The sequence below is a fragment of the Pieris brassicae genome, chromosome 10 (assembly GCF_905147105.1).
Source record: "Pieris brassicae chromosome 10, ilPieBrab1.1, whole genome shotgun sequence".
In the NCBI taxonomy this organism is placed as follows: domain Eukaryota; kingdom Metazoa; phylum Arthropoda; class Insecta; order Lepidoptera; family Pieridae; genus Pieris; species Pieris brassicae.
Genome location: NC_059674.1, coordinates 5,827,900 through 6,074,689, shown reverse-complemented (window position 1 = coordinate 6,074,689; position 246,790 = coordinate 5,827,900). Strand labels below are relative to the sequence as shown.

Here is a 246,790-nt window from a genome sequence, read left to right as displayed (position 1 = left end):
CCCGCTAGTTCTATTAGGTCATCTGTCCATCTTTTATCGTCGAAGACATATCTTCTTTCACGCGCTCTAGAAATATGACCTGCCCATTTCCATTGGAGCCTTAGAGCGTGTACTGCATGTGTAAGTTTTGTTTGTTTACGAATGTAAATATTTATGGTATATAAGACAAGTTCGAGGTAAAAAGGGATCTGACTATCACATAATATGGTTTTAAGGTCCTTAATGTTAGAATGTTGGAGAGACTGGGGCTGCGTATGCCAAATCATAATGCTCGGCGTGGTCGCAATTGCTTGCAGTGCCTCGAGCGCGTACAAATTTACACAGAAGCGTCATTTACGCGTGTCTTTCGCATCCCGAATGTTATTGCTTGTGAGGCTGATATACTTAGTTGCACATTGGCTGAATTCACAAGAATTCCATTATTTATTAGTTATAAAAAGTTTTTGTTTTGTTTTATGTTTTTAGTTTAATTTTTAGATTAAATTAATCAGTTTTTATTGTATTCGTATTAAGTTACTGTAAAAATAGGAAATAAATCAATAAATTTCTTGTTTTTTTTTATATTTTAGTTTTTTTATTCATTTTCACTGTCAAGACAAGATTTTCTTGTTGTTTTCTTGATAAAAACCTACGTTTGAATTGTGTATGTCACGCAAGGTGACACTATTCACAATTTGAATCCATAATTATGTTCTTGTGTTGTACACTGTAGTTTAATTTCCGGTTAAATTTTGTGGTGGCTAGCCACTGTCAAATCTTTTAAACCCCATTGATTGCGAGTTATTAGAATATTAACCTTTATTGCTGTAAAATAACCTACTATAAACATGAATCAGGATCGAGAGGTTAGCTGAAAGAATTGGACGATGGCACAAAATAAATTAGGGTGGGAAAAGTTGGAGGTGGCCTTCTCCCGGACAGGGGCCGCATCTTACTTAAAGTTGTAATTTTATCTTTTTTTATTAAATGTATGTTAAAGATGTGGAATAAAAGCTTATTATTATTATTAAACATGAATAATAATTAAACGGCAAGAATATAATGTTCACATCTTTTACTAATGTAACAGCATTTCTAAACTTTGTCATGTCTTTTAGTCCTACTAGTTTTACTCTATCTTTAAACTTCGGACCTGGAACGCTCCTTTCGATACTATTTTGACATTTAGTATGTTTTCTTGTTTATCACTGACCAGGTTGGACATACGTATATCAGGAACGTAATATACAGGCATCAAAGGCTTTTCTCTTGTTAAACATTTTCAAGTTTCATTACTTCTGACAGTGATCATTATGTTTTCCAAGTATTTATTGTGAGTGCACAAATTCTATAAAGAACTAATTAATTTTATTTTTTTATATCAGATTGAGGCGGTATTAAACGCCCGTCGTCTCGTGCAGGCTAGCAAAACTCTGCTCGCTCTAGTGACTAGTGAAACAGACAATACCGTGTTTACGCGAGGAACAGCTCTCGGACCAACTTATGTGCTGTAATTCAATTATTTTGAAGTTATAATTCTTTTGGCGCGTTAGTGTAAATGATGACAGTATTTTTTACGAGGCGCGTGCGCACCGCCTCAAAAAACCGACACCCTAAAGTTGGCTATAGTCAACATTTTAGTTTGTGATATTTAAATAAACTTTATTTAGTATTGTCTTTTGTTAACATAGCTTTTACACATTAAGAAAACACTTTTAAAAACGGATTGAAGCTATATATTATTATTATAAACTTATTATTATTTAAATTAAAAAATTATGTAAATAATTATAAGTTTATAACAATAATACATAGCTTCAATCCGTTTAAAAAGTGTTTACTTAAACATTATTTAACTAGATAATGCGTTATAATTAAACTTTCGATGTATTAAATACCTTTTTTCTATTGTTAGTGCCGTTTTTGTTCTACAAACCTAGAATAAGATTTTTGAAAATATTTTTATCTTGTTACGCCAAAGAAATATAACTTCTAACTCGTGTAAGTACACACACGTTTTTGAATCGATACGACTATCGTATTGTGTTTGTGTTTTTTTTTCGAGGAATTAACATTGTCTTGTGTTTTTAATTAGAGTCAAACGTTCAAATTATCATGAAGGATAATGTTAGTTTAAAGAATTTTATTTCTCTTTTTTTATGTAATAGGAGGCAAACGGGCAGGAGGCTCACCCGATGTTAAGTGATATCGCCGCCCATGAACACACATTGCCAGAAGGCTCGTAAGTGCGTTGCGGCCTTTCAAGAACTGGTACGCTATTTTCTTGTGACCCTAGGTCGAATTGGTTTGGAAATACTTCAGTGGGCAGCTGGTTCCACATAGTGGTGGTGCGTGGAAAAAACTGTCTTAGAAAACTCTCAGTTGTGGAACGACGGACGTCGAGGTGATACGGATGGTATTTTGTATTTTGCCTTGACGTCTGATAATGAAACTCAGCAGGTATTAGACCGAACAACTCTTCTGTACCCTCTCCATGGTAAATGCAGTAGAAGATGCAGAGAGACCCAACATCTCTACGCAAGACCAAGGGATAGAGCCCCACGGAAAACTCTTTCATTACAAAATTGTATTTTATTTACATGAGAAACTTAATATTATGTATATAAGAGCGAGATACACGTCCCAATTTTAGTCTAGTAGATTCAGTTTGACATGCATTTTTAATGGCCTCTTGAATTTGTTAAACGCGCTAATATTGCGAATTTTAGACGGTTATTGATTAAATAATTGCACACCCTTACTTAATAGACTTCCTCAAATAATTTGTGCGCGGCTTCGGCAAGATAAGCAAACTCGCTCGACGAGTATTGCGTGTAGTTGTGTGTTTGATTTTTTTTAATGATAAGCTACTATGGAGAGTTATTTTTTTAAAATTAAGATACAGGTGCTATAAACATATATACAGTTGTTGAATCGTCATAATTTTGGTTTCTTGGTAGATTTTAGTTTAGATATAAATCTGTGTTTAAAAATTGTATCTAAAAAGTGCTTTTATTAATTTTGTAGTGTTTGTACGTTAGAATTTTTGTTTCTCATGCTGTACCCCATATTTAAACTATATATATATGAAAATGTCTTAACTTAACAATTATATATTAAATGACGTATGGAATGCGAAATACATTTTGATATTGATCAAATATACTTACAAGTGATTTTAGTTTGGTAAATATATATAGATATAAGAAAGTTCCACTTTATTTATTCTAAGACCCAGATATTTCTATATTTTGTTTGTGATTTCAGCGTCTATAAATTTTAGTATACATATTTATTATTTTTAATTCAAGCATATATTTAGATAAAATAAAATCTACGATCAGTGATTTTGTGTATTCTCACTTCTTAAGGATAAATACAGTGTAAACTCCATGTAACGTCCCTCGACCATGAACTCGTACCGTAGAAATCAATTAGCTTTTGTTGGTTTTGCTTGTCTTCCATACACTTTACATGGCAATACATCCCCTCTCAATAACGACAATTGAGTAATAAAGTAACTTTTTAAGTTGCTAAAATGAAAAAAAAACTGCGCAGCTGTGTACGTTATTTCGTCCCTTTATTATAAGCCCACAAAGAACTCGACTGTCGGCATCATGGATACGAACTTACTAATAAATTCGTTATTTTATTACTATTATTTATCTATACGTTTTTCTTCTTTCCATTTAACGACAAGTTTCTATAAGGCCATTAAATGGACAGTCCCTTCAGTGTCGTTATAAAGAGTTGAGATAATTACGTATGGTTTCAGGTTATCATTTAGTAAAAGTTTTGTATAACAATCCCTAAAATGGTAAATTAAAAAAAACAATAGTCACGCTAAGCCTTTATTAAAAAAAACTTATTTCAATATGCGTTACCCGTCGCCTAAGATACTTAAATTACATATATCCTTGCAAAGCGATTTAGTGTTACAAAATATTTACCACAGATTAGATATTTTTTTAATGGCAACATTTTTAAACAGATACAGATAAAAAATTTGCGATTTAGAACCAACTTCGAACTCTAACCTATTTTGATACTAGTTAAAAGTATTTTCTTTAATGGTCCAACGAGAAAAACTAATATTTACGATTCTTAAACCAAGACTACACTATGCAGAAGTAAACTTTACATAGTGTGTACTGGTTTTATTTTATAAATAAAGTAATTGTGGCTCTTAAAACAAATATAAACATGAAAATATAAGTACCGCGGGTTCTAAATATAGATATATACATAAATGTTTTATGTAAAGCATTATTTTGTTCAATTCAAAGATCGCTATTTCCACAGAGTACATTGTTGATATCTAAATAATATCTATCTATCCCAAGCCATAGCGTGTCCTTAGTTAGATATTTTTTAGGTTATTTATTTCCAAGTTGGTTAAAATTCAGACAGACATAGACGCAATGCTCACATATAACAAAATCCATTTCAATAAATCACTGAAACGACCAAGTCTTTTTATTTATTTCAACTTAAAGGTATATGTTCGCACCAAAAAAGGGAAAAATGTTGCCCCCAAAAAATTGCCGACACAAATGACAATTATCAATATGGCTTACAATAAATTCCTTAATCTAAAAGACCGTGCGGTCTTTCAAATTCCTCTCCATCGGACACGAGACGTCCATAATTTTGTACTTTAGTAGACGACCGGAAATAATACAACAGATTTCTATAACAATTAACCTACGCTATACATAAATAAAACGACTAAATATACAATTATTGCAACGTGACCTTTATTCTAAATTACACTGGCAACACCGTAAACTAAACGGAAACTAATCGAAAATGGAATAGCTTTTTCTATCACATCGATATTTTTTCGAATTTTTAAAGCGCTCCGACGTCCTCGTAAACCATAACGAACGCGCTCGTTCGGTGACGTTGAGTCACATTTGAAATGCGTCGTAAACTCTGTACTCCATGTGTTGGAAGTATAAAATGAAAAATTTAAATGTTTCAAAAGAATTTTTTTATCTTTAATAAGGCAATTTGTACAGAATTATTGCTTTTGGCAGAAATCACGTTTACTGTTATCTTAAGTACGTGGATAAATTTTGTAAATACAGAGGTAAATTTGTTCCAGTCTCGCTACCAAAAAGGTAGGTGATGTCACTCATAATTCTTTTTTCTGTCCATGTCGTCATCGGTTCTGTTCATGCCGTGGTCTAAAAAAAACATAGTCGATTAAAACTATGGTCAATATATTAGGAGTTACAAAAACTAGGTAACACGAACTCCACTCGCATCGCCATGTATCTCTTAAAATATTTATTGGTTTAATAAATTAGACTTTACCAATCTAAGATATTTTGCATGCTAGATGTACGTTGCCTTCTTTATTAACATGACTAAACGTCTTTATTATTTAATGTTTTCTTTCTTTAGAGAAATAAGATTTTAACAATGCTTTTGGAAGTTTATTTACGTTTCTAAGTTAAAGAAAAATAATATACCTTGGTGCGGGTTCATTTTAGGTACAAGAACAACGTTTCCGTCGGCCGCCTGCTGCAGCGAGTACTGAGCTGATGATAGAGGCCTACCTTCACCATCGCGGAGGTTCTGTAAACATTACATTTTTGCATACATTAACCACGGTCACACGTCCGCCTATTACACGAACTACTAAGCCTAACAAATAATTCACATTATGGTGGTAACTAGTGCACCAATGCTTTTTGTTGTCAGCATATAATGGTTAATACATAATAGACTCGAAAGTCTCTTTCTTCCTTTAAAAGTACTTTCAAATATAGCCTCTACGTGCTCGTGAGACTCCAAAAAACGGTATCTTTACAACGCTAAAAAATTTGGTACAATTTAGATGAAATTAGCAAAAAAAATGGTAAGTTTATAGTAACATTTTGTTGTGATAATGTACATTGTAGATTTCGGAACTGGCTTTTGGTTAACGAAGGCGTGTACGTCAACCAAGAGTATGACTTCTCAAGAGCAGAAATGTCAAAATTACATGGTGACAATGACTTTAGCTGCCCCTTTCAAAGTTTAGTTTCATATGACGAAGAAACTCCATACTTACTCTATTAAAATTAGTTTTTACAATATTTTGTTAACATTGATTTGATAATTGTGTATATATCATACTTGGAAAACGTGTCGGTAAAGTGCCGCGAATCTCTCCTTCAGCCGTTGTCGTTCGGCGAGGAGTGCGTTGTGATCGCGCTGCGTGCGTATCTTACGATCGCGGACTGTACGCACTTCGTCCGCTAGAGATGTGATCTGATCCAACTTGCGTTTGCGGCAGTTTTGGGCTGCTACCTGATAAGGGAAGAATTTAATGCGTTATTAAAGATTTTTTTGATGTAATTAAATCAGACTCGATAAACGTTGTCCTGCATGATATTTCAAGCTAATTAGGATATTAAACAAAGCATTAAAGTACTGACTTCAGCGCCATCTGCCGGACTCATTTGTGAATCTAAACAATCTAGAATTATATACATAAAGTTATAACGCGCTTTTTTCAGTTTCAAGAATGCTTTGTCTGTGAGCGCATTTTACGCGCTCGTAAATAAAACATTGTGAAGAAACTGGCTTATCTTAAACCTAAAAGGTAGTAGCACTGGATGTTATTTACTTATTAAAGCACACCACATAATATATATATTACTTTTTCTACACGATACGTGACAATTATAGTGGACATAAATTTTATAAAAATTTAAAAAAAAATACACAACCCTGTTTAGATTATATTAGAGATTATATTAGTTAATAATTAGAAGCGTAAATCATTTGTAGGCAAACTCACCCTTGTAGCCAATAAATTGTATTTATAAAATTTCTTTAAAACACCATTCTCTCCAACACTCCTCTCAAGAGAAGATATATTTGAAGTAAAGAATTAATATTTAAAAATAATTATTCGCTTATCAACGTTTTTTTTGTAAATTGGTTGGTCCATGTTTTTTTGGTTTTACAATTAGTTGTAAATATATATATTTTGTGATGCTCACCTTATTTTTCCCTCTCCGCCGAATATCTCTTATGAGCGAGAGTTGGGCTTCGCTTAAGTCGTGTTTTGAGAGGCGTTCATTGAACTCGTCCATCGGCAGGTTTATTATGTCTGCTACTTCCAGCGGTATACCTGAAGAATTTTTAAAATAAAAATATTGACTCGAAATTCCGGCAAGTATTAGTCGATAAGCCCTAATTACCAAACACGTTTAAGATGCAACATATCATGAAACAACACAGACTTATAAATTATACGAAAACCTAATTTTAGTTTATTAAGACAGAATTACTAGAAAATTTAATGTAAAATAAAAAATTGGCGCTACAATCACTTTAGGTGTGGGCCTCAGATTTCTGTATCTGTTTCATTTGTAATAGGCAGGTGGGTGATCCCGTGACGACCTTTTGGGTCTAAACAAGCCGGTTTCCTCACGATGTTTTCCTTCACCGTTCGAGCTAATGTTAAATAAATACAGGGATGAGAGTGAACTCTCTAGGTCACCAAGAAGGAGGGTAGTTATCGCTATTTTAATTTAGTTCATAGATTTTAGTGTCAAGCAACAGAATTGTTTAAAGAGCTTAGTGTTATTTACAGAACATATATATTCAGAAATAAAGACAGCCCGTATAGGTCTAACATTTACCGAGTGCCTTAGCGCGTTTCTCGTCCCGGCTCAAATGACCTGGAGATCCCTCGGAACTGCTGCCATCTGTGAGCCGCCGAACTGCAATCAAAAGGTATTTGTAAAGGCGTAACTATACCCCCGTGGCAAATTGATGGGGTCCTATCAGTAAAAACCGTCACGTTGTACTCAGTTTAATGATATTGTAATGTTTTTCTAGAAAAGATCTATGTCACTATGTTTTAAGAAAGGGCTCCTATGTTTACAATGTCCGTTTTTAAATTCAATTTGTTTAGGTTGGTTGAAATGCTTATCGATTAACTTAAAATTGTATGGGCTTTAGTTGTCTCATTTTGGATTTTATGCAGGACTTATATACTATTCAAATAAAATAAAATGCTCAGGTACAATGTAAAAAAATATTTTTGGTATTAGTGGCCTTGGTCAGGAGCCCTCTTGGGCCGGGGGCCTGTGGCATTCTGCCAGCCCTGCCATCTTATTGTTACGCCACTACATTTATATCTTTGAAAATTCCACCACCAATCCTTCACTTTCCCTTAACTATTTAATACCTTTAAGACAATATTAAATCATTTTAAGGGAAGGTAAATAAATGTAATGAATTATTGGAATACGAAATACCATCCGTATCACCTCGTTGTCCGTTGTTCCACAACTGTTTTTGCCGCACACCACTACTATATCCCAACTGCCCACTGAAGTATTTACGAAACCATTCCTTTAAAGGCCGGCAACCTTTAAAGACCCGAACCGAATGCGCACACACTTGCAAGCCCTCTGGCAGTCAGTGTCTATGGTATGTACGTGTTTACATCGATGAGACCTGTTTGCATCCGTTATTTATATATATAAAAAGAATACTCTCTACGACATACCTCTTTTGTCTCTGACCGGTTGTCTATGGTCTGGCGGCGGCAATGGCGCGCTGTAGGTATGGTTGTGTCTCACTCTGTCACCCAAAAGCGGGAAACGGTTGACCGCTGGTGGGGTTACGTTGTTCTGTAAAACACATATATTTATTATTTATTTTCTTTGTAAAATATAGCCGTTTCACTTTTTTATTTAAATATTGGCGCCAAATGTCATTCTTATCAATCAAGTGTCATAAGGTAGTTCTGTGTATAATCTATGCAACATAAATTTGTCAGATGAAAAAAGGTAGGCAAAACCCACTGGATCTTTTTTAACTGTAACAATTCTACGAAGAAATATATGAAGAACTAAAAATGACGGGCTGAATCATCCGTAATAGATGTCAGATATTTCGGATTACGAACATTAATAAAAATAATACATAAAACTGGTCGGAATTAACAATAATTAAGGATAAATTTTACCTGCAGGAGTGCATGACTGGAATGCGCCGTGTTCAGATCTAGAGCTGGTTGAAGCGGAGTCACATGAGGTCCAGCCAGTTGATGACGACCGTACTCCACTACGAATGGGAATAAATAGTTTACAGCAAACAATAATTATTAGTTAAAATAACACAGGGCATGTTATGAACCTGCTGTCTCGTTTATTTATATTCCACTTGATATTAGAGGGACAAGGACGAAACATGTCTTTAATCTTCTATATACAAACTGCAGTGCAGTGTTGGCCTAGTGGCCTCAGCGTGCGATTCTCATCCCTGAGGCCGTAGGTTCGATACCCGGCACCAATGGACTTTTCTATGTGCTTTTTTAACAGTCGCTCGAACGGTGAAGGAAAACATCGTGAGGAAACCGCCTTTAGAACCAAAAAAGTCGACGACGTGCGTCAGGCACAGAAGGCTGATCACCTACTTGCGTATTAGATTAACAAATGATCATGAAACAGAAATCTGATTCCCGGACCTAAAAAAGGTTGTAGCGCCATTGATTTATTTTTATACAAACTTACCATTGTGCATGTGGATATTTTCATGATGATATGTCTGTTCACATTCGTACTTCACGGCAGGTGGACGAGTGACGAGAGGCTCCAAGTGTGGTTGCTCCTAAGATAATTTATAATTAAATAAACCGAGAACTGGCCGACTTTATAGACACCAAAAAGATGAGGTCTAAATTACTGAACATATTTTGAACGGTCTAGTCAAAGACAGTATTAGTTCGTGTAAATGAAATTTATAAATCAAACTGTTCTGCTTTTATAAGTCTGCATGGTCAACAACACATAAGACGGCAGCGTAAAGCTTGTTCCTTGAAATTATTGATGTAACCTAAAAGTATGTCACAAGAACATTATCCAATTTGGAAGATGTTCCGATGTTCGATGAAGATATCGCTCGAATATGTAGAAAATGAAATTCAGATCCTTTCTTAACACATATCAGATCACATTTAGCAAATATAAATAAAATAATATAATAAATTTGACGAATTAATTAAAGTGATCCTAATCCTTGGGGTTGATTTGCTCCAGTTCAAACAATTTGTATGACTAAAACTTAAATAACAAGAGTGGCGGAGAGTTTCTTGCCCGTTCTTTGCTTTGACTTACGAACTGGTAGTAAATGTGCATTTAGACATTTAACATCCTTTCAAAAGTGTACTTGGTTACCTATATGAAAACAATATTGAGAAATAGGTACCTGGAAGCATCTCTTGCCAAACATGTGATGTTTCTTCTGAGGCGCGTGGGCATTTCGTTCTCTGGCATAGGCGCCGTCATATGGACGGAACTTGGAACTGTGGACAAATTAACATTATTATGAATTTGTATAATTAAGTTATATTACTATTAAAGTGCTAAAAATAAATAATGTTTTGGACACATGCGTCACGTTATTAATTCGTCACAAGCTCACTTGACTGCAATTACACTTAATTACTTCTGATGTGAGTATTTAAAAAAAATGTGATTGTAACTAAAATACTAGTAATGATATGGACGTATGGATGTCTACTTGAATAATAAAATTATTATTGAAGTTGTTCTATTAGCCCGTTAGGGATAAATGATGAGAGTAAATTTTTACGATGCGCGTGCGCACCGCTACATAAAACCGACACGCTAAAGTTGGCTATAGTCAACATTTTAGTTTGTGATATTTAAATAAATTTTATTTAACTAGATAATGCGTTATAATAAAACTTTCGATGTATTAAATACCTTTTTTCTATTGTTAGTGTAGTTTTTTCTATAAACGTAGAAAAATTTCTTTGAAAAGATTTTGATCTTTACGTCAAAGTATAACTTCTAAAGCGTGTACAAGTACACACGTTTATAAAACGAAGCTTTGATGATGTGTGGAGACTAATTTCAATATTATTATTAGTATAACAATAATTAATGGCACTACAACCTCTTTTTTTAGGTCTGGGTCTCAGATTTCTGTATCTGTTTCAGAGAGTATCTGTTTGAGAGTCTCACCCTGACACCACTAGGCCAACACTGCTCTATTATTATTATTAATAATAAATAGACTGTTAATTTTAGTACATTGAACAAGTAGTATCGTAATTCATATTTGATTCGATAAAATCTGTATAAATAAATATTTAGCGTTCGCGACGGGGACTGTAGACATACATTTCCCTTGTAGATTAGTAGAGTGACAGTTCTAAATTATTTTAATACAGAATATATTAAATGTGTAATGATTCCTATAGTTTTGCGTATTCCGATAATCAGTAGATAAAAAAACTTTGTCTCCAATTACGTCATAATTATCAAATTAATAAAATGAAACACGAGTTATTTTCTAGAGTAAATCAGATTAGATTTTCTTAATTTCATGCTGCATACATCATTATAATTAAAGATAAAGTGATAAATTCGTGTCATCGTAATAACTAGACAATTTTATCATAGTGATAGCGACTAAATTTGAATGATTTTCAATTTTTGAATGAATCTAGCATGATTAACAAAATAATAATCTGTAAATCCTATTTCGTCACGATTATATACTATAAATAACTTTTAATCTTTCGTTTCCAAAAGATATCGATATCTTTGCTAAATGCGATGCGTCAATAATTTGGAAATAAATTCTTTATCATGATATGTTTTGTTTTGTTGAACCATTTTCGCAAAAAAATGGAGAAAATAATAATAATTATTCGGCGCTAAGTCTCTATTGTGATCATAGAACGCATAGAGTTTTGATTGATTTAAGTCTTATTGCGTCACGTTTGTACTTTTTTTCAAATTTCTTTAAATATCACAAATAGACACTGTCTATAGAAAATTTAAACTTACAGAAGACTTATGTAGAATTATCGGGAAACCTCAATTTTATATTAAAAATCGAGTCACTTTCGAACGACGTGCAAATGTAAAAATACCTGTGGTAATCCTGCGCAGAGTCACTTCCATCACACCATTCTCCGTCAGATAGCGAGGGGACTCTCTCCGAACCCATGGATGAAACAGCGCTATCTGAAGCCGAGTCACGCTCTGAAAATATTAATTAAAATTTATATAGACGTATATTATTATAGAAATATAGAAGCAAAATTAGGCTTCCTTCTTAGCGGGATGAGACGTCTCAAGACGAAAATTTGCATGTGATTGGTCAATTGGACGTAATATCATGTGTCAACGCTTACTGGACGGGAGAGCGTTACTTTTTATTTTTTTATTTATTAACACATCGTTGCATACAATAAATATTTCTTACCTGTTGTCATAGGCATGTGAGTTTGATTCTGTGGCACATGCGCAGTGGCTCCATCCAGCATGCGCATTGTGTACATGCCTGAAACAGATTAAAATATTATTATTATCTTCTTACAACACGTATGGTTTTTATTTTTTTGGAAGCTTAAACTCAACTGTTATTAATGTTGTGTACGTGAAAATTTACTTGGAGATGTTCCAGTTCTGATATCTTTATTCAAGATTGGTATTCCATTCAATTTTGTGAAATCATAACCGCGTAACTCAAAGATACCGTCAAAGATAGTTTCTATATTTTTATCAACGTATAAACAATATTTCAGTTTATCGCGAAATTTGTAACACGAATGACAGTCAAAAATATTATTTGTAATGATAAGTTTTGTTGTATTGATAAGATAGATGACTTGCTTATTAATTATGGGATTAGTGAATATTCCGCGATTTTTTAAATATTTCAACTGTTCGATAACAAATATCCAATCAAATCCCCGCGTTCAAGTATTTCGTAACGAATTTGGGGGGGGGGGGGTGCCTCTTGTAAAACGTTACGATGCGGGGCGGGGATTGAATTATAAGTTTTAGGTGTAAAGAATCACTGGGGTTGTTCACGAAACGTTACTATTGGATACAGAAAACGTTACGGCGTGATTCATGGGGGGGGGGGGGGGCGGCTGAAATTGGTCGTATCATCACCATTTTGGTGCGTACAATGAATAATGTAACTTTCTACCTGAACTAGAATGTATTTGTTCTTTTCATTATCAATTAAAATGTCAAAGTTTTAATTATCGAATGGTTCTGATTGCTAGGTATCGTAAAAGCTATTACATTAATAGTACAGGTAACAGAACCTGTCATATCAGCTTTTCCTAAGTTTGTGTCAAATTTATTTATTCTAGATACTAGTATACATTGTTTTATGAAGACATTTCAATAAATTATTAAGTTAGCCTACATACTTCAAATTATTGCCCTTATAATGGTTAATTTTTATTTACTGTTAATACTAATCGATGACAGCGACACTCTTACCGGCCAAGAAAAGTATCTGGCATTGTATATATGTTTTAATATACATTAATATACCTTTACAACATACCTTACAACTGGCATTGTACATATGGTTTCATATATATTAACAATGCCAGTACATTGCCAGTTGTATAACTATGGTGCTTTTAACGCGTCAAATATTAACTGGAACTTGAAATTTTCCAACTGTACAGTGTAGAAGAAATTTTTTATTTTCTTATAATTGCGTAATTATTTAACTAAAGCGTGAACCATATCTAATCGCTGTGTTGTACCGCCTACTACTACTGTGTACTTGTTAATTAATAACTTTAGACTTTCAGGCGAATTTCTTGCTGAATTCGTTTCATATAAAGGAGGGATTTCACGATTATTAAGAAAGTATAATACTTCACACGCGCTATTTTTAAAAACAAAAAACTTATTGCTACGTATTAGAAATGACGAAAAAATCCGCCTCAGGGTCAAAGGAATTGCAATTTTTTATAGCAATTTGATAATAATCAAATATTGCAACGTGGAGTGAAGTCTGCTTATCAGAAAGCATCATCAGGTAGGAGATAAACCAGAAAACTTAATAATTGGAATAAAGGCTCTTGTGTTATTTTTAATGAAGGTTCTTAATATGACACTTTATATATTATATTTGCGAGGGATCTGTACCGTACACAACTCTATCGCGCATTATTATTTATATAGCTTAAATAGATTTATTGTTTTATATTTACATAAGATAACTATGTAGTAAAATATTCCGAGTGACATGTTCGTTAGTGTAAACTGCAATTTAGCGACAACGATATCGACGCTACGTAACGAAGTTAAAGGTTTTGTAACATACAATTGTATCGACTTGCTTTCTCAAGGGAATTATAAAATATATTATATATTTATACAGTGTACGGTTATACAGTGAAAATCTGTTATAACGACATCGTGAGACTACTCATATTTTGTCGTAAAAACCGATCGTAACAGCCAATGACGTTGTTTGTTTTATTTTTATATACATGTATCTTTACTAAGACATCATGGAACTACGATCTAGCCTAACTTAAGACTAATAAGTAATTTAAGTCTAACCTAATTTACTAAAAAGGATTGTTATCATAAGTAAATGTTCAATAACGCTACTTATAGTCTCTATTAAAGGGAAGACACCCTGTTCTTGTGTTCAATTTAAGACTCAAATAATGACGTTGTTATTAACTACCTAACACAAAGAATTCATCCGGGACCTTTGATTTGTGTGAATATAACCGGTATGTTGTAAAACGATGTCGTCGTAAACGGTTTCGACTGTATATTAAAAAAAAGCGCATATAGCAATGTCTTCCTACTACTAAACAACCTGAGTACAACAGAGACCTGGAAATGAATAAGAGAAAAATACTGTCAACAAAAGTAAGGAGTAAGAAAGGTGTTCGTGATCTAGAAATTTTTGTTTCTTACAGTCCAATAGCGTAATAAAAAATTAGTAGCACTTTCAACAGCTTTCTACTGACCGTATGAATATAATTTGACCTTTCCATATAATGCTCTAAGTTCTTAAAACATGAGTGACATGTGTGAGAAACTATGCAGTCAATGAAGACTCCAGTCTTCTGTCTGTGCGATCTTACGAATAAGTTTTTAAGCTGTGCCGTCTTAAGTTATTTGCAAATGAAAGTAGGGAAAGTACCCGAACTATACATATATTTTATTCCCCAAACTCACCATCATAATACTTGTAGTAATTTAGATATTCCATGTCTGGATACAGCATTCTGCCGTAATACGGCGAAATGGGATAGAAACTTGTATAAGGGTAGTAACCAGAAATATCCATCTTGAAGCCGAGTCTATCTCTTTAATCGTTGAGTAGTCTTTATATTTTACTCTAAAATATAGACTATGATATACCCCTTTAGGTGTTTATGGATATATTTCAACTTTAATGTATGTCAATGCGTTGTAATCTCCAAATCGCATAAAACCTCTTTGTTCTATTGCGAGAAATTTCCCCACAGACAATAAATACGTGTTTATTTTATTCTTTGTCAAACACCAATGACTTTATTTTATCGCAGCTGAAAATTGAGCTCGATAAGTCTAATCCTAATCAATTAATTTCTTGAATTTGAACGACCAGAGACAATAGTTGTAGGTTTTCAAAACAAAAACGGGTACTTTTATTAGGGACTCGCAGGATGTCCTAGTTTTTCTCAGAGCGCAACAAATTTTGCACATGCATCCACAGTTGTATTTATTGTGCACCTGTCTGCACATTCTACGTTTGCGTAAAAAGAATGGCATAAGTAGGCTTTCAAAAACACGAAGGCACAACACAAAAGTCAAAGTTGAAAAAGTTCAAAATTTCGCGCGTATAGGTATATATAACACTGACAATTATTTACATACACAAATGTCAAATAACAATAGCAACACAATTAAAATCACTTCTTAACAAATAGTCTGTATACGTAAGAACCCATTTTGGAATAACAGCACAGATTATAATAACAAACGACTGTTTCAGACAGAGCGTAAATTCAAAATGGCGGGCGGTGGCGGGAAATGATATTATCAGTTATCGCCAAATAAACATCAGTATCAGAGGCTTAACTTTGTAAATACTAATAAATATATAGAGGTCATGTGTCTAAATATTTATTTATGTCGTTAGAATTTAATTATCTCGACTTGTTGGAATAATAAAAAAATTTAAACCAAACAAACATTATTTAAATTGTGTTGGTTTAGTTAAGTTTGGGATTATTAAATATATTCACATTCACTGACGTAAATATAATAATTGTTCACATTTTAAATCACGTTTATTTAAAAGTACCTACTCATCTTTAAAGACTTCAATCTGCACAGCTTACAACCATCCGCCATTTTGTTTGGCAATCTGTTCTAAGACTTTTCATTTTGAGATTTGTAAACCCGCCAATGCTGAATTCGGTTAATTTACTAACTAACGAATTGTCGTCTTCTGCATAGATATGACAAAACATTGTATTTAGGCATTTTTGTATCGGTAATATTTAACTTACCTTCGTTCATAGCCATGTCCATCAGTTGCAAGTCTTCATCATTTAATATCGACTGCAGGAAGCCGTCTTGATTGGGCGCCATTTCCGATGTTGAATTCTGTAACAAAAAACTTATCATACAAACATATATTTGAAATACATGCATTTCTCTTCCATTGCGTATTATTTATGTTTGTTATTGATTTAATATATAAATAAAAATCTCTAAGCGCAGATATACAATTTCCCAATTGTTCTTGCTGTGTCGTTTAGTAGCATTTACGATGTTTTAAAGTTCATACGGCGAGATTTCATCAAGTTTTCTTGTCACTGTGATAATATATAAGATATACTTAAATAGGACTATGTTACCTGATAGTATAGAGCGTCATGTTGTTGTGGGTGATGAGCTGATTCCACTTTGTAAGAACTTTCGATTGGCGCTGCAGCTCCTGAAAAAAACCATCTTTATTTCACTCAATTCATCCGAGGTCCCTACATTTTTTGAGGATAGAAGCCAAAGTCGACGTCTAATAAACCTGAGGTTCGAATCCCGACGATCAATATTCCCTTCTATACATTTCTTAAAACACAAAAAATCTACGTCGTCAGGCATAAATGGCTGATCACCTACTGGTCTATAAAAAACAAAAAATGAACAATGGAATAGAACAAAGATGCAGAAAGCTCACCTGATGCTAAGTGATATTGAGTCGATGTTGATATTGAGTGTCTGCCGCCCATACTCAATGTCAGAGGGCTCGCGAGTGCGATGCCGGCCTTTTAAGAATTGGTTCGCTCTAAGAACCCTACGTCGAATTGATTTGGAAATACTTCAGTGAATAATGAATCCCGTCGTTAATAAAGAACAATCTGGACAACTTCCTAAAGTCTGTCCTGTATTTTATTGTTGAGTTTAAGACAATATTTCCAAAGATCTCCCGCAAGATCTTATTGTGGTATGCACGATTTTCACGACAGATGGTCACTAACAATTATCATAATCATTATTATTAAATTCGTCGATAAAAGATACACATTACATTGCGATTTTCATATCTAGCGATAAAAAAATAAACAAACGCAAAATCATGAAACTTTCAATATTTTTTGCAATATCATAAAAATTCGACAATCAGTCGTTAATCAGCGTTTTATCGAATTTAGGACGTTAAAGATGATACATATATTTATTTATGACATGTTATATATGATAGATACATTTATTGGTGATATTAAATATTTGTTACAAGTGGATTTACAGACGAATTGATATAATGATGATAAGCATGCAAGTTTGACGTTTTTTTTTGAGGTTAATTTTTGCAAAAAAAACTCAAAACGTACATTTATGTAGATATTCCAAATTTCTACTGCAAAAACCATACTAGGCACCTGTCATTCGAATTATTCGCGATTATAACGGATTAAACAGTACTTATTTAGAAATGTATGTACAGTGTGAACTCCATGTAACGTCGCTCGATTTAACGACGAAGTCAGTAACGCGTCGAAATCAATTTTGGCTTAGGTTGGTTTAGCTTGTCTTCCATACATACACTCTACATAGCATTACGCCCAATCTCAATAACAGACTATAGGTGTTCAAATAAAAATTGTTTTTAATGTAATTACTAACAACACTATTCTGAAATAAACTTTTAATTTTTCTAATACATATTTTTCATGCCATTTCACGACAACTCTTTGTAACGTCAAAATATGCACAGTTGAATGTCGTTACATAGAGTTTACACTATATTCTATAGTAGGTTGATCAATTTTAAAGATAGAAATGTTAATTGCTTAACAATAAGCAAAAAATACTATTATTTTTGTTTACCATAGTTATATATTTAAAAAAGCACAGCTTTGTAATATATACTGTAAGTATAAATTATGTATGACTTTAAATGTATATTCGCAAAGTTAATGTATTTATTTATTAAAGCAGGTTTAGTGCATGAATAGACACATAAGATATATCAAACATATATATATATATATATATATATATATATATATATCATATATGACCAAGTGTTTCACTGATAGCATCGTTCAGGCGCGCAATCTAAAATGTTGAGTACAAAAGTACCAATAAACACCTATCTCACTGATCAATTTATCTGCCGAAAATCAGATAACATGTTAAATTAATCTTTTGTTACATTTGTGGTACATACCGTACGGCTCTGCAAGTTTTTCAGGATGCGGCGGAAGCGGCGCGTGAGGGGCGTGATAGTTAGGGGGATAGTGGCCCCCTGCACCATGGCTGTCAAAATAAATTACATATTATATATATATCTTTATATATTAAATGCATGTATCAAATAACCGTCCGTTTTAGATAGAAAAATCTTTCAAAAACTCTTTTGACAATTCGTACAACATTTCTTACTGTACCGTATTGTGTTATTAAGATTCCCAATCTACTCTATCTATAATTGTAGATATATATCTATATGTAAAGAGATATAACTACGTTACATCGTATCGACTTTATTTATTTACACTTCGGTTACTCATACAAAAACATACATTTAAAAAAACAGATTAAATAAGTTAGTAACCTGCTTTTTAAAGGCAATGGTCGGCCTTATAGCTCACAAGCGATTTTCAGGCAACCCTAGTATGGAAAAAATTATACTATCTTCCTAATGCATACATCGATTTCAGAATAAAAAACTTAGTTTAAATACATACCTGATGTTATGCGCGTGAGCATGTTGGTGGTAGTGCTGGTACTGGTCCGGGGGCGGAGGGATGGTCAGCAACGACGCTAGATCCTGCCACCGTTGTTCCACAGACATCGATCGCATCAACGACTGTGGAAGACAAATGGGTTAAACATCTTTACAATTGAACTAGTCGTCTTTAAGAACTCAACCCTCGATATCTACGTGTGTAGGTGTTACCAATTGGGGTCAAAAATAATTTTGAGACTCAATAATATTCTTGATAAAAATATATTTAAGATTTATCTGTATTGTTTATGTACCTATCCTCTTTATAAATCTGATTTCTATGACTTATGAGATCACATATTAATTACAGACAGCACAAGGTTTGGTGGTAGTGGTGTCTAGGGAGGCCGGTCAATGGCTTAATGTTAATCCTTAGCCAAATACTGGCACCCTTTTGGACCCTGAATCACTTCGCCTTGCCATCCGACTTCATCTGGAGTAGTACTCTCCATAAGTGTCCCTTTAGCTTTGAAGCAATGGCCTCCATTTCCAAAAGAGTAGAGGTCATTTTTCTCGCCACGCCGCGCTCAACGACATCATCTCATCTCTCTTGGCTCCGAGGCAACGCTAGATGATGGCCAGCGGCCGGATGGGATGTCTCTGATCAATTGGAGGATGGGACGGGCTTTGGTATGGGATCCTACTTCAGTGGACACGATAGCCCTGTCTCACTTCCTTTGGACAAGCACATGGCGCGGCCGCATCGCAGAGGGATAAAATTAAAGGGTTCAAATATTATCCTCCAACTTTGATTTTGTTCCAATTGGCGCCTGGTAGATGGTATAGGTGACCACAGAGCTGGTGCTTTCCTTGCTCAACGAATAAATATCGCAATACGGTGAGGAAGTGCTGCCAGCGTTAAACAATCTCACAGGGACCAAACTCTTTAAATTTGTTTTTATGTTCTATTTATCAATTTTTTTTATTATTACTATGAAGTTTAAGAATATTGTAAATACTGTATATTTGTCTGTTGGAAATAAATATTAAATATAAGGTAGTAATTTAAGATGTTAGACCAATAAGTCATGTTAGAATTTTATTATATGTACGAGATTGTAAATGTTACGGAAAAATTATTTAATGTAATAGGTGTCCTAGGTACACACGCTACCCACTTTCTTGCTAACCTGTCCCTAGACAATTGACAGTTGTACAGTATACAGTACAGAAGAGTACAGTGTTTAACTGTACTCTTTCAATTTTTAGTGTTTTGTGAAATGCAATGATGGTGTAAAAAATGTATAATAAAAACGTCTCAGTAGCGTCGCACTTGTATGTGAAAAATAGTATTTTCTCATGAAAATCAATGAACAGTTATGTATTGACACGACAAATATTTGAACACGCCAGTTTACTTGTTTTCACCTTTTATTTGTAATGGGACCACCTGCCGTACGGAATCGATTCAGGATAAGCAACATTTGTTGGAGACAGACATCGGATGGGTACCCAATAGGCAAATTTGTTAGGAAATATCAGTAGGTGAGATGTGAAATTGATAGTACAAGAGGAAAAATATAAGTTAAACAATGCTTGGCATGGTCAGCTTTACTATGGACTTAAGTGGTTTATGGTTTAAAACAACTTAAAAGATACGAATTTTGTTGAAAACCCACCAATAACCAGGCTTATTAACTTTTAAGTAACAAAACATTATTTCCCGCCACAATGTAGCATTTTATTAGAATCATTGTTAGAAGTGCCCGTTATCTCCATTCAAATAACACTCAAAACGGCAGTGAAAACTTCATGTTGACAATGCTCTTGACGCGCAAAACTTGTCTATGTCATCCTGTTTGTTTATTGGCACGCGCAACGAGAGCTACCGTTCGAAATTTGAATTTTTTCGGATTTCGAATCCGTCAATATTGATCGTGTTACTTGTCAAATCCGTTGCGACAATACGACAGTATTTGTTTTAAATAAATCGTTTAAACTACATGGGCCAAACTGAAACGTGTTCATAAGTTCATATAGTCGATACTTATTATTATTACTTAATTCTTGCATTGCCGGGTATCTTGCACTTATATGCACGATACACTTTCGTGTCCCGATTTAAGATTTTGATATTTATACTTTGTTTTAAACTATGTCCGAGACCTTGGACATTTTCAAGGTGTTATAAAATTATATACACGTTGTAGAGTAATTTTGTGCACGCAACTTTAAAGACATCTCATTTAGTGAACATAATAACTGTCTTACATACACGTTTACATTGACATAAAATGTTATGTTATGACCCATTTTCGTTGATCGATCATTAAGAGTAAAATTTTACTCACTAATAAAAAAAATATTAATAAACTATATAAATAAAAATCAATCGCAAAATGTTGTTAAGCGCAAAACTAGAGGACGGTTGCACCAGTTCGAGTATTTTTTTCAAACCTTGAACTCTCAGATAGGTTTTGTGGAGCATAATATTGGAGAACAATTTTTTTTTATTTAGTACTTAGGTTTTTTGTTGTTGAATGTACACATGTTAGTATGTACTATAGTATAGTATGTAGCTACTAAAAAGGTAGGCTAAGTAAAAAAACATTGTTTAGAGTGGACTACTCGAAGATTGCCGATTGCCGGACAGACACAGTATCAAACGTATCAAAATATGTGTTACGTCAAGCTCAGAAAAGTCTCATACGCAAGTAGCATCCTCAGTAACCTGCCGTACAATTGCAGATAGGAAAAGGGGGAAAAATTCTAGATAAACGGAAACTTCGTAGGCGCAAAATGTCTTGACTATGAACCAATCCGGGAGTGGACTGGGGTCAATTGTTTAATAAAGTCGCTTTTTTATAAACGAGGTAAGGGGGAAACAAGCCAACCATAAAAAACAGCTACCGACGCCCATGGACACCTTTGTTTATGACGGCATTCTTTGGAAACGCATAGAGACGCAATATCCCTGAAGAGAGAGAATCAAGACGAATGAATGAATTTGATGTTATTTAGGCTTTTATAGATATCAATAATTTCGCTAACACAAAACCTTCAGTTGAACCTTGCGTCATGAGGCACGAAGGAAGGCTCTAGTAAACATTTTAATTGAGTTTGTATTTAGATTAATTTAATTGGATCTATGGAATTTATGACAGTGTCGCGGGCTTTTGTACATAATTAATTAACTTTCATTTGACACATCCATAAAATCGTGGTTAGGTTATGCTAATGCCGGCTTTATTACTATGAAAAATTTATATAAATTATACAAGGCATGATAGTATTACATTTTCAATCTCGGAATGTTAAGGGTCAGAACTTAAGTATGTCTCCTGTCTGACAAACAGAAGTCTTACCTCGTGATAAGTCTAGAGCCCTATAGTCGATAGACAGCCCCAATTTTCTGTTATTAGTTTCTTTAAAAATCCCTTCCAGATAAGATAGATTGTTCCACGAGCCTCGTATGAACACGAATTATCTGTGGAATTCGCCAATGTTTCGGGTTTTAGTTAACTACAATTTATGTAGACATTTTGCACATTACCAAAGAGGATGTTTTTGGACTAGGGAAGACTTCGACTTTATTAAGCTGTGGTAACAATTTTTTTTTTCTTTAAAATATTAAATTGTAGTTTGTATGTTTAGTTTCAGTTTTCTTCATCTATTTATGTACTTAATTGACTTATGTTTTCTGTTTCGTATAACAATGTAATCTGTACTGGCTTTGTACGTATATATTGTCTAACTGTAATCTTTTATAATATGTTTGTAAGGCTGGAAGATTGCAAATAAATAAATAAACTTAAACCAAGTTTTAAGAGCATATTACAGCGCACAACAAGGTTGAATTCGAACATAGACCTTAACATCTTTTACGCAACGGATTTTAATACAGACAGATAGATTCTAAAGGTTTATTTAATTTATGTATGAGCTCATAAATATCATGCCCATAATTACGAGAAAATTATTAATAATGTTAGGACATACAAGAATACAGCTGAAACATAATCAGAAATCACTTTTCTATATACCTAGTATAAAACTAAGCTACTAGTTGATTGCCTGGTGAATATCGCTTATAAGCAATAAGGCCGCCTGAACAACGTCATTCACGTTTTCCTCATATAATGTTGTTTTTGTCTGTATTAGATCGCTGATAAGCGATAAGAATACTTTTAAAAAATACAAGATTCTCGGGTCTAACTCTTTTGTCTCTTTTTCTAATATTGTGTTTACGCTGTGATGAAAAGAGACATGTTGATTGGACCGATATAGTAGTAGTATACTTCTATATTAATTGAATTACACACAAAGTCTGTTATAAACCGATCATTTTCAACTATTGTACTTCCGTCAGAACATCAATCACAGACGAACAAAACGTAATTCGCTTTTTGTACAATTACGAAAATTATAGTTTACGAAAATTTTTGACCTTGATCTGACCCTCGGATATTATGGTTCTACATAATCACTTACAGTACAAATGGTATTTATCTGACAATAGATAAATTAGTCTGGATAATTTTGGAGCCGTAAATAGTTCAGAAATTCCTGATGTCGGTGGCCACTTTCCATGGTACAATGAAAATGAATAACAATATAGAAAATATAAAGATACAATTGACATCAACAGTAAAATATAGTATGTTAATGAAATTCAGCTCGCCGGTCAACAAATCAGACCCAATGTACCAAATGTCCATAGGGGTATAAGTCTTATTCCCGAAGTGGTAGGCATATAACCACGTAAAACTACGACCACTTCTCTCTTGTATCATCCACTTTCGTAACATTCACCTTTCTCGTCTGTTATTAGAGCATTTAGCTAGTCCCTTGTCTAGTACCTCCTGGATTTAGTCCGACAAGCCATAAGTAATCCGTCTTCGACACCCACGGATGCCTTATATATCCTTCCACTTGTCAACAGCTTCGCATCCCTTTACCTTTCGTGTCCTTGTTCCTACGTTCTTTTACGAACCGTTTACGATGAGATCGTTTAGAACATACCGGTTATATTGTATTAGGTACTTAATAATAATGTCTCGAATATCGGTTTTTAAGATCAATGTCGTTATAAAAGATTTTGAATGTAGTAATAAATTCTACCATAAATTCTGAATTGTTGCATCTACCGTATCAAACGTACAAGTGTGTCAAATAAAGACGATTTAAATTTAAAAATCAGGTTTTTTTCTAAATGGCAACCCCATAAAAAGTTTATATGTTTAAATTTTAAAGAACGGTATCTATTAAAAGACTTCAACGCGTCCATTTTGCAACATCCTACAAAATATTTAGACATATCCATTGACAATTTCATGGTAATTAACATTATTACCGAAGAAAATCTTTCATTTATTTAAAATATTTTACTTACGAAATCATGACGAATATATATTCATGTTAACTTATGCAATTAACTTTATTGAACTGAAAAAAATATAATTCTTTTTAGATAAATAAATATATATATCCCGTTTTATTATGTATAGGTAAGACAATCTAGATCATTTCTTTTGTCTAGACTATCCGAAGTGTAATTGCCTGAAAACTTTAGAAATTAAGTATGATAACGGTATTTTATACATACCTTTCGTAAACTGTAAATATTTTGTAAAAATGTACAGCTATAAATTGAAATGAATCATCAACTAATAAGACTTTATTTATTATAAGTACAAAAAATAACTCACCTGATACTCATGTAAATCCATAATTAAAAACTACACTAAATTAAAAATAAATATTGCACTTAAATCAGACTGTCCACAGAGTGGTATATTGCACAAAAATTACATCAGGTACACAATTATAATCTATGCTACATTTTAAAATGGGAACTGTCAAACGTCATCCCGCCGTTTGCGCGGCAACGTCCGCACGCATCGCGTCACGTTCTTTACTGGGTTTTTTGCGCTAAAGCACTTCAAAGTGTGAAATTAGAGTCGGACGTATTTTCTAACGGTACGGCCCGTACTTTCTTAGCTTTTGAGTTCGTAATTAGAAATGAGTCTATGTGTCAAATTCGTACGTCGAAGTCGCCATTTTGCTTTCTATTAGCTATGGAATATGGCACGTTTTCGTGTGTAGTACAATTATGCGCGGACAGTTACTTTATTATCGGTTTTGAATAGCATTGTTATTTTAACAAATTGATATTGAATTGAACGTTAAAGCTTAATCGTTTTATTAATAATAAGCGCGTAACAAGCTCTTGGATACATATTAGAAGTGCAGCATCAATGACATTAGAAAAGTAGATAAAAAATACATTAAACCAAAAAATCATTGATAATTTTATATTTTTTAAGATGTTTTCACAAAACAAACAAAAATATAAATAACCTTAATTCACCTGATAAATGAAGACTATCCAATTATAACGACATTTAATGAAGGCTTTCGCAGCTACGCATGGCTGAATTTAATGAAGATATTATATATGCGCTAGTTTAGGTAGGAAATACCTTTTAGTCTATTGTCTTTAGTTAACATTTAATGACGATACTGATTGATCTAATGTGATTGTCAGCTATTGAAATATAACGTCTAGACGTCCTTTCACCTCGTTATAAAATATATTTTCAAATATTTTTTTGTATTCCGATTAGTAGCTAACCACCTAATTCATTACTTCAATAGCTTATTGATCTGAAAAAATATTATAGAACAAGTCTGTCTATGTTATATTGCTGAATCCATTTATAACAAAAATACAATACAGCCTTATTATGAATTTTAATTTCACCAATTTTACGAAAGCGTTTTTTAATATCATCATATTTTGGCATCATTATATAAAATCAGATTGGCAAGAAGAGTCTAAAATATTTATTTTATTAGATTTTCAAAATCGTCAGTCTTATTACACAAGCGATCTGTGATATTTGTGTTATATATTATGGTATTATTGCATCGTGTGTATGAAGAAACCATAGACACAAAACTATGATATTGGATTTATATCGATATCTATAGTATTTGTAGGATTTTATTTGTAAATAAAAGTATCAAAATAAATAATATTGACAAAAAAATTTGCAATAAGTGACCACAAAATATACAGAAATAACATTCTAAAAATAGCTCATTACAAATTATTACGGAAAAACCTAATAACCAATTTAAAATATTATGAGCAAAAAATACACAAAAAGCTGTTTGTTATTATATTAAGCTTCCTTGAATTGGTACTTGTATAAGCTGAAATAAGAAAAAAACTTAAAAATATACACAAACAAGCTCAAATCATCGGAAAATACATGAAAAATTTCATATCATGTGTCATCAAATTGTGACCATGAAAGAATCAATGATTTTGCTAAGACATACAAGTGTTAATCAATTCAATAAGAAAGATTTAAAAAAAAAGATTAATTTGGCCTGGACGATTAAGTTGTCTATGGAAATGTGACACGATTTGCCTTAAAAATTGATACCAATAACTCCCTTACTAAGAAGATTTTCGGTTTGAAGGGTTTAGACAAAAACAGATATCTTTCTAAAATCTTTAACTTAATAGATTAATGTAAAACTTAATTTATTTATGGGTCAATCAAGAAAAAGTAACCCTAAAAGACCAGATAATCACGCATCTAAACACAGGCATCCAGCAAGGAGTTAATCAAGGGCCACATCTTTAGTCTTGCTATAAATTCATGTACCCAATTTGGGGCCATGGGACGAACGAACCCGTGTTTAACCGCTAGTAAACCCGTTAGCCGTATCAAAATTAACGTTGACAATGTCATTATACATGCCAGATATAAGTATGTAGCAAAAAGCGAGCTCAATCATCGATCAATAATGATCCATGGATCGTTTGCGATCTATACAATGTGCTTTGTAGGAAATTATATTTTTTGCGCGCGCTTTATTGTCTTTGGATAGAGAGTTTTTGATGAAACTCTAACGAGGCTCATGTTATAACGTTTTATAAGTATAATCGACTCAGATATTACATTTGCATTGAAAGTGAAAAAATACTTTTTATTTATTTATTCCGTATCATCTAACTCAATTTATATGTAACAAAAATAATTATACTATACATATAGCCAAAGATAGAATACAAAACTAAGTTCTACCTAATTCGGCTGTGTTGTGTGATGGTGTGAATTGTACAAAGAAAATATATATATCATCAAAATGCATAAAATTTCAGCCAAATAATTATTATACACACCACAGTTGAAGAAACTTACGGAGTCGGACTTTAACCGATAATTTTTTTTTTCAATATTAACGTATTCCCATAAAGGAGAACTTCACGAGCCAATTTACCGGTTTATAGTATTCGGTTTAAGAAAATAGATGGCGCTAGCAACACTTAGTACAGCAACGATATAAAGTATTTTTAAGTTTCTTGTAAAATGATAATTAATATATGTATTATAGCAGTCTGAACCACTAATCATACTTGAAACGGGTTTCTAAGAGGAGTAGGCACACATGTCAGAATACGGATCTAAATCAGCAAGAAGAACTTAACAGGAAATATACGATACAAGATATTTCAAGTAGAGACATTTGTACAAACAGTTAAAGAAAGTTACGTTACTGACAAACTAGAGAATATGTTATTTATGTAACTATAAGTATACTAAATTTATAACAAATAATCTAAATTTATAATCATGATAACTTTTGATTTATTTGAAAAAATTGTATGAATGCAAGAATATAATGTTTTGTTTGATCGCAAATCACGAAGAAACAATGGAAAAGTTATCACCTCGGGTTATCATTCTGCGTTGCCTCGTTATGATATTGTCAGACATTTTTTTAAAATTAGGTATTTAGTATAAGCCTAGAGCGTTTCTCAACACTAAGACCGTGTTCGAACATACCAATGGCACTACAAGGTTTTAGGTCTGGCGCTCAGAGTTCTGTATCTATTCCATGATCATTTTTAATAGGCAAGTAGGTGACCAGCTTTCTGTGCCTGACTTACGCCGTTTGGATCTAAGGCATGACGGGTTTCTAACGATGATTTCTTTCATCGCACGAGCGAGTGTTAATTCCGCATATAGACAGTAAGTCCAATGGTGCACAGCCGAATGATTGTACGACCACCGGGATGAGAGACAGTGAAACCTCTAGGCCAACACTGCTGCCAAACTGGACAAGGTCGTATTTGAACATCGTGAAGAGTATTGGTGTATCTGTTTATATGTGTGCGTGTTTGCGTGACTATTTATATAAATGATTATAAATATGTATTCATAGTACGCACGAATCGGATACCTAATATTACAAAATGTATATTCCAGACATAACTCGGTTAAACAGGAAATGCATTTGAGCGGTAACACGGCGTCCGCGCAACTGAATAGGACAGTAATTGCGGTGACCCCCGCGATCTATACGATCCATAGATCAATGATCGATAAGTTATATGAAAGTTGAATTCAAGTTTATAGTAGTAAAGAATCTTATAGTTTATGACTAAGTTTCCGTTAAAGAAAATTCTAGATTAATTTATTACTTTTACGTTTTTTTTTATAGAACAAGTGGCAAATAGGCAGGAGGGTAGCTTGTTAAATGATGCCGGCCATGGGCACTCAATGCCAGAGTGCTGACGTTGCAGGCCTTTCAAGAATTGGTACGATCTTCTTGATACTTCAGTCGGCAGCTGGTTTAACATAGTGGTGGATGCAACTGTTAAACTAAAAATGATGCCAAAGCCTTTTATACTTCGGGTCCTATATCAAAACTACCGATCATAATTGCAACGAGCCGTTGAATTTTCTTTTGAAAGCTTATTTTAAATAAAGGTTTTCTCCCATGGGACGAAAGACAATAGTTTGAAACGCGGTTTTATTCAAAGTAGATCCATTTGTCAAATTATTGAGGGATCTCTTGAGAGTCGCTAAAGGCACCGACGGGTAGAAATGACTCGACACTTTTGTATATGATTTTTGGAATTAGACAATGCACTTCTGACAGTTTTAATAATATTTTAACCATTAGGATCAAGTTCTTTTAAAAATAATTTTCAAAATTGAAATAGTAACAAACCAATATTATAATGATATAATTCAAGATGGACGGACTCACATCATGGAAAGGACTATAGGCAAACAGCGCAAAGGACGACCTTTCTAAAACTGGCCCATACTGGCTCCAGATGGCTTGTGTAACATATCAATTAATATTTTCTCAGTGGAGTTATTTGCATTTAATAGGCTCGAATTAAAAAACATAGGCTATAGAATATTATCAAAAAATTTAAGATTCTTTAATAAATTACAATCAGAGAAAGACCAATAAAAATTCCTAAATCGCGTACGCTACGAAAACTATTGACAATAGAGCAAAATGATGTTCTACAGTTTTATAGAAGACATCATATCTACAATAATATCTAGCAAAACAATTTTTTTTTGCATTCAAAAGTATATTTACCGTAAAAAGCTTTACGCTACATCGTGCTAGGTCTGAATGAATGCGGGTGGAAGCATAGCTAGAAATCTACCTGTATTTATTTTGCATTATATTTATTGATGTATGAATCGACACATCAAACAAAAGTGACATGAACAATCAACTTCTTCTGACGTGAACAATCCATAGATGCACCAGGGAGGTTTTTCTTTAAACACGAACTCCGTCTGCGTCGTGTCGACTTAAGTCTTTACATTAGTACAAGCTCTGGGTAGCGAGGTTCCTGACACGATACCCCTCAGCCAGAACCTTGGGGCCGTGTTCTTGGGGCCAATGTATGACCAGACTACCCTTACGGTAGCCAGAAAAACTTTAATGATAATTTGTTGAATTCCATTAAAAATCGTTTAGCGGTTTATGGGTGGGTAATGAAAAGAAAACACCCATTGCCTTGGCTATTGTTAGCGAAATCTACCTGCACAAAACCACCAACTGTCAACGCATCATTTGTTAGTGGCAACAATGAGGCTTTACGCACACCGCTTCCGTGGTTTTGAGAAAAAAAAATCTAGATTTTATTATGTTAAAAAGTTCCTTATCTGATAATTTTAATACGATTCAAAAGAGAAACTCAATATTTCGCATATTGAGGACATGTTTTTCGGCATCATCGATACGACTTGTTGATCGGGAAAATTCACGGGCTGGTAGACGGAAGTTGTGGTTGCGAAACGAACGGGAGGCTGTCCCATCCACCGAGCTTTTTGGACTAACGCAAGACCAACTTGAAAACCCAGTAATTCAAGTTGTTCCACCCTTTAGCAATAAAGTGGCAACACAAGAAGGCCCAATATTTAAATAGGACTGTCTGGAAGCCTGGTTCAATACCGTTATGTGAAACCTTACTTAGTATATAAGAGACTTATGTAGGTAAGGATTTTTACATACGGGATCTCTCCCTCTCAAATCCTCGCTGAGAGCCGTCTGAGCCACAAACCACCAGACACCTACCACGACCACATGACGTCATTAATTAATTTCTATGTAAGATGGGATGGGACTAGTCTATATACATATAGTCTATATGTATATAGACTAGTCTTAAAATAGAACGATTGTATTTTTAAGTGTTAAAGAAATCAATTTGTCAGAAACGTGGCAGGTGTTACACACCTGTCGTAACATAATTTATCAGTAAAAGTTCTACCCTTACACTTAACGTCCATACTCAGCTACATCTAATAAATTTTGTGTAAATTAGTAGTAAAAAGGTAGACAATACCAATGGACAAGATTCCAGTTCATCAAAACTCAACACTGACTGTGGTCTCCCTAGGGTGGTATCTACGTTCTGCATTTGTTGGCAGTTGGCCTAATATCCACTACAAGTCTTGCGGGGGGTGATGATCAACCCAAGAGTTCTTCAAGAAGTTCTTTGCACCTGATATGGTTAACGTTGTTTTTGCGATACCAAGGACCAGAACTAGTCTGGTGCCTAGATCCCCGTTAAAGATGTTACGCCCACTAAATGCTGTCTCAGTAGAACACAGTAGAATTTCTTCTCTAAATAATTTTAGTCTCCTAAAAGAGTCTTCTAAATGACCGGGTAGACACTTTTGATAGTGAATTACAAGCAAGATATTGATTTTCTTTGACAGAGTAGACCATTATTAATAATAATTATCAATATATATCAATCGTCGCAAAGGCTCACCAGATAAGTATTACCGCCGCCCGTAGACAATCCCATTGCCATAAAGCTTGCAAGTACGTTGCCGACCTTTTAAGAATTGGTGCGCTCTTTTCTTAAAGGAGTCTAAGTAGAATTGATTCAGAAATACTTCAGTGAGCAGCTGGTTCCACATATTCCACAAACTGCTTTTTTTTTAAAGCTCAGCTGTGGAACGACGGACGTCGAGGTGATATGGAATTTCGTGTTCCGCCATGACGTTTGATACATATATATTACATGATACAAAAACCTTTTTGAACATAGTTCGTCTGTTGTTTCATGGATTTAAATAAAAACTGTTATCCCCACCAAAGCCTATTTAGTATGGAATGCGTCAAAACTAGTTTTTCAATAAAAGATACCGGCGAGATGAAAGCTTCAGAGATCAGACGCTAACATAATTGCCGGACCAATCATGGTTAGGGGTGTGCCAAGAGACTTATTACAAACATTTTATAGGAGCATTATGTATTCAGTACAATACAGTATTTACAATTATCTCAACCTACATAGTCATAATAATTGAAAATTAAAACAATTTTAAAAAGTTTGGTCCCTGTGGCACCTGGCATTTAAAACACCAGCTCAGGGGTCACCGGCCCATGAGTCTCGACTCCAAAAGGAACAATATCGAAATTGGAGGAAAGGGAAGGGAACGTTGGAAGTTTCTCATTTCAGAGACTAAGCCACTGGTTAGCAGACCCGGAGAAGATTGCGTAAACACTCCTTTTGCCTTTTGCTGCGAAATATCATATATATGTTGGAGTGATAAAGTATAATTTGTTCAGGATTACAACTTAGGTTTAACTGCAACAGGCAACCCTAGCCGAATCTAAGAGATTGGATCTATCGAGAAATTCTTTTGTCCATATTATTTCATGACCACATTATCTCGCCGGTCATCTATGGGAAAAATGTAACTGGTATTGGCGCCAAAAAACTCAGACCAAACTTTTTTTATTCTCTAATAAATAAATAAAAATATGACAGAAAATTGTGACAAAATTGATGTAACACTAGCCCAACAATTATTACGGGGTACATGTTTGAAATTTTTTTTAAGTAGAAGTAGTCTTCCTTGTAACACATGCCGTAGAACACCTTAAGTATGCGTGAATGTGTATGTGTGTAATACACTAATGAGAATTGCCATTAGGATTCTATCAGATTTTTTGACGAAGCCCAAAGTTATTTATAATTTAATAGTTAAGTCCAGTCATCCTAAACCCCTTTTATTAGCCTTTACAAGAAACCTTAATGCAAACTGTCATTCAAATTGCAATATTCAGATAGCAATCTCGATTTAAGGCGTGGCCCGATATGTCCAGTCATTGCGTCTGCGCAATTAAGATTCAGCCCTTTGTACCAATACGCTTAACTTGGCTTTAATATTTTCCTCGTGAATTTAAGGTACTGGATTTATAAGTACGCATTTATTTCGTAATACAGCAAACAAAATTACTAAAGATATAGTATATATAATTCGTGATTGTGTTATGTGATGATGATGAACTATGTACGTTCTCACGTACACACCCTGAATGTGGGGAATAATTCAGGTCTAGGATTTTCTTAATACCCTTTTAAGTATATACCGCGATAAACAAGTCGAACCTTAAATAGTGGTCATTCTCCATCTTCGGAGGCCAAGAAAGCTCCAAAAGGAGAGAGAGTAGAAGATATATTGTTTTTATCTTACTTAAGCGAAATCAAACAACATATATTTTAATAAATTTCTGAGAATCGACACGTATTTAAAATAAAATCCACGACGATTCAAGTGGTGACCTAAGTCAACATAATACATTCCAATGACGGAAATAGGGTTGAGGGTGAGTTATCGATATCTGGTTTATTCAATATTATTAAGAATTGTGGGAATTGCCACCTCCCAGAAGATAGATATAACGCAGTAGAATTCGCTAGGTCGAAATATGTTCTACTAAGTGCCTGCTTCTTTACGGTACAGAGAATATACCTATTGTACTTTGAATTTTACCATTGGGCTTCAAATGCTATGCCTCACACACGCCGTCGACTTTTAGTGTCTAGTGTGTTTCCAGCGATGTTTTCTTTCACCGTATCAGACAGTCCATTGGTGCACAGACGGGATTCGAGCTCTATTTAAGGTATTTCTTGCAGATTTAAGTTAATTCAGTTTTCGAATTATTTAATTCATGAGATGGATAGTTTGATTGTTCGGCTCCTTATACAATTCCTTATAAGTCTTTACGCTTAAGACATACAAATATAGAGTAAGTAACATACCTGTCTTGTCATGTATGCGTGTTCTCCTTATTAATACATAAATGGAAGGAAGTATATATTTCTTCCGTCCTTCGACTATCGACGGATTAAAAATTAAAATCAAATTTCCAAATCACAGTATAATTTGCCGGAAATAATTCGGTACTCTTAATACTGGTGCGCAGACGCAGTCTTTAATTATAATATTCTAGTTCAAATGTGGATCACACGAATCGCTAAGTCATACCAAACAGTAGTGGAGTTGAGCGACTGTCAAAAATGACAGTTGAGGGTGGACATGTAATAATTTAAATATGTATAATTTCTAATTAAATCATTTATGGAGAGAAATTTTCTAAGAATAACAGGCATACTGTCTTATGACTATCTCTTTTCATGACAGCGTAAACACAATTCGACAGAAAGAGACAAAATAGTGATTTTATCGAACTGGTTGACTTATTTAGTTTAAAATAAGAAAGTTAGTGCCACCTTAAGCCTCATAATAACGAATTTATGAAATATCAAGAGAATTCCTTTACATATATATCGCAGAGCCGTGGGCGGAGGTTAACTATCACGGTTATATTGTCCTGGTTCAAAATCATAAGAACGTATACTTTTTATTGTAATCCCCGGAATATTTACGATATTGAGTATCTTATGTATTTCATACATTATAATTCGTATTGGGTTAGTAAGATGGCAAGGATAACGTATATATTTTTAAGAATAAATAAATGATTAATCTTTGAGCAGTGTTGGCCTAGTGGCTTCAGCGTGTTCTCTCATCCCCTAGTTCGGCTCCCTGGCTGTGCAATAGACTTCCTTTCTATGTGTACATTTAACATTCGCTTGATCGGTGAAGGAATGCATCGTGATATAACCGGCTTGCATAGGAGGCTGATCACCTACTTGCCTATTAGATTAACAATAGTTCATGAAATAGATACAGAAATTTGAGGCCCTGACTTAAAAAGGTTGTAGTGCCACTGATTGATTTTAATTGTAAATAATCTATAAATTTTAGGCATATTTACTTTAGTATATGCGAGCACTACACATATGACATTTACTGGCAAGCGACTCTATTTCCGCTTCTATACAATCAGATTTTATCGATATACTAAAACATCACTAGTTATTAGCTACCGTATTCAGAAACACCTTGAAATTTCCTCTAAAATAAACACGCAATGACAGGCGCTTGACTGTGCTTAACTGGACATTTAGTTTAACACGTAAACTTGTGTATTAATATAAATCTTTTAATTGCAAAGAAAGTGGTATATTCAGATTTATTTATTATAAAAAAAACGCAATTTAGCCATATATATGTATGCAAATATATAGGTATGAACAGTAAAGTTAGTTTGCGAGCCTTCTGGCAGTGCGAGTGTCCATGGGCGTCGGTATCACTTAACATCAGGTGAGCCTCCTGCCCGTTTGCCTCCTATTATATTAAAAAAATATAATCGTCCAAGCTTATAGCCTACATACTCTCCCTATAAAGACACCTTGCCTTTATATATTTAATCAGTTTCCTCTCGAAGGCTTTTCTACTACTTAATATTAAAGATCTCTGACTTCACTATTTATATTTACATACAAACAATTTCGGCTTTAAGAAACTAAGCTAACGGAAGTTACAATAAAAATAAATAAATAAAAGTGGAAATGGGTACATGGCAAGAGGCAACAAAGTACTAAGCTGGTGCCTAATATACGAAAAAGAGGAAGACAAGAATGTGTATAAGAGAGGCACAGCGCGCGTCACAAGAATGTCGCGTCTGGTATTATTCGATATCATTATTTTATATATATATTGTTCTTTACATGCAAGGTTTTACTTTGCTTTTTAAAGAAAATGGGTAAATAAGTTTCAGTTTGATCTATAATATATATAAAATTCTCGTGTCTCAATGTTCGTTCCCAAACTCGAGCGATTCTTATAAAATTGTTTATGCATATCCAGTGAGTCTGAGAATCAGTTACTATCTATATTAAGAAAACACTTTTTAAACGGATTGAAGCTATGTATATTATTATAAACTTTTAATTTTAAATTTTCCGACGTTTCGCGTGCTTTACAGCGCGCATGGTCACAGTGACTAATACACAGCTTCAATCCGTTTAAAAAGTGTTTTCTTAATGAGTAAAAGCCATGTCAACAACAGACAATACTACTATCTTCAATAAATCAAACCCCTAAATAAGGGGTGTCCACCACATAGTTTTTTTACTTTTGGCAAAAAAATTTTTTCATGATAAAACATACAAAAATACGATCCTTAATTTTCACCCCTCTACTATCAACCCTTATTTTTTATTATAGTAGATAGTTTATTTTTATTGAACTAAAAAAAATCTTTACTGGAAATATACATGGCAAAACGACGTAATGTATAAGAATCGATAACTTGTAAAGGCAAATTAAGGAAATTAAAAGAACTGAAGCTACTAATTTAAAATAAGTTTCCATATCTGGACAATAGGACAAGGAGTCTCGAGACTCAGAAAAAGCATTCTAACGGTGAGCCTGCCAAATGTCTCCATTTATTTTTGGGTATGTTATACATACAAATATATTTCCTTGAAATCTCCTAAATACAACTGCGCAGACAAATCTAATCACAGATTTAACTAAATTCCCCATACGCAAAAAAATTTCAAAAATTTGACATTTAACATCAAACGATTCCACTTGTCATTTTGACACAGACCCCCGCAAGAGGCGCATGTTTACAGATAATTTTTCATCTATTAACAATCGGAATTTTGTCGGCAACACCGAAAAATTTCAAAAACCGATTAAAAAACCATAATGATTAATGATAACGTGTCGCACGGGGCAGAGATGCCACACACGGCGTTTATAGAGTTATTGCGAGGGATTTTGTGTTCTTTGTTTTAGATAATAAGATTTCATTTCAATTAAGAGCCTAAATGTCGCGCCGTTATTGATTCAAAATCTCATGATGTAATCTAGACAAATTGTTCGTGTTTTGTTTGTATACATTTAGTTCTTCCTAATAACTACATCAGTAAGAAATCTTTTATGGGCTGATAATAAGTAATATTTCGGGAGATGAGTGGGCAGGTCAAAAAGACTGTGGGCTGGTGACTTGTTATAACAGCAGACAGACTTGGCAAAGATAGAACAACTGGAAAGGGTTGAAGAAGGATCTCCCTTAAGGGAGATCCTTAATATAATCCTATAACCACAAGCGAGTAACATATTACTAATAAAATTTAGTTATAAGTATAAACTAACAACATATGAAATGAAATTAATATGGATATCAAATAAGGCTTTGTATACCTTTATATCTACAGATAATAAAAAAATAACGAAAAGTGTCATGAATTAACGTGAAACTCTCGTCGAAATGACTTGAATAATAATTTATTTGCAAGAATATGGTACAAAAATGTTATGGTATAAATTAAACATATGACGTGCAAATTTGTCTTTCATTACATTCACTATATACTTACATTAATTAAAATGGTATGAATAGGCTAATTTTTTTTAAAAAGCTTGGTCCCTGTGGCAGTGAAACTTTGAACGCTGAAATTTCCTCGATATATTACGATACATATATGTTAAAATTTATTATTACATTAATATAAATTATAATGTTTTACGCAAATCATTGATAAAATACTTTTCCAAAAGTAATCATATTAAGTACATTTTCCAAAAGTGGGCAGATCGTTTAATGGTTTTTGTAAATTATTATAAACCTAATACAAAAAAATATTTTCATATAACTGTTGTAACTGTGTGCTCCTTCATAAAACCGCCGACAATTTATAAAATATTTTAGTACTATTAAAGAAAAGAGGGTCTTTTGCGTTTTGAGGCCGATAGCCGTGTGTTACAACTATAAAAGAAATCTCTTTGTCCCAATGAATATATGCGGTGGATATATAAATATGCATTATTATAGACATACCTGGTTATGATAATGCGCGAGAGGGTGATGCGGCATGTGCCGCATCGCCGGATGCAACATCTCGCCCCCTCCACTGCTACTGCCTTCTACCGCCTACAGACCACATTATTTATATAATAACACTTCGTTGCATAGAGAAATATTGACAATTGACATCATAAAAAAAAATCAGGACACTTGGCCTTATCACTTTCAAGCGATCTCTTCCACTCTTATAATATAATGATATTATAACATTTTGCTTAATTTTAAGTATCTAATAGTAAGTTAAGCAACCTTATAAGTTGTATGAATTATCGGTGAAAAGGGTGAATTCTAGTAGAGGATTTTTTTAATTTTGCTCACTCAGGCTTTCTTGGTTTTATAAACGTGACGATTTCCTAACATTTCATTATTTCGCTTATATCCTATAGTACGCGAGTGTTTATATAGAGTAATACAAAAATCCTCTATTATTTAAGCATCCCGAAGCCAGGAAGCCCTACACTTTCAATTATAAGTTTCGTAAGTATTAACCAACTAGGTTCCATGGGAAAATTGCAATTGAATCAATCTTGTAATTAGTAAATTATACAGTCCGATTGCAAGTATGGGAAAGTCCGAGGTAACCGCGTTTAACCTTAAGTTAAAAACCATTAAAACTGAATCATTTGTGGTCATGCAACATACGGATCTTATAACCATTGCTAACAACCTAGATATTCCTTACATCGAAAGCATTGTCCTCTGTTCCAAAGAATAATTCACGAATACTTTACGCAGGCAACAAGGAAATGAAGAATACCTCTGGCTGTTCATCCTTGGTCTCAGCTTCGTCACCAAGTTCAACAAGCTGCAAAGCCTCTTCCAGCAAATCGAAACGGGACTCCTCACTGCTTACAAGGTCTCGTGGAAGATCGCCTTGTATCACGTATTCACCTGGAAAAGAATTAATACTGAATGAATGAATTAGCACATAAGAAAATGTTTTCGGCTATCGGCTATCGGCATAACAAAATGTATATACATTTTCAATCAAAGTATGTAATAATTACCTACAGTCGATAACGAGGCAAAGGAGGAACACAAATAAATAAGAGTTTAAACAATTCGTGATTAATTATTTCTATATTAATAAGTACTATTAGTAATATTTCGAATAACTTCAGTCCAGTCCAATTTTTTTTAGAAAACAATTGACATATCTGTACATGATAAATACTTCAAATAAAGGCATGTTGGTGAGCAAGATACAATTCCTTTAAGATAAAATTACCTATGGGAACAAATAACAATGAATTTATTTTATTTATCGAGTATTTTTCAAGACACCGGATGTTTTTTTCCAATTAACGAGTGGCTAATTAGTGAAAGACCACTGTACATACTTGATCAAAGATACCTGTTCGCAGAGTACCTGATAGGATATTTATACCTGATACAGGCAGAAATACGCTTGGATTTTTAATATATCAGAAATTAAGTTTGATATTGTGTCTTTATCTGACAAATACATAAAATTATCAATGGCGCTATAACCTTTTTAGGCCTGTTCCTCAGACTTTTGTATCTGTTTCATGATAATTTATCAAACTAATAGGCAAGTAGGTGATCAGCCTTCTGTGCCTGACGCACGCCTATTTGGCTCTAAGGAAAGTCGGTTTCCTCACGATGTTTTCCTTCACCGTTCGAGCGAATGTTAAATACGCACATAGAAAAGTCAATTGGTGCCGGGGATCGAGCCTACGACCTCGGGTATGAAAGTCGTACTGTTTTCTGACAAATACATAAATTTAAAGAACGCCTTATAAAGGACATACAACACGAAAGCCATTCCAGCAATTTTTTTTTGGTAAAAATGCCAAATTTTATACCAAACGGTTCTTAAACGTGGACCACTGTTTAAAAGACAAAGGACCTTCAAGACAAATCCTTTTTTCAGAAGCCAACTGTTAAACAAAAAAATGTGATAATCTGTTTAACATGAATGGGTATTAGGACCCGGGAACTGGCCGTAACTAATTACAACGGTGGCGTAGGGTTAACCATAAATCATAATACTGAGTGACAATTCAAAGACTTTTTGTTTATGGTCTTATAAATTCATGAATATATTGAACGGCACGTGAAGTGTACGGACCGTCATTCGTATGACGGTAGACACTGCAGGCTGTTCGTTAAAACCGGGCAAAAGTATGTTTTAGATGGTTAGGTTAACTATTTTTAAATATAAACTACTATTAATTTTACGAGCCAAACGCTGAAGTCAAGTGAGATTCTACCTCATTTATCAAACAGTTTTATTTTATTCGATAAAAAATCATCGTAAGGAAACTGTCACAGCCAAACACTGCGTCACAGAAGGCTGTTACTTAGTTATTTTCGTACACAGTGTAAGTAGGTAACTTAATAAAATAACTTACGAAAATCTTATATCTATATTTTTAAGTTAAAAGCCAGTTGACAAAAAGAATATACCTACTATCAGCGGTTGTGAACTGATGAGACTTTGACGTTTTTGCGCTTAACATTTAATGACAATGACAGTTGACAGTAACGCTATTTCCGACATATATTATTACTGTAATGGCCAGAACAATTGCAATCAATTAATGTTTTGTTTTCTATTAAAATTTTTCAAGAGTTTAATTACAATAAAATTGAATATACATATTTGTCTGGATATTATATACTAATATGTTTGAACTACTGGCGCCATTATAAAAAATTATCACAAAAATCTTGGAATTAACACTTTAAACGTCCCGTATTGTAACAATTAGGTCATAAATGCGGTTTCACACTAATCCCCATTGTTGAAAGGGTCTTTTCGGCCAATTGTCAACTTTTTGTCAAAACATAACGGTAGCTGAAGGGTTGACAGATTTGTGACGCCGGTATTTGTTTTTATGAAGCGTTTGTTATATGAACCGTAGATATGGGAAAAATTAACGTTTCCGAAAAACTAATAGAAAATTCGATATGAAATCTTCGTATAGGGTAATGGATTAAATTGCTTTTAATGGGACAATTATAACTGATAATTGTTTTTTTAAGCCAATTTGAAGGAATTTAAACGAGCCTCGATAATGTATGTATATATTCTGTAATAAATAAATAAAAAAAATTATTTTGTACATCCTTAAGTTTATATGGGAGAGAATAGCAAATCCATATGTTCGTATGTAGTCACTAAAAATGTGGAGTAAAAATATATCAAGACGAAGTTTGCAGGGGCTATACAACGCAAAAGGAAGTAATAATAATAACAAATAACGCAAGGTTATTTTTACAGCGCGTTTTTGTCATGATATTTCAGGTGAATTCTAGTTGTATCCAGTCATATAAAATTGTATACCTGCTACGTTCATTCGTCGGATAAAACCGATGCCTTTAATTAGACATTCGAAATTCGAAACAGGATTTGTTGTTGGAAACGTGTTCTGATTGGTCGAGCGTGAAGGACAGACCAATATGGCGCTCAAGCTATTTCGGCCGCCGGACGGACCGTGTAATCAATTTTTGACCGCGTTTTTTGTAAAGGTTAAAAGTATATACCTTTTAAATATCCTTATATTATACTTTACATAGGTACTAGTATATGTAAAATTGTCCTCCTGAACGGATGGACTGATATTAAGGCATTTGAGTGTGGTTTCGAGAATATATTAAGTGTAAATGTTTACTGTGTACAGACAATGTAAAATGAAAAGAAATTTTGAGGATTAGAATACAGAAAACAGAAGAACTGGTTGGGGACGAATTTCTACAAAGATCGTGTCGAACCTACGACCTCGAGTCTCACGAAGTATGAGCTCATGAACTTTGGACCCAAAAAATCGTCGGCGTGTGGTGTGACCATATGGAACGGATGAAGGACCACGAGAAGCGGAAGTACAATCCAACCGTGGATGGTGACATCGTGTTGGATAGTCCTCGTACATACCGTACGACAACGGTATCAACCAAATCCAGGTGGTACAAGACAAGGGACAAGTTAAAATTCCCCATAACCAACTGTGAACGTCATGAAAGTGGATTAGTGGAGCAAGGTTTCTGCCTACTAAATATTATAATTATTTTTTGGAATTGTTTAATACTGTACAGAGAATACACAAGAAATAAGAGGCACAACTAGGACATGAAGATCTAACATAAGATATTAACGAAAGCAGCTGAAAGTGGCATATGTGTCACATCTGATGTATTAGATTAAGTTAGGCTATGTACTAAAACAAATGTTTATATATTATACTGTCAGCAATAAAAATAATGCTGTACAGCAACAAACTTGACTGTACATAAACAATACATGAACAGCCATGACTTCACGAAGTCACTGCCAAGGTTACAACAATAGAATCATGCCCGAATGCGTACATAAATTCGAAAGTAACGATTGAAGTCTTTAATTCTGAACCCATTTTAATGAAGAACTTATCGTTCTCTACTTCTATAAACATTACCTGTCCACATCTTATCCCTAACTTTCTTACTAACGACTACCTGACGTGAGACTTATCTTAAATTATCGTGATTTATGTGTCTTTTTAATGTATGATCTTTTTAGTTTAGTTTGTTTTTTTTTTGTTCCTGTTTAGTTCTGTCTTAATAACTGTGTATAACACGTATTTTTGCACTTCTTGCCTATGTTATGTAATTTAATACATTTTTTTTTACTCACAGTGGTTGCCTGAAGAGATCGCTCGAAAGCGATAAGATCGCCAGTTTCCTTTTGATTTAATTATGCTCAATTTTTTTTATATTGTAATGTAACGAAGTGTTAATAAATAAAAAATAAACTAAAAACTTTGCCCAAAACTATGCCACTCGAAGTCAGGCTGGTCACATATCATACTTGCAGATTGTATAATTCGAAGGTTTTCGGTTTCTCGTAGTAAGCGTTTTGGATTTTGGATTCTGTAGGCGACTAATTTTTCGGGATAATTTCTTCATTTGCCTGCCCGCCCTATTTTTATATAAGCCTAATCGATTTTGGTCCGGGTATGCGTAGTTGCTCAGGTCAGTTTAAAATAAATTTTTATTTGTATAATTTTTAAATATGCTTTTATTTTTCTTGAGTGCCAATGTATGAGTGTATTATCCCTATTAGCCCTATTTCCCTTGGGCACGGCATCACGCATGAACAACTAGACCGATTTCGCTAATTCTTTTTTGTTGTGTTTGTTATTGTCAGGAGAAGGTTCTTATATAAGAAAATTGCGCGGAAACTTTAAGAATATTTTATTACTATAGCAAATTTATTACAATTCAAACTTTTTTCATGTAACCTTGTGGCGTTTGACATAACATTGACAGAATGCGTGCTGCAAATATCGTCGAAGAGGATGTAAGAAAAATAAATTTCATTTAAAATAAATGCTTCGATCGGAGTTATTATACTGATAAAATGCATATGAAATAATTACAGTCGCCAATTGTTTGTGATAATCTTGAAAATTCATGTTTTTCAAATGGCTAGTTATATGTCGGAATACCAACAAAACTATTTATGTACGCGCCAGCAACGGAGAATGTTGCTTATCATAAAGAATTAGAAAAATAAACACTTTGTTTCTGAACTATTGTTAAGTTATTATACCAATTCGAATATTATATGTAAAGTTATCAAAATTTATACGTAACAATTAATATACCTATGTGCAAGACAAGTATATAAGATTAATATAACAATTCATAGGGGACGTTTAACTATATACAATTCATTCAATTGACTATATGAGGGTCTCAATTGAGATGGATGTTTCTAGAACAGTTTATTAAAAGCCATTGGTAGGGCAAATATCATACTAGCGGACTGTCTCGGCCGTTCTGGTTATAATTATAGGTATGCTAGGAAAATACCATAATAATGGTGGATTGAGATAGAATAATTTATTCAAAACGTAAGTCTTCTTCATTGATATGTCGAGTTCACCGAATTAATTAAGTATTGTAATAGTAATGAAATATTATAAAATTTGTATTTTTATACATCTCAAGCCAAGGTGAGGCTTTTCGACCATACTAAAGTTATGGTAACTTTTAACCAATCTCGTGGGATATTGTCAATATATCACGATATATGTACATTATACAAAAACATACAAAAGAAAACTATACTACTACTATTGTAATACAGATAACATCGCGAATTCCCTTAGGACACAAACAGAGCGCGTATTTTGACATTTGATATGTCAAACGTGATTGATCGCTGTCGGTTGACATTAATCTGTTGTGATATTATCTACGGTTTGTACGGCGCTATTTTCTTAAGGAAATACAGATAAGAAATCAACTTCATATCTTTCCAGTGCGTATTTTTCGTACGTGGATTTCTATAAATAAACAGCGTCTTCGATTAGTAAGCGAGTTTTGAAATTTTACATATTAATTTAACTGCAAGAATAGACAATAGACGGTCATATTTATTTATAACTATATTTATATAATATTTTAACTAACATGCAGAGCATTTTATATTATAAAATATCTATGCATGGTGAATGTCACGAAATACTGTATTAAATGGAGATACGTGGTCTCTGCCTACCCCTTCGGGGATAAAGCCGTGCTTAAAGTCAATACATTTATTTCATATAGGCCTATTTAAAAGGCACTGGCGAATATATTAGAAGGTGTGTAAAAATACCAATTAATAAACATTTCTAAATTCATGTTATATGCAATATGTCTAAAACTTTTTTGACATCCGACATATTTCTAGAATGACACGAATCGTGACAGCGCATTCGAATTTCAAACTCATCCTATAACAACACTACCAATGACCTTTTCTGAAAAAAAAAACTCAAGCACCTCCCATACAAGTTTTTATCTGTAACAATGCTTTGGAATCTCTGGTAACTTTTAGTTTACTCTTTATGAAAATAACTCGTTATTATTAAAATATATGAATCACAATTCAGAAATTCATTCCGCTGTTCTAAGTTTAAAAAAAAACTTTTCTACGTATAAATTAAAGTATAAAACAATACTATCCGCCTCTCCTTATCTTTAGTTTAAGAAATTTAGAGACAGCGAATAGCTTTGTTCAGAGAGAATACATATAAAACCTCGTTGAATACGTTTAACAGTAAAAAATATACAGGCGGTGGGAAACTATGTTTTAATGCAAGATATAGGTCGGCCTAGGTACCGCTGGCTCGAATGGAAGAGGATCTGCTGCGACATGCAGTATTTTTCAAACCAATTCGACTTAGAGTCTTTCAAGAAAAGTGTGTTTTAATTCTTAAAAGGCCGGCAACGCACTCACGAGCTCTTTTGCATGACAGCGGCGGTATCACTTAACATCATGTGAGCTCCTGCCCGTTGTATAGAAAAAGCTGAAAGCCAGCAATTGGCATAGTATATACCTACCACTCATTCCCAAGACTTTGGGTTACAGAGCCAGCGAAGTGAAGTCATTTATGTTTGAGGCGCAAATTGCATTCATACAAAAGAGTTCAACGCGCTCCACTATTGTCGATAAACGATATACGGGAAAAACCGAAACAGACAAAAATGTTGTCATACTTATATAAACGTTAGTTATGCATTAGTTACAGAATTTTTTTACGTTTTGATATAGCAAATTACCAAGTAACTAATAAACAGTCAAAAATATTCACATTAAATACTAAAGTTAAAAATAAGTATTCATTACTGGATTGCTATTTATTTGATTGTTATATACATTACATATTAAATAACTTATAATAGAATATAATGATCTACGCTTAAATAGAATACATATAGTTGTCCGGCATCTGATATAGAAAGATAAAGTATCGTGTATAAAGTTATCTGTGGATCTACTGAACTGATTTTGAAAATTCATTTACTAGATAGATAGATAGATAATAGAAAACCACGTTATTTGTGAGCGTTATATTCTATATATTTGAAAAAATTATAGACTTTCTGATGGTCGTTGGACGTATGGTCGTAAAAAAACGAACGAACGAATTGTAGTATAATTATCGTCAAATAAGTCAGCGACATGTCTACCTTTTATATTATATAAAAACAACTCTCAACTCAGAAACTCTTGCACGGAATTCAATGCGGTTTCCACCAATATGTAGATTGCTAAATGGGGACGGTTCAAGGATGCTTTCAAGTTGGGTCCATATAAAATTGGCGTTTTGTACGGGAGAAACAAAAAGTAGATTTTTTGAAGTGAAACTTCTTTATCGGTCTTGGAAAAAGTTACCGTCATATTTGCTACGAAGCCATTAATAACAGAAATATATAATAACGATAACAATGATAGTAATAATTCTATTACAATAATGAAATTCTGTAATAATATTAGAAATAATAAGGTAAAATGAAATAATTGAATTATTTGTATTCATTCTATGATAATAAAAGCCTTTTGTTAAACTTTATTTAACCAATTTTTGCAAAGTTGCATATAGTAGATAATTTTTCGAAAAATAATGTCATCAAGAAGGTTCACTTCTTACGTGTATACACTAGTACAGGCACACATTTTTTAAAATAAAATATTTTTTATTAATCAAAGTATGTAGGTACCATTACTATCTAGTTCATTGATCACTTCGCTCAAAAACTAACCTATCAAAAGAGGAGATATTTGAGGTCAAAATGGCCAGTATGACAAAACATATTGTACTAATGCATTTGAAAAAGATAATTATTGTAATAAACGTCAAGTCAGTGACATAATCTGCCACTTCTGGCAATAACACACTTTTAGCGATGTCTATATTTTTTTTTTTTAGAACTGGCAAACGGGTAGACTGCTCACCTGATGTTAATACCGTCGCAAAGGGACACTCAGTGCCAGTTCGTTTGTTGCAATATGGCAACATAATAAATATATATACTGTTCAATTGAACGCATTAAATCGTCAAAGTTAATCAAAACAATTAATAAAAGTCATTCATAACTGCGCAATTAACCAAACATTTTTTTTTTAGTTACAACTTTATTGTTAAATGTCATTAAAAACTATGTATTTTACGTGAAATTAAATTTGGTCAAAAATGTCATCGCTTATACGGGATTGACATCTAAAATTTAAAAAAAAACATACCAAAACTACCGCAGAAAACAACACAAGCCACAAACACACACTTATAGTCAATAATAGTTCAATTATTTATTAACACACTAAAGGATAACACTTGGTTCGAGTCAGAAATGGTACTGGAACCTTTTCCAAAGGTTTTTTGCCGCCCGGCCCACTATGGGCGTGGCGTACGAGGCTGATTGATGTACAGCCGTCCCTTTCACACATATGAACTCATGTGTGACGGACAGGGATGGGTGTATTACGTCAGGATGCTTTGTGTTTTTATATGGTTTATGGAATTAATTGGATGGGTTTTGGTATATATATCGACGTTATATGTAATGTAAATGTATGTAAAACATAGACGAATATTAATAGTATATTTCTCATAAATATCTACTCAAAGATCAAGTATGAATTAGACAAAACCGATATTTCAATAGTATGGTTATAAAAAAAAATACAATGACCCAACAGCCTTCCCAGGTTTAGGCATCAGATTTCTGTATCCGTCTCATAGTCATTTGTAAATCTAATAGACAGACTCATGTGCATGACACACGCTGTCGACTTTTTGGGTCTAAGGCAAGTCGGTTTCCTCACGATGTTTTCCTACACCGTTCCAGCGAATGTTAAAGGCGCACATGGAAAGAAAGTCCATTGGTGCCGGGGCTCGAACTTGAGGGTTTGAGTGGTACGCCGAAGCCACTAGGCCAACACTGCTCTGTATAGTTAACAAGGCAGTAATATCTTAAGTTTTTCTATATATAAAAATGAATCCCTGTTTATCTCGCTAAAACTCGAACCAATCCGCTCCAGCCACGATTTGGCTTATCTTGAAATATCTGTGGAAGTTCAGGGAAGGTTTAAACGGTGAAAAATAAAATAACAAGTAAAGAAAGTTACTAAAACCGCAACTGAATTTTCCAAATCTGTTCCTAGTAGAGAAATATTTGATGACTTTTGTCATGCCAATTTTAGAAATAAATTATCACTTGGCTGACAATATATACATTTGGAAATTTGTGTTTCCTAGCTGTACAAAGGTTCCTATCTGTTAGCTTTTATAAAAATTACATTAAGTTTTGAAACGAATATACACGATACGAAACTCTTCTAGAATTATGTAAAAGTACATTCGGAAGTTAGTTAATGCATTAGTAACGTAAGCCCAACTAACTATAAGTGTTGCATTATAAGTTTTAAAATGACGGGTTTATTAGATTGCTGTAAATATGATCTAATTTGATTTAAATAAACACAAAGAAAACAGTTACGGCTCGGTGGGAAGAATATGTATAAAAATATGTTCGCGTAATTATTTATGTTTTATAGCACAGGGGCAAAGGGGCAGAAGGATCATCTGGTGTTAAGTGAGAAGCGGCCCATGGACACTCTCCAGCAGAGGGCTAGCGAGTACGTTGCCGGTCTGTTTTGTTTTGTAATTATCTGTGAAATATATGTAGTCTATGGCAATAATAATTACTTACATTAGATTCAGAGATACTTAGAGATGTAACGAATAAAGTCGTAAATATTACGAAGATTCTGTAACACTATTATTGCTGAAAAACATATAGGTATCTACTATATATCTAGAGATATTAAAATAAGTGCAGCAATGCAACGAAATGTATTTGACAGTGGAGGGCATTTTTTTAAAATTCAATCCATTGAGAATCATACGAGTTGATTTGTTGTCTATGCCATATAAAACAGACAAACATTCATTTGTACAACAAAATTGTCCAAGTCCAACTTTCAATTTCAACCAAAATAGCTGATAGGCGATGACTATCCGCCATTTTGTGGTATCACCGTGACTTGAAATGTCGCAGTGCAGTGAAAGTGTTGTCATACAAATTTGAAAGTAATATTCCAGTATTGCCATACTAATTAAGGTCTAAGTATAGCTAATAATTATTAGCATTATCAAAATTCTATAAAAAATTGTAAAAATCCAATTTCAACGAAAACAGAAAAAGCTTTTAAAACACAAAAATACTAATAATAATAATATTTTTTTTTATATAACTGGTTAGAAATTCTGGTTCTTTGGTGGCGGTACAGCAATGGATTCTACAAACACTAATAAGAAATGCCGAGTAGAAGTTCTTGTATGAAGCAATGTAACGGTAACAATTAGTATCAGAGCAGAAGATCGCGTTATGGCCGACTCGCTCTGTATTGGTGGTATCCGAGGTGGGATTTACCACGCTAAATAAACAGTTAATTGCACAAAAATCAGCTAAGAAGTTTGGCACAACCGCAAGTCTTGGAGAGGCCTCGGGTGGTCCAGGATTGCCCATGGGTTGGGTATGAGTCCAAGTTTTCTGATGTTTATATAACGAGTATTTTGCACCCACAGAGTACGGGAGATGAGTTTCCACCTCGGACATATAGAAGCCTATGCTACAAGGGACTACTTAAAGGAACTGCAAAAGGAAATTATTGGTACCAAGTGCAAAAATAATGAAAAAATCACACTTGTAGAAAGAAGGTCACTGACTAGACTAGACTACTTGTTGTTGTTTTCACATTAAATCAACGCTTATTACGAAGCTGAAACTCATCACACAAAGCTCATTCGACAGGGTATGGTGAGCAATGATCAAGGTCCGACAGGCGAAATCATCAATCAATCAAATCACAAGAAAAATCATACACCATTACCTGAAGGACAGGAAAATAACTCCGATACCCTCCTTACACAGTTAAAAGAGAAACAATGAAAGGATGTACAAAACTGACTTAACGTAGCCTGAGAAGTCACGAAACTTATTAACCAGTGGCGCTACAGCCTCTAAGTCAGTCCGATTTTTCTATCTGTTTCCTGATTAATAATTCTAATAAGCAAGTAGGTTAAGTAGGCGATCGAATTTTGGGTCTAAGGCATGCGGGTTTCCCTATTCCTTCATTGTACAAGCGAGAAGAAGAAAAAGCAGAAAGTCCATTGGTGTCCAGCCTTTTAAAGCCGGCAACGCCCTTGCCAACCCTCTGGGCGGCGGTATCACTTAACATCAGTGAGCCTCCTGCCCGTTTGGCACTCTGTTCTATTTAACAAAAGAAAAAGCCTTGAATCGTAACCACGACCTGAGGGTTTAGACACACGCTCAGGCCAGCTAACAAACAATTTGTTTTCATAACAACAGTTATATGTTAATACGGACGCCAACACAATAATCAAAAAGGTTGCTGGAGCCCACGAACAAATCCTCCACCATCACGTGAATGTCGAGGCTATTCAACTCCTTGACACCACGGAGTGCCTAGTGAGAAGATTGAAAACGACAAGTGCTAAACAGTGGTAAGTGATAAAATAGTACACAATAACTGTGTCCTCTGTCCTGTAGTCTAGATCGTAATATTAAATGATAGTATCTTTGTAGAAACAAATACCAGTTACATCTAACATATCTCTCGAAAAAAAATGTTGATCAACTCGTTGTTGTAAAACGAAAGAATCCTTGTATCTTTTAAGTTAAGCGTATTTTGGGTTACAGAAAATAGCTGATCGGTGATGACGGGGCGGCCATATCGTGACGTCATGGTGACGTTGGCTATGCACTGTACGGTATACGGTAGTTGACCTATGTAATACAACAAAATTGGAAAATCTATAAAAATGATAGAAAGCCTTATGACGAACCTATTGATTTCATTAAGATCCAAGTGAAGTGAAAATAATAATTAATAATTATTTCTTTTTATTTTTAATGTATCATCTTCTTAGTTTAGTGTGGTTTTTTTTTGTTTCCTGTTTAGTTTTGTCTTAATAACTGTGTATAACATGTATTTTTGCACTTCTTGCCTATTTTATGTAATTGAATACTTTTTTTCTTTACTCACAGTGGTTGCCTGGAAGAGATCGTTCAAAAGCGATCGCTCGAAGGCCGCCAGTTGCCCTCCTTTTGATTTAATTATGCTTTTTTTATACTGTAATATAACGAAGTGTTAATAAATAAGTGGCGCTTTAAAGCTCTATGGGTGGGGCATCCGTTTTCATTTCATAGACAAGTAGATATCAGCCTTCTGACTGACACAGCGATGTCGTTTACTGCTGGCAGTGTGACAAAGTAACTTATAAGCTTCAACAGAACTATTCCCGAAATTGTATGGAAAATTACGGGTCACTTCCTCCACAACAAACATATCTTTGTACTAGTCGTGACGGACAGTGCCTTGGCTATTTCAGCGCAGGTGAATCAGTCACCCACGTAGTTCTGGAATGCGTGGCTGTAGCCTCCTAATGAATAGAAATCCTCGGAGCAGTGAGATCGCTACGTGTAGCCTGCGAAGTGCCAACCAAACTTCTTAGCTGAAGCCAGGCTGGCTTAATGAGCCAGGAACGTACAACGGAAATGGGCGTCTATGTCCGGAAATTTAGTCTACATTCCTACAACTATATTCTTCAATCCATCTTCTATCATCATGACGATAACGTAAATTCATCAACAAACCTTTTTATAAATTTGACGATAGTTTAAATGATCCTAATCCTTGGGATTGATTTGCTCCAGTTCAAACAATTTGTATGACTCAAAACTTGGCGATTAAAGAGTGGCGGAGAGTTCCTTGCCAGTTCTTCTTGCCCGCTCTACGCTCCTGATTTGCGAACTGGTACAAAATGTAAATTTACAATTAATTTAACTTTTTTCTGACGTTCATAAGTGTACTTGTTTACCTATGAATAAAGTTATTACCTTGCAATATTTTATATAAAGATTATTGATATGTTGCTATTATTCGGGTTTATAACATATAAAGTTTTAACCCTATGTTTTGTCTAAATAATTGTATCTCTTATATTATATAGATAGATATGGACATGAATTTAAAGCTTAAGTCGTACAAAATAACTTTTTAATTTGTTTAATACAGGAAGTATTTACAAGTATTAAAAAAGGGGCGTACTTCCTCAAAAGCCGGCAACGCACCCACTCACATGTCCATGGACGTTTGCTGCCTTCTTTTTCTTTTTTGGGGCTCGTAACCGAGTTTATTTTATAATATTATTTTATAAATTGTTGCCGCTCTAATATCATATTAATATAAAATTATGATTCCTTTATGAATAAAATGTATATAGGTATATACATTACATAAGGATACTATATTAATTCGAGTCTTCGAATCTTATATCGTAAAAATATCAAAGACAAGTTTCATTAAAAAACCAGTCGGCTCCTTTGCTAGGTATAATGTAATAAAGCTTGCTTTACCAAATTCAACCTTCGTGTTGTGTATTAAAGTTGAAAATTGAATAAAAAGGCAAAATCCAATTATTTAAAACAATACGATAAAACTTATATTCACTGAAAGTCGAAAATCAGGATTCGAATTTGTTTTCTTCGCGCCTTGGAATAAAGGACCCTATTAACGGTACACAGAGTAGGTTTTTCTACCATAGACTGTGGTTATTACGCCTGTTTGGAATTGTGAGGAGAATTATTGATTAGTCAGCGCTCGACCAATAAGACGCGAGCAGGAACTAGTATGGCGGCAAGGGTCTGAAAATTTATATCCATCGGACTAATTTATTACGTATTGTGCCCGGACATTAATCTTTTCCCTCTTTTATTAATGGTGCGCTGTTTTATTTTAATGAAACGCGCGGGAAACGGGCCCCGCGGCAGCCATCTTGTTTTATGGTATTGATTTTGTTATGTAGCTTTTCGAGAATCAAAATAAGTTTTAAGTAAAAATGTTATAGTTTCTATATGATTTTATATTGAGTTTATTTTGAATTAGTTTTAAAATATGTCTGCAGTGTTTTATGCATTCCTGGTACAAAAATTATAAGCATTTTTTAAGACATTGAAATGGAATGCCTTTATCAGGGAGTTATAAGGGTTCTTGAGGCTAATTTAACAATTTCGATTGTTGAAAATACGAAGTTAACCCATCCATTGGACGACCGGCCCTGACCGACGTTTAACTAGAGTTCAATGTAATGTTTTGATGACATATCAAATTTTTTTGTAACGCCCAACGAGAAGCAAGTATCATGGTGTCTATGCATTTTTCACGACCTTGCTAGATAACAGTCAATTCAGACTATTTAAAATGGTCACATTGGTCTCATAAGGCCTTATATGTATTCAAATCTTCCTAAGGATATCCGTCAAGTGGGAAGATCCAGTAGTAATAAGACCAGCCTTAAAAACAGGCATTATTTTGTTTTATATTAAACTGTTAGCCAAAGGTCTTCTGATAGCGAAGACTTGGCAAAAATCCGAAGAGAGAACCTGGCTTTCTTGGCATCTTCAGTCCTTTCGTACTTGGTTGATACACAAATAGATAAATGAAACATTGAATGGATTTTACTTTGAATATGCTATTATGGTGATGAAAATGGCGAAGAAACTGTCGTGCCCGAGACGAAAAGGTCTCCAAGGTGTGTATACAGAAGGTTGACACAAACATACAGAAGTATGAGGAGAAGAACCAGGATGTAACACAGGTTAGTTTATCTTTCAATATTCAAGAGAAATTGCTATGCAGACCTTAATAATATAATAATAATAGTTTATTTGCCAAGATAGTGTACATTCAGCATCCGCACAATCTCAGCCACATGGCATGAAAATGTCATATAAATTTTTACAATGTCTTATTAAGAATATAAAATAATGTCAAAGTTAAATTATTTCCAATCGGTATCAAATCTATGGTCCAAATATTCGTCTACGCTATAAAGGCATTCACCATATCACCTTCCTCTTGAAAGAATTACCTATATGGCAGTATTCTATAACTTCTCGACCAGAGATTTCCCAGAGACCATTCTTTATAAGTTTATCGTTAAACGTTTATCATTTGTTTGAGATTTATGTATTAAGTTTTCTTGAATTCGTTTGTAAATTTGTTTATTAAAAAAGTTCATGTCAAGTATCAAGCTTTAAAAAAAGTAATTTATACTTTAATAGTTATGTAACCCAACATTAGTTACGTTACATAAAAATGTTTTAATTAATGATTACAAGCGTAAACCAAATGAAATCATCGCATACTTGAAGCCAAAATGAGCCCTTTAGTTTTTACCACACTCATAAATTGTATTTCAACATTCTCGTTTCCGATTATGTCCAATTGAAAGTGTCATTTTTGAGCCCTTAGATAATAAGCCAAGTCAGTTTGTGTTAGTGTCATAACCTACCCGTAATTTTATCTTAGTAAGTCAGTTGTTACTCAGCTCCAAACAAATAGTTTTATTTGAAAATATCCAGAAAAAAACCAAACATAATTCACGGTGTGGTCGAAAAACCTTAACCTGCCCTGCGGGCGAATAAAATAAACGTTCCTTTGGGTTACTATCATTCTAGAAATCTATGGTAACTCGATTAAGAACTAAGATTATAGATCTAGATATAGATAATGGTGACGCCATTTCTAATTAAACCAATGTAGTGCTGCGATGATATCATAAAGTATGACAAGTTAACAACCTCCAGTGGAGAGGCACTACAAGAAGAAGAAGAAGACCTTAGCCACCGGGGCATTCGGGAGAGTAAGTGCTTGGACTGGTCGTGAATCTTCCCTTTAGATTGCAGGAAAAGTACACCATCCTGCTTCTATAAGTAGGAGACGCAGAAACTACACAGTTTGCCTAAAAATGGATTTGAAATTGTCACAACGAATCGTTTTTTTTAATCCCCACAACCACTCGTACATACACAATTCAAAGTTATATAAAGCTATACAATGGCTGAATCGTTTTCGATGCAACAAAAGCGTTATTAATGATCTAATCCCGCGGGATTGAGACATCCCTCTACTATTAATCAATGTTCCCTACGTATTGTTAAATATGTGTATATAGCCCGGTTTCTATATCTAAAGCATTGGTTACGAGTCGTAGATTTCTGGAGCTTCGTTATGGGCTAAACCAACCAACCGTACGAAACCAAAACATTGATCATTATTCTAACAGTTACAAAAAGCACCTTACAACAACTCTAGGTCTTAGTGAACGTCTGCCTTCGTCAGGTGCTTGGATTATTCTAAACGAGAGAATCTCTTATCATCGGCGATGGGAGCTATGCAATAAACACCGAAAGTGGAACACTTTCAAGACGCTCCGGAGGGATTCAAGTCACATTGCCAAGCAAGCTCTGGACTGGAATCCTCAAGGCAATAGGAAACGTGCCCCCCAAAACAGACGTGGCAACGAAGCATCATTACAGAGGCGAAGGAAGCTTAAATGATGTGAAATTAAGATGCCCAGGGCTGATTACTTAAAACCTCCTATGATCCTGGATGCCCTTGCTGGTCATAAGACATATACATAAGTCAAGTCAAGTAAGTCAAGATCAATTAACGAACGGAAAAGTTAAATAAGGAGTTCACATTAAAAACATAGAGAAAAAGAATATTAAAACATAAAAAGTAATATTACAACGCCGTTGTCGTGAGCAATCACTGTATCGAAGTCCATCTACCAACAATTAAGCGTGTTCGGAACGCACACATTCCCTGATCTTGGCAAACTGTTTTATAAAATTCGCCGACAAATTTTTTCTACTCTATTTCGTTTGGGAGGTATCCAGTTTTTTCTCTTATATATATCATTTCATAGAAAGGCAATGTGCGGGGCATATAGCAAGATACACAGATAAATAGTGGACTTTCAAGACAATTATATGGAAAGGACTAAGGGAAAGAAGAGAACGTCCCAGAAAAAGGTGTTTAGAAGAAATAGAAGCGGTAGTAGCAAGCTAATAGCGAAATAAAGACATGGATAAAGTTGGAATAAGCTGGAGGAGGACTTTACCCATGAAGGGGTTCTGATCGACAGTACTGAAGGTAGCTAAGATATAGGATATATATAGGCTTGGTTTCGCGTACCAAGAGAAGACTAGGTGGTAAGAATCTATATTTAAGACTTATTTAACATGAAAATTATGATCGAAAATCCATAAAAAAGTTATAATTTATTCATTAGAATACAATTCGAATTATTATCGTACAAAGGGACCGAAAAAAGGTTGAAAGTCGATTATCTTCGAAATTTCGGACGGGACACGTTTCCAGGGAATAATGAGACCAGTTTAAGATGACACGCAGAATCAGAGCTGGTTTGATACAGTCGAGGGTTTCCGCCGGCTTATTATTTGTCGGCACGACAATACGACTATCCTTCTAACAATCTTGACAATAACAAGGATATGGTTTGTTTGCAAACTAAATATTAATATTTTAACATTTATTAAAATAATTGTCGATCACATTTACAAAGTATTCTTTAAATTTTTATTAAACATAACTAATTTTTGCGTTTCTTGTTTGACCAAGATGCAAACGCAAACCAGGAAGACAATTTGAAAGATGGATAAACCAGATTAAAGAACTAGCAGGTACGGTAAACGGCTGAGAGTGGCACAGAAATGGCGGGATTTGGAAGAGGCCTTTGCCAAAAAGGGCACATAGATACCTAGGAATGAATGAGATGATAGAATAAATGTAAAATATCTGAAACAAGTTATAACACTTGGCGCGGCAACTAAACAGAGGTAGTGATTTATTATATATAATAGAATTAGTAAAAATATTCTGGACAATGTATTTTCTACAACAAAAAGCTAAGCTAGTTTTAATGGGTTTTTTATAGAACACCGTGTAACATATGGACACTCTAAATGCCAGACGGATCGCGAGAGCGCCAGCCTTTTAGAATTGGCACGCTCTTTTTTCTAATGACCCTAGTCGAATTGGTTTGAACCACTTCAGCGGGCAGTCGCCACATAGTGATGGTTTAAAGCGTGTTAACAATATGTATTAAATGAGAATTAATAAATATCAAACCAAATTATGATTAAGTCAAAAACCTTCGTCACCGCCAATTTTATCACGTATTCAAATATGTCGTTCCGATAACTTAAAAACAGACATCTGAAAGGTTTACGAAGGCTCAGTGTAAAATGGGCGTGTCGAGCGACAGCCGCGTTCGAAATTCAAACGATTTCCACAAGTCATCATCGTCTGTTCTCAATGATTAATACTTTTGGTTTTTTTTAATCGATATTAATTCTAGAATTTTATATTCATTGTAACATAGATGTCATTCGTATGATTGCAATTGTTCTGTTGCAATATTTATTATCTTTTGTTCAATTTTAGTCCAATAAAGAGTTTTTTTTTAGATTGCCGAAGCCAGGGGACAGTGGAGGCAATCGTCGCCACAAGCACGAACTTCAGAAATAAAGAATTCGACTGATGAAGATTATTTTAATTATGAGGATGTTGATACACCAGCCACCTGTCAACATGCCTGATAGAGGACAAATCTTTGATTTCAATTTATCTTATTATTATTAATTACTTAAGATGTCAAGTGGAACATGGTGTAATTGTTGCAGCTCCTTACAAACGTTGTGTAAAACAAAAAACTTGGCGATTAAAAAGAGTGGCGGAGAGTTTATTGCCAGTTCTTCTCTTCCGTTCTACGCCCTTGATTTGAGAACTGGCAGTAAATGTAAAGTAAGAAGTATTTTATATATATTTCTTTTTTTGACGTTCATAAGTGTACATTGTGTTACTTGATGTTTCTTTAACTGTCGTTTGTTTAATTTTAAATTTCAGTTTTCTTTTGTCTATTAATGTACTTACTTATGTTTTCTGTTTTATATATATTGCTATCTGTTTTGGCTTTGTATATTGCCAGTGTTTTGTTTTATAGTATGTTAGCTGTAAGATTCCTAGCTTAAGTTAAGTTAAGTTGTAGTGTAAATATATACACCAATGTATTATATAACACTACGAAGAAAAACATCGTGAGTAAACCACCATGCCTTTGACCCAGGAAAAGAAGGCTGATAAATCTGTGTAAAATTTTAACGCTACAAAACGTGGTCATGGTTGCCATGGTTATTATTTAAAATGGGAAAGCGTTGCCATGCTAATATTTATGTTTTATAGTACTTAAATTGATAAAAACGAATTTTCTTTTTAAATTATTTTTCCGAATTCATGAAGCATTATCAACGGATTATGTCATAAAAATAGTAGCGTACATGAAACTTTTACGTAAACATCACTATCACTCAACATCAGGTGAGGCTCCTGCCCGTTTGCCGTCTACACAGAAAAGAAAAACTTATATCTTTAATAAAAAAACATTGTAAATCTAAACCATTCTCGTCACAAATTTCCCCAAAACCGGTCCAGCTGCAAACTGTTCGCTTCCACGTAAAAACCTAGGTACAAAATGAAACTACATTTTCCCAAGTCCAAGGAATTAAATTGGACCGGCCGTCTTCGAGTCTTGAGTTTCGTAATATTTTGCGATTCATTTTATATACAGATGACAATTTCCACGAAGGCAAACAATTTCATTTCCAAGTGCTCAGTGTTCCATTAGAGACTCGTAACTTCTATAAGACTTTTATGTATGGGGCAAACCGGCAGGGCGCTCATCTGATAAGTCATATGGACAGTCAATGCCAGAAGGCATTGCCGGCCTCTCAAGAATAGGTACGCTCTTTTCTCGAAGTCGAATTGGTTCGGAAATACTTCAGTGGGCAGCCTACTGCAGCAGTATTACTGAGATATAACAAAACATAATTTATACATATGCTGCTTATAAACTCCTTTTAATAGAAAAAAGAAAGATGTTAAGCCAGAATTGGCGGTTTATATGTTAACAATTTCTTAGTGAAATTTATATATAATATTTCACATTACGAATCTACGACCCCAAAAGCGGTGTCTGTTATCAAATAATGCTGACTCAGCAAACTAATGGTTGTCCCGCTGAGCACTCAAGGGTATTTCGAAATTATTAAAACACAAAAAAATCCTATCAAAATTGGTATAGTTTTTAGACGAGGGAAATTTTAGTTAAAACGCCTCAACGCTTCAGAGTCGTGCGTTAAATCTAACGATAGGACTTTTGACTGACTTTAAAAATAATTGTGCGACCTGTATGATGCATAACACGTATGTAGGTTTCCAAAAACTTGCATAAAATTTCGTCTGTATGTCACTGAGTGTCATGGATAAGTTTTATCGAGATGAAAGGATCAAGTACAACTCACAGAACAGTCCAATTTTTATCAAAATCTGTTGAGTAATTCTTGAGATATACTCTCATATCTAGCAAACATTAAATTTATTTTCCACTTCAGTTGATTGTAATACGAAGTCTTCTAGTTTCTATTAGATTTAAGTCGATAGAATAATTATTTAATAAATAACGGTTAATTAATAACTAAAATATTGTAAATTAAATCGGTTAAATATTGCATAGATGCCGCTTTCTATAACAGAATTCAAACACAGAAATGTATGCCAGATTCATAGAATTTTAAAGGATTTAGTAAATAGTTTATATAGACGTTATCAAACAAACAGTTCCAATAGTATTAACCAACGATCCCCTACATTGGCTGTATACTGAATTACCGGTATCCCTTACAGTTAGTTACATAAGGGGAGTCACCCTTATATACTCAACACTGCGGGGATATTATACGTCTCTCACATTTAGTAGAATGTGTAAAGCGTTAGTTAAAAAGGAAGTGTTTCAAATGCCTACAATACAAATAAAATTTAAAAAATACAGTTTTGTTCGTTCAAAAAGATAATTTAAAAAATTAAATAGGCGTATTACTAACAACTTTACAAATCGAATCCTAATAATTAGTGACAGAGTTCGAAACATGATTTCAAAAATCGAATCACAGTTGAGTTAATATCTAAAAATTTAACAAACAATTAGATTTAAAGTGGAACAACAACAATAAGTTACAGTTTGCCACATGATTTTAAAAATCGAATCATAAATTGTATTTCTAAAAATAACTTTACTAATCACTTAATTTTCATCAGAATGATAATTTTAAAAATCGAATAACATAGCCAATCAAATGACATATTTCGAGAAATCATTTTAAAAATCGAACGACGTTCTTATAGCTAAAATATACGACTACTTGTTCGATTCCGCAAATTATCAGTTTAACAAATGAATCTTACTTATAAATTATAACTTACCTGTTTCAGTATCAACTGTGTACGACAGTCCAGCCCAGGGGTCATCCTTGAAAGGAAAGTCACATCTCAATTTTATGAATTTTAAAAAACCAGTGGCGCTACAACCTTCTGTATTATTCGAAATCGAATTACAGAATCCAGAGTTTCATCGTTCCCAGACTTCCAAAACTACCAAAAACTATCGTTATATTCCTACTAGGTTACATAGAACCTTGTCAAACTATATAGCGTCCTGAATCTGTGCAGTATTTTTCAAGTTTATCACGAACATATTGTCTTATATAAAATGACGGTTGATAATATAACAGGAGGCAAACGGGCAGGAGGCTCACCTGCGCTTCTTTACGCCATATCATTTAACGTTTTTGTATGCAATTCTGATGTAGTCTTCATATCCGTAGCGGTTAACCGTAACGGCGTAACCTTTGATATTTGCTCATTATTATGGGGATAGTTGGAAGTTACAGGGTCCTAATGTTAAGTGACACTTTCACTGCCAAAAAGCTAGCAAATGCGCTGTCGGCCTTTTAATTGATACGCCCTTTTCTTGACATGCTACTTGCTTGACGGAAATTAATAGCAAAAATAGTTTCCTAAAAGATTGATTTTGTTCCCGTTGGGGTACAGTCTCTAGGGTAAGTGTTAATCAAAGATCAAAGTCAACTAATGGCACCAAACCAGTTCCTCGCTTATCGTTATAGCAATACAGCAAGGAAATTATTGGCATTAACTACTCTCCCTCAGGGGCCATATTTTTATATATGGTCTGGTCTCGTATTATTAAGGCAGGAGCCTCATCTGATGTTTAGTGATACGGACTTCCATGGATACTCAATGCCAGAGGACTCGCGAGTGCGTTGTCAGTCTATTAATTAGTACGCTCTCTTCTTGAAGGACCCTAAGTCGAACTGGTTCGGAAACACTTCAGTGGTTATTAATTCTAATATTAATATTGACAAACTTACCTCTTTATTCTCAGTATCCAGTAGACAAGCCTTGACCTTCTCGATCTTCTCCGATTCCTCTAACATCTTCTTCTCTTCTAAAACTTTCAGGTCCTTATCCAACTCCTTGCCCATCTCCACTTTCGTGGCTTGAGGACCCTCCTAAGTAAATAGAACCATTTGGTACTTTCGATTGTCCACCTGACAATCTGATATTATGTAAGAGGCAATAATAACACATTGGAGACATTATAAACTAAGATATATTCATAAAACTAAGTACAGTTTCCCCCTATAATGCTTCTACGCTCTACGGTCTCGATTTGAGAACTGGCAGTAAATGTAAAATTAGAAGCATTGCATATGCATTTCTATTTTTGACGTTCATAAGTGTACATAGTGTTACATACATGAATAAATGATTTTGAATTTGATATATTAACTGACTCATTAACCCCAAAAGTAACTTCTAGTTTTTATAGTTACTTTTTAGATTATTTTAGTTAGTACATGTAATTTTATGGTTTTTTGTTAATTTTTTACGCACTCGTATTTAACCCTCAGTATTTCTTTATTTCGTTTGCCCCCTGTTCTATAATATATATATTATAGAACAGGGGGCAAACGGGCAGCATTCTTACCTGATGTTAAGTGATACCGCCGACATGGACACTCAATGCCAGAGGGCTGGCGAGTGCATTGTCAGCATTTTAAGAATTGGTACGCTCTTTTAAAGGATAAGGCTGTATCCTGTATTTTATATGTATGTTTAAGGTAACGGTAAATAAATTAATAAATTACCAGCTGCATAGGATCCTCCAGAGAGAAACCCATGTCCACATCCTGCTTCCAGAGCACCTCGATCAGATCCATGTCCTGGAAATAAACAGTTCAGTTACTGATTGATGTCGACAAGCATAAACACCTTTCATTTTAAACATTTAAATGACTAAGGTTACTCCAAATGAACCTTCATTTTGAGTCTGTGCTGAAAGGAATCCTGCGTGGCGGTTATTGCAAATAACACATTTCTTATTTATTTTTACAAATAATATACTTTAATAAAATATATACAGTGGAATCTCGATAACTCGAATGTCAAGGGAACGGCAAATAAATTCGAATTAACAAGAACTACATATGATTTAACTGCTGAAAAGTCTTGTGATTATAACAAAAAACACGAAATCGTGATTTTTTAAAAGTACATTAAAAGCTTATTAACACGCCTTCAACTTCAAATCTTTTGACAGTTTTGATAAATACTCTTACATAGGATACATGTTAATTAAACAAAAAAAATATATTGTAGCATAGCTCCGATATATTAACAATTATCTTGCATTTAACTGGCGACATCGTGTTACGAGATGTTAAACAAAGAACGTACAAAGCCCTGTAATATAAGATTGAGTTTAGCGCCACCTGGTTACTGTACGATAAACTCGAAGCATAATGTTTAACTCTTACCGTCAATTAAACTACGTGAAATCTTGTTTGTACCGACTTGCGTTTAGTACTAATACATCAAAACAGATGGCGTAAATCCAACTGCTACTTTTAATAAAATTTAAAATTTGATCTAAATCATGTTGCTATTCGCCGCTAGATGGCGATGTTTCAGCATAGTCTCTGTTCTAGAACAAACCTATTCGGAAGATGTATTTCAAGAAATTGACAAGGTTGACGGTCAAGGCGGACTTAGGTCATTGGCGTCGCGAAATTAGTTATGTAAACTTTTTGGACGTTTGTTTAAAAATTCAATTTTTCGACATCGCGACGAGGCGTATATATCAACAATGATAATATTCGTCATACACATATATGCATGTATTTATTGCGATTTATGAATTAGAAAAAGTATGTTGGCGAGATTATTGACTTCAAAAAAACTCTCTTTAAAAGTGTCTCAAATATTTATTTAAAAAAATTATTTAATCAATTCCAACATGAAAAATACATAATCATTGTGTTTTTCCGATATCTCGTCAATCAAATCGACATTGTCATTATACCATAACATACAATGTCTTAAACATTCATTTCTGTATCTGTTTTGTGAAAAATTTTGTTTTTCTAATAGGCGGTTGTTGCATTACACATACCATCGATTTTTGAGGCTAGGTTAGAGTTGCTTCAGGCTGGAGCGATTATATATTTATTATAACAATTTTATCCAAAATATACATTTTAATAAGTGACCATTTACCGAATAATACAGGAATAATAAATACAATTACCAACCTTTATGCAGTCGCTTTACGTACGTAAAACGTAGGTAGACAACGCTTTTCCAGAAGATTGTTAATAACATTCGTTATTCAATATCAACTAGTTGGCAAATTAAGATTGACAATGAAGTTCATACAATATGTCAGACTAAATTCAATTCGATATTGTCTTTAGTCTTAGTACTTTATAAATATTTTTTTAATTATGTACCAAGGGTCCATCTATCTGCTACTTTGGCCAGTGGTCCAACTATCTCGTTCTTACAATTTGATTACTAACATCGATGAAAATATTGGTGTTTTACAACAATCTGCCAAGTTACCGTAACCTTGTTATTCATGCTCTTAATGAGGTTTAAGTTTTCATTTAGTGAACTAAATTTTTTTTTGTATTTTTTTTTGTTTTTAGTCTTTTAGTGTTTTGTGTTTGTTTCTTTTAATTTCATCCTTTGATAGATTACCTATGTTCTAATATAATTGATGTGTTGTGTGTGTGTGTTAAATTTGTGATGTCATATTTTCTTGTATTTTTATTGCCTATTTTAAATTTGTTTATCTGACGTATATTTTAAATACTGTTGATAAATGAATTACACATGTACCATAGACAATGTCTTTCTGTATTCAGTTGCTATAAATATAGTCCCGACACGTGCAACTTTCACTATTTGTTTACTATTACTATCACAATACTGCGTCATAATGTTCTACATGTATAGGATATATTACTTAGTATGTTACTCAAAAACTATGAACGCTATTAGATTAGATTCGATAGTTATTAATGTATTTTTGGAACAACAGGGTCCAACAACAGGTGAACACCAGGGTCACCTGGTGCAAGTGTTAAGCAAAGATGGTTGATAGTTGGTACTTGGTTCCTCGCTCATCGTAAAGCAATACAACGAGGAAATGCTGGATTAACTACGCTGCCACAGGGACCACACTTTCGTATTATATATATACAGAGGGAAAACGCGCAGGAGGACTGTTCAGTAATATGTCCCATGGACACTCACATTGCCTGAAAGCTGGCAAGCACGTTGCCAGGTAAGAACTCGTACGCTCTCTTCTTGAAGGACCCTAAGTCGAATTGGTTCGGAAATACTTCAGTGGGCAGCTGAAAAATGTAATTTTGACATACAAAAGTCATAGTTAGGTATTCGTTACTGAATGTTACCCATTGCGTCCGTTTCCATGGTAACATTCGCAAATCTAACGTTCAACGGAAGGTTCACGCTTATTAGTTTAACGGAACAAAGGACCCGTTATTTAGTTTAACTCAAAACAATCTTTAAAACTTGTGTTTAAAATGTTTAGAGAGTAAATTTATCTAATCCAGGGATAGAATTAATTCCTTTTACATTACAAACATACAATGTTCTATTGTTGTGTTCGTACTTTCAAATTGGGTTTTTGTTAATAATTGTATGATTTTGAACCGAAACACATAGGTCTGTACGAAAAGGTTTCTTGAACTTGGTAGATACTGTCTGGTTCGTTGCCCGTCTGGACCAGTCAGACCTTTAGACTGCAATTAAGAACCGTAATAAGGTGATTGAAACAATTACTATAACTTTATTAATAAACGACAAAAAAATGTTTCGTCTTTATACGGTTAATATATTATTTACTTTTGTTTGTTACCTAATAAGGTCTAATTTCTTAAACTACGAATACGTCTGCAAAGTTTTTTGGACTCTAATGGAATAACAGCCATGATATATTTTAAGATGTATGTTTTTGGTAAATTTGTAGAATCACGACTCCGGCATAAAACAGCTTCACTTTTTTTTAATTATTCATCACTCGGCAATGGTGTGGTGTGTACCATGCAATAATGTGGTGAAGCATCCCACATAAGTTGATTAATACATCATTATTTCTGAAATGAATGAAAGCATGTACAAATTTTCGGCTTTAACCTAACGTAACCAACTGGGAACTGAGACAATATCATATACATCATACATGTAATATATCTGTTTTTAAATTTTTAAGGCGTCCAAAGCCATACGCGTCCTTAATATTACTTGGGAGTACAAGATAAAAGTCGTAAAGAGCGATATAAAAAACATTTGAGGAAAAACAAGGCGGTGGTAGATTTTTAAGGACGAATTTACATTTTTTTTAAATATTATCTTATGTAAGTGACATGTATGTTTTTAACAAGAATAAATTTGTTTAAACCTAACTAGCCATATCACTTCTTTCTCAGTGCTTGCCTGGAAAGAGATCGATCGAAACAGGTCAGTTTCTCTTTTTTTCTAATTTATCGTACATGCCGGAATAATGGCGTTTTTCAGCTGTCATTTTCATTACAATTTAATAACATCAAAGTCAAATTTGTTCAAATGCGTTAATACGAATGGTTTATTTAATTTGTCAATGTTGCTATTAATTAACGACTATTATATTAATAAAAAGTTAAAATTAAAAAATGTATATAAAGATGCATTGATACAAGAAAACCGGAAGTATAGATGTACATAACATGTTAATATATAGGTATATATAAAATTGAAATGATCTTAGAATATATTATACTAGTTAATATATATGTGACGTGTTTGACTGAATTAAAAGAAAACTTGATAATGAAGGTTCATTCAACTGTAGTCTGTTTTTCTTTCACTGATATATTCTTAAATTAAGCAATTAAACAGTTGCTAGGGAGTTTCTTCTCTTCGTGACCTCAGATTCCACTTGACTACCTAGAATACAATGCGCGTGGAAACAGTTCTAGTTATATTATTATAATTTATTTTGTTATCTTTGAAGTGATGTGAATTTGTGTAATGGTGAATGTAGTAGTACATCACAGAAAAGATTTAGATTTTTTTTACTTATGTAACTTTAATGACGCTGTGGTTTTTGACATTTTCCTTTGAATAGTAATGTACAGGGAGGGTAAAACATGCTGAGTTTCATGTCCGTTCTTCCGTTACAGAAAAAAAGTTACCAAGAGGCAGCTAAGTCGTATTAGTTCGATACCAGCTGGTTCCACAGACGTGGAGCGCGAATATAACACCCACCTTTTATTAAAGTCGGTTAAAAACGAAAATACTTTCAAACTGGAACGGAGCCAATGCATTCTGGATCTCTGCAGTGATAGAGGTCACTGGAGGACTTTTCAAGGTCCGTAATGAAGGTACCTTGTACTTGTACCATTTCATGCTGTGACATCTGTGGGAAAGGTGATTTCGTAACGCGTACTTTGCCCGTATTTAAAATCGTAAGTCACAACCTTGTCTAGAGTGTTGTCAAAGTTGCTTTCAGAAAGGGCAACAGCTGAAACTAGATTGAAGTTCAATCGTCGTTCTAGAATCGTTCTCAGAATTTGTTTGAAAACAAGAAATCTTTAACCCAGAAGGATGAATTCGAATCCACAGTCTCCAGAGGAAACAATAACAAATGTTTTGACAAGGGTTTTTCAGAAACACAACTTAGTATAGTAATGTCAAATTCCTGTCCAGCTGTTTATCAATTCAACTACGAGCACGAACACAGAATATTTATATATATATATATATATATAAACCTTTTCATTCGCTGTAAAGATAAACCTAGATATCAACTGCAGCGCCATATGCCTGGATGATATGTGACTCTAAACCATCCATAAACGTCCTAATAAAAATAGTAATTCTGTCCAGCCGTGTAAGAGGAGGTCAGTGACTTAGAACTATATAGATATATATAAATATTGGCGTGAATAAAACTAAGTGTTATATAACATAATAATACACACGTGGCCTCGTACGAATATGCCACAAAAATGCTTATACGTTAATTAGATTAATACCAATTGAAAATTAAAGCTCTCCTATTCTAAAAATATATGACTAAGTATTGAAGGGACACCACTCACCTCCTGAGTGAGCTCATCGCCAGTATGATGACCTTCATCGGGCTCCAACTTTACGTCAGAGGCATCCATCTCACTCACACCACTGGAGCTAGCCGTAAAACTCGTACTAGCTCTCTCTCTCTTCACCACAACTAAGTCATCTTCGAAAGGGGCCAGCTCGTATATTTCTGTATCCAATGGCGTGTTTTCAAGCAAATATTGCTCCAAATTCTCCTGCTGTTGTTTCACATCTAAACTTTCAAGATCATTCCTCAATTCCTTTACATCTTCAAAGAGTTCCCCATAGTCTTGTAGGTCTGCTATGTTCTGATGGTAGACTGACGATTCTAGTTCTAGCTTCTCAGCCTTTGCGGTAAAGTATGGTACGAAATCGTCAATAGCATTATCACTGTAGAGGTCATCTTCGTCTTTTGCCTCTATTTTTACCCTTACATCGAGTAGATCTTCCTTTTTAATCTGCATTTCATCAGGCACCAGAAACTCGTTCACGTCGAACGATCGACTCCCTATCTCCGCAAAGATGTCTGATTCGGTTCGATTTTCAAAAAAGTCAGCCGATAGCGTGACCACAGCATCCGGTGTGTCGGGTTCGTCAGCTTCCGTTTCCTCCTCGCTTATTTTCACTTCTTGAGCTACATTTTCGTCTGAGGAAACGGCATCTTCAGTTTGCTCCTCGTCGCTTGGAGGCCCGGGCGCAACTGTCGATACATTATTAACCAAATATGTATGAATTGCTTGATTATGCCATATCCGGTCATTGTTTATCCGATAATTATACCGTCCTAGGGAATTAAGCTCTTCGAACAGCTGTCTTTCGTGATTTATTAGAATGCTGTCAAGCGATTTAGGGTGAACGAAACGCGGTCTTATCAATGTTCTGGCTTCTTGTTCCAATGACCAATCAGAACCGTTGGAGATATGGAGTCCGGTGAGCATTTGCTGTGTTTCTATCTCTAAGAATTCCTCCGGGTTCGCCTTTAGGAGGCTTAATACTAAAGCTAAGCGGAGTAGTTCGTCTCCGTAAAGTTTTTTTAAGGCAATCATTGTTGTTTGCTATCAGTCTTTGTTTGAGCACTTAAATGAGATCATTAACTAGATAGTCCTTTTTACCTCGTTCCTTCTCTTTCGTTTATCGGGAGACATTTTGAGGCGATGTCAGAATCTTACGTGTTTTGTTTTTGAATCCATTTTGCTAGTATTCATAATGACTCACTTGAATGTTTGCCAATTAGTTCACTATAGGCCGGCTACCTACAAATCTATATTATAGACTATCTTGCACAAAGGAGTTTAGAGTATCCTATATCGTAATAAAAATAACGTTTGAATATTTAATTTGTAGCACGAAGTCAACGACGCCGTACTTTGAATTAAATTAACATTTGACTTTTAAATACATAATTAATTACTTAGTTAAATTAAAGAAAGGTGTTAATAAAATCTACTTGAATCAATATTAATATTTGGTTTTATTACATTTTAAAATTAGAACACTAACACAAACAGCTGATCGTCAAAACACTCGATTAACAAAGTTTAAATTTAGAATCCAAACAAAAGCTCTTTCTGCCTCTATGTACCGAAATGTTTTTAAATATCACTTTTAAACACAAATGTTTACGAATTTTAAAATATCGTTTTTCAATTTTGAATAACAAATTCGTTTCGGGTAGAAAAAGTCCCTGTATAAAACAATATTGTAAGGTCCGGATACGAATTTAAAATATTTTTGAATATAGAATACACAACACCGATATCACATCAAAGTGTAGAAAAAAAGTTTATATTAGATTTAAAAAGATGCATCATAGACGCGAAATAATACTTGCGCGGGCCGCGCGGCCACAGCGACGACCCACAGATAACTGACGTTCGTACTCAACACGAGATACAAAATTATACGTTCATTGACTTGAAACGTGTGTTCAGATCGCCAAATATATCATGTGAAGTGAAATATTAAGTTTTTACGCACCAAAAAAGATGAACATTTTTTTGTTTGAATTTTAATTACACAGAAAGATAATTAGTATCCACTCTTTATTCGCAATCCGTTTCGGAACACCAAATAAGACAGTTTTAGGATTATTATAGAAAGACAGAAAAAATTGACGACGATTGGTATATTATTGCCATATATTATTATATAATAATGTATATAATTGCTTTCTAATTTATACTTATTATATTTTTTAATGTACAGAGCGCCAAAAGCTATTTGTACAGTCGTTTGCGGTAAAATATCTTATCAAACATTGGAATTATGAACGATAAGGAGCCTTCGGTAATATGACATAGCAAATTATTTAATGTCTATAACTATACCTAATAAGATGCATGCTAACAGTGACGTATTTAGTGACGTCATAAGGGCTAGAAGTTGCGTCACAGTAGGTAGTTATTCATAAGGGAAGAGGCCAATGATGCTTATTTATTTAAATTCTTGTATATCTACATAAAACAAATAGGTTATCACGCCATTAAAAACGTATAAGTGCTGTGATTTAATATCGGGGCGATAAGTCTATAATTATACTACGCATCTATAACAGATAATGTTCATTTAAATCTTGCCTTTTATGCTTATAGATAATATAGATTTGTCTACCTCTATGGCCAATAAAGTTTCAAGCAGAACAATTATTTCGGGTTTGATAAAAAGATTCCTTATAAAAAAATATCGACTCCGAGATGTTTTAAAACAGAGGCGCAATTTTGTGTAATAGCCATAAACAACGTTATTTATCTATGATATATTCAACACGTGTTCATGTCATTATTGCAATGATGTAGTGTTATACTATTCTTTGTTTAACGCAGGTTATTTAAATTACTCTTCATTCAAGAAATAAAGACAGAGGTAGAAACAATATTATATTTTCTCCTGTAGTTCCTGATATATATATTTGTGAATATGGGAGAAATTAAAAGGAGTCTTTCGTTTCATTGGTAAAGAGCTTTATTCTGTTAGACAGTTCCGTCCTCGTCCTCGTTTTGCGCCCCACAGACCGTGGCTTAAATTAAAACAGTGTAAAGAGTATAGTCATATTATAGGTAAATACAGTAATGTCATTGTCAAAAGTGTCAAGTATCGTTTTCGAATCGAAAAATGTTGCCAAGCTCAAAACTCGAAGGCTGGACAATTCGAATTGGTTCGGAAACACTTCACTATCAGATTGCAATAATTCGTATTATTAAATAGTTTAACATTGGATTGACTTTTTCCTATTTACTATTCATAAAGTTATCCTTTTGTGAATTTTTTTAAAATATAAACAAATTGCTAATTACCCATGTTGTTTACACCCAAACACTTGTATCATAAATTCTCGTCCTTTTATTTTTGGATTGCCGCCATTATACATCGTGTCACAGACTCAAAATGTCACTTCAATGACATACTACAGATTATGTGCATTCCATATTTTTGGCTTTGTTTTTAATTTTTATTGCTTTTTCACTGCGCTTGGTGATAGATTTCTTTGATGTTTTACGTTCTTATCCGAAAACGAATACAAAGTAAACAGAATCTCTAAAACAATGAACATTTCAACTTCCACATCTTATTTAAGCTCGCTTTTCTGTTAATTCGTAAAAACAGATTGTCTTTGAATATCTGTTTAAAGAGTTTAAAAAGAAATCAATGTGATTAAAAACTCTTTAATTTTGAAACCTTGACTATTTTATCATAGATCATAGAGAATAGTACATACTCGGTCCTTTACAGATTAATCAACGAAATTACATTATTATTCATGACATGACTATTTAAAATAACCTCCATGTGTATCAGCCATGACACAGAAAGCAACAATTAAACAACTGAAAATGGCGCGAACACTTTCGCAACAATAGTAAACACTTTCATTTGGATTACTTTCTTTTTTGCAGATGACACCAGGGTTTCAACGGCCTCAAAAAAGGAAGTCTTTAGGCTGTAAGCTTCCAAGTGAGTGGGTATATGTTTGTTTGTTCACGAATCTCTGAGGCAATCCTTAATATTTGAAGTAAAACTTCTTTATCGAAAAAAATTACCGCGGTTGAATCGAAGCCATTAATAATAACAAAAATATATAATAACGATAACAATGATAGTAATAAATCTATTACAATTAATGAAATTCTGTAATAATCTTAGTAGTAATAATGTAAAATGAAATAATTGTATTATTTGTATTCATGTCTATGATAATAAAAACCTTTTGTTAAACTTTATTAATAAAGTAACAACTGTTCAAGTTTCATCGAATTTGTTTCAGTAGACTTGAGTTACACATTTTTCAATTGACGGTAGTCTTTATTTTTCTAAATAACATTTATTATCTACCTCCTAGAACTTCGTATCGACTTAGTATGAGATCTTTACCTACCTAGCAGCTACCAACATTTTGATATGCTACCCCATAGAGGTTGTTCGCTTTTCCGGAATAAAAACTGTTTTTTAGGGATTTCCGTGAAATTATTCTCTATAAAAACCTTCCTCAGAGTTCAAGGAATGGACAAAAAAGATATTCCGCGCTAGATTATTGTTGTGTATATTATCTACTTTTGCAATATTCTTCAGATTTTTGGATTGTCTTAATAAAAAAGCAAGTAAACATTAAAATGAATGCACCATAAAACATAAAATTAAAGTAAATTTGTCGAATCACGGCTCCACCTTAAAATAGCTCCAATTTTTTTTCCTAAATGTTTTCAACACTCGGCAATAATGTACCATGCAATAATGTGGTAGCGCATGCTTTTTAACCCCATATAAATCAATTAAAAATCACAATTTGTGGAATATATGAAAGAAGGTACAAATTTTTGGCTTTAATCTAACCTAACCTGATCACAAACGCCACTTTGGATAAAAAATAAAAAAAACCTAATGTAATTTCATTGGGAACTGAGACAATATAATTTACATAATGCATATATTATTATTACTTGGGGTACTAAATAAAAGTCGTTAAGAGCGATAGAAAAGAACTTGAAGCTGTTTAGGTGGAGCCGTGTTCGAAAAATTTACCAAAATTATTAACGAAACTGAAACATTAACCACGATATCCTAAACAATACTGTAAAGGAAGGAAAATAGAACTTAAGCATTTAAGGAAACGAATATGTATACGCAAGTGAGTGGTTAACTAAATGTTTTAAAAGGTATCTTTAGATACATCATTTTAGTACAATAATTTAATGCACGTCTCTGAGTAGTGTAAAAAGTCCGATTCCCAATTCCCGACCTACAGATTTATGCGCAGAAGTCATAAACACGAGTAGAGAATAGACGTACGTCCTCGTAACCTTGAACTCAACGAAGTGTTGACGTAAAGCGCGCGAAATGAACGACGAAAGTTGCGGATCAATGACCATAGATAATTTATCGAAAAAGTAGACAAAATAATGGACATATTATATGTATAATCTGTCTGATTATGGTAACTTAATTTAAAAATAGTAAATTGTATGTCCTGATGAAGAAATTACTTTGTCACACATGTCTCGTTAGCAGGCCATAAAATCTTAAGAAAAATAAATTATTGCTGAAATTCAGCCGTGTTTGTTTTAAAAACAACGTTATTTTATATCCAAGATAAATAAAATTCCTGTTTTCTCGATTCGAACATTTTCATCATACAATAATTTTTTTCAACACAACACAAAATGGCGGGCTGAAGTGTTGTACACGCGCTTCGGTAAATAGTTTTATCCCACGTAAGTTTTATTAACCTAGTCTTAATGTATATGAAGCATATTATTGCAACAGTATTTATATTAAAAGTCACTACTAGTTAATTAAATAACTAAGTGAAGGTATATAATATAATGACTAGGAAATTTAAAAAAAATCTAGATCTTAGTTTAATAAATTAATTAGCAGCACACTTAAAGTACCGAACGTTAACTGAAATAATTTTCGTACATGATATATAAGATAATTGTAGTTTTAATTATATATTTAAACAGGAAACCCAAACAAGGAGTCTCTAGGAAAAATAAAGTAACAGAAATCTTAGTCTGAGACCTTAAAGGTTGTAGCGACACACAGTGCTTTTTTACTCTGTGAGTTTAATAAAGTAAGTTTTGTGACATAGATACTTCTATAGACATGACCCGCCATTTCGTTGCCATTGAATTGGTCACGTGACGACATACAATTTCCACTGTCGCTTACCACATTTTGTTTTTGATCTGTGATCATTTAAGTCTTAGTCAAGTACGTGGCCTCCTACTACTATAAATTTTTAACTTTAGAGTAACTTCTTGATAAATCATTCCGATCATAGTGTATGTGTTGGATAATTTTACAGTATGACCTCTATATTATATCTTACCATATTGAGTAAAGGTATTATATATCAACTTGCTTTGATTATACAGGTTGTAATGGTGATTTTAATTCTTTGAAGATAGGCTTGCTAGCATTGGCTTGAGTTTCAAATCTCTGCCCAGAGCACCAAACGCTCGATATTGGCAGTGTATCGGCCATGGAGGGAATACACTATTCGAAAAGTATTTATTAAACATTCCATTTCTATATTAAATATCTCAATTAATAACGGCCCAATACAAAAAATAAAAAAATGCCACTGTCATTTTGTCTATATAAGAAATAACGTTCATAATAATATTACACTGTCAAATGTCAATGACAAAACGTACTGTTATTATACGCGAAGATAAATGCTTTTGAAAAGAGGTTTTATAATTGAAATTAATTGCATAAGACCCTGTATAGAACCTAGACCATATGTGTGACCTAAAACTAATATGGAGTGCACCAGACCGCTGACCATAATGCTACTTTTGGTATGCAACATGAAATGTTGTTTTCAATGAATCCTAATAGCTTTGTTGTGTGATTCATTTCATCTCCTTATAACTAAATAATATTTTTCAAAAGTTTATAAAACAGTGTTGGCTTAAGCGACTTCTTTCAACCCTGAGGTCGTTCACGGCTGTGCACCAATAAATTTTTCATTCGCATTTAATATACCTACGGTGAAGGTCATCGTGAGGATATCAGCATGCCTAAGATCCACAAACCAACATACATTCATTAAAAAAATAAAATGATCGCGAAACAGATACAGTCTTAAAGGCATTAACAGATATTAGTGACTTTAAGTAAGAAAACTGTTACAATATTATGTGTGTATTATTAGGCCTAAATTTAGACACAGAACCATATTTATCAAAACGCAAGAAAGAATTATTATGCCGATTTGGGCGATTTTTTTAAAAATGGCGGCGTCGCTTGTTTTACTAATTTATTTTTCTTTAGATTTTGTGGTACCACAGCATTACAGCCAAAATTTCTTTATCACATAAACGATTCTAATTTTTAATTAAGTACGTGGGTAATAATAATGTTAAGCCCTTTATTTGTCTACCCTTTCGATAAATTATCCGTTTAATCTCACTGTATAATAAATATCATTAATGCGTTAAAACCAAAATAAAGATTTCACGTAAACGTCACATTTAAATAAACCAGGCCGTCCTAAATACGAAAAACCTTGCCATATATATATACATTAATTTTCGTACAAGAAATGGCAATCTGGATCTTGGCATTCACTTATTGTAAATATTTGTAAATTATGAAAATAAGTCTTACGGTTAAACTTTAAAATAGAATAGGCATTTTTGACAGCATGCAACTAAATTAAGTATAGGTAATGTTCTGATTTAAAAAATGTTAATGTCAGGTATATTTATCTACATGATTAAATCTTTTTAAGGCGTTCAAATATTATGCAGAAGATTTACTGCAATTTATCTCCCCCCCCCCCCCTCTCCTCTTGTCAGCAAAAGTAAGCAAAGCTCTCAAAAATTAACGTATTAATTCTTTGTAGGAATCGTCGAAAATGGATTTCGTTTTCAAGCATAGACAATGTGTATCAAAAAGTAAATAAATACTGTTTGTTGCTTCTGTTTTGTTGTAGTTAAGTGTACCGAGCCAATGGTATAAAGTTATTTTACATTTATGGTATGTAAGATTATGAAAGCTAAGCGTTTTATTTAAACTATTATAGAGATAAGCTGAGGGATTGTTGTATTGCTTACGTGCAAAGATTGTCTTGCAAATTGTGTAGCTTATTATATTATGTTGGGTCCTTTTTTGAGGTGTGTCTATTTTATGTGGAGAGGTTGCGTGTCTCCTAAGGAAACAACGGAGAATATAGAGCTGGCGTATGGTCAGTAGTTTGCAAGACTTGTACAACTCTTCAGTTGGAAAACTTTTATTTTTTAGTAACATTATTTTTATAATTGCTCTCTGAGCTCTTTCAAGTGCTAGAACTTTTGTTTTCGCACAACCACCCCACACTGTGATACAGTAGGTGATAACAGATTGAACTAATGTTTTATACACGGTATATATGATGTTTGGTTCCGCTACATGACGTAGATTGCAAAAAATCCAGCTTAACCTACGTATCGTTTTTATTACTGCATCAACATGGGCGTGCCAGTTTAGATTTTGGTCAACAATCACACCTAAGTATTTAATCTGTTTCACCCTAAGCAGCGTGTCACAGCCGCAGTCTTCACTACAATTGCAATTTAGTTTGTGTAATTTTATGTTAAGATTGGAGGGGGGTTGGCTCTTATCACGTATAGCATAAGTTATGAAGTTAGTTTTAGATGGATTAATAGTTAGCTGACTGCTGGTTAAGTGCGCGTTAAGTTTGTGAAGATCCGCTTCAGCGTTTTTATAAGTTTCCTCCCATGTATCCCCATAAAAAGTTAGTGCCATGTCATCAGCATAACAAGTGATGATACCTTTATTGATTTTGGTATTGCACATTTCATTGCTTTACCAATGCTTTTGCTTGGTTTCGATAATAGGTCACGATAATACTTGCGCTTCAGATTTTTGATTAAATTGTTGCAGTAGTTACGATAACGTCTGTATGTTATCTGGAGTATGTCGTTACTAGAGTCTGCTTTGAGTTGGAATTGGAGTTTATTAACACCGGGTGTAATCCAGGGCTTTAAACAACGCTTGGTTTTTGGGATAGTTTTTATTTTAGTGTTTGCCTCAAGAATCTGTGTAATGATATCAGTCAGTTTTTGCGTTAAATAATTGGGATTATCGATTGTTAGTAGATGAGAGAGGTCGGTTTGCGTCAGGGTGGATAGTGCACTTTCATAGTCGGTTATGGTATTATATTTACTAACTTCGGTCGAAGTCGTGTGTTTGGATATATATAAGAACACAGCTGAGTGGTCAGTTATTGTAGTTTTTAAAACGGCTACTTTTGCTGAAAAACATTTAGGCTCAAGGTTAAGCACAGCATGATCTAGACAGTTTAACAACATAAAAGTATTGATTTTACACATACGGGAGACATATTTTGCGATAAGCCTCAATTCTATGAAACTTGACATAACAGGAGAAACTTGACATCACAGGAGTCATCACACAAGCACAGTACCAATTCTTAAAATGCCGGCAACTGAATCGCCACCTGCTATTAAGTGTCCATGGACGTATCAGTTAACATTAGGCTTCCAGCCAGTTTGCCCCTTGATCTATAAAAAAAATGAATCGCACTTCCTTGGTGCAAAGCACGGCCTCATGTAGTCCCTTTTCTATTTCTATACTTCCGTATTAGATGCTAATCCAAGATATATTCCAGATGTTAAATCTTGGCAAGTTGGCACATATCCTTCCATCGCTTCCTTATTGGCGCTATTAAATTTAATCTGTAATTTAATTTGTTTATTCTTTATAATCTGTGACCGCCAACTTAAGTTTGACAAGTGCTTTTGATATCAAAACCTGTAGGCATTGATATTTTAGTTTTTGTTTTTTAACTGACTGCCGCTCATGCAACGCTTGGCTCACGGGTGTTTTACGGCCTTTGACTGATCCGGTAATGCAGAATTAAGGAAAATGATAATAAGAACAATGGGGGAAAAGGTCTTGACGTCCTTAGACTTATAATATCGCAATTTATAAATCGACTTAAATATTTTTTGTACCTTTCAGTTATATTTAAGTAAAAATAATAATGTATTTGATGAATATATTTGTATGATAAACAAAGAAACAGACAGAAACAATTTATTTACTTTAAAATAACATAAAAATTGTCACTGATGTTACGTGATACCCTCCGCCCATAGACACTCACATTGACATCACACCTGTTAAGAATTAGTACTTTTCTTGAAGGACCCTAAGTCGAATTGGTTCGTAAATACATCGGGAGCTGGTTCCACATAGTAATGTTGGTTGCTTAATTGTGGAAACCTAAGCCGTTTTTATGAATCTGGGACTGTACTCTATATCAGACTGAAATCGATTACAGTTTCCGAGAAAATTATGGACATACATACACTTATGAAAAAATTACACTTATTTGAAAACCTAAACATCATTCACCAAAAGTTTTCAATTCCAAAATTATCATTTCTGATTTTGCTCAAAATTCTATAAAACCGCACGCAAGAGCTAGTCAATAACAAATAGCACAAGGTTTGTATGCATTTGTGGCCTCAAATGTACTTCGAGTCACTCCAAGGTGAGGCCGACACAAAATATTGTTATAATCCACATTTCACTCGTATGTTATAAAGGATAATTAGCCGTGAACAATTCAGTCAGAAATATATGGGTCATTTGTCAACCTTTCAAGCGCTTTCATAATTAAATCAAAAAGCGGCTTTGTTCTCGCTAATTTTTAAGTTTAAATATTCATATACCCGATATAGAAATTACCACCGTTATTATATATTATAACTTCCTGATGTAAAGATAAATACAGAAAATATCGATTAAAACGAGGTGGAGCGACATCTACAATCCGAGGCTACAATCATTGCGATGACGTAATACTTTGAAACGCGCAAACGAAGTATTTCCCGCTAAGGATATACACAGCTTCTCGATGTGCCACTGGGGTTAACAAATTAAAAGCCCTCGCGGCAAAGCCAATGCACAGACTGAGGTAAAAACAGCCTTCACCGTGGAAGGCCTTTAATACGTACTTCACTCACTCCTATGCGGCATGCACTAGTCGCGGGAAAAGCGCATTACGGCTGAGCTACGCTCGCCAAAACAGCCCGAGTTGAGCTGTCAAAGTCCATTTAAAAAATAATCTTTTACTAGCGCCTTCGGGCCCGTCAGACGTTATCCTGGTCCAGGATTCTCCAATATAATTATCAAAAGTTCTACATTCCCAGTGACGGTCAGTATATCGACATCGGACGGTTATATTTATAATATATATACAGATACACACATTAATAAACAATTGTTACATACGAAACCGTAGATTTATAATCTATGGAATTATTGTCTTGTTTTTTAACACTATTCAAATTAACTTTTGGGTAGAAGAAATATAAAGGGTAGCAATGATGAAGAGTGGAAAAATTTGGAGGACCTTGGCTCTTTCGGAGGTGTTTTTATAGAACACTTAACGGGCAAGACTTTTAACGCTCTTTTCTTAAACTTAACTAAACTCAAAATTATGCTGCTCGAATAGTTGTTATCGCCATAAGTTTTATAATCTATATTTAACATATGTGTATCTGTGTGCTTTATAAATAATGGTACTGGAAACAAAGGTAATTGCGAAATGAACAAAGAATGCTATTTCTGTATTGTTTATAGCAGGAAGATGATGGCCTGCCGTCCTTTCTGTCTTTACACCTACGCGATCTTGTATGTACATAACACGTAACTTTTTACATTAGTTACGTTACATTGACAAGAATTGAAACACCATTTCAGATTATTTAATCGTAACTAATGAAGCTGTACAAATTTTCATTTCTAAATATGTTAACTTACTATTTAAATTGAACATTCATAATTTTAAAATCCCGCCAAAACGCTAAAGATGGCGTCGCATTAGTCCATAGAACATACAACACTTGTAAACACGTGAACAAAGGTGCGTTTTATTATCATAATTTAATTAGACGAATACATATATTATTCAATCAAAAACAGTCTCCGACGTAATTAAACTCCATGATAGTATTAGGATAAGACAGGCGAACACTTAAAAGTACTGGTACATCAACGACTAATCTGTGGCTGTATGTGTCACGTGCTGACGCATAAATTTAGATATGTATTTTTAATTATGGATGATTAATTAACGATTCTTTCAGTTTGTTTTCATCGTAAATATATACTGATTACTCACAATAACTTTATTTTTACTACTGTCAAACGCCTTATTGTAGTCATTTAATCATATAACCTCAATTATGCATCGCAATGGACCTTGAACGGGACCTTAAAAAAGAGGACGTCATAACAATAATAAAAAAGATTGAAGAAGCCCACGAACAAAGGCTCCACCAACACGTGAATGTCGAGGCTATTAACTTCTTGACACCACGGGACTAGAAACGGACGAAACCAAACGAATAAGTATGAGTGCAAGTTAGTCTTATGCACAATGCAATAGTGCAATAGTGTTATGGCATACTTACTTATGTTATCCTTTTTACTTATTCGTCTAGTAGGTCTTAATAGTCTTAAGTTAGGTTAGATCGTAATGTTAAATAATGTCTTAGTGCGGGCAATTAAAAAAATAGTAATCTAATCAAATAGACTCAGATTTCTGCCACTAGTAATCTATCTACTATTCTTCCTAAGTATGTTTTATAAATTACAGTGGAATCTCGATAACTCGAATATCAAGGGAAATGTAAAAAAATCGATACATATTTCGACTTACAGAATCTAGTCTTGTCTGTAAGTCGAGTCTAATCTGAATGACATATTAAAACGAATTACATATTGATGAAGTAAACTAAACACAAAAAAATGTATGAATGCAATCATTCATTGCACGAGTGCAAGACCAAAACAATAGATTAGAAGCTGAACTAGAACATTCATTTTAGATTTTATTGCTATTATTTCGGAGAATTACAAGTAAGCCGTCATTATAGTTTACTAACTACGATTTAAGAGTCTGCTTTTTGAAATTCGAGTTATAGAGTATACATATGTATTATCGATACGAATTATGTTAATTTTTCTCATCTGTAACTTAATAAAGAACAGCTTAACCTCCAAATAAACAAATGAAATATTTATTCTTTAAATTAAAGAAGTTTATTAATAAAGACATTTCCGGTTATTGAACCTATATAGACAAAGTTAATACATTTACAATTTTAAGTCAAAAATCACAATTTGCATAAGTGATGTCATCAGGTCAACAACCGTATTGACACAGCCTTTAAGCATTGTTTTGAAACCTTATATATAGGTCTTCTGTGTGGGCATCTTTTTTGTGAATCAGCCGAAATTATGTTTATTGTTTTGATGGGACACGTGAAGCGTTGGAGCGTTCATTCCTCGGATCACTTACGGTAAGATACTCATTTCCGTATGTCAAAATCAATATTAATTATATTTTGGATCGATTGTCATACTTATTTTTTTAAGGACAGCGGTCAAACGTGCTTCTTCACCTGCTGGCTCACCTGATGTTAAGTGGTAGTACCGTCCATGGACACTATCAATGCCAGAAGGATCGCGAGTGACCTTTAAGAATTGCTACGCTCTTTCCTTGAAGGACCATAAGTCGAATTGGATCGGAAACACTTCAGTGGGCTATAAATATTAAGGGTCTATGTGCCGCCGCATGTGGAACCAGCTGGCTTAGTCAAGATGCGTTAACAGTGGTGTAATGTCCAAAACTAAAATTGTATGAGAATTCGTTGACATATTGTCATTTTCATGATAATTAATAATACCTTTGAAGTAAATTTCTGACCGGCCCCGAGAACACTTAAGAGAACCCGAGAACTTTTAAGTAAATGTCTAAATAAGACAGTTTTTATATTGTTTTGGAACTAAGATGTTTTTAATACAAAATTCATGTGACGGGGGAACACAAATGGGTCACAATTGGAATCCACAGAAGGGTCGAAATCCATTACAATAATAATATAATAAAAGTAACCAACGAATCAACGATAAAGAGAAGATCATAAACAAGTAGTTATATTTTTAACGATTGTCAAAACTTTTAATTAAACATCACAGATAGTGTTACCTTACTTAATTATCAATTTAAAATTATAAATGTGCTCGTGGTTTTGCTATAGATATTACAAGTATAATATTCAGAACATTTATAATGACTATTATCTTGTTTTGATATAACAACTATTCGATTCAGTTATTATTATTCGCTTGCGGACCGGACCACCTTGCGCTTCGTCTTTAAACCATATCCCGCGCGACAAAACATAACGCCAAATTGATAATTCTAAGAAAAAGCAATACACATTGCAATTTTCTTTGTTTGCTAAAATAAGATTTCGTATACAAAGGAAAATACTTCAAAATCTACATAGACTAACTAAAAACGTAGAACATTATTTATAGACTTCGAATCGTCTGTGGTGCGTTGCCCGCGTTCGACCGTGTTGCCTTGGACAAGGACGTCCCATTAAAAAATAAGAACAACGACCGATCAAGGTGTCGGGAAATTTGACGATCGCGTAAAGCTGCTTCACGGTTTTTTTTTTAATTTTGTCCTTTTGGCATTTGCATATACCGCGAACTGTCAAATCAATAGCTCTATAAAATTTGACAGTTGAGGCTTTGATTAAAGTAAGCGAGTTGATTATTATATATTGCTTAAACGTGTCACACACACAGAATATAACAAAAATAAATAAGATAAGGCAAGCGCAAAGAGTGCAAAATACATAAGACATATAGAGATATTTAGACAAAACGAATGGAACAAAACAAAGGAATTAAAACATGTAAATACCGAACTTAATTTTAAATTTAAAAAAGTGCACATGAATCACGATAATTTTAGATCAGTTAGTACGAAAGTTAGAGCTACGATGTGGGATACGAAATTAACACCTAAACGATTTCTCAACGAAACTCGAGACGTAAAATAATGTAAATCCGTTTTATAATCTTTAAAAAAAATTTGTAACGTACATTCACAACTAAAGTCATAATTCATAATTATCAACAAAAAAAAATTTAAAGAGGTAATGGCATTCATAAATGATAATCGGACGTTCATGTGACGCATTAGCATTATGTTTATGTAGAAAAATTAGCATTATGTTTTCTTTCTTGTCTATGAAATATTAAAATTATCGCAACCATAATCATTGGTAAACATCTCATTAAAATATTACGCAATCATATTTGTGGAACTAAAATCCTACAGCCACTCAGAGGTACTTATAGAACTCAGTATTATTTACTTTTTATAAACAGAAGCTCAAATGGTAAATGCACACTTAGCGCTAGGTGTCGACTCTGAACATTGCATTATTCAAAATAGTATTTTCATATAATGTTAAGAAAAACACTTTTTAAACGGATTGAAGCTATGTATTATTATTTAAAAAAAATCATATAATGTTCCAATGTTTATGTTACGTTCACTTATAATTAAATTTTACCCTTTTAAATATATTCTAGTTTTAAATAGATTTAAGAACTGACAGTAATTGTAATTTAATTATTAAAATTGTTTGACATTCAATAAGTTATCTAGTTAATATATCAATTTTATCAAACTGTGGAGATATTTATATCTTTACTATCTATGATTTGTATTCTTGTGACATATTCAATAACCAAAATTCTATCACCATTAGAAGTCTAAATTATTCCTGTTTGTCATAGGCCATATTTATTTCCAAGGAATGACAATTATACGGCCATAAGAAGTTGTAAAGTAACTAAGATATCATATCAGAAACATCTACAACAGAGGTTAATTGTCAAGAGCAATTATTGCTGGTATGCTAAATTATAAAGTACATACACTTTTTTTTAAAATAAATAAGTTATAAAGATTAACAAACTTACCCAGAAAGAAATGCTCACAATGGCAAACTATACATTTAAATTTTATATTGTATTGCTTTTTTTAAGAATTTTTTTATACAACACAAAGGGCGCTGACGAAATTAAATAAATATTAACTTGAATTAAGTATTATATGAGATCTTTAATCTTTAAGAAGTTCCTATTTATACAAACAGAAGACAGAAATATTGGTTCCAGTGTTTTTTAAAATAAATTATATCTAGGGTGCTGTGGTACTACTGTGAATTAGGTAAAACTATTGCTTTTTTTTTCATAAATATACTCTGTTGATATTAGGTTAAAACAAATAAATATTTTTAATAATAAACTTGTGTCATATTCTCATGCATACTTAGACTACAGAAACGGTAGTTCATATGAAATTAAAAAATGAAGTTTATTAACTTTTTACTTTGCCTATAGCATATGTAACATATTATAATAAAGGAGACAGTTTTTTTTAAATAATAGGAAAATACTTTAATATTATTATAACAGATAACTTCTTTTTTTCACGGATGGGATTTAAAATTGATCAAATAGATATTGAGGAAGGTTCAGTCCAAAGAAGGTTCTTGTCAGTGAGTTCTTACACAAACTGAAATCAAACATTTTCGCTTTTAAAGTTTAGTAATAAGTAATAGAGGTATTTTTTAATATGAATATGAAAGTGATAAAGAATATATAAACATTTTTGATTTTCATTAATCAAGGAAAGTTGGTCATCAACTGAATTTACTTCAATATTCAAACATCTATTATTTTACTGAAATGCTTAACACACTTCTATGCAACTGGTAGGTTCTCCTATACAATGCAGCATTATAATCTTTCAATAATATACTTAATATTGCTACTTTGCATTACACATATTAATATAATACTTATTTTATTTGTATTATATTGTGTAGACAGTGCCTTAATTCATGAAACAAGAATTATTCATTTATTTTCATCCACTAGGTAGACAAAGGTTTCTCATTTTAATGTTAAGTATTTTATCAAATGAAATAAATTGCTTAAACATGATTTTATTAATTATTTAACACCATGGCATCCATTCAAATTGTCAAGTTTGCTTTGATAATAATTAAAAGAAACTATATATATATATATATATATATATATCAGCTAGTTTTCATAATACTTTAAGTTATCAATATTAAATAATTGCTTTAATAATTCGTACTATAATAATATTCAGTCAACAAGACTTCTGATAAGAATCTGATAAGGGAGCTTTTTTATTTATTTTTGTTAATTATAAAAACCTAACCTATAAATTCCCTGAACGAGTTTGATTAAGGTAACTGGATAATAAATTTTACTACAATTTAATTAACTTAGTAGATTTCCAAGTTATAAACAAATAATAGGAATGTTATGCGCGTTGTCTTTTCGTTGTTGTCTGAGATTCGAAATAATGATAGTCTAGACTACGGAACGTGTTAAAACCCTTAATATCATAGTAATATACCTTTGTGCAAGATAGTAGCGACGTATTTAACTTAAGTTCCGCTTCGTTACCTTCAGTTACGGATTAAACCCAATAAAAACCGTAAAAACGAGAAAAACTGCAAATTATTACTGCTTCATTCCCCGCCTCAAATCACTCGAAGTTCTTATATACACTTTTTTACACAAACACACTCATTACCTAGATCACAAATTACACATAAAATTACTTATTTTAGACGTAATCAGTAATTTCACAATAATTATAAAGTTCTAAAAACAAATAACTTCTTTTCAGTACCGTTTACAATTTGCGACTGACTTCACTTTGGTTCAAAAACAGCCGATGACACGTCATGCTGCTTGACAGAGACAGCGAAATAGAGCGATGCGTTAAAACGAGATAGATATATTGCTTCAAGTCTGCACCTTTATGTAGCTTGATGAATCACATTTAAAAATCAATATATTTTTTTACATTTATGAACTCATTAGCAAAAATTTATAGACTGTTTGCAACCCAGTATGCATTAAATTGATATACTTTAAAAATCAACGTTAATTGATTCATTATCGGTTTTGATAAAAGCGCCACCTAGCATACAGTAGCTTAACTAGCTTAAATCCAACTCATCAGATTTTTTACATTTTTTTGTCAGCTTGTCCTATTTGCTTCAAGATGTCACTTTAGAAAATAATAAATTAATAGTCTGAAATAATTTACTTGTGAAGAAAGAGTTTTCAAAAGTAAATTATTTCACACTAATTTTAATAACCCCAGTGAAGTTGGTCGTGGCTTATTTTATAGACTAAAAATTGTTCATAGACATACAATGTTTTTATTCATTACAAGACATTTATTAATATTTATTTATACAAAAATATATCCAAACGCGTTTTACCAAAAACAGGATGGTGGTCAAATGTATTAAATAAAAAAACTAAATTTGCTAAGTCATACAGCAGTACCTAGGATATAATATAGCAGAAGTTCAAGGTGATGTCAATTATTGATAATGTTTGAATAGAGTTCCTACTACTTAACAACTAATGCGTCATACTCGTAGTACGTTGTTTTTGCATAATATATCGTATATATTGCATAATATGTGCATAAGCAATGTATGTTTTGAATATACTGTATACATCTGTGATTTTTAAAAACTTGTTTATAATAAAATAAAAATAACATTTTGATTTTGATAGTGTATCTGTAGAGATACATTAAAATTAAAAAAAAAATACTGCTATTATTTTTTTGCGAATAACTTCAATTTTTTTAAAGAATATTTAGGCCATTTCTTAGATTTTGAACGCAACTTTTGTTTTTTGTGTTGGTGGGACTGTTGAGCTTTAGTTCAACATCAGACACGTTGCCGCGGAAGATGGTAATGGAAGATTAATGAATCGGTGCATAATATTATTAATTATCATATATAATTATTTTGGACATTCTTTAATTGTCTGGTTGATGCTTCATTTTGGTTGATGCATGGTGCACATTGCCAGCTTTAGAACCAAACTACTATAGATACTAACAAATAATATACCAGTGTATTAATTTAGTTAACATATGTGATTCGTTAACTAAATTTATACACTGGTTACACAAAAATACGTTAAAAAAAATAAAAAAAAACTATTAAATACGTACGATACATCTGTACTGCTACTGTGAATTTAATCTACGATTATATAAAGATGTAGATATTATTTGTGAGATATAGTTGTCTCTTAACCAGGCCTAATTGAATTGAAATATTTACTGGATTCACTTTACCATGTAAACTAAGATCATAGACAAAAACAATTTTTTTATGTAGCAAACGGTCAGTAGGCATAGGCACTTGATTTTAAGACAGTCACATAGCCAGAGGGCCCGCCTTAATTATACAATAACTACTTACACACGTGTATAATCATGAAAATATATTTTACGATATAATTTTTGACTCAGATTGTTTTGTGTAGTAAATTATGCGTCAATATACCTCATAGACGTCATCTACCCACTCAAACGCATCATAATGATGCAGTATGCGGGCGGATTGTTCATTCATTAACACAGAATAATTAAAACACCTTACTAGACGTAACACCTAAAAACTACTAACTTTTGTATCGCAGACATATTGGCGTGAATAATATGAAACGACTGAGCTTAAAGAAGCTCCGGCAGCCATTAAAAAAGTATAGTTCTGTACCACCAGCATTAAAACAAAATTATAAAAAACACCCTGTAGCGAAAGGCTAACTGCAGACGTGAAATAAGATGGGTACAGTCATTTCCCTACGTTTTTGTCGATGCAAGCTATGCATTAAAGGCCAGTCTACTGTTATGTGCCTCAAATCTGGTGTGAGGCTGTGTCTATTACCGGAACTGATTTTTTCAATTTCCATAATGTGAATTTCAAAATTAATCTGATTTTGTATTTAATATACATTGTTTAAGTTTCATTGAAGTCCTATTTTTGTCATTAAATAAATGGTACAAACTACTGATTATTAACGCGGTTTTGATATTTATTTTAATATAAATAATTAAATCTTTAATTTAATTTAAATAATCACTTTCTTTGCAAACAGATGATTTATTATTATTATAGAATATCTCAAATTGGGAATCTACCACCTTGTGGTGACTTGTGGTCGGACTTGAATTGTTAGTTATATCGACTATGTATTTGCGTGTTGTTTCCGCGAGAATAAAAGTGCATGTTCCTATTTCAACATGCCTTCTGCTGATAAAAGACAAATCTTTGTTTTAAATTTATTTTGTTATTATTAATTAACTATTTATTACTTATGGTGTAATCGATCTAAATGTACCACTTTCTTTGCAAATAAACGGTTTATTATTATTATTAAATTGTGAATCTACCAACTTGTGGTGAATGGTCGGACTTGAATTCGACTTGATATGAGAATAAAAGTGCGTGTTCCTATTTCACCATGCCTCCTGCTGATAGAGGACAAATCTTTGTTTTTAATTTATTTTGTTATTATTAATTAACTATTTATTACTTATGGTGTAATCGATCTAAATGTACAACTTTCTTGTCGAATAAACGATTTATTATTTAAAAGGTCCGTGATACAATACATCTATCGTCTATTAACATATTATTTAAAAAAAAATATCCAGCCGTCGAATCCTATAACTTTACAAATTATTATACGTACAGAAGTAAGAAATAAATTGCTGTTAATACTAATGCAGAAAACAATTTAGTGCCGCGAAATTATTCAATTAATTTATGCGAATTCTTTTCCTACCTGATATTTCTTGGTAACAGTTGCCATATCGACAGGATCAGGGCTGAGGCTCCTCATGGTAGGTAATACTTCATCAGCCTGCATTGTTACTCTGTAAAAAAGTGTAAGCATTTATAAACATAATTTTAAATATTTCAAACTTATCGATTAAATCTGTACTACGGTTGTCCATTTTCCATGTTATGATTGTCCATGGGCTGCAATGACTGCCCTTTTTGGGCATCCTGTGGGCTCGCTTATCCCCCTATTATATATATTTATCGTTTTTGGGTGAATTTAAATTTTACATTTATGATAGTTGTAAGAAAGGTTGATATATCTAAAACCGCACAATTTTTTGATTTACAGATGCACAAATTTTACGATTTAACCGTAATTTATCCGCTAGACTTTGTCATTAACTTTATAATTATATTTTTCTTTTGTACTCAGGTACTAATCTAAAGGTGGCTAATAATAATAATTTTATATTAAATACAGGAAGAATAACCCTCCATATTCCAACAAACTGTGTGCAACAATGTACCAGAATTACAATCACAATTAGTAATTATAATAACACTTTATTTACATCACAATAACACAAAACAGGAAAATAAGGATGTTAATGGGCGGTTCTACTGCTAAAAGCATCTTATATTAAATATAATTATCAGTTGCGAACTAACTATGTATGCTAACAAGATTTTTACGATAGTTTTTCAAAATATCATATATCATACACAATTTAGACGAAACCATAAGTTTTAGAACAAACAACATTATTTACATAATACGGTGTTTTCTGTTATCTTGCGATAGTATTATGTCGAAGATAAAGACCATGATTGTTACTTATCAGTGGCGCCATCTTGTAGCCAGAAGTTTCGATGTATACATTTCTACAGCAACTTGGTTTTTAAGCAAAAAAATACATGAAAGTACCTAACGACAGCGTGTAAGTTTGAATGTTATACCGTCGACAGCATTTAATTAATGAACTGCAAAGATTAACAGACGTTTTTAATTGTCCGTTGAGTGAATTATAAAAGGTTTCGTGCATGTCAGATCCCATAATGTGAGAAATAAGTAGTTTCTTGTAAATATTTTATCTATTACTGTTTAATGTTGTGTTGCTTTGTATGTGATATAAATGTAAATAGTTACCGCATTGGAGTAATCCGTAATGGTAGCACATTTTGTTAAATTATAGCTACGTCATATAATATCTAATCTAAATAAAGTCTAAAGTCTAATCACAATCGCGCATTTCGTGTTTTGTTATTCTCACTAGGTGTCGCCCTAGCAAAGCGACGTTTGGCGCGCTTTATGACTGACTGACTGACTGAATAAACTATAGATTTGTGTGGTATTGTTATATTTATTCTTTGAATTCTTTATCTTGATTTTTGGGTAACTGATATTAATCTGTGCAATGAGATTTATAATAGACAAATAAATTCATCTGGCTAAAAGAAAATAAAGGTGGAACTGAAATAAAGAGTATATAACCATAGGTTTAAAATGTAAATAGGTTAAATTATAAAATGAAGTTCTCTGCCGCGTGTGTATGATCGCAAGAAACTCGAAAGCGACTGATGGGATTTAGGTCGTGTTTACCAAGAGACATTTTGTTTACTGAGAAAGCTTTATATTTATAGTTTATCATGGTATTTTATTTTATTATTCCTATCAATCAGACATATTAAAACAAGGACAATTAGATGCTCATGGAAATATTATAGGGAAAGGATATACATGTGTGAAAATGACATGAAAACTTAAGAAGGCGCAGCGCTGACCAGATCCATGCAACTAACTTCCCCACAATCGCGTAGCCTGCAAATCGCACACAGCTCACGAGGCGACTGTATTGAAGAATTCGTATGTGTTCACCAAGCGTCCACGAATATACATTGTAAATACATAATTATGAAGGACTAAAGAAAGTCATAATTATAGCAAATTATTAAAACAATTACGTTGCTAATACGACTCGGTATCAATGGAGTTGCTAAAAAATTTGAGATATTTGTTGCCAGTCAACCGTATAACGTAAATATACTGAAATATAACGTGTAGTGAAATCTTGCTTGATGAAGCAAGTAAAAATGTTTTAACTTAGGTATTGTTACATTTTTATGTATCCTCGAAATTATTGAAGGGAAACTGCTTTATCGGCGTTGGAAAAAAAATACCGTCACATTTTTTCCGTATCGCGCCATCTTTTTCTTGTCCCTACCACGGTTGATTCAAAGAGATTCGAAGCCATTAATAACAAAAATATATTACTTTAACAATGATAGTAATAATTATATTACAATTAATGAAATTCTGTAATAATCTTAGAAGTAATAAGATAAAATTAAATAATTGTATTATTTGTATTCATGTATATAATAATAAAATCCTTTTGTTAAACTTTATCTAATTTAATTTTTTTAACCATTTTCTGTAAAGTTGCATATAGTAGATCATTTTCGAAAAATAAGATCATAAAGAAATTTCAGTTCCTACTTGTGTACACGCACGTATTTTTGTGTCATTAGTTTCCCTCATTGAAAACAAATGACAATACCAAATAACAATTTTGAGAAAACTTCGTTATTCTGTACGATACCAATCTATTTATTTGGTAAACATACACTTTGGTATTCATTAACAAATGTCAATTCAATTATGATTAATGACACGACATTAATTTGATTGCTAAATACAATTTCAATTTGAATAGCCATGTACGCTCGAAAACGTTTTTGATATTTATTCTAAAGAATCGTTGTAAAGAGCTTGGTTGTGGGAACACAATACGTTTTAAATTATACTACATAATATTCTTAACCTACATAGTATTAATAATAATAAATAAAAATTAATAGAAAATTAGAACAAATTTTAAAAGTTTGGTCCTTAACCTAACCTAACCTTTAACGCTGGCAGCATTTCCTCGCTCGTATTGCGATACTTATTTGTTGAGCGAGAAAAGCACCAGCTCTGCGGTCACCCGTACTATCAACAGTTATTGTTTCAAATAACCGCACTATTATTGTTGCTACAAATCCATAAAGGCCATCCATTTATAAACAAGTGTTTATGGGCTGCGATGTACCGCGCTATAAATCTGTCCTTTTGTTATGAATTTATCTACATTTCGTTAGTTCAGTTTTTATAAAAAATTATATACAGTTTTGAAATCGAGTTATTTTACATTAGCATCAAAAGCTGGAAAATTTGCGTAACCAATACAGCCTGATGAATACGACAAAGAACGTGTTGGAAACTAAGCATACTTTGTATATATCGTGGAATCCACGGACTCTTTAGCACTATGTTTGCCCCTACAACTCTATAAAGGATTGATGCCTTTGATATGTGGTGCTGCAGAATGTTAAAAGCACCGTAGACTGCCGACAACGAATTATGTCATATTTAGGCCACACAATGCGATGAGAACTTGGAGACTCTGATCATGGTTGGTAACACAGAAAAATGGTTGAAACACTCCTCAAAACTGTACACTGTGATAAGAGAGGCGCTGGACAGAAATAGGTGGAAACATATGTTTCCTTGCTGCCAAGACGCTCAGATATGAGCTACCAACTGAAGAAGGAGAAGTTCGCTATCATGCTTACTTACGCAAAAGTTATGCCGTTAAACAGTCAAGTAACTTTCATATTATGTAAACCTATTACACAATCTTTTCTGTGACCGTTGGTAATAAATGAACTTTATTACAAAATGCTTTGAAGTACGTATTCGTTTTCGTGTTTAGATGACTGAATTATCTGAGATTTAAATGAAATAGACATATTTCTGAACACAAACAGCAAACTAATACTGGAGTGTCACGAAGCACTGGAGGCAATAGCTCTAACAAATAGAGTTACCTTACAGTGGATTAAGGGACACAGTGGCTCTCTCGGCAACGATGCAGCCGACGAGCTTGCGAGAAGAGGCTCTGGTATGATACCTGCTGGCCCGCATCCGCTTCTCCCCTTGCCCTTCTCGCTAGTTCGAACCTGGATTCGCCAGAGATCTACTGTACTCCAGAATCAACGATGGTCGCGAAGTGTAGATTGCAAACAGTCCAAAATGGCTCTGCCGGCTGTGAACCCGCAACTTACTAAGCGACTTCTAAACCTGAAAAGAACCAATCTCAAAACAATCATAGGGACAATCACGGGCCATTGTCTCCTTAACAAACATCTTTTCGTCCTAGGCGCAACAGACAGCCCCTTGTGCAGAGGCTGTTTCAGCGCAGAGGAATCAGTCACCCACGTAGTCCTGGAATGCGAGGCTGTGGCTAATCAACGTACAAAAATCCTCGGAACAGTGAGGTCGCTCCGCGAAGCCTGTGAAGTGCCCGGGAGACTTCTGTGCTTCTGGAAGGAGTTGGGCTGGCTAAATTAGCCAGGGCTTCTACGCACAACGGACCGACTACGTGTCTAAGTGCGGAAATTGAGTCCACCTACCTAAACCTAAACCTAGACATATTTCTGGATGTGGATTGTTAGTTTAATGTCAGAGAATGGAATTTTGATTACGAAACTGACGGATATCTTACGGTAACGGTAAAGACTTAGCGCGAATGACATGTGATAATTTAATACGTTTTCTGACATGCGGTAGTCATTCGCACTTTTGACCTCATTTGACCTTTCTTAAATATGTTTACGACTAATTTTTCTAAGGACATTTTGTTAATTTGTTATAATTTGTTATATGTAGATCAAAATAGGTCAAGGTTTTTACGCGGTTTTTTGCTTTAGTTCTTGATAATAAACCTTTAATTTAACAAAAATAAATAAAATTGTACTACTCTAACATGCGGCCCAGTCTGGCAGAATGCCTCCTCCAACTTTAGTTCTTACGAAGATCAAATTTGTTTGGACCTTGGGGTGGTCAATCGCCTGAAGGGCAGGGCAGGGGAAACTAACTGGATTGACCTCCCCAGTAAAAACGGTTTTTTACTCTAATCTGATGTTGCTTTCCTGCGCCGGCGTTTTTCTGTGATGGGAATATCCGGTGTCTCCTACTTTTTGACGGGAATACTTTTTGCATGTCGTTTCAATTTCCGTAGCTCTAATATCATAACCTTAAAATCGTGCGGTGCAAAAAACAGTAACTCCATATAGAAATCTGGACCAAGAGAGACTCGGGCCTGAGAGATACAGAGTGCCAGACTGGACATCATACGTATATTATCTGACACTATAAAAAATGTTAGATTCGCTATTTGAATAATAAATCAAAGTTCACCATTATAATGTACAATAATGATAACCATTTGCCATTCAATAAAGATCTATAAAATTAAGTGATGACGCCATGGTTTTCACGCAAGTTAGTTGGTGTTGATTTTCCTGTTGCAACACGTGACACATCGCATATAACTCTGCCAATCTATATTTGAAATACGTTAGAGATCTATTTATAGAGATTATATCGATAGAAAATATTTAAATATAAAAATATAGGCTCAATAATCTCTAGGTCTTGTCTTCTAATTTTTTTTATATATATATAACAGGGGGCAAACACGCAAGAGGCACACCTCATGTTAAGCTCGCTAGTGCATCGCCGGCCTTTTAATAATTGGTACACCCATGAAAAACTGTAAGGCGAATTGGTTCAGAAATGTCTTCAGTGGGCAGCTGGTTCCACAAACTAGTCATGCGTGGCAAACACTGCCCTAAGAATGACGGACATCGAGGTGATACGGCTGGTATTTTGTATTCTGCCTCGACGTTGATAAAACACAGCTGCAAGTATTATTTCGAACAACTCCTCTGAACGCTCTCCATGGTAAAAGCAGTTGGTTAAAAAATAAATTAAACACATGAAAAGATATGAAAAAGTAGTAAACAGTTTAAAAAAAATTAAAATTAAAAAAATTACATTGTTATGGAATCAAGTATGTTATGGTAGAGCTGGGATGCCTGACATAGGTGTTTTTGTTAAAGGGTTTCCAAATCTTAAATATGATGCATACTCGTACTCATCTATTTATTGTTTGATGTCTTCAATTGCACCAACAACTCCAACAACAACAACAACTGGAAGGAGAAGCTAGCAGAGTTGACTGGCTCAATTAACCATCAAAATCTTCACGTAAATGGACAATTATTCCCAGTTTCAAGTCAGACAACGGTCCAATAACTAACCAAGCGACACGCTAAAATCCAATATTTGAACACTAAATTATAGGGACCTTGGTTATACGTGAAATTTCCTACAAATTTGTATGTTAGATTAGTACAGCACACTAATGACTGCGACAACCAAGGCTTTAACGTGAAAGAAATCTGCGTGATAGAATAAAGCTGGAAGAACCCTTGCCTTCACGCCGTAGTGTACGACCAGGCTCTAGAAGATAAACCACTCCTTATATGGAAATTGTATTCGTTTTTACAAAAAACTCCCAAGCGAAATGAGAGCATTATCACTGAATACATTCAAAACTCTCATTAAACGTAAATTAATCAATAAAGCTTTTTATAAATTTGACGATAGTTTAAATGATCCTAATCCTTGGGATTGATTTGCTCCAGTTCAAACAATTTGTATGACACAAAACTTGGCGATTAAAAGAGTGGCGAGATTCTTGCCCGCTATTAACTCGCTAGCTGGTGGTAAATTTAAATTTAGAATCAATTTAACATATTTTCTGTTGACGCAGAAACATAATATTTATATTTTTAGTTTTAAATTATAATATAATACATTCATTATAATATTATAATAAGTTTTAGTATTTTAATATGTTTAAGTTTTTAGAAGTTACTAATATTTTTGGTTTAATAATATCTTTTCATTACCACCAAATAAGTTGCCGTTGCAACCTTAATGTGTAAGTATTATAAATATACACACAACAACATTAAGAAAAATTAACTGAAACAACAACTTTTTAATTTTGTTTTGTGCTTATTTTATTTTGTATATGTTTTAATTGTATTTTTAAATTTTTTTTGAAACACTTATGTTTACTTCAATTGTCATACATTTTAGAAGAAAGATTTTGTAAAATATGCAGTATAAATAAATAATATACTTAACTATTTTTAGAAAAAGCAAAACGTTGGAATAGTTAATTCTAAGATTTGTTAATAACACAGACATTACAAAACAGTTCATCGATACTATTAAAAAATAATTAAAATTAAATAATGGGACTATAATGTAAGTCATTTACCAAATGTAACCTACATTTGAAGACATAAATATGATTTATTACATTTTAAGTTTATATTTGACAATAAAAATAAAATGACTTCCTGGACAGCTAAGGTAACAAATACATACAGACGGTTACAGGTAAAAAAATCGTACTCGTACGTACAAATACATTGTTACTAACGCATCCAGAAAGTTTAGTAAAACTTATCGTGACTAGCGGAGGGCACCAGACCTCGAAGAAGATCCCCTACACGCTGGACCGATCAAGTGAAGGCCTTTATAGGCCTCCAGGTGCAGAGGCTTGCCAAAGACAGACTGAAGGAAGTTGTGCAGCGCCACTAACAGAACCTTTAGAAATAGAAAGCGCTGCTGAAGAAATTAGGAATTTTGTAAATAAATAAGGACGCCCCGCACAGTAGATGAGTTGTTCGGAGTAACCACAACTGAGCGTTGTTTAAGGCTAAGTTTTTGCCGCCACCACTGGAACCAGCTATCCACTGAAGTTATGAACCAATTTGACTTAGGGTCCTTCAAGAAACGAGCGTACCAATTCTTAAAAGGCCGGCAACACTTGCGAAACTTCTCGCAATTAATGTTCATGGTATCACTTAACATCAGGTGAGCCTCCTGCCGTCTGTATAAACAATAACGCGATTCATGTAAACCAAATGCAACCAATGCAGTTTTGGAGACATGAAAACAAAGACAAAGTTCCGCACAGTAGTTCATACTAAATCACATTAATTCTGGACTTAAATATCTCTAAATTCATAAAACTGTCAATAAAGATTGTATAATATTACGTTTTCTATTGTCTGCCCAGTAAATACAGATATAGACAGAGTTGAGTAAGAACTTGCTTCGCTGGGAGTTATATAATAATCTAAAAAAATTGTTCTTATCATTTGCCATGACCTCAGAATTCGCCTCTTTATCTGTGTAACCAAGGTCTTATCGTGAAGTGCGTCTTTTGGCAAAATGTTTAAACTGCCGTTTATATTACTCCCAATGTCCGGAGGGTCCTTGACTGTGATTGGTCAATGGTAACATGACGTACTTCGTGTCAACAAATGCTGTTGACCAATCACATTCGAACGGAGCACGCTAAAATATTTTATATATTGGTGAAAGAATAATGATTACATAAAGTTTAAGTACACGAAGGAAGCCCTTAAAGTTCCTCCAATTGTCTCTCATCTCCGCTACTATTTTCCAATCGCTTCCCTTCAATCACTTTTAGTTCTACTTCCTAGGTTTCTGGTGGGCATCCTCTCTTTTTTCTTCCCACTGGGCCATTCAAAGTAAGAGTATTTCTGACCCATCTATCACACTAACGCGAGCAATGTGACCGGGCCAGAAGTTGGTTGTAAGAGAATAGAAATAGGAATGCTGGCGCGTCGGAAGAACATTTTTTAATTAGCAATAGTAAGTACATTTCATTCATACTATTTTTCAGTCTACTATCAGAGTTAAATGAATCAATAAAAAAAATACTGGAATTGGTCCAGCCGTCTTCGAGTGTTGTAACATATTTTGCGAATCGTTTTTATTTATATAGATAAATATAGCGTGCGATTTTCAAAATTCCTTTAAACATTGCGAGAAACCCCGTTTGGAGATAAGACTATCTGTACACCGATTAAAAGAGAGATTTATTGGCTTATTATACCCGATAATCAAATTCGTGATATCAACGACGTCAGTAAAATGGTGATTGTGATAACCCAAGAATATCTTACAAATAACTTTCTTTTTTTGAAGTTCGTTTGATATACTACATAAGCAGAAATAAAATTACACATTGTAACCGGTGTAATTTTATTCGATTTTTATTGTGTAACTTTAATTTGGTTCACATATGTGATTTACGCTGAAATATCGTAAGAAAACTGGAATATCATGACATGTGTCAACTGGCAAGATATTGCCTAGAAAAATGATTGAACATAGAAAAATGATAACTACACGGTCAATCAATTTGTAAATAAAAGAACAAATTTATTAGAAAGTTCGTATGCACGGTGCCGACAGTGGGCTTGATTGCGGGCTAGAAAGAACGTACACAGCTGCGCAGTTTTTACTAATTGTAGCAACTTAAACAGTACATTATTACTCAATTGATGTGTTATGGAGAGTGGATGTTATGCTATGGCGCTATAAACAGAGTATTATTGTATGTAAGACAAGTAAAACCAACTAAAGCCAATTGATTTCGATACTTTAGGGAGTTCGTCGTTACATGGAGGGATGTTACATGGAGTGTACACTTTACTTTCATTGCTTTGCATGAGTATTTGAATAAATAATGGGATTTTCTTATAAAATTGTTATGCAATAGTTTCATATTACATACTTATCTTACCCCAGTTTCTAAGACACATTAAAAACCCCGATAAATCTTATCATTTCAATGATATCCAAACAATCGCCGAAATTATCGACGTTCGTTTGTTTTGCGATTAACAACACATCGTGAATTGTCTATGTAGTTGTCTACTTAAAATGGAAACAGGCAGGAGGCTCAATTTACGTTAACTGATACCGCCGCCTATGGACACTCTCAATGCCAAAGGGCCGTTGCGTTGCCGGCCTTTTTAGTATTACGCTCTTTTCTCGGACCCCAATTGGTTCGGAAATACTTCAGTTACACTTTTAATTTTGTTCAAAGTTTTATTAAAATAAAATTTTTGGCCAATCGATTAACTATTTATTAACGTAACAAGAAAATAAAAATAATTTGTCTCTCTCTCTCTCTATGTTCTTCTTAAAAACCCTTTCGATGCGTTTTAACCTAAAAAATTCTCTTTAACGAAACTATTTTAATCTCTAACGAGCAACTTTTGGAGCGCTGAAGCTCGATTAGCCAGAAGATCAAGCGACGCAGGTGGAAATGGATAGGCCATACACGCCGAAGAGATTTCAATTTTATCCCAAGCAGGCGCTTGATTGGAACCCGCAAGAAAAGCGGAAGCGTGTGAAAATAAAAAAAAGGGGTTGTACAAACGCTATATTTGACGTATGGCGAAAACCGTACTGGGATGATACAGCAGTTTATTTGGCTCTAAGTATTTTACTGCTGTTAATTATTTTTCCAAAACCTTAGTCATAGCACGGTAACTTTTAATTATCGTGGTGGGCACCGATACCAGCGATAGTTTTAACATAATCCCACCACCTTGAATCGTTATATATTTATATATTCACTATTTATGTATTAGGGTACGTATGTAGGGCTTAGGGTAGGGTTGTCAGGTTCTTACATCTCATCCTCTCATATATTTAGTTATCTAGTGCAGCTTGCTCATACATACATTACATATACAATACAGATACGCCTGACATTTAATACATATAAATTGAAACACACATTTCACAGTCCTCTGGCTGGCAATCTGTTCAGCCTTGCTTCAGGTTCGGATATTTTAATTATATTTTATTTACACATACCACAAGTAGGGTTGCCAGCCGTACTTTATAATAAATTATTGTACATTATTTCAGTACATGAAAATACATTATTTAGTAAGATGTGATTTCTTTAGTCGTAAATAATTTTTAAACTGAATTTATCGATTGGGGATGAATCGATGTTATGATTGTAAATATGGTGTGTAATTGTTTAGTCGAGATACTAATTTTAATTCAAACTGTAAAAATCAATATATGTTTTTTTTTATAAATAGAGAAATTTTATGAGTGAAACTATATCCAATGTGTTAATTTTATGTTAATTTTTTTTTGTTTTATACTTTTAGAGACGTATCTGTTTTTGTTTCCTAAATGAATAAATAAATACTTTAATTAAAAAAAACAACCCTAATTGTGTGTATTTGCTGTGGCCATAAACGCAGCAGCAAATATACTGAACAAATAGCGTTTAATTTGAATAGCTCCAAAAACACTTCAAAATTTGTTTATTTTGTTAATCATAATGGGACTAAAGATGGTAAAACAGTTATGACATTTAGAGTTCTATAAGGTTATAGAACTTCTGTTTTTATTTTATTTATTTATTTATTGTATAAATGATCTTAATATAAAAGAAGTTGGTGTGGTGGAAACACAAATTGTACACAGTTTTTCTGTCCACCAGGACGTCGAACATATTTACATACTAAAGCCAGTGACATATAAACTATAACATTATAACAATCAAACCATTTAAATTTAATTAAATTCGATTAAAATTGCACGTAAAACGTCATGCGTTTAATATGTCTAAATACGGTAGGCCGTAAATAAAATGGCGGGCTAGCTAGAAATACGACTTCAGGGATGAGAGTCTCACACTGCTCAAATTAAATAAATACATGACAGAAGCAATGGTAGCCATTCGTGGCTTTTAAAATATTCTAGAAATATCGATGAAGAAGGAAGCTTGGTAAGAAAACGCACAATTGAATACGTAAGCGTTTATTTTTCTCTACCCATAAATGGTTTAGATTTATTTGCAGTAAAACATTTTCCTAGTGAGGTTTATGTTATTCCAACAACCTTTGAGGTCTGAGGCCCGGTTTGTTGTATATAACAATACGGGCAAACGGGCAGGAGTCCCACCTAATGTTACGTGATACCGCCGCCCATGGACACTCTCAATGCTAGAGATTGCATCTGATTCCGCGATTTTCTATTCTAAAAGGTAAGGCCAACGCTACTTCAAAGTTAAATATTGTCTATCCCATTGAACAACGTCATGTCACTGGGACAGGTGGTAAACACCAGAAAAAAGTCTTTCATGGTTTTTACTATAAATCTATTTTTTCCACGGCATCCTTCCGATGGGGCAACGCGCGGACCAGTCGTCGAAGCGTTGAGCGGCCTACCGACGGACATATGACCTGACCTGAGTGAAAATACTGGATGCACAGCGCGGTGAACCGTCCGTACTAGCAATTTAGGGGTGAAGCCTATGTCCAGTGGACATTAATAGGCCGAATGTGACCTTTCTGTAAGCGACAGATGAAAATTCATAATTCCACATTTGATACCAATTGGCAATTGTAATGTATGGGACACATGCATGTTTATTATGCTTATACAGGGATAAATATTGGTTGTAGGTAGTAATCCCTGAATCTTCTCTTACCAATTGAAAGCCACGTTATGAGTGTAAAAGAAAAGTGGATTTGCAAAGACCGAGAAAACCTTGTAACGAAAACGTTTCATACTAATGGCGCCTTAAGAGTGGACGCAACCCAAAACGACTCATTATATATTTGATTTTATCGGAGTATGTGATGTTTTTAATTATAAATAATAAATATGTATTGATCCTTCACTATAATTTTAATGGTTGACTCTAATTAAAATCACAATATAAATTGCTCAATCCAAACAGAAAACACAGTCTCCTCTAACTTTTACTGCGTTTTTATTCCATCATGGCAAGAATTGGTTTACTTTATTTTTATTCCGCGAAACACCGTATCGCCCGTCTCATGTCACACGAACGTCTTACGCAACTCGTCACTAAAGACTAGACACGCGGGTGAAATCATGAATTTTGCTATCCCTATGTGCGCTCTTAACGATGAGAGATATATAATAGAGAATATTGTAAAGTTGAATATAAAAATCTTCTTTTTGATCATTTTTCTTCTGTCTCGTAGCTACTACTTATATATATTAATTGTGAGTCAATTATCCTTTGACAGAGCTTTTACATGTCTATTTATGTATATTATTATTTATATTTTTCTTTAGATTTTAATTAATTAAATTTTAGTAATAATTCATGTTTTGAGTTTTTTTTGTAAATTAATTACGCATTTCTTGTACTTTACCCTCTGTAGGTGTTTTTTTTATTATTACCCTAATATGGGAGATATTAGGGTTGCTTGAAAGAAATCGCTTGTTAGCGATAAGGCCGCCTGTTGCCTAATAACGTTTTGTTTTTTGTTTGTGTAATTATGTATATTATGGTAACGAAGTATAAATAAATAAATGCCTACAATTCAGCGACCTGTCTAAGTTATATATTATGTTAAACCAATTCTTCCGTCGCGTCTATGTCTGTTCGTGAAAACCTCAGAAACTACTGCACGGAATTTATTGTCTTTTACCAATATCTATATTGAGTGAGTTTAGGATTATAATTTTCCAGGTTTACGCGTAAAGTCCGTATGAAGTCAGGGTGGGAAGCTAATTATTAATATTATTAAAAACATTTTAAGCAACAGGGAGCTTACCTAATGTTAAGTGACTTCAAGTAAGCCCAAAGACACTCATATTGCCAGAAGACTCGCAAGTGCGTTGCCGACTTTTCAAGAATTGATAAGCTTTTTGAAGAACCCAAGTCGAATTGGCTCGGAAATACTTCAGAGGCCAGTTGGTTCCACAAAGTGATAATACGCGGCAAAAATAGATGTCCTAATGTCGCGTTTCATATATATGTTATCTGTAATATTGATTTAGGACCGTTTTATATTTCCTTAAAAAAGGTGTCGAGAGTAATACATTCTACACATACGAGTTGATAAAAAATTTATGGTAAGTATATAAATAGAACAAGGACATACACTGTTTAAACAATCCAAACATGTTTTATCACAATGTCTGCCATCGCCGACTAATTTTCACCTTTACTACAGAATACATTGTTCTCAAGAGCTACCAATTTTATATGTTATGTTAACTAAGATCTTATTAAAAAGAATTCTAAAGCCTTCAAGGCGCTAAATGTGACAAACGATTTTGATACACGGAAGTAAGTTGCGTTAAGTTAACCATAAATATTGCTTAATTGCGCCGTGTTCAATACTAATCTAACAAAGATAAAATACATGCCTTGAGCCCGGATGTCAGATATATAAAATAAGTTATATAACTGAAAATAACAAATGCTTCTTAAGTTTTGTCTAATAGACAGCTTAGTTCAAAATGAATTGTTAAATCTTTAGAAAACCTATAATTTATCTACATAACCTAGCACGACTAAAAAGATCTTTTGGATTCATATAACCATTCACTTTCTCGACACTTGAGATCTGACATCATCTTAAAATCTATCAACGCTTAAGAACTTGACACATCAAGGCCTTCTTCCGCAGTCGGGTAAAAAGGAAACCATTTCATTTATTCATTTTCCTACACCATGTTATATAAGGATATATGTTTATTAATCTTCAAGTGTACACACATTGCGTTATTAGGAGGATCTTTAAAAAACAAATTATTACATTTAAAGCAAAGGTTTCTTTATCAATATCACTATTAAATCCAGAAAAATCCCATTCACGTACTAATTACAAATAGTATTCTAAAATAGAAACGACACCATGCGCCGGAATGTTATTTGTTTGTATTAGACAGTTGACAGCCCTACATTGGCGCGTTCTACAGATTGCTATTAACACAAATTATAGATATCCTGAAAATGGCAACCATAGATTACATCATCAATGGAATAAAACATTGTACTTACAGTGGTATTGCGTAATCCAAAATCACAGTCACAGATCACAAAACAAAACAAAGATTGATCCACGTGTGTTTAATTTTAGTTCGGCTTAAACGACATCCACGGAGAACGTTCAAATACGAACTGACGAGTGTCGTGAAATTGCTCCGTATTATCAACAAATGATAATGTTACTTCCTAATCAAGTATATAACTTTTAAACATACATGCATCGATATTGATGCATGTATGGTTAATAAGTGTTTGTACACTTTGGAATATTCGTTTTATTTATCTCAAGGTCTTAGGACACGTGTAATGCAATTTGCAAATGGGTTTACGCATTTTTCGACAGGCGCAGGAATGTATATTTCGTATGATGTCTGTTGTTATCTCGATCTACGTTTTGATTTTAAAGTTTGTCGTTGTATATGGTATTAATAAAAGAACTTTTATCTAAGAATATATTCAATAAAATTGTTACAGAAGACTAGTTTCTGTTAACGGCATTTGATAAAAACATATTATTTACACTCTTATCCGATTTTATATCTAATATAATACAGCTTTGTGATTGGATATTCTATAGAATTTACAGATTTAATTATCTATGGATTGGCGCGCAATTCGAATTTTATTTGAATTCCAAAGGCTCGCAATTAAACCGAAGCTGGTCAACTCCAATGTTTCTCGGGAGAGTGCGAGCTCACACGTCATCAGACCATAGCAAACATACAAAAGTTACAGTTTCCAAGTTGCAGTTACAACCGCCGTACTAACCGGCCCTTTTTTTACGTTAGATAATGCTGCTACGCACATCACAGCCGTATTTTACTCCGGTAGGTATTATGTGGTACTCAAACTTAATATTTATACCCCTACCCACTAAAACCTGATGATTTCGGCTCACCAATGGGCGGAGGCAGGTATCAGCTAAGCACTATATTTATTTGTGAGCCAGGCCGGCAGTTTATTTATGTTTCGTAATGTTCACGCTTGTGATGCGTGTTCGACACATCCGCGGTGTAGATAATGAGAACTTTGATGACAATCAAAGAGATATATGTGTATAGCAAATCATGCGAATGCCGTATGATGTGTATCAATTACTATATGTTGAGATTTGAGGGTCGCTCCAGGATCCAGGATACATATTTGAAGGAAACTCGCATTACTTGATCTGCGTGTGTTTGGCTAGTCTAGGTACTTGTCTATCAACAATTATCAAGATACATAAGTCAAGCTTAACATCAGCTAACCCCAATTTACTTAAGACATAGTAATTTATTAAATAATCCATATCGTAGTTATTTCCGAACAACGAAATATATAACAGGGGACAAACGGGCAGGAGGCTCACCTAATGTTAAGTTACACCGCCGCCCAGTGCCGCAAACACTCACATTGCCAGAGGGCTTGCAAGTGCCTTGCCGGCCTTTTAAGCATAATATTAATGGGACTGACGGAAACCAAGTGAGAGCTGTCATTGTAGCGTTTTAGGACTCGAACTTTGAGTATAATGATAGACCTTTATTTACTCTACATCTTATATATATGTAGTAATAAAATTTTATATCTCTCCCGTCTCCGTATGACGTATGACACCCGTCCAGGCCGGACCTAAAACATTCTTCTACATCGTCTCTCGATCTCGTCAGCCCATGGCTCTTTTGGCCTGCCCTTGTTTCTTCATCCTTTTGGCGAGTCCATTCGAATACCACTTTTGATCATCTGCCATCATAACGGGCTATGTGCCCATATCCATTTGAGTAAATTAAAATTAACGGTAGAACATAAAGTAAAAACAAAAGGTCCACCGAGGCGTTATGATACATTACAGTACAGTAATAATAAAATGTTACTGTTATTGTTGCAATACAATTTTGAATTGTTTTTATCTATCGATTGTAGGAAATTGTTAATGACTCACAAGTCTCAAGGGTGTCTTCAGAATATCTTGCCACATATATATATATATATATATATATATATATATATATATATATATATAATACAATTATTTTATTATTATTTAAGTTATTTATTTTTTTGTCAGTTTTTCAAACACAATATTTAAGTCGGTTCCGGTTTCGGTGGCCAGTCCTCCAAAGACCATCCGTAGTGCAGAGGATATCGGCTGTTGATAAAAATATCATGATTACGTGAAAAATTTAAACCTTTAAAATAAACAGTTCTCGTTACAATGACAAGTAGTGACATCTATCATTAATTACATATATGGGGAGCATGGTGCGCCTAACATTTCATTTATATACAAACCAGGTATTGGCTTAAGTAGTAGGTTCGTGGGGGGTGCTCTCTTACCGACTCAGGCCTTCACAGTCCATGGATATTTCAGGATATATATTCATAGGGTCGCCAGGAGGGAAGCATCCCCGTTAGTCGTGATTTTAGTCGACACAGCGCAACACACTTCCGAGGTTTGATCGCCCCTCTCCCTAACTGCCTTTACATTGGATCTGTCTCTTCCCGTGACAGTGAAATCTGAGGTGGGGGATGACAACGACGGCTCATGAAACACTATCAAAGCGTACTGTGATGCCGTCGTAACACTTAAAACGCAGAGGATTCGGTAGTGTAACCCTCAGGTGTCAAACTCAACAACGCACGCCACTGACGTTGGTAACGGATTGGGCAACCCGGAACTCAGCCCTGCTGTGCAGCAGCAGATGCTTATGACGGGGACACGGATCAAGGGATACCGATGCGGTGTTGGGTTTTAGTTTTGCCCACATTAATGAGTTGCCGCGGGGGTCTGTTTGAATTGATATCCTAACATTAAAGAAGCTCGTTGCCTTGAGAAAAGCATGCCTTGGACCCAAAAAAATCAACATCAAATAAGGCACAGATTCAGATCACCTACTTGCCTAAACAAAACAAATGATCACGAAGAAATCTAAGGCCCATCCTAACACGTTGTAGCGACACTGGATGTATTATTTATATGAAAACAGTGAAAAGCTTACCTCTTCTTCGTTTGGTACTTTGGAACAGCTTTCGTCGTAATACCATATTTCATGTACATCTTCCGTTTCTTTTTCGCCAGCCTCATTTTTTTGTTCGCTTCTTTTCTCTTCATTTTCAGATATCTCTCATATATCTCGTCTTTTGATAATGTTCTGGGTGAGCCTTTTTTCGAATCGTCTGTGGGTGAAATGTCAAATTGAAAATTAATTACAGACACAGATACTCACACGGCATATTATTATAGTATTTATGGGAACTTTAACTGGCATAATAAATCTGTGAGTAAGAAAGGGTTCTTCCGTCTTCCGTTCTTCCGTCGAACCTAAGGGAGGCTTTTTTTTGATGGAATCTCGCTGTTGGCCTTAATGGCCTTTACAGCTCAGCACGGGCTGTTTTGGCGAGCGTAGCTCGGCCAGAATGGCGTTTTATCACGCGGCTAGCGCAAGGGCGTCTCCTGTGAGACTCGAACCTCGGCTTGGGCCGTCGCGGGGTGGGCAATCGCCTAAAGGGTAGGACGAAAGCTCACTGGAGTGAGCGAAGTGCGAAGTAAAGGTCCTCGCCTTCCCCGGTGAAAGCGGTTTTTAACCCTAATCTGTGATTGGCTATTTTTATTATTATTGGCTTTTAATTTATTGTTTGCTATGGTAATTGGATCGTCCGGATCCGTTAGTGTATGTCGAGGCCTCCTACGAGCCTTTTTTGTCGGGAACTAAGGGAGGCCCCAGTGGCTAATAGTTATATATCCTTAGACGGAATAACTTTATTAGCGTGATTCAGGGTAACGATTTGGAGGCGCGGTTTGTCCAGTCCAATTGCATCGTTTAATCTAAATAACTCGTTTGTCTCTTTCCATCACAGCGTAGACATGATTGATAGATAAAGAGGAAACAGTACTTTACTTAGAGTCTCTCTGTCTTCAGTCGGTAACTAATGTCCGAGGTGGTCAGCATGGAGATATCTGGAGCAGAATATCTGTTTCCACCGGTTTCTGTGCAGCGCCTCTCTAACAGTATACAATTTTGAGAACAACGAGTATTTCACTTGATCGTTCCATCTGGTTGGTGAACGGCAACTTGATCTTCTGTGTTACCGACCACGATCAGTTTCTCGCCACTTCTGTCGCGTATGGGCGGCATATGGTAGACAGGCGAGTTCATATGCGGAGTTGGGTCAATATCGATGTATTGGTGCGCTTCGCAGTCCACGGTATTCTTAACATTCGCCTCCAAAACCAGTTAACGGAGATAAGAACTTATTTAGTATTCTATGTTCTCTCTCTCTCTTTAATCGGCAGCTCATGTCGCGTGTTCAGCATCGAAGCATCTAGAGCAGACTATCTGTTTCCTGTTTCGGTTTCTGTCTGTGTTTATGTTAAGGGACTAAATATAGAAACTACTACTAACCGAAACTATCCTTAAAGGCAGAGTCGTATTTCTTTTTGATTTTACTATTATACTTAAACTTTCTGTCTACTTCGTGCAACATGTTACATAGGTGGATTATCGCATGGCTATCTTCTAGAATATTCCCATAAAAGTATAACATCAAACTGACAGGTGCCACATTGGACGTTAGATTTTTATAATAGCGCTTCTCTATAAAATTATATAATTCTAGCATGATCTGGTACCGGAATATTATTTCGTGTGTTAAGTAGCCAATTTCGTATTCTTTATTTTCTGTATACAGTGCTCGTATGTTGTAGTAATGCTTTATTTGTTTTATTCTGAAAACAAAAGGTTAACGGATATTTAAAAAACGTTTTACATAAATGAATAAAAAAATAAAGCTCAAAAATTTAGCGCCTGTCCTTTTTATGGGACTGGAGCAGGCGGGGGAGCACTTTGAATAATGTGAAAACCGCCGCCATGGACACCTGGAACGCTGAGCTAGCGGATGTGTTGTCGACCTTATAGAGAATTATGCGCTCTTTTCTTTAAGGTCACTAAGTCGTATCAGTTCGAAAATACCGCCACTGACAGCTGGTGCCAGAACGAGGTGGTGCGCAGCAGAAATGCCTTAAGATGAGTTGTAGACCACTAGGTATAGATGGAAATAATGAATTTCGCATTCATCCTAGATGATAAAATTCAGCTGCAGTTAGTCCGAACAACTCTTAACTCCTCATCATAACTGTGAGTTCAATGAAAGGCGTAGAATGAATCAGAAGAGCTGGCTGTAACCACTGTCTTTTTGGAGATTTGAGAGACTTTTTTGGGAGACTGTCTCACTGGAGTTTCTGTAGTGGAACTTCCAAGAAATTATACATTTCCTTCTAATTAGAGTGTACTTGACCAGACCTGTAAACCTTTTTTTTATCATGCCCTAGCTTAAACATACCTATATTATTCGCCCCCACCATATTCAACATACATAACTTTTAATTTTCAAATTCTAAAAATATTATTTCTAATTCCAAATGTATTTAATAAATTTTCGAATTAGCCCCCCTTAACAATCAGTTCAACCATCAACAAAAAATTAATTCAAGGATGACGTAAAATATATAATCTGAAAAATAAAAATCGTCGATAAAGTTTAATACGTGTGGCTGCATGATGCCTATATTCGTTTAAAAATATTAACTATGAGTGTTTATGTTGTGGCGAAGCTACTTGGAAAAATCAAAAAAATTGACAATTGACATTAGAAAAATGTATAAATATTTTAGTATATCGTCGAGGTAGACCGGTTCTTCCGGTTAATGATTTTTTTAAAATAGTATATAATAAATACAAGTTCTACTTGAACAACATGCACTGTTTGCAATTTCCTGAGGTTCTCAATTAATTAAGATCAATTATTTATTTACAATTTTTTTTATATTGTCTGATTAGGCGAATCCCTCCAGATTATTTTCAGATAAGAGCCAGCACGTCTAGGAGATAAAGATGAACCATATATAATCTTAATCTGACGCGCTTGAGTATTTCAAAATGGCGATTTTTTGCGCATTCTAATAATAGCCGCGAGTTGGCATCTCATCTAAATCTACACTTCTTTTTTAAGTTCACTTAACCCGCTTAGAAAATCTGACGCGCTCGATTATTTTTTTAAAATTTTCAACTCTTACGTACGCCCACCATACAAACAATCAGATTAACATACGTAAATTTATAAACATACGTAGGGCATGGATGCTATCAATATCTGACGCACTCGAGTATGTCAATGGCACAGTTTTTTTACATCTATAGCCGCTCTAGCCGCCGATGAAATGGTTTATATTATGTAATTTTTTTTTCGTGTTATCTAAGCTACACAACTCCATAGATCTCTACGACGAGTGAATCCCCAATTAGCATCGTGGGCTCCTACTATAAGTTTTGATTAGTTATATAGTTATAGATCGTTTCGACACTCTTGCGATGCCTATATGATGTTATTTTTATATTATATCTTTTCCGTGATAGATTATTAATAAAGTATATTGATAAGGTATTGTATTGTCTTAATAATATGCGAATTGTGTTTCACAAAAAGTCGACAAATCATTTACGATGAAACAGATTCAAGACCTAAAAAGTTGTAGCCGCCCCTTTTTTTCTTTCGGTATCAGAATATAATATATTGTTTATTATAATTATATAAAATAGAGAGGTAGAGGTATAATAATACCTCCACCTTTCTACCTGAAAACACCCAAAAGGAAGGAGGAAACATAGGCTGAGGGTTGACATTCTTTAAGTACAGCTGTTCTACTTGGTACATCTGTATGTCATCGTGTCACGTCAAAACGTTTAATTTAACGTTAAGTTCCCGTCCCCGTTAACCATAATATTTCAAAGAGAGGATTTTCAGATGCATGCAATTGAATTTGGTATCACCAGAACTCAACATTATTATTTTCAAGGCGTAATCATCATTTTACTCGTGAAGCCTACGAGCCAGTTTTATCCAGGTGTTGAATACGCTCCATATTATAACAACAGGTGCACGCTATTGGGCTTGCTGAGGTTATGCTGTGCATTAGGCATCTGGTATCAGGCGTCAGCGCTGCGCCGTCGTGTAAATGCGCAACGCGCTCACCAAATCCTCGCCACCTAAAAGTGCCCAAGCGGGGAAGCATGGACCCCATGCGTACAGGAATGCTGATCCATCCTTGCTAGTACCGGAATCGATCTCCGCTAGCTTTTACAACAAAACTGAAAGGCCCTGTCTGGAGACGATACTCGCTGTGTGAAGTGTCATTACAAACTAACAATGAGCGTGAAGAGGCAGACGCAACCGTCATATCGCTTGTCGGGAAGCGGTTACCCGCTGCTGTGCTGTCTCATCCCGCCTAGAGCGTTCTTGACGTCTTCGGATTTTAGTGGGTATGCACACAAACGCTGGCAGCATTTCCTCGCTGTATTTAGATACTTATTCGTTGAGCGAGGAAGGCACCAGCTCTGTGGTCACCGGTGCTATCTACCAGACGCCAATTAAATATTTACTTAGTACTATGCACTTGAACCCCACAGCCCAAGAATCTCTACTCCAAAGGGAACAAAATCAAAGTTGGAGGAAATACTACATATATTTATTATACATAAATAAAATTTAAGTTTTTATACTTACGCGTTCTTATAGCTGACTTGCATGTACAGGCACGCTTGACCCTTATGGTTCATATTGGCGTATGGCTCATAGCCCCACATATCATCAAATCCCCAACCAAAGAGCCAGTCAAATATACCTTTACGCGTGCCATTGATAGTCCCGTTGTATGGTATTGATATCAATTTTTTTACTGCGAACGGGTCGTATTCTAAAAAAACATTTTGGAAATCAGCCACAAGCATAAATAAAACTTTCTATGAGGTAAACAGTATGAGGTAAATAGGTCAGTTCAAAAACAGATTCCTTAGAGGTACATTTGCAAAGTCTATTGCAAACGTACGACGCTCGTTTCGGCTATATTTATTGTTATTTCGATTTCGATGGCTAGGCGGCCGATGGCTGGCCATGCGTGATACTCGTTAACGGGAGCTACTTGTGGTGACTGGTCGTACTTGAATTCGTGTATGCGGTGAGTTATTTCAACTACGTATTTGCATGTTGTTCCCAAGAGAATGTACTTTGACAATCTGAGACAAATCATTGTTTTTAATTTATTTTATTACTTAAGATGTCATGTGGAGCATGGTGTAATGGTTGCAGCTCCTTACAAACGTTGCGTAATACAACAAAAATAATTTTGGCGATTAATAAGAGTGGCGGAGAGTTTATTGCCAGTTCTTCTCTTCCGATCTACGCCCTTGATTTGAGAACTGGCAGTAAATGTGATAATTAGAAGCATTTAAAGTATATTTCTTTTTTTTTGACCTTTATAAGTGTACATTGTGTTACTTATATGAATAAGTGATTGTTGACTTTTGTTATTGCAAATATCTTTCCTAACAATATTTCTACTTAGGTACAGTAATTTTGTGTCGCTCATTAGAAGGTTTAAGTTTCTATTCAGTGTAGTTTTCTACTTTACTACTTTTTTTCTTAGTCATATTTAATTGTATTTTTAAACATGCATGTTAGGACTTATATTAATACCTGCCGCTGAAATTCATCATCGGATGTCGAGGCTGAATTTCGAAGTTCATCGTTCGTTCATTCATATCACCTCGACGTCCGTCGTTCCAAAACTGAGTGTGTTTCCGAAGCAATATGACTTAGGGTCCTTCAAGAACAGAGCGTACCAATTCTTAAAAGGCTAGCAAGGTACCTAACGCAAGCTTTTTTATCTGTTATTTAAAAAAAACTTCGCGAGCCAGTTTTTGATGCTTACAAAACAACAGTTGCTGGGAAACGAATCCTGCCTAATAAAACTTTGCAATAATTATAAATACTGCGGCATTAAGCTGCCCCTACCCGAAAAGTAATTTAAGCCATAGTTAGATCATTTAAAATTCATCTTTTGATCTTTATTATATTGTACTAAAGTCGATTACTCATTAACTTTTAAAATATTCTGAACCTACATAGTAATAATATGAATTATTAAGAATTGATAAATAGATCATTTAAAAAGTGTTGTCCCTATGGCAGTGTGCATTTAATGCATTTTCTCGTTGGTCACCGGAATTATTTACCAGGCACCTTAACTTTTAACAAGTTAACTTTTACTTAGCGCCTGTGCACTTGAACCATACGGCCCAAGAATCTACTCCGAAGGGAACAAAATCAAACTTTTAAATAGTTGTACCAACCTTTTGGTGTGGTTCCAAATCTGGTATATAGAGCGGGACTAAAATCATTCTTCATCGCTTCAACATCCTTTGGTACCTCCGTTTCATTTCCGAACACGTAACTCACCGAAATTATACCTTTAATATTAAGTTTAAAAGTTTAGTTTGTGATGTGACCAAGGAGCTCTACGAAGGGACACAATCATTTATGTCACGCTTTTATCTGAAAACAAATTTCCAGCAAATAGCAATAGTTATAGATAATTTTCTGACTCACAGATTATATATATAGAACATTTAATTGCAACCATAATCTTTCATGAATTGCGATTAGATTACAGATTTGCTAACATATTTAATGTGATTTGAGTGTGTATTTAATGATCTATAAAATTAAAATTGGCTACAAATTGATAGGCCATTGGTTTTTTTCTATTTTTGGATTTAATCAGCTGAATGGTTGGACAATGAATTGTAATTCATTATTTTTACAAACTTCGAAGATGCTGGAACAGTCGGACGAGAATTTCGACAACTTGTAAATACGTAATATGTATATGTCCTAGATCTAATAAATTATAACATTATCTATTTCCTATTGTTACAGTAACTTAATACTAATACAATAGAACACTTAATACACTTATAAGAATGCAATTCTTGTGAATTCAGCCAATGTGCAACTAAGTATATCAGCCTCACAAGTAATAACATTCGGGATGCGAAAGACACACGTAAATGACGCTTCTGTGTAAATTTGTAGGCGCTCGAGGCACTGCAAGCAATTGCGACCACTTACCACGCATTATTATTTAGCATACTTACGAAGCAGCCTAAGTCTCTCCAATATTTTCACATACTACCTCTAAGGATCTTAAAAAAATATAATGTGGTAGTAAGGTACTCCTTACCTCTAACTTGTTGTACCCTACCATATCCAAGACAAATAAAGTTGGATACATTACTAGGTAAAATGGGTACACATACATTTTTTTTATTTATTGAGAAAGATTTACAGCTTATTACTAACTTACTTACTAAATATAATGTTCTTTTTACGGAATTAAATAAATCTTAACATGTAGTTAAGTACTAATAATATTAACTGGATTGGTAACAATAAAATTTATAAATTAAACTATATAAATATATATCAAAGAAAGTAATAAACTAAGTAAAAATTGTTTCAGTAACGCTTAACAGTTTAGTATAACTTTTACACTTATAAAAATTATGATTTACTGTTTATTCTACTCAGGAGCTCAGATGTCATAGCTCTCCTTGCCGACACTACACTTGAGGCGAATTGGTCAATATCACGAGTTAAACTGTTAAACTTACTCGCTGCCCTAACCATAAAGCTGTTCCCTCTGCAACTGGTGTTAACTTTAGGTGTGTGCAATAGGTGCATATTTTTTAGTGTCCTATTGTACACATGGAGAGAGACCTTACTTAGTAGCTCAGGACAGTCAACTTTACCTGTAGCTAAATTTATTAAATGAGAACATAGAACATATTGATAGATTACACAGATGGCCTAGGGGCTTCACCGAGCGTCTCTCATTGCTGAAGTCGTAGATACGAACGCCTATAAGGTAATGGCCACTTGTACGGTATGGGAAAGCGTGATGAAACCGGTATGCCTTCAACCTTAAAAGTCAGCCGCTTGTGCAGAAGAAGATAAGTAGATAAAAGATCACGAAACAGATACAGAACTCTGAGCCACAGATTAAAAACGCCACTGGATTCATTAAGAGTTCAGTTTAACAGAGTTGACAGAGTGTCAAGTCTACATTAGTTTTATACATGCGATCCATTCGCAACGAATTCAAAGCATTCAAAGATCTTTTACGCGACACCTAGCGTATATAAGCTGAGGATTTTCACATAGACACCCGTACTATCAGCGACTTAAAAAAACTTATATGTATGTATTGGATATATCGGAGAACTTTAGCCGATGTTACCTTCTTATATAAACTGCTAAATAATCGTATACAGAGCAGCGACCTCTTACATGATATTAAAATTGTCATCCCATACTCATTCCCAAGGTCTAAACTCAACAATATTTCCCAAATTCCTTCTACAAAACCAACCTAGGAGTCCAAGCAGCTCTCTTTCGAATTCTTCGCGATTTTAACGGATTGAATAGTGCTTATCCGGAGCTGGATATATTCGGTAGTGGGCTGATCGGTTTTAGAGAAAGCATTGTTAGGTGCCTATCTCGATCCTAATTCGCTGTTTTGTTGATGATTTTTTGCTTTAATTTTTAATTTCTTTTTTGAAACACTTATGTTTACTTCAATTGTCATACATTTTAGATGAAAGATTTTGTAAAATATGCAGTAGATTAAGTACAATGTATGATGTGGTGAGCTTTTATAAATAAATAAATATACGCGTCCGGCGTGTCGGTGAAGGGTGCAGAGCTTACATGCAGTCCAACGAAAACGAAACGCAAATTGCTGGGACGGGTTGAAGCGCCATGAGAATAGAATTGTAAAGGCTGTAAATGTTATTAAACTTTTTATGCCTGTATAAGGACATTCTTATATTTCATTCCAAGTTTAAATTTATTTTAATAATTAAATTTTACTTTCAAAGACACTTTCACTTCACAGACACAATAGAGAACATAACAAAACTTTCTGAAAAGTATATTTTATAATTAAATTGTAAATGTTAGTTTACAAATTCAAAATTGTACAATGAAAAGCTGTTAACGGAAAGACAACTATACATTATGGCAATATTCAGACTTTTTTGAAAATAAACATCATACAGAACGCAAACCTACTTTATAAGCTACCAAAAAAACGTACACTCTTCGCCTAACGCTCTTTCCTTCCAAGGCCCTTGGTCTCTAAACACTTTCTTAAAAACAACATTTTCACTAACGATTTCAAACTTAGTGCATTCACTAACAATCTAAAACAATATGTCAACGTGTCCTATTACGTCAAGTACCGTTAATATGTCAAAAAGAAGAGAGAACTACCTGCTCACGACACACTACTACGTACTACATTCTTGGGATGGCTCTAGTGCAATTTCTTTTTTTAACTAAACATTACTTTTTATATGTATATTAAATGTTTAACTTTCAATTCCTTTATAGAACTCCTACTTTGCTCTGTAATTTCTCCTACTGTACTGAATTTTAGTTTTACTCTATATTAACTACTCGCGCACAACAATAGAATATAAGCGAAATAATAAAATGTTAATTGCAACGTAACAGCGGAAGAAAGTGCCTACGTCTGGCTATACTCTCGGGGCGACTCCGTCCGTACATCTACTGAGCCACCATCCGCATTTAAGTGGCGAAATGTTATCTTAAATCTGACAATGATAAACTCTCGTCATGGTGGAAATATGCTATTTAATAAATGGTTCTCGCAGTGGTGTTTACCATTTCTGAAAACTAAAAGTATTACTCGGAGATCCTGGATTGAACGTTTTCCCTTGCTTTATAGTCGTACTTTATCTTACCTCCATACCTATACTGGCCTTGACAAACTTGTACCCGGGGTAGGAAAGGTAGAAACTATCAGCCCGGGTGGATATCTGAGTCTCAGTAAGGAAGAGCAAGACCGGTTTCGTAGATGGGCGTCTTGAATCTCAGTCACCGCACGAAACGCGAGTATAATTAGGTTAACCTATTCACTTTACGCCAGTTTTATGTGAGACAGTAGTACTGCCCTGGTCCTGGCTGTCCACTTGGCTGAAGCCCGTAAGCAAGAGCATGACAGTCCCGACGCCAAGAATTTTAAATAACATTTGAAATTAGAAACTAAATTTGAATTACTAAGTAACAATTTAAGACCACAGAAAATTTTACTAAGACATTCTGAAAAATATATAGTTTCTACAATAATGTGCATTTTTTAAATGTATTAATTTCAATTAACTTTTAGATAACGGTTTACGCCTGAAAGTTATATCGTCTCTAGGAGTTTTTTGTAAAACTGTGCTAGACTTATTTAGATTATATTCAAGTCTATGGTATTTGTGGCGCGGCGCAGCTCGCAAATCACACATATATCCTTCCAAAGTTTCGCGTTTATAATATTAGTGGGAAGCCAAAACATTGATTATTTTTTTAACCGTTTGTTACCATGTAAAATATACTAAACCTCACACTATAAAGTTCACAAAGAAAACTTTTAATTATAAATATTATATTAAATGTCAAATTGATCCACACCAGGTTTCCACAGACCAGCTCGCCTAAAATCGTACTTATTTCCGCTGAACCATGAGGGCTTCTTACTCTTCAGACGTTCCTTCCTGCCTTTTTCGACGTGGTTGGGATCCAGTGCCTCATACGCTTTCAGAGTTTCGAAGAACATGGACTTTTCTAGAAGTATTTCGTGATATGCACCCTCTGAAAATTAATACACTTTTTATATACATGGAAATCATTGATACATAAGAATTGGTTTAAACACATTCATTCAAGGATTCTGTCTGTTTCTTAAATTCGGAATTCTTATTTGACACCAGAAGTTTAGGAGTTCGGAAAATGATCCGCTTGCGATGCAAATGTTTAAGTTCCTGAATAGAAGTTACTTTTATGATACATTAGATCTTTCGTTTTTATTTCTCACTTGTACTTATTTTTATTTTCTTAGGCTAATAGTTCTATTGAGACATAATCTTAAAATTTAAAATTCTAGTCCAGATTAAGGAATAACTAAAATTACTGCCACATTTTACTGATTTATTTTTATACAAAGAAAATGAACAATCTATACTCTAAGGTCACTTAAAAACCAAAACTTGGAGGAGAATGTGAACCGGACAAAATGACGATTTGCGGTTTCTCTTGTCATCCAGAAGGTATGGTGATCCATCCCTTCTTTTGAACGCATGGAAACCTGCATCCCCTTTAGGTGGCGAGGATTTGGTGAATGCGTCGCGCATTTACTGTTATACCAACAAGTAATTACCAGCGATGTATATATCAGTCTCGAAATCATGGTGACTTTCTCTATCTATAAGAAAGGCACACAAGTAGTACACTTGTTGTAGTTGACTACTAAAAACTTGTACTACTACAAGTTAAACACTGCAAAATACTGCACATAACACATAAAGTAAATAAATATCTTCTAGTCGAGTACTTTTGCCGAGATGACATTAAAAAAAAATGAGTTGAGCATGACGTACAGACCTGCTGTATATCGAAAGCAAACGACGTATATGTCGAGGAGAACGTTGAGATATTTGCTACTGCGGCTAATAAATGATGAGTTAATAAATTAAACTCCTAAACAAGACTGCTAGTTACAATAATACAAACCACAGCGGTTATCTAATGTAACATATTGTGAGAATGTTATTTCGTAAAAGAAAAGTATATAGCTCACGAATAACGGTCAGTATATTCATCATCTCCTCTATAGAATACTTCTTATCTCTCAAATCAGGTATGGAAGAGTATTTCCTATACATCTTCAGCATAAGCAGGAATCGTTCCAGGATCCCAGCGGCGATAGTACCGAGGTCATATCCAATGCTATGTCTGTGCTCGTCTTGTATATTCCGCGCCTGGTTCAGTTTATATTTTGTGTCTGTAAAAAAGTCTGTTTCTAATAACCTGCTTAATTCGCCTATGTTTCGGGTTATACCGAAATGTGACACTTATTATGAAGATGTTGTTTGAAGAGGCGGGAAACCTTTGACTTTGTTTAGCAGTGAAATTTTATTTTTTTATTATAAATAATAATTATTAATTGACGATTATTTAAGATTTATTTTCAGTTTTGTTTATCAATGTAATCTGCTTTGGTTTTGTGTATTGTCTGTTTTTTATACTATGGATATGTGTTAGCTGATAAATAAATAGCTATATATGGAAGGGTTTTAATTACAATTTTGTATTTGTAAAGCGAATTCAGCCAAAAATAAATTATATAAAATTCTCGTGTTTGTAACAACTACTCCGTAATGGCACAGTTCTGTCTATATATGGTAGGTCTATGAATCGTTAACTATTATACCCCTAAGTTAACCATCATACATATGTTGCTTTCAATATTTTTTTATTACATAAATTAAAAAAAAATCATAACCGGTAGGGCTAAAACCTTTGTAGGCCTGGGCCTCAGATTTTTGTATATTTTTCATGATCGTTTGTCAATCTAATAGGCAATACACGATATCTTTCTTCACCGTTCGAGAGAATGTTAAATGCGCATATAGAATGAAAGTCCATTGGTTCACAGCCGGGGATCGAACCTACGACCTCATGAACAAGAGCCGCACGTTGAAGCCACAAGGCCAATGTATCCATGGGTATCCCTTAACATCAGGCAAGCATCCTGCCATTGCACCCTGTTATAATATTTAATAAAAAGATAAAATATTTTCTTCGGCCGATTTTCGTGAAATTTTGTATGCATATAGATAGTTCTGTGAATCGGACAACATCTATTTTTCATCCACCTAAATGTTAAGGGCGGTCCGTCCAGCCTCAATTTTTATTATTATTTTTTAGACAAAAATTTTTGTTTTAAATTCTTTATGATACAGCATAATTAATTTATTATTTCATTTCTCCCCTCTAGGAGGGCAAAAATTTATGACTTAACATCTGAGATTTATATAGAGAAACATTCACAGACAAACCTAAAAAGTTTTCATTCTCCGATAACCGAATAGTCTCTAGGGTAGCATTGCAAAATGCTCCATATCGGTATGTACTGAAAATCAAATTAAGGAGAAACGAAGTTCGCGGGGGTAGCTAGGTATTATTATGAAATAATAAAAAACGAACTTAACTAAGTCTGCACATAGTCTTTTGTTAACATAGCTTTTACACATTGAATGAAAACACTTTTTAACCAGATTAAAGATATTTGTATTATTATAAAAATAATTATAAGTTTATAATAATTCAAATAGCTTTAATCCGGTTAAAAAAATTGTTTTCTTTTAACTAAGTTTTAATATATATATACCTTTAACTATTTCAGCCGTCATATTAACCAAGTGAGTGTGCATAAGTAATCTCGTCCACTTCTCATCTTCAATGTATATAATACGACTCACACCTTTATTCCTCTCTAGTCCATGGATTAGAACACCCAAACCTGAAGAAATTTAATTTTACGTAGTATTCAAGTACTGTCTAAGAGCGTTGCTAGGGGCAGCTGGAGGCTTCTAAGTTAAAAACTATTTTGATTGCTTAATATATGTTAATGTACAATTGAATTTGACTAGCAAAAAAAGGAAGAGCGGTTTGAATCGTCGACGACCAATCCCTCTCCGAGCGGCTTGATCCTTTAGAGATGTGGCGTGACTCTGCATTTAACATGGAGCGTGTTCAGAGGAGTTGTTCGGATACCTGCAGCTGAGTTTCATCATCGGACGTCATGCAGAATATGGAATTCCACCCGTATCACCTCGAGCGTTTTTAAGGCAGGTTTGGTTCACTGAAGTATTTCCGAACCAATTCGATTATGGTCCTTTAATAAAAGAGCGTACCAATTCTTCGAAGGCCGGCAACGCAAATTACATCAGATGAACCTCATACCCCCTGTTTTATAAAATAACACCGTGCATTTGTCTCTTTTCTGCTCTGTGACAAAACTAGTCAAAAGAGTGCATTATCATTGGGTATGTTATACGATTTAGGCGCATGCGTAATAGTTAGTTACTATACGTTTACTATTCTATAATGAATTAACAGAGCAGTGTTGGTCTATTGGCTTCAACGATCGACTGTCATCCCTGGGGTGCAGCAATGGGCTTTCTAAGTGCGCATTTAACACTTGTTATGTGAAGATTGCGTGGTGTCCATGGGCTGACTGTCATTTTTTGGCGTCCCAAAGGCTTGAATGCCCACTTTTGCATATAAAAAATAATAACCTAAAGGCGCCATTTAGATAATGAATTAATAAAGATTTTTTAACAGCTCAAAAAGGAAATTTTATTCCGCACGATGGACATTGAGGCAACTATTTTGAAGTTCCGTACCACGTTACGAAAAATATTGGAAGATACAGAGGTATCACCACTTATTGCGATAGTAGCTTCAGATAGCACCTGTTTTTTTTAATATTTTTGCCTTCTATATGATCATTCTTCTGTGCCTGACATGTCGTCGAATTTCAGGTCTTAGTCTGAAGCGTAAACTGAAACTGAATACGTCAAAAATGTGTTGAATTTTGACATATGACAGTCGTAGTTTGCTAAATCTCGTTTCTAAATCTCACATTAGTCATGATTCTCGCTGGATATTCTTCCACAAGGACAGATTATTAATTATCAAAACGTCAAATCAATGGGCATAAACAATAGAGGAATTACTTTTATCTCCATGAATTGTGAGATAAATGATAAATGTTATTTTTATCATTGTTATCGCAAAAAAAAATATTTTGGTAAAATGTTCTGAAACCTAGGATAAGATATTGATACATAATTAAAACTTCAGAAATACACGATAAAACAATTGCGCAACAAATATGTATTATGAGGTAATATTTAAAAACGAAATGCCTGGAGTATCATTTTTTTACTTGGGGAAATGCTTTGCAATGCATATCCTTAAGCGGGAGGGCTATGTGGGGATCAGTAACAGCAGAGCCTTATCCGCTTACAGACACGATATGACGGTTGAATTCCTCTTCACTTGTTAGTTTGTGATGATATTTGATCCAGCGAGTATCCTTGTCAGACCAGGTCGTTCGCTTTTGTAGAGCTAGGGGAGATCGAGTCCAGTACTTGCAGCTCTTCATATGTCCCTCTGTTTGGGCACTTTTCAGGTAGTGAGGATTTGGTGATCGTGTCATGTTTCACATGTCACCTGTAGTTCCAGAACTGATTGTTTCTTTAGGCAGTGTTTGCCGCGCACCACCACTATATATAACCAGCTGCCCATTAAACCACCGAACCAATTCGACTTAGAGTCCTTTAAGAAAAGAGCGTCCCAATTCTCAAACGCACTCGTGCATGTAGAGTGTCATCACTTTACATCCGCTGAGTCTCCTGCCCGTTTGCCCGGTCAATGAATAAAAAAGCATATCGCTATTGAGAGTAAAAGTCTACTGGCGCAGGTCTTACTGGCTAGGTTCAAAGTAATTTCGAGAATCAAACAATCTTTGCTTTATTTTGTAATACATGATATTAACAAATGTATAATTGAATACTTCCTTATTCCTTAATTTTCAAATGATATCTAAGATAAATATCTCACATAACTGAATTGTTATATTTGATTGTATGTATTGATGTTATCATGTTTACGGCGACATTACCCAGAAACGCGCTAACTAATGTTTCCGGACAAAACTAATCTGGACTTCGGCAACGAAATGGCCGAGCTTAACCAAGACACTCCTGAATCCAGGATATTGCTCGACAACTAGAGCATGCCCAAATGCCGTCCTACATAATCTTGATAAAGGAGTTTCATTTAAAGGCGTCGCCAACTGTTTGTCCAGCGAAGGGAGCAGTAGAAGTGGGGACAGAGTATGAGAAACTACGAGATGTATAGAGGAATTGAAAATTGCAACGTGTTCTTGAGTAATAAACATACTATAGGATATATTAAGCAATAAACTGGACAAATCAATTATTAAATAATGAGTTTCGATTCTTTTGTGCTACCGCTTCTGGCGACGCCCTTGTTATCTTTTGTATGGTATGATCCATCGACAAGATAACAAGGCCGTCGCTATAGTTTTGTATAACACTCGGAATAACGTGTTAAATAATTTATGTATTTAATTTGCGCTTATATATTGCGTTTAAATTAAATATACCACGAGTTACGAACGCTCTCCGTCATCTAAAGACATGCTGATACAACTCTGCAAGCACTAGAGCCGACATACCTCAGCGCACTATACGAAGGGTGGGGCAATTTGAGAATGAGCCTTCAGTCGTCACACACAAAGGAGTGTTGGTGACGCCGTGAGGTTTTAGTGGGTATGCACAGATCACAAATCCTACATAACCCTTCGCCCCAAACAGTCGCATCGTAGTATATGTAATGCATTTCCCCACTTAAAAGTAAGATGGTACTGGTAACTACAACTAAAAGTATCTTGGTAAGATTTTGGATTTGAAAAAATCTATAAGCCGTATTTACAGAAAATACTCACTCATTATAAGGAAATATAAAATCACCATCGTTAATTAACAAGGTATTACTTACATGTAAAGAAATTTTCCGTAGACCGCAGCAATATAGAAAATAAACGTAATACAAGAGGAAACAGACATAAATTGATTTCGATTTGTATTTATCTTTTTATACAAAACTGGACAAACCTTGGCCACAATCCTACCACACACGATGTTAAGTGAGATGTGGCCTATTGGAGGGCACTCCTCCTGTATAGATGCTTGCTCGACCGCCGCCGCTTCAATGATCCCATATTATACTGTCTAGGGAAGGATGGGGACAAGGGCACTTCTTTGGTATTTTTAAAAGAGACGACGATCTATATTGTGCAGTTCGGTAGGTCAACAACATAGGAGTGAAACTCCAGCGAGCTTTAATTGCCAGAATTTTTAAAGATAAATCTTCGTGTAAATTGTGTTTACATTGTAATTAAAACAGACTGAGAGAGATGAAAGCTGTAATAAAAACGATGCAATACACTAACTAATGAAGTTGTTAATTAGTTAACTTTCATTCCGATGACTGATGGTTGTTGCATTTGGAACTGTTCATACTGATGACTGTTCATGTTGGGAAGAGTTTTAACGAGTTATCTATGTTTATTATTATCTCACGGACTCCCCAGGGAAGGAAGTACACTTGAAAGGTGTCAAAACTTCCTATTTCTTTGTGGAAAACCTTCAATTGAAGACGGGGCGAAACTATATACAGTTTTAATTATTTTTTATTGTTGTTTAAACTGATAATTTTCTCATTAATAAATGTACAAACATGCAGTGCGCTGGTTTCATTTTAATAGTATTATTCAGTAAGTAAATGTTGATTAATTTAGATTCAGAGATTAAACGCTGACGATTCCCGTATGAAAAAGTCCAATACGTTTTTTACATAGCATCTATCTTAACGTACCTAACATTATTTGCCTTGGGGCTGGTGGGGTACAATAAATTTGCGAGACGAGATTTAAAATTGGCCTACTATCTACTTAAAGTCTTGTGGAGTGTTATGCAACAAGTGTTCTCCAAGAACTCGTGTACCTAGAGGATATGGGTGAAGGCCAAGTTTCTTTGCGTACCAAAGTCAGTCTTTTACACTTATCCCCGTAAACAGACTTTGCGCTTACTGACTGCTGCCTCCGATACTATCGACATCTTTATATGTTCGTAGAGTGAGATAATACAGATATTGTGTATTATGTATTTCATATCATAATTTTATTAAATTAATAAATTGTCTAAGTCTCGTTTCAGAGTCTAAAGAGTCACTAAGTGTCAATTCACAGTCGAGCGCTCTTAATGCTGTATGATTAAGGTTGAATTAAATTGGATGATGATACGAGATCTCTTAAACAATACTATTCAATGACGAGCCATATGGCACTGAGAGTCCACTATCACTTAACATCAGGTGAGCCTCTGGCCCGTTTCCCTCTGTTCTATAAAAAAAATTAAATAAGAAAAGTACACATTTTATATTTTAATAAATAAAAACTGCCTTTATTCAAGTACTACATATAATAAAGATTACATTAAGTTTATGTTCTTATATTTATTATAAGTACACGACCTCGACGGGAGTGAACGCCTGCACATTCCTTCGTTTGTCTCTTTTCGTCGCTACTTTTATTCTTAATTCTTTTTCTCCCGCTATCTCATTTATTTAATATAGAGCAGTGTTGGCCTAGTGGATTCAGCGTGCGACTCTCATCCCTGAGGTCGTAGGTTCGATCCCCGGCTGTGCACCAATGGATTTTCTTACTATGTGCGCATTTAACATTAGCTCGAACGGTGAAGGAAAACATCCTGAGGAAACCGGCTTGCCTTAGACCCAAAAAGTCAACAGGTGTCAGGCACAGAAGGCTGATCACCTACTTGCCTATTCAATTCACAAACGATCATGAAACATATACAGAAATCTGAGGACCTTAAAAGGTTGTTGGCGCCAATGATTATTATTATCTCATTTATTTCATCTTCACAGCTTTCTGGTGTCCTCTCTTTTTCTATCAACTGGACTATGGGCATCACAAAGGCGGGCAATGTTACCTTCCCATTTCCACATTTCCTCCTTTGAGCGTCCGATCACTCCGTTTTTCACTTGTCCTTTAATTTTCAATTTTCAAATTCAAATTTTCCTTAATAGTGCCTTATTAACATCCACGTTTGGCATCCAAATGACAGACAACTATCAGATACTATAAACTGATATACTTTATTGTTTATATCTTAGCTAATCGGCCGTGGCAGATATTGTGATTTAGACAAGTGTGTGTAAAATAGAGGGCTATTTTATAACTGTTAACGGGATGAGATATAGCAGCTAGGCGTAAGGCTTGCGCGTGCAACTGTTAAACCTGGGTTTGCGTTCGAAGCACAACAGGGCAACTTGTGTATATGCGCATTAAACACTCGAAGAAGAAAAATATCGTGAGGAAACCGGCAAGGCCCAGGCTTTAAAATACTGAAGAATGCTGGTCACAAATCAAATAACAGCTGAAATGTACATAAATCTGTGGCCAAGACGAAACGAGACGAAAGTTCCGCCCAGACTATTATTTGGCTTTTCCATTTTAGGAGCGTAAATTAATAAAATCAAACAAAAATTACATGAAACGTTTATTCCCGACTGACGTTGACCTATACACAGGTCTTAGTTAAAACACTTATTACAAATCTAACCGATTCTCGAATTCTTAAACCACACAGAAAAATCATCAAAATCGGTTTAAGATATTTAGATTAAATAACAAATGAAAGAGTACAGTAATAGTCAATAAAACCTGAACAATCAATCTTCTATCTATCATATATTTGACAGTTATACGAAATATTTGCGTATGTTTTTTTAAAAATATAAACGTTGCCCGAACTTCTACAAATATTTCAAGATCAAAATTAGACAAATCGGTCCAGCCATTCTCGGGTTTTAGCGAGACAAACGAACAGAAACTTATTTTCATATATATAGCTAATAATAATGTTTACTTAACACGCATACTTTATTACTATATTACTTTCAATAACAGTGATTATATATTTGTGCACGAAGCAAAGGCTATTCAATTGTCAAAGCACCACCATGAACTTCTGTTCTAGCAACCTTCGTGGTCAGCCAATAACAAGTAAGCCCATATTCCAGGTCACACCGACTCCCAAGAACCAACAAGACTGACTAAAGATGACTTATTATCAGCAGATGTTCTAATTAACACAACTGAAACAATAATAAAGGATGATATAAGGCGTATAGGACTGATAACATACATCAAAGAGCACATACACGATTGTGCAGCCTTCGAAATTGGATACTTAACATATATAATCCAAGAAAAGTATCGGCATATGGTCGATAGATATAATGTCAGCTCCTATATGATGACCAGGCTGTATTTAATGGAACACATTATGTATTTAGGAGAACTAGAAAGGAATTATTGGGAGATCGACCATCTGTATGGCATGTTACATGAGATAGAAAGGAAATATAAGATCAAAGATGGAGAGTCAGAGGTCAAAGATTATGTCGAGAAAACGAAAGCAGGACGCCAGAAGACAGTCTTTGACGTAGATTATGATATGACAAAGATATCTTCCCGCTTTCCTCCAACACGACGGACGAAGATCAAGAAGCTAAAGAGGGACGAGCATAAACGAATTATGGATAAGATTCTGAATTTGAAGTGGAGGACGACGAAGGAATCTACGAGGTGGTGGTGGCCCTTGGAGTATGGGTGGGAGATAGATTATTGGTGGGGGGGAGAAACAGAAACGCTGTAAGATCTTTTAAAAACAGCGTTTCATAAAAAAACATTTTATACTTTTTTGTCTGGTAACAATAGAACTCGTAAAAAGCATATTATAAATAAATATTTCTATTAAATAAAATATATATATATCTCCTTGAAGTTTTCTTAATGACCTACAAAATAGTACAAAAAATATCACGACTTGCCGATTTTTCTATATTCAATGCGTGTGTTAAACAGGATTCCCAGGTACACTCCACTCCACTCCGACACTAAAGGTCAATATAACTGCCGTATGTCAAAATAAATAGTATGTTACTTAAAAACGTCGCACGATAACCAGACTTCGGCGGCCCCACACGAACACCCAAACTGCGCCATTCTCCAATTTTAATTCAAATCTAAGCTTGTCTAAAGTATTGGGTATTGCTTTCGTGAATTAGCTTTTGCGAATAGTCTCCCTTTACGCATACTGAACTTTAACTTATGTAAACTTACTAAAATGCTTCATATTTTAGCGCCATCTAGTGGCCTCAATATAGCAAGACCACAGAAACAAATAATAAATGATCTATCTTGGGGTACTAAATTAAAATTGCTAAAGGTATTTATTATTTTATTTTTAAACTAATCGTGATTATTTCTAAAAGGAATGCTCAACCTGTTGTGATGTTACTATCGACTTATCGGTGTAAGGCATGCCGGTTTCCTCACTATGTTATCATTTACCCTGAGAATGTTTAATGCGCACATAGACAAAAACACACCCGAGGATCGAACCTAAGATCCCAGGACGACAGTCTCTCTTTGAAACCAATCAACAATGCTCTATTTGTTATTATATAAATGTTAATTATATAATAAAGAACTACAGCGGCGGCTTATTTGTCGATGAATAACAATTAAAAAACACTTATAAATTATTTATCTTGAAGATTAGTGTTAGCCTAGTGGCGTCAGAGTGCGACTTCCATCCCTGCGGTCGTAGGTTCGATCCCTGGCTGCACCAATTAACTTTATTTATATGTACGCATTTAACATTCCGACACAAGTGAAAAAAAAAATTCTCGACATTGTCATATTCGCATAAGCTAAGGATAATGTATGTATTTCTATAATAAACTAGCTGCCCCCGCGAACTTCGTTTCTCCTTTATGTGGTTTTAATTAGCCTTAATACCGTGACACAAAAGTGTATTATCGTCACTATAATTTGAATTTGATTAACACTTCGGTCTAAGTTTTGACCGTTTTGGTCTAAAAAAAAGTACGTTGGCTATGCTAACACCAAAAATTAAAAAGTAGAAATAATTGAATTTCACGGTATTTCGTTTACCACAAATTTAAAGGTTTACCATAGCAGTGCCATCTATTGATTACTTACTCAATTCAGTCGAAAAGTATCGACATCTGTTAGAATCTTTTGGAGTTAACAGATAATTGTGACTGTCAATTAATTACAGACAAATAATTTGCAATAAAATAAAATTGCGACTATATTTAAAGATCTAAGCTATCCTATCTCTTAAGTTGGACCAGACTGCTCACGGTGTGTCAATTTAATTTATCATCGGTTTTAGGTCGGTATCAAATAGTTTAGGAGTCCATCGCGGACAAACATCGTGACAGGAGATTTATATATATTAAGATAAATTAACATTTGCTTGAAAGGTGAAGGGAACATCGTAAGGAAATTGCCTTGCCTTAGACCCAAAAAGTTCGGCGTATGTCAGGCATAGGACTAATCACTTTCTTGCCTATTAGATTGACAAATTATCATGAAACAGATTCAGAAACAGGCCCAGAACTAAAAAGGTTGTAGCTCCACTGATTTATTAATTTAAGAACAACATCGGCAATTTATTTGTGGATTCATATTAAAAATATTCTTATATCTTGTTCATCCATTTTTATTAAAACAAATTATTCATGTTTGCAGGACTATCGCGAAAGGCGTGTTGGTGTATCCTACCTTCGAGAGGGGGTGACCGAAGCGGAAGATTCCATGAAATTAAAACTATTTCGATTAATGTATGAGACGGTTCGAGACAGCGATTTGAAAGTACGAAGGGCTGAACTTATAAGACGACATTATACAAATTCAACTTCTTTTGATACTGGTACGAAAGTTGTAATTACGTTCTTCCAAAACTTGGTTTAAAGAGTAGCGCAATCCAATTCTTCTCGTTCACGATACGCTCTTAATTTAAGAAAAGTCAGTAAATGTTTTTACTTTTTACTTTCTATTTTTAATGTATCATATTTTTAGTTTAGTTGTTTTTTTATTATTATTCCTGTTTAGTTTTGTCTTAATAACTGTGTATAGCATGTATTTTTGCACTACTTGCCTATCTTATTTAATTTAATACATTTTTATTTACTCACAGTGGTTGCCTGGAAGGGATCGCTCGAAAGCGATAAGGCCGCCAGGTCCTCCTTTTGATTTAATTATGTTCAATTTTTTTATATTGTAGTGTTACGAAGTGTTAATAAAAAATAAATAAATGTACATTTAGATCAGTTACATACCAATATAATTTAATAAATTTTAAATGTCAATGTCACTTCATTTTTGATGTCACAGGTATATTTACAATTTGACGTGTTGCGTCAAATATGGCGGGTTGATATTATATTGAAAAAGTGAACGTAAACAAAAGATAGTTTTAAATTTCTCGACTATTCTATTGTTCAAAATTACCGTGGACACATCTGGCGTGTTGCAAGGATCCGAATCTTAGTATCTTAATAGTAGATACAATGATATCCTTTTCAGGGCTAGAGCAGGGCTCCTTTTGGTCTTTTACAAAATGTTGCGCGATCATTAATAATTACTTTTTATTTCATTTCAGGCTTCATTATAGGCGATATAACAGACAAATTCAATATTATATCCGATATTGCACTAACAATGAAAAGATTATACAAAGAGTGGAAGCCAATGGAGCATATAAGTGCGTACGAGCAGATCGCGAATAAAGCTATTGAAATCACGAACTTAATTGACATGGTACGACTCATTGAACGGAAGAACACGAAAGTTGCCAGGATTTGAGATAAATGATACAATTTCATTGTAATCATATTTGCTTAATAAATTGTTACTATGTGAATTTGGGTTTTCTTGATGAGTTATAAATGTTTCATTCTCGGACGTCGAGGCAGAATACGAATTTCCACTCGTTCCGATGTCCACAGTTTTACAATTGTGCGTTATTTAAGGCAGATTTTCCTGCGCACCACGACTATGTGGAACCAGCTGACCCTTATAAACAGCTCAGGCAACGCACTCGCGAGCCCTCTGAGTATCCATGGGCTCACTTAGGGGCCTATACGGTCGCACAACTCCAAAAAAGTACATTGTTTCTTTCCACTTTTTTTCATCGTTTCTTGAAGTATGGCGAATGGAAAAAATATATGGTGGAGTTGAGTAGTTTAAATAATTTCGCTCGATAGAAAACAAATCCAAACATAGCCAATTTTTGACACTTTGAATTCATTTTATGACAAAAATGAATATAGAACATGATTTTAAAATTTACACGATGTATTGTGTCGCAAGTCAAGTAATCCGTTTCAGAAACAAAATGGATAAAATTATTTTAATTTAATGTTTTGCATAACGAATTGTTATTTCGGGCCAGTGCGCCTCAGTGCTCCAGCTCTCCATTGCGTACCGCAGTCCACCCCGAGACACTGACACAGAAATTCGTGCTGGGATAGGCCCTTAACACCAGGTGATCCTCCTGCCCGTTTGCCCACCGTTGATCAGATTAATTATTTCCATTTCCCGGGTTTACTTCTTTTAAAAAAGTAATGAAAATTAATCTATAGTGAATTTTATTATTCTGTTTTCGCCTATAATAAAATTACAATCTTTTTTACTACCAAAATCCAAAACACGTTTTTAAAAATATTTCTATAATTGGTTAGCAATTAAAAACAAATAGTGTTATAAAAAAGTGAATTACAAAATAAAATGATTTTGATCATGCGTGTAATGGCAACTTATATTGTTTTTTTGAGTAAGTATAAAGAGTTTAAAATAGAATTATTACCTACAACTGCTGAAATTCTAAAAACTGCGAGAACCTTTTTAATTAAAATATCCAGTGGCACTATAACATGTGTTTCATGGATAATGTTTATTTCAAGAAGGTGACCAGTTTTCGCCGTCTTTTTCGATTTTTGGACCTGAGACCGCTGACCTTACGATGTTCTCCTTTACCGTACGAGAGATTGTTATCATGCAAATACTGCTTTTGGGGACTACGCACTGACAAATTCAAATATCTTGCTTGTTACCTTTTTGTTTTACGAGTATTTTATAGTACTAAGCGACCGTTGAAAATCTATGGGATTGTGGAAATACGGATGGAAGTCATCTTGCGCTAAATATTTAATAATAGCTGGTATGTTCCACAGCCGTCTTTGTATCTGGGTATGATAAAATAAAAGATCTCACAGACTGGAATGATAGAAAAAGGATTCGCGCTATGGGATATGAGCTGATAAAGGAAGCGCAACTGAAGATTAGACAATTAGACGGACTTAAAGACGAGGCTAATCCATTCACGGCTTTTGCCGTTGGGACCTTGCTTGGTAAACATTGTTATTACTAAGTGCTAATTCACCATGTCTACTACTGACAGACGTAGAATGCCATCTTGAGGCAAGATGTCCCTAATCGTGGAAGGCTTTTACTCTCTCTTCAGTCAGTAGCTCATATCTAAGCGTCGTCGTCAGCAAGGAAACAGAGGTGGACAATCTTTTTCTGCCGGTTTCTGTCCAGCGCCTCTTTACTACAGTGTACAGTTTTGAGCATGATAAGTCTTTCATTTGACTCGTCCATCTGGTTGGTAAACGGCCACGAGATCGTTTGCCACCTGTGTAACTGCGATCAGTTTCTCCAAGTTCTCATCGGCTGTGCGCAGGTTGGCAATTAAAAAGAGTGTCCTATAACTTTAAACAATAAACTTTGAACAGGTCGAATACGTGAAAAATATCGCTCAATGCTGGAACTATACCGGATGACAAAGAATAAATATACGGGTGCAGCGAATCTGACGCTACCAAATGTGGACCCGCGAAGACCGCTGCATAACATCATCAGGTGACAGACTAGATTTTTTTATGTTACCTCACTCATGTGATGTTGTGATACCGCCCTGCCAATGGACACACAGATTTCCAGAAGGCAAGTACGTTGCCGGCCATTAAAGAACTGGGACGCTCTTTTCTTGAAGCACCCTATGGTCCTATTAGAATTCACTAAAAGGAAGTATAGAAACTACATACATCTATTATTACGAAATTGTTTTCTGAAAACAACAGCTCAGTGCAAGTATCTTCTATATAAAAATGAATTGCTGTTCGCTTGATTCGCTACAACTCAAGAATGGCTGGACCGATTTGGCTAATTATGATTTTGAAATATTTGTAAAAGTTCAGGGAAGATTTAAACATAACTAATAAGTAAAGGAAAGTACTAAAAACTACAATTGAATTTTCCAAAAAAAACTGTTCCTAGCTAGTAAAATCTTAACATTACATCAAACATGGGTAAGATTTCCTAGCAATATTATTCATATTTGATGTCATTTTAGAAATAAAAAATTGTCACTTGGTTGTCATACATTATGAAGGTTCAAATACAGATGTCTTCAGAAATCTGTAGTATGAGTTCCACACACTAATTAAGAGTATTTACAATATTCTTAACCTACAATGTCAATAATAATAAAAAAATATATTATTATTGACATTGATAAATAGAAAATTAAACCAAATTTGTTTGGTCCTGGCATTTCCTCGCTGTATTGCGATCCACTAGCTCTGGGGTGACCGGTGCATCTTGAATCTTCAATTAGCGCCTGTGCACTTCAATCCCACGGCCCAATCCCAATCTTACCGTAACATAATTCTATCATTATTCTATTAAGCAAAAACGACAATGTAAAAAGGTGGATATTTATTATTATTTATTTTATTTACACCTACATATAAAGATTCTGTATGCGAAACGCCTTTGTTAACAGGGATTTTGGTTTCATTTTTAAATATTATGTTACAGATTAGAAGAAGTACGAGGTTTAGAATTGGAAATAGATCAAATGGTATACATGCTGCAGAATTTAGACGACAATGCACCAGCATTTGATTTAAGTCTGTTAGTTGGAAATGCGAAACCTCGTCCTAAATCCACCACACCGGAACCAGATTCCCAAGATATTTGATAAACTGATATTTATTAAGTACGACTCCGAATTTTACCCTAAGATCCCGGATTCCTCACGATGTTTACCGTTACCTTTACTTAAAACACGTTAATTACTTATACTTCTTTTGGCGCGTTAGGGAAAAATGATGAAAGTTAATTTTCGATGCGCGCGCATAAAACCACAAAAAAACGACAACCTGAAGTTAGCATAGTCAAAAATTCAATTTCTTTAATTAACTAGATAATGCGTTATAATAAAACTTTCAATGTATTAAATACCTTTTTTCTATTATAAGTGTCGTTTTCTCTACAAACGTAGATTAAGGCGAAAGATAAAATATTTAAATTTGTTTTTATCATGTTACCCCAAAGACATATAACTTCTAACACGTGTACATAAGTACACACACATGTTTTATTTTTGTATGTCAGACGTGAGTACAGGACAACGTCTATTGGATCCGCTAGTATAACCATAAAATTAAAAAGGGTACATGCAGTCCATTGCAATGACCCAAGTAAGAGCAATTCTTCCCGCTATTACAGCATGATGTTAGCGCGCTGTTACCAGAGACAACTCGCATCATGGAGTAAAAACAGTATACGCCTGCACAACCACAAAGTATAGAGGCACTGCAATAGCGAGGAAGCCCTATTAACATCCCGAAGGCATTATTGAACTGAACACGTGAAATGCTTTAAGTGAAAGAACAATCTTTACATGCGTAATTTGGATAACAACAAATATTATTGTCACTTTTACTATTTCACACCCCTTCATCATACAATACAAGGCAAACCCAACTATTCCAGGTTCCTCGGTCTAATAAAAACTATTTACGTAATTCAGCCATGTATCGTATACCTTCAGAGTATAATACAAATTACCAGCAAATAGATATATTTAATGTGACTAAAGAATGCTTAAAAAACTCTAATATCTTTTAATAATAATGGCTTTGTTATTCTTCTTTTATATTAAATATTTATTATAATGATCAATGAATCTTAAAACTTATAATTTAGTATGAATTTGTACTTTGTTATATTTTTTGTATAAATAGGTAAAACTGTGCTTTATGTTTATGTTTGAATGTGTATTTGGTTTTTGACTTTTGTGTATAATGTAATTGTTTGAATATTGTTTAATGAGTAGCTGTAGGAATACTTTAATAAAATAAATTATTGAATCAATTTTAATTACCAATAATAATCTATCTCCCAGCCATAATCCAATGGCCACCATTTATTCTGTGGGCGTCTGTCTTTCTTCTTTATAAGATTCGCAATTAAACCAAACTTATCCTTTTGCTTGCGCCATTTTCTTCTCTTCTTCATCTCCCTTAATCGAGCCGCTCGGGAACTAGCAATCGCAGCCTCGATTATTCTACGTTTCTCGTCTCTGTAACATTTAATTGAATACTGTACAACTAAATTACATTCTAGTTACGAACGTTATATGCATTGTATTAATAATCTAGGAAATCTTTTCTCTAACATTCCCAATCTAGCCATTTTATAGAGATTCACCGCCTGAACGTAAAAAGGATGTTTGTTGTGTTTCTCCTCAAGAGAAAATTAACTTGATTAAAAACATTTAGTAAATGTACTGTTATTTTAAACACTAACCCGTCCATCCCATCGTCTTCACCCGTTATTCTTCTCTTTTCGCGATTTAACGATTCCGCCCACTTTTTCTCAATCTCGTGCACTATATTGCACAAATGAAATATCTCGAAGAACAACTTCTGCACGTACTCGCAGCGTTTCGTTGCAAATGCTACGCCGGGAGAGTTCTCGTGCTCTTCATATGGACCTTTTATCTGTGCCACCATTTTTCGATATCTACAATATATTCTTTGATTAACATAGTATATAGTATTGTCTTTTGTTAACATAGCTTTTACACATTTAAAGAAAACACTTTTTTACCGGATTGAAGCTATGTATTATTATAAACTTATAATCATTTTACATAATTTTAAATTTCTCCGTTTCGCGTGCTTTACAGCGTGCGTGGTCACGCTGACTGAAGACAAAAGGTGTTGAATGTCAAAAAGTATCACAGCTAAAGTAGATAAAGTTGTATTAAAGCAAGCCAATAAATTTATGTAAGTTAATTATAAGTTTATAATAATAAAAAGTTTCAATCCAGTAAAAAAGTGTTTTCTTTTACATAGTATAGTAAATCTCACAGGAAGGAGTGATCTTCCATAAGCAAATGAAGGTATCACAATGGTAGTAGGCGCTGACACATTTTTTTTTAAATAGAGGCTTTTCTGATTTTAAGTGCCCATGGACACTCACATAGCCTGAAGGCTAGTGAAGTGAAGTGCTAGTTTTAAGAATTGGTACCCATTTTTCTTAAAGGACCCTAAATCGAATTAATTCGGAAATACTTCAGTTCGCAGCTGGTCCAGAGGTGGCGCGCGGCAAAGTGACTTAAAAAACGCTCAATTGTGGACGATGCTGTTTTAGAATATCAAAGCCTGACTGACTCATGACTATATTCCTCAAGAATCAAAGGCTCAAGGGTTCTGAGAGGCATGCTAAAACTAGTCTAACACTGCTCACGTATTCGGACCTGCTTTGTTTAAAAAAATGATTACGCACCGCTCAAGCAGCTCGGACACGACGTAACCCATTTCAAATAACGCATTAACTTCATAACACGCGCGTATTGTGTTCATTTCGCCAATACGGTTTTTTGCTTCCTCTGAATATGTTCTCATGATAGACACAAGTCGCTCACAAACCAGTGCTGAGGTCTCCAAAGGGTTGAAGTCGATTTCTTGACGACTTAGAGGGATACCTACATAAGGGGATAATATTATTTTTAAAAGAATAGACAGCTAAGATCCCAAGCTCAGCTGCGTATGATTGAGATATCAGCGCTACATATGTTTAAAGATTATTATTATCTAAATTGTTTGTTTGAGGGGGTCAGACCTTGGCTTCCCAGAACAACTGGAAAATAGAATAAAAAATTGTCATATCAGTATGGAACGAAGTACAACACGAGTAAAAAGGTAATAATAAAATTAAGCGATATAAAAACTAAATTTAATGACGCACACCAGCACATACCGATAACCAGAGTAGAGACAGGTCATATAATGAGAGAAAAAAGCACAATGAAGAAAGAAAAAACAACAGAATTGTAACGAAGTAGGAAACGAAGGAGAAGCAGGCAGATGCAGATGGTTCCAATGTAGAACCGCTAGTGAACGCCTTTGTCGAAGGACAAGGTATTTCTAAATAAGTATAATAAATATTTTATTACTTTATATATACCATGTAAGCCAATCGGCATTAAAGGCTTTTTATATTTTGTTTATAATTTAAATATTATCTAAATTTCATATGAAAACGTTAGAATCAATGTCGCTAATGGATGTTAAAGAGAACATAAATGAATCCAATGGTACAAAAGAAACAGTCCAGTCGTGTCCATGGCTACTTCAATCATAATAATAAAACTTTATTCATGACAGAAATATAGTTGTGATAAAATGATCTACAGCTAGGCCCCGCACTAGGGAGCTCTTGGGTTGTGGATGGCTAGATTACAATTATTCCGTGGCATATGGCATGTTTAAAACATTTTTTAAAGAAAAAGTAGTCTAGACATTTAATCAAAGAAATTTCAATAATATCAATAATGATAATGATGATAATACTTGCCAGCCAGTGGATTGTGAAATTAATATAAATCTTTCTGAACTGACTTTCAACTTCACTTCTGTATTATATTCGCTATAGAAGGTTTGATATCACGATTATATTACGGTATAAAAACTAAAATAGATTTATGTATTAAAATATCTTACATAGTAACACGACGACGAGTGTCTGTATATCCATGTAACAATGAAAAAATAATTTGCAGTAAAAATGGAACTTTCAATTAACTATTAACGACGCATTAACATTCTAATAACCGAAAAGGATGCTGATGATGAAGTCCTCGCTAAAACGTGAATAAAATTCAAAACTGCCGTTTTAAAATATTGACTTAAGACATTTGTGTAGGAAGGATGTTGTGCTCTTCCTCCGAACAAAAGGGAGGATTCTCGAACAGTCGGTAAAATACCAGTGACAGAGGTTATTTCACCAGCGTAACCAAAGCAACACCCTTGGTAGTTGCTTGCTTGCCGTTGCTTTCGGGCTTCACCTTCCGATTGGTCCCTTGGCGTTGCGAAGATAGGTTTGCTCTCCTGTATCTTCTACTGCATTTACCATGGAGTGTTCAGGAGTGGTTCGGATTAATACCACCAACTAAGTTCACTTTCGGAAATCGAGACAGAATATAAATTTCACATATATCACCTCGTTTTTAAGGCATTTTACCCCACGCGCCACGTGGAACCCCGTCGAGGTATTTCCTTCAACAAATGATCGTAACGTTTCTAAAAAGGCTGGCAGTGCACTCGTAAGCCATTGGGTGTCCATAGGCGGCAATATCACCTAACATCAGATGAACCCCCTGTTCTATAAAACAAGACAAATGTAAAAATAAATTGAGTCATGAAATTTTAAATACTTATCCTTAACGGTGGGAATAACATTTCAAATCAGGGTAGGTATGTAGTCTTGTACCTTTTTATGTATTATAAACTGAAAAATCTCAAGTGATGCATAGAAGAGAGGAATAGCTGGTTTTGAGCTATAAAAACACGGCGTGCGTGCGGTGTGGTTGCTTCTCCGTCCTGCCTGTTTTTTCGTAAAATACAAATAGCATGTGTAATGTCTCAGTAACAATCTAGTGAAAATTATAAAAAAGATACAGGTGTAGATTTTTTTTGAATTTTTATACGAATTAGTAAAAAAAGACAATTTTATGGAAACGCAGAATAAAATATAACTTTACAGGGGTTGAGCTTAAGAACCTCCAGTACAACATTTTTTTTCAGCTGATGACCCCATCTAACCCCTAGTTGCGATTTATCCACTTTTTGGCCACCCTGTAGTGTGGTTAATTTAATGTAATTCTTTTTGTTTTTTTTAGCGATTTCATTTGTTAATTGCTAACTCTATAATAATTTTAAACTCATCGGGACTATATTTATAGGGTTTACCATGATACTGATATTTATAATTTTCTCAAACCTTTAATTCTGTTCAGATATCCTGTTAATGGTTTATTGTAATCTAACCAAGCAAAATTTTTACGTTCACTTTAGTATACGTGAGTTCATTTACTTCCATAATTCTATTAAATCAAATTTGTGTACACGAATAATTTGTTTAAATTACTTATTGCAATCTTGTAGTGTTGCTAAGGTAATACTCAGAGGTATACGATCTAAGATGTGTAAGATTTGCGTGAACGTATTCACGCCGTGCCTCTTTTGGTCTTATTTCTGAGGAATCAGTCTAACACTTTGACTTATACACTATAAGAATCCTGAGACAACTTGCTTACCTGTATAGCGGAAACATTTTATAACTATCATATCGGATTGTTTACAATCACTGTGCACGCGTGTACTTTAGGAAACGCTTTACGAGTGTACATGGGCGGCAAGTATTACCTAACATCTTGACAATCATCACTAGATACAAGCTTCGAGGTAACCAGCTTACAATCGAAATTACATGGAGATAATCACGAGGAAATAATACCACATAGTAAATTTAAATATTTAATGTACATTTATTCGAAATTACATTATTGTATCACACAAAAAAGCCCGCGTTGCGTTTAATAAAAAAAATCGCAATCCCGAAGTGGATTAAGGGCTTAACAATTAAGCCTATGCGATATATTTACAAAAAATTTATACAAAAACATGATTAAAACGTGACGCTTTCACACACTGTCAATGTCATCTGACATATTTGACATAACGTAGCTAACGTTTCCCGCGTGTTGTCATTATAAAATACAACCCACTCCCACGCTTACCTATAAGTTTATAACCAATAAGCGTGAGGAAGCAAGTTTGTAGATTTTACGTGAGAATTAAGTTATCGATTTTGTTAAACGATATCTTCTTTGCAAAATAGCAGTCACTATTAGATAAATATCAAATTGCATTGAACTGGTCAACGTTGTAGAGCTTGTGACGGGATTATGTTTGCACAGGCCAGAAAACATAGTCTGTAGCGGCGAGCGATGGCAGTATAATTTAAGTACAAACAGTTCTATTATAAACTAAATGTAGATTACACGAAAAACCCCAAATGACTATTGAAAACGTCTCGTACCACTAGACTACGAATCTCAAAGTTTATGTTGTTTATTATGGCTTCATTTACAAATTACTTGTTTTGACTACATTTAACGAGATTTACATGTACATTGGTGTTTTATTTATTGCCACAGAGTCCAAAATTCATGACATGAACAATTATATACAAGTTATATACAATTATAAACATTATTATGACAACATTTCGTCATTGACAATACAAATTTGTATTGTAAAATGTACCTTGCAAAGATTGAGACAGCTCACGAATTCACTTGAATTAAAGTCAAGTTGAGGTATATTTCATTAGCGATTTAAAAAAATCTTGCCAGTTCATTAGTTGGTAACAATGTTTTATTATTTAATTTTTTCATGATAAGTACACACCTAAGAATATTTTGATTTTATTCCACAGTTATACTATGGAATAAACCAAAGGCATTTTTAATCTGTCATTTCTATAACCAATGGAGACTTTGCAAGGTAATCGTTTGATTAAAGAAATGTGCTTGATTCCATTTAAAGAAAAATTACTTCACGTATATTTTACATGAAAATTTCATATAGTAAAGACTGATAATAATTTTACTAGAAATGGGTCGAGTTTAAAAAACGCTCATTTAATATACTCTTCGAATAGTTTGAATCAGGTTTATTAATAAACAACAAAAAGAGCAGTTTCGGCCTTCAGCCAAATCCGACAAGTCAACGGCGTGTTGATACACGCACAGGAGGCTAATTTAATCATTTCTAAGTTACCTATTAGAAATGATCACTTATCAGAAATCTGAGGACGAAACCGCCATTTTTTTAACATACAAAAATAATACATCGCTTGAACTGATATTGATATTTAAAAATTCAGCGCTTGAGGCTCGCTGCTTACATTACACGTCATTTACTATGGAACCGAACAAGCCAGGTATTCGGATACTTGATTAATTTCATACTCGGCGCATCTATAAAATAAACATTTAAGTATTCAAGAGCACTACAGATACCGGCAAACTTCTTGAGCATTAAACAAGGGAGTGGGACAAAGTTGGCACATCGTACACAGCGCGGGACACAAACGTCAACCGATTTACCAATCACGCGATCGACACGTCACTCTCCCACCCCCTCTCAGTGATCCCTAAAAATCGCTTTTGCGCAGGCAAGGACATTTGTTCAAGATGTTTGCCGGTATCTATACAAAACGTTCTGATCAAATACCTTTAAGAAAATATAACTGGTATCAAGCACTTTTAATTTATCAACGGAATAGTCAGAGACAATTGCTTCTTCCAACTTTGTGGCATTTTCTGTGTTGTGTAGTTAAGTAACTTTAAATTCAGTGTTAAGGTACGATTCCAAGAGAGTGATTAACTGTGTACATTCTGTTCAAAACTATACCAGAACATGTATTAAGCAGGTATCGCGTGTGGCTTGTCTCCACCGGCAATGCTGTGTAACTTTTGTGAGTGTAGTTCACTGAGAAGTTTTAACATATGCGTCTTGACCGGGCTTGCCCAAAGATATTCTTGATCATACAAAAATTTACCTGGCATAGTGCGCGCATATTTAATGAGTTCGGTATGGTAGCGAAGTAAAAGTGAGTTAGCGAACGCGTCGACACAAGTCACGATATTGTTAGCTTGAGTGAGTCGACCAAACATTTGTGCCGCACAGTTCAGTACACTGGTGGAATCGTACATTTACGAATATACTGTCAATGAATTATTAATTCTTAGTATATATACAAATAACATTAAAAATATGTTAATAGGTTTCCATATCCACACTAATTTACTGACAAGGGTTATCAGTTATATTAAATAGTTCAGCTAAAAAGTTTCACTGCGCTAGGACTAATATAATATCCACTGGCGTATTAACAGTCAGGGACCGCTCAACCATAACGTAAGCTCTAAAGGAGGGGGGGGGGGGGTTCTTATTTGGTGATTACGTCAACAGTAACTTTGTACTTTTAAACATATAACCCACACATTTACACATTTTCGAGGATTCCTACAAAAAATTAAAATGTTTATGTACTATAATTTTAGAGAGCTTTGGTGAAAAAAAAGGGGGGGGGTATCCCCCCATTGGAGTAAATATTCTTACGTGATACTTTAACGGCCCCTCACTGATCAGAATTTTGAACACGTTGCTGAACTTCAATTCCAATTCAAAGACTTGGTGTTAATACGAGATACGGAAGACGTAGTTTCGCAAGTTTCTGAATCTTATCCTTAGAACCCTTATAGGATTCTCTTACTCTTACTTAACGGTTAACATTGTTAGACCTACCGTATTTAAATAAGTATTAGGTAGATATGGTTACCCATTAGTGTAATAATTTTCCCATTTCATTTCTATATGGTATGGGGCAGACATAATCCTGCCTTTACTTGATACTTTGTAACTTCTAAAAATCTCGACGTTTGACATCCACTGTCGCAATACAAAAATATTAAAGTCCAGTTCCAGAGGTTACAGAGCACCAGTGCTGGTTACACATTACAATATCAATTCAATTTATTAATAAGAGTATTAACAACCCTATATATTTCCTTTACATAGTAGGGGTTCTTATTACACTATCAAATAAACAAAATAATAGATTTTTCGTTTATGTATTACACAATGCCATTGGCAAATGAAATTTTTGCATACTTTATTTTATAATAAGACTCCATTAGTGTTTTGTAATTCAAATCGAGGTGATACGGAACGGGAATCATCAAGAAGGTCCCATCTCCTACACTCTGTATAGCTTTGTTAATAAAGAAAAGGGACAAAATATTTGAGTTAAATGTAGGTACTATGAATAGTAAAATAATTATGTCTCTTTTATTAAAATTCAAAGCGATAGTGGAGTGAAAGAGATATAACATCCAAGATCTATTCAAAGCTTCTACTAAGTTTATGCGGCAACAGTACTAACTATACATTCACTACGAACATGTTTTGTCTCTGTTTTTTTTTACATAAAAAAGACTATAGAGTGAAACAGACGAAACAATCTATTTGTACATGTATAAGCAATTCAATAAGTCATAAAGTGTTTTGTCTCGTTTAAGTAACACTAAAGTGATAAGGACAAAACATCCAATATTAGCTTACATAACGTAGACTTGGGATATTTGTAAACTACTTGCATATAAAATCCATTATAGTACATATATTTATAATTATTTACAATTGATAAAGTACCTTTAACAGACTTATAAATAGATTCTTTCTCAGTAACCCGTATGTAACAAATAACGTATAATTATGCTTATACAAGACCGCCATTTTGAATGGCTTCTTTTGTAATCAAAGGTTTGTCATATTCAAAATAGCGGACTGTAGAAAATACATCTCTGTTATATTCACTGTTTCTCCGCATCTACCGTCGTCAGCCAGTAGACTGTAGATATTAAGAATAACGTCAAAAGAAACAATGCTAGGATACAGATTACATCAAGGAAATTCATAATTTTTGTTATGTGGCCAGGCTAGCTTTAGCGCCATAAAACATGCTCTTCTATAAATATCTAGACTCTAGAGAAACAGTGAAATAATCTTCCAAAACAATAACACTTCAAAGAGATTTTCGATAGGAATATGTACTGTCAAGTTTAAATAGTATATTATTTTTACCTCACCTCTAAAATTAACCTTTACATATTTGTTAAAATGACAAGGACAAAAATATATAACTCTTATAAAAGTATAAATAAGTAAACATATGAAAAACCTTCGACGCAAAATTCAAAGACCTTACAGTGCCACATACTTTTCTTGGCTGAAATTGGTACTATCGACGCCATTTTGAAATGTCAGACTAACATTGTCAGTTTCTTGCAATGTGCGTTCAATAAATAATTTTACTATATACCTCTCATACAAATCCTTTAATTTTTGCATTATTAACGGCAATGGCAAAGTTTTAATTATAGAACGGTTCTGATTGCTAGGTATCCTTAAAGATATATTAATAGTACAGGTAACAAAACCTATCATATCAGTTGTTATTAAGTTTGTGTCTCATTTATTTAAGCCTAGAACTGTATTTTATAGATACTAGTATGCATTGTTGTATTAAGACATTTCAATCAATTATTAAGTTACCATGCAAACTTCAATGGTTAATTATTATTTACTGGCAATACTAATATAAATGACAGCACTCTTACCAACCTATAAAATTGTGGCACTGTAATTGGGGTTGACGTTTTAAGGTCGTTGACATATCAGCTGTTCACATGGAAAAAAATAATTTAGATTGGAGGCACTACTACAGGAAGTAGTATTTAAATATGTTAATAATTTTGTGTAGTAACGTTATTACACCCTCTTTATATATAAAAGAACAAGCTTTTAGGGTTTTTATTAAAGTGCTTTGCATCTTTGTGTCAAATAAACAAAATTATATTGCATTTTACAGATATTTTAATTTTAATTTAGTTCGAAGGTAACCGAGAATGTTTTAAAATGCAACACATTTTCCTATCAGAAAATTTCCAAATATCTTCTGTGACATACAGCCGTATGTTCAAATACATAGAAGCAATTCAAATATCAGCTGCACAGAATATATTTTTTACATATTTATTGTTGCAATGAGCTGTGGCACTACTCCCAGAACATTCATCTCATATTGACACAGAGCACTATAGATGCCAGTACAATTCACGTGAATTCAAAATAATAATGAGACAATCACGTTAACAACGTTCCTAAATTAGAACATTAAAATAAAACAATATTTTTGAAGAACATTCATAATTTTTTTTAAAATCTAGAAATATGTTTATGATCCTACAACTGTATTATATAATATTTATAAGTGGAAATAGCCCCACTTCTCATTAGTGTCTCCTAACAATGTTTTTGTTTTTATAACCTATCGTGGTTACAGACCTCTTAAAATTAGTAACATATCATCGATATATGTCAAAAACGTTAACATTTTATAAATTATTAACGGATAATCGTTGAATAATAAATACACAGTCACCCACCTCTTAGTTTCACACTTTGGACAGGATCGTTGGCTGTAAATGGATAAATAGATGACTTAATGGTACGGCGATAAAGTCCACTATAGCATAAATATTTTAAGTCGCGCCCGCCCCATAAATATTAAGGATTTCGTCTATAGTACACTAGTTATAAAATTGTCAAAATGGGATTCGAGGATTCACTAGTTTTTTAAAACATGATGGCTTTCCGTGTTTGGAATGCCTTTTGCAGGTTATAGTCAAAGACTGTTGTATAACCAAATTTAATTTGGTGTAAGCGAAGACCAAAATATTCTTTCGTATTTTATCTATGAGTGCGTCGTTCGCAAAATTCTTGGCAACGACAATCTTCTGTTATAGAGTCCAGTGACATAAGACTTTCTTGACTCGTCCGTAGACAAGCTCTACATCTCGAGTCTATAGATGTGCCGCTCTGAGAATTTGCATCTTCAGAAACTGATTCGAGAGACCTCAAACTTTCCACTGATGTTAATTTGTAAGATCTTCTGAACTCTGCAATTTCTTCCTCGCTCATATTTAAAGCTAGAAGAGAGTCACGCGCCATTTTACCTAAAGATGATACCTTTTTCTTCTTTTTACTCAATATAGAATCCATCTTAGCCAAGGGGCAGGGCTTGTTTAAGCTTTCCGGTAGAGATTTTGGACTTGAACCGCTTCTATTACGCAATTTTGTACGCCGCTGGGGAATATCTCTCGGTGTCGTACTTTCTGGGACTTTAAAAGCAATGGATTTCAATTTTGGGCTTTCTTTTTCGGGACGCTTCGTTAAATCTTCAAGCGAATTTGATTTCTTTAACTTTGCCCGCTCTGGGATCACAGGTGAACTCTTACGGCCCTTTACATCTATTGCATAATCAGGTTTATCAAGCGCTTCGTCAAGTACCAACTCGGGAGATAGGTCTACTAACTCCTTTCTCTCTGCATCCTTCAACTCCTGCGCCAATGATGATTCTGGCTTTCTGATTGTATCTTTACTTTCTAAGTATGACAGAGCATCTTTGGCGACGTCGACGGACCCTAATTCTTTAATAAATTTATTGTCTTCATCAACTTTGACATCGTCTATGTATGCGAATTGAATACTTTCATCTGCGGCTACATCGCATGTTTCATCTATATTAGCGATCGGTGCTAAATCACTTTGAGCTTTGTGATCTTCGAATTTAACTTCACTTTTCTCTGAAACTGGCGTCTGTATTTCCCATATTGTGCTCACTATTGGTGAATTCTTTATTGGTCGTTCAGATAGTTCGTACACTAGGGCTTTCGTGGACATTGACGTTATTGTATTTTCCGGGCTAACATTTTCCTTAATACCTCTTATAACTTTGGTAGGAAATTTATCAACCGGCTGACCCGCCTCGGGGCTTTGTTTATCTAAAGAATTTTCGGAGCCAGTCGATTTGAGAACTGATGCAAACGTTCTAGGTCTTACATCTATCTTTTCTTCTAACTTAACTAATTTTTCTGTTTTTTCACATTTTTCATCAATTTCATAATCGTTGGGTACAATGAGATCTGTTTTGCACGCAGGCATATCAATGGACGCTGCGTCTTTACTTACATCTAAGATTTGTACTAATTTTTCGTCGGTGGTTATGTCGGTAACAGTGTCTCCTGCTTGAAACGATTGGAATTCGCTCAATGTATTTTCTGTATCTGTTGACGGCGTTTTGTCAAATTTTTTAGAGAAAGATTCGTCAACGAATGATACTTGAACCCTTTCTGATAGAGTAGAGTCTGTCGCTTCCGAGAGGCTGTCAGCATCTTTGTCATCCTTGTCGGATTTGTCAGATGAGCTGGCCCAAGACCAGAATGAGCTGGTTAATGACGAGTCTTTTCTAGGTGGTGTACTGGAAGTTGATTTTTTATCATCTTCTGTCGTTGCGCGTGAAAACAGGCTGCTTGGATGTTGAAATAGACTCAATAGCTTCTCCAAATTAGATGGAAATTTATTTTCAACTTTCTCTGGCTCTGGTCTAGGTATATGAAAACTGGGAGAGGGCGCTACCCATGATATCTTTCTCATTCTCTCTAAACCTTTGGACTTCAAAGCGGGAACATCTAACAAGCTTGAAGTCCGTTTTGGCGATGTCAATGTTTCTTGGGAACTCTTATCAGTGTCTTTCAAGCTTGAACTGTTAGTTAGAGTTCCTTCATTAGAAGAATTGTCTTCTCTTACATCTGAGGGATTAAGAGAATGCTCTATGCCTGAATCAGCGGATGTAACCATCATTTTCTCTTTTGCCGATTCAATTGAACTGACACTAGCCTCTAAACTCGACAGAGAATCATGAATTTTCTTGGAAGTTCCAAAAATGATTGGCGAAACGCTTTCGTTAGAACTTATTGATACGTTAAGATTCACTGGGGTAACTTCACTTGTTGATTCCATACTGCTTTCATTCGAGAATTGTTCCCTTTTAGCTTCTATGGTTTCAATTATCACTGGCTTCATTCTATCAATATTTAAGCTTTCCACTGAACTGCCAGAAATCTCCAAGGATGAGCTGCTGTCACAAAAGGCACTAACTTGCTTTCTCATAAGTCTAGACACTTCTAAATCTGGACTATCCAAACTCGATTCACTTTTATTCTTCTTTAAAACTACATTATCGCGAACAGGTACAACATTATCTATAACTAAATCGTTTTTCTTTGTTTTTGTGGTTAGATCGTGCATTTCTTGTATTAAACTACCTAAATCAGCTGTAATTGCTTCTATTTGTTTAATGGCTATGTCTCCCTTTACCTTATTATCTATATTTACAATTTGGTCACTATGTACTTTGGTTTTCTCGGTATTTGATTCCTTTTTTACTACAACTGTGACATCTACGTCAACTTTTTCTGATTCGGTTACTTCTACACTGTTTTTAACAAGTTTTGTCTCTGTTTTAATTGTTTTATCTACACTAACTGTTTCTTGAGACAATTCTTCCACCTTATCTTTACAACTATCGGTGAGTATGTCACCTAACTTAACTGTATCACTAATTTTAACATTTTTAACACTATCACTTTGTGTAGTCACTTTCAAGTCTGTACTGTCCTGATTGCCTTTATCACTTTTAGTTCGTAACGGAGGCCAGGCCACATTATCAATAATATTCGTAAAGGCAACCTTAACTATTTCCGGGGTTTGAGCCTCAGTCTCAGTTTTATCACCAGAACTCAATAAACAACGTGATTGAGTTTCTTTAGCCATTTGTGGTCCGTGTATCACAGAATCTTGTTTAATAGTAAATTTGAGAGGTTCTATTTCAGAAACGATTTCTGTTACAACACTCTCAATTCGTTTATCATTTTTGTTATCAGCCTTTACTTCTTTTTCAGAGTCTTTCTTAATAATTTCCTTCGACTTTTTATCACCTCCTTCAATTTTAGGTTCAATATTTTCAATCCGGGCAAATTTATCTTGTAAAAGTCTTTTTGTGTCACATTGACATTTTTCTTTTTCTATGTCCTCTGTTTGTATAACAATTTCTGAACTAATATTATCTTTTTTATAGCTAGGCTCTGCTATTAGCTGCATTGAAATTGGCGCTTTAACTCTATCAATCACAAAGTCACTTTCCGCACCATGTTCTTTCGATTTTACACATTGTTTATCAGAACTAACACTACACATTTTGTTCTCTTTACCACTTTTACCTCTCTTATCGCATATACCATCTGTTTCATCACCCTTTGCATCTTTCACAGTTTTCCATTCAATATGTCTAGTTTCAGATAGTTTTTCAGCTGCAATATCTGTTTTAACACTATCTTGATCACTTTTATTTTTAGTTTCCTTTTTTACTGTTGCAAGTTTATCAAATGTTAAAGCTGTATCGGGGTTGATAGCTTTAATTTCACTTTTTGCAGGTACACTTTCAGTAGCGGGTGGCGGTGAAGGAGATGGGGCGGGAGAAGGGTTATACATAGCATCGTAGTTCCTTGTTACTGAGAACCGAGATGATGGTCGCCTCGGCTGTGCTGGGTGGATTTGAATCTGCGGTGGTTCTGCGACCTGAATAGAAAATGTATAATGTCAACAGTTGTTCTAGCCCATAACTGTATAGTAAATTATATCATGTCAAGCATGGGCAGTGATATTTAGTGCTCATACAATAAAGGCAAGCATCAAGATGAAAGTCTTCTAGCAATTGACGAAATATGTCAAACTGACTGAGGCAATAAATTTTTGTAGCGTGCCTGGATTATTAATAAACTTATATGATACATTAAACATTTTCATACTAAACTAAGAATTATTTCAATTAAAAAAAACTTGAAAATATATTATGTATTTTGATTTTATCGTACTATCACTTGCATACACATTAACTAAAGCAGGTTGATTGAAAATTGTAATTTTAATATGTACATATATCGAAAATTTTAAAATATAAATACCTGTACAACTTTAAATCTAGAAGGCGTGGGGCAATAAGATGGTTTGGTTGGCGTTGAAGGGCTCGAACTGTCTGTTGATGAATCTCTTTCTGGTGTGACTCGGGTCACCTGAAAAAATAAGACTTCAATGTCAGTGATATTTTGACATGTTTTTATATATATTTTACACGAACAAGTAATAAATAGAATGCTTTCGTTGACATAGAAATTATAAAAAATTTGATTTTTTTTTTAAAGCTTGAATTAATTTGATTTTTTTATTGAAAACATTTGTGTCCTATTTCTGGTTTGCACCATGCTTATTTAACTAAAGGCATTTTTATTTTTTTATTCATATATAAATGAAGCCCTATATCCCTTGGTCACGGCATCACGCGTGAACGGCTGGAGTGATTTTGCTCATTCTTTTTTTGTTGTGTTTGTTAATTCTTCGATCGGAGTTATTATTATATTGATAAAATGCATACAATAAAATAATTAATTTGTATTTCTAACAAAAAATGAATTTCTTAGTGCACATCACCGTTAGTTCAGAGATATCACGCCGAATATTAAAAGTTAAAATATTTTTTTTTAATTATACCAACTATAAATCAATATTTATAGTTAGGACAGGAGAACGTCTATCGGGTCCGCTAGTTATATATAAATTTGAGTACAGAAAATACAGCACTCAGGGCTTTAACCGTGCCCGAACTGTAGTGCCTAAATAGTTAAAAAATATTAATTTTTAATACAATACAAAAATATTACAACAAACAGAAATAAATAAAAACATAAATAGACATTAATGGCATTTGACATCCTGGTTATCCTTGATAGTAATGAAAAATAGATATTTATGGGATTGTATCTAAGCCGATTTAAAGACTTCCTTTAGTTATCTAGAGATATACTCACATAGAACCTGGAGTTTGCATGTCCCGGGGGTATAGGACTTCCGGCGGGGGATGGTGAGGGGGAAGGAGACGGCGCTGGGGAGGGGGCAGGCGAACGAAGACGAACGCGACGCTCTTCTACAGTTGATGGCTGGAAACCACATTTATTGATATCTTTATATATATAATTTACTGTACGTGTGTATGTCACTGAACTCTTAAACAGCTGGACCGATTTGAATGAAGTTTCTTGTATGCGTTTACAAATCAGCCCGGCAGGTCGCGCTGCAGTTGGTCTCTAGGTTATTTATCTATACTACACGAACACTTAGCTGGTAGAGCTCTTGGCTCGTAACGAAACGATCTGGGTTCTATTTCCACGTTAGATACCTTTTTAACATTAGATCCCGTTAGTTACAACAAAGTCTTTCATACATTTTAATATTACAAATTAATCTTTATATGCGAAGTAAAAATATATCTACAATGTTACGAATTTCCTTAATTACTTTATATTGCGAATATTTATTATTTTTATGTAAATTGAAATTAATTATTATTTATTTAAATGTTTCTTGTAAGACAAAATACCTTAGCCAATAGCGCTGTAGTATGCGCATGCGCAGTATGACAAGTGAGACTAATCTTGCGCACTGGCTTTCCGCTTGGTTCATTCCGTTGACAAATAGCACGAATCTCTTTCGTTAGACGCATCATCGTTGCTGCTTCAGTACACGTTTGTACGTTCACCGCTGGGTTTGGTGTTTCCTGAAATTTACAATATAAAGCATTACGGGAAATTCTCGGATATCAGGAAATGTTATGATCGAGTCTATAATTGATGTTCCTTCGATTGTTTTGGAATCGTTACTTAACGAACAAAAGTACGAATATAGTAACGACCAATCAGAGCAGAGCAAATGCAAATGGGGTCGAGACGCCATCTTGGCTTTTGACAGTGCGGTCCGCGAACGCAAGACAGTTCTGATTCAGTATTCAGTGGAGCATTGTGGTGTTGAGAGGAGGGGCCGAGTTGCTTCTAGTAGACTTAAGCTAAAGTGTTGTTTGTAGTGTTAGAAGGAATCAATCTTAATTACATACTGTACGATAATTATTCGTTTCTGTTGTGCTCGAACTTTACCCATATGACGCCCAGTAAACCCGCTAATATTTCTCCAACATATATATAATCGCAACTTTTTTTAGATGAACTACTGTAATAAAATTTATTTCGTATTATTTTATAATATAGATTTGTTTTTACCGGTGGGTCGTCCAAGTCAATTTGTGTGAGTGTCTGGTTATCTTTCACAGCATTGCATATCGCTTGCAGTCCGGCCACGCCCAGCCTATTATCTCGAAGATCTAACCTCTGAAAATATATATTAGAGATATATAGAACTGAATTTAATTGAATTTCAATAGAATGTACGAATGAGATTACGTCAGATTTGGTCCCGTCTAATAGGTTGTTTCATTGATGAAATTATTGTTTTACCAGTAATCAAATCCGCTACGTTGTCTTAAAGAACGTCCTAGATTAGTATCTTAATAATTTTACTATGAAATTAAGTCTTCCTTATTTAAATAAATTAAAATATCAATGTTCAGTTCGATGATGTGAACAACGGTGCAGATACCGGCAAACTTCTTGAGCATTAAGCAAGGGAGTGGGGGAAAGTTTGCGCATCGTTCACAGCGCGGGACACAAACGTCACCTGATTTACCAATCACGCGATCGACACGTCACTCTCCCACCCCCTCCCAGTGATACCTAAAAATCGCTTCTGCGCAGGCAAGGACATTTGTTCAAGATGTTTGCCGGTATCTATAGGGATCAGTAGTTATATTTTTTTAATGCAGACAACTTATTCCGTCACATCAGATTTGAGTTGACTTTTCATTATTATACTAAAAACACAAAAAAACTAGCCCAACTATTAATGTAGTTTTTAAAGTGAAACTTCTTTAGGCGCATGAGGATTAAACGCAATAATAATAATATTAGCGTCAAGCACATCTTGTGCAGCGTTTTTGTCGAAGAAAAGGGAGAGAGCGATTGAGAGAGAGTGAGAAAGGGAGATCGAGAAACACGCTATTGTTTGATGTATTTGTTTAGTAGTTACATTAGAACTTTGGATGGCAATTCTGTCGCAAGCCTTCTGCAGTAAACGCAGATTTTTTATTTATTTATATTATCATTAGCACGTATACAGTGTGAATATAGATATATATATAGATGAAGTGATGATATACTGCTACATAATCATCTATTGGGGCTTTTAGAAGCCTTTCACCTTAGTAATAATTAATTTACAAAGAAGATTCACTTTTGAGATGAGTGCTTTGTACGCAACCACTTCTTTGAAAATAATTATGACTTCTGATTGTTTACTTTTAATGTTATTTACCTGTAATTTGGAATTACTCTGTATAAGCTCCGCTATGCACTTAGCCGCATCTAGGCTTAGTCTAGCTGCCTGAAGGCCTAAAGACACCAGCGCGCCTCCACCACTCATCGTGAGGGTTTTTACCCCCTCAGAGCCAAGGGCATTGCGTCCCACATTTAAGACACAGAGCGATTTTGACGTGTTCTGAAGAAAAAAAATACACTTTAAAAGGATCTGAATAAAAGTTCTTAAACGGATTTATACGCGTATTTATGACAGTATATAAATAAGTTATCTAAACATAGTAATAGGAGGAAAACCTGATGTTAGGTAATACCCACGGACACTATATTGTCAGAAGATTAATAATTGGTACGCTCTTTTCTTGAAGGACCCTAAGTGGAATTGGTTCAGAAATACTTTAGTCAGCAGCTGCTTTTATACACTTTATTTATTTAAGAATACCATACAAAAGAAGCTTATATAAGCGAATAGAATGGCCAGTTCTTCCTCAAATATACTTTAAATAAAGTTAAAAGCTAAAGTGTTGAGATACCACTTAATCTGATACTGAGTTTAACTCATATATGTTAAAAAACGCATCACCAGATTCATACTTAACGCGACAGTAAGTGTCAGGCTGATGATAAGTAATAGTATAGGGGCCGTTGAAGTATTACGTATGCACTACACGGGCGTGTGGAGGGGGGTCTTTGATTTTCTTATATAGTGATTACGTCAACAGTAATTATTTACTTTTTTATACATACCTTACCTGTACCTTGTCTATCTTTCAAAACGAAATGCATTTTGAGGATTCCTACAAAAAAATATTTTTGAGAGCTTTAGACAAAGCTCAAGACAACCACTTTTGCTGACTAGAGGGGGGAGGGTTTATATAACATCATACACGTAGAAGAAATTATCACAAAATGAGACGCTTATTGCAAAATTTAAAGATAGAGACCCAGAGCTTGAACCGACCTAGGAGTTCAGACAGAACTACTTAGAATTCTTCACGAATATAACAGAATAAACACTACTTATCCAGAGCTTGACATATTCCGGAGTTAATTAATTTAATTTTTATTTTGCTTTTTGATAAGGACTGTAATAATACACTGTAAAAAAATATTACATAATAAATTGTGTAATATTTTTATTCCATTTTTTAATATTTTTAAATAAATTTTAGAAAATATAGATTAAACATATAATATACATGTAAAGAAACTAGTGTGTTTCTACAAAAAAAAAATTGGGGATTAAGCGAAAAGAGTGGCGGAGAGTTTATTGCCAGTTCTTCTCTTTCGTTGTACGGCCTTGATTTGAGAACTGGCAGTAAATGTAAAATTAGAAGCATTTTTTTTGATGTTCATAAATGTACCTATATGAATAAATGATTTTTGACCTAAACTTTGAAAAGGAACTTTGAAAGGGATTGAGAAGTTTAATAAAAGACTTTTATCTCGTTTCTTAATCTTCAGGTAGGATAGTGTTATTTAAGTTTAAGATAATGCAATTATTATTAAGTGTGTAAGGAAGCATTACGTAAAGAATTTGGCCTCTTGTAAAACGTTACGATGCGGGGCGGGGATTGAATTACGCGTTATTGATAATATTATTTTCCACTTTCCAGTACTTTACAGCACATAGTGGTAAGTTTTAGGTATCTCCAAAAATTGCGTGATTTGAACGCGCCCTATATACCAAAATGAAATCTATATTTTCAGAGCAACGCAATTATCTATTTGAATTTTCAATTCCAATTAAAATAAGATACATATTCTTATATACATATATGATGTGGTGAATTTAATAAAAAAAATCTGATAAATAATTGAATTATATTTACCAGAACTCTTGCTAAGTGCTGGGCACAGTTTCTTGTCAGCTGATTATTCCATAGCACGAGAAAAGCCAGACCTCGGTATTCATATCCACTCACTGAAATAATATACATTGGAATTATTGTTGAAAAATCCCTTACAATATTTTTTTTTTTTTATAAAATAGGGGGCAAACGGGCAGGCTCACCTGATGTTAAGTGATACCGCCGCCCATGGACACTCTCAATGCCAGAAGGCTCGCGAGTGCGTTGCCGGCCTTTTAAGAATTTGTACGCTCTTTTCTTGAAGGACCCTAAGTCGAATTGGTTCGGAAATACTTCAGTGGGCAGCTGGTTCCATATAGCGGTGGTGCGCGGCAAAAATTGCCTTGAAAAACGCTCAGTCGTGGAACGGCGGACGTCGAGGTGATACGGGTGGAATATTGTATTCTGCCTCGACGTCCGATGATGAAACTCAGCTGCAGGTATTAATCCGAACAACTCCTCTGAACACTCTCCATGGTAAATGCGGTAGAAGATGCAGAGTGACCCCACATCTCTACGCAACGCCAAAGGATCAAGCCGCTCGGAGAGGGATTGGTCATCGACGATTCGAACCGCTCTTCGTTGGATACGGTCAAGTGGAAGGAGCTGGTACTGGGGAGCCCCCGCCCAGAGGTGAGAACAGTATTCCATGTGGGGCCGTATTTGCGCTTTATAGAATTGCAAGCGGTGGCCCGGAGTGAAGTACCGTCTCGCCTTGCTGAGCACACCAAGCTTTTTGGAGGCTAATTTAGCCTTTCCCTCGAAATGACCACGAAACTGAACGTCGTTCGATATGTCAACGCCAAGTATTCCGATGCTGGCTGTGGCTTCAAGAAGAGTGTTTTCGAAAAGAGGAGTAGCGACAAAGGGTATTTTTTTCGCGGAAAACGCGCAAACTTGTGTCTTCTTGGGGTTAAATTGGACTAGGTTTAGTCTACCCCAGTCCGAGACTCCACGTAGTAGAGTTTCGACTTCAGACACAAGTTTGTTCCGGTACTCATCGACAACTGCCCGAGAAATACCTGCCCGGCCAGTGTAAAGAGTATCCCCAGTGCTGTCGTCCGTTGATATGCAGAAGAAACAGGGTCGGGGATAGAACACAGCCTTGTGGGACCCCAGCATTCCCGGGTTTAAGGTCGGAACATGCTCCGTCGACGACGACCTTGATGCTCCGATCGGCCAGAAAGCTGGAGATCCAGTCGCATAATTTCTCAGGAAGCCCGTAGGCTGGAAGCTTCGAGAGCAGTGCTTTGTGCCACACCCGATCGAAGGCTTTCGCTATGTCCAAACTAACCGCTAGCGCCTCCCCCTTGGACTCAATCGCCTCTGCCCATCTATGAGTAAGGTATACTAGAAGGTCACCAGCCGAACGACCACGACGAAAGCCGTACTGATAATCGCTAATCAGCTGGTGGCCCTCTAGATACCTCAAGAGCTGGCCAGCACTTCGGGACAGTGCCGAGCGAGTACAGGTACCGGAAAAGGCGCGTCAGGACCGGAGCCAACTCAGGAGCACAAGTACGCAGCACAATTGGAGGGATACCATCCGGCCCGCTCGACTTATGAATGTCCAAGGAAGATAGTGCTCTGCGAACAGCACGTTGCTGGAATGTGATTTCCGGCATTGAGTTATCACACCGCGAAATCGCCGGTGGTGATCTCCCCCGGTCATCCAAAGTCGAGTTGGACGCGAAGAGACAGCCCGCTTAAACCAGGGCTGTGACTTGCCACCGATCGGCACCGCAGAAAATGGAATAAAGAGTTCCATGCCCTGCAGAACCACTTCGGCGACAGAGGCAGCGACGGAATCTGGAGCTCCCGACGAAAAGCACATAGGCCCCCAAGGGTAGGACGCAAAGAAAGACCGCATTCCATCCCAATCTGCTGACCGATAGTGCCAAATACGGCGACAACCCGAAAAACGGGGCCGAGGAGGGCGCGTAGTAGGCACAGTACTCCGGACCACACAATGATCCGATGAACCCAATGGCGGGTCAACAGAGACTTGATAGGTCTCCGGATGTGAGGTCAGCAGAAGGTCCAACAAAGAGGGTTTATGACCATCCACATCTGGTATTCGCGTAATCGCAGGGACCATTTGTGACAGGTCGTAAGCTAAAGCAAAGTCGTGAAAGGATCTTCCCGCGTGATCGGTGGTTTTGGAGTGTGGTAAAAACTAAAGGGCTCAGTTTGACCTCAAGTGTGCTTTGTTTTTATTTTACAAAAATATATAACCTAACTACTAGTTAACTTTCATAACTTCCGTATAAACTGAAATAATTCTCTCTCTATTCATCACAGCGTAAACATAATTTAAGAGAATGAGACTTCAACTTTACTTTTGCTGATTTATCTATATTTCTATCGCTTGCTATGTAATTTCCACGTTCTAATTTTGTGTAATTTTGTCATTTAAGCATACATATTGTTTCAGACCTGATAAATAGTTCAGGTAGTTCAAGAGGTATGGCCCAGTGGCTTCAGCGTGCGAGTCTAATCCCTGAGGCCGAAGGATCGATCCCCGGGACACCAATGGACGTTTTTTTTGGCATTTAACATTCGTTCAAACAATGAAATAAATAATCGTGGAAGGAAACTGGCATGCCTTAGACCCAAAAGGGGACGGTGTATCAGGCTCAGAAGGTTGATCACCTGGAAACTGATGCCCAGACGGAAAAACGTTGATTTGTTTTTAATCGAATGCCGGTACTTACAAAAACTCTAGTTTGCAAGCAAAGAGAAGTTTCGTTGCTCTACTCATAATAGTCTAGGGTTAAACTCACGTGGACAGTGATGCGGCGATAGTGGGGATGTTGGTGCTGATGGCGGCGTATGCGCAGACTGCTCTACTAAAGCATTTGCTATGTCACACACACCGGCGTCCTGTGGACAAATTAATTGTCGAATAAGAAACTATAGATCGTTTGTGATTGGTCAAAATCCTCAACCAATGAGCTGCGACATTAATATTTAGATTTTAAAATAAATATTCTGAAATCCCAAAATGATTTTTGGGAAGATATTTAGCAATTAGCCTAGCGAGGTCATAGGTTCCATCCAGGTTTAACGCGTTCTCGGAACATCTTTAGGAAATCAGCAGACTCATACCCATATATCCAACATGTCAGGCACATAAGGCTGACCACCTACTTGCCTATTAGAATTAAAGCTCATGAAATAGATACAGACATTTGAGGCTCAGACCTAAAAAATGAGCACCACAGATTTTTTGTGAATGTGTTAAAAACAGATCACAGAGATTTCACTTATTCCGTTTTTGAAGTGAAACTTCTTTATCAGCATTAGAAAAAAATTTACGCGTCACATTTTCCGTCACGCGCCATCTACTTCTTGTCCCTATCACGGTTGACTCGAAGAGATTCGAAGCCATTAATAACGATAACAATGATAGTATTAATTCTATTACCATTAATGAAATTCTGTAATAATCTTATTATTAATAAGGTAAAATGAAATAATTGTATTATTTGTATTCATGTCTATGATAATAAAAGCCTTTTGTTAAACTTTATCTAATTTAACGTTATTTGACCAATTTCTGTAAAGTTGCATATAGTAGATCATTTTTCGAAAAATAAGGTCATAAAGAAGTTTCACTTTTTACCTGTGTACTAGTACATGCATACATTTTTACCAACATGTCGTATACTATCACTAAATATTAAATAAATCTTACACTGAGTCAGTCAATAAGATAACTCTGATCTTCAGTGATATCTATAATATAAAAATGAATCGTAAAATGTGTTGGTAAGCGCATAACTCTACAACGCCTGGACCAATTGTACCAACACTTTTTTTAAATGTTCGTTGAAGTCTTAGGATGGTTTTTACGGCGAGAAAAATTCGAATAATTTCCGGGAAAACCCTAAAACAGCCCTTTTCTTTTTCCCATACAAACGTTTTGTAAATAAAATGTAGAGTCAATTAGAACTTTATTGCTATTCAATAAAGTTCATATTAAATTACAAGCACTCACTGTTGTCTGAGCAATGTCGCGTTCCGAAACACAACAAGTGATAGTAGCGCCAACCCGACCTAATTGAATAGTCAAAAAATGCGAGAGCTATAGATCATTAGTACTGATTTTTAAGAGATTTGGTTGGCTTCGCGATATTATTTCTTTTATTTTAGTTTCGGCATGCGACATAAAATGCATATGTTTTCACGTCATTACATCTGTCAAACACATCGCGTTAAAAAAGGATTTAATTTTTGAATTATTAATTTAATATCCCTATCTGAGCAAAATTATTTGAATACATACTAATAGGAAAATATATCAATGAGGCACAGAATTTTTAAATATTTGTCCTTTTAGATTATTTTTCAATCACTTTTGAACCCTAAGTTCGCCTCTTAGTTTGAAGCCCTCTAGCAGACATCCCAGTCGGGGTTTTTTAGTGGGTCACAGAAGAGTGGCCAAAGTTCGTGGAAGCGAAGATACTTTGGTCACCCGAGCTGAACCTCACACATAGGCCTATCATCAGGGTGATGGCAGAACCATCACCCTCATGAGAATTTTTTGCGCCGACTATAAAATAGGTAGGAATAAAAAACTGCCACATGTGAAATCTTATTGACAGAACGAAGTCTGTGGGGTCCGCTAGTATATATATTAGGTGATCAGCGTATCTGGAACTTGCCCAAAATAAAAAGCTCTCAGACGTCGTCATACCTGTATCTGATTATTGGAAAGATCCAGCAGTTGAAGCCTCGTATTATACCGCAATAAGGAACCCAACTGAACCGCATCATATTGGGTCAAGCCGTTGTCTCCGAGGCGCAGCTCACGTACTGAGTTGTTTGATTTTAAGGCGATTACTGAAAATAATAATGAAAATGGAGATTAGTTATTTTTAAAGATATTTTGATGATGATTTGATTATGATGTATAACGACTGTGTGAGAGACGTATTTTTTTTATAGAAAAGAAGGCGAAGGGAGCGTTCAAGTGTTACGTCACGAAATTTTTGGAGATTCTTGACCCCATGAAACGCCGCCGTAAGGTTTTTAGTACCCAATAGTAAAATGTTTCGAGACCACCCTCAGTGACTCTATGTACCTAAAACTTACCATTATGAGGTGGAACGTACTGGAAAGTGGAAAATAATATTAACAGTAACGCCTAATTCAAACCCCGCCCCTCATCGTAACGTTTTACAAGAGGACCTCCCCCAAATTCGTTACGTAATACTTGAACGCTCCCTAATAAAGTTAAGCAATTTGATATATTATATTGAAATTTTATTTAAATAGATAAGTTAAGATACATATATGTTTTAGTTAATAATTTAAAAAAAACAATGGTGCTACAACGTTTTTAGGTCTGGGCCTCAGATTTCTGTATAAATTTCATGATCATTTGTTAGTCTAATAGGCAAGTAGGTGATCAGCCTTCTGCGCCTGATGCACGCCGTCGACACGATGTTTTCCTTCACCGTTCGAGCAAATGTTAAATTCGTATATAGAAAGAAAGATCGATCTTACGACCTTAGGTATGAGAATCGCACGCTGAAGCCACTAGGCCAACACTGCTTTTTTTATGTTTAAAGTTAATAATTTAAACATAATAGATTCTAAAATGTTTGTTTTGGTAGTGATAAATCAGCTCTAACGTTTTACATGCATTCATTGATTGTAATATAACATTTTCTTTTCCGATAAAGTACAACAGATCGACATCTCTTATATTCTTTATTGGTAACATTTGTCACTTAAATACAGTTTTTTGTTAGTCCAGCGTCGCAACCCAGTACGATAAGTACGTAATCTTAAGTTATAAGCTTTTGTTTTAATGACAGTTGACACTTCGAACAAAGCGTTTCATTTATTTGAACAACCGTCACCGAACTCAATTCCAGAAATAACTATAATTTGTAGCGGGAAATCTAATATTTTTAATTTTTTGGAAAATTTACATTCGCCGTAATTGACACGTATTTTATAATATATAGATTGTAACGTAATACTGTAGACATTGTATTATATATAATGTGGTGTAAATAAATATATCAATATTGCCACGCTTATACTGCCAGAAGACTCGTAAGTGCGATGCCGGCAGGGATTTGTACGCTCTTATCGTACAGGACCCTAAGTCCAATTCGGTCGAAAACACAAGTTCAATGTGCAGTTGGTTCCACATAGCGGTGGAGTATAATTGCACTTTTCTTTTAATTTCCATCATATTTATTAGTTTAAACATTTATGCTATAAAAAATCTCTAAAAAGAAAACTTACCCAAGCACAAAAGTGATTCCCCGGCCAGGCTTGCCTGTTGTAAACACAGCGACCTCACACGACAGGCGAGCGGCTTCAACGATCGAGCCAACACCGGCGCGTGCGCAGCTTCTAGTGGACTCTCGGATATTTCTAGTTCCGTCAATTCTGCGCTCTGAAAAAAACGAAAAATTGCTAAACTCCCCGCAATGATAATAATAAAGCCCGTAATATTTTACAAATGTTAAATATACAGTTTAGATTTGTTATATACATTATCTTTGAGGTTATACTTCTTTTGGCGCATTAGGGAAAAATGATGAGAGTAGAATTGAAAAGAAAATGACGATGCGCACACCCCGTCACAAGAAATGGACACCCTGAAGTTAGCACGGTCAACCTTTTAACATAAAAAGTGTCAATTTCTTTAATTATTTAGAAATATTTTTCTTGTGATATTTAAATAAACTTTACTTAACTTGATAATGCGTTATAATAGAACTTTCAATGTATTGAATACCTTTTTTCTATTGTTAGTGTCGTTTTTTCTACAAACGTAGAATACAATTTTGGAAAAGTTTTTATCTTGTTACGCCAAAGAAGTATAACTTCTAACGCGTGTACATAAGTACACACACATGTTTTTTCCTTATTATAGTCGCTAAAGACAAGTTAGACAACTGAGTGAACGAAACGTTTAACGAGTTTCCTAAACGTTCCTAGGCAACAAGACTAACCTAACCATTTACAATAAAGCAAAACACGGAATTTCCAAGCTCTCAGTTCTTCACGATCACACCGAAATAACAATAACAAATGAAATAATAATGGCGGAGTCTTGTTTCACATTGTTAATCAACACGCTGGCTTTCGGTCAGACAAATAGTTAAACGTTTTCGCCGCTGCTTTATTTCAATCAAAATGCTAGCGACATGATTGAATATTTTTTTAACAACATTTAATTAACTTTTTAGAGATTCAATTAACTCTCTGATTTAACTAGTATACATGGCTTTCTTTCTCCATTCGCTTGCTGCTAACGCTTGAATCTTCTATCCACCTCTTTTTAGGACGCTCTCTCTTCTTCTTCCCATTAGTCCTTTCCATATAGTTATCTTTAAAGTGCGTCTTTTATCTGTGCATCTTGCTGTTATCACTTCTTCGCTTTTTACTTTATGTATGCTTCTTTTTAAAGTACATAATATACTTACGTTTTCTGTTTCGTTTATTTTGTTTAACAATGTAATCTGTTTTGCTTTTATATTGTCTAAGCATTTACTTTTATAACATGTATCTTTTTAATCCTAAAACTGCTAGTTACTTAAAACTAAATTTTATGTTTCTCTCTGGCGGTAGTTGATTTGCGTTCCTTAGATAATATAATTCTTGAAACTCCTATTCATAAAACTGATTTCTATCACTCCTGCTTCACTGTGCAAAGTATCCTACTCTGGAATACATTACCAGTTGATATCAGTCGAGCTGAGTCTCTAAATTTATTTAAAAATCTTATTTTTGATCAGTTTTCTTCTGCTTCGTAATTAGCTACTACTTATATATATTAATTGTGAGTCAATTAACCTTTGGCAGAGCTGTTACATTTCTTTTATACATATTATTATTTAAATTTTTTGTTTGGATTTTATTTTAGTTATAGTTGCATGTTATTTTCAGTTATTTTTAGATTTTTTGTTAATTAGCTATTTCACTTCTTGAACTTTACCCTTTGTAGGTGTTTCTTTTTTCATTCTCCCATATTAGGGTTGCCCGGAAAAATCGCTTGTCAGCGATAAGGCCGCCTGTTGCCTTATGTACCTACTTACTTTTTGGTTTTTTTTATTTGTAAAGTTATGTATATTATGGTAAAAAAGTATAAATAAATATGTATATGTATATCTGTGAGATTACTTATAAATAAATTTAAAAATAGAGCTGTTAGTTATACAGCCATAATACATTTTTTTTCTATCTAGTGATTTAGGCGGCTTAAAAACATGACAGTTTTGCATAAGTTTTAGATATAACTTCAACAGTTTAGTAGTTAATGAGTTCAATGAACTACGTATTTGCGTGTTGTTCCACGAGAATGTAAGTGCGTGCTCCTATTTCAATACGCCTCCTACTGATAGAGGACAAATCTTTGTTTTTAATTTATTTTATTATCATTAATTACTTAAGATGTCATGTGGAACATGGTGTAATGGTTGCAGCTCCTTACAAACGTTGTGTAAAACAAAAACTTGGCGACTAAAAAGAGTGGCGGAGAGTATGTTGCCAGTTCGTCTCTTCCGTTCTACGCCCATGAACTGGCAGTAAATGTAACATTAGAAGCATTTCATATATATATATTTATCGTTTATAAGTGTACATTGTGTTACCTATATGAATAAATAATTTTGAATTTTGAATGATAACATACAGATCCATCACTATATTCGGCAGTGAACCTTGAACAAAATATTTGACAGAGAGAGAGAAGAGAAAAGACGTAGGAGGACATCGTGTTTCCTTTAAGAAATCCAAGCTAGCTTGAGTCAGTCTTTCTCACATCGTGTACAATTTGTTCGTCTCTTTTTTTCGTGATGAAATTAAACTTGTTAAGTGGGATGTTATTAGTACGGATTCGGAAGAAAATAACTAAATAACTCCAGTTTCCATGAATTACATACATTATTGTCTACACTTGGACGCCCATCAGTTGTCCGTAAAGTCGTGGCTAATAAAGCCAAGGTAGCCTTCCTTCCTTCCTTCCTTTTTTATGTAATAGGAGGCAAACGGGCACTAGCCTCACCTGATGTTAAGCGATACCGCCGCCCATGGACACTCACATTGCCAGAAGGCTCGCAAGTGTGTTGCCGGCCTTTCAAAGGTACGATCTTTCATTGAAGGACCCTAAGTCGTATTGGTTCGGAAATACTTCAGTGGGCAGCTGGTTCCACATAGCGGTCCTTCCTGTCCAATCAAATAACATCAGAGAAGCAAAATACCTTTTTAATCATTCTAGAAGCGGCCTGCCATCCACGAATACCGAACTGCCGCGGCCCACTTATACACACAGCCGACGCGCTCTCATAGTATTCAATCATATCGAATATCGCTTCCTGAAATAACATTTATTAAGTTATAGTAAAAAATTGCTTTGGACGTATAATCTGTAAAGGATAAACGTCCTTGAAATGTGTGGATACACTACTGTTAGAAAAGAAATATTATTCTATAAACGAATTAAAAATTAAAAAAAATATTAATTTGATAACGCAATGAAATATTTTAATGATGAAGATATAAAATCATATAAGATCTGTCTATAATTATATGACTCATAATCTATTTGTAACTTCTAGTTTAAATTACTTTTAGGACAAATTTGCACGCCATCAAGTTGCAGAATATACGAACTTTAGATTGTACCACGCCACGCCACCATAACATTTTTGTGCCATATTATTACCCATATTTCATATTACTCAATAAGTTTTGATAAAACTGGGATAGTAGAAAGCAAGAATATAAAGGTACACTCATCTCAATGCGATTTCAAATTCTCAAAATCATACATTATTAGAATACTCCATAATGTCTAACATAAGGCAGTACTACTCGCAAAGTATTTAGAAAAATAAAACAAAACTTGCCGCCCCCTCATCATCGATCTCCACATGGTCAATTTCGAGTCTTCTAAATTGAACTTTGCTTAACAGCGACTCTAGCGCATCCACCGGTGACGGACCGAGCAGGGAACACTCTGCCAGCGTGAGCCGAGCCGCTCGAATACAACCACCAATCGTGTTTTCTGATAGTTCCTGAAATTAAATATTTATTATTGAAATTTAATAAAATGTTAATCAATTAATTAATATTTATGCCGACCACTAGATGGCAGCTGTTGCATTTAAAACGCGGTATTGTTACATTACTTATGTACATACTGGTGGTCTATGCTCTTCTTCTGACGGAGCCGACCGCGCGGCCAGTAATAATAAAAATAGCCAAACACAGATTAGGGTAAAAAACAGCCTTCACCGGGGAAGGCGAGGACCTTTACTTCGAACTTCGCTCACTGAAGTGAGCTTCTGTCCTCCTGCCCTTCAGGCGATTGACCACCCCGCGACGGCCCAAGCCGAGGTTCGAGTCTCACAGGAGACGCCCTTGCGCTAGTCGCGGAATAAAACGCCATTCTGGCCGAGCTACGCTCGCCAAAACAGCCCGAGCTGAGCTGTAAAAGCCCTTAAGGCCAACAGCGAGATTCCATTTTTAAAAAAATCTCACGTTACCCATCGGCTGCGCACAACGAGTAGAGACCGCGTCTCCCCGCGCGCTGCAGCCCCCATCAAGGGCTATTTGCCCGCCCTGTATAAGCAGGGCGCGAAAAAATACACAACCCAAAGGGGGCATATGCCCCGAACGGGCCTAAACATCCCCCTCGCGAGGGAGGGTATAACAAGTGCCACACGATTCTCACGGACTCCTAGGGAGCTGGGAAAGGTATTTTTCATTGCCAGTAAAAATAGTGGTTAAACTTTCTCTCATGAAGGTAAGTGACAAGTCTCCCTACAATATAGCAGTGATGCCAACATGGGGGTATTCCCGCCAAATTTAGGGGAAATCAAGACATCCTGTGGTGTTTATTTTTTCATAAAAACGTACGATTCTATACAATTTAAAGCAAGCTTAGAAACCCAACCAAAAAAGTGAACCAAATATTAACTCTAAACTAAATAAATCAATGGCGCTACAACCTTTTTTCAGGTTTGAGCGTCGGATTTCTGTATCATGACCATTTGTCAATCTAATTAATAGGCAAGTAGTAATAGTAAGTAGTGACTTTTTGAGTCTGCCGGCTGGTTTCATCACGATGTTTCTCTTCACCGTTCGAAATGTTAAATGCGCACATAGAAAAAAGTACATTGGTGCACAGCCAGTCTCGAACTCACGACCTCAGGGATGAGGGTACACGCTGAAGCCACTAGGCCAACACTACAAATTTTATACAACTTAAATATATTTTTAAGGCATATTTCAAACAGAGCGTACAACTATAGGGGATTTGAAGCGATATTTAAGGGGGAAATCCTAAGGGGAAGGTTCTGTAAGTGTTGGCATGACTGCAATATGGTGTTATAACGCTATGAAAATATTATTTTCTGTTCTGATCCAGCTTAATACATTGTGTTTGCGTGTTGTTCCCACAGTAATGTTAGTGTATGGTCTTCATTCACCACACCATGCCAATAGAGGTGATACGTTTAGTTCTCTTACTTATTCAGACATTATATTTTAATTGCAATAATTAATTGATTTAACGTGTGATAAGAACATAATTTGCAGATGCTTACAAACATTTTGTATCAACCTAGCAGTCATGTAAAAACCTTGGCAATTTAAAAGAGTGACGAAGAATTGTGAGCTTTTGTCTCTACGCCTTTGATTTGAGAAATGTCAGTAAATAGAAATTCAGAATCATTTACTGTCGTTCATGTGTGTATATATGAATAAATTAATTTTATTTATACTTCGTAACCTATGTTAAAGGTTACATAAGTTAGAGGCAACGAATAAGGTATCTTCCAGGCAAACGTATGGAAAAACACCAACTGAGGGTAAAGTACAAGTGCACAAATAATGAACAGAAAATTATAAAATTTCATGTAACACTTAAACTTACTAAAAATAATAATAGTAATAATAAAAATTTAAAAGCTATTCTTGGGGTTAATGAGTTATAATAATATAAACATATATAGTGGTCAATTACGAAGCAACATTTTTTTTAAAAGCTGATAAAGAAGATTCTTAAAGAAATAAATACAGCCTTTGATATCAAGAAGTAAAGAGTTCCAAAGCAGGATACTTTGGACAGTAAAGGAGTGATAGAATTCTGTTTTATAAGTAGGAGTTTCAAGGATTAGATTGTCAAGGGAACGCAAATCAAAACTACCACCAGAAAGGAACATAGAATATTGCTATTTTGACTATCGAATTCACAATATATGTAATATTATAAAATAGTTTTAGTCATGCTTAATATTTTTCAGTTAATTTTACTATATTCTACTAACCCGTATCTGTTGCAGTACAGAATCGATGGGAGGTGTGTTATGACTCCTGCAAGCTTCGAGATATTCGCCTGCAAGCTGCGCACGCGTCGTTGTAGGTACTGAAATAAAAATACAACATATTAATCGTTTTGTACCTACGGTATTCTACTGTGGGGTTCAGCTGCAGTGGCCGGTACGGAAACAGTTAAAGGAATTAAATATACACTATATGGTCAATATATTCTTGGTCTTAAAGCCAACGAAAATATATAAACGATTTTAAAACAAATTGTGACTTTTACCAGTATAATACTCGAAACTAATTTGAGTGTACGACCAAACAGGCTCTAGAAGATAATCCACTCCTTATATGGAAATTGTATTCGTTTTTACAAAAAACTCCCAAGCGAAATGAGAGCATTATCACTGAATACATTCAAAACTCTCATTAAACGTAAATTAATCAATAAATCTTTTTAAAAATTTGACGAATACTTAAATGATCCTAATACTTGGGATTGATTTGCTCCAGTTCAAATATATATGGCTGCTGTGCCAAACAAACAATTTGTATGACTCAAAACTTGGCGATTATAAAGAGTGATGGAAAGTTTCTTGCAAGCTCTACGCCTTTGACTTGCGAACTGGTAGTAAATGTAAATTTAGAATCAATTAACTTTACTTAATGACTTCTTTTCACAGTTAACTTGTTAACCTATATGAATAAAGTCATTTTGAGTTGGAGTCTTTTTACCTTCTCAACACATGGGTAAGGTTCTAAACACATACATTTCCTTATAAATCTACCTAAAGAGCTCTGATAACTACTGGGTATGTAAATGTATGCACATATATGCATAGCCAGTAAAACCTTTCAGCCCTACCAAAACACGCTGTAGGGCCGTGATAACTGAATTAATGGTTCCCTTCATCACTACTACTATCAAGTGTATGTCTTTCATTTATGTCAAGAATATACGGAGGAGTTATGTTTTTCTTGTTAAACATTGTGTATTGACGACCACCAAAACCTTCATTGTAGGAGAGGTCAAAGTAAAAACACTAATGTCTGATGATTCAGTGTATTTATATATAAATTCGCGTTTGTAAATGTTCCGGGAGATTACCACGTCAGTCTGTCTAGATTAGGCAATGTTTGGTCTATGATCTCATGCTGTCAAAATATAATTTGACTTTTAACAAGGGCGCGCGCATGTTATACTTCTATTAGATATTTTAAATCACTTGAATAAAAATAGCCAATCTTTATTGTTTTATAATTTGTACATTAGTACTAAAAATGTTTTTGGAAAAATATACAAATAACATTCAATTTATCATCATGCTTCCGTTTATGAGCACGGAGCCAAGTTTTCCATATAAAAACATATAATGTTTTTCTGCTTAATTTGCCAATGCTACCGAAGTCCGCACCACAAGCAAAAAAATATAGCGAAAATTAGATATATATGTGATATATGAAGTCGCGAGAGTGATGAATCTTCAGTCTCAGTCTCGCTTTTCCTTTTATTTCTGAAGGTCGTGTTAGTGGCACCGCACAACATCTTCCACTCCAACAACATCCCCTGTCTTCGGCATCCTTCTGCGCCTAGGTGATAGTACGACCTGTAAGGGCCTTTACTTGATCGGTCCAGCGAGTAGGGGAACGGGCCCGAGGTTTGGCCTATTCCAATCACAATAAGTTTTTCTAAACTTTCTGGATCACCAAAATGTCGAAAGAGGATTTAGTACCTGTAAACGTCTTAGTATGTATACGTTTGTTTCTTAAGAAGCGAATAGTAAAACAAAATATATATGTAGTTATAATATTTTCTATAATATATAAGACAAACCTATCAAATTGCACTAAAAACCAATTTCTTCTACGGCTTCTTTCTTCTTTACATTGCAGCTGACATTCCACAGACTACATATTATTATAGTCTGTGACCTAAAAAGTAAAAATTAACGAACGTGGCCAGTATCAGAGATCGAAATAACCATCAATATTATCGTTAGTCAGACGAGGCGAGAAGAATGTTTTATAATAAGTAAGTGGGTCAAGTTCGCGACCCGAATCACTTCCGGGTTAGATACACCTACTTAGTAAATGTTAATTAACTGATTATCGTTCAATAATACAGTGGCGATACTCTAACAAACTCCCGTAGGTTTTTCACATACGGGAGTGACAAGTCTCGTCTCCGAGTAAGGAGACCAGCCTCTACTACTTTACTAGCTGTGCTCTATGGTTCCTCCTGCATTGCATGCGTGTATTTTTCAACATTATTTGTTCTATAAAACTGTAGTACTGACAATGATAATAGCTTTTGCAGCGTACGCGATAGTTTAATTTTGGTTTATTTTTTACACCTTGTTCGGAGGTTCTTCAGGGATATTTTAGAATTGTAATGGTGAAAGAATATTTTATCGATCCTGCAGTTTAGGTGCCTGTTCAATTTAAACAAACAAAACTTTATAATATTAGTGTATATAATAATTCTTATTTACCGCGCATCATTTAACTATCAAGACTGTCCTACTATAATGACGTAAGTGTAACAACAAAAATGGAGATGAAACACTGCTGCGAACATTTGAGGTCGTGTCACGAAGGTTCTCTTTCCGCACCGACTCTACAACAGTTGTGGCTTCATATATTCTTCATAATAATATATAAGGATAATACAATCGAAATCGTGGTATATATTATAAAACCACTGGTTTGTATGAATGTAACAATCGCAGTCATGACAGGAGAGCGACAAATGCATATAAAATAATTCTTCAACTTAGTTGCTTAACGTTAGGCCCATACCTCACCGAGATGCCATGGCGACGTGACCAGCGACGTCACCAACAAGTTCTTATTGAGATGTATGCCGGCTAACTCACTTGGCGACCGACTGCCGACGTCACCAAGTAGCCAGTGTAGCCAGAGACCGCTCCTAATGCGGGGGTTTGGCGACGCACGGAGGCCAGACGTAGCCATGGTATAGGCTATGTAATAACTGACCGGGTAGACATTTTATTAGCCACGGTAGCAAATACCTCAACGTCTATAGCCGTTGTTCTCGTCTATCTTCTGCTCTCGGAGTACGGAGCCGAACTTGCGATACACCTACGTCATGCTCAACTATCTTTTTTATGTCATCTCGAACAAACAAAAAAAACTTGCGTTACTCTGGCGTTAAAGAAATGTCGTATGTAAAAAATACATCGTATAGAAGGAAAAGTCTTATAAGGGATTGACGTTAAGACAAATGATGGTGTATGTAGATCGCTTGTTACCGACAAGGCCGCTCGTAGCATCCCTTATATTTTTTTTGTCTTATTTGTTTTTCTTTTAATGCATCAATAAATAGAGTTTACATTGTTATTAATAATGTTTGATGTCGGTAAGGGACTTATTTCATGGTCTTATGTGTATTCTCAATTCCAAGGTTGATACATCAGCTCTACGGATATTGAGAACGTCATCGAACTTATACAAAACGGGATTGATATCGTTGCCACTATTGGAAGCTACAGAAAAATGCCGCTGAAGTGCTCAAAAATCCCCTCATCCACCAACATCAGATTCTGACTTAACATGAAAAGGATGCCAAAATGAGTTATCCAAACCCGTCCCAGCTACGAGACTGTATAATATTCTGATTCGTATCAAAAGACAATATCTCTATCTTGATATAGAATACATTGTTTGACAATTAAAATTCTAAAATACGGACAATGGTAAGTACGGCCCCAAAACGGCGAGGCCCTAGTCAAAATAACACTGATTATAATATTCTTGTTATTTTATCTGTGCAAACCTGTTGAAGGAAAGATACATAGTATTACCGACTTCAAATTAAGAGTTTTATCGTTTTGACTGTTTGTGATGTAAAAAGTGACCTTATTTTTCGAAAAATTATCTACTAAATATGCAACTTTACAGAAATTGGTTAAATAAAGTTAAATAAGACAAGTTTAACAAAAGGCTTTTATTATCATAGACATGTATACAAATAATACAATTATTTCATTTTACCTTATTACAGATTTTCATTAATTGCAATAGAGTTATTATTATCATTGTTATTGTTATTATATATTTTTATTATAAATTGGCTTCGAATCAACCGTGGTAGGGACAAGAAAATGTGTAACGGAAAAATGTGACGCGTAACCAAAAAATGTGACGGTAACTTTCCAACGCCAATAAAAAAGTTTCACTTCAATAAAACACATCACAACATTCCGCTTCACATTCTTAGAATTCGTAACATTAAAAGAAGTATAACTTTGTTAGGCAGTAAGAGATGTCGCTGAATGCATTGCCAATTATCAGTGCTCCTCAATTTAGAAAGGATGTGTTTTAACAAATATTGTAAATAAAAACATTATATATATTAATTTTTTATACATATATAAATTGTTATAATTTTTTTCATTTACATTTTACATTATTTTTGTTAATGTTACATGTTACTTTGTTCTTTTTTGTTAATTATTTATGGACTTCTTGTATTGATCTTTTGTAGGGGTTTCTTTTTTTTAATACTATGGTTACAAGGAAGAAATCGCTTGTTGGCGATAAGGCCTCCCGTTGCGTAATACTTATGTACTCACTTTTTATATGAATGTTTTGTATAGGTATATATTATACCTGAAGATGTTCCATATAATAACTGATTGAAGAATAGAACGTACGCTTCGTGCTTTAGCAACTAGCACTTTTCAGCAAATACCACCAACAGTATTTACTTTCTAAGGATTTATAAGTTATATATACATTCATATATTTTTCCCGAAGGGGTAGGATCCCGGATCCTCACTCGCTCTCTTCAGACATACCTCTCTCGCTATCTATGACAATCATCTTTCTCGTCTGTTCTCTAGTATCTCCTGGATTTAGTCTGACAAGCCCCACCCAACCCGACTTCACCATCTACGGTTGTCTTCTATATCCATCATTTTACTAGCTTCTCATCATTCCGTTCTCCACGATCGAACCACTTAAGCATTTCCTACGTCCTACGTCCTATAAATGCTGGTTATATCCTTCTATCTACAGGCTATCTAATGATCTAGGTACAGTTTTATAACAAAAACTAGACATAGCAACAGCTATTTTTAGTATCAAAACAAACCATTATGTAAATGTATAAAAACACGGCCGTATTTTTCCGCAGTCAATGACCGGACGTGGGCAAAACTAGTTGGCCGGCAGCCAAAAATTATGGAGAAAAAAATTGGTCACGCGTGTGATTTCGCTCTAATGAAAAAACACAGCGTTACGGAACTTTCGTTCATTTTAAACGAGGATAAATATCTTAAAGAAGAATAAATTGATAAATAAAAAAAACAACAATTATATAACAGATACAACTCTCCCGGTATTCCGAGTAGATGAATGCCTGCAGTGTGACTCCAACAAAACCCTGCTGCATTTAGTGGGGTGATCCGTAAACGCATTTCTATTTTGGTATATAAAAAGCAGAAATAACCCGTAATTCCCCCCATAACACAATTACAATTAAAATAAGCTTGTCCTGTACAAGTGTATTATAATTGTAATAATATTTAAGTTAAATAAACTCTTGAGTTAAATTTAAATCTTTCGCATCTAAAATACACTCTGTATAACACATACATAATATATATCTTCTTACCAGTGCCAAACCATTAAGCTGCTAAAATACAGTAAACTAATTACAGCTAACAATTCACAAACAATTATAAAGAATATATATCTTTAATAAAATTTTATTAATTCTCATTTATATTACTCAGTTATGAAATCACATATTTATAGCTTTTATAAATGCTGTTACTAATAGTTAAGTATACAACATGTGCTGTGTTTGTGTGCCTGTCTCAGTATGTACAATTAATTTTCATTGAAATGGACCTATTTTAAAATTTCCAAAACTCTGTATTAAGTATTAACAAATCATTTAACAGCGTAGAAAACCCTGAATGAACGAGACAGCCCTGAACACATACGCAATGACTGAATATGATGAGGTAATTTTCGAACAGAAATAATGTATGAGTAAGAGCTTCTCACGTTCGTTACACCGAAATAGTGCTAATTTCATTGTCAAGGTGTTTATTGTCTAGTTAAAGGAATAATGACCAAACTACATTTCAGATGATACACGGGCGTGGGGACGGCTTATGATTTAAATCGCAATTAAATTACATAATTTTATTTATCGTCAAAACCAGGTAACATAAACACGTATCCCTATTACGCAACGGACCTAATGAGAGTCAAGTGCGGAAACTTACTCTAAATTAGTTTCAGTAATATGTAATATTCCAGAATTACAATAATTTGAAAACAATTCATATATAGTGCTAGGTGTCCTACGATATTGTAATAAGAGTAATTTTACTAAAATTGTTTTTAATACAACAATTAGTGGCTTTACCTTAAAACAAAATTGATTACAATATTTACTGTTACTAATGTATACCAGTATAATACTCGAAATATAAATAATTTGAGTGTACGACCAAACAGGTTTCAGAAGATAAACCACACCTTATATGGAAATTGTATTAATAATCATAACTAAATAAATAAAGAAAACACTTTTAACCGGATTGAAGCTATGTATTATTATTATAAACTTATTTACATAATTTTAAATTTAAATTTTTCCGACGTTTCGCGTGCTTTACAGCGTGCGTGGTCCACGGTAAATTTAACAATAAGGTTTTTATAAATTTGACGAATACTTAAATGATCCTAATCCTTGGGATTGTCATACAAATTGTTTGAATTGGAGCAAATCAATTTGTATGACTCAAAACTTAAAGATTAAAAACAGTGGCGGAAAGTTGCTTACCAGTTCTTCTTGCCCGCTCTACGCCCTTGACTTGCGAACTGGTACAAAATGTAAATTTACAATTAATTTAACTTCTTTTCTGACGTTCATAAGTGTACTTGTTTACCTATATGAATAAAGTTATTTTGAGTTTGAGTTTAATTCCAGTTTTAGAATGCAATAAGCCTTAGTTATTAGATATATAATTTATAAGAGACATATTTTTTATACTATACAGGGTTTAAATCATAGAAACTTTAGTTGTTTTTACATAGTTAAAAAAATAACGTTAAGGAAACTAGCAATTATATAAAAACTATTTACGATGACATCGTTTAGAACAACATACCGGTTATATTGACCAAAATCAAAGGTCCCGGCTGAATTCAATGTCTTAGGTACTTAATAACAACGTCATCGGCTGTTATGATCGGTTTTTACAAATATGAGTAGTCCCTTCGATGTCCTTATAATAGACTTTGACTGTAATTATTTTATCAGTTAAGAACGCGCCCTACCCACCTTGGACCTTACCAGACAGTCAAAATAGCTGAATAGCATAACAATATACCAGTGGTTTTGTTATTACACTATTATTCTGTAAAATGTTAAATACACAACAAAACAGCTACCCTATACAAAAACTGACAAATACAGGAAATTTTCAAAATAACGTCGTTCCACAACTGACCATAATTCAATCCAGTAATCTTTATGATATCCAGTATTGTGTGTAAACATGCTGTATAATGTGAAATAATCCTTTTTGTTACTGGAAACACCTACAGCAACCTTGGCAATGCATCGTTAAGCCCAATGGAGAGCGCTGTAATTACGAGGTGATTAGCGGTCTTTGCGACCCACATGACATCATTATATAGAATAAACGTATATACTAGATATTGCCAACGCTTATTCACGTGAAAACATTTACTTTGATATTTGTTGATTGATTGCGAAATCTTTTAATTATACTATACAGTGAGTAGATATATGTTTGAAGTGAAACTTCTTTATTTTTATAGTAAAGGTCGGCAAACGGCGGGAACGGGACGCCCAAAAAAAGGAAGACACGCAACCCATGGACACCCATTACAGTGGGTGCGTTGCCGGCCTTATATATAGGAGTATATTTTTTTGTCTTAGTTCATTGATTATTCTCCTTTACAGGCAAGTAATGCCTGCCTTTCTACATAAATTGGGAGAAGTTTATTAGCGTTTAAAAGAGAAAGTACCCCTTGGGTACCTTCAGAGGAGCTGAGAAGTAGACTAGAAATAGACTAGACACAAACACTAATACAAGGATAAAAGGCACAAACAACAAGGTAGAAGTGACGAGAAGATGACGTAAAACTGATCGTTTGGTCAAGGGTCAGAGAAATAGGAGAATTAAGGAGTCTGGAAAAGGCTTTTATCGGGATCGGAAAACGGACTTAATTTGATATTTTGTGTGGTGTTAGGAAAACCTTTTATATAAAAAACTTGTCCGAATTGAGAGCGTAACTAATAAACAAAATTGGCAAAAGTTAATCATAACTAAGTGAGTCTAGCATAACCAACTTGACCAGACGTCCTGTTCTGAACCTGTCCTGTTGTGTCCCCGGACTGAACTGTGGGACGAAAAATTGTCCCGTTTTGAGAAACCGCGCGAAAATTTGAGCAGAAAGATGTAATAAAAACGTAACGAAAGATTCACTGTTCTTCTGTTCAACTCACTTAACATTTTGAGTACATTTTGTGATTCGTAACTTTTAAGCCAACTTTTTCTAAATAAATATCTTTAAAAAAGTGTTTTTTTTAATTGACTGCTTATTATTTGATAAATACTAAATTAAACCAATTTCCCGTTGTGAGTCAAATAATGACCATTTATTATTATTAAACGAAGCAAAGTAAATAATATGTGACGATCGGGCGAGTTAAAATATTATATATAACCATCATCATAATTTATAAACATGTATTTCAAACGGAAACCTAATTTTTACTATCTACCTGTGGTCTTATACGTAAAATAATGATTTCGTGAGTAGAAATCAGAACCTATCCACACTGTATGAGCTACCAACAGTTGATCCCGTCCTGTAACCTGAAAGCACTATGTTTTATAGGAGTATTTCCCAACCCCTTTTGAGCCATGCCTTTATGTACTTTAGCCATCCTAAAATTCTTATGATCCCACCTCCGATGTAACATACATAAATACTAATATCTAAAACTGAATTGCACGCTTAAGGCCTTATCCCAGCACGAATTTCTGTGTCAGTGTCTCGGAGTGGACTGCGGTACGCAATGGAGAGCTGGAGCACTGAGGCGCACTGGCCCGAAATAACAATTCGTTATGCAAAACATTAAATTAAAATAATTTTATCCATTTTGTTTCTGAAACGGATTACTTGACTTGCGACACAATACATCGTGTAAATTTTAAAATCATGTTCTATATACATTTTCGTTTTAAAATGAATTCAAAGTATCAAAAATTGGCAATGTTTGGCTTTTTTCTATCGAGCGAAGTTATTTAAATCGTGTATCGATCTTTCAAAATGAAAACATAAACTACTCGACTCCACCATATATTTCCATTCGCCCTACTTCAAGAAACGATGACAAAAAAGGGAAAGAAACAATGTGCTTTTTTGGAGTTTGGCAACCATATAGGCCCTTAAGAAACATAAATGGTAGGTTTTAGCAAGAAATTACTTGGAAATTGTTAACGAAACACCGTATGGACGGCGTAGTTTTGCTCTTTCGCGAATTTTGTAAACATTTTTGACATTCAAAAGCATGCGCTAAGATGCATTCAAACTGAATAACCTTATTTAAATTTTTTGAAATTTTTCATCGACATTTTAAAACACAATGAAAAACTGAAATAACAAGTAGTAATTATTTTTAAAAAATCTCGACTAGTCCCTTAACTGTCACCATTTTAGAGTGATTACCTTTCATTTACGTTCTTGATAAGCAAAGTAACAATCACACAATTACGCGAAGATCCACATAATCCTTGTCAGTAGGTACTTTTAGCATTATTGTTACGAAATATGGTTTCAGCATTATATACTTAAATATATGATGTCATGTATGTAGTATTAGATTTAATTGTGTCAACAATTAACAATAAAAACCAGTAACGCTACGTTTTAGGTCTGGGCCTCAAATTTCTACATTTTATTATTTATTTTTTATTCTATAACATAGACACGCCGTCGATTTTTGGGTCTAAAGGGTGTGATTTCCTCACGATGTTTTCCTTCACAGTACGATCGAGTTACAGACTGAAAGCGCATTGTGTCACGGGGATCGAATCTACAACCCCAAGGATGAGAGTCGGACGTTGAAAACAATGGGCCAACATTTCTCGACAACAATTATATCCGGTAATATTTTAATCATAGATATTTCTGTCTTTGTGAGTGGAAGACTTATCTTCAATTAGGATTTAAGTCAAGCAAACTCTGACTGCTCAGTTATGGGTTCAGAGATATAACGTCGAGGCTAACGAAACATAGTCATAGTATGTACTAGTATGTCTTCAATGACGTCAGTTAAGGAAAAATACATATGAGTGTTATGTAAAAGTAAATCGGATAGTAATTATAGTTAAAGATTGTTTTAACTACATGCCATTCATACTATGCTATATACTAATTTATCTGATAATTTTACTTGTTCGAATCGAATTTGCGACCGCTGGATAAGCATTTGCCAAAAATGATGATATATCACTGTCTATCATAAATCTAGATTCTGCTGTTACTAGTGCTAGGTAGTCTGCTATGGCTGTTTCGAGAAGAAGAATTTGACAAGTTTAAGACATTCCATTTAAAAAGCTTTTTCTTGTTGTGTAATATACATATATACCAAAGGCGCTACAACCATTTGAGTCTGGGTCTCAGATCTCTGTATCAGTTCCGTGATAATCTTAAATACTTCATCTTTCTACTTCCCAGTAGGTAATCGACCTTCTGTGCCTGACACACACCGTCGCCATTTTGGATCAAAGGCATGCCACGGTTTCTTCCCGATATTTTGCGAGATATTTAAGCAAGTTTTAAATGCGCACATAGACAGTAAGTCCATTAAAGCACAGCCATCGAAGCTACGACCATACGGAGTCGCACGAAACCTCCAGGCTAACACTACTCCGTTATTGTTGTACACCATTGTTATAAAAAAATATCATAAAACCATTTTTCATTACGTTTAAGCAGTAAATGAATAGAAAATTCTACAGCTTCAACTAAATACTACTTAACTCCACGAAACAACCGAAGATTCATATAACAGTATCATAGTATCTCTTGTACATCATTGGATAGAGGGCATTAGAGGGGGTGGGGAGGGGGTGGTAATGTCACAGTGCAGACTGCAAGGCGCGTTCTTCGCCAATAATACTTTAAACGGTGACTCATCTATTTTAATGTAGGTTATATTGTCTATTGAAAGCATGGGATAAAATATTCACTCTAAGATTCAAAGACGAATTTTGGGGGGTCATATTCGTGACACAAGAGCGAATTGTAATTCATGTTTTTGATATATTGTATGAAATAAAATGCGCTCTGGATCTTGCCCTAAAAGACATCATACTGCCCTAGTATTAAACTTGTAATTATTAATCTACCATTAGTGATAATTTAACAGACGACTCCACGTGCACAAACAAACCAACCTGCCGTACTCCGGTACGGAACATTGGAAATTTAATTTGACCAAAACATATCTATACAAAACTTTGAGAATGCTCTAAAAATATACTGCCTAGCAACAAATCGGCTATTTATACACGATAAGATACCTGAGAATTTTACAAATAAGTACTATTATAGTTATCATTGCAAAAACGCCAAAACACTGGTCTAAGTGGAAAAATAGTAGATCGTGCGATAAATCGTTTTGATATCATAGACAAAAAAGTGATAGCTTGTTGATTTAATTACTGTCAAGTTTTACATTTCAAGCGTAATGCAATCTTTAAACTTTAAACGCTTACTTTTCCAACTTCAGACCTATATGTATACTATAATTTATAGTAAACATGTCTGGGTTTAACCATCACAAGCGGACTCAGGGGGCGATTCCAGATGAAACAATATTTATTTAAGTTTGATGATCTCTTGTTCAGCACAGCTATTAGTATAGTACTTGTAGTGTTGATATATACATTACAATATTTTAATGTCATGGATGTAGAAATATAATTGATTACTATGTTGAGGTGTTGAGACCTCTAATAGTAAGTTATTAATATCTGGCCAACTGCACTTTGCATCTTTCTCATGATAAGGATATGGCATTGATAATCAAGCCTGGATACATGTCTCAAATCCATTCAATGTTATGTTAGATGTTTCTCATTTGAATCTACAGGTGACACCTGGCATACATCCAGGTGTTCAAGGTCTATAGGCCTCTTACTTAAAAAATAACTATTATAATAATGTAAAGTAAAACTTTAACCAAATTAATTATTTTTTATACGACAGGGGGCAATCAGGACACAGGTCACTTAACACTTGTGCTGACCATGGGCCCACTTATAGGCATCTAGAGACTTGCAAGTACATTTACAGCAATGGTAATGTACACATTACAATAGTATTCTAATATTCAATTGAAAGAGTTTTATTTTTTGTATAACATAAGCTCAATAGGTGTGTGCTAATTTTGTAAAGTATGATGTATATTGACTATATAATTTAGATTAAGCCTATATTCCAGAACCTGTTCTAGGAAAAATGGTGCAGTGGCAAAATTTTCAAGTATATATGTAGCTACTAAAAGTCAAATGAACCTTTATTACTAATTATATTGTAAAAAAAATATTTGATCCCTTAAAAAATACTTATGAAGTTATTCTTAAATTTGATTAGTACTTTTGTAAATGAATTCAAAGTGTGATGGATTTAAATTTATAGTAAAATCACAAATAAGGATACAAAAAGACAGATAAATTAAAACATGTATATGTAAATACTTATAATTATTGTTGCACAATTTTTTAAGTACCATAGTGATTTTAGTATCTCAACTACTTTATAGAACATACAAGAAACCACAAAAATTTATCAGATGTGTCTAACATATTACTCAGTTATTACACAGAGAACAAAACATGAAAATGAAGACATGTTTTCTCTTACAGTTAATAAAGAAATTGAGTATTAAGTGTGTCAATGGCACGGAATAATATTTCCTGAACTCTACTAGAGAAAAATTAATTTAAATAAATTCTTCTGATTTACTGCCATACACATATCTTCTGAATATAAAAAAAAAACATGATGCTCACAAAACATACAATATTTTCTTTTGTCTTGAACAGTTAAAAAAACATGGATAATAAAATTCTTTGTTTCATCCTTCATATTATTTACGTTTACTAATGTCTCACGTACGCTTTAATTGTTCTAAATTGATTGTGGTAATTACTTTGAGCTCAACAATATGAGAAATCTTATAAGTTTTGACAAACTGCCAATAATAAATAAATAACTTACCATCATGCCAAGGGTTGGCTGGTTCGAAGTATTGAGTGACTAGCTCCTCATCATGAGGAAAAGATACCTTCCTCTTAGGTTTTTCTTCTTTTTTCTCACTGACTTCATCGTGAACAACAATAGGGTTTTCTTCATTTTTTACAGTCGTTTCACATACACCCGGACATGTAATTTGATCACTAGTAGACATATCTCTTGCTAATCATTCGGTCACATATCATTTGTGATATCATTAGAATAAAATAGCACAAAAATCACATAAAATAACACTAATGTTGACAAAACTCGCATAGATTAATAACCAAACATCCACTCGAGAGATATTATTTTCGATCTCACTGCACATTCCGTGTTTTACAGGCGTTTCGGCGAATTTTAACAATTTTCAATTCTCGTTCAAAATCAAAACATTTTGCACCTTTCATAAATCGTTTACCGCCATATTGGATAAGCGGGACAAAAGGAGTATTCTTGTTTTTGAAGTCTAGGGGGCGCTGAAGGTGATGAATGTAGCCACTATTAAAATAAAAAGAAAATGCAAATTGCTTTAAATTTTAATTTGTCTTATTTCATTAATAATACAATTGTATACAATAAATTGATTTTTGTTTAAATTAACTTGTTACATTGTTTTATCTGTATCTTCTATCTAAATCAAAGTTACGCTACTTCGCAATAGATAGCACTCATTGCCCTTAGAAACCTTGTAATAACAATAAATAGGTGTCGCTTTAATCAAAATACTAAGTTATTTAAAGACTCATACTAGGTGACACTATGTTAAAAAGTTTGCATTCTACATTTGTTTTGGTTTATATTTTCTCAATGTATTTTTGATATAAAAATCACGTTATAATATATATTATATTATATATAATAATACCAAAGTATTATTATAATTTCACAGTAATAAACTGTGAAATTAAAATTAAATATTAAAATATGTATCTTCAAGATTTGTAAATAACAATTAAAACTCACATTGGTAACTAAATGTATTTATTTGAAACTCAACATCACATCATACAGACAAGGTTATAAAAATATTTTGTAAATTTTACTTACAACTACAGTAAATATATTTTAAACAGTTTAATGGTAAATACATTACTTCTTTTTTTAAACTAAAAGACACAACTTTTAATAGACAATAAAATATCGTTCATACTATTTGCTCAACATAGGTCACTTTAAGCACATAACACAAGAAAAAAATATCTTTGACTAATTTATATTAATTGAAATTTAATTAAATGACATAAGTAAAATGAGGATTTTAAAAAATTGGATAAAACTCAAATGAGGCATCAAATTTGTTATTTAAACTTATAATTTCATTGTAATAGTTTAGGTAATATTAAATTTCATGAACCTCTCATTTTAAAAGTGGTTTGTGTTGCCTTATAGCAAAAAATAGCATTAATGCTTTTAAATAAAATTTGCAGACGAGCCGCATAATGATAAATATTGCAGACCTATACAAAATTTACATAAAAATTATACACCTTTTAGAACTATTTAAATGGCTGATTTGGGTGACTGACATAAAAAATGGATTTATAATGAGTTGATATTCTATTTTATAATATTTGAGTTTTGTTACATTATGTTATCTTAACTTCATTTAATTTTTTTACTAAGTTTTGATAAACTATTTGATTTATTAACTGATACAGTTATATCGCGAAATTGTAAGTAGCGATGGAAGAGAAATACGCAACGTAACAAGTGCTTAGACAATCATTTGCCAAATGTTGCATTTGAGTGAAATGATAAGAACGTTAAAGTGGCAACATTAGTTAGAAAAAATTGGCTAAATGACTTGTATCCATTACATGTAATACACTTTTAAAAATCGAACAAATGTCCTTTCTAAGAATTTTTATGAAATTTTCATTTATGTTGTCTTTGGTATGTCCAGTGAAACATGAATCGTTCATATTAAGTGCCACTGACATTTCTATAAAAATTTTAAAACAGTTTTACTGTTAAGCTTTCCGACATATTTCTTAGTCTATAACTTTGTTATATTATAAATATATTCAAATGTAAAACTTGTATGTCACCGGCTCTTAAGAGTACATATATATTTTAGGATAATGGCCATCCATAACATAATATATTTGTACAAAACATGAAAAAATACCCTATATTAAATTCGTTTTTTATAAATTTTTGGTCATTGTGCAAAAAGTCAGATCTTAACATAAACATACAAGAACTTTTGCCAATCTATAGATTTAATCAATTCTGAAATTGAGCTTGTTCATAATTGGCTTACATGTCATCAACTGCAGTCTCATGTTCCAATCGTGGGGAAAATCTATTGCTATTTAATAAAAACTTAGGTGTTTGAACACTAATTATGTCAATAGAGATTGGATAAATATGTTTGTATTTAAGATTGACTTACATTGGCACAAAATGTATACTAAATAAAAATGTGATGTATTTGTCACTGTGGCTCCTTTTTAATTTTCAAATCTAGAACACCATCTGAAATAAAAACATATTTTAATATACATATATATATAATTCTCGTGTCACAATGTTCCTTCAAATACTCCTCCGAAACCGCACGACCGATGATTATGAATTTTTTATGCATATTCAATTAGTCTGAGAATCGGATACTATCTATCTTTCAAACCCCTAAGTGATAAGGGGTGTCCACCTTAATTTTTTTGTTTTTATTATTTATGATACAGCATAGAAAAATACATACAACACTTAATTGTCACCCCTCTACGATCAACCCCTATTTTTATTATAGTAGATAGGTTATTTTTATTGAACTAAAAAAATGTTTCCTGGAAATAATATACAAGGCAAAACGACGTTTGCCGGGTCAGCTATTTTGTATACTTAGACCAATTTCGATATTGATTAAAAAGAGTAAAGTAAGTAAGTAAAGTAAGAGTTAAAAAGATATGGAAAAAGTTTCTAGCTAGTTCTTCTTGCCCGCTCTACGCCCTTGACTTGCAAACTGGTAGTAAACGTAAATTTACAATTAATTTAACTTCTTTTCTGACGTTCATAAGTGTACTTGTTTACATATATGAATAAAGTTATTTTGACTTTGACTTTGTCAAACTACTTAAAAACGCACACACACACTAATTAACACACGTTACACATTCGCACACAATATTTTATTAGTAAATTTTCTTTGTTTACACAATGTCCTTCATATACATGGTGTATCCGTTGCTATATTTCTAATTTGTCTTTGGTTAACATAGCTTTTACACATTGAAAGAAAACAATTAAGGATTTGGAAAAATAAAAGGATTAAAGCTATTTGTATTATTATAAACTTATAATTATTTACATAATTTTGAATTTAAATTTTTCCGACGTTTCGCGTGCTTTACAGCGTGCGTGGTCACGGTGACAGAAGACAAAAGGTGTTGAATGTCAAAAGTATCACAGCTGTAGACAGAGTTGTGTTTTCTGTATTTATTTCCCCGGAGTTGGTATCGACTAAAAGATGACGGGTTTTTGCAGAAATTACTCACGGTGTCCTCTATTTTCGCGGATTGTTTGTCTTGGGGTTTTAATTAACATAATTTACCTAATTTAAAATTATGTAAATAATTATAAGTTTATAGTTAAAAAGTTTTATAATAATACAGCTTTAATACGGTTACAATATTGTTTTCTATATTCCTAATTTCAAAACTGTAAATATTATCTTAAAGCCATTCCACCACAAAAGTTAACTTACCACTATCTGGCTCACTGAATGTGTAAGCAATGCGTCTTGGAGCCGTTTGCTTCCGTCCATGACTCTTTTTCTTCGATAAATTGAGAACACCATCCAAAAACACCGTTTTCGCACAGACTTTGTTAATTACATCTTCGCTATAATCATTTTCTTTATATTTCCATTCTTGCTTTTGTATTCTATCTGTTTCCATCTCAATTTTGTAATCATTCTCAAATTTGTAATTTCGTCCATCTATCGGTCTATCCATTATGTTGTCTTCTGATTTGTAATCAATATCTTTCTTTTTATTTTCTTTGTAATTCTCATTTGTTCGTATACAACCAATTTGTTTATCAATTTTACTATTAATATCTGACATGTAATCATTGGCCTTCAGTTTGTAAACATTCTCACTTTTGTAATCGGTTTTGGCATCCTTTTCTTTGTAAATGTGATTGACACTCTGTTGAACTAATTTGTCTATGCGGCATTCAAAAATTTGTGTCTTGAGACTTGGATAATTGTCTGATTTTGGAGATTCAATTACGATTTCTGGGTCTAAGTCTGGAACCTTGGCGTTGTCGTCACGTTCTTCTAGGACCTGTAATGTTATAACAAACAATTTAATCTTTATATATATATAAAATAGATTGCTGTTCGTTTATCTCGCTTAAACTCGAGAATGGCTGGACCGATTTGGCAAATTGATCTTGAAATATTTGTGGAATATCGTGGAAGGTTCAAACGGAACATAAACATTAAGTCAGTAAAGGAAAAAACTACAATTTAATTTTGCAATGATTGATGTCTTGTCACTGTCACTTGTCAAATATAAATAAGGCATGTTCCAAAATTTGTCTGTCTCATTGCCATAATATGGCCGATCTCTATGGTTCATATTGAAAATGTTTAATGTCAATCAAAAGTGCGACGTGCTACCTTACGTGCACGCACTGACTACCATCAAGAACGTATAATAACAATCGTATTTGTATGGCTGAATTACGTTACCTAGTGAATAATAATGAAGTTGTTGTGCTTAGAATGGAATGAGTTCGGGCACACTAAACAAAAAGCAGCGAGCGCGACACATGAAACTAAGCGATTGCGCAGGCGCGGTAGACTTGTAAATCTGTAAAGTAGCATTCCACTGCGACTGGAAAATGGATCACTGTGCCAAACAATCGGTAAAAATTCGAGAAAGTAAACCATTATTGTAAAGCGTAAATACAGCAGTGCAGCAGCACATTACGTGAGCTGGTGGAAAAGTGAAATTGCCTCAATTAGATCCACCACCAGATCCCATACGAATACATATGATAAGCGAGACTTGATGCTAAATGACTTTCCGTATGTCAAAAACTTATTTGATTAACGGAAGTCATACTTAAGGCTAAGTCCCTGAGGCACGTCACAACTTAAACCTGCTTTCAAGAGCTGTCAAATTTTGACATATTGATAGCTCAAGCGGAGATTGTGACTTTAGTTACCTTTTGGAATACGGGCCTGAATGTTATCCTTACCGCGAGTTGCTGGAAGATATCACTAGGCCGCCCATTGTCCTAATTAGGTAAATATGATATAGTGTTTACTGTGTTAAATTAATATATAAAAAAGCAATTCGTCAAACTATTACCTCTAATATATGTGTCCTTAAAGCCCCATATCGCGTCCGCAATACAGTCCTTGTAGCGAGTAACATACGCCTTTCCGACAACGCGTCATCTCGACATGCCCTCACAGCACGTAACTCGCGTGTTAATCGACGTAGATTCTCCACACTGCGCCGGCGACTGTTTTGTGATGCTAGCTGTAAAATTAATAAGATCAAAAGTTTTACTTGTTGGAAATCATTTCTTCTTTATAAGAAGTCCTAAAAGTACATTGATAAGAGAAGCCGTAACTTTCGTGGTAAATACAAATTTTGACTATGAATGTCAGAAGTTGTATGAAATAACAAATATTTACTTAATAACTCGAAAGGTTTAGATAACCGCCGCGAGATATTGGTTTAAAAATCTTTCCTACGGCCTTATACCTAAGCGAGGTTGCCAATCTTTGAATAGCGAGAACAACATACAAGTGCGGCAACGCCGCAAATGTATATAATTCGATACATAAAGATTTAATGAATTATTCACTAACAAAAAAGACCCAAACAATGATGAAGCATATTGCAATTCGTATATAACGTATTCGTTCAATAACGGTAACTCATATTATTATATATGAAATAACAATATTATTTGTAAGTAAATTAATACATATTATTCGAATAAATTGATTTGGACCATTTTATTTTATTATATTCGTTAATAAAAGTTTTCTGTTTATTTTTATTTATTTATTTAAGTTTTAGATATAGTAAAATTAAACATGATACAGATGTTACAACTATGCATATACAGTATTCACGCCGCCCTTTTTCGCTTTCCTCTGATTCAGGAATCTATATCTATATATAAATGAATCCCTATTTCCCTTGATCACGGCATCACGAGTGAACGCCTGGACCGATTTCGCTAATTCTTTTTTGTTGTGTTTGTTATTGTCAGGAGAATGTTTTTATGTTAGAAAATTGCGCGGTAAATTAGAAAATTTAAGAATACTTTTGTTGCTATAGCAAATTTATTACAATCCAGACTTTTTTCATGTAACCTTGTTGCGTTTGACATAACATTGACAGAATGCGTGCTGCAAATATCAAAGAGGATGGAAGAAAAATGAATATCGTTTAAAATAAATGCTTCGAGTTATTACATTGATAAAATACATATAAAATAATTACAGTCGTTAATTGTGTGTGGCATTAATCATGAAAATGGCCAGTTGTATGTCGCCTGTTGCCATGTCGGAGTACCAAAAAAACTATTTATATACGCGCCAAAAAAACAAACAACGTTGCATATCATGAAGCATTTTAAATTAATTATACAAATTTGAAATCAATATTCATAGTTAAGAAAGAACAACGTCTAGCACCATCTAGTAGCAAATAGCATGTTATATTGATTTCTACCAAACGCTACAAGCGCTGATTCCCTTTAAATAATTTATAATCTAGCGATACATATAAAAATTTCATTTCTTTAAAATCTTAGTTACACTCAATTACTTATGTCGTAAAGATGTAATTTTCCTAAATTAAATGATATTAAGGATAACTTCTTATCAGTTGCATCACACACTATAGGCATCATTTATGGAATACTGTGTTCTAGTGGCTTCAGCATGCGACTCACATCCCTGAGGTCGTAGGTTCGAGCCCCGGCTGTGCACCAATGGTCTTCCTTTCTAAGTGCGCATTAACATTCGCTCGAACAGTGAAGGAAAACATCGTGAGGAAACCTGATTGCGTTAGACCAAAAACGTTGACTGCGTGTGTCAGGCACAGAAGGATGTTCACCTACTTGCCTAATAGATTAACAAATGATCATCAATCAGATACCGAAAACTGAGGACCGGACCTAAAAAGTTGTAGTGCGATTGATTTTTTTTTAAATTAATTTTATCAACAACAAGCTGGTCTATTACTTTAATTGTCTTTGGTTGTTAAATTTGGTGTATTATGAATTTTGACATATTACATTTTAAAGCAATTTTTTTTACTTTCCAATTTGATAATAAGGTTAACTGAAATATACTGAAAAGCTTGGAGTTTTACGCATTATGTTTAAGATTAATAGGATATAGAGAAATAATATAATGGCATACCCGGTTCCTTATTCTCCGTCTCAATCCTTTAAGAAACATTAAATCATCATCTTTAAGGTTAAGTGATTGCACTTTCTCTGTATATTTGCATGTTGGGAGTCCAGCTACTTCCTCTACTGTCATACTAATACCTCGAGCTACAATTTATATAAAAGGGTAAAAATACTTTTGTTATATAAATATATCTCTTAAAAGGGAAATATTAAGAAAGATGATGCCCAAACAATCTTACTTAAGATGAACTTATTCTATATATTTTATGCCTCCATTTTCCAAAAGCTACAATAAATTTAGATGCTATTTTTTTTATAAAAGGCTCCTTTATTATGTCTTTATATATAAAATATCAACGTCTAGTATCAAGAATATCCACTTATAGATTTTATATTGTAACTTTAAAAAAAATTGCTACAATCAATATTTATATCTTTATGTAAATTAAACGATTACTCACAGATCTTGCAGACATTGAATTATGACACAAAACAAATAATCTTTTTAAAATATAATATGTTCAAAATCCAAATATTTACTTGACGTCCACAGAAAAGGCAAATCAGTAACTGAATCTAATTTATAAACAAGCTCAATAGAATATTACGTAAATTACATACAGAAATGAATAATAGATCAAATTAAAACTACAGCGAATACTTTTTGCGTCACAACCTGTTGCTTCTAAGAACTTAGTTTCAAATTACATTTTTCGTATAGACCTCTTACCATCTAGTATTTCTTGATCATGTTGGTATGAGGATGCGTTTTTCGAGTTATCATCCATTCTTCATATTTGTCAGGACAAATAAAGATATTTAAAGTAAAATTAATAATATAAAAGTTAAAACAAAACTAGGTAATAGCTTCAAACCTAGGTTAAGTATTACACAATTGTCAAAGTCAAATATCAAAACAAACCACAGCTCAATAAATTTTTTATGCATACATACAAAATATATAGATACAACATATTATTGGGTAGGCATAAGTTAGTTAATATATTCACAATAATTAATTAATCGTCAATTTCTTTGATATTTCGCATAATTTATATAGGGAAAAATATGAATTTGCTTATGGTTCATTGACAATTATCTTGATAGTCAACTTCAACTTTCAATAATAAAACACTCAATTTTCAAACTCAAATTTTATGCTAACTGCCATTATTTGTTTTTCATTTATTATTACAATTTACATGATTTTTGCAGTTGATCGTGCGGTTGGTTGTTTGCCGACGATATTCTTTTGTTTTTTTTTATCGAGCACATTGGTGAGAATCTTAAATATGCATTATATTTATCATTGATATCTTTTAATAGTTACTTTACAGTGAAAACAGTACTTTTAAAGTAAGTTATAATAGTACACTTATGATTCTTTTTACCACGTGAAATTTATAATAAGCAATGAATTTATAAACAGGTTTAAGTGAATTTTCAAAGCTTTTAAATAATAAAGACTGTTTACTATTATTATATATTATAATAATAGTGAACAGTTCGTTTTATCGACCTAAAAATAATTAAAACATCACAAGATTTTTTAGCTCGTAATTTTTGTACATAAACGAAAATAAATGAACATCTATCTTAAGTTATAATGCCTAATGTTTTTAAATAAAAGATACTTGTTTCTAGTTTTTTAATGCAAAAAACAATTTAATATACCCCACTCCTTGAAAAGCCATTGTTAGTCACATTTTTTTCTTATTATCAATATAATAAATATAGTCTAAAAGGGTAGATATTGACCACTGATCCCAAAGATCTGTAGGATCATACATACCCCTCTTGCTTCATTTACTCTCATGATATTTACCATAAATGCTTATCAGTTATGGGTGCTTTTGGCCTATATTTATACTTTGATTCAAACTATACAATTGTTGTATGTCCTAGATATGGCAACTTGGGGCAGTGGACTTAAAGATTGGGACCCAATGAGAGATGACTATAATGATTCTATGTATGACAGTCAGTACCCAGATGAAAATGTAGAGTAAGTTCTGCTTTTCTATATTGCTAAAGAAAAAAATGTTTTTATTACATTACAGCAGACGTTATATTTCTAATGTTGGTTATTTATTTTAGTTCTGGTGTTCAGCTAGACCATCATAAACTTTATGTAACAAATATACCTCAAACTTTGAGTGAAGAAGGCTTGAAACTTGCCTTCACAAGATATGGAAATGTCATCAAAATACACATGTCTAGAGATCCAAAGAAACGATATGCTTTCATTTTTTATGAATCACCAAGGTATTTGTCTGATTAAAGATGTTATGAAGTGATGAACTTTTTAAAAATAGTATATTAGTTATTATAATTCACAATATGTATATTATGTAAATTTTATTATATGAAAGGGAAAGAAATCATGAATTAATTAAATGTATGTTTTAGGATATTTTTTCATGTGTAATTTTCATTATTATATTGCCTTATAAGTTTAATAACTGAACAGTTTAGCCAATCTAAACTTTTGGAAACATTTTACATATTTTAATTTTTTCAGTGAAGCAAAGCTGGCTTTGATGAAACTTAACAAATCTGAACCTCTAAAACTCAATGTTGCTATTGCTCATAAAGTAAGTGTTTTTAAATAGTGATATCCTATCCTTGAACAGATTTTGATGTTTCCCATATTATTTTTTGGCTTTTAAATCTGTGTCAGGGAAAAAAAGTAGGTAGGCAGTGGAGTTAGAGGTGGCTCACAGAGTAATTTTATTTATACACACTTTAATTTAAGCAATCCTAGTAAAAAACAATATAGTTTGTCTAACAAATTTTCATTGGTAATGTAAAATTTCTTGATTACTCTATATTTTTATCATCATTATTATTCATCAATAAAATATATCTCGCACTATATTTTCAAACACCCCAAAATCAAAAATATTTGAAACATATATCATTGACACATTCTATTACTAAACAAATTGTTTATAACAGAAAACAAATGACCAGCCAGCCAAGGTGCGCAGTGCCCGTCCTAGTGCTTCTTATAGTAACAATTATAGAGATGAGTCAAGCAGTGTGAGCAGCAAAGGAATTTACCCGTGAGTACTTAATATTAAATGAGCAGGTGACCTGCGGGTAGATTGGCTGCTGTAGTTAGTTAACTAAAAAAACTAAGGTTCAATAAACAAGAAATAAAAATAATAGTGTTACAATCTGGTTTCCTTTAGCTATGTTTCTATTAAAGATCATTTATCTGTGATGAGTCCTTCTGTTGCATGCAATCTTTAATTTGGTTTAATGTGTTACATCTATTGATTATTGGTGTCCAATTAAATAAATATCATTTAGATATTTCAAAGAGCAAATATTAGTTTTGGCTCCTTTGACTAAAACACATTACATTATTCATATTTTCAGTCATTACATTTTTTTTACACAGTTACCATATGTATATTTGACAAGTCCAACATAAAAAACGCGCGAAACAAAAAGTCTAGTTTGGTAATCTGCTCTGTGATTTAATTTAACTATTTTTATAGCCGTGCATAGTGATATGAGGCCAAATCTTAAACCTTCATTATGTCATGTACATGCGGGGTTCGGTGGAAAATTTAAATAATTAAAAACCTTCTGAGTCTACAGTTTCATTTCAAAAAGTTTCAACAACATAATATATGTACCTATAATTATATACTACGACTTGTGACTAGTGACTATTCACTATTGTCAAATCTTAAATTTGCAAAGCGCTAACGGAAAAGCGATAATGTATACAAAGTGCTGTTTCTTTTTTAAATTCATTATTTGAAAGTTCGTATGTATATTATATATACAAAAATATTTTATGCGTGATTGCGTTTGCTTGAAATCAGTACAGTTGATTGTGTTATATGTTTGAAAAGTTCTTATGGTCAGGATTTCCAATATGAAAGCGTTTGCACTTAGCAGGGCAATATTTTTATGTTATTAGGTATAATAAAAACATTTATCCCAATGTTATAATGTTTTAACAAAGATTAATATGGTATTTGTCGCCAACGCAATCAAGGAATACGTTGCCAAACTCAAATTTCTTGTTAGAAGTGTTGATGTCATTTTGATTTCTTATTTCTTTTAAATGCTAATACCTACTTTAAACTGTTAGAATTTGTTAGCAAATAACACTCTGCAATATATTTCATATTGTAACTATAGCAAAGTATTGTTTATTTGACTACCAGCTGTGAACTTTGAATACTCATTATGTGAATAATGTGCAACTAAATTATTCTGACAACATTGGAGCAGTTCAATTTATTTTATGGCATAACATCATACATAACATCGAGTAAATATTTATTTTAAATGATAATAAAATATATAGGTTAAGTTATAAGTAATATACAATCAATGATTTTGTTAGACACATTAAATTCATACTTAAGGTTATTAAGATATGATTTGTGTTCCTTTTTATATCAATTATGAATAGAAATTTCTACACTTAAAAAACATGTAACCCATCTCGAGTGTCTCTTTATGTCAGAAGATGTTAAATTTTATATGTTTACTATAAATTGTTTTTAAAAAGATTTTTCCAATAGTTGTAATATTGTTTCAGAAATACAGATTCACACATTGAAGTGGACAATATGGAGAACACCGAAGATGATGAGGTTTGTATGTTACAAATAACTATGTAACCAACTGTCTGCTGAGGTGCATAAGCTAATTCCCAACCAAAAAGAGCAATTATTACCATCCTTGTACCTGAAAATCACTACATCACCTTTTATGATTTGGGTATTATTTCTATAGATATTACTATAATTAAGGGTTGTACTTAACAGATAACAATAAGCAAAAGATGTTGAGCCAGTTACCTAAAAGAACATGAAACAACAAATTAATAATTTGTTCAATAATGCTTCTCGTAGGGACATTCATAAGACATTCTACTGTTGTATTTAGCATTAGTGTCCAAGGATATCAAAAATAAAACCATACTCATACTTTGCAGAGTTTATCGGGGGTGATGAACCCTGAACTGGATATAGAATTCACCAAGTTGCAATTGCGTGAGTTGGAGGTTCAACGTCGGGAAATACAATTTCAGAAGAAGCTATTGTTACTTAACTGTGGGAAGAAAGAGGTGGGTTTGTTTCCCAAATGACTTTCATTGTGTTTTTAACATACGTACATCTGTTTTTTGTAGCATGCTGATTTAATATAAAATTTATACAGATTTTTAACTTTATTCAGAACTTGTAAACCTATTCTCTAAGGTACTTAAAGTATTAATATAATGAAATCCTATTAAGATTTAAGGGCTATATGTATGTATGTATCACTATATCAGTTTGTATTATACAGTCAGCAAAATTCAAATCAAACCTCTTTTTTTTCAGACGAATACTATTTCAAATAGAACTGTCACAGCCGATGGAAAGATCATTTTTAAAAATACCATTGACAGGTACGAATTTAGGAATAGCCATTATTTTTTTAATTATATCACTTATGCCTTTTTCCCGGTCAATCTAAATGTTAAATTATTGTCTGGAAGAAATATCTGAGCTTCAATCCGGTAAAAAAGTGTTTTCTTTAAATGTGTAAAAGCTATGATAACAAAAGACAATACTAGTTAGGGCTTGTTTAGGAACATGTACACAATTGAAATTTTACTAAATTTTTACACAACTCCATACTTGTTATATTATGTTTAATAAAAGTCCATTTTAAAATTATCCAATAGTTTGATAAACCTGAGTGCAATCCATACTATATACTAAAGACTAACCTACAGTCTAGGGGTCATTTAATTACGTAAACAGATTTACAACTTATCCTCCCCACTCTTGTCAGCAAAAGTCAGCAAAGCTCTCAAAAGTAATAGTACATAAACATTAATTCGCACTATTAGCGTCTTTGACAGATTCAAGGGGGCAAAAATGCATGCCAGAGTGAATCTAGTGGACTATAATTGGGACGTGTATCTCGCTCGAATAAACATAATATTAAGTTTCTCATGTAAATAAAATATGATTTTGTAATGAGAAATAAAGTTCTTTAAACATTAATTCTTGTGGAATATTCGAAATGCATTTCGTTTTCAAGCATAGACAATGTGTGGGTAATATGTATAAAACAGTAAATTACTGTTGACGTACACCAAATAACAAAATCAAAGTTGTTCGGATTAATACCTGCAGCTGAGTTTCATCGTCGGACGTCGAGGCAGAACACGAAATTCCACTCGTATCACCTCGACGTCCGCCGTTCCACGACTGAGCGTTTTTACCACAACCGCCATGTGGAACCAGCTGCCCATTGAAGTATTTCCGAACCAATTCGAATTATGGTCCTTAGAAAAGAGCGTACCAATTCTTAAAAGGCCGGCAACAGTCGCGAGCCTTCTGGCATTGAGTGTCCATGGGCGGTACACCCATACACCCTTTTCTATAAAGAAAAGGTTTAAAAGATTAAGGATGTTAAATTTCTTAAGATGTGTTTGTCCAGACTATTGTTATTCATTTGAATATTTTTAATTTAATGTTAGTAAACCATAAAAATAAATCAATGGCGCTACAACCTGTTAAGGTCTGGGCCTCAGATTTCTTTATCTGTTTTATGATCATTTGTTAATCGAATAGGCCTTCTGTGCCTGACGCATGCCGTCGACTTTTTGGGTCTAAGGCAAGCCGGTTTTCTCACGATATTTTCCTTCACCGTTAGAGCTAATTTATAATACGCACATAGAAAGAAAATCCATTGGTCCACACCCGAGGATCGAACCTACGACCTCAGGGATGAGAGTCGCACGCTGAAGCCACTAGGCCAACACTGGTCTATTTGTAAACCATACGTAGGATTAAAACTAGCTATGTTGGTATTAATTTTTAATATAAAACAATTTTCTATAAATTATTATTCTTAATATCATATCTTAACACTACAATTATTTTGCAGACCGGATACCGCCGTAGACGCAACGTTTTCAGGTGCAGGTGATTCGGTAAGTTTAGTTTTTTTAGAACTATTATTACCACAGTTTGAGGAGTATGCATGGGTTTATAACGTATTTGATATATGTTTATTTATATATTTTATGTATTTTTATATGTATACTTTTCGTAAAACTTTATTTGGTTAACAGAAAACTAAGAAAACGAGAACGCGTGCATTATACCAGTTAGTGATCCAACAAGTGCTTGATTCCGAGTTTAGATTAACTTGTTTGACTTTTCTCTCGTACTGTTATATTTTCTGCGGGGTATGACTTAATGTTTGATTCGGTTTGGTCCAGTTTCCGCACTTAGACTTTAATTAAGTCCGTTGTGCGTAAGCATAACCTATAGATATGACTTAATAAGACATCATACATAAGCTTAAATTTTACGTTTTGGTGCAACAGCATGGGTTAATTAGCTTTTATATTAATAGTTGGAGTCAAAAAGACCTCTAAAGAATGTAGAATAATTATTCTACAGAAAGATGCGTGCTCCTGCCAAGCTAAGACGTGGAACGAACAAGCAGCGTCAGAAGACAGTTCTACTCCGTCCACTTGTGTTGTCTATTCCGAAGACAGGAGTGTTCGTGAGCGTAAAGCTAAGTCAGACATGACTAACTTCAATAAGTCAGACATAAGCGATAAACTAGTCAAATCAGTAGATTTTATCAATAAAACCGATCGACCCAAAAGTAGATGTACGGAAATTAGCAAAGTCAGTAGAAAATCAGATTACAGTAGATTTACAGAGAAGTCTGATGTGACTAGTAAGAAAGAAGTATGCAAGAATGTGGCCAAAAAAAGCGAGATATCGTGTGACTTGAAATTTGACTGTGATGATGAAAATGAAGATGAGACAAATAGAATGATACAGTTACGCAACGCTGATTATATGGATATAGTCGATGAAAACCTTAAGATTGTTATAGCGCTAGCTGGCTACCCTAAATCTAAAATGCGCTTAAAGCAAATGGAGATTTTCCAACGCTCTATAAACGATATTATGGATATGCAATTAAAACAAGGACTTATGAAGAAAACCCCATTATTCTTAGACTATTACCTGAATAGGGGGGCTATTGTATGTATTTGTAAGGATGTAGAGACTAGAGATTGGATGGTAAGAGTTTCACCTGGCTTGCAGGAGCGCATGTCTAATAACTTACTGTTACTTAAAGCGAAAGTGAAAAGGTTGTGTGTTGCTGTCATGAAAATTCCACAAAGTTGTTGGCCTTCCAGTGCACAGGACGCCTTTAAACTTCTACAATACTTTAACCCTACCCTACACACCGACCAATGGAAAATATATGCACAAAAAATCATCAACAACGTCGAATGCACGTCGTTTTTAATCGATAGAATATCTGGGGAAATTATTCGAGGTCCAACATTCAGAAACATCATAGATTATTCACAGATGGACTTTGAATTAACTGGTTTCACAGAAATATATTATGACTGCTTTTTATCTGACATGGAAGAGGATTTACACAGTGTTGCATCCAGGGTTAAATTACTTGAAGTTATACGATCCACCGATACCACGCCAAGAACAGAGAAATACCAATCAGAGAAATCATTTAAAAGTATTACAAACGATTTAAAAGAAGACGATAATGTAATGTCTGCACAAGAAGTTGCCGACGCTATCTACAACGAAAGAGTTGATTCTGCTATTGATATGGAAGCAGAAGATGTTGAATTAAGTGAACCAAAAGAGAGTTTAGTAAATGAACGACAAAAAACTGAGGAAAGAAAATCGAAAGGAATTGAAGAACCTTGGTGTCTTCAAACGAATTGTGACGCAGTACAATCCAAATCACAAGAGGAAACTGTGAATAACTACGAACTATCAACACCCGCCTTGTCTGATAAATCGGAATCTGTGTTCGCCAGTAGTGACAACTTAGTTCTTAGTAGAAGTAGTAATTTGAACATAGATAGTAATCGTGGCATAGCATATCATAGACGCACTAATTACTTACACGTTGAAAATGAATTGAAAATAGCAATAACATTACAAGGATACCCTCAAGAAAAGTTGGAAGGGAATCATATAAGAAGGTTCAAGCATTTGTTTAAGGAGTACATACACAAAGATATGAAAGTACACCGTTTTGATAACATGATCATTCCCAAGTTCCAAGACGTCTATTTGTCGAATGGAGCGGTGATATATGTTTGTGATAGTTTAGAAACTAAGGATTATTTAAGTGAAGTTCTCCCTAAATTTGTTAACTCTACTGGTCTGAAGCTTATCTTTAGAGAAGTTCAAAACCTTCTAAGATACACTAGATTGGTGATGCGTTTATCTAAAGAATTAGCGCACGTAGAATCTTTAGAAATTCTCCGAAACCTACAAAGTAGGTATCCTAAACTGAAACCTGAATGTTGGAAATACTACTCAGATGTAGCAGGAAAACAAAAAAGACAGTTCGGTGTCGACCCCGAATCCCTGGAGATCATAAAAAGTCCCGATTTTGACCCTACCTACGAAGGAGAAACTCTGGTTTTCAGAATCATCGATAGACAGAAAAAAGACAAAATTGAAAATATCAACGAATCAGTCATTTGTTCAGAGGATAAAGAAATGAAGAAATTGAGAGAAACCATCACTCAAAATATGTATTGCCCTATTCATGTTGCGAATTCTTCTTTAACACGTATAAGAGCGAACCATTATTCAGATTTAGTTCCTGATGATTTAAAATTATATGTCGGACCATCTAACTACCCAGAAACACGAATCGATGAATCCGTTTTTCAAACAATTAAACGAAGCTTCGAAGAAATTTTAGTCAGCAAAGGAGAAATAGATTTTGACTTTCCCAAAATTCACGACATGTATCTCTTCGATGGTGTAATTTTTATTATTTGTAAAAATCTCTCATCACGATATTGGATAGCCGAATCTCTGTCTCAAGTGAATCAAAAAGGAAATATTAATTTGAAAGCGACTGAGTTCCGTGGTGCAGTTGGCATTGTTAGTTTATACCTTGAACCAGGCAAAGATGCCGACTACGTAGTATCTACTTTACAAAACCAAAATCCAAGATTACGCACTAAATATTGGCGTCAAATTAATACTGTCAGAACAAAGAGTAAACTGAACATTGTACTACAAATCGACAAACTCTCGGCTCAAGTTATAATGAACAAGGGGTTTAATGGTAATATCGATAATAACGAAGTAACATTCAAATTGGGACATTTAAAATCTCTTATCAATCGAAAACTTTGTCTCGATGTCCCGAAATCGCCTAGCAATAAATCTGCTGTTAGCAAAAAAAGTGTTTCGCAAGGAGGCAGCCGGAGCCCAGAATTACATGTTGATCAACCAGAATTGAACCCACCGATTGACCGCCTCAAAACTCGGGAATCTGAAGTGTTCTTTTCAGCCCACGTTGATATTAAATCCGATTCTGATAAATCCATTTACTCAGTACCAAAAGCTAGTAAACATAGTTACTGTAAATTGAATTTGCGAGTGCCATCGGCTATTCTGCCGGATCATAAGGATGGCTTAGAAATGATTTTCGACTTGTTACAAGATAAAAACCCTGGATTAAACACTGAGTTATGGAAAGTGCAGTCTCGGTACGGGCGGGGCGCTTTCAAACTCATGATTGATAAACAATCTGCGTCGATAATTCAAAGTAAAGAATTTGATCCGACTGTAGGTGGAGAGAAACTTAAGTTCTCTCTTTAATGAGACAAGTAATATTTGCAAGGTACGTAGCATTACATTAGACCATATTTGATCGAAGCGATTTAGTAAGCATTCAGTAGTCATGCTAAGGTATTGAATGATAGTTATTTCGCTCATTATAAAAGGCCATGTCATTTATTCAAGCAATATTGAAATTTAACAATTTTAGTCTTTAATTCCTTTTATTGTTTCGTAAATTATAAAAACAGATAGGCTGGTGTTAATGACCTTAGTTAACTAAAAACTTGTCATGTTATCTTGTGTCCTCTATTGGTTCGATTTAACTTTTAAGGTCTTTGTATTTTTTAAATATTATACATAAGTTTTGTGTTAGTTATTTCAGTTATATAATTCTTATGCTATTGTGATTGTTTAATTGGTTTTGCATGTTAGTTAGTTTTAATTAAATAATGTGTTTTATAATTTCGTTTTATTTTTGCTGTTTACATATTATACCTCATTGTCACCACTATTCTAGATTTAAATTCTCAAAACATATCGGTCCATATTGTCCAAGTCACAATGAAGTATGGAGCGCTGTAAAATATATCAATCTTGTTAAAAGTGGTTTCACAGTTCTTGAAACTAGATTTAATTTTGACGCTCTAGAATCTCGGTCTATTGAGTTACTTTGTAAAGTTAATTGGTTGTAGTTGATAATTTACAATTACCTCAAAACATATAGGTCCATATTGTCCAAGTCACAATGAAGTCTGGAGCGCTGTAAAATATATTAATCTTGGTAAAAGTGGTTTCACAGTTCTTGAAACTAGATTTAATTTTGACGCTCTAGAATCTCGGTCTATTGAGTTACTTTGTAAAGTTAATTGGTTGTAATTGATAATTTACAATTACCTCAAAACATATAGGTCCATATTGTCGAAGTCACAATGAAGTCTGGAGCGCTGTAAAATACATCAATCTTGTTAAAAGTGGTTTCACAGTTCTTGAAACTAGATTTAATTTTGACGTTCTGGAATCTCGGTCTATTGAGTTACTTTATAAGGTTAATTGGTTGAAATTGATAATTTACAATTACCCCAAAACATATAGGTCCATATTGTCCAAGTCACAATGAAGTCTGGAGCGCTGTAAAATATATTAATCTTGTTAAAAGTGGTTTCACAGTTCTTGAAACCAGATTTAATTTTGACGCTCTAGAATCTCGGTCTATTGAGTTACTTTGTAAAGTTAATTGGTTGTAATTGATAATTTACAATTACCTCAAAACATATAGGTCCATATTGTCGAAGTCACAATGAAGTCTGGAGCGCTGTAAAATACATCAATCTTGTTAAAAGTGGTTTCACAGTTCTTGAAACTAGATTTAATTTTGACGTTCTGGAATCTCGGTCTATTGAGTTACTTTATAAGGTTAATTGGTTGAAATTGATAATTTACAATTACCCCAAAACATATAGGTCCATATTGTCCAAGTCACAATGACGTCTGGAGCGCTGTAAAATATATCAATCTTGTTAAAAGTGGTTTCACAGTTCTTGAAACTAGATTTAATTTTGACGTTCTAGAATCTCGGTCTATTGAGTTACTTTATAAGGTTAATTGGTTGAAATTGATAATTTACAATTACCCCAAAACATATAGGTCCATATTGTCCAAGTCACAATGAAGTCTGGAGCGCTGTAAAATATATCAATCTTGTTAAAAGTGGTTTCACAGTTCTTGAAACTAGATTTAATTTTGACGCTCTAGAATCTCGGTCTATTGAGTTACTTTATAAGGTTAATTGGTTGAAATTGATAATTTACAATTACCCCAAAACATATAGGTCCATATTGTCCAAGTCACAATGAAGTCTGGAGCGCTGTAAAATATATCAATCTTGTTAAAAGTGGTTTCACAGTTCTTGAAACTAGATTTAATTTTGACGCTCTAGAATCTCGGTCTATTGAGTTACTTTATAAGGTTAATTGGTTAAAATTGATAATTTACAATTACCCCAAAGCATATAGGTCCATATTGTCCAAGTCACAATGAAGTCAGGAGCGCTGTAAAATATATCAATCTTGTTAAAAGTGGTTTCACAGTTCTTGAAACTAGATTTAATTTTGACGCTCTAGAATCTCGGTCTATTGAGTTACTTTATAAGGTTAATTGGTTAAAATTGATAATTTACAATTACCCCAAAACATATAGGTCCATATTGTCCAAGTCACAATGAAGTCAGGAGCGCTGTAAAATATATCAATCTTGTTAAAAGTGGTTTCACAGTTCTTGAAACTAGATTTAATTTTGACGTTCTAGAATCTCGGTCTATTGAGTTACTTTATAAGGTTAATTGGTTGAAATTGATAATTTACAATTACCCCAAAACATATAGGTCCATATTGTCCAAGTCACAATGAAGTCTGGAGCGCTGTAAAATATATCAATCTTGTTAAAAGTGGTTTCACAGTTCTTGAAACTAGATTTAATTTTGACGCTCTAGAATCTCGGTCTATTGAGTTACTTTATAAGGTTAATTGGTTAAAATTGATAATTTACAATTACCCCAAAACATATAGGTCCATATTGTCCAAGTCACAATGAAGTCAGGAGCGCTGTAAAATATATCAATCTTGTTAAAAGTGGTTTCACAGTTCTTGAAACTAGATTTAATTTTGACGTTCTAGAATCTCGGTCTATTGAGTTACTTTATAAGGTTAATTGGTTGAAATTGATAATTTACAATTACCCCAAAACATATAGGTCCATATTGTCCAAGTCACAATGAAGTCTGGAGCGCTGTAAAATACATCAATCTTGTTAAAAGTGGTTTCACAGTTCTTGAAACTAGATTTAATTTTGACGTTCTAGAATCTCGGTCTATTGAGTCCATATTCCCTGTGATCCCTGTACAGGAATGTTATATACGTGGTATCGAATTTCGTAAATTTCAAAGTTCAGATCATACATTTGGTATTCTTAAGGGTAAATGAATACCGAAATTGGTACTTATCTATCGTTCAGAATACACTGTTGTCATATATTATATTTAATTAAAACTATGATAAAAGGCATTGATTATGGTTAAGATTGACAAGTTGTGTCATACCAATCCATTTATAGAAATTTTTACACATACAAACTGCAAAAATTAACATTTTTGAAGTCTTGATTCTCGTGTTTTTAATCAAGCTCTACCTTTACCTATTTATTAATAACTAACATTAATCATAACATAAAGTGCTGTTTTTTTTTTAATTTAGTGATTAATGCTGGATATATTCGCCACATGTGTATGTTTTTTTTTTTTCAAAAACTGATTGATGATACATTTTATAGTATAATGAAACTAATTAATGGTTAATTTTCCCTTGAAAATAATTAATAGCAAAAATGATTTTAAAGCTTCAGGCTATGTTACGTTCAGATAAGATCAATGTTAGCCGAGTGACTTCAGCGTGCGAGTCTCATCCTGAGGTCGTAAAGTCGAAAAGGTTCGATCCCCGGCCGTGTACCAATGGACTTTCTTTCAATGTGCGCACTTAACATTCTTTCAAACGGCGAAGGAAAACATCGTGAGGAAAGCGGCTTGCCTTAGACCCAAAAAGTCGACATGGGATCACCTACCTGCCTATTAGATTGACAAATGAAACAGATCCAGAAATCTTAGGCCAAGACATAGATTAAGAAGAATCCATTGATTTATATATTTCAACGTTCATATATTCCATAACCGCTGTTGCTACCTCCATAAAGATGATTTAAAAAGTATTGTGTCACTTGCCCAAAATTTCTCATCCAACCCAAATCCTGTCAACCTAAATAAACTTTACCCATCAACACGTTGGACACAGCTAAAAGTTCCCGGACTACAGCGCGCCAGCCAACGCCTCTGCCTTGATTGTGGCGGACGCGGAGAGCTGTTTTGCTCTGGATGCGGAGTAGCGCCTTATTGCAGCCCTAAATGCCAGAGATCAGATTGGGTCAAGCGGCATAAGACGGTCTGCCATAATCTGGCCAGGTTAGTAGATGTAATAAATTTATTATCCAGTGCTAGTTTCGAATGATCAAGTGAGATGATCAATTCATCTTACTTAGCAGGTATTCTAATAATGGACTGTCGAAAAGAGGCCATAGTAGTTGGTCCAAACCGCGTAGTAATTTCCTAGTCGGTTGTATGAACTGGGTAGAGTCGAGGGGCTGGTAATCTTTTCATCAGTAATTATGTAGGAAGAACAATTGCAAGAGTGTGGCACTACAAAGTGTCGTGTAGGATGCCAGACGGTTTAAGTAAATTGCCTTGCTATATATTGATTTAATTGTCTTTGAATATATTTAGCATTGTAAGTATGGATTTTAAGGTCCATAGTTTCGGTCCGTATTCCAATATGTATCTCAAAACGTGATATTGATTGAGAAATAATGTTTGATTCTCTGTATATAATTTAAAGTTTAATTATAACAATTATAAAAGTTTCAGGACACCAGACCAGTTGGAGGTGAATCATAGTGAAAAGGAAGAAACAATCCACAGGTATAGGTGAACTTTTATCATTAATCTAACAGCTTCGACTGATACATTTCTTCGAAGAATAGTAAATGATAGTGTGTGAGCCTAACCATATTCAGATCTTTATTTATTTATGTTCGTCTATAATTATTTATTTGTTATCTAAAATAATTTTAGCAGTAAAAAGAGATTCATAATTAAAATCAAATACAGTCAAATTAAACCAAAATCGGTTGATATTTTATTAATTTTTAGTTCATTTTTAAATTTTCTTTTTATTAAATATAACTGAATTATGATTATTTTTAAATTCTAGAATTTTGTTGAGACAATTTCGATCGTATGGTATAGCCTAATTAAAGTCACATAAGTCATTATATTCTAGTCTAATTTGCTATTTTTTTCAGAAGAAAGTGCCCGAAAACTCTCAGCCTTGATTAACCACAAAACAAGAATAACTGTCTTCTATGTGTTACCACTATTTAGCATTTAACACCAGTTTATCAGACAAAAACTATGGGCTCTAGCGCTTCGATGATGATTTTACCTTTCAGTGACTCTAAGGAAATGACGCGAAACCATCGTTTGCCGAAGCATCAGAGACTTCAGACTCAGGATGACGAGGACTGGTCTCGTAAGACTGAATCAGATAGGAATGATAAACGATTTGAAAGGGTAAGACAATTGTATTAATACCATATTATTCTACTTATAAGGTTTGATCATTTCCACTTATAAATATCGGAGAAATATGGTATTTGCATCGACATTGTCATTAGCGGATTTAGTGGGCTTCATATGGGTAAAGTTGGAGCACAAAAGACACGAATAATAAATAACATCCGACATAGCACATCAAACACAACGCAAACCTATATATAAGCTACCCCAAAAACGCACTTTCCTCGCCCAACGCTTTCTCTTCTTTCATCTTTAACCACTTCCTTAATAACAAAATTATCGAAAGAAAACAATTATTATAAACTATTTACATAATATTAAATTTAAATTTTTCCGACGTGTTGCGTGCTTTACAGCATGCGTCACGGTGACAGAAGACAAAAGGTGTTGAATGTCAAAAGTATCACAACTGTAGAGAAAGTTGTGTTATCTGTATTTATTTCCCCGGATACTACCGGTCGATACCAACCACGATGTAAACCACGGGAAACGTCGGAAAAATTTAAATTTAAAATTATGTAAATAATTATAAGTTTATAATAATACAAATAGCTTTAATCCGATTAAAAAATTGTTTTCTTTCAATATGTAAAACTAACCAAAGACAATACTATGAACAAAATTATCACTAACATTTCAAAACTCACATTACATACACTTACTAAAAATCTAAAGAATATCTTGTCAACCTGTCCTATGCTGATACAGTAAGTATTCTTATAGTGTAAAAATGGAAGGAAAATACAGTTTATATGGTAAAAGGAAGAGACCAGTGACCAGAGAGGGTCCAGTGCACTTTACTTTACCTAAATATCCTGTATATTGTGTATAAGAAAGTTTTTCTTTCATTATTTTCTTTAATTATCGTACAGTATGTAATTTAGTTTGATTCCTTCTAACACTACAAACAACACTTTAACTTAAGTCTACTAGACGCAACTCGGCCCAACCTCTTAACACCACAATGCTCCACTGAAAACTCAATCAGAACTGCCCTGCGTTCGCGGACCGCACTGTCAAAAGCCAAGATGGCGTCTCGACCCCATTTGCATTTGCTCTGCTCTGATTGGTCGTAGCGATGTTCGTACTTTTATTCGTTAAGTAACGATTCCAAACTATGAAACAATTGAATAATAATGAAACCAATAAAATCAAAATTAATTATGATTCTTTAAAGTAATATAATAAATTTCAATAAGTTATCATAAAATCATACAATTTCCGACCATCCCCTGCTAATATGTATTGTATGTCATTATTTCCAGAAACCTCAGACCAGCACACGCACATCTGTACCAACGACTGGTCCCTTACGCCGGCCAAAATGTTTAGATCCAGACATTTTAGACATACAAGCAGACAAACCAGCACCATCAGAGATGAATAGTACGGAGAAATTAAATGCAGTAAGAGCCCCAGCCGCAGATAGAAGACCAAATTCCCGGCCCCTTAAAGGAATTGATACACAAAAATCTAATGGAAATGGTAAGTCATGCAACGCTATAGGCAGATTTTAGTCAATATCAAAATGCATTACGCAATCTGTACGTCATATAATTTTTAATTGAAATAATGGGTACAGCATGCTAAAACAAAATTTCTAACATAGTATTGTCTTTTGTTAACATAGCTTTTACACATTAAGAAAACACCTTTTAAACTGAAGCTGTGTATTATTATTATAAACTTGTAATTATTTACATAATTTTAAATTAAAATTTACCGACGTTTCGCGTGCCCGGAGTTGATATCGACTCCGGAGTAATAAATACAGATAACACAACTTTCTCTACAGCTGTGGTACTTTTGACATTCAACACTTTTTGTCTTCAGTCACGGTGACGCATGCTGAAAAGCACGCGAAACGTCGGAAAAAATTTAAAATTTAGAATTATGTAAATAACTATAAGTTTTAATAATAATACATAGCTTTAATCAGTACAAAAAGTGTTTTTCTGAATGTGTAAAAGCTATTTTAACAAAAGACAATACTAATAAATGTTTTTTTTTCAATCTGTCCTGTTGAACACAGACTAAAAACTTATTTTTAGACCATGCTAGTGGAAACAAGAAATATCTTTGGCTGCATGCTGTTATATTCGCCCAACAAAAACATAAATATGTTTTGGTTTGCGATTTTTCTTACTGAAATTCGACTTGGTTTCTGGCAAAATGACCAGACTGCCCCCCTGTCCCCGCTGTGGAACATCCTACTCCTCAGCATAATGCTGAGCAAGAGCCAAATACAACCAAAACACACAGATAAAACATACCTTGTTCTTTAAAAGAAAATTGTTATCTCTCATTTTCTTTTTCTTTGATTTTTGTCGTTTTCTGTGTTAGAAATATCTTTTTCCAGTTATTTAATGCTAGATGTACAAGAGCGTAGCAGAGGTGAGACGTGCCTCCACATAAAATATAAATGTGTATGAATAAGTAATATATATATATTAGGAAATTTCTTAAGTGTATGTATGTAGATATATGTTTGTACAAAATATATGTATACATAAGGTCCCGCACCACAAGAGTTTCCCAATATCCCCGTATTGAAAAATTTATATAATTTAAAAAAAAATCTCCATCTAACTGGGCCTTTACGCACACCACTTTGCGTCTCCATAAGACCTGTAAATGCGAGCGAGACAGACATAAATATTATTTATAACCCGAAGCCTCAGGTCATAATGTGTCGACTATAGCTCATTCATGTTTATAATTAAATTGTCTGGGATGTTGAGACCTGGGTTACATGGGGCAGACTAATTCGTCTATTAATCTCAAGTGATCAGGTTTTTAACCCAGAACTGGTGCTGAGCCTTCATGGCTCGCTCTGCTATTTAAGGATGCTGTTAACTTAGGACGAATTCGGACAGTAGTAATTAATACTAATAATTTTCAGGTCCAATAGCAAAGCCTAACGCTCATAACTCCATTCAACCGCCAAAGAGACAAGTTCATAAGGAGAAGACACAAACGGCGCCTGTTGTTATTCCGAATATTCAGATATTGCCACAGATGTAAGTTGATTGAATTAAAACGATAAATTTTAGTGCAATAGTATGAAATACAAAATATAGACAAATTTGATATTATAGTCCACGCATTTTAAATTGAGTCGTCGGGCGATCAATGTCAATATTGGACAGTGGGAATGTGCACGCAATTCAACCCGTTATCGATAATAATAATGATTCATTGCATATTTAAGAATATGGTACAAAAATGTGTTAGGTTTGCATATTCTTCCACACACAATGGCGTGCAGATTTGTCTTTAAAGGAGTTTTGACATTTTACATCATCTATAATATAGAAATGAATCGCAAAATGTGTTGGTAAGCGCATAACTCTACAACGCCTGGACCAATTGTACCAACACTTTTTTTTTAAATGTTCGTTGAAGTCTTAGGATGGTTTTTACGGTGAGAAAAATTCGAATAATTTCCGGGAAAACCCTAAAACAGCCCTTTTCTTTTTCCCATACAAACTTTTTGTAAATAAAATGTAGAGTCAATTTGAACTTTATTGCTATTCAATAAAGTTCATATTAAATTACAAGCACTCACTGTTTTCTAAGCAATGTCGCGTTCCGAAACACAACAACAAATCGCCAACCCGACCTAATTGAATAGTCAAAAAATGCGAGAGCTATAGATCATTAGTACTGATTTTTAAGAGATTTGCGATATTATTTCTTTTATTTTAGTTTCGGCATGCGACATAAAATGCATATGTTTTCACGTCATTACATCTGTCAAACACATCGCGTTAAAAAAGGATTTAATTTTTGAATTATTAATTTAATATCCTTTTCTGAGCAAAATTATTTGAATACATTCTTATAGGAAAATATATCAATGAGGCACAGAATTTTTAAATATTTGTCACTTTTAGGTTCCCACTATCCTTTTAGATTATTTTCCAATCAAGTTTGAACCCTAAGTTCGTTTGAAGCCCTCTAGCAGATATCAGACAGGTTTTTTAGTGGGTCACGGAAGAGTGTCCAAAGTTCGAGCGAAGATACGTTGGTCACCCGAGCTGAACCTCACACATCGGCCTATCATCAGGGTGATGGCAGAACCATCACCCTCATGAGAATTTTTTGCGCCGACTATAAAATTGGTAGGAACAAAAAACCGCCACATTTCAAATCTTTTTGACAGAACGAAGTCTGTGGGATCCGCTAGTTAGTCATATGAATTAGTCGATTCAAATGTATATCAATTTATTGAATAATATTTTTTTTTCAAAACTAATATACTAAGTCGATTTTTAAAGACTCTAGTCGAAAGATCTTAATTATTTTGGTAAATTATTGTAAACCTCAATAGCCATACAAAAGGTGTTTTTCCTAAACAGTTCCAGATTGATTTTTGGCACACCCAATTGCTCCCCATGTCTACTTCTTACTTAGACTTAAAAATATGTATGTTTCTGTGCACGAATAAGGACATTTCTAAAATATAAATACAGGGAAGAGAGTCAATTTTGAGCTTCTTAAATACTTTGATACTTAGATGTGCACGCATGCTGACTCCTGATTGGTCGTTACGAGTAAGGGTTCGAAGTTATTCCTGTTAATGTTAAAATCAAATTTTCGTCGTAGTTATAAAAAAAATATCTACTTACTCAACAAAAATCTCACGTCACGTTTTTAATCCGCCCAAAAATATTGATTTATAACAATTATCCCTTTTTTTAATTTACATTTTTTTCTTCATTACTTACACTAACTACTTACTTTTACTACTACTATTATTATTATTTGTTTCTACTGAGTATTAGTTTCTTATTCTTTTTTGCGACTGAGGTGCAAACTAGCTGCTGCGGTCTCTGGCAGAATGACCAGCGCTGTGGAACAACTCTGCTCCTCAGCATAATGCTGAGCTGATTTTTAATAGGCTGATGACCTACTTGCCTATTAGATAAACAAATGATTATGAAACAGATACATAAATCTATTATTATATTTTTATTGTAGGTTCTGTGGTACATATTATACAAGAACTAGTTGTGACTTGCGGTTCCACCAGCAGTAATGCTTTTAAATGCAAAACGCTTATATTTGTTAGACATATGGTACATAAATTGTTTTATTAATACGCCATCTTTTATAGGTACATAGTGGCCACATTCGAAGTGGGAGACACGTTCCTTCTGTCGGTGGAGGCCGATGTCAAGGAGTGTCTTTCGAAGCAAAAGGGCTTCATCTGCATCGCCCTTAACACGAGTTGTGAAGACAAGTACAATGTACTCTGCAGTGACTACTGTGTGTCGTGTGAAGCTGAAACCGATACGTATACGTAAGTCGTTTGTACAGTTTAACGTATACTAGTATATATGTCGCAGCCAACTACTTTAATTAGCCGTTTAACTAACGGCCTGAAAGATATTCAGCCGTAGCATTTGTTACAGCATTTAATAAACTGGCTGGCTAATGCTTGCGCCATTCGTATGATACAGTCATTATTTGGCAGAAATAGAAAAGATGAATATATTTCATATGACATAAAATATATAAAAATTAAATTGCTTATGTCAATTTCACATTATTATTGTCACTACACCTCTTGCATTGTACTTGTTGTTTTTGATGAAACATTGGAAAACACCATCAAACTTGTGGTTTGCCGATGCCATATTGACAGTTTGAAGACTTTCGTTTCGAGTTTGAGGGGCAGAAAGTGGAATTAAATTTAAATTAACAGTCAACAGGCTAGGCAAGTAATGAAATCATAGATCCAAGTCGTTTGCCTAGCTGTTTGATCAATAAGCTGAACATCTTTCAGGCCGCTACTTAACGGCTAGGCTGTTAATTAAACTGCTGATTAAGATAGTTGGCTGCGACATATATATATATGTATTTGATTGTTGCTTGAGTTAATTGTTTTAAAATATTAAAGTAAGATTGGTGAGTTGAATACTGTAATGTCTCTCATTATAAGCGTTTTTTTTTGCTTTCAAATGTCACAAATAAAACGAGGACAATGTAACTCTTATGAATTAAGTAATAATATCAAATCCTGTATAATTTGCAATCTTTACAAACTCGGAACGCCTTCAGGCGTAAAGGCTACCTCCAGCCTTTTCCAAATATCTATCTATGGCGTTCATTCTCCATTCGCTTCCATTTTGTGGGTCCTTTGTCCAACATAAAGATATACCTAGTTAGCACCGAAAATGTTTAGAAAATGAAAAATATAGAAAGTTGCCAATACTTTTATTGTTTTTCGAAATAATCTCCGTTCCTCTCCACACATCGTCCCATTCCATGGAACCACTGAGAAAAGCAGTGGGCCCATGTTTCCTTAGGGGTCTCTTCTATGGCATTTACCGCAAGCGCACGCTTTCACCGCATCTTCAGGGCCCCTAAAACTAATACCTCGAATTCTATCTTTAGTTCTTGGGAATAAATGAAAGTTGCAGGGCGCCAGGTCAGGACTGTACGGCGGAATATTAATGTTCGTGAAATATTTTTTTTAACTTGACTCATACCAATGCCTAGGCTTGCCCGTATCTGCTGATAGGTCACTCTCTTATCTTCCTTCATTAAGAAATGCTAATCGCAGCCTATCATAGCTTTGTTGTTGAGTAAGCCCACAACGAAAGTCATAATAAATCATTGACCGAAAATTTTCTCGCGTTAGGTTCATTTTCACGTGTAACAAGAGTTATAGATTTGCCGCCAATGCACAAAAACAAATGACAAATGAATGCAATATACTACATTGGGTTACATAAGAGTTCTAAAATTGAAATTCAAAAAAATTCATTAGCAATGTTTCTAACTGGCCAGATCTAAACATTTTCAGTGTTACCCACGTGGAAATAAGCTGCAGCGCTAACCAGACCCATGCAACTCCTTCGCAATTGAGTAGCCTAATATTGTGGCACACAAATCTTTTAGGGACGTTTCGTGTCGAACAATCACGGGTTCGCGTGCGTTTATGTAACGTTTACCTAATTTATATAATGCCTATACTGACAAATACCTATGATAATTTTTATTAAGTAATTTAAATAATGTTTCAGACCAAAACCAGGCGAATTGTTCTCATACAACAACCGGGAGGACGAAGACGGCTGGTTCAGAGCTCGGTGTTTAAACTCTACGTCTGCCGCGCTCATCGATGCTTGTCAGATAGCGTCATTTGCAGCTGGTATTTGCAAAAAGATACCCAGCAGCTTTCAAGATATTCCCGAATTCTGCTGTGTGCTGGATGCTGATGTCTCGGTTTGTTTCTAGGCGAATTTTTGTTATATCGTTTATTTAATACCAACATAAGTAATAACTATATAGTTAAGCACTAGGAAGGCCTGCAGTGTTGGCCTAGTCCTAGCCTCAGCATGCGACTTTTATTCCAGATGTCGTAGGTTCGATCCCCCTCTGTGCACCAAAAAGTAAACTTCCGCGTCGTGAGTCAGCCACAGAAGGCTGATCATCTACTTACCTATTAAATTGACAAATGATCATGAAGATCAATAAATCTGAGGCCCAGACATAAAAAGGTTGTAGCGCCAATGATTTTTTTTATTAGTTTGAAAGTTTTGCATTTTGTTATTAAAAAAACTGTGTCTATTTTTGGTAAAAAACTTAAAATTATTTTAATTATTTATTTTATTTGAAGAGTAGCGGTTACTCTATAAGGCCAGGTATAGTATATGTTATATAAAGTCCATATATAAAATTTAAATGTACTTGATAAATAAATGAAGTAACAAATGAATTGTTTTGTTTGATCCCTCGATACCGTACGAGCCGTAATTAAAAACTTCATAAACATCACCATGATGGCTTGATGTCTTCCACAGTCGGTCTTTTGCAAACTAGCTCACTGTGGAATCGAGTCCCGGTAGAGTTCTTCCCTGAGAGATACAACCTCCAACTATACAAAGTTAGAGTGTACTCCTTCAAAGACCGGCAACGCACCTACTAAAAATGATTGTCCACGAGCTGCGATGACTGGGCGCCCCGTAGGCTCGTTTGCTCCATTTAAATAAAAAAATAAAATTTCAGATCGGCGATCAACTATCAGCCACGATAGTTTCTAAGTTGGCGTGTGAGTCTGTTCGTGTGGATCTGCGAAACGCATCGACGAATGAAAAACTTGGACATGCGACTATAAGCAGATGGTCGCCGGATATCGATCTTCCTTTACAAACTGGCAATCGTTAGTATTTTTTATTAAACTTAACGGTATTATCATGAGTTCTACTCCCTGTTAAACAATTGCCTTGGGTATTATCTAACACTGCTAAGGATGTATACATTATTGAGGCCGGTAACGCACTCGCGAGGCCTCTAGCAAGTGATATCACTTAGCATCAGGTGAGCCATCTGCACGTTGGCCCCGTTACAAGCCTTTTAGTGCCATACAAGTTATACCAATATATTGGTAAAAATGAAAGTGCATTTTTATAGACAATTTATATGAATAAGACAAATATTCACAATTCCAATTACAATACATAAATATTAAATATAAATACAGCATTCTCTTCAAGAGATTTTATACTATGTTAATAATAAAAAAAAAACAGGAATTGAATCCTACATATTTACCGTCAAAACGAGCGCTATCGCAACGCTGGCGCACTCAAAGGGTTAAAAAATTCGCTAATAAATTTTCCCTGTGTGTAACCTCACAGTTTCACAGTTAAGTTGTAAAGAAAAACAATAATTTTACCATTTATTAGTGTAAATGGTAAAATTATTATTTATTATATATTATTACTATACTATAGTACTCGCTTTTTGAATCACATTTATAGTTTGTTAGAATTATCTTTCTTAGTAATAGTTCATAAAGTTATGTTCACCTTTTAAAGGTTGTGCAAATTTTTAAATAAATAACCAAATAGAACAATTTCTCTATTAAGGAATTATTTTATTCAAAGTTACCTCTGCCTGGTTGTTTTCCCGAATAGAACAACAATAACTAATCTAGATTATGTGGATAATAACAAACAACATTGCATGCATGCAATATATCAAAAAAAAAAATATATCAAAAATTATATTATTATATTAATTTCACAGCCATCCCACAAGTACCAAGACCGTCGATAAAGAACAACTCTAGAGTGATTCTCATAGAAGCATCGAAGCTGGATGCCGTATATATTCGATCAGCTGATAGCAACACGGCCCGACAGTTCAATGGTGCGGTACAGGAAGCCATACTTTGTGGACAGAAAGGCAAGTAAATTTTATTTATTATATTTGCTAAAACTTTTCTTTTCTTTCTTAACTATTCATCTCTCTTCATCAGCGTAAATACATTTGATAGAAAGTACTCCTTTACTGATGTTTTTATAAAGACTAATAGTGTAAACTCCTTATAGAGAGTTGTCGTTAAATGGAGAGAGGAAAAACCTATAGATAATGCATAACTCCTACTTATTAGTCATGGTCAACATAGTCTACACGTGCAAGCAATACAAATTTGTAAACAAAAGAACGAATTTCTTAAAAAGTTCTTATGGATGATGCTGAGTTTATTGCGGGCTAGAATAATAAAGCGACGAAAGAACGTACACAGCTGCGCAGTTTTTACTAATATTAGCAACTTAAAAAGTACTTTATTACTCAATTGTTGTGGTGTGTATTATTGCATGGAAAACAAGCTAAACCAACCAAAGCCAATTGATTTCGACGTTTAAGGGAGTTAGTCGTTAAATCGAGACACGTAACATGGAGTTTACACTGTATTTCGAATGTAATCTTGAGTACGTTTAGTTGGATTGGATCTACGTATAAAAAAAACTTCGGATTTCGGAATCAGTTTGTTGGAAAAATTTTCTTTATAGACAAGTTAGTGATCAGCCTTTTGTAGCCCTGATACATCTTCTTTGCCAGGTTTTCGCTAGTTTCATCATATGAATTGTTGTACGCTAAAATCCAATTCCCAGTTCTGTGTCCCTTTTTAATTGACAAAAAGGAGGAGGTTATTAACTCGACGTGTACTTTCCACGTGTCTCCAAATAATTTTTTTTTTCAGGTACACCCCTAAAGGAGCCCCCAGCTAGAGGCCAAGTGGTGATCGCGAAATATAAAGACGGAATCTTCTCCCGAGCACTCGTTCAACGTATTAACGCTACAAGGACCAAGTACCTGCTAGAATATATCGAATTTGGTAAGAAAATAAATTTCTTAGTAATGGGGCCGTTGAAGTATTACGTATGCACTATACGGGCGTGTGGGGGGGGGGGGGGGGTCTTTGATTTTCTTATTTAGTGATTACGTCAACAGTAATTATTTACTTTTTTTATACATATTACCTACACATTGTCTATGCTTGAAAACGAAAGTCATTTTCGAGAGACTTTGCTTACTTTTGCTGACAAGGGGGGCGGCGGGGATGAATAAATAGGTTTACGTATGTAGATGTGGGGGATGCCGGGGTATGTTGCCTCCGGGTGACTACCCGGATGACTCCAAAGGAAACAATGCGATTGTGAATGACATCTTTATTTGACGTGCTTTCGCGTCAATCGCTAAGTACAGACTGTCTCTATGTGTTGTTACATTGTCACTTATAAAACTACGCTCACAACTATATAGTATATATATAAATACCCCTACACGTATTAACGCATATATTTTATGAATTATAATATTCAAGTAACATAATTTTTAGGTTATGTCGAACCACAAACACTAGAAACACTCTACCCGTGTCCAGACAAGCTGAGCCTCGAGAATCAGCCCACAGTTGTATCTTGTGTCACGGTGAGCACAGAATATCCGGACATCACTGAACCGGCCAAGGAATATATCAACAAAGTACGGGATGAAGAATTAGAATTGATTTTGGTAAGTAATTTTTTTATATTTATTCTACAAAATAATATCTTTATCGGCGTTAGAAAAAAAATGGCGGCACATTTTTCGGTTACGCGCCATCTTTTTATTGTTCCTACCACGGTTGGTTCAAAGAGATTCGTAGCCATTAATAACAAAAATATATAATAACGATAACAATGACAGTAATAATTGTATTACAATTAATGAAATTCTGTAATAATCTTAGTAGTAATAAGGTAAAATGAAATAATTGTGTTATTTGTATTCATGTCTATGATAATAAAAGCCTTTTGTTAAACTTTAACTTTATTTAACCAATTTGTCTAAAGTTGCCGTAGATCATTTTTCGAAAAATAAGGTCATAAAGAAGTTTCACTTCTTACGTGTTTACACGTACACGCACACATTTTTTTAATTTACTGTTTATGTTGGTTAGCGTAAGGCTATATCAGACTGGGTAGTCCATTTATTAAACTACAAAAACCTCATTCTCACGCCATATACGTTGTTTATTTTTCTATTCTAAGAATAAAATATTTTCAAGCATTTAATAAATTATTTTATTATTAATTTATTAAATAAGTAAAATGTTTCGCGATACATTTTTCAACATTTAAGGACATAAAAATCATCTCATAAGGACTCTCATCCATGAGGTAGTCGTAGGCTAGAACAGGCGCTATCCACCAATGAGCTTTCTGTCTATGTGCCAATTTAACACAATAAAAAACATATTAGCAATACACTATGGCACAGACCCAAAAAGGACGGCGTATGTCAGGCACAGAAGGCTGATCACGGCAAATTACCACAAAACAAATACAGAAATCTGAGCCCTATATTTTATAAGGGGTTTAGCGATTCTGTATTCAAAGTATGTGAAAGTAAATTGATAGTTTGCAGCTCGTTTGTGAGTGATTTGAAAAAAATATTATTTTCCCGTTACATAACAAATGTTAAACAAACAAGGGGCCACGAAATTGTATTGGTTTAAAATCTTGACATATGCGTCAAATAAATCTGTGTTCGTAAAATATTTCAGACATTAGCAGATGCCGAAACGGCTCCAAGTGGCGGTGAAGTCAGCTTGACCTTGGAAAAGAATAAAGAGAACTTCAATCGAAAAGTCGTGGAAATGTGTAAACCCGGTTGGAAGTTGATGGAACTGAAAGGGACCGATGTCGTTGGTATGGTTTATTTAATAAATTAATTAACAATATGTCTGTATGTATTATTTATATTTTAATTAAACGCATGTCAAAATGATCTTAAAGTATCTGTCCTTTGCTGAAATAGAAAGGGAGCGTTCAAGTATTACGTCACGCAATTTTTGGAGATTCTTGGAACTATCTTTTAGTTTTCTATCACGTACAATTTTAAATCTAAAAGGAAACTTACACTACGTATGATTATATATGTCAAGAACGTAGTGCGTTTGATATACGTTCGTATAGTGAGATTCGAAAACAACAATTGCCACTTTGACTTCCATATGTCAAAATCCGATATGATTTTACAAGATACTCAGCGATACCTCACGTTTTTTGATTTAATCCATTAAAGAATTGCAAATATTTTCAGAACTAGCCCCGATAATGTACTACGAGATAGACTACGTGAGTGTTCCGGCGTCGGGTTGCGACTTCATAGTACTCGACATCGGCACACTCTTCGCCGGCCTCCTTAGCGGATATCCGTCTGACACGCCACGAGCATCCTTTATCTTGGATAATTTACCTGATTTGGTCAGTAAAATAAGTTTATAACTTGTAGCATGCTACATTGATTCTCTTACATTTACTTGAAGTATTACGTAAGCAGATTTACTAAAATTTAAATAGATTTACTATATCTGTCAGCAAAAGTAAGCAAAGCTCAAAGTCAAAGATCTTTTATTCATATGGGTAACACAATGTACACTTATGAACGTCAAAAAAAATGAAATGCTTCTGATGTTACATTTACTGCCAGTTCTCAAATCGAGGGCGTAGAACGGAAGAGAAGAACTGTATATAAAGTCTCCGACACTCTTTTTCAAGTTTTTTTGTATTACACACGTTTGTAAGGAGCTGCAACCATAACACCATGTTCCACATGACATCAGCAGGAGACATGGTGAAATAAGACCACGCACTTATATTCTCGTGGGAACAACACGCAAATACATAGTCGATATAACTAATATTATCACATACACGAATTCAAGTACGACCAGCCACCACAAGTAGCACCCGTTAACGAGTATATAAACGTAGTTCTCAAATATAATAATATATAAACGAATAAATTTTTTGTAGGAGTCCTTGAAAATGAATTTCGTTCACAAGCATAGACGATCTGTGTGAAACAGTAAATAATTACGGTTGAAAATTTTTATAATTAATTCCAATATTTTTGTATATGTATATATATTTTAAGACTTCAACTTTATTTGTAAGACCTAAAATAAATATGTCTGTATAAGGGATAGGGGCGTGCGCGTGGAAAAATTACATAACCAGTTTCGGTCACAGCGACAAATCGACTCAACGTCTCTTATAAAAATGAGATATATTCATATGAATGAGAACTATTCATTGTATTTTTACTAAATACAATATAATTTTCTTTTTTTGTAAAAAATATTTTTGTGTTCCAACAGCTTAACAGATTTGATTAAAATTTTGAAAATCCTTTAAAATCGTTGAGCTCTTATCATTTTAATGTGATTGACCTATGAAGCACATTGTGTACATATAGTTTAATTACATTTTGAATATACTTAACAGAATTAAAAATTACATTATAGTATATATGGTTCTATATTTACTTATAAATAATTTTAACGGTTTTTAAAGTCTAGTGCTAATAGCCTATTATCAATCTGTTTCCAGATGGCAGCATACTGTGACAGTGATTTGGGCCGGGATCCATATTTACCTCTAACTAACGAAATCTGCATTGCGAAGTTGCCTCCGCGTAAGTATTACTGCTTCTTAGAGAAGCAGGAGAAAACCATACAGTAAATTGATTAAATATTTTAAGTGAAACTTCTCGGCGCATGAGAAACGTCACGAAGGTGTGTACCTTTTATGTAGAAGAAAAAGTGAGAGATTGAGACCGATTGAGAGAAAGGGAGATCGAGAAACACGCTATTGGTTGATGTATTTCGTTTAGTTGTTACATATTAGAACTTTAGATGGCAATTCTGTCGCATAACGTCTTGTGCAGTAAACGCAGATTTTTTTATTTATTTATTTCTTTCCTGTATTAAAATAAAAAATTCGTGCATACAAAGAACACATGTCAGAAGTGAAACTTCTTTGGCAAAGTAATTTTTAAGTCTTGTTCATATTTATACAAATCTAAAACTAGATTTTCAAGACTTAGAGGGAGGGAAAAAGGGGAGATATATTAGGAATTTGATGAATTTAATTGTCATTAAAATATTAAGTGTCGCAAATTAATACAAATTATATATATTTTTTTTTAATTCTTCGATTCCTATGTTATTCGACGCGATTTCGATATTGGTATTGTTGTGACTAAAAGCATTATGATAATAAATATAACTTCGAATTTCAACATTATCTAAATATCTCGTAAAAATAGCATCTACTGTCGTTCTACTCTCGCTCCATGGCTATTTGCTTCATGCTACGTTCGCCCTTTCTCACTCTCTCTCAAACGACCTCAATCGCTCTCACCCTTTTCTTAGACAAAAACGCTGCACAAGATGTGCTTGACGCTAATATTATTATTATTGCGTTTCATCATAAGATATGCCAGTCTTAAATTGCACCTGTTCATTTTTATTTCATAGACATTTATTTATAACGCCTACTTAAGCGTAAACTTAAACTTAAAAATTATATATAACAAAAAAACAATTATACTAAAAAACTGCCGATGATGTTCAAACATTTACGAAAGGAAAACAATAAATACATTTATTTAAGAAAACACTTTAAACGGATTGAAGCTATGTATTATTATTATAAATTTAAAATTATGTAAATAATAATTAATTTTATAATAATAATACGTAGCTTCACCTAAACTAACTAACATAAACTTAAAATTATGTAAATAATTATAAGTTTATAATAATACATAGCTTTAATCCGTTTAAAAGTGTTTTCTTAATGTGTAAAAGCTATGTTAACAAAAGACAATACTATGTACATTTATTTCAATAATGCCTAATTCGGCTGTGTTCTGTGCGCGCTGTGTGATGATGCAGGTGATTTGGATCTTAATACTCCTTTTATATCCTTTGACTGACACTGTTTTCAGATGAAGAATGGTTCCGTGCGGTGATGCTGGAACAGGAAAATGGCGCGGGTGGGACCGAAGCTAAGGTGGCGTACATCGACTATGGGAATATCGCCACGGTACCAATCAGTGTGCTGAGGAAAATGGTGCCGGAGTTTGTCAATGATATACCGGGGTTGGCTTCGACTGTGCAGATACGAGGTATGAGTTTTTATTAGATAAAATCTCTAATATAAGGGATTGTATTGTATTTTGCTAACATAGCATTTACACATAAGGAAAACACTTTTTAAACGGATTGAAACTATGTATTATTATTATAAACTTATAATTATTTTATATAAATTTAAATTTTTCCGACGTTTCGCGTGCTTTACAGCTTGCGTGGTCACGGTGACTGAAGACAAAAGGTGTTGAATGTCAAAAGTATCACAGCTGTAGAGAAAGTTGTGTTATCTGTATTTATTTCCCCGGAGTTGGTATCGACTAAAAGATGACGGTTTTTTGGAGAAATGACTCACGGTGTCCTCTATTTTCGCGGATTGTTGCTTCAATTCGTTTAAAAAGTGTTTTCTTAATAAGGGGATTACTTTGAAAGTAGTAGTGGAAAAGTGGGTTTAGAGAAAAAAAAATATTTACGGTATTTAGTGTTATTGTATGTTAAATATAATTTTTAGTACATTAGGTTGGTTAGGTAGTCTTAAGTTAGATAATTCTCCATTATGTCTCCGTCAAGAGGCGTGATAAATGTAGGATAAATAAGTTAATTAATGGCCTTTTTAGGTCTGGACCTCAAATTTCTGAAACTGTTTCATGATCATTTGTCAATCTAATAGGCAAGTAGGTGATCAGCCTTCTGTGCTTGACACATACCGTCGACCTTTTGAATCTAAAGGCGGTTTTCTCACGATGCTTTCCTTCACCATTCGAGCGAATGTTAAATGCGCAATAAAAAAAGACTTGGTGCACAGCCCGGTATTGAACCTACGACCTCAGGGATAAATGCAGAATAAAGTGATGCTTATATTTTAAAATAATTTATTCCTAGAAGAAGATACATAAAAATAGAGAATGTTGTTTGCGTGAACAACGGTGAAATCAAAATGATCCTTCATTTGTACTGAGTAGTGTGTACACAATGTATTTAAAGAGAAATATTGTGAGAATTATTTTTGAGACACAGTATTGTTAAAATAACTTTCAAGAGAAATTTATAAAAACTAAACTAAGATTTTTTAGGAAAACTGATAATGTGTGTGTTTTTTCTTGTAAGAGCTAATATTACGTTTATCAATGTAAATGTCCCTGAGGTCGTAGGTTCGAATTCTGGCTGTGTACTATTGGATATTATGTCTATGTGCGCATTTAACACTCGCTTATATAGTAAAGAAAAACAAAAGCAAAATTATGCCTTAGATCCAAAATCATGTGCTGATCACCTATTAAATTAAAAAATCACAGAACAGATAAAGACACCTGAGGCCTATACCTAAAAGGCTGTACCGCCACTGGTTATTTATCTCTGACAGTTAATACGAAAACCTTGCTTCTAAAAATATAATGAAATAAAAATGTACCTAATTTCTACAAATGTTTTTTTCTCTCCAGATTTTCCAGCTTCCCCAACTGAAGCAATGGTGGAGCGCGCATTGGAATACCTACAATTGGACGAATTTGACCGCGGTCGCCTAACAATTAAAAATTGTACCAAAATCGGAAAGAACACTTACGAAGTTGATGCGCCGGGGCTAATTGCTATGATGAATGGGAAATTATAATTACGGTTGGAAAACTTAAGCTGTGATGGAGACTTGGGGTGGACGATGGGTTCCATGTCATAATTTTTTTTTATTGAATTTTACACGTATACGTACTTAGGGAGCGTTCAAGTATTACGTAACGAATGCGGGGCGGGGATTGAATTACGCGTTATTGTTAATATTATTTTCCACTTTCCAGTACTTAATACCACATAATGGTAAGTTTTAGGTTTAAAGAGTCACTGGGGTTGGCACGAAACGTTTTAGTATTGAATACAGAACGTCCAAAAATTGCGTAACGTAATACTTGAACTCTCCCTTACTCTTTGAAGTTTTTATATTAAATGTAAAATGGTTGATCACCGCTTGAAGCAGCTTACGGTACCTTCATTATCAATATCTATGCTATGGCCTTGGATTGTATAGATCTATTGTTTCTTCAGAAAACTGTATACGAAATGTTTTACGTTTTGAAATTTGAAGAACTCGCATTTTTTGACGTAAATTTGTGTTTTTTAATGCAAAATGGTTTAGAAAAACTTTTTTTAGATTTTATTTTAAAAAAACGTTGAGTTTTACATCCAGTATTTAGCAATGTTTTACTATTTTAATCTGAAGGTTAGAGTTAAAGTCGAAACTTAGCGCTAATTATGACTGCCATTGTCTAAAACACCGGTTTTGACATAAGCAAATTCCAAAATTATTTATTCATTTAGGTAACACAATGTACACTTACGTAAATATGAAAATACATATTAAATACTAAATGCTTGTAATTTTACATTTACTACCAGTTTGCAAGTCAAAGCAAGTGGTCAAGAAGAACTGGCAAGAAACTCTCCGCCACTCTTTTTATTTAAGTTTTGAGTCATACAAATTGTTTGAACTGGAGCAAATCAATTCCAAGGATTAGGATCATTTCAATATTCGTCAAATTTATAAAAAGCTTTATCGATTAATTTACGTTTAACGAGAGTTTTGAATTTATTCAGTGATAATTCTCTAATATCGCTTGGGAGTTTGTTGTCAAAACGAATACAATTTCCATATAAGGAGTGGTTTGTTTTCTGGAGCCTGGTTGGTTATTACTAGTACACTCAAATTATTTCTGTTTCGAGTATTATACTAAAAAAGTCACTTTTTTTAAATCGTTTATATTTTTTTTGAACATACAATATATTGTCCAGATAGTGTCGTAATATTTAATCCCATAAACTTTTTCCATATCGAATCCCGTATAGTTCGCTTGGTCACGACTTTAATACTACCCTAAGATCTGTTAGTTTAGACCATAGTTGTTATATTTAAGTTTTTACCTTTATTTGGTAGATTCTATTACGCCGTAGTAAGTTAGACTAATTTGAAACATAAGTAACCAAAATAAAGTTTTTGTATGGAAGTTCTAAGTGCCCTGTGGTATTTACAAGCTTGATCCATCGAATAGAAAACGTAAACTATTCAACTTTACGTAAAATACATTACGTTAACTATTAGATGGATCGAAATTGATCTTTCGATAGACAGATCGATGATTTCCAGTTATAAAAATGACGTATACGAATACTTGATGGAGCTGTTCTAAGGTTCGTGATAAGGGAGACTCGGAGACTTAGTGCTAAATATGTATTGGTAATAGTTTACGCTATGTTGAATATATGTTACAAATTATATATTAACGTTTGAATTGTCAAAAACTAACAATATGAATTGTCAAAAATGAAGACATGAAGGTCGAATGTTTTACGAAACTTTTGGACAAAAATATTTCGAAAACTTTATCAATTTTATTTTATTTTATGAAGACTTAAATTATTGTACTGTTGCATTTATATAAGTACTATGTTGTCTCTTTTCCCCGACATTTATTTAGGCTGATTTTGTGATAATCATTCTTATAACTAATTCGATTATACGTATTCTAAGGTATATTCATAATCTGCCTTGAGCGCTGTCAAATGTGTCAAAATCTTATTGGACGAAACTAAAAAAAACGACCATTTTTGATCACATTTATAAGATATTTTAGTGTCAAATCGAACTTCATTTTGATTTGAAATATAGGGGAGGGATAAAACAGAAAGCTTTAAAGATAAAACAGACACAAAAATGTGTTTCTGTAGGATTATGAGACGCAGATTGATTCTTGTCTTCTCAAGACGAAGAGTCTAGGCAATGGACATTACACATAATCTAAATTACAGTAATGTTGCATCAGTATTGCTTTGCGGTTCGCTTAGCACTTTTCCATATATTTTACGTCACTGTTTTGATGACGTTCTTTCAAGACTGGCTGGTTTTGGTAATTTTTGCCTTGTCTTTTCCTGTTACCATTACGACAATGTTTTACCCCCGACACGAGGGTAAGTTTCACGTTTTTCATTTGCACAGTAGTTCCTACGGGTGGAGTAATTACCGATAAGGATGAACGCAGGGATTTATATTTTTCGTAATAAATTTTCAATGTTATCAATTGATATTGAGATAGTTTTTTCCTTGGAATGAAATCTCGTTCTTGTCCTTGACAGCTCAGCTCGGACTGTTTAGGCCTCAACTATCAGCAATTTTTTACCGTCTTAAGGAGACTTTTACAACAATTTAAAGTTGTGATTAACTCTCCAGCTCCACATTGTGGGAATGTGTCAGACGTAACAACTAAATTTTCTAAGATTTTTTTCTTATTTTAGAATGGTATGATATCTTTAGGAATTGCATCTTGCTTGGTTATAGCATAAAGATTGCCTTGTCGTAAATTCATTGAATATCTAAATACATACACAGCGTTTTTGTCTGTTAAATGTGTACTACGGTACTAAGCGTCTGTATTGCCGTAACGCGTGACGACTGACGTAATTAATATAAATTTTATGCGAGATAATTTGCACCCAAATATCGGAATTTGGTCTGCTTGTAATTTTTAATCTCCCATCTTTTAGTTTTTGGTAGAATTTTCTATGACATTATCACCCACACGTTGTTAGGTAACACTTGTTTTCAGGCCTTAATCTATAAACTTGAGTGTTTTACATTTCACTCGACTTTTGAGTTCAAGACTTAGGGCCCTATTCTCAATATGGGCCTTGAATGGTTATGACGTTTTCACTTTCATAGCTTTGATAAGAATAAGTACGTCTAAGGCAGTAGTTAAATTAGTTGACTAAAAAGTTTTCAACTGACGTGCTACGATCAGGGATAGAAGTCGAACTTTAGACATCCTTATTTAAATGTCAATCGTCATAACGAATTCTATAGAAAACAATGACTGTCAAATGTACTGTGTAGAAAGTATCGTAGAAATTACGAATACTATATTAGGTGTGTATTACCCGGTATATAGCTTGTATTACGACATTTAAAGTAAAACCTTTTCACTACACCTTAAACAATACACAATTGAGAGACTATTAGAGATTAGGTAGTTATAAGACTAATTAGTTTTAATGAATACGGGGGTTACAAAAGTTTTTCTGTAGGGTACCACAAGTACCCATTGTTGTTGTAATTACAAATAAGTTTTCACTGTTTAAAAGTCTTTTTTAATGTCATGTTAAAATAACTTAATTTTCGTTTTAAGTATGAATAATAAATAAGTTTAAATTTGAATGTTTCATTTATACATAAAATGTAATTACGTCAACACACATTTCTGCGTTGCAAATAAAATCATGGTTGGTATATACTTTTAAGAATAATATACTTATTATGATCTTAATAATAAATGTGCTACTGTTATCATGAGAGAAGAATCTCAGAGAAGAAATTTATCTAGGAGTGCACCAGTAACCTGTCAAGTCGAGCTAAAAAGTGGCAAGGCCGTATCACCCTTTCCTCTAAACATCTAAATAGATTAATATAAAATTGTGACTACTTGTGAGATATATTGTGTTTTCTTTCCGTGGCCAAGTTAATATCTTTATTTAAAACATATGTAATAGTGATATGGTCACTATAATTGTTAGAGGTTAGCTAATTGCGTAAAAACTTAAGAAAAGGTCCCTCAAGTAAGGACGAAAGAAATTAATCGACCTGGTAATGCATGGATCTCGACTTACGGTATAACGAGTTTTAAGTTACTTTTTACTTAAGTGATTTTAATACTACAGGGAACAGCGTAGTGCGAAAACGATAATTTAATGTGATTGAAGCAATTCCTATCATTACAGTATACCTATATTTTTTAGTGGTGCGAGATTCAAGTCCAATGCAACATTTGTACACGTGCATCCCCGTTGAATAAGGAAGCGACTAGAGTATGTAAATTGGTCACTCACTGCATTTCAGAACGTTCATCACCGACTCTTTAAAGAAACAAATGCAGAAATGTTTGCCCTGTGCCACATTGGGCGGTTTACAGAATTTCATTGAAAATTTTTCATAAAATAATAGTGTCGTATGCAAGCTGGCCTAGAACGAAGAGAACGCATTAAGAATAAAAGATACTTTTATTAGTAAAATTCTTTAAAAAACTTATCAACGCCCTTATGTTACTAGTGACATAATAAGTAACCAAATTTTTATATTTTTGTATAAAGATATGATTAGAACATATTCCATTCTAAATCAACACATGAAAAATCGTGGGCGTAGGTTAATGTCCATTAAATCGGCGTCCTTTTTACATACAGATTCAAGAAAACATTTATTCTTTATGCCTCTGTTTAATTTTTATTTTGCCGGTATACCTTTCATCCATATGATCATAGATCAAGTCAGGCGTCTGCGGTCGCTCTAAGAACTTTTTGAATGATTTTATCAGCTTTTGTTTCTCCAAAACCTTATCCTTTTTGGAACTTTTGGAGATTGCTGCCAACGTTGTATCTATCCAGGCCTCGTAATATGGAATTGCCAGTTTATTAACGCAACTAGGCGCCCATTTCGCGACCTCTGTCGGTGGCGATTCGCCTTTCTTGACTAAGACCGGTGACAGAAAACTTCTTTTTTTACGGAATCTCTTTTTCTTCTCTTTACTAGAATTTGATACATTTGTATTTTTATCGCATGATTTAACTTTTTCTTTTCGCTTTACAATTGGTATTTTTATTTCTATAGGCCTTATTTCTCGATGCTTTAGGTCTGTAAACGTGACAGCTTTGTAAACTTTTGTATCGTGTTTCGAACGGATAGTAGTAATGACGGGCCGACGCGAACTTTCGGATTTCTTCAGAGAATCCTTTGTTTTGATGCTGACCGATTTATTGTCTAATATCTCCTTGCTTTGTTTCTGTTTGCTTTCCGGAGAGTCTAGAATTAGTTTCAGTTATTACAATTTTCTATAAGTACGAAAAAAATGATTTTGTTTACTATCTAATAAATCTATTAAAAGGTGCTTACCAATTTGGCTCACTTCCTTTATATTAGAGCTAACTTTGCTTTTAATAAAATGTTTTTCCTTTATTTTCTTTCTTTCGTTAGCGTCCAATAGTTTAGTATTTCTTTTGCTACATTCATCAACACCTTCTTTATTTTGTTTACATTTCAACACTTCATTTATCTGAGATTCTATAGCGCTATCTACAAATTCATCCTGAATTGGTTGTGGTCTTGGCTTTTGCAATAACGCACCGTTATTTACTTCTTTATTACACCTGGTATATTCGTTACTAACAAGGTAACCTAAATTCATTTTATCTAATGTATGTTTTAATACATCATGTTGGACCAAATTTGGTATTTCGTTCGAATGCAATACTTTTCCACCATTAGCTTTTGGTCTTTCTAATTTATTATTAATATTAGATACATTTGACAAATTGTTATCTTTAGATTTGTGATCAGAATACATTTTGAGATTTTGGATGTAAGTTTTTACTCTTGATCTTACATTGATAGGCTTAGATAAAGTTTCTTCAGTTTTGGACTTAATTTCATTCGTTTTAACTGAAGTTTTATTTCCTAATGCATTCCTATCGGGTGTAGAATGCTTTATATTATCGTTATCTACATTTAATTTTGTATTGCGTAGTTTTATCTCACATCTATTTGTTCGAATATCCGCATTGGTACGAGATTTAAGAAGTATTTTCTTCGAATCACCTCTGTCAGCAAGATATAGACCATTCGTTAAGCGCGAATTTAACGATTTATCTTCTAATTTTAAAATGTCCCCTTGGTCTGTTACTTTAGCTTTTGGTTCATTAATTCTTTTGGAATTTATCTTTTCCATTTGCCTAAATTATATTTAATGGATAACTAAAAATTTTGTTTGCCGTTGCCAGCTAGATGATATAACCGTCATTTCTGCGTGACATCTTAAATATATGATATAATATAAAATAATTATTCTATAGATAAAAATTAATAAATTATTTTATAATTGTTTTTTGCGATAATTAAAAGAATCGCAGATAGCCACTTTCATTATTTGTATCACTAATAATGATTACTATAATATTACTTTTAGTACAAATTCAATGAAAAACGTTAAACAATCTGTGTTAGGAAATGTCAATAATTCAAACAAACTCTTTACTGGTCATACTCTGGCCATTTATAGTCCGAAAGCAACTGCCAAAAGCCATCAAAATCTGCAAGTAATGAAGTCTTAAAATAAAAAATTCCAAAAAAATTACAATCACTTACCATGGATCCAAAAACGACCGTGGTTAAATCTAAGTCATCTAACGGTGGGGTTTCAAATAAGCGAGAAAAACAGAAGTTCACTAAAAGTGATGCAGAATTTCAACCATTCTGTATGAAAAAACGCGGCGTATATGTTGAAAACAAAGATGATAAACTTATTAATATTTATGGTAAGTTTTAATTATACAATTACATCCATCAAAATCTATAAAAAAGGTGGTAACCAGTAAACCCAGTAATTTCAATAAAAATAAAATATAGCAAAGTAATGTAAACTTACAATTTTGTTTTCTAGAAAATAATGATGCCGAAATCAAGAAGAAACCCCCGCCACGACCACGGCCAGGCCAAAAGAAGTTCCTTACATCCGTTCTTAATATATTGTCTAAATCAACCACCGGTACACAATATCCAGATAGTGAACAGATTAGAGCCAGGAAGAAAACTAGCAAGATACATAAAAAAAGATATCAAGAACCAGAACCATACAACGATGAATATATTGAAACAACAATTAAAACGAAAAAACCGAAGTACAAATCGAAAATATTAAATGGTGATAGCTATATTTCATTCAACGATAAATTTGTGGTTTTACAATCAAAAAAAGATATCATACATACCCCATCCAATTTCTCCGAAAACTTTCCCATAAGTGAATCAAGTAATCCTATAAGAGAGCTATTGGAAAATAATATTTATAGTGGTGTAGCTGAAGGTTTAGCCAAGGAAATACTAGAAGGACGATCTGAAACTCCTGTTATCAATCCAGACGATCCTTCGACATTAGTCGCAGATACACCAAAAGACGATAAGAAAATATACAACTTCTTTGTTGATTTACTTGAAACCACATTCGACGTATATAATGTAGAAACTGAACAGGCGAAATCCAAAGACTCAATATTGGAGATTGAAGAAACAGTGGCCAAAAAATTAAATTTTAACATCGATACACCTGAAAAGGAGGAATGTCATGATCACGACTATGATTTGAAGTTTCAAATACAGGAAGATAAGATATATGAACCGGTTTACATGAATCAAAGGCCTAAAGCTAAAAGGAAATTGCCAAAACGATGCCTTCACTCCCGTTCATTCGTATACTCTCAACCACTTCCGAAATCAAAAAGTCTTGACATCAAGAAGAAAACACAGACTCAGCAATCTAAGAAAAATGAACTATTGAACACAATAAAAGAAGAACTAAAGATGGATTTCATGACATACGAGGAGCCGCAAAACTTATTTCAGGCCTTACGAAACATGGCGAAATATAAAAGAAAGTGCCAGGGAAAAAAAACAATACATTTCGAACAAAATGATAGAAGTCTTAATGATGAATGCATTTTCAGCCGTGATATATTTTCAGATAAAAAGATAGCAAATCGTAAAGTACGAAAGGAAAAAATAAAAGTCGAGAAAGAAGCACACTCTGTAGCAAAACATTTTAGACCTAAAAAGGAACCAGAAATTAATTTGTCCAGTCATTCATTAAAGGTTTTCGGTATTGAGTATGAAAATAATTATGACCACACTAAATACATCCCAAGCTCTCCTAATATCTCTGAGGTTGAAGATTTTAATGGATCTTTTGGAATTTCTGCCTCTTCTCTAGATATAAAGGGATTTTATTCATTAATACAAGAATAAATTGTAACTGCCTATATTTTTTGTTCTAATTAACGCGCTATAAACTTTATGCTCTTAATTTAAAGGATGCCTAAAGAAGGCATGGCCGCCGAAACCTAATTTTTTTCAATTTATGCTTAAAGTTCAATACTTATTATGAGCATGTAGCAACTTGAATTGATATTTGAAGAATTCCATGAGATTGGAACCATCCAAGCACTATTATGTATATGACACCACAGATGACGTATACGTGTACGTGACCCTACCTAGTACCATAGGACAAACGTAGTACCATAGGACCCACAGAGCTGCTTATTCACATATCACGTCGTCACTGTCTTCCGTTTCACGCTTTGAAGCAGAACATGTATGACAATTGACAACGACAATACGCAGTTTCCAGTTATTGCCCAATGCCCATTAGTAGTCTTGAAATATCTATGTATTTGAGTCTTATGTTCCGTTGATATTTAAAATTATTTATTGTTCTCAAAGTTTTGGTTTCGATATTTATTACTTACATAGCTAAAATTGTGGTTATTCCATTTCGGGATCTGTTTTATATGACCAAAAGATTAATTAGCATACAAATAATGCAAACAAAGTGAAAAGCTAATAATATGGCAGGATTTAAAGCTTTACGCGAAGCGAGCTTAAACTTAGGCCAGGAACTTAAAGCCCAAGCTGATAATTTATTATGCGCTAAAGTTAATGACAATTTCGAAGACGTCGTTAGAAAGAAACAGGAGAACTTATCCTTTCTTACTTCAAAATTGCGCTTGTTACAAGCAAAGACGGTGTCAGGTAAGTCATCCAAATCAAAAACAAAGTGCTCAGTCTTCCACTATGTAAAAGTATCTCGTTACACACTTTCTTCTATCACTCACTGTGTTTAGTTTACACAAGTACTACATATTTATTCGCGATACTTACATCGGAAAAGAAGTTTCGTTTAATTGTGCCTATAATTCTAGTGCCTATGCAAGTGAAAGAAACTGAAATAGATGCTGAGGGAGTCATCAATAACTACACTGAAACTGTGACCCTTAAGCTTATTGAACAGCAATTTGTGAAGAATGTCACTCAAAGTAATGCGGTGAAGGAGCTTCTAGCAACACCTAATGAGGCTCTTGAACCCGAATTAGTAGAAAGGAAGAAGTAAGTCAAAAGAGAATTCATATAATTTTTTTACTAAAACTTGAGTTTCATGTTTGAATATTGGGATATTTGAGAGATTAAATAAACAGTGTCTATCTTTATCGCCTTTAACACTTTGTATTTATATGTATATAATATTTCTTTTCCTTTAGAAACATCCTTGAAGTAGCTGCTGAATTTGCTGATAAGGAATTGAAACTACAGCATTTATATAACACATTAAAAGAGGAGCATAGCACATTATTGCAGATGCGAAAAGAATGGGACACTGTAAGGGCAAAACTAAAAAGTAACCAAAGAATAATACATAATAAGGAACAGGGCGAAGGACCATTGTATAGGTATATTTAATGATTTATCCTTGTAACATTAATTACAAAGTATGTGCATTATACAAGTTGAGTTTGCTTTGGTTTCTTACTAAAAATGTTTACTACAAGTTAAAATATTATAGTATTGTATTGTAGTATATAATTTGTTCTAAATATTAGATTTGTCTCTTGAAAATTAAAATATGTTGACTAAAGTTATTAAGTAAATAAATCAGAGAATTATTTGTATATATAGTGTAAACTTGGAGAATCAATTGGCTTACCTTGTCTATCATACAATGATACACTATACATAGCTTTACACTTACACTCTCTCAATTAATTACAACAATTCAGTTATAAAGTACTTTTTAAGTTGCTTTATTATCCTAGCCTGAACTTGACTGTTAGAATCAGCAATACCAACTTTCTAAGACATTCATTCTTTTGTTTACAAAGTGAAATTGTTTTCACGTGTAAACTCTCGTTGACAATGCCTAATAAGTAGGAGTCATGCCTTATCTATACTATTTTCTTCTCTCTATTTAACAACAACTCTCTATAAGCCATAAAATGCACAGTCCCTTCATTGTTATTATATAGAGTTTACACTGTATAAGTAAAGTGGCTAAGCATTAGTAACATGGTACCTTTAAGTTAGGTGCAAAAATATATTTTATTTGATCACTTGTTATTGTTGATGGGTTCCAAGATTACCATCATACTAATAAATGTTTATTTCAGGAAACTTCAAAGTGTGGTTGCGAAAATGGAGCAAATGCGATGGATGATACCTAAACTTGTAATAGCGAAGTCTAGACACTATGATTGGGCAAGTGACCCCAATTCAAGACTAAAAGTGCTAGCTCTAACACGACAATGTTATACTGTACAATCATTTACTGACAACTAGCTATTATGTTAGTAAACATAGTTCATATAACTCTATATTTAAGTATTATAAGTCAGTCAAGACACGACAAGCTTCTTAAGTTAAATTGTGATAATTAAACATCATTTAATCAAGTAGGAATGTATTATTTTATGAGGTAAATAAAAGCTTTATTAACTATTCATAACATCTTTTATTAGTTATTCCATATGTGGCCGTTAAAATATTACGTAAGCATGGGTCTCTGATTTTCTTATAAGTCACACATTGTCTATGGTTGAAAATGAAATGCATTTTTGTGGATTCCTCAAAAAAAAATCGTGAATGCCAGGTTCCATCTGCATAGGCGTAGGATTCCACTAATTTAAACTGTTTATTCACAAACAGTACCTGATAAAAGGTCCCTTACGTTTGCTCTGAAAATATTTTTTTAATCATTAGTTGGATGTTGTTTTTGACGAGAAATGACAATACATAATTAAAGATGGCGCGATTCTAGGATTGTTGTTTGACACATCAGTTTTTCGCGCCATTGTATTGTATTTTATTTAAATGAATTTACGCATCTTTCAGTAGTTTTTTTAGTAAACAGAATTATTCAAACAAAATAAAAACAATTAAGTCGAATTTTAATTCAAAATATAAAAAAAAATTTGGACAAATGCGTTAAGGATGGAACAATAAGAATATTGTCAATACGATAATCACTAAGCAATACTTACTTGTAAATATAAAAGTTATACTGATTTGTATCAAGTGAGGAGTAGCCAAATCTTGGTAGTTTATTCGCTATCACCCAAACTTCGTTGTCCGTGATATGCAAATCTGAAAAGTATTAAATTAATAAAGTATACATCACAGATTAAAAATCTCAATAATAGATACTTATATAGAATAAATTTGATTAAAAGTTTGTTATCTTGTTTAACTTACAATGGAAATAAAATAATGATTTGTCCCTTGTCACTAAAAAGTTTTTGATTTCTGTAAAACCGAAGCTTTACAGGTAGGTAAAGGAGCGTTCAAGTATTACGTCACACAATTTTTGGAGATTCTTGACCCCCCCCCCCCCCCATGAAACGCGCCGTAACGTTTCTGTTTCCAATAGTAGAACGCTTCGTGACCAACTTCAGTGACTTTTTAAACCTAAAACTTACCATTATGTGGTGTAAAGTACTGGAAAGTAGAACATAATATTAACAATAACGCGTAAATCCCCGCCCCGCATCGTAACGTTTTAAAAAAGGACAAAAAATTCGTTACGTAATACCTGAACTCTCCCTAATAAAAAAACAGAAACCTTTTTAAGGGGAGAAATATTTTGAGATAAATACATATATATATATATAATCAAATTCTCCCAAACCTATTATAAAAATAGGGAACAACTCACTATGACGGAAATAGTAAAAATTTACCTGAGGGATAACTCAATCTTTCGCTATCCTGCGCCAAAATAGCTACATTTTGTGGTTCTAACTTTCTTTCCGTATTCCAACACGAGATGGCGTCCCTTCCTATGTCAGCGAAGAAGAGTACTCTCGAGGGTTCATAGAAGTCATGCATTGTGGATTGACTGTTAGAACCTCGCTCGCCTAAGTACTAAGACACAAAATAATATCAATTAAAACATCCTTAGCTTTAGAATTTGTGTCTTTGATAATTGGCAATGCGTTTGCGAGCCTTCTGGCAATGTGTCCTTGGGCGGAAGTCGAAGACAGATAAATTGTTTGAACTCACAGTCAACTTATCGAAGAAGTATCGATCGCTGCTCGCTGTTCTATTCTGCAAAAGGCAGGTGGAAATAGAGAACTCCTGTGTGCTGATGAGAGGGTGGAAATAAGCTGTTCTGCACCCAGAACCGGCTGGTGATAGGGCGATGCTGAATATGCCGTCGCTCCATTGAAAGTATTCGCCTGACGGAAAATGCAATACTGTCTTCAACTTTGTAATCTATTATTATCTATTATTTTTAAATTACACATATTTAACGTGTACGTAAGTAAACATCATATACATAGCATCTATATAGAGTAATATATAATAACCGCGTTTATATTTATAGCATATTAGTGCCTATTACTAAAATAATAATAATTACCAAATTTTATTTTTGCTTTATCCCGCGAACTACCAAACGACTTTTCGCAGTTACTAGTAATAAATTAATATGACTTTTAGTTAACCCTTTCAAAGGACACGTGTATAAATTTGACAACTGTCGAACTAATAATCTGTAGAGATATAGTATTGTGAGTCAAAGAACTTTTGTTTGTTGAAATAAAAGCCTATTTTGAGGCTAAAGACAAATCGTACTATAAAAATGGTATCTAAAAATTGTAAGACCGCAGTAATCGTTGTATCAAACTCAAAATAACTTTACTCATATATGTAACTAAGTACATTTATGAACTAGTTAAATATATGAACTTCAACAGAAAAGATGAAATTTGATTCTAAATTTACATTTACTACCAGTTTGCAAATCAATGGCGTAGAGTGGTCGAGAAGAACTGCCAAATAACTCTCCAAATTGTTTGAACTGGAGCAAATCAATCCCAAGGATTAGGATAATATAAATAATTCGTCCAATTTATAAAAAACTTTATTATATAATTATGTTAAACAAGACTTTCGAATTTATTTAGTGATAATTCTCTTGGCTTGGGAGATTATTGTAAAAACGAATACAATTTCTATATAAGGAGTGGCTTATCTTTTGAAGCCTGCTTGGTCGTATGCTTGGATGTGTTCTGTTTCAAGTATTATACTGGTGAAAGTCACCTCTATTTTGTTGTAAAATCGTTTATATTTTTTGTACATACGCAAGGCTTCAAGAATATATGGACCACATAGGCTCATAATATGTAATTCCTAAAAAGTTAGGCAACTAAAACAGGTTTTTCTATGTTAGACTACTAACTTTTCGGTCCACTGTTATATATGGATTGGTTTAATAAATATACTATTTTCACACGGACACGTTAGAAGTAAAGAATATAATAATACAAGCCCTTTTACTGGGATATACTCACCAGAAACCCTCAAATTTTCAGACAATGGGTTAAAATTGAAGTAATTATGGGTGATTCGCCAGCTATCATTATCTCTTAGCGAATACACAATGATACCATTTGTAGTCAAATCCGGGACATAAGCGTATGCGTCTGCGCAGTTGTTTGTTATATCCACTGTTATTGATGCAAGGCCTAAAATAAAGTTAAATTAATATATATACTTATAAATACATAAACAAAATAATTGTAACATAACACTCAATTTACACTATTTATTTTTGACATTCACCAATCGATGAAAACCTATATACTAACTAAACAACACTTTTTTACCGGATTGAAGCTATGTATTATTATAAACTTATAATTATTTTACTTAATTTTAAATTTCTTCCGAAGTTTTGCGTGCTTTACAGGGTGTGTGGTTACGGTGACTGAAGACTAAAGGTATTGAATGTCAAAAAGTATCACAGCTGTAGAGAAAGTTGAATAATCTGTATTTATATGTGTAAAAGTTATGTTAACAAAAGATAATACCTATATACCTACTAGGTTAAAACTCACTAAAGCGCCGCATACACAACTACAGGTGTGTCAAAGATCTATGAAACGATGTATGATAGGGAAGAGAAGAAAAGAGAAAATAACAAATGTATCATTATGAAGAATAACTAAGGTAATAGATGTCACAATGAAAATAAATAAACATAAGTAGTAATAGCTGGGGCACAAGAGCAGCAAAGTATTAAACTGGTGCCCAAGACAAAATAAATCCAAAGGAGAAAGACAATTTTGAAGGTTTAAGGAAACAGCAGGTACTCGCAGTGGCACAGTGCAGAAAGAAATCGTGGGATTTAGAGTGAAAAACCGAGACGATAGAAATATGAATGTAAAGTTTGTAATAAAAAGAAATGTAAAGTATCTGAAATATATTTATTTTTATTGTACTAGATTAAAAAAAGTTAATTATTCGTTTTTTTTCAGAAGTCCACGACACATTGTCGAATGATAAATGATAATAATACTTATTTGAATTATGAATTAAAAATGTAATAACTATTCTGCTCCAGTAAGTTTAATATATGTTAAATCCATATATTAGATAAAACTTACTGGACCGCTTGAAATAGTTCATAAAGAAAATTCCGGGATACTAATGTGATAAAGAAGGAGTGTTTGTTATCTACAGGCTCGAAACTTCTAGACTGATTAAAAAAATAACAATTTCAACTGATGAACAGGCAACAAAATTCTTCAAAATTGTTATGTATCTGAATGAAAACTTTAATAATACGACCAAAGTGAAAAAATACAAATAAAAAGACGCACGCCGCTGCACCTATTGAAAATAGAGTGAGTGATGTACTAGAGAGGAGACATCAATATCTACAAAAATGTCCGCAATATCATGTCTATTAGATATTTAATAAAACACTGACAGCTCGTTATGAATAAATAATATTTGTTTGTGCTCACCTGTAGGAGTACTTGCTGAAGGGATATCCGATTCCTTGAACGTATACCTAAAGATCTCCTGGTCAGTCTTCAGGTCAAATACAACTATAGCTGGCGGCTGCAACTGTCGACGATTAACTGCAACTGAAAAATTGGTTTCAAAATAGGAGGATATTGATCGGAGTGTACATGTGGGAATTCGGTAAGTATATCTACTGTCCCGGAATAAATGTCGAGGTTTTTTTTATAGAATTGGGACAAACGGACAGAACGCTCACCTGATGTTAACTGATTCCGCCACCCCTGGACACTTACTCTACCAGAAGGGGGTGATTGTATCCTGGCCTTTTAGGAATTGGCTCCTATTTCACCACGGACAGAGGACAAATCAATGTTTTTATTTTATTTTTATTATTAATTACTTAAGATTTCATGTGGAACGTGGTATGGTTGCAGCTCCTTACAAACTTTGTGTAAAACAAAAAAACTTGGCGATTAAAAAGAGTGGCGGAGAGTTTATTGCCAGTTCTTCTCTTCCATTCTACGCCCTCGATTTGAGAACTGGCAGTAAATGCAAAATTAGAAGCATTTAATGTATATTTCTTTATTGACGTTCATATGTGTACATTGTGTTACCTACATGAATAAATGATTTTGAATTTGTATTTACTCTCATCTTGTAGGAGTAGCTTGCACATAGTATATATGCAGCTTCCACATATTGCATATGCACGGCAATAACTGCCTTCAAAATCTCATGGGTATGGAACGACGGACGTCGATATATACAGCCTTGAGCCTTGTATAAACAATAGTTCACCAGGCTAATGGTTAATATGGGATACGTTCACAAAGGCGATTCAACTTACCCGGTAACTCCAGTAACCCAGTATCCACCATCCACAGCCTTCCGCATGTATCTGCTCGTGTCCGATAAACAGATATAAGAGATCTGCCACTATATATATTCGGATAGGGTTTCAGGGCTGGTGATCGGCCATTTTGATCGTTCAAATCGATGTAGTTCAAGGTGGCTGGTATTCCTGTTATTAAAAATTATAGGAAATAGATATACATTTTATTAAATTCTTTATAATCTACTTGATAATGTGTTTATTATTTTTTCCTGTTTCCTTTTGTTTTACTATTCAATGTTCTTTAAGATTTGAACTTACCGGAATGATGGCAAGGCTACATTTATTTTATAAAGAGAAAAGATTTTTGGTTTCGCAACCATTAATAGGAGTGAATTAAAGATAAACGTGCAAAAACGGGAGCCTTTAATATGCTATTGCATATTATTAGACTTGGCCCTTATATAGGTATATAGGGGCCAAGTCTATCGTCTATCGTCTATAGTCAATAAACAGCAAGACTAATAAGTAACTTGGATTGATTACGATTCATTACTTTTCTTGCCTTTATTTCAATTTAGTTCCACTTTCTGCCACCTAACGCCTGACAAGATGACGTCGGCCTTGTCGTCATGATTTTAAAAGAACAGTCAGATTTTTCATCTTTTTTTATTTCTGTCCATGGCTTAAGTATTTGCAGCCAGTTTGTCAAACGTTCTGACTCAGGCTGAATATCGTTCACCGCTAGTTAGACGGTGTTTAGTAAAGAGGCTAGGCTGCTGATTGAACGGCTAATTAAGCTAGTTGGCTGTGACATACACATATAGCAAATTTCTCAATATATAGTTAAGTTTTGTATATGTTATACAGTCAAAACCGTTAATAGATATCGGCAAACATCTTGAATATATGTCCTTGCCTGCGCAGAAGCGATTTTTAGGCATCACTAGGAGGGGGTGGGAGAGTGACGTGTCGATCGCGTGATTGGTAAATCAGGTGACGTTTGTACCCCGTGCTTTTCACCCACCCCCTCGTTTAATGCTTAAGAAGTTTGCCGGTATCTGTACGACGACATCGTTTAGAACAACATACCGGTTATATTGACCAAAAGCAAAGGTCCCGGCTGAATTCAATGTCTTAGGTACTTAATAACGTCATCAGCTGTTAAGACTATCGGTTTTGACAACCAAATATGATTAGTCCCTTCGATGTCGTTACAACAGATTTTGACTGTATATAAAACTCTTACTGGCAACTACTATGAGAAAAAATTTCATTAGATAAGGGAGTGCAAGAAGTGCGAAACTACATAAGATGTATAATTATTTAGACAAAACTAACGGAACAAAACAAAGCAATTAAAACATATGTAAAAAGTGAAATAAATCACCATAATTTCAGATCAGTTAGGACGAAAGTCAGGGATACGATGTACACAGTTAATGCTTGTACAGTAGAGGTTTGTAGGAAGGTTGAATAGGAGCGGATAGGAACAGAAAGTGAATAAGTATATATATGTCACCGGAATATAACAAAATCCCCAAGTTTTAAGATTATAAACCAAAGATAAATTGTATTATTTTACGCCCACAATTTCGCAAATTGATAAACTTACTGAACTCACGCGTAAAATAATAACTAAGCGATAACCAAACGTCATGTGCGCTCGGATTAGTTGAATAAGTCACTTACCTTATCTAAGCTAACCGTTGAGAATCTTACGAATGGATATCTGTTAGTTTATAAATTTACCAAAAACGTCGCAAATTGATAAATAGAATCCTACGAAAGTTAATGTAAAGGTGAATACTAGATAAGTTTCCTTAGAAATTGATAAACTTGCGGATGTTGTTATATTCCAGTGACATATATATGTCGCAGTAAATTAGTTAAATCAGAGAGTAAATTGAATCCCTAGACAGTTAATTAAATGTTCCGTCAGACAAGTGAGTGAGCGAAACGTTTAAAGAGTTTCCTAAAAGTTCCTAGGCAACAAGACTAACCTAACCTAACAATTTACAATAAAGCAAAACACGGAATTTCCAAGCTCTCAGTTCTTCACGATGACACCGAAATAACAATAACAAATGAAATAATCATGGTGGAGTCTTGTTTTAGATTGTTAATCAACACGCTGGCTTTCGGTCAGACAGATAGTTAAACGTTTTCGACGCTGCTTTATTTCAATCAAAATGCTAGCGACATGATTGAATATCGACATTTAATTAACTGTCTAGAGATTCAATTAACTCTCTGATTTAACTACTTTACTGCGAAATTTACATAATGTCAAAGCGTTAGGTATTTATTTTAGATATATAAGGCCCAAACCAAGTAGTTCCATTGGGTTTTTTTGGTAAATATGATGTAACTCATTATAAACCACAACAAATAACTTAAATTTGTTTACTTTTCGTTTCGTGTTATTTACTCATGTAATCGATTCTTTGTACGCTGAGGAATGTTTTATGAAGAGAAAAATATAAAAAAAGATTGTTTTATAATACTCAGATTTTTCAGAAAAGCAAACGAAGTTAGTTTTACTAAGTTTTGGTTTAAAAAAAGGTTGCTTTATTTTTGTTATATTTCTTTCAGATGGTACACAGATTTTTTTAATGTACATCCACTACAGAAAATATTTAGTTTAAAGCGTCTGTTTGCTAACAGTGGTCCAGTAATTACTGACACTACCAAATCATACGATCTTTAAAACAATGTAACTATACCATATCTACGTCGAGGGAATGCGACGAATAATCGATGTCCAACTTTCTCGGCGCCCATGGGCACATTGTTGTATTGTATGAAGAATTTGTTCGCGTCAGCTGTAATCAAAATTAACATTATAGACCATCACATTCTGAATCAATCAAATTTCAGTTAGCGACTGAAGTATGTCTTGCATAGGTCAGTTGGAGCTGTGGAGGTCTTCCTAAGGAGATATGTCCCCCAAGTATTTAAAACAGTTCCTCAAATGCAGGCAAAGCATCCACTAACGAGGGTGTAAGTGGGCTGTGGTAGGTCCCTTTTATGGCTAATTTGCCTCCCATTTTCAAAACGAGATATGCGGGAGTTATATTTAACGACTACTAAGTTGTTGCACGATCATTCCGTTATTAAAGAATTTTTAAATTACAATACGCAAGAAAATGCAAAAGAAATCGTGGCCATATCCCAACCAGAATGATCGATGAAGTGAAAGACTCATTCTTCTTAACACTGTTCACTGTAATAAGAGAGGCGCTAGGCCGAAACCGGTGGAGCTGATTGTCTGCTCCAGATGCTTCCTTGCTGACCACGACGCTCAGATATGATTTACTAACTGATGAAAGACAATACGCAACAGATAAAAGTATTTACATTATTGTTTAAGTGTATTTTTATCAGATATATCTCATACGGGAAGTCCGATTGGGTAACCCTTGGACATATCTGGACCAAATCCAGGAGAAACTGGATAAAGCGAGAGAGTTATGTCAGGAGAGAGTACGTGGGAGTGGTTCTGACTACACCTTCGGGAAAAGGCGTGAATATATAAATGAATATAGTAGAATTTAGACGAAGCTCGGGAGCCACACGCATGATTGTTGAAAACACCCTTCATCTTTCAAAATAACAGCCAAACGTCTCTTTAAATTGTAGACAAGTTCTCTATAAACGTGTATGACATAATTTTTTGCATAGTTTTCACGGACAATAAAACGTACGATTATTCGTCCGTTATGGCCGTTAGATATATGGCCCAACCTTATAACTAAATTTAAATTTTGTGTACCCGTGGCATGCTATTTCTCCCACTCCTTTCAGAAGAACGCGTTTTGGCCATAAATCACCGATATCCAGATTAAGCATTCTGATAAACGAGCTAGGTCTGGATAGTGTCCCTTACAATTTGAAACACAACTTACTTTAGTTTTGTAGTGTTTATTATGTTTGGACATTTTAATCAATGTGCCGAGTGTTCTTAAGCCTGTTTAAATATAATAAATAAGACATTAAATTGCTTACCATTTGTATCAGGCGGAGTTGTCACGGATCCTTAAACAAGAGATAAAAATACATATACACGGAACAATATATAAAATAAATTTTCGATGTTTTGGTCTAGTGACTTAACCGTAAAAAACAAATAACAGTTCATTTGTTTTCAAAAGGCTTGCAACTACATTGCCGAATTGCATTTTAAGATTTGGTACTTTTCTTGAAAGTTCCTAAGTCGAACTGGTTATATAGTCAGAACTGGGATATAATTCAGTGGGCAGCTGGTTCCACATAGTGATAATATAATAGAAAAATCTAGTGGCGTTATAACCTTTTAAGTCTGATTCGTTATTGTTCTTTTCTAAAATACAGGCTGTTCAGCTTTCTGTTCCTGACACACCGTCGTTGAGTCTAAACATGCCGGTCTTCTCAGTATCAAATGCGCACATAGAAAGTCGATTGACACATCGAACCAATAGGAATGAGATTTGATTTGATGATTCTAAATTGAATAGGTTAGAATTACCAGAAATTCCTCTTAAAAATTATTAACAATAAAAATACTAATGTGTTAAAATAGGCCTTTTTATTTATTCTTACAATAGTATACAATATTTTATTAATCAACAATTGTTTTCATTAAATTAAATCTATATTAAATAATTTTTGATATCAGATCCTTAGTCGATGGAAGAATGGAACATTTCTGTGTTCATCTAATTCTTATTAAAATTTTGACCTATAAAATAGTTTGTAGGCATAGTTTAATAGTAGGCATCTAAAGTACTTCGTGGTTCGTATTGTTACTTTGCTGAGGGCCGGACTTACCTTGATTCGAGTTTTGTTCCTCCACAGTGGAGAAAACGAGTCTGTCTGTCTCTCTCTTCATACGCTCATTTTCAACATCGCCGTATCGATCTTGTAATACTGTAAAGATTAAATTAAAAAATGTTGGTACCAAACCGTCAAAAGCCTAAGGCAAATACCGTTGTATTTGTCTTACAGCATTTTTTGATAAGCTACATACTCCAAAAGATACAGTCGGTACTCCTGGTCTGCTAAGTGTGAGATTTTTCTCAGTTATTCTACTTTGCTATCTGTTCCAGATGTACGTTTGTGAACGGTATCTAAAATTACATTTACTAACAGTTACTCGAAGAGCGGTTGAGAAGAACTGGCTAGAATTTCTTTGATTAAATATAAAATGAAATTGTAAGAAGGAACTGATACCACGCTTCAATTGACTTATAGAAACAAAACAATAATGTATAATTTAATAAGCTTAATAACTGCAATCACAATTGCTTTGTGTGTGATTGAAAGCCGTATGAAGGACAATTGATCATTAATCATAATTGAAATAGATTTTAAATAGTAGAACAAATTATAATCTAAGAATTATCTACTAAATACAACTTAAAAGTATATATATAGCATTTTTTGGGTTAATTTTTTTAATACATATATATGTCACTTGAGGATAATGTAGTTAATGGTGTAGATCGCTCGAAAGACTGCCTTCTTATCATTATATTCCTATATGATGTTCACAATGAAATGTCAAACAAATAAATGAATACATTCAAACAGGTTTTTGTGTATAACTAATTAGCTGTGCTCTGTAGTTCCAGCGGCATTCATTCGATCAAAGCGCATTCTAAAGATTTTCTAAATATGTACGTAAGTATATTATAGACAAGGTTTTCCCGGTAAAGTATTTTAAATGCAAATATTATTTTTTTAGACATATTTTGTAATTCTTGTATTTCTTATTCTTTTTTAGCGCATCGCAACTCTTGGATCAGTGAGATCAGCTTTTTAGTTTTTTTTTGTAATATTTGAGATTAGGGTTAGCGATTCTATATGTTTTTATTTTATAAGATTTGATTATGCACTTGCACTTTGGCCACCCTTGCCACCCGTTTTTTTAATTTTTTCCTCACTAGTGTTGCCAGCCCTGCAGATCACTTATTATATAAGGCAGCCCGATGCAGCCCTTACAATTAACATAAAAATTGTATATATAAATTGTTTCACAGATTTAGTAGATATTGATGCCTTCTATACTGTATTACATAACTTTAATCATTTTTTTGACATACGGATTTATACTTAGAGCTCTGAATGTACTCGTACGTTTTCCGAGTTAGTGATTATTATATGTAAGTAAAATGTATTTTATAGATACTCACATTAAAATTATAATAAAAACTTTTTACGTAACACAGCCATGTATCGTATACCTTCAGAGTATAACACAAATTACCAGCCAATAGATATATTTAATGTGACTAAAAAATGCTTAAAAAATATTTAAAAAACTCTAATATCTTTCAATAATAATGGCTTTGTTATTCTTCCTTTATATTAAATATTTGTTATAATGATCAATTAATCTTAAAACTTATAATTTAATATGAATTTGTACTTTGTTATATTTTTTGTATAAATAGGTAAAACTGTGCTTTATGTTTATGTTTGAATGTGTATTCTGTTTATGGATTTTGTGTATAATGTAATTGTTTGAATATTGTTTAATGAGTAGCTGTAGGAATACTTTAATGAAATAAAATAAAATAAACGCACAAGAGCTCAAAGATTATAACCGATTTCAAAATTTGTATTAAATATGTTAAGCCACAGGCCACAATAATGTTTTTGGATTTTTACAAAAAACAAAATATTGATTGTAGTAAAAACTATAATGATAAAAAGAGATATTGCCGTTTTGTGTTACGCTTTTGTGCGAAAAGTAAGGAAATATCTATCTATGCCTGTCCGACTTACCTTTTGACCCAGTCGATTTATCGCTGCGACCTGTGGCTGTGTGTGTGTAATTTGTCCAGGCGCAGATCTCTATTCCTTATGCGCTCGTATTAAACTTATGTCTTACGAATAAAGATGTTGTGATTTGTAAAAACCCAATATGAATTAATAAGTAATGTGGTGATAGAGGTACCTAGTAGCACGTAGTAGCCTAAGAACCTAGGAATATAAATAAAAACTATAGGTACAAATAACTATAAATTAATATTTGTTAACAACAAATAAAATTTATAAACATGTCATAATATCTTAGACATCAGTCATCACTAAAAGTTGCCCGTTAAAGTGAAGTGCCGAAAAAAATAAATAAAAACAAAAAGCTTCTTAGTTTTGGTTTTAAGTTTGGCAGCAGTAAGTGTGCATTTGAACAATGCACAGAATTCTTTCATGTCGCCGACAACTCTAGTTCATAGCTTGAATGTATTACAAAGATACATTTATATATTATTATAGATACAGTTGAGATTTATTCAAATATTCATACGACATATACATACAACATCTAAAAAGTATACAATCCTATCCTATTAATCTTAATTGTTATGATCTCATAAGTGAACTTAGCTATAATATTTACGTCCCGATTGTAGGTATTTTATACGATTTACCTACTCAACTAGCATGCCAATGCGCGACGTTGCCGTTTTCACCGATGTCTAATAAAAATGAATTTGCAAGGGTGTTAAATTTACTGACTCATTTTACCTCAACTTGTTTGTACGGAATAATTATTAACGTTTTCCTTTACTTTTACGTTAATATCTATATTGGCACTGATATCCTTTTCATAGAAAAATAAATGTCAAGCTGTATAGCTTATTTTATTCCCTTTGGAGTAGATACTCTTGGGCCGTGGGGTTCAAGTGCACACTGCACAGGCCCTAAATGAAGATTGCCTCGCCCATCTATATATATCAATATGTATCGCAACACAGTCAGGAAATGCTGCCAGCCTTAAAGGTAATTGTTGAAAAAAAAATTAAAAATTAAAAACCATTGTCACAGGAACCAAACTTTTAAAAATTTGTTTTAATTTTCTTTTTAAATATTTTTACTATTACTAAGTAGGTTAAGAGTTTGAGTATTTATAAACATATAAATTCCGTAAGCCTCATTCATTACCACCTTGGTACCAACCATTCTAGGTATTTTCGTTACCACTTAGGGTACTATTTAAAAGCCGGCAACGCAAACGCAGATATCCATGGGTGGCTTAACTTAAGTCTTTAGCTTCCTGTACCATCAAAAACAATTACTTCATTTTTCTAAGTATATCAATGAACAGTGTTAAAAAACATGTGCAAGAACATTTAATTTTAAAATGTCAAAATTATACGGTAATAATCATATCGACGCTAATCCCCATACTATCTGGCTATCCCAGTACAGATAGACCAGATTTTCTGCAAAAATACATAAAAATAACGAAAAAAATTAAAATGGCTGACATTAAAATAGAATTACTGTATTTTTTGTTTGTGTGAGATGTGTGTATCTTCAATTTTTTATCACCGCGGTAAAAAACCCACTAGCTAAAATGTTATTATTAAAATAATTTTTGAACAATCGTGTTTTGTCTGACCTTAAACTAACCAAATAATGTCCTAATTCGTAAACATCCGCTTGAGTTTACTATGAAATTTATATTTATTTTACGTTCATACAAGTTGACCTTCAAAATAGCTGCAATTATTTCGCGGTCAGTATTTGTTAAATAGATGATCATAAAGTTCATTGGTGCATAGCCGGTTTGAACACAATTGGCAATTCAGGAGAAGAACCAGAATACATTTGTAATGTAATTAAATTTTAAAGGTGTGGTATAAAAAGCTTTTGAACTCTGTCACTACATTATTACTTTGTAAAAATAATCTTGACTTCGATTTTGTTCCCTTTGGAGTAGAGACTCTAGGGCTGTGGGGTTCAAGTGCACAGACTAATTAAAGATTTAAGTTGGCGCCTGGAGACTCCAGAGCTGGTGCTTTCCTCGCTCAACAAATATGTATCGCAATACAGCAAGGAACTGCTGCCAGCTACCTTTAGGCATGCTGCCACAGGGACCAAACTTTTCAAATTTGTTTTAATTTTCTTTTTATTAATTTTTAATGGTTAATAATGAATTAATCAAAAACTAAAACAAATTTTAAAGTTTGGTCGCTGTGGCTTTAAGAAATATGTTTATACAACACAAACAATGTCATCGCAAACATACCACATTCGTAGTTTTGCTTGCGGTTTACCATGGTCGTCAAAGTAGACTTATTCAAATGGTTTATACATTATATATATGGCAATAAAATATAGGGCTGTGTAATGGACCCAGCCGTTTTTTGTTTGTAAATACGATTATGTTACGAATTATAATCGATAGATTTTGACAGCTTAAACCAACATCGTAGCTTCTCTAAAAAACTAAAAATGACGGCTCACCCCCCTCTTCCCCATCCGTACGTCGATCGTCTTTGAAGTTTTAGCTTCGAGATATCATTTTATTTTGGATGTAGTGGACTGATTCGTAACTACAATTTTTGTTATCATCAGGTTTTTTGGATTTCCCCTCAAACTCACACTTAAAATAACTTAATATACGTAGCCAAGTACACTTATGAACGTCAACAGAAAATATGTGAAATTGATTCTAAATTTAAATTTACATTTACTACAAGTCCGCAAGTCAAGAAGGTACAGAGGGCAAGAAGAACTGGCAAGAAACTCTCCGCAACTCTTTTAATCGCCAAGTTTTGAGTTTACAAATAAGTTTGTTTTTCGGTGCATCGGTGCTATGGTAACAGGTGCTACAATCCACGTTTTATAATAACAATGTATTTTGAGTTGAAAGGCAATGAATCAGAGTCTGAATTAAAAAAAATATTTTAACTGAATACTTAAATATTACGTAAGTACTTAATTTAAATTAAATTTCACACGAAAAATACTATTTTTATGAATTAAAAGCCACTTATTTTATTTATGTTTTAAATAAAGCCAATTTTTATCGAAACCTACTTGATTATTAGCTGTCAAAACATATATGTTAAAATATACGTTACGAGTGAGTTGTCAAGGAAGGATGGTGTACTGTTCATCCTACCTAAAGAGAGGATCTTTGATGAAAATAATTATCACATAATTACAAATATTGGAAATACATATTTGTAACCTACCTAGTAATAATAAAGAGTTACAAGCAGTGTTGGCCTAGTAGCTTCAGCGTGCGACTCTCATCCCTGAAGTCGTAGGTTCGATCCTCGGCTGTGCACCAATGGACTTTCTTTTTATGTGCGGATTTAACATTCGCTCGAAAGGTGAAGGAAAACATTATTAGGAAACCGGCTTGCTGTAGACACAAAAGTCGACGGCGTGTGTTACAGAAGGCTGATCTACTAGCCTATTATATTGACATATGATCATGAAACAGATTTAGGTATCCGAGGCCCAGACCTAAAATGGTTATAGCGCCACTGATTTGTTATTTTTTTCGTAATAATAATTAAAAATGGAGATGACACTTAATTAAATTATTCAGATACATATTGTCAACAACAAGCTTTCTCAGAAATTCAATTCGCGGTGTTTTGTAAATAAATTTATTGCCAATATGTATAAAGCGTAATTATTACGGGATTACGGGTTTTTAAGAGGGATTATATATATCAAGTCTGTAATGCTTATAAGTTCAAAGATGTGTCAGAAATAACAGTATATCTATTGATTGCAGTGCCGAAGGTCATCGCAATTATTACCTAGTATAAGTATTTCTGTGTATTTATGGTTGCTTGGTTTGTCTAACATATTAAATACGATATTGTTATTATATACCTTGTTAGGAAGATTTTATTGACACAAAATGGGTCGCCTGAACGTACAAGAAGTTCCGAATTACACAATTGGATATATTTTGTCTTTATTGTTAGTACAGGAATTATTATAATAACATTTATGGAAGGCAATAAATAAAATTTAAAATAACTAATAAAAAAGGAGATAGCGGACTATCACACATTCAATATTTCCATGTGAAACCACTGAGCACAGCTGGTAAATAATAATATGTATTCGCTATAAAAAGCTTTTCCCTAAGAACGATTTCAACGATAAGGTGTAATTAAAAAACATTTTTTCCACACGAACAGATCACAGAAGTATTCAAACTTAACTGATAAATATAAATAAAAATATAATTCCTAAAAAAAAACCTGCTAAGATTGGTTACTTACACTGTATTCCATTTATGTCATATGTAACTTGTTTCCAAGCGAATACTTCTTGAAAAGCCCCAAGGTTTTGTGCCAATACAACGTTTGAGATGCACAAAAACACATACACTTTTAACATTTTGCAAATGTCGTATGACGTCCGAGTCTCACAATTTCTGATTAAATTATGATCGGTTAGATGCTGATACATGCGCCGCTCAATTGTTTTCTATGCGCTAATGAGTCAACGCAGTTTTGAAATTGGCGCGCTTGTCATTTTTGACAATTTGCATAGAATATAATTTTCTTTTTGTTTGCGATTTGACTAGGATGGGGCGCCTTGAGCCTTTGTCTAGGTTAAACACAGATGAAATGCCTTTTGGCCTATAAAAATAAAATAAAGGAGATGTAGAAACTTGAGGGATACAGCGTCACTAGAAATAAAAAATATTAATAGTTGTTATAAACCAGTTTGAAATGGTTTGGACGGGCTGTCATCCCAACATCTAAATTTATAATTTCAATAAAATAAAATTTATAATTTCAATAAAGTAAACTGTTACTTAAAGACATCAAAATTAATTTACAAAAATTACGAACTTTACAAAGTATACAGTAGTACAAGTTGGTTGTAAACCAGGGATCCTCTTGGGCTGGCTATTTTAGTCTCGCTAAATACGCGAATTTAAAATCAAACTATAACGATTGGTATCTATGGTAGGTACTTTCAGTTTTTTTTAATAGTACGAGCTTACGGGCAGCCTAAATTAGCTGTCATCGCAGCCCACACCCATTTTATTCGGTGCGTTGCCGTCCTTTGAGAATGGAGTATGCTTTTTTTAAACAATTGTAAGTCGTATATCTCAGGGAAGACCCCAATGAGAGTCCATTTCTAAACTTTGGTACTAATCTAAAATTATATCAGATTGTAATTTAATTTAATTTTTGATAAATTTGAGATTTATAACGTTATCCATGGTGACAATTTGGATTCGGCGACATAATCGTAATACTATAGTTTCAAAAATAATAAATAAAACATCATTGTATTTCTTAGGAGCACTGATTTTCAAACAAACACAAAACTTTGCTGGACTGAACTGATTAAAAAAGTTGAAAGAATTGTCTTGCTGTATTGCTTACCGTCGTGTTACTGTTTGTTTTATACATAGCAGAAGAAATATGTGTTAAAACCGGAAAGGGGAGTAACGCCGAAAAATAAAATAACATTTTGTTGTATATATTTGTATGACACAATTATTACATTTTATTGTACACATATGACGTAATCGTATCGATTCATAACATAGAAATCTGTTTTGCACGAGGGATTTTCCATCATATCACTTGACGTTTCGTACATTTAAACCAATTTTATAAATAAGATTTTACCGATTTTTATTCTTAGTAAATATGTAAATTAGAGCAGTTTTATTGGCTCCAGGGTGCGACTCTCATCCCAGAGGCCGTAGGTTCGATCTCCAATAGATCAATACGTACGTACGTATCTAACAGTTACACGGTGTAGGACAACATGGTGAACCGGTCTTAGACCCAAAAATACGAAGGCGTGTGTCAGGCGAAGAAGGCCTAGTAGAAAGAAAACCAAATACAGAAACATGAGGCCCAGACCGAAACGGTTGTCGCACCACTGATTATAAACTAATACAATGTTAAGTGTACAACGTACAAGGTCGGTCGAAATTTAAAATATAAAATTTTGCGTCGCGTTTTTTACCAGTCAAAATTATTTAATTGTATAAAAGTCAGTTCCAGTAGTAATCAGAGGGTTTTCGTATATTTTATCATATGTTCTATCCTATCCTAATCCTACTTTTGACCACCACACTAGGCCACCTTATGTATTTTTTTTAATTACCACTTCGTTGCATTACAGTATAAAAATTGAATATAGGTAATAAAATGAAAGGAGGTCAACTGGCCTTATCTATATATTATCACTTTCAGGCCACCAAAAAAATGTATTAAACTAGATAAGGTAAGCAAGATTTGCAAAAATACATATCAAATATAGTTATTAAGATTATTGTCTCAGTTTTCCGAGCCTGCATAGCCCATCGCTATATACCTCTGAAATGGAGGGAAGTAAAAATAATATTTATTCCGAAACCAGGAAGAGACTACTATACCCGGGCAAAATCCTTCAGACCCATTACTCACCTCATTCCTTCTTAAAACGCTGGAGAGGTTGGGGGACCTGGAGATACGCAGTCGGGTAACCTTGTCAGAATTCCTCCATCCAAATCAACATGCCTACAGTTCCGGCAAATCGAAAGAATCATCACTCCACAGCGTTGTATCTCGCATTGGCAACTCTCTGAAACTAAAGCAGTCCCCTAGACGCATTATTGACATTGAGGGTGCTTTTGACAAGACCAATTTCACGAGCATTACGAGAGCACTTGAGACATGTGGAGTATCATCGACCCTTACAGAATGGATCAACAACATGTTGAGACAGCGAGCTATACAGTTTACCGTGAATACGACCACACGTGGTATTGTCAGTAGAGGTTGCCCACAAGGTGGCGTCCTCTCGCCGCTTCTGTGGAATATATCGCCTAAGATTACCTTATGGCTATAGACTGCCGTAATCAGGCCAACGCTAGCTTACGGAGCCCTAGTTTGGTGGCCGAGAACAGAGCTCCAAACGGCAGTAATCCAACTCGGACGCTTCCAAAGGCTTGCGTTGTCCGCTGCAAGCGGCTGCATGAAAACAACG

General features: G+C 34.1%; 13 protein-coding genes across 27 annotated transcripts; 5 read left to right on the top strand and 8 right to left on the bottom strand.

The window, feature by feature from the left end:
• Nucleotides 1-3,816: 3,816 nt before the first annotated feature.
• LOC123715843 (segmentation protein cap'n'collar-like) lies at nt 3,817-101,682 on the bottom strand. 7 transcript variants are annotated; one of them, XM_045671187.1, is made up of 22 exons: nt 101,518-101,682; nt 86,937-87,027; nt 61,076-61,150; nt 60,296-60,436; nt 59,331-59,376; nt 38,096-38,229; nt 37,312-37,404; nt 18,992-19,113; nt 18,472-18,560; nt 16,658-16,737; nt 16,307-16,403; nt 12,235-12,312; nt 11,900-12,011; nt 10,201-10,297; nt 9,507-9,603; nt 8,960-9,057; nt 8,498-8,621; nt 7,617-7,703; nt 6,978-7,108; nt 6,106-6,279; nt 5,457-5,562; nt 3,817-5,168 (listed from the first exon to the last, which is right to left on the bottom strand). In XM_045671187.1, the coding sequence occupies exons 2-22, from the start codon at nt 87,018-87,020 to the stop codon at nt 5,113-5,115; spliced, it is 2,121 nt and encodes a 706-aa protein (XP_045527143.1). In that variant the 5' UTR covers nt 87,021-87,027; nt 101,518-101,682; the 3' UTR covers nt 3,817-5,112. The 7 variants fall into 7 exon arrangements, with proteins under 7 accessions (XP_045527143.1, XP_045527137.1, XP_045527141.1 ...); XM_045671181.1 differs by lacking the exons at nt 86,937-87,027; nt 101,518-101,682 and adding exons at nt 66,377-67,627; nt 83,683-83,955; XM_045671185.1 differs by lacking the exons at nt 86,937-87,027; nt 101,518-101,682 and adding exons at nt 66,377-67,627; nt 83,863-83,941.
• Nucleotides 101,683-103,519: 1,837 nt separating this feature from the next.
• LOC123715350 lies at nt 103,520-111,021 on the bottom strand. The gene is made up of 6 exons (XM_045670324.1): nt 110,923-111,021; nt 110,667-110,783; nt 109,042-109,231; nt 105,885-106,207; nt 104,481-104,658; nt 103,520-103,630 (listed from the first exon to the last, which is right to left on the bottom strand). Exons 1-6 carry the CDS (start codon nt 110,954-110,956, stop codon nt 103,567-103,569), a joined length of 906 nt encoding a protein of 301 aa, XP_045526280.1. The 5' UTR covers nt 110,957-111,021; the 3' UTR covers nt 103,520-103,566.
• Nucleotides 111,022-114,752: 3,731 nt separating this feature from the next.
• On the bottom strand, nt 114,753-120,823 carry LOC123715453. The gene is made up of 4 exons (XM_045670461.1): nt 120,764-120,823; nt 117,614-117,745; nt 116,021-116,224; nt 114,753-115,035 (listed from the first exon to the last, which is right to left on the bottom strand). Exons 1-4 carry the CDS (start codon nt 120,789-120,791, stop codon nt 114,833-114,835), a joined length of 567 nt encoding a protein of 188 aa, XP_045526417.1. The 5' UTR covers nt 120,792-120,823; the 3' UTR covers nt 114,753-114,832.
• Nucleotides 120,824-121,498: 675 nt separating this feature from the next.
• Nucleotides 121,499-127,643, top strand: LOC123715314. The gene is made up of 4 exons (XM_045670275.1): nt 121,499-121,594; nt 125,050-125,135; nt 126,470-126,650; nt 127,383-127,643. The coding sequence occupies exons 1-4, from the start codon at nt 121,558-121,560 to the stop codon at nt 127,583-127,585; spliced, it is 507 nt and encodes a 168-aa protein (XP_045526231.1). The 5' UTR covers nt 121,499-121,557; the 3' UTR covers nt 127,586-127,643.
• Nucleotides 127,644-128,507: 864 nt separating this feature from the next.
• LOC123715395 lies at nt 128,508-131,016 on the top strand. The gene is made up of 4 exons (XM_045670386.1): nt 128,508-128,555; nt 128,956-129,132; nt 129,517-129,643; nt 130,604-131,016. The coding sequence occupies exons 1-4, from the start codon at nt 128,510-128,512 to the stop codon at nt 130,764-130,766; spliced, it is 513 nt and encodes a 170-aa protein (XP_045526342.1). The 5' UTR covers nt 128,508-128,509; the 3' UTR covers nt 130,767-131,016.
• A 916-nt stretch (nt 131,017-131,932) lies between these two features.
• On the bottom strand, nt 131,933-134,684 carry LOC123715328. Its single transcript, XM_045670293.1, has 4 exons — nt 134,581-134,684; nt 133,364-133,562; nt 132,380-132,595; nt 131,933-132,152 (listed from the first exon to the last, which is right to left on the bottom strand). The coding sequence occupies exons 1-4, from the start codon at nt 134,612-134,614 to the stop codon at nt 131,951-131,953; spliced, it is 651 nt and encodes a 216-aa protein (XP_045526249.1). The 5' UTR covers nt 134,615-134,684; the 3' UTR covers nt 131,933-131,950.
• A 5,637-nt stretch (nt 134,685-140,321) lies between these two features.
• On the bottom strand, nt 140,322-177,534 carry LOC123714842. Its single transcript, XM_045669435.1, has 14 exons — nt 177,107-177,534; nt 163,801-163,898; nt 161,377-161,544; nt 160,729-160,842; nt 157,763-157,916; nt 156,198-156,343; nt 154,282-154,381; nt 151,481-151,572; nt 149,647-149,829; nt 148,500-148,607; nt 147,827-148,003; nt 147,258-147,386; nt 146,358-146,465; nt 140,322-145,971 (listed from the first exon to the last, which is right to left on the bottom strand). The coding sequence occupies exons 1-14, from the start codon at nt 177,294-177,296 to the stop codon at nt 142,243-142,245; spliced, it is 5,496 nt and encodes a 1,831-aa protein (XP_045525391.1). The 5' UTR covers nt 177,297-177,534; the 3' UTR covers nt 140,322-142,242.
• Nucleotides 177,535-178,148: 614 nt separating this feature from the next.
• LOC123715551 lies at nt 178,149-185,401 on the bottom strand. Of its 4 annotated transcripts, none has more exons than XM_045670658.1 (6): nt 184,984-185,119; nt 184,530-184,666; nt 182,452-182,625; nt 182,306-182,377; nt 180,834-181,416; nt 178,150-179,602 (listed from the first exon to the last, which is right to left on the bottom strand). In XM_045670658.1, exons 2-6 carry the CDS (start codon nt 184,650-184,652, stop codon nt 179,562-179,564), a joined length of 993 nt encoding a protein of 330 aa, XP_045526614.1. In that variant the 5' UTR covers nt 184,653-184,666; nt 184,984-185,119; the 3' UTR covers nt 178,150-179,561. The 4 variants fall into 4 exon arrangements, with proteins under 4 accessions (XP_045526615.1, XP_045526614.1, XP_045526612.1 ...); XM_045670656.1 differs by lacking the exon at nt 184,984-185,119 and adding an exon at nt 185,253-185,401 and having other exon boundaries at nt 178,152-179,602; XM_045670659.1 differs by lacking the exons at nt 184,530-184,666; nt 184,984-185,119 and adding an exon at nt 185,253-185,390 and having other exon boundaries at nt 178,149-179,602.
• Nucleotides 185,402-185,715: 314 nt separating this feature from the next.
• LOC123714981 lies at nt 185,716-218,032 on the top strand. Of its 5 annotated transcripts, XM_045669713.1 has the most exons (25): nt 185,727-185,878; nt 186,428-186,527; nt 186,620-186,787; nt 187,044-187,116; nt 187,481-187,587; nt 189,090-189,144; nt 189,489-189,620; nt 189,877-189,944; nt 191,438-191,483; nt 198,987-199,153; nt 199,607-199,666; nt 200,197-200,317; nt 201,589-201,808; nt 203,226-203,343; nt 205,443-205,628; nt 207,358-207,559; nt 208,343-208,496; nt 209,366-209,524; nt 210,327-210,461; nt 210,966-211,141; nt 212,175-212,319; nt 212,714-212,877; nt 214,006-214,090; nt 215,408-215,587; nt 216,995-218,032. In XM_045669713.1, the coding sequence occupies exons 2-25, from the start codon at nt 186,430-186,432 to the stop codon at nt 217,162-217,164; spliced, it is 3,189 nt and encodes a 1,062-aa protein (XP_045525669.1). In that variant the 5' UTR covers nt 185,727-185,878; nt 186,428-186,429; the 3' UTR covers nt 217,165-218,032. The 5 variants fall into 5 exon arrangements, with proteins under 5 accessions (XP_045525665.1, XP_045525664.1, XP_045525669.1 ...); XM_045669709.1 differs by lacking the exons at nt 198,987-199,153; nt 199,607-199,666; nt 200,197-200,317; ... (11 more) ...; nt 215,408-215,587; nt 216,995-218,032 and adding an exon at nt 191,959-195,606 and having other exon boundaries at nt 185,716-185,799; XM_045669708.1 differs by lacking the exons at nt 198,987-199,153; nt 199,607-199,666; nt 200,197-200,317; ... (11 more) ...; nt 215,408-215,587; nt 216,995-218,032 and adding an exon at nt 191,959-195,606 and having other exon boundaries at nt 185,719-185,878.
• Nucleotides 218,033-221,622: 3,590 nt separating this feature from the next.
• LOC123715193 lies at nt 221,623-223,370 on the bottom strand. Its single transcript, XM_045670101.1, has 2 exons — nt 222,475-223,370; nt 221,623-222,384 (listed from the first exon to the last, which is right to left on the bottom strand). Exons 1-2 carry the CDS (start codon nt 223,304-223,306, stop codon nt 221,783-221,785), a joined length of 1,434 nt encoding a protein of 477 aa, XP_045526057.1. The 5' UTR covers nt 223,307-223,370; the 3' UTR covers nt 221,623-221,782.
• Nucleotides 223,371-223,616: 246 nt separating this feature from the next.
• Nucleotides 223,617-225,391, top strand: LOC123715777. The gene is made up of 2 exons (XM_045671068.1): nt 223,617-223,892; nt 224,018-225,391. The coding sequence occupies exons 1-2, from the start codon at nt 223,724-223,726 to the stop codon at nt 225,373-225,375; spliced, it is 1,527 nt and encodes a 508-aa protein (XP_045527024.1). The 5' UTR covers nt 223,617-223,723; the 3' UTR covers nt 225,376-225,391.
• Nucleotides 225,392-225,746: 355 nt separating this feature from the next.
• On the top strand, nt 225,747-227,902 carry LOC123715206. Its single transcript, XM_045670127.1, has 4 exons — nt 225,747-226,161; nt 226,332-226,515; nt 226,668-226,856; nt 227,571-227,902. Exons 1-4 carry the CDS (start codon nt 225,978-225,980, stop codon nt 227,737-227,739), a joined length of 726 nt encoding a protein of 241 aa, XP_045526083.1. The 5' UTR covers nt 225,747-225,977; the 3' UTR covers nt 227,740-227,902.
• Nucleotides 227,892-244,348, bottom strand: LOC123715205 (L-dopachrome tautomerase yellow-f2-like). Of its 2 annotated transcripts, XM_045670125.1 has the most exons (11): nt 244,069-244,344; nt 237,854-237,952; nt 237,053-237,082; nt 235,771-235,869; nt 233,060-233,233; nt 232,212-232,334; nt 230,754-230,927; nt 229,459-229,634; nt 229,137-229,320; nt 228,441-228,543; nt 227,892-228,134 (listed from the first exon to the last, which is right to left on the bottom strand). In XM_045670125.1, the coding sequence occupies exons 1-11, from the start codon at nt 244,256-244,258 to the stop codon at nt 228,092-228,094; spliced, it is 1,395 nt and encodes a 464-aa protein (XP_045526081.1). In that variant the 5' UTR covers nt 244,259-244,344; the 3' UTR covers nt 227,892-228,091. The 2 variants fall into 2 exon arrangements, with proteins under 2 accessions (XP_045526081.1, XP_045526082.1); XM_045670126.1 differs by lacking the exon at nt 237,053-237,082 and having other exon boundaries at nt 244,069-244,348.
• Nucleotides 244,349-246,790: the final 2,442 nt, after the last annotated feature.

Coding starts and splice junctions, on each gene's coding strand:
- LOC123715328 (XM_045670293.1), bottom strand. CDS start 134,614: ATGGATATACAGACACTCGTCGTCGTGTTACTAT. Junction 133,563..134,580: donor ACTCGTCGTCGTGTTACTAT/GTAAGATATTTT, acceptor CCCCTTATGTAG/GTATCCCTCTAAGTCGTCAA. Junction 132,153..132,379: donor GAAGACGATGGGATGGACGG/GTTAGTGTTTAA, acceptor TAAATGTTACAG/AGACGAGAAACGTAGAATAA.
- LOC123715551 (XM_045670656.1), bottom strand. CDS start 185,310: ATGGATGATAACTCGAAAAACGCATCCTCATACCAACATGATCAAGAA. Junction 184,667..185,252: donor TGATCAAGAAATACTAGATG/GTAAGAGGTCTA, acceptor TATAAATTGTAG/CTCGAGGTATTAGTATGACA. Junction 182,626..184,529: donor GACGGAGAATAAGGAACCGG/GTATGCCATTAT, acceptor TTAATTTTACAG/CTAGCATCACAAAACAGTCG.
- LOC123715206 (XM_045670127.1), top strand. CDS start 225,978: ATGGCAGGATTTAAAGCTTTACGCGAAGCGAGCTTAAACTTAGGCCAG. Junction 226,162..226,331: donor ACAAGCAAAGACGGTGTCAG/GTAAGTCATCCA, acceptor CTATAATTCTAG/TGCCTATGCAAGTGAAAGAA. Junction 226,516..226,667: donor GAATTAGTAGAAAGGAAGAA/GTAAGTCAAAAG, acceptor CTTTTCCTTTAG/AAACATCCTTGAAGTAGCTG.
- LOC123714981 (XM_045669709.1), top strand. CDS start 186,430: ATGGCAACTTGGGGCAGTGGACTTAAAGATTGGGACCCAATGAGAGAT. Junction 189,621..189,876: donor TTAACTGTGGGAAGAAAGAG/GTGGGTTTGTTT, acceptor CTTTTTTTTCAG/ACGAATACTATTTCAAATAG. Junction 189,945..191,437: donor TTTAAAAATACCATTGACAG/GTACGAATTTAG, acceptor ATTATTTTGCAG/ACCGGATACCGCCGTAGACG.
- LOC123715777 (XM_045671068.1), top strand. CDS start 223,724: ATGGATCCAAAAACGACCGTGGTTAAATCTAAGTCATCTAACGGTGGG. Junction 223,893..224,017: donor TAAACTTATTAATATTTATG/GTAAGTTTTAAT, acceptor TTTGTTTTCTAG/AAAATAATGATGCCGAAATC.
- LOC123715453 (XM_045670461.1), bottom strand. CDS start 120,791: ATGGTGATTTTATATTTCCTTATAATGA. Junction 117,746..120,763: donor TTTATATTTCCTTATAATGA/GTGAGTATTTTC, acceptor AAATTTCTTCAG/GTTTGGGTGTTCTAATCCAT. Junction 115,036..116,020: donor GAATATACTGACCGTTATTC/GTGAGCTATATA, acceptor ATTAATTTTCAG/AGGGTGCATATCACGAAATA.
- LOC123715314 (XM_045670275.1), top strand. CDS start 121,558: ATGCAGTGCGCTGGTTTCATTTTAATAGTATTATTCA. Junction 121,595..125,049: donor CATTTTAATAGTATTATTCA/GTAAGTAAATGT, acceptor TTCATATTTTAG/CGCCATCTAGTGGCCTCAAT. Junction 125,136..126,469: donor CTAAATTAAAATTGCTAAAG/GTATTTATTATT, acceptor TCATGTTTGCAG/GACTATCGCGAAAGGCGTGT.
- LOC123715843 (XM_045671181.1), bottom strand. CDS start 67,420: ATGATTGCCTTAAAAAAACTTTACGGAGACGAACTACTCCGCTTAGCT. Junction 38,230..59,330: donor CACAGTTGATACTGAAACAG/GTAAGTTATAAT, acceptor ATTCTTTTCCAG/GTGAATACGTGATACAAGGC. Junction 12,313..16,306: donor GGACATGGCTATGAACGAAG/GTAAGTTAAATA, acceptor AATCTGTTTCAG/GCATGTACACAATGCGCATG.
- LOC123714842 (XM_045669435.1), bottom strand. CDS start 177,296: ATGTCTACTAGTGATCAAATTACATGTCCGGGTGTATGTGAAACGACT. Junction 163,899..177,106: donor AGCCAACCCTTGGCATGATG/GTAAGTTATTTA, acceptor TTTTTATTTCAG/TACCTACAACGACGCGTGCG. Junction 147,387..147,826: donor CTACAGCGCTATTGGCTAAG/GTATTTTGTCTT, acceptor TGTGGTTTCCAG/CCATCAACTGTAGAAGAGCG.
- LOC123715205 (XM_045670125.1), bottom strand. CDS start 244,258: ATGTATCAGCATCTAACCGATCATAATTTAATCAGAAATTGTGAGACT. Junction 233,234..235,770: donor ATTCCCTCGACGTAGATATG/GTATAGTTACAT, acceptor TTTTAATAACAG/GAATACCAGCCACCTTGAAC. Junction 229,321..229,458: donor ACTTCTTCGATAAGTTGACT/GTGAGTTCAAAC, acceptor TTTGTGTCTTAG/TACTTAGGCGAGCGAGGTTC.
- LOC123715350 (XM_045670324.1), bottom strand. CDS start 110,956: ATGGTTGCAATTAAATGTTCTATATATATAATCT. Junction 110,784..110,922: donor ATGTTCTATATATATAATCT/GTGAGTCAGAAA, acceptor TTAATATTAAAG/GTATAATTTCGGTGAGTTAC. Junction 103,631..104,480: donor AAGTACCAAACGAAGAAGAG/GTAAGCTTTTCA, acceptor TTTTATCAACAG/CCGATATCCTCTGCACTACG.
- LOC123715193 (XM_045670101.1), bottom strand. CDS start 223,306: ATGGAAAAGATAAATTCCAAAAGAATTAATGAACCAAAAGCTAAAGTA. Junction 222,385..222,474: donor AAAGGAAGTGAGCCAAATTG/GTAAGCACCTTT, acceptor AACTAATTCTAG/ACTCTCCGGAAAGCAAACAG.
- LOC123715395 (XM_045670386.1), top strand. CDS start 128,510: ATGATTTTGATCATGCGTGTAATGGCAACTTATATTGTTTTTTTGA. Junction 128,556..128,955: donor AACTTATATTGTTTTTTTGA/GTAAGTATAAAG, acceptor TATGTTCCACAG/CCGTCTTTGTATCTGGGTAT. Junction 129,644..130,603: donor CCGCTGCATAACATCATCAG/GTGACAGACTAG, acceptor ATTATGTTACAG/ATTAGAAGAAGTACGAGGTT.